This window comes from Callospermophilus lateralis, chromosome 4, assembly GCF_048772815.1.
Source record: "Callospermophilus lateralis isolate mCalLat2 chromosome 4, mCalLat2.hap1, whole genome shotgun sequence".
NCBI classification, from domain to species: Eukaryota; Metazoa; Chordata; class Mammalia; order Rodentia; family Sciuridae; genus Callospermophilus; species Callospermophilus lateralis.
In genome coordinates, this window is record NC_135308.1 from 9,585,598 (window position 1) to 9,873,955 (window position 288,358).

Genomic DNA, 288,358 nt, shown 5'->3' on the forward strand with positions numbered 1-288,358 from the left:
GTCCTCCAAGGTAGAGAGGATGAAAGAGAAGAAAGGAAGAGAAAGGTCGGTCTGTGTTGTCAGGTGTTCTAGAGAGAACAGAGAACAGAGAGGAAGTGCCACCTGCTTCCCTGGGGTGGTAAAGAAGGTTAGCCGCTGGTGGCTCAGCTCAGCTTTACTCAAGCTTCTCAGGCGCTTACCCAGAATCAGACTCCGGGAGGGACTTCCCAACATGAGGAATTGTTTAAAGCCTGAAAGGGAAGCCTGAGGGCACCTGGGGCCTCCCTGGATGCCTCTGAAACCACTGGGGTTAAATGAATATGATCAAGCTCCACAGCAGGTGGGGATGAGTAGATGAGACCCCAGAGTTGTCTTTCCTCCTGTGTCCACTGTGTCCCTCTGGGGTCAAGTAGCTCAGTTCTCTGTCCTGTTACCCAGCACATCCTTGGTCCCGGTAAGGGATGAAGGTCACGGAGAAATCAATCAATAAAAAGCAAACAATCGGATTATGAGAGTAAATGTCTTCTGTAGTCTTGTCCTAAACTCCCTGGCCAGCCTTGGCTTCCCCCACCCACTCTCCCAGGGCCTCTTCTTCCCTGGTACTTTCCCAGGAGGCTCTGTCTACCTAGAACTCACAGGGCAAAAGGTGTCCTGGGAGCCGGGGCTGGGCTGGAGGCTTGGGGAGAGACCCAGCCTTCACCCTGAAGGAGCCAGCTCACAGCAGGGATTTCCACTCTTCTCCAGAAGCCTCCGCAGGCAGACCTTTGCCCCAGTTGTGGGGCCATAGCCCCGGAGCCTCAGCTCAGGCAATCCCAGGTGAGCACAGCCGACTTTGATTTTTATTTACCACTTTAACCACTGGGCGGTTCAGTGGCAGTGAGTCCATCCAGGCTGCTCCGCCATCCATCTCCAGAACCTCGTCATCTTTCCATACTGCAACTCCTAATCTCCCCTCTGCCCAGCCCCAGGCGACCCCCATTCTACCTCCTGTTTCAGTGCATCTGATGACTCCAGGTGCCTCGTGTAAGTGGGATTGTACAGTATCTGTCCTTTTGCGTCTGGCTTATTTCATCCATGTTATAGAAGGTACCAGAATTTTCCTTCCTAAAAGGCCGAGTAGTATTCCACGGTATGCACAGTCCACGTTTTGTGTATCTATTCATCTGAGCTTGGGTGGCTTCCCTTTCCCCACACTTGACCTGGGTTATTGCACTCTGTTTGGATGGAGTTTACGTGATTTTTTGTGAGCCCCCTTTCCCCATGAGATTGGGGGAGAACATATCCAAACATAGCAGGCATCGCTGCCTATAAAAGCAAACAAACAAACAAACGTGCTATTATGTTAAGTAACTGATGCATCTTATGGTTGGAAATTTGGGAAGTGGGGAAAAGTGTCAAAGACAAGTAAAATGGCTTCTAATCCCTGAGGTGAGATAGCAGGTGATCTATATGTCCCTGGAGGAAACGGCTACAAGAGGAAAGAGCAGGACAGCAACAAGAGCTTTCCCTAGGAAGAGCCTGGCTATGCTGATTTCTTTGCAGAGGGGCTTCTTGGAGGAAGGGGGACAGTCCCCTGTGAGGGCTAGAGACCCCGGACCAAGCGGCTCTGCTCACCAGGGTCGGGGAAGCTGCCAATCCCAGGTGGGTGGGTGCTGCACAAACTTTATGTGGCACTCAGGGGACCATTAGTTGGTGAGTACATGAAGCTGCACTCCTGTGGGAGCCTGGGCAGCTGTGCCACTGCACCTGGTGTGTGGACAGAGCAGCTCCTGAGGGGTCTGAGCCTGGGGCTGTTGTGGGAGGCAGCTTCCCAGAACCCCTGTCCCTCCCATGTGGGGACCCCTTCTGGGGGAGCTCTCCAGAGCAGCCCCCTCTGGGAACCATTTGGGGGACAGGCAGGAACCAGTCACCTCTAAGAGAGGTAGAATGAAGCAGGAAACCCCAGGGCAGCAGTGGGTTAGTGTGGCACCAGGTGAGTAAGGGTGGCTGGTGGTAAGGGGCAGCATTCTCTCGAGGGGACAGGGGACAAACGTAAGTCTCACTTTCTAGTGAGTCTCTGGGTTGAAACCTCCTGGGGAAAATGATGTGGGGAGGCCTTTTGCCCCCAAACACACCCTGGAAGAGCCTGTTGCAATAAATAAGTCCCAGAAATTGCAGGACACTGACGCGCTCCTCAAACCCCTCCCACACCCTCTCTTCCTCAGTTGGCATGAATGGTCTCTGTATGATGCCACTGGGCCCTGGTGCTTTGACAAGCCCAGTAGCAGCGTGCCCAGGGCCAGGAGCTTCCAGGAGCACAGCCATCCTACTCATTCCCTGCCCCTGTCCTGGAGGTAGGCAGGGCAGGAGAAGGATAAGCCAAAAGCCCAGCAGAGCCTAGCGACTTGGCCAGGACCTAGAGCCACATTTGCAAGCTCCAGGCCAGTTCTCCTTTCTGCCAAGAGGGCAGAAGGGAGCTGTGTGACAGGTTTGGGAGAAGCAGGAGATCATGGGTGATGTCTGGACTCACTGCTGAGATGTTGGGACAAGGAGGGCTGAGAAGGAGAATATGGCTTCGTGCCTCCAGTAACGGTTATTCTAATTCCCTCATGCATGAGGTGGCTTACATTTTTAAAGCACTCTCTTATCCTTGTTCTTGTTTGTTTATTTGTTTTTAGAAATTGTGTTTAAAATACACTTAACATAAAACTTACCATTACACCCATCACCTCCATTTAGTTCTAGAACATTCTCACCATTCCCAAAGGAGACCCTGCTCCCACAGCTTGTGCAGAAAGCCAATGTTATGTCTGCACCCCATATGCAGAGTGTACCCAAGCAGAGGGCATCTTCTCTCCCAATAAAAACAGCTCTTTTAAAAAAAAACTAATTTGAATGGGCCAACTTTTTTTTTTTTTTTTTTTTTTTTGGTGTACTTGGACACAACATAATGCCTTTATTTTTATGTGGTGCTAAGGATTGAACCCAGGTCCTGCCTATGCTAGGTGAGCACTCTACCGCTGAGCCACAATCCCAGCCCATGAATGGGCCCACTTTTAAAGGTAATATTTAACATGTTACCTTAGTGACACGTTTTAAACCACATAGGACATACAATAATATATGGACTTAAAATACTGCATTCCCCAACTCTCGCTACCATGACAAGTCGAGCAGTTCACCCATTCTTGACGCTGCCTCCATCTCATCGCTGTGTTCTACACACACCACCGTCCTCACGGCCCTGAGAGTGGCTGCTTCTTATTAATCCAGAAGGTGTGTATGTTTTAACGACAGCGTTTTCAAGGCATACTTCTCATAGCATAGAAGTCCCCCTTTAGAAATTCTCCCAGAATTGTGCAGCCATCACCACCGTGTATTTCCAGAACTTTTTGGTTACCCCAAAAGACCCCCCCGCAGTGGTGTTTAAGCAATCCCTCGCCACCTCCCTCCCCAGATCCACTTCCTGGTCGTCCTTCTGTCTCGGTGGAGTTTCCTGTCCTCATCCTACAGGGGCTTCTGTGACTGGCCTCTTGGGGTCTGGGCTGTTTCCCATCTTCCTCTGCGTGGTGGCCAGTGTTAGCCCCTCATTCCTTGTTGTGGCTGAATCACTTTCCATTGCATCGATCCAACGGCTTTTTTCATCTGTTTATAAGCTGGTGGACATTGGGCCATTTCCACCTTTAGGCTACTGTGACTGGTGCCTGCGTCCTTCTGTGGACCAGCTTGTGCGATTCTCCCCATTTTACAGATGAGGTGCTGAAGCAGAGTGATGGGAACGTCGGTGCCCCCTGGTAGGTCAGCCTTGGCTAGGGAGAGCAGCTGGCTGACTCTGGAAAGAGCGAGACGGGGATTCCTCAGTCAAGCTGGGGGTAGTGCAGGAGCCCGGTGCTCCTGGCAGGCCTTGCCCCCCTCTGTGGAGTGTCGAGAGGCATGACTCAGGATCCTTCTCTGGCTTTGGTCAGGTTCAGCAGAAGGAGCCTTGCAGAATCCAGTGGCCCCCTGCCTGCCAGCTCAGTGACGCCCTGCCAGGTTAGACCACAGCAAGCTGGACAGGCCCTCTTTTGGATGTGCAGGGGAAGCCAGACCCTCCTCTGAGACCATGGGCCCCTCCCACTCTGCACTGCCGCCCTGGATGAAGTTTGGCCTGTGGTGGCCCCTTCTGCTCCCAGCAGGTGAGTGGCTGCCTTATCTCTGGGACTTCACCACTGTGTGCTCACGTGCCAGGTGGGGGGCTCTCCTGCAGGTGGGCTCAAGGCCGCAAGGATGTTAGAGGTCACAGGCTGGTGCCTGGTTCCACAGGGGGAAAGTGGAGGGGCTGTCACAGCGCTGGTATTAGTAGCTGTGCCACCTTGAATGTCCCCAGCCTCAGCGTTGCTCATCTGCAAAACACAAATAGTGCTGTGGACCTCCAGGAGCTATTGTGGGGACAGAAGGAAAGCCTGAGCCTAGCACCTGGGCCACAGCAGGCACCCAGGACACACACATGGTGGTTATTGTCCTAGCTGGGCTTTCTGTCCCAGCTAGAGCTGCCGCGGTTCTGGGTTTGGAGCAGTAGCTGTCCACTCGCTCAGTGGCAGAGCCTTGGTGTGCCGAAGCCGTTGGCAGAGTACTGAAAACCCCCCGAGAGACCCATCGACAGTGGTTGGCCTAGTAGACGAGAAGCGGCAAGTGCCAGGGGTTTAGGAACAGCTCAGGGAGGTGCCCTCAGTGGCGAGGGCTGCGGCTGGCACTGCTGGTTCCTCTGACGACTGGGTGGGAACCAACGCTGCTCACCACCAGGCTTGCTGTCATGGGGGGAGTCCCTTCCCTGCAGCTCGCCCCTCTGGGACCAGGTGTCTGGGCTCCTGGGACCTGGGCTGGATCTCCCCCGTCCCTGCCGCAGCTCCCTGGCTTTGTTATCTAATATCACACAGGTACTGACGTCCATTGCTGACGACCAGCACGAGCCAGTGCACCGTGGCCTCGGGGCTGTGCACAGCTCCGATGGACATTATCATAGCGAGTCCTCCACAGGGTTTGAGGTGGGATCTGGATTCACATCCCACCTGACAGATGAGCAAGCTGACGCTCACGCAGATGGTGGCCTCTGCTTTGATGGGAAGCCGCATGTCGGCTGCCTCCTTGGCTTCTGGAGACCCCTCCTCTTCTCTCTCATCCCACAGCGTTGGCGCAGCGAGGCCCCCACACCCAGGCCGAGGACCGCCTCTTCAAACACCTCTTCAGGGGCTATAACCGCTGGGCACGGCCGGTGCCCAACACCTCAGACGTGGTGATCGTGCGCTTTGGACTGTCCATTGCCCAGCTCATTGATGTGGTGGGCCTGTCTCCCCATCCCAGGCCCCTCAGAATCAGCCTCCAGACCCCAGGCTCTGCCCCAGGGTCCCCCCTGCAGCCCCCGTCCCCCAGCCCACCTCCATTACAGCGGGGACCTCAGCCCGTTCCTCCTGGGCTGCCCCAGCCCCTTCCCCTCTCTCACCCGGATTCCCTTCTGTGACATAGGGTTTCTTGTGTGACCCTGAAGAATCTGAGTCCGGGGGAGTGTTGGGAGGGACGCTGGCCTTGGGTGCCGCACAGAGGCTCTTCCTGTGGGTGGGGGTCCCGGCAGCCCCTCTTGCTCACCCTGTGCTCTGGATTCTGTTGCCCTCTCTCTCTTACCGGCCAGGACGAGAAGAACCAAATGATGACCACCAACGTCTGGCTGAGGCAGGTGAGGATTCTCCCAGCAGGGAGGGGACAGTCATCGTCGGGCCCCGCCCCTCCCTGCACCTTTCCCTGACCAGGGCGAGCTGCTGCATTCACGGTGGGTGACACCTGCCACTTGGGTCATCTGGTTGCAGGTGGCCTCCCCAGAGGACTGTGCTTGTGTGGCCAGGCTCTGAGTCCACTCCCTGGACATGTCACCAGAGAGCCAGAAATGCCTTTCTTAGAAACGACATTTCATAGTCCTTGCTGCTTGGGGACAGGCTGCATTGTCACCAAAACCCCACGGAGGTCTCATTCTGCCCATTTTACAGCTGAGGAAAATGAGAAGCAGGGTGCAGCTGGGCCAGTAAAGGGGGCACCCAGGTGTGCCTGGCTCTGCTCCTTCTACCAAAAAACGCTGAGTGTCCCTGTTTGTGCTGCCTGACAAACCACCCAAAGCTTGCCAGCTTAGAGCCACGTGGGCACCTCCTATCTCAGTTTCATGGTCAGGAGTTTGAGTGGTTTCCTCTGCTTTGTATGGGGACTGCTTGGGAGCATCTGGCTGGTGGCTGTCCTGTTCTGAAGGGTTAAGGACAACTTTACTCACAGAAGGGGTGTTTGGAAAGTTCTGAAAGGGTGGGCCTGGCTGGCCTCCTGGCCCTGCCCAGGACCTCTCGGGGTTTTTCCCTGCGGTGTCTCCAGGAGGGAAGTCAGATTCCCACCTGTGGCTCAGGGCTCCCAGAAGGAGGGTCCCAAGACAGAAGTGGAACCTGCTGGTCTCTGGTGGCCTGAATGGGCCCAGCATCCATCTTGCCATATTCTGTAGGTCAGGGCAGGACAGGAGTCCAGCTAGATTCAGGGAGGGGCCATAGACCCCACCTCTCAGTGGAAGGACAGCCAAAGAGCATGTGGCCCTCCTGGATGGGCCACTCCCAGGGCAGACTCATGAGAGCACAGGTCTCATGAGAACCCCAGTGTGTCCCCTCCCTTCTTACTCCTCCTACTCTGTTCTGCTGCTCTGAAGGCTTCTAACATGGAGGTGGCAGTAGAATGTGAGAAAGAGGAGCTGGTGCCCTGCCCCACCAGCACCTGACTGTCCCTGGGCAGAGGTAAACATGCAGAGAGCCACACCCACCAGAATGTTGATTGGCATCTCTGTTTGAGTCCTTCGAATGGGTGCCTGGCCCTCCAGTGCCCTTTCTGTAATTCCTGTCCCCCAGGGGGCTCCGGATGGTGTTGGGGTGTGGTGTTTCAACTACTCAGTTTAAATTAGACCTTGGTCCAGAGCTGCTGGAGGGTCAGGAGGCTCATCTTTATAGATGTGCCAACTGGGGACCAGAGAAAGGAAGGTAGTGTGTGTGTGGTTGGGGCAGGCCTAGAACCTAGGTCACCGCAGTTGTCCCCATGGTCTGGTCACCTGGGCCAGGGGCTGGGCTGGAGGTGAGGACACCGCAGTTGTCCCCATGGGACCTGGGCCATCAATCCGTCACCACCTCTGACTAGCCTGAGATGCTGAGCATGTTATTCTCTGAGCCTCATTTTCCTCATCTGTAAAACGAACGTGATGCAACCTCCTACCACATGCCCGAGGACAGTAACATGCCCCAACTTGATGTGGGTTCCCAAAATGTTGGTTAGAACTGAAAACATGACGAATGGAATGGAGAGAGAATAAGACCTGATCTGGGGAGAGAAACACAGGTTCGCTTGGACGTGATTTGGGGGGAGCAGGAGTGAAGTCCAGTGATCTCTTGCTCCCTCCTGGGCCGGCCCCTGGGTAGGGAAGTCTCTGGAACATAGTCTGGAGGTCACAAACAGCTCCGAGCCTCAGCCGCATGCCTCTGGCAGGTGGCTTTTCCCCTCTTGGTCCTCACTTCCACCTGCTCGGCACGCCCTGGCCGGCTGTCTCTGCAGCCTCTTCCTGGATGGAGAATCTAACCACCTCTGAAACTGTGATGTGCTGAAACGTGACGTCAGCTCAGACCCTGCAGTGCCTCACTGGAGTCAGCCAGGGAGGCAAGAGAGGACCAGGGGCATGGCTGGGGACACCACCTGCCTGGGAGTTAGCTACTGAAGTGGGGGCAAAGCGAGGAGGGTGTTTATTTGGGAGGGTGTGCCTGGTTCCTCGGTCAGAGCCCTTTCCTGGCATCACAGCCTCTCTGTTCTGTGGGGCTGGGCGGGGCTCCGGGGGCTCCTGAATCCCTGGCTCAGCCTAGGTTGACAGAGGCCCCTCCCTGGCATGGCAGTGATGGGACCCCCCTCCCCTGCACAGGAGTGGAGCGACTACAAGCTGCGCTGGAACCCAGCTGATTTTGGCAACATCACCTCCCTCCGGGTCCCTTCAGAGATGATCTGGATCCCTGACATTGTCCTGTACAACAAGTAGGAAGCCATGGAGCCCTGGGCAGACTCCCAGGAGGGGCGGCAAAGGGGACTTGGAGGGCTTCCTCGTTTCCCTCTCAGTGCTTAGCAGAGAACCCCCTCCTCTGCATTCTTTTATTCCTTTCATCCTGTTCTCTCCCTCCTACACACCAGTGTTTACTGGGCACTGAAGATGTATTCATTTGTACACTGTGATAGTGGGACAGATTTGCCAACTCTGAGTATCCTTTGGAAAATATGGTTCAGGCTCTCTAAAAATGCCTAGGAGTTGAAATTTTAAAGGATGGCAATATTGTCTGACCAGGTAAGTGGTATGCTGTAGTAGCACCTTTGAAGAACAAACTCACTGGGTATGTTTTTTCTTTAATCATGTTATCTTATACCTGCCTTGGGTTCAAGACCCGAAAGATCAATCTCACCCTAACAACTAGAAACTAACAGAAGCTGGAGGGCGGGGGGAGTCTACAGAGAATCCCAGTGGGCAAAAATCAATGAATTAAGATACTTTTTGATAGGAGAAATAGAAATCTATATTTTTATTAGTATGTTTGGTATCAGGCAATTCTTCATTGAGAAGTTAAAAAGTTCAAATTTAAAAGAAGGTGTTATGATGGTCTAAAACCATTTTCTAAAGCAGGTTGCTGCTTCCTTGAGATATGAATAGCTATGACAAGGTTCTGTGGTCACGGTTTTGGATCTCACTGTATGTCTGTCACCCCCTGCCAAGGGCTCTGGAAGCCAGCAGAGCACAATAGTGTTTTAAATGCTGTTTTAAGTCCTGCAGCAAAGAAACCAGCTTACCCAGCACTTCCCAGTCCCTCAGACCCTACCTTGGAAATGATATTTTTGAACAATAAAACATAGAGGGAGGGTCCATTTCTGGACCTCCAGAGAAGTCAGCGGTTCCTTACACCAGTTCCTTACACTGTCTGGTCCTGGGCAGGCCCAGCACCTTCTCACCTAAGCTGTCTTTGTAAACACACACTTGCCACTGGGTGACCTGGCAGGTCTGACACCCAGGTACCTGTGTTTGCTGACTCACGCCCCCACCCCCATTGCTCTGTACCCAGGAGCTGGCACCTGGAAACATTCTAGTTTCTGCTTCCTGTGCATTTGGCAGAGATATGAGCAAAGTCCTAGGGTCAGATACAACTTCACATTTCAGGATCGTCAATAAAGCCGTGACCACTAAGACTCGATTTTCACAAGAAAGTCCAGTCAAACTTCCGTAGACACATAAAGAAACATCTGCTCCACCCAGGCACTGCACTCTGGCCAATCAACAAAACTGTTCCTTCCCCCAAATGGGTGCACGTTGCCATCTAGTGGCAACTATGTGAAATGACCAAAATGCCTTTAATTTCTTTTTCTTTCTTTTTCTTTTTCTTTTTTTTTCTTTTTGACTTTTTGCCTGATGTACTTGTTACTCTCTTTCAAAATTCCTGTTTCCAGCCAGTCTGTCTCTCTACCCTGGAACTACTCCATGGGAAATTCCCTTGTATTCTGATTCCCTGGACTTTAGGACAGACCGTAGGAAGTGAAGGGGGAGTTGAAGAAGTCCCATCTGACTGGTCACCATTGTTCCAGTGTCCCCATAGTCCTTGTGGGTCTTTGGATACTCATTCCCACAAAGTCCCCAACCTCATCGACCACAGTCCCTATGATGCCCACCTGGTGGCCCCAGTGAGCACTGTTAAGGTTTTCCTTGGCCCCAGCTGTTTCTTGTTCCTGCAGGGCCCTCTGCTGGGGTGCCCCCTCCCCTCCCTTGGCTGAGTCCTCCCTGAGCACTCCAACCAGCCTCCTGTTGATGCCGAGCTGCCTCCTAGGGGGGCCCTAGTGGTTGAGGTTAGATGCCTGGACTCCAGGAAGTTTCCCCACTAGCCAAAGTCTTAGGTCTCTTGAGCAAAGAACAAAAGATCCAGGTGGAAAAGTCATGATCTTCTACCTAAGAGGCTGCTTGCTCACTGTGTGCTAGGAAAGTACAGTTCAAGATCATCACTCCAAAATATTAAAGGAATAAAAACAGGCAAGGGAACTGCATACACCCCGTGACCTCAAATATGCAAAACCATCAGAATCATTGTCGGTGTGACAGTAGAATAGACATGATATGTATAATATCACAATGTTAACAGTGGGTATTTTAGAAATTCTTGGTACTTTTGCAATTAAAACAATGTTATATGAAAATAAAACTCGGCTATGTCCGTCTTCTGGGGAAATTTTATCCCCTTGCCAAAGACGGGACGCTTGGCCAGCTGAGAGCTGCTTTGTTCGGGTTGCTCTCTGCCGCAGTCTGGGTGGGTCAGGTGGGTGCGCAGAGCCCCCAGCTGGTCTTCTCTCCGCAGTGCAGACGGAGAGTTTGCGGTGACCCACATGACCAAAGCGCACCTCTTCTCCACGGGCACTGTGCACTGGGTGCCCCCCGCCATTTACAAGAGCTCCTGCAGCATCGACGTCACCTTCTTCCCCTTCGACCAGCAGAATTGCAAGATGAAGTTTGGCTCCTGGACCTATGACAAGGCCAAGATCGACCTGGAGCCGATGGAGCAGACGGTGGACCTGAAGGACTACTGGGAGAGTGGCGAGTGGGCCATCGTCAACGCCACGGGCACCTACAACAGCAAGAAGTACGACTGCTGCGCCGAGATCTACCCCGACGTCACCTACGCCTTCGTCATCCGCCGGCTGCCGCTCTTCTACACCATCAACCTCATCATCCCCTGCCTGCTCATCTCCTGCCTCACCGTGCTGGTCTTCTACCTGCCCTCCGACTGCGGCGAGAAGATCACGCTGTGCATCTCGGTGCTGCTCTCGCTGACCGTCTTCCTGCTGCTCATCACCGAGATCATCCCGTCCACCTCGCTGGTCATCCCGCTCATCGGCGAGTACCTGCTCTTCACCATGATCTTCGTCACCCTCTCCATCGTCATCACCGTCTTCGTGCTCAACGTGCACCACCGCTCCCCCAGCACCCACAGCATGCCCCGCTGGGTGCGGGTGGCCCTGCTGGGACGTGTGCCCCGGTGGCTGCTGATGAACCGGCCTCTGCCACCCTTGGAGCCACCCGACTCCCCAGGCCTGAAACTCGGCCGGTCTTGTTACTGGTTGGAGACCAACATGGACGCAGAGGAGAGAGAGAAGGCAGAGGAGGAGGAGGAGAAAGGCAGATGGGTGTGTGCAGGCCGCCCAGCCCCCTCCATGGGTGTCATCTGTGGCCGTGGACGCCTGCACCCACAGGCCTCAGGGCCCAGGGCCAAGGCTCCCTCTGGGGAGCATGAGATCTTGCTGTCGCCTGGCTTACAGAAAGCCCTGGAAGGTGTGCACTATATTGCTGACCACCTGCGGTCAGAGGATGCCGACTCTTCGGTGGGTGAGGTCTGGGTGAGGGCCTCCCCGGGTGACCTTACCAGTTTAGCAGGGAACCCTCCCTCCCACCTCAAGGTGGTAGCTAGACCAACCTGGTCCCCTCCCTGAGGGCTGGCCTCCCTCACTCATGGCTCCAAAGAGTCTGGAATCAATTGTGAGAGAACATTTAGCTGGTGGCTCTTGGGACACTTGTTGGCAGTAGGTCAGGAATGTCCCTGCTCAGCCTCATTGGGAGACAGCGAGCAGAGAGGGCATGCTCAGATGTGGACTCTGCCATGCCACGCTTATGCCACTACCTAGAGGAGCTGGCAGGGGTGGGAGGTGGAGGGGGGCATTAGGGGAGCCTGGTGGGCTAGCCCCCTGTGGCAGTGGCCTTCCTCTTTTGTGCTAGATGGTCTCCTCTCCTCTTTGCTCATGAGGCCCTTTGTGAAGCTCATGAGTCAACCACAAACCCTGCAGATTCTTGGTTGTACCAGGCTGGGCCTCTCCACAGGCCCTGCCTTATCTAGCACTCAGCATCAGAATTCTCTTAACAACTTAGGGAAGGGTGAAAGGCTGGAGAGGATCACTGGGTAGCCTTGTTGAGTGAATGAGAAAATTAATCATTAATTTGGGAGCAGCTAGGCATCCATCCCTGGCCTGGGCTGGGAGTCCAAGCTGCACAAAGCCCACCCACCCCCTGACCTGCCCCGAGTCACACCTCCCCCACCCACTACCTTCTCTGCACTGAAATCACTGCAGCCACTGGGAGTCCATCTCCTTAGATGGTTCCAGCACCTCTCTGTGTCCCTCTAGTTCCTTTGCCCAGAACCTGTGAGCCCCGGCAATGTGGAGGGTGAGACCGGTGGGACACAGGAGAGGATGGTATGGGGCTTGGGCCAGCTCTGTTTCTCCCTCCACCCCATCTCTGCACCTGTGCCAGTCTTCGCTTCCCCTTGGGTCTCAGGGGGCAGCTGCTGCTGCCCTGTGATTGTCCCTACAGGGGCTGAGCATGGGAGGACTGCCTCTGTCACTGTGAGCCCATTTCTCCCGCAGGTGAGAGAAGACTGGAAGTGTGTTGCCATGGTCATCGACAGGATCTTCCTCTGGCTCTTTATCATCGTCTGCTTCCTGGGAACTCTGGGGCTCTTTCTGCCTCCGTTCCTGGCTGGAATGATCTGATGTCATGTCCTTTGTGTTGGCTCCAAGGCCGTCCTGCCAGCCAGCAATGACCACCTTTAACTGCAGCTCCCTCTAGAGTACCCTCTGGGGCCAGCGCCATCTGCCTGCGGTGCTTCTGGGGAGAGAGCACCAGCTCTGAAGGTCTTCCTGGAGCACTCACTGTGAGGCTACTGCACCTAGTACCCAGAATCTGCTGGACAGAAAGCCCGGTTTAGGAAGCAGAGGAGCTGGAAAAGAAGGAGGACTCTGCCCTGCAGAGGGGTGGGACTAGCACAAGGAGAAACAATATGGCCTTGAGGGAGGGGCACATGGGGGAAGGGGAGGCTGCCTCAGGGGTGGAGGGGCTATGAGCAATGGTCTAGATTTAGGAATGAGCCCCAAATTCCCAGGGGAACCCCCAGGCCAGGGTCGGGGAGGCTGGCAGCGCAGGTTGGGGTCTTTAAACCAGGCTGAGGAAGCAGCCTGGAGTTTGCAGGGCTTGGAGGTGTGTGGTGTAGTAGCCGAGGAGCAGGGACTTTACAGAAGGAGCGGGGAGCAGGTGTGGGGGGGCAGTGGAGCGGGGCCTTCTCCTCCACCCAAAGCACCTTCAGCACCCCCTGGGCTTCCCCGAGGCATCGTGCCTCCCTCTTCCTTGCAAAGAGGCAGCCAGAACTGAGAGCCGCCGCTGTGGGCGCCGTGTGCCCACGAACCTGCAGTGAACAAACCGGGAAGGCCATCCCTGGCTGTTCTTCCGCAGTGCCCTGGTCCCTGTAGTCTGCGGTCAGCACACCTCTCTGGAGTTGGGGATCTCTGCTTCAAGCTCCTTCAGTTCTGAACTCCTCCCAGCCAGGGACCCTTCAGTTTTCTCTTCTCCCTAGGACCTAGCCCAGCACAGAGTGAGGGGCACCGGCACTCTATGTTGTGCGTGGTGGAGGGGAAACACTGAACGTGGGCTCCACGCCTGCTGGGTGATGGCAGTGCCCTGGGGTGTCCCTGCAGCCTGCCTTTCCTGTCCTCCCCAGAGCCTCACCACGTCTGACCTGCTCTGGGCCATTCTGTGCAGCTTGTTCTTGCTCTGAGGAATGCGGAGCTCCATGGGTCGAGCCTCTCCTGAGCTCTGTCCAGCCCCTGAGGGCAGGACCTCAGCAGCTACCAGAGGTGTACACCAGGCTGTGCAGACAGTGTGGAGCCCCAGGCAGGAAGCAGAGAAGGGCAAACTGCTGACTTCCTTCTGTCTTGGGGTCCTGTCCTTCTGAACCTCCTCCTCCTCAGCACACAACGCTCCATCACACATCTGGAAAGACCTACCTACCTGTGACCCTGGCCCAGGCCCTGCTCCTCAGTTCTCTCTGAGACCCCGACTCAGTGGCCCTCTGACCTCACTCCCCCCTACTCCTGTGAATGTAGCCCCCCCCCCCCCGTCTCTCTGTCTACCTGAGGCTCCCAGAGGTGATCTCCTGCTGCAGGGACATTCCCTGTGTTGTTCATGTCTCCTGTCCATCCATCTCGCATGTGAGTAAAGTGGTTAAACAAAGCCAAGTCTGCTGCTCCTTCAGCTGTGTGACCCCCAGAGCCCAAGTGGGTGCAGCTGGAAGAGGGATGCCATATGGACGAAACTGCCCTGGGTCCCTCCTGGAAAGCAGCCCCTGAGTCAGGTACCCTACTGTCCAGTTGGGGCAAAAGGGCTGGAGCACACCGGTCCCACTGCCAGGCGCTTTCCTTGGCCATGGCCCAGCATCAATCAGCCCTTGATCTGCACCCAAGAAGAACACCATCCATCTCTTGCTGGGCTGTGGTTCATGGCCAGCCTCCTCCCACAAAGGGCACATCAAACCAACACCACAGTCCAACAAGCCACAAAGCAAATGGTACGAGTTTAATTCAACCACAAATCTGATAGAAAGAAGGTAAAAGAAGGCTCAGCACAAACACTTGAGAAAGGAAGGGATCAGATGAGAAAAGAGGGTAGGGGAGAAGAGGAGGAGTAAGAAAAGGCAGGGAAGATAAAGGAAGAAAGAGAGGAGGTTGCCAGGGAGAGAGCAGATTGTGGTCCAAAGTCCAGTCCTGGCCGATGTCTCTCTGCTCCTTCCCCTGATACTTGGTGTGATAACAACACAGTGTCCTGTGCCAGAATTCCCAATCAGTTTGTTCTTGGACTGTGTCCCAGATTCCCCATCAGGAGGGAACCCAGCTGTCAGTCCAGACCAAACTCACATTAAATAAATTTGAATATACACTGTACAAGAAAGCCAGCCCATCCCCCATCTTACAAGCCTCCTGACCCCCCCCAAATAAGGCCCTTCCCTGGCCCCTCTGTGCATCAGGGGATCCCCGAGGGCTGAAGAGGAAGGAGAAGAAATAGCTTGGCTCCCATATGGGCCTGCCATGTCCATGCATAAGCCGTTTTGGCTGCTAGGGACACCACTGTGACCCCAATGAGGCTCCAGCACCCAGGCTGGGGTGGGAGGAGTAGCTGGCGGTGACAGTGACCTCTGAACCATGTGTGTCACACCCACCCTGCGTCCATATCCAGGGTCCCCTCCATCCAGCTGCAGCCTGAACAGCACAGTCTGGGGTGGGGCGGGGAGGGGGTCGTGCAAAGTGGTGAGGGAAGGACCCCTCACCCCAGGCCTTCCCTGAGAAGACCATGTGACCAAAGGCAAGGCAGGGGAGGTGCATGACGGGTGGGGGTGGAAGACGCAGGCGGGTGGCCCCCACCCTAGGTCACTCTGCAGGCGGGTGGGCCAGATTGGCCAGGACCTTGGCCTGGTCCACAGCATCCAGCAGGTTCTTGGCATCCACGGCCAGGGTGTGGGAGGCCGTGAGCATCTGTCGCTTGCACTCCTCACTCAGGGAGGTCACGGCATTCTGCTGCGCCAGCCGCATCTTGTTGATGAGGTCTGCCAGGTCCTTGTTGAGCAGCTTCTGGGTCCCCTCAATCTGTAGGGAGAGCACACAGAGAGGCAGGGCGCTTGGCTGTGGGGAAGGGTATTGGCTGAGGCAGTCAGAAGTCCCTGGGGACAAGGTGGGTCCAAGCCTGGCTGAATCCAGCCCCCCAGATTGGAGTGGGCATCCCAACCCCTAGCCAATCAGGTGTGAGCATGGCCTGACCCAGCCCCACACTCCATCCGGTCACAGCAACAATCCTTTACCACCAGCATTCAAGTGAACGGTCAGGGTCCACAGACCTGTGCCATTTTGTAACTGTCTACTGTCAAATCAAGAGATCTGGGATTTTTTTTTTAACCAGCGCATGCCCAGAGCCTAACACACTGAGCACATGAAACACAAGAGATTTTGTTGAATGAGCGAGTGAGTACATGGTCATCCCTAGGATAGGGAGCTGTCACATCACACCTGACCTCTCCTCAGGAAATTTGCCCTGAAGCTGGCTAGGTCCCTGGTGGCCATCTCAGCCCTCTGGTGGTACCTGCCTAGCTGGGGCTCCTCTGTGGGCTACTGCTGCCACCCAGAGGCAGGTTGAGAAATGTCCCAAGTGTCCCTGCACTGTCTTGCCTTGAACAGGCAGATGGTTGGGGTGGTGATGGGATGGGCCACATGCCACATGGATCATGTGGCCCATGTGGCAGAGGATCCCAGGGCTCCATGGGAGGTTCACATTTGGTTTCCAGACGGACAATCGACAAATGTTCAGTGGCCCTGGATCAGCTTCTTACAGCTGCAGTAACAAATGACCACAAACCCAACAGCTCCGAGCAGCACGGGTCATTCCCTGACAGTTCTGCAGGTCAGACTTCTGAGCAGGCCCAGTGGGGCTAACACCAAGGTGTGGACTGGACTGTGTTCCTTCTAGAGCTGGGCAGGGTGTTCCCTGCCTTTCCCCATGTTGAAGCTGCACCTTCCAGCAGCAGTGTCCCTCTGACTTTGGTTTCTGTCATCACAGCCCTTCTCTGACCTTCCCCCCACTGCCCATTAATAAGGACACAGGCCCACTTGGGTAATCCACATAATCTCTCCCTCTCAAGAGCCTCACACTGATCACATCCCCCAACCCCCTTTAGCCTTGTAAGATAATGAGTTCACAGGTCCCAGGGATCAGGCTAGGTCCCTGGTGGCCACCACAGGGCTGTGTCAGCAGGACACTGGGATTCCCAAGGCTTCATTGACAGCTCAGGATTTCAATGACACATTCACCTTGACCTCGGTCCAGTGAGTAGATAAAGGATAAAGTGTGGGGAGGAGAGGTAGGCGTGCCCTCTTGCACATCCGCATTCAATGAGAATTCATGGCAATCTGAGACCTGGATAGAAAATTCACCCCAGAAGCTGGCCAGGCTCCTGGGGGCCTCTGGGCCCTCTGGTGGCGGCTGCCCAGACATGCTGTGCATTCTCCTGATGGACAGAAATGGGGCTGTCCAGGTGGCCCGGGGGCCTCTGCTAGAAATGCAACTAGGAACAGATGGAGGTACGGGGAGAAGTGACAGATTCGACACCATCTAGGATAGGACACCTACCTCTGTCCTCGAAGATGAGGGCAAGGAGGGCAAGAGATCATCCACACTCCCAATGAGCTTCCTCAGGGTCAGCCCCACGTTCTGAGGGGAGGAAGGTGCAGGGCAGCTGTTACCTCCTGCTGTTTTCTTTTCCAGAAAGCCCTGTTTGCTTTGGCCAGAGCACTTCTTGGGGGTTCCAGGACCAACTTCCCTTTGACCATGGGTGGAGACACCACCCCCTTCTTCAGGGGTGACAGCCCCACCTCCTCGGGTCCCTTCTGCCTGGGCGCTCACCTTCACCACCACCACGTAGCCCTCAGGGGGCAGCTGGCAGAGCTCATTCTTGAGATCCAGCACTGCCCGCACCAGCTCCATGACATTGAGGTACACCAGGTCATCCGTCCGGTCCAGGTTGGCCGTGGGCTGGATGGACTAAGGACAAGAAGCAGAGGAGGCTTGGGGGACCTGGGAGGACCCTGCTACCACTGCTGTTCTTTCGTGGGTAGGCAACTCAGCCTCCAGCCCACCAGGAGGGACTCTTTTGTGGAGCAATAGTGACCTTTCCTGGGCGTGTATCCCTCCCTTCTGCCTCCAGGACAGCGGCTGTCCAGCCAGGGAACCTAATCATGTTCTGGTGATGGCCTCACACCAGACCCATGGAACCATCACCTAGCCTTGGGGTCCAGGTGGGTCAGTGCCCGTCAGGTGATTCTAATGGGCAGCCGACATCGAGAACCACTGTTCTAGAGCAAAGGATACCAGTGGCCACCCAGGCTACTGCAAGGACAGGGCGGAGGGGGGTGCCAGAAGCTCGAGGGAGGCTCAAGAGAGAAAGGGGCCACTCCTCCTCCCCCAGGGCCGCACCTATGAGCTTTCCTCTGGGCCAGGCAGTGGGGACAGGAGCCTGGCTCTCCCCTGCTTCTACATGAACCAGCTGAGGTAGCCTGAGGCAAGGTGCTTGTCTTTTAAGTCCATAGGCCTCAGTCCTGGGGACCCCACTCCAGTTTACATCCAGCCTTGGGGGAGCCAACACCTACCTGTGCCCCCAGTCGCGGTGGCTTCTGTGGGGGCCCCGTGAACTCCGCTGCAACAGGAAGGACAGTGAGTAAGTGGGCGGAGGGGTCTCAGCCTCTGGCCTTTTCCTTCATTCACGCTGATGATCAAGCAAAGCCCTCTCCTCTGCTACCAGGAGACTCAGGGGGTATTAGGCCCCAATCCCAGGAAGATGGCAGGGGAAGAGCATGCTGGCCTCCGTGGTTTTGTATAGAAAGAAAAAAATCAAAGTCACAGCAGAGATGGGGCGACCTCATGGGAGTTCCAGCTCTGGTTGCTTCCTCCCTGATGGACACAGGCCCGAGGGACAGCCACACCCTGGCCTTGGCCACCCATGAAAAAGAAGCCTCATCCTCTGCAGGCAATGGGGGGTCCGTGGAGCCCCCACCCTGGTGTAGCAGCTGCTCATGGGTAGATTGGTGAGAATGCTATAATGATTTTTCTTAAGCATTTGGGGCTCAAGGAAATGAAATACCAGCAGAGCCTTGCTATTCACGCCCACTCTGATGAACAGACACACACAGGCCCTGCGCAGCAGCTGGGAGGGAAAGCACAGGATGGAAGTCAGAACACCTGGTTCTGCTCACACCTCCGCCACCAAAGAGCCCTGCCCCCAGGACAGCACATCTGTATTCCCCAGGTCTCAATTTTCATCTGCAGAATAAGAGGGTTAGCTCTGAAGTCACCTGGAACCAGAGAGCCTAGGCTCACCCCTGAGCCATGTAATTAGCAGCTGGGTGACACCGGGCACGTTATCAACCAGCCGGCATCTCAGTTGCATCCTTTGTAAAATGGAGACACTGCCCGTCTCTGAGTTGCTACAATACCAATGAGTTACTACTTGTGACTTGGGCTGGTGCCTGGCTTGTGTTAAGTTCTCTGTGTCCATTGCCCTTGTTCTTCTTATCATTATCATCAGCTCCTCCCCCTCCTTTCCCTGACTTCAGCACAAGCTTCTGGAGAGATCTCCTAGGCTTGGTCTCGTTCATCCCTTGGGCTTGGAGAAGACCTAAGACGTGGGGGACGTGGGTGGAGCTACTTAACCTTCCTCCACCAGGGTGAGGAGTGGAAAGGCGAGAATCACCCACTCTGCCAAATAAAGGCAGGCAGGAGATGGACAGGGAAGAGGACCGAGGAGGTGGGAGGAGCAGGGAGCAGCTCTCCACTCTGAACTGACTCCCTTTGCACACGCCACATTAAAACAAGGCAAATGAATGGTTCTCAACATTGCAGGCATACTCTGCTGCCCTCTGCACAGGCAGTGAACAAAGATGGGGTGCCACAGACACCCAGGTGGGGACTCCCCAAGGAAGGGCAGGAACACTCACTGTAGCCGGCCTCCTTCTCTGGGGTCTATAAGGAAAGAAGGGAAGAGAACAGTCACTTCTATAGCTCTGGGGACCACCCACTGTCCCCCCCTCCCTCACCCTGCTCCACAGTGTGATTAGAGACTATGGCCAAGGGGTGGGAGGGTCCCAAGATGGGCAGCCCCAAGGAGGAGACAGGCAGGCCCAGGGACTGGTGATTCCTGGGGCGACAAGGCCTTCCTAGGCCGTGGCTCTAAAAAGAGGCCTCTCTAGGTGACTTACCAATGGGGACTTATCGTTCATGTAAACCATAGGGTCCTGCAGAGGAGACCAAAGGCAACAACTTAGGGTTCTGGGACTGAAGACACCAGAATGCACGGCATGCGTTTGTCCCAGCCAGTGGGAGGCGAAGAGGGCACGGGGAGAGCAGGGAAACCCCTCCCGGGCTCCGCGCAGGCTCACCAAGGACTTCTCCTCCTGCCGCAGCCACTGGGAATCTTCCAGCATCTGCTTCTGCTGCTTGTCCAGGATCTGCCGCATCTTGATCTTCTCAGCCTCCCACAGCTGCTGGGCCTCTTCTCTGCTGCTGGGTCGGATGAAGTCCTCCTCCTGGGAGGACAGCGGAGAGAAAGGAGAGATGCAATGAGCCCATCCCCAGGCTTGGAGGAGGGACGGTGTCCAGAAGAGCCTCTGGGGAGCCACAAGCCTCGGCCTCGCAGCCACTTTTTTCTAGCTTGTTCTTAGCCCGGCAGCCCTATATGCGGACAGTTACTATCAGGGCCTCACACACAGCCCTGGAGGCAGCAGGAATGACGAACCCCAGCACACACTGCTAAACATGCACCGTACTCAAGCTGCGACGTGAACTGTCAATGACATTTTGACATTATATTTTCTCGGTGGGCATTGGTGATGTTGCTGTCATTTAATAGATTTAGAAAAGCAAATCCAGCCTCTGGAAGCCCTTTGTTTTTGTTCTCTACCTAAGTGCCATGGTGGCAGTCCTGGAAGCTTCGTGGGACACAGGTGCGGCCTCCAGCTCCCTGGCACGCAGTCCCACTCAGCTTTGTTAAGGTAGCCGCCAGGGTTATCCAACCAAAGGCCAGAAGTGCAGGAGCTAGAGGCAGGATGAAGAATGAAATTTAAAGAAGCAAAGCTCTGCAGATCTCAAGGCAAGTGCTTCCTCTCCCCAGCTTTATTAGCCTCACCCTGTTTTCACTCACCTGTGGGACTGCGGACCTACAGACCGAGCTGCTGAATGGACAACGCGGGTGTCTTCCTATTTTCCCTCCTTCTTTTTATGGTTCAATTGTGTAGTTATCTGCTTAGTCCCTCCTACTACTCTGCTTTCCCCCTGCTGTACAGTGATCCCCTTGGCATCCGGGACGGAGGGAGAGTGCCATGGGCATCCTTTTGCATACTTCCCAGGGAGCATTTGCCAGTGACAGGACTCAGCTATGACATGGAAGCCCACAGGCACTCCAGCTCCTGCTATAGCTGAACATGGTCCTCACAGTTCATGTGTTGGATGTTTAATCTCCTGCACAACAGTGTTGGGGGGTGGGGACTTTAAGAGACCACTAGGCCATGAGGGCTCTGCCTTCATGAATGGGTCAGTGCCACCAACGCAGGGGTGGGCTAGTTAGCACAGGAGAGACCAACAGAATCTCGAGTTAGGCCTCCTTCCCTCACTTTCCCATACTGTTTTCCGTCACATGGGTGATGCCTCTGCCAAGCTGTGACACAGCAGGAAAACCCTCACCAGCTGTGGCCTTGGTGCTGGACTTCCTAGCCTCCAGAGCTGTAAGAGATGGATCTCTGTTCATCATACATCACCCAGTCCCCAGTGTCCTGTTACAGCAGCACACAATGAACTCAAACAGTTCCTTTCCTTCAAAGTGGCCAGTGCACACACAAATCACGTAAAGAAAATTCTAGAAAAACTCTATATACTTTTAGAAAGCTACAATCCCTGCCAAGCCTCTCAAAATAGTTTCCCAGTACACCCTATAAAACAAACTTGAATATTACAATATAGTCTAAAAACAGCTGTATTGGGACAGTTTACCTAGAGTTCATTTAGCTTCAGTTACCAATACCTTCCCTACAAGTTAGGTTTTTTACTAAAATATTCCTTATTCAATGATCTATTCAGTACGTACTCATTAAGCAATACTATGAAGCAGGCATAGAACTGGGTGCTGGGAGAATAGTAATTTTAAAATAGAAGATGTTTCTTTTCTCATGGGGGTCGTAAACAACAGTTAGGCCAGGGTTGGGGCCAGACAATCAACTCTTTATTTCAAGGAAATTTCCTTGTAGGATGCAAAGCAGCCTCTGGCCTCCACCCTCCAGGTACCTGCAGCCCTCCTCACGGGGACAAACATGTCTCCAGACATTGCCAAGTGTCCCCGCAGAAGCAAAACACCTCAGCTGAGGATCACTGAGCTAGGCTGTTTTAAAAGAAAACAGATTTCAGAATGTCAGGGTATTTTACAACCCTGGGATTGCTGAATATATGATCTACTTTACAGAGACAGAGTGCTATGGTTTGGGCATTGTTTGTTCCCCAGAGGCCCATGTGCTGGATGGAGGCTGGGTTCCATGTGGCAGTGCCAAGGTGTGGGAACCTCCAAAAGAAGTGGGGCCAAGTGGGACATAACTAGGCTGCAGGGGTGCCACTCTTACAAATGGTTTAATGCTCTCTCATGGGAGTGGGCCAGGTGTGGAAGGAGTGCATTAATTCTTGAGAGAGGGGACCGCTATGAAAAATGTATCCCTCTTGGGATCTTGTTTTCTGTATTGCCATGTCATCTCTCCTTCCTATATGTGCTTCCAACGTGATGCCACCCATCAGACTGTGATGTAGCCAGAAGGCTTTCACCAGAGCTAAGCACATGTCAGTGTCTTTGGATCTCTGAAACTATGAGCTAAACAAACCCCTCTTCTCTATAAAGTGTCCAGCCTCAGGCATTTTTTTATAGCCAGACAAAAAGGAATAAGTACTCATTAAGCAATTGAAGCAGGCATAGAACTGATACTCCAAAATGAACAAATTTTGAGGCCACAAATATCCTTGGTTAAGTGTCAATACCTGTAAACACAATGGTATGGCTGCCCCAGGCTATTGACAAATAGTGATAAAAAGGAACTAAGTGCCTGAGGTTCTATATACAGAGATAAGAATTTCTAGGTGTAAGAAAAAAAAATACACAGACTGAGAAAGATTCAATGCAGAAAGGATCAGTTACTGGAGTCCAGAAAATACTGTATAATTTTACAAATGCCACCACTTTCATGCTTGGTGTGTTCCAAGCTTAATCTTAGCAAAAACTTTAACGAACCAATATTAGAAGACTCAACAGAATGAGTCTTTCAATTTCATAGTAAGACCAAAGGAAAAAATGAGAGCATTTACAACCTTGAATCTCTAGGCTGGTTTTTCTGAAATGCACTCTAGGTATTCTTCCCAGGTCACGGACAGTTAACACTCCTTTTGTCTTTTAAAATGATGTTCATGAGCCACGACACCTACTAGCCTCGTTCCCCCACCTCCATATATACCCTTCCTTGCTCAAACACCACCCCACTTGCCCCTGCCTCTTCCATCCCTACATTCCAGTTTCTTCCAGTCCATCCTTCAGGACCCAGCTGAAAGTCAGCAGTAGGCAGGAGTCACTCTCCCCTCTGAACACCTGCTTCGTGGCCCCCACAACTTTCTGGCTCACATTACCCGTGAGCCTGCACTTGACCTGCTCCTTCTGACTGTAAGCTCCTTGAAAGCAAAACCACGTATTCCTCCTTCAGCACCCTGGACAGGGCCTGCGAGCCCACAGGCGCACAGGCGCACAGGTGCACTGTGGCCTGTGGAACTTCAGTACTGACTTGCGAAGACTCCGAGAAGGAGATGCTGCCATCCTGACTCTGAGGCATCCCACAGGCTCCCAGATGAGCCAGGCCATGGGGCCAGTCAGGAGGCAAATTGTTGTTACCATCTCTGAGCATTCCTTTAATGTTTCCAAATGCCTTGCAGGGGACCTCGTCAGCGCTTCGCCTGGGGGAGAATTTTATCAGTGTTTCTGATCTATATTTTTAATCTTTTTTTGTTTGATTAAAGAAGTGTTCATTATGTTCTTGCAGGCAGATTTTTTCTTGGCAATTACTTCTAAACCTCTGACACAAAAGGTCTTTTTTCCTGCGGCACAGTCTGTCTTTATGGAACGGAACAAAATCCTCCCAGTGGAGCAGGGCTTAGACAAAGGCCACGCAGCCTCTCACGTGTACAAAACAGCTTCTTTCTAAAAGCACAGTTTTTAAAGGAAAGCTCCCTAAAATTTAATTAATTATGTATAAAGAATCGAGGGCAGAAGGGTAGAGAAACTGCATACTGCCTAAATTATAGTACATGCTTAGAACCATAGTTTTATTATTGTTAAGCATATAAAAAGACAGAAATTGTTTAAATTAATGTGAGAGAGAAAAACGAGGTAGGTTGGGGAAAATTTATTTCACAACAGATCTCGCTGCCTGGAATTTGAAGCTATCATGGGCATTCAAACTTTTACTAAATAAAGAATAACAGTACAGACATATATCAACATACTTGCCAAAAATTTCCAAATCTGTTATGATAAACACATATTCTCTTGCCCCCAAATTTTTAGAGACATATATCTTGAGCCTGAAATATCAGACATATATACAAGTTAGAGCTAAAATAATGAGTTTAGCCTGTTTGGTAAAATATACCAAGATTTCACGACAATGAATGGCAAGAGGTCATTGCCTTAAAGGAGATGATTAGTGGCAAGTGAGCATCTGCTTTCAAGCAAAGATGGTTTTGCTACATAAGATCTGACAATCAACAGATATTCCACAAAGCACTCAGGGTCTCACAGTCACTGATGACAAAGAGATCACTGGGGAGGTGGCTTAGCCCCCTCTCTAGCAGTTCATGAGCCTGTAACCACAATACCCCCTAAGCTCCTTCCCACCCAGAAACACCTTTACAAAAGCAGCAGCAGGAGAAGCAGCCGCCAGGAAGCCTTTCTTTCCTCTGATGGAGGAGAGATTTAGCAATCAGGCAGAATGGCAGAGTGGGGCAGAACCTCCAGGGTCTTTTGTTCTCCAGCACCACCAGGCCTGGCTGCACTCCACCCACCAGCCTCCACATACTGCACTACACCCTGCCTCTGGGGCTCAGAAAAGGAAGAGACTTTTACATCATTTGCCACAGCACCAGTGTGGACAAGGGCAGTTCCAGCTGGTGTCCAGCTGGTGTCCCCAGGAGCAGAGCCTAACTTCATCCCAACTCTGATGTATTTGCAAAGGGAAGAGTCACAGAACACCTCGATGACTTGACTGGCACACAGAAGCATGGAGGGCACCCCTGAGGCTGAGGATGTGGGGTTCCTAGTATCCCAGGCCACCTCCCTCCAGCAGCCTCCTCAGTCCGGGCTGGGACTCAGCATGCAGTGCCCTCTTACCCGCATGCTGTGGCGCTTGAAGACATTGTGCCGGTGGAGAGGTGGGGTATGCAGCGAGTTAACAGGAGATGGGTACTCCATAGGGCTGGTGAGCGTAGGGGAGCTGGCACACAGACCCTCAGGGACCTATTCAGGAGAAGCAAAGAAGCACAAGGCACAGGACAAGGCAAGGGGGTGGACAATCAACTGCTACAAACAGGAGCACAAAGAAGTGATACAGGAGCATCATGGGGGACACAAACTTGCTCTCTCAGAGTTGCTGAAGAATGTGGTGTGGCATTTCCTTGGCCCTGTTGGAGACACCTGGTGGAGCATTGTGGCCTCTCATCTGCCTAACACTCCCCCAGTGGTGTTCTGCACACACAAGGTCCATGCAGGCTGCTATTGAGACCATGACTCCTCCCTCGGGCCCTTTTCCAAACAGTTATGTTTCATAGTCATGTTACAAATTGACAGATATGATTAGTCCATGGATAAGTAAATTCACACACACATAGTTGTCCTTCCATATTCAAGGGGGATTCATTCCAGGACACCCTGTAGATACCCCAAATCTGCAGATGCTCCAGTTCCTTGAGCAAACTGGCATGGTATTTGCATGTAATGTACATATATCTCCCAGTATGCTTTAAATCATCTCTAGATTGCTTTTGCCATCTAATGCAATGTAAGTGCTACACAAATAGCTGGCATACAGTCATTTTAGGGGAATGGCAAGAAAAAAGTCTGTACATATTCAGTATAGATGAGATTTTTTTCCTATGTTAATATTTTTGATTCCTGGTTGGTTGAATGCATAGATACAGAACCCATGAATATGGAGAGCCAACTGTGTGTGTGTGTGTGTGTGTGTGTGTGTGTGTGTGTAATTATCAATAATTATATATAGTTATATGTAAAATTTAAATAACATCACTATTTTAAATATATTTAGTTTTTAAGGACATTGCTTCCACCTTCTGAATCAGAGCATTTTATTTTCACATAAAGGATTTATCTGTTGGTTCTTGGTTGGGCTTACTCAGGCATGGGGCATTTCCTTGAGAGGAAATACACGAAGCTGGGACACAGCCCCCTGTAAGGAGCATCAGGAAACTGACATTGTTGCTGTTGGTTGAGATATTCCAGTTCTGAACGGCAACTCTGATGGGGGATGAAAGAGAGGGGTGGAGAGGAAGCCGGGCTCCCTCTTACCCAGTCATAAGAGAAGAACTCAGGACAGGGGCATTCTGAGTCAGGGACCTACAGCCTTGGTGAGATCCATGGTTGGTGGTGACAGAGGTGGAGAAGGCTCAGATGGAACCCTGCTCCCTTCACTGGCTACCCAGGTCCTGGCCAGGACCTCTGCAGGGAGCCTCAGGGATCCACTCCATTCTCTGGGGACACCATCCATCCCTAGTTCCTTGGGATTACTTCTCAGAGGCTCTGCTCAGGGTAGGAGGCCAGGGAAGTCTTGGACATGGGGAGGGAGTTACAAGCAGGTACACAAAGCAGCAGACACTGCAGACAGACAGACTAGGCTGCAGGAAAGTCTGCTTAGCTGAGGACAGTCTGGCAGGACCGAGTTGCTATTCTTTTGATGTGAGTCCAAACTCACATCAAATAGCCAAACAAAGAAACAAAGAAGAGTCAACCCAGCTATGTTCATCGTCTGAGCAGATGGCTGCTACTCCTTAATGGCACAGGAATGGAATTTCAAGAAGCACCTGACAAAGGATGGGCCTGGCCATTCCCAGCCCCTGGTTACACATTTACCTGGAACTGTAGCTTGGGAGCGAGCAGGTTGGTTTGTGGAGGGGGTCTATACTTGGGCCGGCTGGGCTGGAAAAGAGGATACAGAGCAGTGTCAGTTGCATCTCTCCCAATAATGAATGGACTTGGCCCACTAAGGGGAGCATCAGCTTGAATATAGCTCAGCCTCATCCACAATGAAGGAGCAATGGTGGACAAGGTTATCATTAAATCATTTTGCATCCACTTCTGAGCACCAATTACATGCTGAGAGATGGGAAGGCACAGGGGCTGGCCTCTGCCAGAGGGGCTATGGCTAATTGGAGGGGTTAATGACCTCTGTGTGTGCAGCCTCCCTGTATGTGGGAGTGCCTGACAAACCAGCCATGGATAGCCACATTCAGAGCAGGAGGTCACTGAGGGCTCAGAGACTCACAGAAACTTCATGGAGAAAAGAGCTGCATGGGGCCCCAGGGAAAGGGCAGCACATGCCTGGCAGGAGGAACAATGAGAAAAGACCTCGGTCCAGATCATACGTTATTATGGACCGAATGTGTTTGTCTCCTTCAGTTCATATGTTGAAGTCCTGTCCCCCAGTGTGATGGTTTAGGAGGCAGAGATTTGGGAGGTGATTAGGGTTCAATGAGTTCATGAGGATGGGGCCCCATAAAGGGATTAGTGCCCTTAGAAGAAGAGGAGGAGAGACCAGAGGTTTCTCTCTCTCTCTCCACCAGGTGAGGACACAGCAGGAAGGTGGCTATCTGAAAGCCAGGAAGGGGCCCTCACCAGATACCGAAGTTGCTAGAGCCTGGCCTTGGACTTCCAACCTCCAGAAGAGAGAGTAGTGCGTGATTTAAGCCACTCATTCTGTAGGATTTTGTTAGAGCAGCTCTAGCTGACAAATACAGGCATGGTCTCTGGACCCCTCCCCCCCACATGATGGTGGAGCAGTGTGGCTCTGGTTCCTGAGCCCAAGGCTGCCATGGAGAGCATGGACAGAGACTGGACTTTGGGGGCCCAGGATGCTCTCCGTCCATGTATCCTCAGGGAGAGCTAACTTAGCCCTAGGAAGCTCTCAGAAGAAAAGTGCCCAGCCTCCCAAGGGAAAGTTCTGAGAAATGACAAGGTATCTGCTGTCTCCGATGACACCTGCCAGGGCCTGGAGATGACAAGGGGTGATAGATAGATAGCTGAGTTGCAGAACTGAGAGAGGATTGTAGGAAAGCATCCTGCTTGCATTGAGCAGGCAGTGGGTCACACAGGCCCTGGCTCTGTCGTGGCTCATGGGACTAATAGCAAGGCCAGGGGATGGCTTACCTTGGGTGGGGGTTCCTGGGAGGCGATGGGCTCCAGTATTTTAGGTGGTCGGTAGCGAGCATTCCTTTCTTGCTCTATGGCAATGTCCTTCTCCATCTGATAAATGTCACTGCCAAGGCAGCAGGTCAGACAGGGTGAGAGACAGGGTCAAAGCCTCCCCGTGACTCCTCTCTACTACACTGAAACTAGGAGAGGCCTGGACAAGGGCCTTGATCCCATTTTCACTTACGTTTCCTCTAAAGAGTGGCCTGGGGGACCCCTCTGAGATAGGCTGGGGTATGGATCCTGAGGGCTTAAATCACGCAACTTTGGGAGGACCACAGGGATGGGTTCAAAAGGTGGGAGGAAGTCCCTGGAGAGCCAGACTTAGCCCAACCGGGCAGCAGAAGCCTGCTGTGTCCCCGGCTCCCCACCCTTCCTGCCCTCCTGTGCCTGCTATTGGTGCCAGTGCCCTGTTTAGATTTCCAGTGTCCCAGTCAACTTCATGACGAAGGCCTGGGTTTGACTTGTCATTAAACAGTCCACCATCTGGCTTCTGAAGTCAGCAAATGGGCTGTGGATTCACCTCCCCCAACCTCCACCTGTTAGCTGTTCTAGTGCCCCTCACCTTTCTGCCCCAATTCAGTGCTTCTCAACCCGGGTATCACAGACCCCAGGGGCCTCTGGAATTACTGCAGAGGCTCCATCAATCCACATGTTCAAATGGGTATGAGTGTTACGTACTTTTGAATACTGCCTGGTGTTGTGTTTTCAAATACATGTATTTTGTCAATCAAAGGATTCTAAAATTACGTTTACATGGAAGAATTCTCCAAAGTTGACCTTTAAAAAAGCCCTTCATACCCCTACAAGATTGGGAAATACGAATCAAAACCTTTCTTTCCCCTAAAGAAGGGACTGTGACCTGAGGGAGGCAGCTGGGGTCCTTTGGGTCTTTGAGTATCCTTCCTATTGCATCAGAGAAGCCTGCTGCAAACTGCATCATGGTGCGGGGGGCTGGCCCAGTGCCTCTGAAGGAGACACCTCTCATCTCAGGCACCCCATCATGCTCCCCTGGTTCTCCAGGTCCCAGAATGAATTAAGACCCCACCCTCCTCACTCAGAACTTCTGCTCTCTCAAAGTACAGCTTCCAATACATTTCTCCTGGGACTCCCTGGCTTCTCCAGTCTCCCTCGTGAGGGACAAACGCAGATGAATTAATCAGGAGAGCCAACGAAGGAGGGAAATAATTTTTATTTTGAGACAGGGTCTTGCGAAGTTGCTTAGAGCCTCACTAAGTTTCTGAGGCAGGCCTTGAACCTGCAGTCCTCCTGCCTCAGTCTCCCGAGTCACGGGGATTACAGGCGTGCAACACCACACCCAGCCAGAGAGGTTTTTTAAGCTAGAGGTTTTGCAGACTATGTTGGGGACCCTGCCCCACAAACAAATGTAGGGTCATCCCTGCTGCCCCCAGGCTGGGCATTCCCAGCCTCCCCCTTGGTGGCCGTCCAACCAGGAAGTTTGTAGGAGTAATTTTCTAACTTCACTAAAATTTGCCAACATGTTTACTATAGTGTTAAAGGTCAGTTAAGCAAGAGATCCCCTAAATCAGAGGTCAGCCAACCATTGTCATAGGCCACATGTGGTCTCCCACCTATTTTTCTATGGCTTCAAATTAAGAATGGTTATCACATTTTTTAATAATTGAAAAAAATAAAAAGAAAACTATATTTTATGATACATGAAAATTATGAGAAATTCAAATTTCAGTGTCCACAGATGAAGTCTTATTGAACACAGCTACTCCCATTCATTCACTACTGTTTATGACTGTTTTTAAGCTGTGGAGGCAGAGATGAGCAGACTCGACAGAAGCCCCAAAGATTCACTATCTGGTCCTTTACAGAGAAGGTTGGCTGACTTCCTTGCTAAAGTATGCCTAATGAAGGGGACCACCCTTGGGAGTACTAATGGCAGGCATGCCCACCAAGCAAACTGGGGACTCCTGGACCTCTGAAATGGACAACACCCTTCACCTGTGACCTTGCAGTACTGGGGGAACAAGTGTCTTGGCACTGAGAAAGATAAGGCCTCAGACTCCTAACCCCACTCAGGAGACAGGTATTTTCCAGCCAAACTCTGCAGACCACAGGTGTCTGGGCCATCCCTTTTATTTATTTGTTTATTTTTGGTACCAGGAATTGAACTCAAGAGGTGCTTAACCAATGAGCAACATCTCCAGCCCTTTTTCTATTTTATTTTGAAATGGAGTCTCACTAAGTTGCTTAGAGCCTTGCTAAGTTGCTGAGTCTGGCTTTGAACTTGTGATCTTCCTGCCTCAGCCTCCTAAGCTGCTGGGATTACAGATGTGTACCGCAATGTCTGGCTGCACCAGTCTTTTGATTCCAGCTGAGAAAATACCTTCTGGGCACAGCATGAGCAAGGCACGGGGCTGGGGTGGAGATGCCCTGATGAGCAAGGCCTCCCCAGGCTCACCTTGTCTCTGGGCTCGTATCTGACAGTGAACCTGGCCTCAGCCTTTCAGCCCCTGACGGAGCTGCTTCTGCCCCGAGTGCCCGAGGCTCACCATGCCTCTGCTGGAAGGACCAGTTCATTCAGTGTGGTCATGTGGCTCAGTGATGATCAGAAGGGAGGTCAGGGTACACATCCTGGCCCTCCTGTCACTGCCTTGGGCAAGTCACTGACTTTGAACCTGCACCCTTCCACTCAGCAGATGGGAATGGGGCCACCTGCTGCAGAGGCCCGAGGAGCCCCTGAGAGCACTGACTTAGCTGTAAACCTCTCAATGCCACCGGCAGCAGCTTGCCTCCGGGGCGACCCAGCCATCGCCCCCGCAGCTCCCCAGCCCATGCTCACCTGAGGCTGCACACGAGCTCCGTGAAGCGGGGACGGTCACTGGGGTCATAGTCCCAGCAGCGGGTCATGAGGGTGTAAAGGACAGGTGGACAGAGGTCAGGCTTGGGCAGCCGGTCCCCTTTCTCCAACACCCCGATGACATCCTTGTTTTCCAGCCAGAAGAAAGGCTGCTTCCCAAAGCTCAGGATCTCCCACATGCACACGGCTGAGGGCAGAGGGGGAAGGTCAGGCACCCTGCTGGGACGTGGGCACCCCGGGGACACTATGGCCATTAGCACTTGGTCCTAGCAGGGAGCGTCTGTGTTATCTTGCAACCCGCTCTATGGCCACTGGGCTCTTACCCACCATGGTGGTCCACTCAAGGGACCAATGACCTGCATCTGTGGTACATGAACCAGGGCTTCCCCTCCCTCGACTCCCTCAATATGGAGCTGTCTGGATTCTGTAGGATCAGGAGGTGGCCACGTTGGAACCCCAGAACCTGCTTGGGAAGATTAGGAGCTGCAGTAGTAGGGCAGGCACCACCCCTTGCTGCCTGTATGATCATGGGCAAGCCCCTTACTGGTCTGAGCCTCAGTTTCCTTATTTAGAAAATGGGAGTAACAATGATGAGGTTTATGGTCAGCTGTGGGAGAACTGGCAGGTAACCTAAAGGGCTGTGTTTGGTGAGGGTGTCCATTCACACCCAGCTGGGCACTCTCCACTCCCTGCTTCTCCTTACACGAAACACCTGAGTTTTGTGTTTGAAGCTCCCCTCCAAGGCGTCCCCACATTTGTCCTTGGAGCTGGTTGGTGGGGTCCATGCTTCTCATCAGAGCCTTTTACAGGAGGATGGACCCAGATTTTCTAGGCCAGTCCTTGGCTCATGTCACCCCTGACTCTACCACCACCTCCCCACCTCTGGGACTTCTCAGTGGCCACAGTGAAATGGGGTGTTGTGGGTTCAGGGATCAGAACCCTGCCCCCTGCATCCTCCTCTTGGTCCACCCACACGGAGGAGAATCTGAGCCCATTCCCACACCCTCCTGAATTGCCTCGTACCAAACATCCAGACGTCACTGGCTGTCGTGAAGCGGCGGAAGTTAATGGATTCGGGGGACATCCATTTGATGGGGAGACGAGTCACAGAGGCTTGGGGTGGGCAAAGAGGTTTACAGGCGTTATTAAGGGAAGAAAGATTCAGAATTTTCCAGAAAAACAGCCTACTGTCCAGAGGCCCGTGGTCTGGGCTGCCCAGTTGTAGGCTCCTTCTGGGATTTTGGTTTCAGGGACAAAGCAGGGGCCGGAAGTTCCCTCACCCTTGTAGTACTCGTCATCCTCAATGTATCGAGAAAGGCCAAAGTCCCCCAGCTTCACACACTCCGGGGAGGCCACCAGGATGTTCCGGACGGCGATGTCCCTAGAGAAGGATGTGGAGACCACGGTGAGGTACTGCCTAGGACCCTGGGGCAGGTGGGAGAGCTGAAGGAAGGTTCCCAGCAGGTGAGTGCAGTAAGAGGTTGCACACAGGTAGTTTCCTGCGAGCTGAGCTCCAGCCTCCCAGAGAAGCTACTAGTACTGATGGCCCTGGCCCTGGCATGGCTTCCCACCCCAAACCAGTGGGCCTGTTGGCTTCTCGCAGGCAGCTCTGCTCCAAAAAGTCTGCTTCCGTGGTTAAAAAGTTGACTTGAAAGCATGCAGGCTTAAGTATCCCGAGGGGCCCGGCCCATCATTCCACCCCCTTAGCCTACAGCTACCGACAGGGTGTACCGGACGCTCATGCTAGGACATGAGCTTCACAAGGACAAGGTTTGTCTGTTTTAGTCACAACTTTGTCCCAGAACCTAGGACAGTGCCTGGCACCCAGTAGGAGCTCCATAATACTCACTGAATGAATGGATACTTCCTGTGTGGCTTTGCACAGGGTCAGGCACAAGGCCACACGGGCCATGTCAGTGGTGGGGAAGCACCTGTTAAGTGCCCAGGTCGTCTCCCGGGGCTATGTTCCCATGGCAGTAGCCTCCTGGGGAAGGGACAGCTCCACAGCCCCAGGGGCTGGGGAATGAGGGTGGTGCTGGGCCTCAACCCCAGGATCTCCCAGTGCTCTGCTGGCCCAGATCCTCTTCCTGGACCCCCTGCTGCCAAGTGGGCAGTCTGGAGGAGGTGGAGCCCTGAGAAGGTGGGAGGAGGTTTTCTGGCGTTGCAGGGGAGGGGCAGAAGCCCTCAGCTTCAGTCAGAGGCTGAGCTATGGAGTTGCTCTGGAGCTACTCCCAGTGACAGTTCTCTGTCGCACAACTGTTTTGGCTTTTTAGTGAGGAACACTTTGTAGAGGTGCTCAAGCGCTCTAAGCTGCTGGGCGCGGGCCCAGGCAGGGACTCCAGCTCCTCCCTGTGGGACCCTGGCCCTGCTCCCCAGTCTCCTCTGGGGTCAGGGAAGGGCTTGGCTTCCCGCTGTCCCCGTGCACCCACCTGTGCACACAGCTGATGCTCTCCAGGTAGGCCATGGCTTTGCATATCTGCAGCGCGTACAGGACGAGGGTGGGCACCTTCAGGGAGTTCTTATTTCGCTCCAGATAGTGGCCCAGCTGTGGGGAGGGAGGTGCCGTCAGGACCCCAGCATGGAGCCAGGGCTGCTGGCAGCCACTGACCCCCCTTCCTCTGGGGGCAAACCCCAAGTCAGCAAGATGTTCTGGCGACTTCCTCTACCAACAGGGCCTCTGCTTCTGCTGAGTACGGAAGGCAGGAAACTGGGAGAAGTGTCCTTTGCTCTAAATGTCCCTTGGTGTCCCAGCTATCCTCCGGGTGCCTGGCCTGCCTCCTCCAGCTCACCTCCCCATAGGAGTACAGTTCCATGATGATCCAGGTGGGCTCCTCTTCGATGATGCCGATCAGCTTCACGATGTGGGGGTGGTCAAGATTCTTCATGATCACTGAAGTGGGAGAGGAAGGTCACACAGGAGAATGGGGGAAAGAGAGGAGAACCCTCCCCTCTCCCCTCCCTTACAGGCGTGCCTACCTGCCTCGCTCATGAACTTCTCCTTATTGTCCAGGGTGCAGTCCTTCTTGCAGGTCTTGACAGCCACATTGATTTTCTCCCCTTTCTGCAACAAGAGGGTTTAGGGAAGCTTGGTCCAGCCGAGTGCTCCAAGGAAACCGTTCCCGCCCTGGCCTCAGCAGGGCCTTCCCACAGACTTTGCTGACGGCCGAGGGGCGAGGTGACCTGGCCTCGGCAGGACACACCACCCCTTCCTTTCTTCCATTTCTCTTCTCCCCTTTACCCTTCCCTTCCTCTTCTTCCCCTTTCCTCTGGACCAGGATGGGTTAGAACCAGAATGGGCTTTGGAGATCAAAGAGCTCAAGCCCCCCCGTGCAGACCAGGATGCTGAGACAAGGGGCCGCGTGATCTGCCCTGGTTAGCAGGTGACCCCAGGCCTTCACAAGATGCGGGCTGGCTGGCCTCGTCGTCTCTACAGTTGGCTTCAAACTGTGCTTCCTTCCCCCTACCCTACCCCGGCGCTGCCCTCCCCAGGCTTACCTAGAGGTGCCCCGGACGAACTCCCACTTGGCTGGGTCCACCCTCCTGCCCTCCGTGTATTCTCCTACCAAAGCCACCATGACCTTTCTCCAGGGCCTGCCTCTATTTTAATCCCCAGTGATTTTCTGTTCTCCTTGGGAATGACGGTCCTCCCGTCACTCCCTGAGTATTTCATAATTCCTCCAAGCCACGTGGATAAGCCGTGGTGCTCTGTCTTCCACCTCCAATAGCCTCAGGATCCAGTGCCTGCCTCACCCCGAGACAGGTGGACAAAGAGTCGGGAAGAGTCTGGGACTCACGTGGTTTGTGTAGACCCCTTCATAGACCTCCCCAAAGAAGCCTTCTCCTAGAATACGGTTGAGAACCACATCCTCGCGGGCAATGCCGTACTGTGGACCTGCACGGATGGAGAACACAGCCCCTGGGCACACAGACTAGTTGGCATCCCCTGGTGCCCCAGAACCTCATAACACCTCAACCAAAAGGCACAGGCTGGGCTGGGAAAGGGGATCTAGAATGTTCCACTGCCTCAGATCCATGGAGGAGCCATCAGCCCGTTTCCTGGGTCCCAGGTCCATGTTCTTAGAACCCCCATATCCCACAGACACACAGAAGCACGTGACCCATTGGGGGAGGACCTCAGCTTTCAGCCCACAGGAGCCCGGGCTGGCTGCTGCTGAGCACACTTGGGGCAGGAGGAAGGGAGGGCAGGAAGCTCCGCGGTGGTGTCCCAGGAGTCCTCATCATGTCACTGCCCAGACCCCTGACTGGTCGCCTTGGCGGGGTCCAGGACCTACCTCCCGGTCGCCTCAAGGTCTCGTCGGGAATCTCTGCATAGATGTCTGACTCTGGAACGACAGGAGGACGCCCAGCCCACGGGCGAGATGCCTCATCAGGCAGGGCCAGGAACCGGGGTGTGGCTCCCACCCGGAGCCCGGTGCAGCCAGAGGTCAGGGTGCTGAAGGGGAAGCCGGGCAAGTCCGTGGCTCCTGTCCCAGGCTTTGGGGCAGCCACTGAGCCTGGGGTGCCTTGACACAAGTCTCTGTTTTGTTATCTAGGGCAAATCCCTCTCCTTCAAACACACCTGTTACCCATTTAACACCATGATGAACTGGGTGCTTGTGTCTCGAAGCCCTAACTCACAATTTGATGGTTTTAGGATATGTGGCTTGGAGGGGCAATTAGATGAGGTCAGGGGATGAAGCCCCCATTACAAGATTAGTGTCCTTATAAGAGGAGGAATGGCCACCAGAGTTCCATCTCTCTGCACCACAGGAGCACACAGTGATAAGGCGGTCATCTGAATCTGCTGGTTCCTTGACCCTGGACTTGCCAGCCTCTGGAACTGTGAGAAATCAATGTCTGTCTGTAGCCATGGGGTCTGTGGATTTTGTTTGGGGCCACCTCTCGTTATGACAAACTCAGTGTGTGCACTAACTACTCAATATATGCTCGCGATTACAACTGGCGATATTTTAAAGCCAGCGCTGAGAAGGGATAGGAAAGGTTGTTTTCTGGAACTTGGAGGGAACGGTCAGAAGAGCAGGCAGAGGGATCAAGCACGGGGAGGTGGGCACAGGCTGCGGGCAGGGTGGGCAGGCTTACCTATGCTGCAGCTTTCTGAGAGGTGGGACCGCCTCGCCTCCAGGTTTCTGCAGGAGGAGAGAGGGCAGGAGGCAGATGAACACAGAACGCAACGCTCCCCCAGAGCTTTCCCCTCACCCACTGCCTGACTGCAGAAGCAGCCCAGCAGGGGCATGTCCTGGGCCTAGAGATGGGGCACAGCAGCAATCCTCCCAGGATGTCACCAGGGGGCAGCGGGGAGGACAACACGCGGTGGGAAAGGCCAGGGTCTAGAGTTATCTCAAAAATGAGGGGGTGGGGGCACCCTGCTTGTCCATCCTCCTCCCAGCACACACTGGCTGAGCTCAGGGCCCTTCCAACTCCCCACTGTACTCACAGGGTGGGGATCTGGGGCAGGCTGTTCCGCTTCTCACCATCTGGAGAGAGAGGAGGGGAGGGAAGATTGCAGCCAGGGACACAGAGTCCTGGATGGGTGGAGGGCCTGTCACTGCTCCACCAGGAGACCCCTCCCCACCTCCTGTCCCCTCTCAGCATCAGGGTGGAAGCTCTGTAGGCCTTGGGCCAGAATCAGAATCCCCCTTGTGGGCTTCCTCCTGCCAGCTCCCCGTGATCCATCTCAGACCTACTTGCTGACCCTGGTCCCAAAACGAGGAAGGTCCACCCATGTCCTAGCAATGGCTCTGATCCCCCTGGGACTACAAATGCAGCTCCTCCAGAAGCTGGCCTCGATGAGGCTCTGACTAGCAGGACCAGCGGTGGCTGTCCAGGACCAGGGCCTGTAGCTGGCGACCCAGGAGGGCCCCGCAGGAAGCACCTGCAGGGCTGCTAGAGCGCCTCCCCACATTCCTGAAGAAGGCATTTGCTCAAGGGCCAATGGCTCCACGCTCCCATGCCTCCACATGGCCCTGCAGGCTTGGCTCAGCGTGCAGCTCTCCACTGTCGGGCACTGCGCCTTTCAGGGAAACCTACCTTTCTTGGGATGGATGATGAGAGAGCCTTTATGTTCCCCCTGAAGCCGGCAATAACCGTCTATGAGGTCAGCCATGTTCTCAGCCTCTGCCAGGGATGAGGTTTTGATGGACAAAGACTGCAGAGAAAAAGCCAGCCAAAGGTGAGACCTCAAGCCTTGGCTACACTGTACCCCCTAGTGCTGCTAGAGAGGCTGCAGGACCCCCACCCCCAACCCACGCTTCCTCTGGGCTCTGCTGGCCTTCCCTGTCGCCACTAGGGGCGTGCTTGTGCTCCCTCCTACGGACCACCCTGAGCTCTGGGAAGGCCAGTGAGAAAGTGCACCACGTGGGGTGCTCTCTATGTAAAGCAGAAACTGAGAAATGGGAAGCAGAGCGGAGCAGGGACAGACAGGGGAGAGACAGATGCAGTTGGAGGTCTCTGATTCTTCCACCATGAAATCCCCCTGTCCCTGGGATCTTGACCTATAAGTCATTTTTCACTTGGTTAATATTGGACCCCACTTCTTTCCTGACATTAAAAAAAAAATACCAACCATCACCCCAACACCTTGTTAGGACATGGGTGCAGTTTTCTTAACCAGATACCCCAAGCCACGGAAGCCCTGGCTTCCTGCTTGCCACAGTCAGTTTGACCCAAGGGCATCCTAACCCATAGTGGTACCCCTGAAGAGCCTCCAGGTGCCCAGGGATGCTCACCTGGGGTGCGCCTTCAATGCCCAGCTGCAGGACAGCCTGGCCCTCCTCCAGCGGGAGGCACCTGATGGACCTGATCTGCTTGAACTCAGCCAGGCAGGTGGGCTGTGGAGAAGAAGGGGCCTTAAGAGCATCCCATTGCTGGGATCAGGCAATACAGATGGGTCAGGAGCGGGAGGGAGGAGTGACTGGGAGTCTCTCTGCAGATGAAGGGAGAAAGTCTGGAAGGGTCATCGAATCCAAGCCCCTTATCTTTCAGAAGAGAAAACGTGTGGAGAAAGGCAGGACTTGCCCAAGGTCATAGGTCAAGGTGGCAGTAGAGTCAGAACTGGACCCAGAACTGCCTCCCTTGCCACTTACAGAGCTACTCTTCTCTCTGTACCAGGAGAACGCCAAGCATGCCCTTTTCTCTCTCTCTGCACCTATGTCTGCAATAGGGAGCCATCCGCCCAAGCTGCCATCCCCAAACACTGTCCACAGAGCTCACACCAAGGGCGTGGCTCTCTGCTCTCAGCAACGGGGAAGAAGAATGATTGGGCAGACAGAGAAGGAGTCGGAAATCTAAGACCCTGAGCCAGGGGCTGGTGCGGCCTCAGTTCTCTCTACCTTCGCATCTTGACTTGTCAGCTGGCGGATGCCTTTGGGGCCAATGACCAGGTCCACGGTAATGTTCCACCCTTGCTGGAATAGAGGAGAGAGGGGACTGTTACCTCTGTTCTGCCACCTGGTGTGTTGACACTCTAAGAGAGGCTCACTAAGCTACACCCCACCAGGCAGCTCACCCCTCTGGATAACGGCCCACCTGCCCACCTCCCACAGCTGGAGGCCAACATTCAGCTCCCTGCTCGGCCCATGGATTAACACGAGTTCCGCCATAGGCAGGTAACAGCAAGGCCCTGCTGCCTGAGCTCTGCTCCTGTCCCCCGAATAGCTCCCTGGCCCCCTAGCCTGCCAGCCTGGAGAGAATGAGGAGGGTGGTCATTACAACAAGTTCACAGCGATAGGTCTCCTGATCGATGTTGGCAAAGCCCGCCAGGGTGTTGAAGAACTTCATGACACACTCCTCCTCCCGGAGCGAGGCGTACTGCTGGAAGGTCTGCTGGATCATCTTCCGGAACTGCTTGGGCTGGGGAGAGGTCGGCAGTGCTGAGCCAGGCCCTGCCCCTCCTGGCACCTGTCCTTCCCCTAGGTCTCACTGGGAGGATGCTCATGCTGGAAGGTGCCCCCAGGGCTCCTGCCATGACAGCAACAATGACCTGTTCCCCAAACACACTCCGTGGTCTCGGGCGGGGCCCATCCTAACCCTGTGCAGGAGGCAGGGAAATTGACCTCCCAGGGCTCAGGCTGCCTCTTGGGAGGCTGGAGGGAGGCACAGCACGTCCTGATTCTCCGCCACAGATGTGGCCCACTGGGGGCATTTGTCTGTCCTATGTCCTGGCTCAAGGCAGCCCAGATGCCCCAGCTTCCTTGAGGAAATCCCCAGCCCAATCCTTGTAGTTCTAGCCCAGGGGATCTGCACAAAGCAGGGTTTTCTGGGCCCCTCACCCTTTGATTTTTCTTACCTTTAAATTCTCCTGCATCTGCTTTGGGAAAAACAGGTCGAGTCCCACTTCCTTTCTGAAAACAGGGAAACAGAAGCAGCATTTGGCTCTCCTTCCCTCCAGCTCAGGACTTCTGGCCAGTCGGGAGGGGGTACCGGGGCTTGGGGGCCAGGAGAAAGGCCCTGACTACCCCGCTCTGGTCCAGGGCTGAGTGGGAAAGGAGGCTCTGGAGGGAAGGAAAGGAGGCGGGTCAGGAGGCCGTCCAGCACTTACTCCAGGAGCTCGAAGTTGGACTTCTTGTCAAGGGCGTTGTGGGGCATGTCCTTGAAGAACCGCCTGGAGAGAAAGGGGTCACAGAGGGGAGAGTCGGTGGCTGGAGAAGGAGGCCACCAGGGCAGGGCACGCATGTCCAGGCGTTGGCCTTGGGGCCCCTTCCCCTGCCAGAGGTGGGATTCATGGGGACAGAGCAAGGTGGCAGGGGGGTAAAATTAGATCTTCAGAAAACAGCGAGGACAAGGAAATCCCCCAGACTTTGTTCCCAGAAAGGCACCAGCCTCGTGTTCTGGGAGACCCAGCTCCTGGGCTGTGGGCTCTGAGGCTGAGGAAGAAATGGCGGCTCTCTCCACAGTGCCCAAGGACAGCCAAGCCCAGGAGGCCAGGGACGCCACCTGCACCTTCAGGTCCTGGTCCTGGGCACTTTCTTTTTTGCCTATTTGCTATCTCTGAAATGTGTGCATATGTTTGTGTGTTCACCTAAACAATTATTAAATGAACATGTTAAAATTTTTGAATGTGTAGAAGAAAATAAAAATAATTCATAATCTTACCACCAGAGGTGGCATCTATTGATATATGACACATCTTCTTCAAGCCCCATTTCTCCTAAAAATATATGCATTCATGAAAACTTGTATGTACTGTCAGATGCCACATAATGACCTTTTGGTCAACAATGGACCACAGATATCATGGCGGTCTCATAAGATTACATCGCCTAGAGTAATAGCTGTCTTAGTTTGTGAAAATGGACTCTATTGTGCTGATGTGACAATGAAATTACCTAATGATGCATTTCTCAGAATGTATCTCCATTAGTAACTGATGCATGACTGTGGTATTTATTTGTAGCAATGGTGGTTTCAGCTGAGACCAAATAGCCAATGTCCCTGCATATGCCAGCCTCCCTTCCCTGTCAGGATTGCTGTGTCTAGACATTTCACTGACTATTGCAGACACTGTCCAATCTTACATTAAAGTAACTGATGCCTGCAATCCCAGTGATTTGGGAGGCTGAGACAGGAGGGCCTCAAGTTAGAGGCCAGCCTCAGCAACTTAGTGAGATCCAAAGTTAAAAATAAAAAAGGCTGAGGATGTAGCTCAGTGATAAAGCACCCTTAGGTTAAATCCCCAGTACCAAAAAGAAAAAAATAATAACTCAGTAGTCCTTTAAGCCAGGTGTCCTATAGACATCTGGGACCAGTTTTGTGCTACTCATACTATAAGCAGAGAGAAGCAAGTAACTTATGACCCCAAAGCAATGAGCTCAGACCGCTCACCCTGTTCAGAAAATAGGAAGGTTGGATCCTCACCTCAAACTATTATCTAGAATATTTATTTTCTAAATATAGATAAATATAAATATAGATTAAATATAGATAAATATAAGCAATAAAACCATTATAAAGCTAGAAAAAGAAATCTAGGAAAATATTTTCATATCACAAGGTCAAGAACATCTAAAGCAAGAAATTATAGAAGAAACCTCCAATAGGAGCATAAAAAATGAAATATTATGTCCTGAACAATTTTTAATAAATGGTGTCTTTGAATATATTGTCAAGCAACATAAGTAGCTTATTTTCTCACAAGAAAATAAGCATGCTGGGAGACCCTGGGATGGAGCTACCCAGTGAATGGAGGCCACTGAACTCCAGGCACAGTAAGACAGGGAGCCTTCCTACCTGGGGAAAACGGAGTCTGTTTAAGATGCCACAGGGGGACAAGTCATTTGGTTCCTCAAACGTATTTCTAGCATATAGGCCATGAGTTTCACATTTTAACTTAGAGCAGGAGATTTAGATTAAATAATATAGTTGGCATTTGTAAAGCATCTCCACTAGATCAATAAAACATCAGTTAGGCTGCACTCCAACTATATGATATTCTGCAAAAGGCAAAACAAGGTGACAATATAAAGCCCAGAAGTTGCGGGGAGTAAGTAGGAGGGAGGGATGAAGAGGGGGGACATGCAGCATTTTGGGGGTGGTAAAACTAGCCCATATGATATCCTAGTGGTGGATGCAAGCATTTGTCCAAACCCCGAGAGTGTGCACCTCCAGGAGCGAACCTTCAGGTGCACTGTGGCATTTGGGTGATAATGATGCATCAATTGGAGCAATCGCTCCACACTCGCAGAGTGGTGATGATGGAGTGCTGTGTGGGTATGGGTCAGGAGGTACAGGAGAACTCTGCCATCTGCTCAGTTTTGCTGCAAATCTAAAAGTTCTCTGAACAAAAGTCTATTAGAGACAAATAAGTAAATAAAATAAGGGTTGAGAGAAAAATGTCAGCCAAGTAAATACACAGTTACAGAACACTTTAGTCCCTGTCATGGTTGTAAGTACTTGAAATATAGTAACTCACTAATTCCTCCTAACAACCCTGTGAGGTTGTTCCATCATTCCCATTTTACAGATGAAGGAACCGAGGCCCAGGGAGATCAGACGACTTGCCCAGAATAACAGAGTCAATGCAAGCCCCAGGATGCATGCCCAGAAAGCCCAGCTTCTGACCTGTGCTATACATCATTACACCCAATTCTCTGGATAGGATCTGATCTGAGTCCACAGAGGATTCATGTCCCTAATCTCATGTCTGCTGCACCTACCATACTTCTTTTTTTAAAACCAAGAAACAATGCATACTATTTTCCTGGTGGTGTCGCGTTATCCATAGGCAAGGTGTATAATCTGTGATGCTAACAGGACAAGGGACTGTTACCCATGATTTTCAAGCCAGAGTCACATCCCTGGAAGAGTCGACTTCACGGTATGATTTTCAGAACCATATCTGACTCTGTTAGTGACAACAGTCAAAATTTCACTTTAAAATAGCCCAACTCCACATACAACTGCATGCTATCTACCCTTTTCATTTAAAAATGATCAGACCTGAAAAATCTTCTATCAGTTTTACAAAGTAGGTGTTTCCCACGCCCTTTCCCCATCAGCACACTCCCTGACCTCAGGGGTCACCGGTAAGAATAGGAACCTCTATCTGATGCTCCTGAGTCTCAGGAGACATGAGGCTGTTTCTTTTCAGGAAAGAGTCCTGGGAGTAGTCCGGGGCTGATCAGAGAGCAGCCTCTCTAGCCTGCCCATTCCTGACCGCACTCTCTCCCAGAGCCTGGTCCTCCAGCCTCTTAGCACAGCCCCTGGCACTGAAGCCACAACCAAAAACAGTTCAGAGATGCCTGGAGGGTGTAAAAATGTGAAGTGGAATGCAAATGGATCCCCTCTGGGCTGCTTTCTCTAAGTGACGACTGACAGGTGATTCACTGGAGTCTCCTAGTGATACCACAGCCCTAAGTGTGAGATCCACCAACAAAAAGGAAAAGATAAGCGCTTTAGAACTGTCTAACTCCAGAGCGGAAGACTATAGGATGCCATGCAGGGTATAGGACTGCAGGGGTCCTGGAGGGCAGGCCAGGGCACATGGTGTCTGTTGTCCCAAAGATGTCATTAGCCTGCCATTGTCATGGCCTCTTACATGCCAGCCATCTTTGCTCTCCAAGTTCACACCACCCCCATTCTCTAGTCCATGCCTTTCTTCCTCCATCCCTGGGTGGGCGAGAATGCATGTCCCACTGGGTGCCATTATCTGCCAACCAAGAGGTATTTTTTCCTTCCAGGGGCAGTTCAAATCCCCTCTCCCTGCTGCCTGCAGGCAAGGTTAATGGCTTCACTTGGAAGTGGTACAAGTTCGTTCTGCCTGGTATTATGATTAATTGTGTACACATCTGTCACCTCCCAAACACTGTGAGCTTGAGGACATCGCCGAATGCTGTGCTAATTCCACACAGAGTGCCTCCTGGAGCTGGGGTGCTATAGTGGGCAGCACAGATGGGGACCCCCACATTCCAACAGCCCCAGGGCCTGGCCTGGTGCTCTGAAGCATTTGCAGAACACTTGCAAAGGACAGAGGGAGAAGCAGGCAGCCCAGAGGCAAGGGCAGGGCAGGGGGTGGGGACTGAGCAGAGGGAGCTGGTCCTTCTCTTCCATTTATTCCAAGGACCAGATGGCGAGCACCTCAGAGGCCCACTCTGCTGGCTTCCTCTCCTCCCCTTCCCAGCTCTCACGTGCCCACTCCCACTTCCACCCTAGATGCTCCAAAGTCCAGGCCAGCCTTGGGCCCAGCTCTCCCAGGAGAGACCTTGAGGCCACTTACCTGAGCTCCAGACAGCCCAGCTGCAGGGCCATACCCTCGCTGACCTTGCTGGCATAGCGCTGCATGTAGTCATTCCGGAGCTGGCAAGAGAAAGATCACAGGTCGGACTCACACCCTCACCGTCCCCCTTCCCTGAGCAGAGACCCAGGAGGTGACACACCCCTGCCCCTGAGCTGTCTCATGCTCACTCAACCATAGACAAGCACTGAGCAGGGATGGGGAGCAGGTTGGGAGCTTCCTCTTGGCTCTGCCTCTGCCCCCTGGGTCCCTGAGCCCCTTCACAGGGGGAACTTTCATACACCTTCTCTCCCTGCTCCAGAGTCTTCACCCCACCCCAATTTGGAGAGAACTCCCTCCCCGCCCCCCGATTTGGGGAGGAGTCATTAATTTTTCCAAAGCCCTGTTGATAGGTAGGAATAGATGCCATCCATGGTCCAAGAAATGTCTGGATTAGTGTCCAGGAAACCAGAGGGGAATGCGGCTGAGACCAGCTGGAAAATAATGGCAGTAGCTCACTCTTCCTTGGCACTTCCTCTGCACAGGTGCTGGGCACTTATTTAATGCTATGGCATGTCAAAGAGGCTTGGCAATTGTTCAAGAGAGCCAGTTATCACATCTTTAGAAGTTTTATGAACTGGTGGATATCCCATTGGTAGCTTGAATCAGGTCTCGGCGGGAGCATTTACACCATGGGAATTGGCAGGTGCTCTAAACCAGGGGTCTCGTCTTCCCAGAGACAGCTTACCTGCACACTGCCAATGATGTCATTTGATCCTCACAATAACCCCATCGAGTAGGTATTAGTATTTTATAAACGAGGAGACAGTTTCATGCAGGTAAATGAAGTCTCTGAGAACACCAGGATAGTAAATGGCAGAGCTGGCTAAAAACCAGGTATGAAAGACCCCAGAGCCTGTATGTTAACCTGCTCCTGCTTCATTAGCCAGTCACCTGGGAAGCCAAGGAAGTCCTAGAGGAGCTGGGAGCTTATGGAACAGGTTGGTCTGCACCAAGGTTGGAGCAGCTGACAATGATCCTCAGGCATAGCACTCAGGGCTTTTGGGTGGGGCTCTCCAAAACCTGGGCTTTGTCTTTCCATCTTCCTATGAGAGGATGGATACACTTGGCCTGGAGGGTGCAATGGGACTCTGGAGGAACTTTTTACCTGTTGGTAAAAATAAAGCAGTGTGGTCCTGTCCTCTTTCAGGCTCTCCATGAAGTCTTCCGGCAAGTAGCGGATTTGAAGGTCATACCTGTGATAGGGCGGTCAGACTCTGAGTGATGCAGGGAAGCTCGAATCTCGAGGAGGAAGTGGGTCTCTCCATCCTCCCTACCCTCTGCTCCCCTTCACCATAGCACTACAGAATCCCAACTGGGGACATTTCTGGATACAGATTTACTGTGAGTCCATATCAGGCTTTGAAAATGCATGCATTAGACATTGTAGGAGGTCTAAGTCTAGGATGCCACTTGGATTTTCTAGAAGATTCTGAGGATGGGGAGTGCTGTGGGGAGGACCTCCAGGGCCTCCCCGCCCCACATTCCTACCTCCACTCGGCCTCCACGTGTAGACATTCATACTTGTCCTGCACCTCACCCACCGTCATCTGGGGGTGCAGCCAGTGGATCTCATCTGACTTCATGTGCTTTAGCCTCAGTCCATAGCACTCAGCCAGCTGGATGTTGGGCCCAATCCGCCCACTTAGCAGGATGGAGGTGATGATCTCCTGCAGAGAAGAGAGGGACACAACTCAGGGGTGTTCCTTGCTGGGCCCCCCAGGTGTGATTCTCTAGGGTGGGATTCTGCCTTAACGATGTACTTGTTTCTGATTCCCTAGCACTTAGTGCAAGAGGTGGTACACAGTGAGCTGTAGCTGGTGAATGAACAAATGCTGTTCATTTAGCCAAAATGAGACAGAGCTGAGGAGACAGCACAGGTGCTGTGCTTCTGCACTGCATTCCAGTAGAACCAGTTAATACTCACTGAGCACCTGCCATGTAAAAAGCACCTTCTCAATGGTTCCCAAGTTCACCATCCTTACTGAGTACCGGACCAGTCACTGCTAGATACTTTACACACATGATTTCACACGGGGAAGCAAGCAGGTGTCACTGTCCTTGTGTGACAAAGAGGAAAGTGATGTAGGTCACACAAGCCATGGCATTAGGCTGGGATTTTGAACCCTGGCCTGCTGGACTCCAGATTTCTACTAGGCCAAGCTGACTCACTGGGATGATGGAGAGGGCGAGACACAAGGACAAGACTCACCTCAAGGGAGCAAGTGGCACAGTCCCTATACAAGAAGGACGGTCATAGGAAATGAAGGTATGACAAGAAAGGTGGCCTCTAGTTAACTGGGCCACTTGCCCACAGCCTGATGTCCTAGCTTCCTGGCCAGAGCCACAGCTGGATTGACAGGAGGGCCACTTGGGCAGCTGGCTGCCTGGATGTGAACCTCTGAGGCCTTGCCTGGTTCTGACATCACTTTTGCAACATTTTCCCTCAAGCCTCTCATGTGGTTCCACATGTAACAGGTGACTGGAGCCCACGAGAGAGAGAGAGTGAGAATTTTTTAATATTTATTTTTTTTAGTTTTTTGGCAGGCACAACATCTTTGTTTGTATGTGGTGCTGAGGATCGAACCCGGGCCGCACGCATGCCAGGGGAGCGCGCTACCGCTTGAGCCACCTCCCCAGCCCCCAGTAATGTGTTTCTTTTTATTAATAAAGAAAACACAATATGTTTATTTAGCCCCCTACTCTTGGAAATAGGGGCTATTTCTAATTTTGACCATTGTGAATTAAATTGCTGTGAAAACTAATTTACAAGTATTTTTGTGTGTAGATGCTGTTATGCCTTTGAATAGACACCAAGGAGTAGAATTATTAGGTCAGTGTATGTGTGGTCTTACGAGAAACTGCCACGCTTGTTCCACTTTTGTGTTTCCATCGTGACACGAGGCTTCTGTGACCCTGCACCTTCTCCAACATTGGGTGCTGTCAATCTTTCTAATATGTGTCATCTCAGTAGGGAAACTGAGGCACGGCATGCATGTGTTAGCAGATCAGTGTGGGAACCACTTGAGGGGCAGGGCTAGTAGTATATTATTGTGCCTTGATCTGCATCTTCTGATGGCTAATGACATTGATCACATGTTTACGTGTGTATTGGCCATTCACACTCTTTCTTTGTAAAGTGTCTGTTCAAGTCTTCTGCCCCTTTTTCTATGTTGTGTTTTCATGATTGAGTTTTAGGAGATCTTTATACATTTTAGCTAAAAGTATTTTGTACGACCTATTTTACTAATATCTTCTCCAGATCTATAATCATTTCCATATTAGTGTCTTGATATCTATAATTTATCAAAAATTTCTTTTACGGTTAGTGCTTTCTGCATCCTAAGAAATCTTCACCTGCCTCCAGGTCATGAAGATATTCTGTGTCTTCTTTTATAAGAGTCATAGTTTTGGAGCAGTGGTAGAGTGCTCACCTAGCACAGGTGAGGCACTGGGTTTGATCCTCAGCACCACATAAAAATAAATAAATAAGAATGAAGGCATTGTGTCCACCTACAACTAAAAAAATATTTTAAAAAGATTCACAGTTTTAACATTTACTTTTAGGTCTGTGATGCATTTTAAATGAATGTTTCTGTGTGGTGTGAGGCAGGGATAAAACACTTGTTCATATAGTTCTACAGTCATTTGCATTGGTTGTTAACTTTCCTTTCCAAATGAATGGTTTTTCTGTCTTTGTGGAAGATCAGTTGGCTATCTAAGTTTAGGTCTATTTCTGAATTCTGACTCCTTTCTATTGATCTTTCTTCACACCACGCTGATACCATAAATGTACACATTACTCTAGTTTTAAGGATCTTAAAGTCAAATGGGATAAATCTTCTGTTTCTCCCCCAAGATTATTGGTTTTTTAGATCTTCACATGTCCATATTGATTTTAGAAACAGCTTTCCCTTTTTTTTTCCCCAGAACTTTGTAGCAATATTATGATTAGGACTGTGTTAAATCTCTTGTTTAATGGGGTGGGGACTTAGGGATGGATCTCTTAACAGCACTGAGTCTTCCAATTCTGAACATGGTATCTCTCTGTTTATTTAGATTTCCTTTAGTTTCTTTAAGTAATGCTTTATAGTTTCCAGTTATAGGCTTTTGTCCTAAGTGGCTGGTGTATTTCGATGCTTTTCTAAATTGGGATTTTTAAAAGTTGATCATTTATTTTGCTCGCCCTTTCTGAGACTCCCTTCTTGCTGCTCTGCTGGCCCCGGGTTCTAACCTCTTACCCCTCGGCTTAGCAAGGCTGCTGCTTTCTGCCTGCGCCCCTCCCAGACTGGAGAGTGTCCTCCAAAGGAAAGCCAGGCACTCCCACTCATTCATCCAGTCCACATCACAAGAGTAGATGTCCCTCTTGGTCTCTGCTTGCTGTAGGCACTCTTCAGTTCTTAGAGATGGCTTTAAAATTTTGTCCTGGTTTTATCATTGTTACCTACAGGAAGAGGAGTCCAACCAAGCTACTTCACTGTTTTTGAAATCTCTGTGCTATTTTATGAACAAATCTGTGTCCTCTGCAAATGGAAGAGGCCCGGGGAGCTGAGAGCTCCTTTCAAGTCACTAACAGCCAGACAGCAGCACAGCCACTGTCAGGAATAGCCAGCCCTGGTGTCACTCTAGCAGTGCCCAGCCACTCGCCAGTACCCAGCTAGATGTCCTGGGACAATACTGATGCTCTCTGGATTCCGTTTTTGTTTGTTTATTTATTTATTTATTTTTGTTTTAAAATCTAGAACATGGGGAAAATGTCAGTATTTGGAATGGTTTTGTGAGAATTAAATTAGTTAGGACTCTTTAGATTATCACTTGACTCAGGGTAACTACTGAAAACACAAACAAATGAAACATTATTTTAACAACAACCTCATGCAAAGTCTGCTGCTTCATAAACTAGATTGGGAAAACAAAATTTTGGAGCCTCCTGTTCTACTCCTCTTTTTCTTTTCTTTTTCCTTCCCTAGGAGGTGGTGGCAGGGCCAAAGGTCAAAGTGCTGAGGCTGAGGGCCCAGTGCAGAGTCAGCTAGTGATTAGGAGATTGGCTCCACACAGGGGGCTGAGCAAAGAAGAAATCTATGAGGATGCTGGAAGGAGTACACACACTATGGAGAGGGGAAGGCTAGAGAGGACCCCGTATAAGGAACTGGAATTAGAAATAGTGTTTGACTCACAGTTGAAGACAAAGAGAGAGAAAGAGACTGAGCTTTGTTTACCGAAAGGGCTTAGGGGCAAGGACATTCCATAGTGATTTGCAAACCAACCATCAAGTCTTGGTTTCCAGATAAATGCCCTGCTTCACTGAAAGTTATCTAAGGTTCCTTGGAGAAATGGGTGATTCCAGGGCTGGGGCAGAAGAAAAGAGAAAAGTACAAGACGAGCCTGAAACATCATTTTTGTGCCAGGAAAAGAGAAAATGTTTAGAGGACGTTGGGAATATATGACAATGAGACAGAATGAGCCTGAAGGGACCCACCATGGCCAAATCTGGGACAACCTAAGTATTAACATATAATGATAGAAATTACATCCCATGGAAAAAAAAATAGACTCTGAATAGATAAATAAATGGGGGAGAAGAGAATGCTTTTCTTCTTAGTAGAAGGCCAACTAGTAAATGTAAAGAAAAGGATGGAAATAGAAATCACCATCTGGCCACAAGCTCAGTGTTGGTTAATCAGCGCAGGGTTCATCAAAGGATGATGAAGTTGGAGAGTGGAGATCTGATGGTGGGCAGCGGGTTGACAGTCTCAGGGCCTTGCTCCTCAGACACTAACCAAATACAAAAGAAAACCCGGCAGACATGAATGGCCCATTATCCAGGTTAGCAGCTCCCAGTTTAGGACAGGCAGCTCTAGCACGCTTCCTGCCTCCATGCACCAAGAAAAGCACAGCTTCACTTCTGAGATGTTCCTGCCAAGAGTTTGAGGCCCAAGTCTGGTGATGAGACCCCAGGGTGAGGGGTCTCCCCAGAATCACTGTGGAACAAAGGTTTGAGGAACTCTTCCACATTGGAGAAAACTGAAGAAATATGACAGCAATGTATGCTCCTGGACTGGGGGACATGGACATGGCTGGCTCAGTTGGATGGAGTCTGTGGGTTGCACAGTGACGTCAGGGATATGGGCTGAACGATGGTGTCAGGGGTGTGGGTTGTGTGGTGGTATCAGAATAACACTGACTTCCCAATTTACATGGCTGTAACGGAACTTGGCAGGAGAGTGCCCTTGTTTGGGGAAAATAAACACTGGAGCATTTTAATAATGGGCAACATTGCTACAACTTGCCCTCAAATAGTTTAAAAAAAAAGATGAAGGGCATGCTTGAATGTGCTTAAGAAGAAAAAGAGCTAGTAAATAAGGCAGAAGGCATTGAAAAACTGTGGAACCAGAGTGAAGGTGACTTGGATTCTTAGCGCTGCTTTTTCCAATTTTTTGTTAAATTTGAAATAATTACAAAATAAAAAGAGAGGAGAGACTCCTATAGGACCTAGCACATGTGAAAGAAAGATACTATATCAAGGGGATAAATTAAACTTCCATCAGGCCAGACAGAGCCTTGCTGCTTTCCGAGGTGTCTGAGAGGGGCTGGCCAGAGTCCAGCTCTTTGTTTCATGGTTGGTGAAACTTTCCAGGACCTGCCCTGGGCAAGAAATTTCCAGGTTTCTTTCTTGGAAGTGAAAGATTCTGTAGAGAAGAGAGTGGGGTAACTCTAGGTCCTTGGAGTGGAAATTCATAACTCCTTGCTTAACAGATGCTCTTAGAAAGATAGATTTCAGCCCCAGGAAAGGAAGAACTTGGGAGTTCTCTAAGCCGAGACACACTTTCTGGGAGGCTGTCCAGTGCTGGGAAGATTCTTATCAGGGACAAACCTGATGCTCCAGGGAAACTACCAACATGGCTACCACTGGTCACTGAGGTTGTATGGTCAAGAATCTGGCTATTCTCTTATTCTCTGACCTTGGTTCTGGGGAAGGAGCCTCTAGACCTTTGGAATTCCCAAGTGATAGGATTGCCTTTGAAATTCATGGTGGGTACCTGGACCACACTTGAATCTATGCTAATGAACGGAGAGGGACCCTAGATGATTTCAGGATGGGTCCTGGTCAACCATGTTTCAGGCTTTCAAGTTGGAAAGACCAACTCTGTGATGAGAGGGTTGGAGCTTTGAGCCACATGATGGCCTGACCTTGAAGGAGGGAAGGAAGCTGGAGATTAAGTTCAGTGTGGCCAATGATTCAATCAACCACCCAAACAGGCCCCCATAATAAACCCTGAGAAAACCCTGGACACTTGTGCTCAGGTGAGCTTCCTGATTGGTGATGCATCCTAAGGACATGGAAACTTCATATTTGGGATCCTCTTGGACTTTGTGTTATGCATTTCTTCCTTTGGTCAAAACTAAAATCATTCATGTGTATGACACTTTCCTGAGTTCCATGAGCTGGTTTGGTGAAACTTAAGCAGATAGTGGGAACTCCCACATCCATAGTCAGTTGATCAAAAGTGTTGTTGGTCTGGGAATGCTGGAGCCTGCATCTTGGGTATGAGGGGAGGAGTGTCTGTGGCCTGTGCCCCCAACATGGACTGCAGAATTTGCATTGCAAAATGGGCTGATCCTTTAGGTACAGCAGGAGAGAAAGAAGATTGATGATCCCAAGTGACACAAAAAGAACAGTAACTTTGGAGTTTCTCAAACCAGGGTGTGAATCCCATTCTGACACACTTTTAGCAAGATAGGACAGTCTCATCCCTGTTGTTCTCTATTGAGCTGCAGAAAGGGTCTTTATTCAAACCATCTGCAACAATCGACCCCATTCACACCATGCTGAGCAAGTTAGGGGCTCCAGCATCAGCATGCAGAGCTCTCGGCTGCGGAGGAACTTATATTTTGTAGGTAGAAGAAAGTGGTTGAGTTTCAGGGAGGAGTTAGAGAAGGGCAAGCTCGGGGCCTTGGGGCCACCTTCCCTGTGTTGGCTCCCGTCGTGGTCCTGTCTTCTGTGCCCCCTGCTGCTCTCTGGTACCTGCACAGCTTCTCAAATGGTGGGAGCAGCAACATGGATGCTCTACCCCCTGCTCCTCACCTGTCACTAATGAGTCAATATTTCTTTCTCTATTGATAAATCACTCCTTTAAAATGATAGTACAAGATGCATACCTACTCACTCACTTGCCATATGGAACACGATTTTCTTAAAAAAAAAAAAAATGGTCTTAGTTTTCTCAGTTGCTTTTTGGATAAGCCCAGGATTTGTTTTCTGCAGGAAGGCCTTGTTTGCCCTGGATGAAGCTTCCAGGCACTCAGCCTGCCCTTGGTGCACAGCCTGGATGTGAGAAGCCTTCTGGTGCTTTCTTGCAAACGTTGGCATTTCCAGGGCTTCTCTTTATATTTGGCTAATGATGATTTATTTGCTTTACCAAATAGCGTGAAGACCTCCCCCCAAATCCTTTTCCCCTCTCCCCATTCTCTGGCTTTTCCTCTTGTAGGTCAGAACCAAAGAAAGAATATGACTGGGTGTCTTGTCCCCAAGTGCAGGAAAACTTACAGTCATGCACTACATAGGATGTTTTGGGTCAATAATGGGCCACATATAGGATAGCAGTCACACAGATTATACCATATAGTGATATCAGATGTGTGTGCAAGTGTGCTTTACAGGGCTCACATGGGGATGAAATCATCTCGAGATGTATTTCTCCTGTCATTGAGTGACACTCGACTATGCTCCCAAAGAGAAAGGTCATCCAAGCACTTATCTTCTCCATTTACTTTCTCTGTCTTTAACCACATCGATCACACTGAGGTACTTCCCCTGTATCTCTGTGGTCTATTTTCTCAGGCTCATCTGTTTTTAGGCAACACCTAATCTTTTTGTGTTTCTTGAACTTATTAGACATTTTGTATGTCAGTGGCTGGATTTTTTTCAAAACAATGTGATAAATGAGGTCCCCATCATCCTCCACTCTTTCACAAAAAAATGGTCCTTGTCTAAGGTCACATCCCTGATGGGGGATGGCTCACACACAGTGACTGGTCAATAGATAGTCATCAAGGCCTGTCCTTTCATCCCGACTGGGACAACGTCACTGAGCTGCCCTAGCTCCAGAGCTCCAGAGTTCCATGTGGAACGGACTGTGTCACAGCCTAGCTTTCCCCCAGCTGATCCTGCATCTCCTGCTTCCAGGTGCATCTCATGAGAGTCCTTGTCCACACTTCTTCCACCCAGGCCTCCAAGCCGGGACTGCCTCCTGGGAGCCCCACTGAGACTCTGGCTTGTAGACCACATTCTGGACTTGATTCAGTTCACCCTCCTTACTCATTGCCCTACCAAGACCAAACGCTCCTCTTTTTAAAGATGACAGAATTCAACCTTTAATGAATAAGCTCTGCTTAAGCCTTGGTTCAAGAGAGTCTTGCTTCAACTTTGTCCAAAAAGGTGTCACTCTGAGACTGAGAACAAAGTTAAAGCAAGTGACTTTAGTTGAAAATTCCCATTGGTTCCCTGTTTTCTATATGATAACAGGATAAGAACCAAACTTTCTTTAGAATTAGGATTAATTAAAAGGCCCTTTGGAATGTCCCTCCTCGTGTTCTTCCCAGGCCTGTCTCCCCCTCTTATCCACAAAGTGCCTAGCCCCAGGGCTGGTCTTTCCACCCTCACCACAGCATGCCATTGCTTTTCTCTGTGCTTGACCACATCTTCTTCCTGCCTGGCTCCCTCTCTCTCCTGACTTCTCCTGGAGATCTGCCCGTCATCCCAGGTATCCTTTAAGGCCCAGTCCACACTCTAGGTCCTCTGGAAATCCCTTCCTGACTGCCCTTGACAGAGTTCTTGTTTTCTCCCTGAGATTCCAAAGGACTTTGCTTATGAATCCAGCAAGATACTGTTATGGATTGTTTTGTTCCCGCAAAAAGTCACATTGGAGTCCTAAACTCTAGTTCTTGGAATGTGACCTTATCTGGAAATAGGGTCTTTGCAGCCTACTCAAGCTCAAATGAAAACTTTAGGGTGGGCTCTAATCCAATATGGTCAGTATCCTCAGAAAGGAGGAAATTTGGAAACGTAGAGAGAAACACACGCAGTGGGAGTGCCAGGTGAAGATGTGGGATTTGAATGACACATCTGCAAACCAAGGAACACCAAAGCATGCTGGAAAGTCATCAGATGCTAAGAGGCAAGAGATGGTTCCCTTAAGGTTTTAGAGGGACCGTGCCCGGCTGAGGTCTTGCTCTTGGCTTTCCTGCTTCCAGAACTGTGAGATGATCCATTTTCATTGTTTTAAACCACCCTGTTGGTGAGACTTTGTTATAGCAGCCCTGGGAAACTAATGAAGACATTTTTCAATATGAATTAAAACCACAGTCTATGTCTGACCTTTGATAAGACAAACACCAACAGTCATTTTAGTTCTAATTGGTAAATGGTTATGAGAATTTTAAGAAATTTTGGTACCTATCTTAACAGTGATCTTCCAGTGATACCTTTTCAAGCGACGACAACAAAGATTTAAATGTATTTCCAATTATTTTTAGATGTCAGACTAACATTTTCTGGAGTGTGACACTGTACTAAGACTGGCCGGCCTTATGTGGATCACAGATACATAAAGAGCTTAGTGCAGTGGTTGGCATACCGGAGGTGCTTAACCTGGCCCAAAGGTCAAGTCAACCTGAAGAGCTGAACTGACTGGCTCAGGAAGTCTATGATTAAGACCTGGGGATGGAGCATCTCTCCGATGAGTGAGTGGGAGCTGGTGCCTAGGCAGAAACCCAGTAGGTAGGGGCCAAAGGAAGGGGCTGCAGTTGTGGCCGCAGTCACTCAATATCTGTCAAGCTCCAAGGAAGGGGTGTGGGGTGAAGAAAACAGTCTTTATAAAGGGACCCAAGGGGGGCTGGGGTTCTGGCTCTAGAGGTAGAGCACTTGCCTAGCATGAGTGAGAAACCGGGTTCAATCCTCAGCACCACATAAAGTAAAATAAAGACGTTGTGTTCACCTATAATTAAAAAATAAATATTAAAAAAAAAAGAGAAAGGGACCCGAGGCTGTTGGTGAGCAGCAGAGGTGGGGGAAGGGTGGTAAATTTGGGACAATCAGGTCATGGTCACAGCTGATGCAGACATGCCAGCTGGATGAAAGGAAGAATGCAAAAAAAAAAAAAAAATCCAAACCACTTCCTTCTGCTCAGAGCAAGCACCATAAAGGGCTTCAGCCCCAGCACCCCACTCAACCCAGCAGCAGCTTCCCTTTTCCCTTCTGCAGTGAGACCAGAAGTAGGCGCAAGGAAGCCGTGAAGACGGAACAAGAGGCAATGGGTGGTTGAAGGGAGTCAGGATCCGGGTGTTTGTGATGGTGGAGCCTGACAGGACTTCCCAACGGACTGAATAGAGTCTGAGAGAATGAACCAAGTCATGGACAACTCTAAGGCCTGAGACATGGTTGGCAAAGAGTGGAGCGCCAGGTAATGGAAAAGACTGAGGAGAAGTCCGGTGTTGATGTTTGACTCTGCACATACGGTCAGTGGAGACGGCAACCTGGCAGGTGGGGAAGAGACTGGGAGTCGTGGGAGACTGGAGTCAGAGGTACACAGGTGGCACCACTTAGGTTAGAATCATAGGCAGGGGACCGGAGGAGATCACCTGAAGAGTGACAAGGCAACACCCTAAGGGGTCACATGCCTGGCAACATCACAGGAAGCCTCACATTAGGGCACACAACTGCAGGTGGCCATCAGCTGAGAATCCTGGGAAGTGGGGAGGAGGGGTAGACTTGTGTCAGCCAAGTTCAACGGTCATTTCCAACACCAGCTGTGCGTCTGGGTGGAGTGTGTGCAGAGAGCTCACACTTAGCTCTGTACATCTGTCTGTCCTGGTCTGTGCTAGCCCACAAAACAGAAACCAGTGAAAACACAGTGATCCTGAGAGACAGCTATCGGGAGTAGAAGAATGAGGTCCCCCAAAGTATGCCTATGTCCTAACCTCCAGAACCTCAAGGTGACCTCATTTGGAAAGGGGGTCTATATAGATGTAACTGAGTTAAGAATTTCTAGATGAGGTCATTCTGGACTGTGGTCATTCTGGCTCGTAACCCGTATGGCAATGCTCTTATGAAAGACACACAGGGAGAAGGAGGGCATGTGAAGTCGGGGGCAGAGACTGGAGCAATGCTGTCATTAGCCAAGGAAGACCTGGACTATCAGAAGCTGAAGAGGCAGAGGATCTGTCCTAGAGCCCTCAGAGAGACCAAGGCCCCACTGACACCTTGATTTGGGACTTCCGGCCTCCAGAACTGCAAAGGAGCCATTCCTGTGTTTTTTGAAGCCCCAGGTTTGTAGTAATTTGTTATGACTGAAATAGGAAACTGATTCAAAGGCCATCTGAGTTCCATGTCCTCAACACATAAGGCATAATTTTTTAAAAAGTGATGGAAGAACAAAATAATAAAAGTTAGCATAACTTATCGCTCTGAAAGCATTCGGTTTGAGGTGATAAAAGCCTCTAACAAGGACATTTAGCAAAGCAACCACCGGGTTAAAAATAGAAGCGAAAGCATAGACACCTGACTGCTAATTTGTCGATGTCATGAATCTAAGCATACAGATAAGCAGAGGGGCCCAGAACTCTGCATGTTTGCCTTGTGCTTGCCTCTGTAGGTGTCTGTGTGGGTGGGTGGCCAGGAGCACTCACAGGAAATGGGGAGGGTGCAGAGAGGAGGAGGCCTGTGAGTGTGCCTCTTTTATATTATTCTGCGTGTCTGTGTGGTACCAGCTTGTGGCTTTCCTGGCTGAGCCTTTCCTCTCCTGTTCCAGTGATGTTCTCATGCAGGGGGGCTGGCCTTCTATAATTCCATCTATTCTCATTAGGGTAGGTTTTCTTTTAGGACAGGTAGCCCTCCCCTCCTTTCCTCTTGTACCCCAACCTTGCATCCCAAACTTGAGGCCTTGCCCTAGCTGCATCTGAATGAGGGCAGCAGGAATGCTCTGGAAACCGAGAACCTGGACCAATGGTCTGAAGGCCAGACTGCTCCTCCAAACCCAGGGAGCTGCTGGCCCTGTGTCTCTGTCCCTTGGGCTGCTGAAACAACATACCACAGACAGGGCAGCCTAAACAACACTTCTTGTAGTTCTGGAGGCTGAGAAGTCCAAGAGCAAGGGGCCAGTTCTTGGTGAGGGCCCACTTCCTGGCTTACAGACAGCTGCCTTCTTGCTGTGTCTCCCCATGGCTAAGACAGAGTGTGCTCTGGCCTCTCTTCATCTTATAAGGGCACTAATCCTATAATGGGGGCCCCACCCTCATGGTCTTATCTAAATCTAATTACCTCCTATCTTAGTCTGTTCCTGTTGCTATAACAAAATACCTGAAGAGGGATAATGATAAACAACAGAGAATTACTGCTCACAGACCCGGAGGCTGGGAAGTCCAAGATCAAGGTACCAGCAGATTCACTGTCCGGTGAGGGTTCCAAGATGGTGCCTTCTTGCTGCATCCTCGCACGGCAGAGGAGAAGGGAAGAGGGTGCTTCCTTCAACCTCTTTGTAAGGGCACTAATCTCATTCATGGGGCCCCACCTTTTGATGCTGTCACACTCAGTATTAGGTCCAATGTAGCCTTTTGACCAAGTAGCTCCCAAAGGCCCCCACCTCCAAAATGCCACCACATCAGGGGCCAGGACTGTACCATGTAAATTGGGGAGGAGCACAAAACATCCAGTCTGTAGCACGCTGCACCACATTAGGTGAGCGGTTTAAGCTTGAAGCTAAGTTGGGTATCTGATGGTGTCACACAAGCATAAGGCACACTTGGGAATTGGACTCTGCCCTCATCCCGAGCCAGGGAAGCCACACCCAGGGACCACCCCTGCAAAGCAGAGACTCTGCTGTGGGTGGGAGGAATGCATCTGGAAGGACAGGAAGGACACAGAATGGCTTGAGTTCCTGTCCCTCCTGGGGATGCAAATATGAGTTCCCAGTGCAGTGATGCTTCAGGAAAAAAAATGAAGATGGATCTCAAATGTGGCTTTTCAGCCTAGTGGAGGCTGGCTGAGGGACAGATTAGGAGTGGGGGTCCTGCCGGCAATTCTGCACTGCACCATATCACGGACGAATGCCCACTTTTTGCTTACTGCCCTCCTGAGAGAGAAACAGATGGTCTGATGATAGGGATGCACACACGCAGAGAGTGGGTCTGCTGGTGACAGCCAGAGGGAGAAGACACCACGAAACAGGCAGTCGGTGTGCCAGGCCCGGGGAGGACAGAACATGGCACTTAGAAGCAGGTGACCAAACAATTCAACCTCACATGCATCGTACCTTGGGGATTGGCAGGGACACTCCTAATGGTTATCCCTGGACATTATGTGTAAGCTGGGACTGAGACAAACCAGGACATGTAGCCAGCCCTCCCACCCAAAAGAGAATGAGAAGAAAAGGAGAGGGAGAAGGGGAGAGAGGAGGGGGGCTGCGTGCGTGTGATCATGATCATGCAGGAGACGCCCCGTGTGGGCACGTCTGGGTGATGCTCTGCCAGTTGTTTTCAGAATGTCATTTTAGCCCCTTTCCCAGACAAGCAAATTAGCACGTTAGAAGAAAATAGAATGATATAAGCCTCCGCTTGCTACAGAGATTCAAAGCTCCCAAACAAACACAATTTCCTCTGAATAGCAAACCAAAGGGAAGTGGAAAAATCAAGAAGAGCCAAGTATGGTTTTCATTTGGCACATTGCTGAGTCTCTTCAGCACCTACCTGATTTCTGGAGGGTCCTAGGCACCAAAGCCAGGGAGTACTTTCGTGGTTTTGAACGGAGCAAGCATCATGAGTCTATTGTATTTGCAGAGAAGTCAGTTGGGAATAAAGATAACTCTACGAAGTCAGCAAGTACGCCTGGAGTAACCGTGTTTTGGAAACATGCTCCGGCAGGGGCTGTGCCAGGGTGAATCTCCATTGCTTCTATTTGATCAGATGCAGCCAAGTGGGGGGGGGTGTTGGAATTTCAGGAGTGTTCTTATGGAAGGACATGTGCTTGGCAAATCTGGAAGTGCTGGCAGCATTTTGAGTACTGGGAGGATGGTGAAAGAAGATATGGAGCTGGATATGAAAAATTGGTTGAAGTCAGAGCCAAGCTAGGGAAAGGAGGCTGTCAGGAAGTGGAGGGAGGGAGGCCCTGCTCCAGGAGAATCTCAGTCAAGGATTCCAGGCCTGGGTTCCCTATTGGACATTCCCTACTGGACACCTCTATTGGGCTTTGAATAGCAAAGCTAGTCCTTGGTGTTCAGACCCAGCTCTTCTGTGTTATTTGTTCTCCTCAGCCCTGTTTCTTCCTGTCAGAGCTTTTGCCTCAGTTTGTAAATGTCCGTGCTTTGGTTTGAGTCAATTTCAGTCTCACCCTTGGCCAGGAAGCCCTGTGAAAGCAGAGAGTGTACCTGTGTTTAGGGGTACTCTTCTGCTCCAGGCCACGGCCAGCACGGTGCCAGGCATGGGCACCCAACTCTGTTCGTGGAATGGAAGATGGAATTATTCAGGACTCTTTCCACAGTGACCTCATCCAAGCCATGGTTTCAACCACCACCTTGAGGCTGACCACACTTGACTGTCTGTGCCCACACTAGTTCTCCCCTCCAGAACATGCACCAACGGTTACTCAATATTTCCATGTGAAAGTGTTAAAGCACCTCAATCACACTGAAAGATCTGAAACTGAGCTGGGGAACACGTCACTCCCCACCCAGTTTCTCCTCCGGTGTTCCTCATCTTAGGGAGGGGGCCGTTGTCCACCTGAACCAGGGCTGCCACTCTTCACACCCCCATATTCCTCGTTCCTACACCTCCCATCCATCGCCAAAGCCTGTCAGTTCCATCTCCTACGTTCTCTAGATATCGATTAAATTACATCAGCCTCTTCCCACAAGGGATGGAGTAAAGATCAAAACTATTAACATGTTTTAAGAAGCCAGTCTTAAGGAACTCTCAGCCTCCAACCTGCCATGCACCTTTCCACTTGAGGACTGCCACATGTGGTATTGCCTGGGCTGGTGACTTCGTTTCTCTTGCCTTCTCCTCTTTCCTTCACTTCATGGTCAAAACCGTAAAATGCTGGTTATTCTCACCATCTCTATTCGACCATCATTGTACAATGATTCCTGCCCTGGTCTCTCCATTGGAACCGCCCAGCAAAGAGTCACCCATGGCCCTGCTGCTGAAGGCAATGACCCTATTTCTGCCCTCCCCTGACTTGACCTGTCTGAGCACCTGACACTGCTAAACACTCCTTCCTTAAAGCCCCTCGGCCTTTGGCCCCCCTGACTGTTCTCTCAGTTCTTTCCTTCATTTGCTTCTCTTTCTTCCTCAGTCCTCTGGAAATCGACTTCCCCGGGTTTCCCAACTAGAACTCTTGCTCTTGCTCAACTCAACCTCCATGGCTGATTTGCCCTCCTGCCTGGCATCCATCGCATGACAATGCCCAAATCCTTACCTCGAAGTCCTTTCTCCCTCCTAAGCTCCGGGCCCACATTTCTCTGTGGAGGTGCTTCTAACACACTTCAAAGACACCACAAGTGGAGCTGGAATCTCAAGGCCCTTCCTTTCTCTGCTCCTATCTCAATGAATGGTGCCAGCTCCCATTCAGCTGCCCAGGCAAGAGCTTGACTCATCCTTGTCTCCTTCCTTTCTTCCCCTCCCTACATCCAGTTAATCATCAAGTTCTGTTGACTCTGCCTCCTGAGACGCACTCAGATGGGTTGACTTATCTGTTCCCAGTGACGCTCCCTTACTTCAGGTCCTCATCAGTTCCCTCCCACACAACAGCTACCACTTCCTAACCCACTTCCCATTTGCCAGCTTCTTTCTCTAACCCTTTGTGTTCTGCTGCCAGGGTTTGGGGAGAAAAGTTCCCTGAATGATGTTTCAGAAGATAGTGGACCAACTATTAAAAGCGCATCTAGAGCATTTCTTTAGGTAGAAAACAATACTTCTGTGCCCCTGTCTCAGAGACTCACTGGGCATATTAGCTTATTAAAGGTTCTGAGAAAGCTTGTTATAAAAGAATCTGTTCAGAATTGTTTAACCAAGTATCTTCTGAGCTTCCTTGAGATAAGACTCTTTCTCCAGGGCAACCTCATTAACATCTTTCAGAACACCATGTGCTATTTTAAAATACTAATGTGATTGTCTTCTCAGTTTGAAAATAAGAAAGATGAATGGATAAATACCCAAAGAAGACAACTTGAACTTCATTCTCTGGGCAATTAGTTAGTGATCCTCGGAGATTTTTGAGCAGGGTAATCATCTAATACCCATCCATGCCACCAATATTTCCAATTATTTGAGACCCTGTTGTGCACTAGGTACATCTCATCTACCATCTCCATGACCAAGGCTGCAGATGGCCATGGTCCCCAGGGGGCAGACTGAAGTGCAGATGGGTTAAGCATTTAGACCCAAGGCCACACACCACTAAGGGGAGGGCAGCTCATGGCTGGAAGTCCAGGTGGCTTTATGGCCACAGATGTTTGTAATAAGCAGTGACATTAGAAGGTGACTTTTAGCCTTCAGGAGACACTTGGAGCAGGAAAAATCAAAATGCTTGGATATAAACTCTTTGAAGGCAATTCCTTCCTCCTGTTGTTGCTACTGCCTCTCTTTTGTCCCCACACTCCTTCAGTTGATGCCCCCAGAACTGGTAGCCATTCCTGAGCTTGGGCCTTACTGCCCCTTCTGTAGGCCTCCTGCTCTTCCTCCCCTTAGACACCCACCAGGCCATCACACAACTCTAAGAAGATCTCTCTCTCCCTTCTTAAAAACTGGGTGCTGTTCCCCAGTGCCTGCCCAACTCCAAATTTCTAACCTGATGTTCTAGGCCTCCATTGTCTGCCCTCAATTTCCACCTTGCCTTGACTTGAGATGCTTTTCTAAATAAATCCCATGCTCCTATCAAGCCAGACTACCCACCATTCAGCAGCCTCCCAGCCTCTATCTGTGTTGCTCCCTTCTTACCCCAGAGTCTCTGCTTTAAATCCCACCCATCTTTCAGGGCCCTTCTCACTGCTAACTCCATAAAACCTGTCCCAAGCTGAAACAACCAGATGTTCTCTGCTTCTCAGCACAAAAGGTCAGTGAGGTGCTCCCCAAACTTGAAGATCAGGTTAACTTCTGAAAATTAAGCTAGTGAGGCTCACAGTGGACGGCATCAGCTATGTACGAAAATGACATACCTGAAGGAAGATCCATGAAGTGGACAGTTAAGAAGATAGGAAAGCGTCCCCCTGGAAGAAGGGGGCCAGGGCTTATACTCAGGCACATTTATGCTCCCGTATCAGAAACCATAAGACAAGTAATGAAGGCCCTAATCAAATCAGTTACAGGAAACAGAAGGAGTCAACCGAGCCAGAATCGACAACGGTAACTGGCCAGCACAGTGAGCTAATCAATTACGCTCTGCTCGGGTGAGTGGAGGCAGGTTGCATGCCGTAACAGACAGCAGGCAGGATGGCGACATGGCCAAGCTGCCACAGCACCAACCAAAGGAGCCACTCACAGAGTTGAGAGGCACAGGTTTTTAGGACTCAGGAAGGGTTGGCAATGCCAAGGCCAAGAGCTCAGGCAGCTGCCCCAGAGCTGGGTGCCTTTCCTCCAAGTTCCCTGCTTCCTTGTTCAAATCACAGATCCTCCAAGCCGCCTTCTGAGAACCCATTTGATTTTACCTTCCATTATCAAGAAGGAATGTTCTGGGCAGAGGAAAGATGCATCCTCACTGAATCCATCTCTTGGGGCCATTAGAGGCTCTAATGAGATCGTGAGTATAGAAAGACACACCTAACCGCTCCCATGTAGCCATTGTTCAATACGTGTAGGTGGTGAAATCAGCCAGTATATTGGAACTCTGCTTTTGATGACAATTTCATATAGACTTAGTTAAGTTGAACGGAATTCCTGGTGTCTAGACGCCTTGATGAGGTGGGTACCTGGATCTGTTAACAGATTTTAGGACCCTAAGTAAGAACAAGCCCATTGAGCTGTTGCTCTGGCAGAAGGACCTGGTGAGGCACATCTAGCCCAGGACATCTGTAGCTCATTACCATCCTCTAAATGACCCACCAGCTCCATCCTCTAAATGTCCAGCAGAAATCTTAGATACCTTTTTTTGAAAATGTAGTCACTTGCATATGCCTCTAATTCCAATTCCATCGGAGAATATTTGAGGGGGCTTTTAAGTCGTTTGCAGAGCCTCAAATGTCATAAATACTTAATGAGTTGAAATGAATTGAACAAAGACCAAACAATCAGGGGTTCAAACCAAGGCTGTGGCATCTGTCCCCCAGGCCCTTAGGGAAGTGGAGCTGCACACCTGGAGAGGAGTTTGGCCACGCCAGCTGAGAACATCTCTCCTGGTGCCAACTTCCCTCTGCCAGGCAGTACAGGAGAGCCTGCTGGGCTGAAGGAGTGCTGCTCAACTGTCCAGGAAGCAGAGGGCGGAACAGACAAACAGAGCGCACAGGTCTCCGGCTTACCTGGATCTCTGTCTGCACAGTGCATTTGACCAGTTTGAAGTTCTTCCCAGGGTTGAAGCTGTTGCTGTAGAAGCAAACCTTGAGGATGCGCACATCTTCCTTCTCCACGTCGACCGGTACCACCACCATGGGCTCTGGGGGGCCCTCAGGCCGGCGTAATGTGCCCACCTTTACTCGGCTCAGGGGCTCGGACACCCCGGACATCCTCTCAGACAGCAGCTAGGACCAGCACATCTCAGTCCTGTGGAGTCAACAGAGAGACAGTCCTGAAATGAGTGCCTAGAAGCCCTCATGCCTTAGCCCCCGGGTGCAACCACCAAACAAATGACCTATTCTCCTCTTCCTGAGGATCTCCCCTAAAGGCATCCAGCGTTCTTGGATGTTCTTGGGAAGCTGCAGCAGGTGGAAGCAGGTTGCATGAACATTCAGGTATAAAATCTGGACTTGGAGCTCCCAAGCATGCCAGCCCTCTCCTCTGGAAGCCCCCTCTACCTCCCATTTCTCCCCCTCAACAATGGCTCCTAAGCAAGGGGCCCACACAGAGCAAATGCAGCTGTGAGAGGAGGCGGCCACAGCCTGGTTCCAAGGCACGGTGGAGCAGAAAAGTAAGAAGTGGGACAGGAGAAAATAGCAGAAAGAAACAGGGACAAGGGGGAGAAAGCGGAGAAGAGACAGAGTTGGAGAATGGACAGCTCTGAGGGACCTGGAACAGAGAAGGCAAGAGAGGGGCTAGATGGTGAACCTGGCTCTTGAATGATGGCCTGACCGTCCACAGCCTCAGCTGCTAGCCAGAGCTTTCATGATAGGAAGCCTGGATCCCCCAGGGACTCACCAAATAGAGCACACCTCAGCCCACGAAGGACAATTCCCACCCTCTCCCCAGTATACATGAAAGGGTATTCTGCAGGGTGGGAGGGCCTGGACTCTAAGATTAATCCAGTTCTCATGATAGCCTAGCTTGATGCAGATCAAGCTATAAGAATCCTATGAATCTGTAGTTCACCCCAAATTTCAGCAAACTGGTTCTGTCCTCTGGATCCAATAAGACTTCCAAGGACCTACTTTTTAGGGGTCTAAACAGGGTGAGTCCAAAAGAAGTGATGGAAATGCTTTGGATTGATGGTGTCAACTGAAGCTCCATGTTGGGGTTACCTGGGAAGTTTTAAAGAACACTGACTCTGGGTCCTGTCTACAGAAGGGCCACTGAGGTCTGAACACTAGTATATTTTAAACTTCTAGGAGTGTCCTAACATTCATCTGGGGTTAGCTCAGCTCTCATGGTGAAATCTACCCTTACAGAAAAAGATCTCAAAAGATACTATGATTTGGAGGGAAAATTTCTGGACCAGAAGTTGGGGGAAACATGATGGAGTTGGCCATATTAAAAAACAAATGTGGGGTCAAACATTTAAAAAGTGGAATTACAGTCTATGATTAAAAAAAAAATTAGACATACTATGCTGGGTACTAGTTAAAAAAAAAAGATTTAGACAGTCAGCAGCTTTAAGAAACCATTTATTTTGAAAAGCAAATGTGTACTAGGAAGGTTCAAAGAGATATTGTAATGATGAGGGGAAGAGCAGGCTTGTTCCTCAGCTGAGGGGCAGATGGACAAGGGGACACACCAGGCTCAGAGTTCTCAGGGCAGCCACATATACATGTACATCTTTATGTACGTATCTATACACTGACCACCCAGCATCATGGAAGTGTCCACTGCATCTTCCCAGAGACATCACTGAACATGTCCAGGTGCCAGTGTCTGCCGTGCAGTGGGATGGATCTCAATTCCCCTTGACCTGCCACAAGGAATCTAGGGGAGGTCATTTGAGAGGTGACCCTAGGAAGTACCACTCGGAGAGTGCGGAATGTGTGAAGGGAAGGCAAGATAGCCACAAAAGAGCTGTCTGGTGAGGGATCCTTGAACAGCTTAATTAATTCTCCTGGGAATCCCAGGAGCCTGGTGGAACACACCCCACCCAGACAGTGAGAGACCTGGGACATTTGGACTCTGCTTCGTACAGCCATTGTCCCCAGCGTTTCCAGCCAGTTCTACACGAGGGAGAATGGAGGAATTCCTTAACAAAGATGCAGAGGTGGCGGCTTGGAGTTGAGAGAGAACACAGAAACAGTGAGGCCGGAGGAGATACCCTAGAAGACGAGGAAGTGCTGCTGGAGGGTGTGAAGAGGAGAGGGTGACTTGTCCCTAAAGAGCATATACTCCAAATGGGGATGAGAACAGGTCACCACATATAACTAGGTAAACACTACACACACAGCTGGCCCTCGCTTCAGGATCTGCTGTGTCTATTGGGCCTGTGGCCCCAGGCAATTCTGTGCATGAATTAATCTTTATGAGGAAGATTTGAGACAGGTGTCAGGAGGAGGAAGTTGAGTGGCACATGGTGTCTATCCCCAGGGACTAGACAGCACCTGCAATACACTGATGTGCTCCTTTACATTCATGTGTGAAACCCTAACCCCCAAGGTGATGGTGTTGGAGAGGTGGAAACTCTGGGAGATGAGACACCATGAGGGTGGACCTTATGGATGGGCTCAGTCAGAGTCTTTTTTACGAGACCCTAGAGAACTCTGTCACCCTCTTTCTGCCACATGTATCAGCGGGAAGAAGGCCCCCATCAGAACCTGAGCGTGCTCACACCTGATCTTTGACTTCCAGCCTCCAGTGCTGTGGGAAATAAAAGCTGTTGTTCTCCTCACCCAGTCTTTGGCACTTTGTATAATGGCCCGAACTAAGACAGAACTCCTAGGACTCTAAAACGAAAGCCGACAGCCTGGCTTCCCAATGGCCACTGGGAAACCTGGTCGCCTGTAAGGCTGCAATGTCATGCTCGTTAGAACACGCTCTCAAAGCTGGAAAGCAGGGCACTGTACCCGCATCTGCTGCTTATACCACATGCTCCCAGATAGCCTCCGTGAAGGGAACTGGTGTTTCTGAAGCTTTGGGAGCCCCCAGAGGTGTCACCTCAACTCATCCAGCATTCTTACCAAAGGGTGATGCTCCAGTGAGCACACGCAAGATGCTTCAGTGACTTCCTAAAATATCGTGGTAAAAATGTGAGAGAGAATATTTAGGAATAAAGTGCCTGTAGAATTCAGAGATCTCACTGGTAGGACCTGGGGAAACTCCATCTTCAGTGTTATATGTATCGACTGGCAGGTGGAGTGTGGAAGCAGAGTGGTGTGGGACAGTTAGAAGTCCATGCCTGGGACAGGGCAAAATCTGAGGGGACAATATTAGACCGGCAGGTGCTTCTGTGCCTAAGCTGCTACAGCTGATGGTACAGAAGCAGAGAAGTGCTTTTAAACTTGAGAGAAAACAGGACACAAGAATGTGGAGCAACAGGAACTCTCCTTTACTGCTGGTGGGAATGCAGCATGATGCTACCATTTTGGAAAACAGACTCACAGTTTCCTACACAACTAGACATGCTCTTATGATAAGATCTAGCAATCACACCACTTGGTATTTACACAAAGGGACTGAAAACACATGTCCAGACAAAAATGTACACAGGGATAATTGTAAAAGCATTAACTCATAACTGCCAAAAGGCAGAAGAAACCAAGATGTCCTTCAGTAGGTAAATGAATAAACAAACTGTGGTACATCCATACAATGAGATATAAGAACTAAAAACAAATGAGTTGTTGAGCCACAAAGTACATGGAAGAACCTTAAATATTTATTTTTAAGTAAAAATGTCAATCCGAAAAAGCTACAAAGTAGAATTCCAACTGTATGACATTGCAGAAAAAGTAAAAGTATAAAGACAGTGAAAAGATCAGTGGTTTCCAGGGTTAGGGGAAAGGGAGAGGTGAATAGGTGGAGAATGAAGAATTTTTAGCAGTGAAACTATTCACTATGGTAGTGTAATGGTGGATACAGGTATTTATGCTTCTGTCCAAAAAATAGGAAGTACAGCATCAGGAGTGAGCCCTAGTGTAAACTATGCACTTTGCTTCTTCAAGGGTACCCCAAACTCTCACTGGTAAATACAGATCTGTAATAAACTCCCCAAACTCTCTGAAGTAGAATACCTGAGAGGAGTCACACAGAAAGATCCAGGCTACCTATCCTTGGGGTCTTGGAGAACTCACCCCTCTACACTCCCCATGCTCACTCTGCCTGTATTTGGGTCCCACCTCACTTTCTGACTACCTCCAAGACCTAACACAAGTAGCTTAACCTCTCTCTGCCTCATTTTCCCCATCTATACAATGGGGACAGGGCTACCTGCTCTATTTTCCTTTTGGAAAGGTTGTGACAATGAAGTGGAAAACATAAATTGATGTTCATTAACAGCATCCAAAAGAGTCTCTCTCATCACGGTTATTGGTTGTCTATTTTCCAAAATCTTGCATGTGTTCCTGTTATGGTTTGGATGTGAGGTGTCCCCCAAAAACTCATGAGTGAGACAATGCAAGAAGGTTCAGAGGAGAAATAATTGGGGTTTGAGAAGCTTAACCCAACCAGTAAATTAATCCCCTGAGAGGGATTAACTAAGAGGTAACTGAAGGTGGGTAGGATGTGGCTGGAGGAGGGGGGCATTGGGGGCGTGCCTTTGAGGTATATATTTTGTATCTGGTGAGTGGAGTCTCTCTCTGCTTCCCTTATCGTCATGTGAGCCTCTTCCCTCTGTCACAGTCTCCTGCGTGTTGTTCTGCCTCACATCTAGCCCCAAAGAATGGAGCTGGCTGTCTATGGGCTCAGACCTCTAGACCCTGTGAGCCCCAAATAAACTTTTCCTCCTCTATAATTTTTCTGGTCAGGTCTTTCAGTCACAACAGTGAAAAAGTTGACTAAAACAATTCCCATATTCCCTCCTGCCAATAACTCTCTACAAAGAAAAAAAAAAAGTTCTGATTACCAGCATTTGCCAATTTCCATGGTGTAAATATTCCCTCCATGGCTGATTTCAAGCTACTAACATTTATCCTTGAATGCTGAGTCAGGTAGAGGTAAGCACAATCCTCTAGAAGGCTCCAGCTCCTCTTCCTGACAAGCGAACTTGCTTGTTCCTTTGACTTTTGCCTGAATATTTGAATTTCTCACCAATAACCCGTCTCTGGCTTTCTATAACTGCAGTCTTCTTGCCCTCAATGTGTGAGACAAAAGCCCTGCCCCTTTCTCCACACCTCTTTCCTGGCTCTCTCAGCCCTGGCTCCTGCTCCTCCCATGTCCTGGTCTGCCCCAGATCCACTGAGTGGTGTCAGAGGCGCCTATATGCTGTGGCATTAGCAAAAACCCTGGCCCTGAGCCAGGCCGGGCTCCGACTTGCCTCCCAGCCCTCAGGTCTGCCAAAGTCACAAAGAATAACAAACACAAGGAAATGGGCCCAGATTAAAACAGGAAAGGTCTTGATTGGCTACAAGAACTTGCTGGTCCTAACCTTCAACAGGTACTCAAGGAGGCTGTTCAATCTCTGAGTCCAAGAAGCTTCAGGAAGAAGATAAGTTATGTTCTTCCTGAATGGCAAGACGTTTACCTGCCTGAAGGAGAGGCGACTGAGGCAGGATGTACATCCCCTGGAGATGTCACAGGTTGTCATGGTACCTGGTGCTCCTGGCCTGGGGAAGATGTTAGGGCTACAGGGGTAAACATCTCAGAAAAAGAGAATTCGTGCCCTTGAAGACATTGTAGGGAAATGCTACGCCTTACTGAACATACACTGTGTGCCAGGGAGTTCACATAAATAATCTCTGATTTTCCAGAGAAATTCTGCAGGTAAGTCATATTCGGGTCATGCCTGAGAGAAGAAACAGGCCTACAGTCTTGTCCAGATCACTCAGGTGGTAAGTGGCCGGCATTTTGCCTGACTTCAAGTCCACAGTAAGTAATGTCCTAGTGATGTGTCATGGAGGCCCCGAGGACATAGGTTTTAAATCCAGGTTTGAATGAATCAGCTGTGTGAGCCTTCTCCGTGACGTCACACCTCCCTTCTCACTAACGCTAATTATCAAATGTTGGGAGCGGGTGTCATGTCCTGTTACCGCGGTTATGGGGTAATGTCACAGCTCTGCCGCTAACTGGCTCTGACACCTGGAAACATAAGGCTCCCCAACAGCGGCTGGTAGGTTGATGGTGGCCTTGATGTTTTCATGTGTCCGTGGCAAAAAGGAAAGTATAAGGACACTGCAGAAAATTCATCATACAGCTCAATGTGAAGGACAGTCCTATTCTAACATCATGCTGTCCACCTTTTCCTGGATTTACGATGCTCATTCATTGATGAAAGGAGAACAACAGGTTTTGGTAATTTGGGGCTGGACCTGTCTGCCACTTACCAGCTGTGCATCGGGACAAGGTGACTGACCCCTCTAGGCCTTGGTTTCCTTTCTGGGGGCATAAGGCTGAATTCTTCAGAAATTTTCTGGAGAATCAGAGGTTACTCCAGTAAAATCCCTGGCTCGTGTGTTTTAAAAATGCTTATAAATTGGCAGAAGAAAGAACTGGAAATGTACTGCAGAGGCCCTTTCTTAAAAGAACACCTGGCCTTGTAAGTGAGGGACCGGGTGGTCACCGCAGCCTCTTCAGCTTCCAGAGCTAGACAGCTGCCTTCACCTCAAGGCCCACCTTCCTCCCTCCACCCGCCACCTAGGAAGGTCACCCCTCCCTCCTGCTCTGCTCACATGCAGGCCACTGCTCTGGCCTGGGCACTCAGAAGCATGTTCTGTGGAAGGAAGCTCACAGGAGACAGACGGAGCACCAGTCCCTCGGGTCCAGCTTGAAGTCAGAGTGTCACGAGAGGCACGCTTGATTTCCACTCTGTCTGAGTCACTTCCCTTGCCATTTCCCCATCAACACGATGGGGAACACAGGCCTTTCCTATTGCAGAGGCCTGCTGGGTGCAGCCACTTAACTCATTGTGAGTGGCCTTGCAGTGTCAGGGAGCCGTTCCTGTGTCTCTGGGCAAGGTTGGGCCCTGCTGGCTCCATGCGGTGCCCCCTCACTGCCCAAGCCCTTTCAGTCCCCAGTTCCTGCAGGGCGGCATTCTGCTGCCAGCCCCTGAGCCCAGCACTGGGCTAATCCCTTCCCTCCTCTCCAGGCATCCCTCCCCATTACCTTGTGAAGGAAGGAGCCAGAAAGGTTGTGATTACTGCCAGCTATAATTCAGAATAATTCTAAAAGCATTTGTTGAGACTTTACCACGTCTTTGGCTTCCCACCCTGGGGCCCATTATCCACCAGGAGTAGTTCTGCTGCCAGTACATGCCCACCCAGGGGCCAGCTGACTCAGGGCTGGCTCTCTGGAGGGCAGGAGGGGAGCAACGAGACATGTTACCTTGTTCTTCCTTGTTGAGGGGACCTCTGCTTCCCTCGCCAGTCCAAGGCCTTTGGTACCCTCAGCTGGCCAGATTCAGCTCTCCTCCTGTTTGATCTCTGGGTTCCACTGCTTTCCAGGCCCTTCAAAAATTCACAATCCCCTTGTTCTTTATCTGGCAGTTCACGAATGGCTCTTCTCCTTCCTCCTGCATTCTTCCCCTCCTTCCCCTGTGTCCTCTCCTACCTTCTCTCCCTGTCTACCCTCTTGTGTCTCAGGAGTCATGCCAGAGCTTGGGAATATGAGGGTAAGCAGAAGAGGGTCTCTGCCTAACAGACAGACCCTTCTCATCCAGATCAGAGGGAGAAGACGACACACTCACACACCTGCCGCAGTGTGACACGGCACGAGAGGACCACGGGACAGGGCTCAGGACCGGCTTGGAGACCTCAGGAAAACATGACCCAGCAAGATGAGGAAACCAAATGACCCGATGTCAGGCTGAGAAAGAGAATAGGGAGGGGTCTCCGGGAAATAAGGCTAGAAGATGGCAACATGTTAAGAAATTTGAGCTTCATTCTGCCAAAAAGCAGATTTTCATTTTAAAAATATAAATCTGGCAACAGATGAACACCAGGGTGAGCTGGGAGACAGTGGAAACCATTAGGATAGGGTGGTGCGTGTTAGCCACCGGCAAACCAGAGGTAGGAGGCCTCAGTTTGTAGCATTCGCCAATTTCTCTGGTGTAAGTTTCTCTGGTTAATTTTAAGCTACAAGAGTAACCTCACTGAAAGCAGAATTGGAGAGAAATGGGCACCAACCACTCATGAGAGGTGGTTACAGCCCACCACTGCTAGGACGGTGAGAGAACCCAGGCAAGGAGTGCAGATTTCTGGGTCACTGGTCTCCAGCCAGCATCTGACCCTTGATGTCCACTTGTTCCTATAGTGATGACATCACCCAGCACTGCAAGACAGTGGAGTACAGGAGACACAGAAGCTCCACAACTCAAGAGGTGGCCCTTCTGCAAGGAACTTGCTACTGTCCAATCTCCTAGAAGCTGTAATTTTCAAAGCCACACTCTTTGTCGTCTCTAACCCCAAACTAGACTCTCCACTTTGAATCCTGCTTTCAGCTTTTGCCACCAAACCCAGAAAAAATCTCATTTCCCTCTTCGAGTGGGATTCAGATGGTGGTCAGGCAGGGAAATTTGGTGCCGTGATGAATCAATGCTTTGGCTGGATCTTTGCCTGAGTTCTTCCCCATTTGCTTGAAAAGTTAAGGAGAAGGCCAGATGATAAGTAGGAAAATTCATAAGTGGTGGAATGGTTTCTTCCCAGACTGCTGATCAAATGTCCATGCTGACCTGAAGGACCGACTGTTCTAAATGCCCCTCGTGTGCACCTTTTAACTTGGTATGAAGGAGTTTATAGTCATCAAATGAGAGGCAACAAGTTAAACACAGGATTGGGAGAAGTTATGACTCATGCCATGGATCAAGAAGGATTCCTGGGGTTAGGGCTGTGGCTTAGTGGTAGAGCGCTTGCCTCGCATGGGAGGTACTGGATTCGATCCTCAGCATCACGTAAAAACAAATCAACAAAATAAGGATGTTTGTCCATCTACAACTAAAAAAATATAAACAAACAAACAAACAAACAAATAAATAAATAAAGGATCCCTGAAGTCCTCACAAGCTGGCAGGACATTCCCACTGTAACAAAATGTAACTTAGAAAGTGGAATAAATGAGGACTTCTTAAAGGCAATCAGTAACAAATAGTTCTCCCCAGTTTCTGATGAGGAAGATGTGGTTTGAGCAGCAGTATGGTTTAAAAAAAAAAAAAAAAAAAACAGGGTTAAAGCTAACTGTAAACTCACTGTTAGTCACTGTGATGTGGCTGCCCAAAACAAAAACATTAATGCAGTGTGGGGTTTCTAGAAAACCCCTAAAAGGAGAATAGTAATTCCCCTGGGCTTTGCACACTTGGACCCAGCTCAGCACTGCCCACTAATGGGCCCAGAGGCTTAAGAGACTGTGTTCTAGGTGTGGAAATTGGATCCTGGGAGCCTAGGGACCTTGGCACAGGATGCAAACCCCTGAGACCAAAGGGAGAAGTGAGTCTGGGGAAGGCAGAATGGATTACAGATTTCCAATGATGGTTGGGCTGCCATGTCAAAAAAAAAGATGAATTTGGTTTCTTCAACCAGGTCAAGGTTTAAAATAAAATGCAACACACAGAGGAAAGAAGGGAGGAGGATCTTTATATATGTATGCTGTAGTCCTTCAATATCTGCAGAGTACTGACTCCAGGACCTTGCAGATAACAAAATCTAAGGATACTCAATCCCTTATATAAAATGACACAGTACTAGCATCTAACCTAAGCACATCCTCTGGATGACTTATACCTAAAATAATGTAAATGCTATGTCAACAGTCGTTTTACCCTTTTATTTGAGGAATAATGACAAGTTTAAAATACTCTGTACATGTTCAGTACAGGTGAAGTTTTTTTTTTTCAAACATTTTCAATACTCGATTGGACCCATGGATGCAGAACCCTCAGATATGGAAGGCCAACTGAATCACGGTTGCCCATTAATGTGTTTGTGTCCTTGCTAATTTGCCGATGTCTCCCAAGGAAGATGTCCCTCCCAGTTTGAGGATAAGAAAAATCCCAACAAAGCCAGCCAGCCTAGGGCCTCCTTTCTTAAGTGGCAGAGCCTGGACCAGAACTCAGATTTCCCATCTTGCCCCACAGTCATACAGGATCTAAGTCTTCAGCTTGCCTGCGCGTCTGTCTCTGTGCCCAAGAGGAGCTTGCCCTTTTTTTTTTTTTTCCCAAGAGGAACCTGCTTTCCAGAATTCTGATAGAACCCAAACTTCTCTCTGTAAGCTCATCAGCATCTAGCCAGTTGGCCCTGGAAGAAATGTGGGCTTTCAACACTATTAATAGGTGTGGCCATGCCGGAGGCATAGAGCTTTCTTAAGGCATCTCACAGGATACATTTAAGAAACAACCCAAAACAATTGGTGGTTAAAAGAAGACTCAGTACTTTTTTTTTTTTTTTTTTTTTTTTTAATCCAAAAGCACAAACACGGGTCTAACAGCACAGGTGTTGTCCTGTGCATCCATCACCACCATAGAAGCAACACAAACATCCCTTGAACAAGCATCTCCACCTGCCAGCCTCCAATCTGCCACTCGTTGCAAATGCAGTCTACACCAAAAACTTGCTTCATGTAAACAAACACCGAAAACATCCGACTTGACAATGCCCCCATCTGTACACTGCAGCAGTCAGCCTTCACTTTAACAAGAGCTGGATAAAACACCAGTTTAGATGCCCCATCAAGCGAACAGGACGCCACCTGTGTGTGAAAGACTTGGGAAGATTAAAAATACATGGGAAACCCCTCAGGGGTTAAAACTGCAAATGAAAAAAATACTTTAAGGAATCACTAGAAACTCCTCAAACAAGCCAAGAGACCTAAAGACATATAATATTTTTTAAAAAACTCTACATTTATGGCTTATGATGAAACTGGTACAGTTGCCAATGAACTCAGCACTGGCTTCCTGAAGAACAACTTAGTTAAATATAAAATAACTTACATGTCGACCTGGTCCTCCACCTGTGGGGAACATACCCCGCAGCGGGTGTGGGTCATTTGCATGAAGATGTTCACACCTGTACCACTGATCACAGTGAAGTCATGAGAACCCAGACAAAGTGCTCAGGGAAATTCTCAGGGGAAAAGCTAAGCAATACCAATCATGATATACTATGAAAAGAATATGGGGAATAGTTGCACATGAAAAGATTTATATAAAAATGTAAAGTGACAGAGAATGGGATTTACATACTTATTATAACTACATAAAACACATCTATATTTAAAGTTACATGCAATTAAAAGATCTTAGTTCTCTTACTGTTATACTGGTTAAATATATTTAAAAATATGTACAGTCTGTCCCCAAGGATAAAGCTGTCCCCCTTTCCTGTGCATCTGCCTCTAGAGCCTTTTCTTGTGGTCTGATTTCCTGTGCTCTCCATGCAGCCCATGGAGAGGGTGGCCAATGTTCTTGCCACAAAACTAGACTAGAGAGCCCAAATGGTACCTACAACGGAAATTTCTGGATCCTATAAAAAAATCAGGTTTGGGGTAAACAACGCAGAGAGACATCTCAGTGAAATTTGACAGGAGAGACTGGGACCACAGGAGTGGTCCCTGATTCTAAACAGTCCATCAGGAGCCCAGAGTGTCTTGCAAGGGCTCAAGGTTCCTTCCTACACTGTGACTGTGGGTCACTCTCCAGCCCTCATACCCTAGCCCCACCTGGGCCTTTCTCTCACCGCTCCCTGCTGTCAAAGGGCTCATTTCTGAGAAATTATACAGAGCGCTTCCCTCGCCCTGTACCAGCCTAGCACTTCACCTGCACCATGAGTCCATTCTGTCCTAATAACAGCTCAAAAGGGAGATACTGGTATCCCCTATCTCATCCATGGGGCAACTGAGGCTGAGCAGGTAACTCCCAAGGTCACACAGCAAGTAAAGAGCAGAAATGGGACTCCAGTGGAGTTGGACAGGGCTCCAGACGAGGGCGCTTTGCCGCCCGGCCCCGCAGTGATGAAGGATCTGGCAGTAAGCCAGAGTCCAGGCCTGTCCACCCAGGAGGCCTCACCCCACAGCAGAGAAGTGCCCTGGGGGCTCTGGATTCTAAACTTTCCAGGTTAGAAACATAACCTAGAGAAGCACTGTGCATCCCTCCCCCAACCACACATTCAGTGTGTCACCAGGAGAGATGAGGCTCGGACCTCCCAGGTCTGAGCTCCATACTGGAGGGCAGACCTGTGTGGATGGGGCTCAGCCTTCTCTAATTGTGATTTTAAAAAACATTTTTCTTTCTTGACAGCCTTGCTATGTTGCCCAGGCTGACCTTAAACTCCTAGATTCAAGCAATTCTTACTGCCTCCCACGTGGTGGGACTATTGCCATGTGCCATCAAGCCTGGTTTTGATTTTTAATAGTTTTTAATTAAATTAAAAAAATTTTTTTGTGGTAGTGGAGATTGAAATCAAGGGTGCTCTACCACTGATCTATATCCCCGGTCCTTTTTATTTTATATTTGGAGATAGGGTCTCACTAAGTTGCTCCTGCCTCAGTTCCCAAGTAGCTGGGATTACAGGTGTGCACCACCATGCCCAGCTTTATTTTTTTTTTAATTTAGTTGAAATTGTATTTCCAATTTTACGTTCATTGTGTGATATTCTGATATACACATACATAGTGAATTGAAAATTGCGATAAAGATTGATAACATATTCATTTCTCCATATAGTTACTGTGTGTGTGTGTGTGTGTGTGTGTGTGTGTGTAGTCAGAACACGTCAGATCCACTCTCAGCAAATATCCAGTACATAATACAGTGTGATTAATCACAGTACATTAGACCTCTAGGGCTTACTAATTCCGTGTCCTAGAAGTTCTGTCTCCTTTGACAACCATCTGCCCATTTTCCAGGGGGTGATGCTAATGCCTGCCCAATGAGAGTGAGGAGCTACTGCTCTGTTCCTTGCCTTACTGGTGAGAACTGAGTTTGAGAGATTAAGTGGTGCAGTCTCTCAGCTGGAACTGAGGTCTCCCAGTTCCCAGATGGCAGACCCCCCACTGTGCATCCCTTCCCCCGAAACCACACGTTCAGTGTGCCAGGGTGGTGTCCGCACCAAGCTTGGTGTTGCAACAGATCTTAATGGGTTACAATTGGTAAATGCCTGTGTGTCTCTGGGCCTCTGATTGCAGAGTACACTGCTGGTTTCTATTTTAGTTTCTTCTGGTTACCCAAGCCCTTTATTGGGAAATGGGCAGAAAGAGAAAAAAACAGTTTCAATTGTTCACAGCTTAGAAAATTTGGGGGAACTTTGGTCTTCCGAAACTCCAGCCGTGAAAGTTCCAAGTGGAGAGTCTGGGTACAGACCCAAGAAACCCCCCAGCACAAAGCTCTTCTCCAGTAACTTCCCCACCACTGCTCAAGCTGAGTAGCTTCCCTGATTAGAGAGTGAAATAAAAGAGAAAACCGCGTTGACACTCTCCTGAACGCAAACAGTAGAAAGACAACTCTTGGGGTTTTAAGAGTTACAGAAGAAAATGATCACATGGACCTAGAGCCAGGCATAAAAGTTTAGACCTGGGAGAGGGCTGGGCAGGAAAGAACCAACCCTTAGACTTACCTGTGGACCACAATTTGAGTAGCAAGACCCTGAGAATGGGAGTTTGTGGACAGATACCTTAGCATTCCAAAAAAAAAAAAAAAAAAAATAGGAGCAACATCATGTTTTTGCCATAGTACCATCCCACCTGGGTACACAGGCTCATTCATAATTAAGTAATTAATAAGCAGACGGTTCAATTAAAGTAATTCATATTCAGTTAAAGGAATATGCAAACTCCAAATGTTATATGCACAGTCACTATACAAACGTACTCCCACTGTGTTATGGTTTAAATATCAAGCGTCCCCCAAAGACTTGTGAGTTGAGGGCCTGGAACCCAGTGCAGTAATGTTCAGAGGTGGGATATTTTTGGAAGTCACTGGAACATGACCTCATTAGTGAATTAATCCATTGATAGCTGGATGGATCCCAGGAGGTGGAGGAGGCTGTGGGAGGTAGGACCTGGTGGAGGGAGTGGGTCCTTGGGGACTACACCCCGTCCCTGGGTCTTACCCCTTCTCTTCTATCTCTGCCTGCTCCCCAGCTGCCCTGAGCTGAGCAGCTTTCCTGTGCTGCAGCCTTCCACCATCAGGTTCCAGTTCACCTCAGGCCCAGAGCAATGGAGCCAGCAACCACGGACTGAAACCTCCGAAACTGCAAGCCAAATCAATTCTTCCTCCTTTAACTTGTTTTTCTCAAGTTCTTGTCACCGCGACAAAAAAGCTGACAACATGCATATTTACAGCTGAGTTTTATAGTAAGAGGAAATAGAGAAATTAAAGCAGTTGTAGTAGAGAGGAAATTAAGTTTTTCCCATCAACGCTGGCTTGGCTTCAATGGTGAAGGATCACTTTAGCTCTCTTTCAGATAAGTTTGACCCAAGTCTGAAAATAATGAGGGTCCTAGGCCCTACTTCCAGCCCCCAAGCAGTTGCATTTGCTCTGCAGCCGAGCTGGGGGCAGAGTAGTCAGAATCGTGGGTTTTATCTGTCAAAGTCATGGATTCAGCTCACATCAGATATCAGCTGGTGTTTGGTGTAACGGTCCCTGGCCTTTCTTCCTTCAGCTCTCGTTCATTGAGGTTTCTGAAGAACACAGGAAGTCAGAAAAAAGAACAGCAGCCCACTTCACAGCTCACCACAGTCTGCAGGCCAGAGGGAGAGAACGGAGCCCAGAGGCTCAGGGGACTGCATGTGGGTCGCCTTCCGGGGCAGACAAGGTTGGCGGAGCAGGCAGATGAGAGTGGGGGGTTGGGCGGAGTATGTCCACATCCAGGTGCTCGAGAACCACCAAAGGGAGTAAGTTCTCTTTCTGCTGACTGGGAGTTTTCTAGTATGTGCCCCCCCGCCCCACACAGTCATGAAAATGATAAGAGTTTACATTCTTTGGAATCACATCCAACTGACTTTCCAGAAAGACACTCAGATAACTTGGGCAAGACATCGCATTTGTCCATCTGCTGGAACTCAGTTTTTCTCATCTCAGGATCGAGGAGATTAGGCAAGAGAAAAAAGACTTGAGGGAGCAGTTAGGAAAGGAAAGAGATACAATACTGGGATATAGACAAGGGGGGAAATAACGAAGATCGCGAGCTCCCCGAGAGTGGGAACTGGAGCTTCAAGGGCTTCCAGGTCATTTGTTTTACTTCCTTTGTTGACAGATGAGACTGAAGCTGAGATGCTAAGTGACTTCCAAAGGCACAAAGCTGAGGCCTTAGGGAACAGAGTAGGGGTCCTCTGCTGCCATAGGACAAAGGACCTCTGAGCTTGTCAGGAGGCCCACCTTCTCATGTCTGCCCCTGGTGGCTGCTGGGGACCATGTGAGCCCTCGGGGCTGACTGTACAGATGACCCCAGGTACAGAGTTAAACAGAAGAGGGCTGTTTTCCAGAAGCTTCTCTACCACATCCAGCATCTCTCTACCCTGCCCTGCCCTCCGTGGATTGCCCCCCTGGGAAAGGCTTCTCCTGGCCTGAGCCAATGTGCTCCCTGCCCAGACCCTGAGTCTTCGTCTAATGGTGGCCTCAATACAAATGCTCTCCTCTCACACAGGGCATGTGGTAGCTTCCCTCCTCCCTCCCACTCTGGAGATGATGCTGGCCCCTTTATAGGGAGGAGACACTGGCTCAGAAAGGGCTAAGACCTACACTCAGCTGGAGCCAGAAACTGAGCAAGAAGAAGCCTCTCAGGACTCTAGATAGGACAAGTTCCACATTCTGGGCATGGAGGGAACTCATCAGTCAGCTCTGAGACAAATCCTGGTGCCTCCCCAAATCTCAGTGTGCTTGTCCACTGAGGTTGGGCATGTGAAACTGCCTGTCCTAGAACTGTTGGGAAGGTTAGCAACACTCATGTATATAAAGCACTTATTTGTAAACTACGCGTCTCCAATGCCAGCTATTGGTCACGATCAGAGATCCTCCAAGTTCCTCAGGTTCCTTCAAGAATCTGCATAAATGCTTTGGACGGAGGGATCCATCTTGTTGAGAACAGCCCATCTATTCCACTGCTGGACCATGTTCAGTGCCAGAGAGGTCTTCACAACAATGTGTTGAAGGAATTTTCCACAACTTCCAGTTCAGGCTGCCTTGGAGTGCCAGGTCTGGGTCTGGCCCTCCCTGCTCTGGCTTTGCACAGCCAGTCTCTGGTTCTAAACACAAAACTATAGAAAACACAAGGGTTTGGGGTTCACAGATCTTTCTGTACCAGGACCATCTGCTATTCATATGCATTTTAGTCCCAACCTCAAGAAACCTGTAGGCATCAGTTTTGATGAGATCTGGTGACCTCAGTGACGGCAGCTAGAAGCTTTGAAAGGCCACTTCAAGGAGGGACCAGGAAGACAGCCATGCCTGATGGCCTTACCCACATTTGCCCAGCCTGAACCTGTCCTGTAGTTTCCTTCTCTCTTGGCCTAGGTCTTGGGGTCTCGGGATTTGGGAGCTCATTGAGCCTTGAAGGTGGCGTGCCCTGACCCTTCTCCATGGCCTTGCAGCCCACATGTGTGGCTCCTGTCCGCTGCTCCGTCCACTCTGAACTCTGGTCCCTGCTCATCCTCCAGCTGAGGTGGCAACCACATCCACTTCGTGCTCACAGTACCAGCTGAGCAGACTAACCTCCCACTCTGTGTTCTATTCTCGGCTGTCAACATCCCCATCGTTTGTCAAGTGTCTAATTGCCTGGCTGTGTGCCAGGTGAGGGGAAGGAGGATCCAGAGCACAGGCTTCCCTGCTCACCGCAGCAGCCCACTGCCCTTCTGGGAAAAAACAGGTCATGTGGTCAAACGCTGCACCAGATGTCCATGTGAATAGGCACACCTTACATACAGTGAGCGATCCCAGTTCATTGCTCCAGGAGAGAGGGGCTGCTGCAGGGCAGAGGAAGAGCAATGGCCCAGAGGCAGGAGTTCTGCTTCTCAGCCCATGGGGCCTAGCAGCTTGTGACCTTCAAGCATAGCTTCCTCTGTCCAGCCCTCTCTGTGGTTCAGCGGTGATGATTTACCCACATAGACCAGCCCAGACCAAAGGGTCTCAGAGAGCATCTGGTCTGCTGGTTTCCAGAGTTCAGATGCTTCTTGGAGAAAATCATTAGAAACACATAACTACCCTAGACCTACCGGTCAGAATGAATGGGTGGGGAAAAGGATCCTCATTTCAGCAGAAGCAGTTGGTTCAGGGCACAGCTGCGACTGGATCGAGGTCTCATCCCAGGCTGCATCAGGGCTCTAAGACCTTGGGTTCTAAGAATTACCTGTGTGTCCAGGCCAGGTTTGGAGTTAGGGCAGCCTCTCTAGTCTGGCAGGGTCTGCCCTACAGCCCCTACCTTCCTATTGCCCCCATCTTCCTAGTGCCTCAGGGAGCTGCAATACTGCTGGCGGGAGGCATTTCTGAGCCTCTGTATCGCAGTGTCCATGCATGCCCACAACTGAGGACCCCATGCCTGCTCTCTCCAGTGCCTTCCAACCTCGTGGAATGCTGGGAAAGCCTTGAGTTCCAGGTACCTGGTTTAATTAACCATGAGACTTTGAACAGAGTGGTTCAGATCTCTCCTAGGCTCAGGTCTCTTTGAAGAGGAAGTAAGGCTGGACTCTCAGGTCACTTCTGGCTCAATATCCACCTACCCTAAGCACTCCAGCTAGGTGCCAGGCACCTGGGGACAACCCCTGTTCCCCAGAGCCCGGATCACCCACTCCAGCCAATCCTAAACCTACTCACCCTGCTGTACCTGTTCCTTCCCATGGAAACCGCAATAAATGCTCCTTCAGCCTCCTGACCCACACAGGGTCCCTGCATGACCCGTGTGGCTCCTATTACTAGGGACCTGTGAGTGACTTCCTCCTTCATGACATTGTGTCTGCATTTGCGAGTCTTGTAGCATCTGATTGAAAGTAATCCTAGATACTCTGGGCTTATACACAGTCTTCTTTGGGGTTCCAAATACCTTCCAGTTTACCGCTTGTGTGCTCTGCAACATTTTCAGAGTTTATGGATGCATGGAAAAAGTTTGGAGCCCCCCCCAGCAGCCTGCAGGATAACACCAAAGCCCTCCCTAGCCCCTGCTGCCCGTCAGCCTGGGCCTTCACTGCCTTCCTTCCCAGCCTTTCTCCCTCCAGCACCAACCTGCCTTCTCTTAGCTGGCGGGTGGACATCTGTCCTCTCCAATCCCTTTCAATGTGACATTTCTTCAGATCTTTAAAAGCTGTAGCCTTGAGCTCTCTGGAGGTTTTTCCTGTCCCATGTCACACTCCCTGTTCCCTCGGGTGCTCAGAAGTGAGGTGGCATGATTTTCACTATTCTATAGCTCTAGAAGATTTCATCCTGAGGCCCATCTCTCCTGCTTCTAATCTAAAGAATTAAAGACACCTGTTTATCAAGCACCTTTTGTGTGTCAGGCATGGTACTGAGCAATGCCTATATGCTTTCTTGTGAGTTCCACATGAAAGCAGAACTTACAAGCCTCCTCAGGACAGAGCTGTGACAGTCCTTCCAGAACATGGTGGACTCCTGGACCAGAACATGGTGCAGAAAAGGTGCTCAGAAACATGATGCACTGAGTTTAAAAATGTGCTATTCTTTAAAACTGATACTGTTAATATCCCCATATTACAGATGGAGAAATGGACTCTCAGAGAAACTAAATAACTAGTGTAAGGTCTCAGGCCACAGGGCTCAGAAATGGTGGAACTGAGACATGCTCCCAAATTCACTTGAATTTAGAACTCTCTTTCTTTCTTTCTTTCTTTCTTTCTTTCTTTCTTTCTTTCTTTCTTTCTTTCTTTCTTTCTTTCTCTTTCCTTCCTTCTTTCTTTCTTTATTTATTTCTTTCTTTTAGTTATACATCACAGTAGAGTCTACTTTGATATAATTCTATAAGTATGGAATATATCTTATTCTAATTAGGACTACAGTCTTGTGGATATACAAAATGATGAAATTCACTGTGGTGTATTTATATATGTACATAGGAAAGTTATGTCAGATTCATTACACTGTCTTTCCTTTTCTGATTCCCTCCTCCCACCCTTCCCTTCATTTCCCTTCATTTCTCTTCATCTAATCCACAGAAGTTCCATCTTCTCCTCCCCACTTTATTATGGATTAGTTTCCAAATATCAGAGAAAACATTCAACCTTTGGTTTTGGGGGATTGGCTTATTTCACTTAGCATGATAGTCTCCAGCTCCATCCATTTAACAGCAAATGTCATAAAGTCATTCTTCTTTATGGCTGAGTAATGCTCCATAGTGTATATATGCCACATTTTCTTTATCCATTCATCTGTTGAAGGGCACCTCGCTTGGCTCCGTAGCTTACCTATTGTGAATTGTGCTCTTATAAACTTTGATGTGGCTGTGTCACTGTAGTATGCTGACTTTAAATCCTTTGGATACCTGCTGAGGAGGGGGATAACTGGGTCAAATGGTGGTTCCATTCCTAGTTTTTTGAGGAATCTCCATGCTGCCTTCCAGAGTGGCAGGAGCCACGTTCTTGTCTCAACATTCTCCTCCCACTGTACATGCAAGAGTCAGTCTTGTTTCCACTGACACTGAAATTCACACCTATGACCCTCCTAGGCGGTGCAAATGCCCAGTGTGGCCCTTTGCAGCTCAGGAAGCCATGGCCACCTCTAGACAGACCGCTCTGCTATGAGCTATCCACTGAGGTTTCTAAAGGCTCATTTAGAAGTCCAACCACAGTTTTCATCTTTAAAAATAAAACAAAACCACGAGAGGAAATCCACTGTATGAGTCCAAGCTGCCCCCTTCACTCAGAGTTGCATTTGGTAGCAGAGGAGCCGGGCCACCTGACGCTCAGGACGAGAAGTGAGACCACAGAGCAAGAGGAGGCTGACCACTCTGGGGGAGGGACAAGGGTCTGAGGCCCCCTGTCCACGGTTCAGGACTACCACCTTCTGTGCTCTCAAGCTGCCTGTGGGGAAAGCCACAGGGCAGGATAGCAGAGAAGGGACAGGGAGTGGGTGGAGTTGGGCACAACTCACCAAAGAAAAAACCACATTGAGCACAGGGGTAAAGGACCCTGGGACCAACGCAGAGGTGAGAGGCTCACATGTCCCCACAGGCTGCCAGACCCAGTTGCTGTAGAAGGCGCTAGAAGATGACAAATGATTTGACTTCAGATGTGTCTACACACAAGTCTATTCCTTTCTTTGTTCATGAGCAGAACCTCTCACTCCAGGTTCAGGAAAGCATCTCTAATTTCCCTGGGAGCCATTTCAGTCCATAAATACCCTGGGTAAGGCAAACCAGCTTTGTCTGAGACAAGCAATTGTCTGGTTTATCTTTCTGTCCCCTGCGGCTCCCTTTTCAAGGACTTTAATACAACACAGCTGTGCTGATAAAGACAGAGGGAGGCCCGAGGAAAGCCTGTGTGGTCAGGTGTTACGGCCCTATCTGAGCTCTCAGGAGCCCTGAGAACCCGAGCGCAGCAGTCCCAGGAGGGGACCTCAGTGGCCTCACTGCAGCGGGAAGAGGCTGGGTCAGCTTTTACATTCTTCCATTTAAGTCCTTAGTACAAGTTGAGCATCTCAGTCTGAAAACCCCAAATCTGAAAGACTCTAAAATCCAAAATCCAAGTGGAAAATTCCACGTCCAATCCCATGTGACAGGTCACAGTCAAAATGCAGATGCGCTCAAACATTGTCTCAGATTACCTTCGAACCATGAGGATAAGGTCTACGTGGAACATAAATAAATTTCACCTGTGGACTTGGGTCCCATCCTCAGGATCACGCCTTATTTATATGTAAACATTCCAAAATCTGGAATACTTCTGGCATCCAAGCATTTCAGATAAGGGATACTCAATCTGTCTATGAATCCTTGTGTCACTTGACATGGAGTCTTTGCAGGTAGGACACAGCCTGGCCACAGCAGGGTTCCCTACATGCCTATGAAGGGCCCCTATGGTTATAAGATGGTAGAAGAAGAGCTATAGGGCAGGGAGTGTGGAGGAAGGGGTATTGGGGCAAGAACTTTAAGAAGAGGGAAGAGGAGGTTGGGAAGCTTTGGGACGAGCAAAAACACAAAGAGGAGATGAGGTTCCTTTCTTCTTTTATCCCCATATCACAGTTCTGTTTATTCTGAGAAGCAACCAGCTGCAGCTCCAAAATAGATATGCTGAGAAACGCCTCTAATGACAGAGAATGCTTCTGTAGGAACCAAGCTCGGAGAAGCCCTTTCCAAGGGATGGGAGCACAGGAGGGCCAGGAGAGGCGAGATGCTCCTGAGAGCTCTTTCTACTCCCGCCCGCCCTCCCCCACTTTCTCCACTCAAGGCAGTCCTGGTTTATCTTTCCAGAGCTTCAGGGAGCAAAGTCACTCCCCGGACCCAGGGAGCCTGGCCAGCTTGTCTCCCACAGGGACGCCTTGGCCACGCGGGACAGGTGATGACTCCATAGACCTCAATCTCCTTTCCAAGCAACTTTTCCGAGAGCAGGAGAGAAGATGGTTGTGAAGCACCTGAGTTAATAGTTTATATGTGCTGAGTGCACAAGAAATCACAACAGATGGAGTTCAACAGGAGAGGCTTTTTCAAGAGTATTACTAAGAAGCCAAGACTTGCTGGGGGGGATTGAACTCCAACCACAGAGGAGCAGCTGGGGACTTATAGCCCAGGGCAGGGAGAGGGAACCAGGATGGACAGTTACTAAGAGGACCTTGGTTAGGCAGCAATGATAGCAGGGTGAACAGGGTTTAGCAGGCCCAGGATGAGGCCTGGTCAAGAAGAGGGCTCCAAGGAGCCTAAGTTTGGCCATGGAGGGCATCCTCATCAGTGGAAGGGAAGTAGAGAGAGCAGTGTGTTTGGGGACACAGCTCTTTCCCTTCCTCACCCCACGTGAGCATCAGCTCTGATGAGTCCCCAACTGTCATACGGTCACCCTGCAGCTGAGGGAGAGAATGGCCCAAGGCTATGTGGCAGGTGGAAACAAGGGCAGCCTAGGCTTGCCAACCCGGGCCCAGAGCAGGCCCAGCCTGGCCTGAGTCCTTAGCATTCCACTCTGTAGGGGCTGCTTTGTCTCCTGGCTCCCGATGAGGAATCCGAGACCCTGCAGGAGCTTCCCCAGTAACACATTCTGCACTTGCAGGGGCCTGACTTAGGGTGCCTAGAGGGAGAGAGTGTCTTCTTGAGGGCCCACAGCCTGTCTCCCTGGTGAAATGGGTACTTGACTGGCCGGACCCAGCTGGGAAGGCCCAGACACTTCCACTCCTAGATTGTTCAGCCCCTCCTGGGCCCCAGCGGGTCATGAGGGTCCAGGAGCTATCCTGACATAGCACCTGGGACTTCTCCTTTAATGGTCTAAAAAACCCGCCTCCCTATGTCCGTTAAAGAATCTCTCAGGCTGAGGCTGCTGGGCAACTCCCCAAACCAGAAAGCCACTTGGTTCTGGCTCATGGAATAGATGAGCATGGACCTTTTTTCTAAATGAAACCGTTCAAGTCAATTTGTGTACATGTGTGTCTGTGTGCGCGTGTGTGTGCATGTGGGCATGAAATTATTAATTGGTAAAAGTCAACATTTAAAATACATCACACGGTCTGCTGCCCTATTTTGGCATTTCTTTTTCTTCTTTTATAACCCAGAGAGTCTCTAAAAATGGAAGTAGTCCAGACCTTTCTGGAACTTTCTGTTCTCAGCACCCTCTACCTCCTCAAATTGAGCTTGCAAATGCCAAGCAAGCAGAGGATGGCCTCCCTCCCTCCTGTTCTCTCCTCTCGGTTCTGTTTCTCAGGCTGCCTGACTGCTTCCCTTTGTACATATCCCACCCCTGTCCCTGCCCATTAGTGCCTGCTCTTGTCACACCCAAACGTGAACACCCATGACATACTGGGAGCAGAAGCCTCAGGCCCGGTCCTCTCCCAACCTCTACTCTGTGTTCTCTGTTTCACATGAGACTTCCTGTATTCTCAGGGGACATATAGGTCAGTCCCAGGCAATTTGCATACTGCAAAGACTGACCTGCACAGGACCCCTGCTCAGGAAATATCTGCCTGGGAGAGGGAGGTTAGCTGGTAGGGGAGAACTCAGTGCACTAGACGCCATTGCCAGGCCCAGATGCCTGCTCTGATCCTGGCCTCTGACCCTGTAGGATTTGGGGCAGAGCAGGATCTGGCTGGTGGAAAGACTTCCCAGATTTGATTGGGTGAAGGCTGGCCTACCACCACAAGAACCACCAGCACTCAAATCTGGAAGCTGGATGTTGCTGGGGAGACTGAGCTGTCCACACAGGAGACAAACTAGGTTAGCATAAAAGGACGTGGAGAAGCTATCCATAGCCCTCCCCCACAGAAGGAGCCGCCGCCCCCAGGATGAAGAGATGGAGGAGGGGGGTGTGAGGGGTGCTGAGGAGGCTGAAGCCAGGGGAGCTGAACTAACTCTCAGGTTGGGCATGGGATGGAGTCACTCCAAGCTCTGTGTCACTCGAAGACCAGAGAGCTATGAGTCACCTCTTGGGTTTTCAGACTTCCTGCCAACCACAGGAAGCAGAGTATCAGGTGGGCCGTGTCCTATTTGACAAAGAAAAGTAGAGTATCAGATAGGTCATGTCCTATTCGACAAAGAAGCTTGATTGGACCAGGGTATATGTGGCAGAGGAGAGAAGTCACAAAAGGCAGGCCGGTCAGGTTCCAATGTCTCAGAGTCAAGGGAAATGCACAGAAACAAGGCATGATGGCCAGGCATGGTGGTGCACGCCTGTAGTCCCAGCAACTCGGGAGGCCAAGGCAGGAAGACTGTAAATTCAAGGCCAGCCTCAACAAGCCTTAGTGAGGTTCTAAGCAACTTAGTGAGACCCTGTTTCAAAATAAAAAATAAAAAGGGCTGGGGATGTGGCTCAGTGGTTAAGTGCCCCTGGTTCAAGGCCCAAGAAAAAAAGAAGAAAAGAAAAAGGAACAAGGCATGATGTGTGTGTCATCTGGTGTCCTTCCCCAGGACTGTAAGCATTAAGTCCCTTATCATCTTGCTCCATATTCCAATCCTGAGGTTCAGGTTGGTGGGAGGAAGGTGGATTACCAACCAAGTGGTCCCCATCATCAGGGTCATCTCAAGCCTTTCTAGTTTTAAGCTGTGGGCCTGTTGTGTCTAGGAGTGGACACAGGCTATTGATAATAATAACCTTAAGATAATGAACATTTATTTTATACTTTTTTAAATGTGCCAATGACAAATATTATTAATACATTTATTTCTCAAAGCAAAGCAAAGAGATAGGTACTATTGTTTTCCAGCCATGATGCACATGGGGAAAGTGAGGCATGGACAGATCAAAGGGACTCTCTCAACATCACAGAGCTGTGAAATGGCAGATCTGGCTCTTGTGTCCTTAACTGGCACACAATACCATCTCTGAAGGAGACATATGGCATATACCTTGGATCATGGAGGAAAGCAAGCAGGTCTTGGGCAGGTCCCTGTTCTTGCTAATTGTTTCTTTTCCAACAACAACAACAACAACAATGACCAAAAAGCTGCCAAGGTTAAGTGATGAGTATGGTCTCCTGTCTCCTCCCTGGACTGGGGCTGAACTGAAGAGATTGAGATGACAATCAATTCAACAAACACTCTTGAGTATCCACCTGGTGGGTGGACAAGAGAGAATACAAAGACCAGGAAAGAATGACCCAGAAACCAACATGGAGGTGGGCAGACTTTTCCACCAGATAATGCCACTCGGCAGTGTGGAAAGTACAAGAGAGATACAGATTACACAGGGGGCTGTGCAAGTGCAAGCAGTTAATCTTACCTCATGGAGAGTGGCACTGCTTGGGCCCAGCCTTTCAGGGCGGACGGTCTCGTAAAGAAGAGGAGCAGGGTGGCAAAGCTGTTAGCAAAACTCGGAGTGAATGGGGACAAAGCGGCAGGAAACTCTGGGCTTGCTAACAATTTTGTCAAAAGTGCCAGGGTTTACAAAGGTTATGGTGACTCTACCCACAGTAAGGAATGGACTTGCAGGAAAAGACCCTTGGGGCAGCATCTTGGTGACCCATGCATTGATTTTAGCAAGAATAGAGTCTCACCAAGAATGGGGACAACACTGAAGAGAAAGAAGGGACAGGTGAAGGGAGATTCCCAAGGTGGAATCTACAGGAATCCATAGCTGACTGGGGGAGAAGCATCAGCCAATGAGAGGGACCAAGGTTAGGCCAGTCGTCAAGTCAGGTGAGAAGTTGGTCTGGAAAGTTCTGTTTGGGGCTGGGGCCACCCATGGAAGGGCAGAGAAAGTGGGGAAGTCAGTAGTGCTCCCTTAGCTCGAGAATTCATGGCAAACCTCTCTTTGGTCCCTCTAGCCCTGAATGCAGCAGCTTGCTCCCCTCACCCCATCTCTCGCCTGTCCAGGGCTCCTTTCTGCAAGTCCACCTAACTGTGCCACCTCCGCCCTGAAGCCTTTCTGCACACCCACAGTAGGATCAGCTCTTGCACCCTTTATGGTACAACTTGCAGATACGTTCACTCTGGGGCCACGGGTTTTTCATAAATTGGAAGAGCATGGGACATACTTCCAAGTCATATTTGGCATGGGACCTGGAATATCCAGAGGAGTCTATCATTCACTGGTGAGTGAGGAGCTGAATGGGCCTTGCCCAAGACCCCGAGCTGTGCTCTGCAGGTGCAGGGGACCCTCCTTGGATGCTCACTTCTAGCTCCTGTTGGCAGCTGGCAGCATAGACAGAGCATCCTGGGGGCAGGCCACAGCTCCACCCCTGGCCAGCCATGTCACAAGCCCTTGGTCAATGGTTCCAGGCTGGGCTTCTTCCCCTGTAACAAGGCAATAACAACGCAGCTGTTTCGGAGTCGTGAGGATTGAAAGCCAGCTGGATGCATGTGGGCCGTATGGAGAGCACAGGCCCCAGGACCCTTGGCAGCTTCAAGCACCTGGCTGCTCTGCATGCAGGAGCACGTTGGGAGCAGCCACCACCGCGCTCTCTAATCTTGGTTCTGCAGCGGCCTGGCTATTTCCTCACTTCCTCCTCTGCAGCGCAAGGGAGAGTCATCGTGACCCACAGGACCGGGGGTGGTGAAACGACCGGTTAGAATTTACACATCCATGTCCCAGAGATGCTAAGTGACCGTACCAGCTCAGCACAGGGCAGACATTCCTGGGGCTTCATCCAAGAGTCATCACGTAACCCACCCCAGATACAGGCCTGGGTGACACCTTGGGCCTCTGCCTCGCTCCGAAGAGGAAGCCTGTGATGGGAAAGGCAGGGATTGGCTACAGAGCTCTGCTAGATCCCAATCAGTCACAGAGGCTCAGAGAGGAGAGGGCTGTCAGAGGTCACCTGGCCACACTTGAGCCCAGCACAGATAGGCATTCCCTCTTGGCCACTTTCTGCTTGAATTCTTTTAGTAACAAAGGGGACTCACTGTCTCAGCATTTCTGCAGCCTCTTCCACAGGCTCCAAGCTCTAGGGTTTAGGAAGCTTTCCTTAGAAAGCCCAACGTAGGGGGCTGGGGTTGTGGCTCAGTGGTAGGGGGCTTGCCTAGCATGCTTGAGGCACTGAGTTCGATCCTCCACACCACATAAATGTAAAAAAAAGATATGGTGTCCACTTAAAAAGCTAAAAAATAAATATGTTAAAAAAAAAAAAAACAACCCAACGTACTTCTCTGTAACTTTCTGGGTCTGCCTTGGGGACCAACGTGGCCACCTAAGCTATGAGAAAACCGCTCATCTGCTTTCCCAGTTTTTTTCATTCTAAGATTTTCAGAATGCCTCGAATCCTTCAAAGAGTTCTCACAAGATGTCCTCTTCAGGTCCTTCACCTTTACGGCCCCAAAGCCTTTCTAGCGGGTTCAAGAGGATCTTCAGAACCGGGCCCAAGCACAGAAGTGCCACGGCCTGACACAAGGAGCTGGCGCTCGTCCTACACCCCACAGACTCAGGGCCTTCAGCCAGCAACAGGCACTGAGCCTTCTCCCACTCCCCACGGTGAGCAGGGCAGGAGTGGACGCTGTTGCAGGAGAAATACAAGAATTCCCAGCCCACTCTGGCCACGTGGGCATCTCAGGTGTCCTTTGCCACCAAGAGTTGGGACAATGCTCCTGATCTGTGACACTACAAAGCTTACTGAACCTCACTTCCAAGGCCTCGTGTGGGACTGGCTCTCTGCCCACATCTGACACTTTCACTCTGGTCTGCTGAGTTCCTTTGAGAGATGGCCAGTAGGGGACTTGGAGAACTGGTCCTTTTTGTCCTTCAGCATGGGGCAGGCCGCTGCAAAGGGCTTTGGGCAAGGGCAAAGGGTTGCAGGGGAGCATTGGTGGGGAAACAGACAGTGCTGGGAGTGAGTGGGGCGGGGTCTTGGTTTGCCAAAGACTCCAGGTGTCAGGGAAGGAGGGGCGGGTGGGAACAGGTGCTGAGGACAGGACAGATCCCTAGGAGGATGCGACTGTCCAGCCCTGCTCAGGCCAGGGAAATAGCGGGAACGGTGGACAGTGCCATCTGTCTGTCATCATCTGTCTCTCTAGCGTAAGGAAATGACACATACCTGCCATGCTTCTAGGGAGCTGCCCGGGAATCACACCCCGGAAGCGGAGTGGGAGAAGGTTGCCTCAGGGAAGGGCTGGAGAGGGGAGGGGAGAGGGAGACACACGTGGGCAGGATCCTGGCCTTGCCAGAGGCTCTGACTTCAACTCAAGGCCCTGCCTCCAGGATGACAAACTGGGTCAGCAAAATGATCAGAGGCTCAGGGCCAGACCTGGATTAGGACAGGCTGCTGGGGATTGGTCAGCAATTTGTATGCATAAAAGGAAGTTCCAAGTGAGATCCAGGCTTCCCCTCCAGTCAATGCAGACCTGGCCAGGTTAGTAAGCCATGGACACGCTCTGCACGCGCCTTCAGAGCACACAGATTGCATTCTCCTGACACCATGGGAGGGTGAGGCAGCAGGGGGCTGTCAGGCTCCAGGCCAATCAATCCAGGGGCCAGGCCCAGGGAGGAGGCAACCCTGGGAGCCCTGGAAATGCAGGGTGCTGAGATAGAGGGTCCTTCCAGAGGAGCTCTGCCCCTCCCAGTCCAGGACTCTCCTCCTCTAAAATCTCAAACCCTGCCTGCCCTTTCCTTCGCCACCTCCCAGACAATTCAAAGATCAACACATTGTGTTTAGAGAATAACTAAGATTCCTTCTTCCTGATATCATCTGGAAGAAGAAATCCCGAAATCTAGACCCAGAGGGCAAGGGAAATGGAGTCTTCACCCCCACACCCCCGTCGGTTTGTCAAGGCTTGGCAGGTGCAGCGCCCGCAGGGTTTGCTCATGCTTCTGTTTCTTAACCCAGCGTGAGCCGTGCGTCATTGCTTCACAGCGTTTGGGCTTCGTGTTGGGCAAGGCCTGCCCCCTCACTGACCCTGCCCCTCGGGACTTAATCACCCTGGCTTTCTTCTACCTGATCTGGGGCAGGTTAGCTCCCAGGTAAAGGTGGGAGGGCTGGGAGGAGGAAGGGCCCTGTAGCTTGGCCCTCCTTAGCCGTCCTGGCCTCTGTGACCTCTCCCTGCCTCTTTCCTGACCTCTGGCCAGACCAGGCCTCCCGGACAGCAGGTACTGCCTTGGAAGCATTTCCAGAGCTGCAGAGTCATATATATTGAGGCTGTTGGAGTCAACTTTGTGTGCCCCCCCGGGATGAGGGATTCTGGGAGGGTGGGGAGGACTCTGTCTCTTGCCTCATCACGGTAGCCCTAGGATATAGTTCCCTCAGTGACATTTGCTGCCTGACTGAATGAAGTGAACTTCCACCCACGGCGTGTGGGCATGTGTGGGTTACAGTGGCTTTGACAGATGGACCTTATGCAGACTGGGCCTCTCTCCTCCAAATGCAGGGATGCTCGGGGCGGGCGGACATAACAAAAAAGCCTCAGTCACAACCAAGTGGCACCGAGGAAATCTCCAGGTATCAGAAATGACACTCAAATTCAGAGCAGTGGGTGGGCGATAAAGCTGGGGAGGTCCCAGGAGTATCAGAGGATCATCCCCAGGAGCTGGGGCTGGGGACTCAGGTTCACACAGAAGGGTGACATCAGACTTCAGATCCCTGTGAGGCAGGGACAGAACACAGGGAACAAACAGCTGCCCTACAAAGTCGGGCTCTAGACACACTGATTGCCAGTTCCCCACATGCGGGGAAGCCTGACCTCTGGCCAGGCCCCGTTAAAAAAAGAAAGAAAAAAAAATTAAGAATCAAAAAGTCTGTGCTATTCTGCTCAGTGCAGCGGGAATTCCAACCCAAGTAATTAAAACAGAAACAAATCCGGAAATGGCGACAAACGATTCAGGCAGAGGAACAAGGAACACTCTGCAGGACATTTCCACAATCAAAAATACGTGAAAAGTTCACTCCCTTCCCCGCTCACAATTACGAACCACACGCATCCTCCGCCAACCTTGAGGAAGGGGCAGGGGACACAAGCCAGAGTCGAAATCAAGAACTGCCGTGAGCAGAGCCCTTGAGGACTAAAAACCAGCAGAGGAGCTGCAGGGCAGCTGGGTGGCAGAACACTTGCTAACCTGGAGTGAGAATGTTAAAAGGAAGGCCACACTCAAACGCTGGTTGACAATAGCTTAGAAGAAGGGGGCAGAAAGGCTAGAGTCAAGGTCTCACCAAGCCATTCCACCTTGAGGAGGAGGAGAATGCAACTAACCCATGTTTAGACTTCCAATTCAAGTCCATGTTCAAAATCATAAAACCACCCAGAGAGTAGAACCAATAAGAGGAGGAAATGATAACAATCAATCCAACAAAAGCAACGGCATGGGAAGGTCTAATATAAAACACAGCTAATTGAAAAATGTGAAATAATACAGTAGGAATGTACTAAATATATGAGAAGTTGTCTTGGTCTATGCTGTGCTGCTATAACAAAACACCTGAGACTGGGAAATTTATAAAATACAGATTTGTTCTCTCGGTTCTGGAGGCTGGGAAGTCCAAAGTCAAGGGCCCACACTTCATGTGGGAGAAGGCAGAGGGCAAGTTGGCAAGCTGCACGGGAGCAGCTACTTGAAGCCTCTTTTGAAAAGGCCTTAACCAGGAAGTAGCCCTCATAACCCAATGCCTCTTAAAGGCACCATCTCTTAATACTGCCACATTGGTGACAAGTGTATTATAAAGGAGAGACATTCGAATGTATCAGAATTTTAAAAATAAATAGATAAAGCTTAAATTTCCCATTAAAATACAAAGATCTTTAGATTTAGTATTTTTTAAAAAATCTGGATTAATTGTGAATTAAATAAGAATCTTACAAGAACTAAATCTAAAATATTAAAACAACATAGTTGAAAGAAAGAGGTAGAAAAATATAAATCAGTCCATTACTAAATGAAAGGAAGTTGACATATAAAATAACCATTTAGCACAGTTATGAGAAATTAAGATGTTAAAAAGGAAAAGTTTACCAAGAAGTTACAATCATAAACTTATATGCACCAAAGCACAGAGAATTAAAAAGTATATGACACAAATATCAACAGAAAGACAAAAAGAATTCCTCCTTTTCTCCTTCACAACTTCATTTGGCCTGAGCTTGGCAGAACTGTGCCATGTTCAAGTCAAAGGAACCTTCCATACTGAGCTATGTCCTTAGCCCTGTGCATAACCTGCTGGAATTGAGACAATTTTGGGCAGTGCATACGGGAGCGGAGTCCAGAGAGGACGGGCAAACCTAGAGAGAACACACAGCAGCTCCTATTTAAGACACGGTGCTAAGTACTAGGTGAAACCTCTGGTGTGGCTGCACAGGAATCCAAGGAGGTTGGTTTAGCTGATCCAATTGCTATGAGTAACCCCTCCCTCAACAAACAAACAAACAAAACACTAAGCTTCAAAGATAATAAGAAATTTTCAGAGGTTACAAGAGAGGTGAGCCAGGAAGTCTGCATCCAGACCACCTGATGTAATCTCCATGAGACCAGCTGCCATTTTTACCTGGCCTGCTCATACAACCCGCAAAGGGATGCCTGGCACTGAGACAGCAGAGAGAAAGACAGCCTGGCTCCTGACCCATGGCGCAGCATCACCGGTGTCTCACAAACACAGCCGACTTTAGGCTGGTGGTTGGGAAATGGTGCCCGGACGTTGGCAAGGGAGCAGGCAGGCGCGAGGTGGCCCGAAGCACTGAGGATCTGGGAGGAAATGGCTTTCCCTTCCCCTCTGTGGCGGGAGGCTGGGTTCACTCCCTCTCCACATGTCACGAGCAGGTGTCTGGCCGTGGTGGGAAAAGATGAGGTAAACCCCAATTCAGACGGCCTTGGAACTATCTGGGTGGTAAGAAAAGCCCAGGGGACAGAAGTGTCAGGATTTTTTATCCTGTAGCTATTTCTTTCGATTTTTCATTTTGAAATAATTATAGACGCACAGGAAATTGCACAAATAGCACACAGAGTCCTGTGTACTCATGATCCATCTTCCCCTAATAGTGACATTTTGGACTATGACATCAAAACCAGGAAATGAATATGGGTATAACACTCTGACCAGACCACAGACCTTATTCCATTTTCACCACTTTTCACATGGAGTTGTGTGTGTGCACGCGTGTGTGTGTGTGCATGTCGTTCTGTGCAATTTCATCTCACGTGCATTGTCATGTAACTACCACCCCAATCAAGACACATAACTGCTCCATCACTATGAAAGGACTCCTTTATAGTCATATTCAGCCCCTCATCTCTGCAATTATCGTGTGTTCTCTGTCTCCACAATATCGTCCTTTTAAGAATGCTAATAAATGGAATCAAACAGCATATAACCTTTCAAGATTGACTTTTATCCACTCCACATAACGCACTTGAGATTTATCTAGGTGTTTGTGTGTTTCTGTGGTTCCATCCTTTTATGTTGCTGAGTAGTATTTCACTGAATGGATATACCAGTCACCCACTGAAGGTCATGTGAGTTACTTCCATTTTTAAAAATTTGCTACTGACTGCAGCTCTTCCACAAGAACATCACCTTTTCTGAGAAGTCTTTATATTAATAACCATCTCCATGGTCAGATTCATGCAGCTTCCCGGGATTTTTTTACCCTGTAGCTATTTCTTTCTACTTTTCATTTTGAGTTAATTATAGACACACAGGAAATTGCACAATAGCACACAGAATCCTGTGAACTCATGATCCATCTTCCTCTAATAGTGACATTTTGGACTATAACATCAAAACCAGGAAATGAATATGGGTATAACACTCTGACCAGACCATATTATTCTTACCCTCAACTCTGGCCCGATGACAGGCATGGTCATTGTGAAATTGCTAGATTGACAGCAAAGTTACCATCACAGTCATTTTGTAATATAGGCCGCCCCTTCCCACCTGTGATCACAACACACTGTTGGAGGCAACATCGTCAGTGGGCGGTAGCCATGAGTGAGCAGGTCACGTCATCCAACTTGAGCCACGCTGTCACTGCAATGGAGATGAGGACAACCACTGGATTCTCAGGTGACTCCAAGGTTTTGCTATTAAAGATGATAATATAATGAATCTCTTAGTGTAAAAGTAGAATGACTTGAGTCAAAAGTCATAAACTCTTTTCTATTTCTTGATCCACAGTGACCAGTTGCTTTCCAGAAAGGCAGATTAATTAGTTTCCTGCAGTTGGTGTAGTGAATTAACCGCAGATTCGGTGGCTCAGAAAACACCAATTTATTTTACAGTTCTTGAGGTCCGAAATCCTAGGAGCAAGGTCATCAGGGTGGCCTTCCTACTGGAAGACTGAAGGGACAGGCCAAGGTGGTTTTTCAGTTTCAGACATAAGCCATAGAATATAAAATTCATCCTTGAGAACCAGGGGTGGTTCCGTGGGACTTCACAGACACTGACTCTGAGTCAGTTCAGCAAAGGCGGAAAAATGAGCAAACGTGTGCCCTGGTCTGTGACATGCCACAAGCAGGCCAACGTGAGCAGGAGGGCGAGCTGGGTCACCTCTTTCCTCGAGTCACTGCTGTCAAACCCTGCGGCGGTACGTCGGCCAGCACAGCAGCCCAGAGCTGATTCACTGAGGGCCACTGCACGACCTTGTTACCCATCTTCCTGCAAAGGTCGACTTGACCTCGGCACTGACAAAATGTGGCCGATTTCCAAGCACTTTCTCCTTTTTTAAATATTTATTTTGTAGTTGTAGCTGGACACGATGCCTTTATTTCATTTATTTATTTTTATATGGTGCTGAGGATGGGACCCAGGGCCTTGCACGTGCCAGGCGAGTGCTCCATCACTGAGCCACCACCCCAGCCCAATTTCCAAACCCTTTTCGATGTCACCACTTGTCTCCATTTTCCAAGTTTGACAGTCCTCCCAGCAGTGGTCCATACCTGCATCTGTGAATCTTTACCTGCTACACAAGCCACCAAAGCCTGCAAATGTATTGCAGGGGACCTCAACTGCTTCCCTTGCCTTCAACGCCTCCTCCCCTTGCTTCAGAGAATTTCACTCACTTCCTTGGTGGGAACTATTCCTCCTCTAGCACCCACCTCATCCCTCTGGTGGAGGCTGTCCATCATGGCAGGTCATCTCTTCCACCTCCTCATTGGGGTCTGGACCCAGGATGGGACACACTACCTGAGCTAAAGAAAACATAGCACCTCTCCCTCCTGGCCGCAAGGATTGCTCCTGAAATGGACTTATGGTCTTAGCCCCCACCGCCAGAGTCCTTCCCTGGCATTTTTAAAATGTGGCTTCAGGAAAGACGCTTCTCTGTGTGAGGGATGGTTGGAGCTCAGACACAGTGAGCAGCCATGGTCCTGCTTATGGCAGATGCTGTTCTGAAAGAATAAAGCCAGTCTGCCGCGAGTCGCAGAGGAACGTGAGACGGAGACTGGGAGGCGGAGGGACAGACTCAGAGGTTCTTGGTCACGTCTAAGTCCCAGGTTCCAGTCCTCTATGGGTTCAGCTGATTCTGGATCTTCACTTAGTTTGCATTCACAAGCCAGCAGATCCCCCCCTTTGGGGTTTCTGACACCGGCAACCAAGAGGGCCGTGACAGTCCACCGGCGGTGATGCCTCGTGTTGGCTTCCTTTCCCACAGTAGGCCCCTTGCTGCCCGGGCCGAATCTCCTGCTCCTACAGTGCTGTGCAGAGCCACGCGCAGCCAGGTCCAAGGGATGGAAGGGGCGAAGTGAGCTGGCGCCCCAGGCTGTTCCCCTTCCCACAGCTGAGCCGTGGGAACTCGCGCCTCTTAAGCGGAATCACTTAGAACAGCTCAGCCATGACAGCGCCCCTTGTGGCTTGGGTCTGCCAGGAGGGGTGGATAGAGAGATGTGTCCTGGCGACCCAACTGCTATGAGAGAGGGAGAACACACCTGAGTGAGTGACTCAGGGTACTCAGACCCATGGGACAACACATGAGGGTACGGTCAGGCCATGCGGGGCCCCTCCTACCCCACAGGAAAGGAGAGGAAGGGAATCGTACAGCAGAGGCCAGGCAACGGGCACTGCGTTTAGGATGTCCTGGCACACAGCAGCACTTTCTTGGACAGGGCATGCCAGTCCCCAGAGCTAAGGGGACTCCCAGGTTCTCCATGGTGGCCCCTAGCTGTCCTACCGTCCTTCTCATGAGTATCTGACAAAACACAGCCTCTACCATCAACAGTCTGCCAAAGCACAGCTCATGGAAAATCTGTATTACAGACTGTCTGGGTTTCCCTCCTAGTGGATGCTAAATAAATATTTGTGGAATCTTTTTGGATTTATTTAGGAAAAAAAAAATGTTTATTTTGCTAAATAAATATTTTCGAAATTGAGTCCTCTTTAACCCAGGCAGGCGGTCTTGTGAACATGCCACTCTCCGCTTGTGTGTCCTTGTGGTGACTACGGTCTCCGCTAGCTTAGGGGAGGGACACCTCGTACCTCTTATGCATTTGCTTTTTATTGTTCTCGTTGTGGAATATGTTACGGCCCTTATTCTAGAAATCACCCCCTTGAGTTTAGAAAACACCCAATACACAAAAGCTCCTATCCTGGCTGATTCTTGGGGCGGCGAAGGCAGGTTCACAAGTGTGAACTGGCCCAGATGACCCTTTCCCCGCCCCTTCCCGCCACCCCCCCACCCCCCCACTCTTGCTCTGACAGGTATTTAGAACAGGACCGACAGCTGGGAGGCCTTTCCTGCCTTTTGTTTTGGTTTTTCACGAGAAGACGTTTTGACCCGCACTTGGCCCTCCATGCATCATGCATACACAAGAGACTAGGAATATTATATGTGAGGAGGTGGGTGGGAAGGAGCTAGCTGGCAGCTTCCCAAGCCTGTGTATAATGGGGCTGGGGAGACACACCGAGGGCCAGCCGTGCCGCGGTGGCAGAGGAAGCGGGTCAGAGGGGAGAGGAGAGCAGCCCCGCCAGTGGGCCCTGAGTCACCCAGACTGGCCCCACAGAGCTGCTGTTGTCAGCTCCCAGCCCGGAGGAAGTGCAGCCCGAACAGCAGCAGACTGAGTCATATTTATTGAAGAGACCCTGGGAACAAAAGCTGTAGACAGGAGCCTGTGCGGGGGACGGCGTTCCAAAGGCTCTCACCACCCCATTAGCGCTGTCTCCCTGCCTCCAGTGGCTGGGCTACGTGGGACGCGGTTGACGAAAATCAGACACAAGTGCCACCTTCACATGGCCCTTCGGCAGGTGGCTTTAACCCCCTAGAACCAGGTGTGTTTGGAGATTGGCTTACCACTGACGATTCATGGTTAACATCCCCCGTAGAACAAGTCTATGTTTTATTCAAAAGATACTGTTCCTGAAATTATCCTGGGAATTGTGAAGCGTTGATTATTTAAAGTTTTAAATGGTGAAGAGCCGTTGGCAGCATGATTACGCTGCTATCGTAAAAGATCCTTTTCCAGACTCAGTTCTCCTCGGATGGAATCCCGCTGGGACAAGCAGAGGGATGGAAGGAGACGGATTTGGGGGCCAGACAAGTGCTTCTTCCACACTGCAGCAGAACCTCAGGCCAGTCGCTTGCCTGTGTCTCACATTTGTATTTTTTTTTTTTTTGAAAAGGAAAAGAAATACTTTCAAAATCCCAAATTAACCCTTGCTGAGGTCTCAGGGGTCACTTTCTCACCTGTACATAAGGGATTGGTGGGTGATTGCCAAGGTCTCTTCTAGCTTAACATTCTTTGATTTTATGTCTTACTCGTCTATCTGCCCAGGCAAATCAACATCAAATCTGTCTTCCCACAGCTCCATACCAAGTACCTCTATCTTCTTCTTCTTCTTTTTTTTTTTTTAATACCTGGTATTGAACCCAGGAGTGCTTAACCACTGAGCCACATCCATAGTCCTTTTTAAAATATTATATTTAGAGATAGAGTCTCACTGAGTTGCTTAGGGCCTCCCTAAGTTGCTGAGGCTGACTTTGAACTTGTGATCCCCCTGCCTCAGCCTCCGAAGCTGCTGGGATTACAGGCATGCACCACCACACCTGGCAGTGTCTATATTTTCTAAAAGCTGGCTATAAGGCAGCTCACAGCTGACCCCTGCATCACATGCACGTTCATTCTCCAACTTTACTAAGAAGAAGGAGTTCCTGGCTTTATAATAGAAGGCTCTGTGCATCTCTCCTGCCCCAGAAGACACGGGTTGGAGAATAGGTGGTAGCCAAGTCCCTGACTGAAGATGCACCCCTCTTCCCAAGGGCTTTGAAACAGATATTTCAGGCAAAATCAGAGACTTGAGAGTGTCTGACATCCCCCATGTTACCTGTTAGTATTCTCTGTCACAAGAAAACCATCCCAAAGTCCCGGGAAAAGAAAGTTCAATGTCTCTGGAATGTTTGTTCATTCCTGGTCGGACTCCTAACCTTCCATATTCAGCAACATCCAAATTCTATTTATTTCTTACTCCTTCATTTGACTTCACATACATCACTTACTTGAATACCTCTGGCTCCAGGGATTGGTCATTTGTGAATTCAGCTTTTGTTCAGGTCATTTCTAAACTCTTAACTACTGTGCAAGTACTCATGCCATAAACTCCAGACACTTTGCTCTCTTGCCTTGGGCATGTTCCGACTCATGTGTTTTTCTTACTGCGAGGACAGAACAATACACAGTCCCAAGTCAGAATGAAGAAGCAGCAGCCTCTAGCCAGTGTCTGGACTGAGGTTTTGAAGAGGTGATAACCAGCCACCTTGGTTGTGGGACCCCAGGGAACAAGAGTGGAAGTGTTGCTGCACTCTATTGGGATGGCCACACGACAAATCCTGCCTGTGAAGAAGGATTTGGTTTACCCGCTGAGGGCTTTAGGGGGCCAGTGACTGCATCTTTCAGTTCGCAAAAGTTGAGATAAGTTTAAGGGAACTTTAGGCATTTTGGAGTCTTTCTCTGTCACACAGGTACAAAAACAGCAACAGGTTTGTTCAAGAAAATGACTCTAAATTTTGTAAACATCTTGAAATGTGTAGAGGGACGCTGGTGCATGCCATCTTCTTTGAGCCTTACAGCCACTCAGTGTCTTTGACTGGTCAGAGGCCCATAGCCCCACTCCACAGCCAATGAAGGGGACCTCTGGGGCATTGAGCATGGGGCCCAAGATCAGAGGTGCTACACGGCAGAGCCAGAGCTAAGCATCGTGGCCATGGCATTGAACTTGCTCTTGGGCATCCAGCCAGAAATCTGGCCTCGCTTGAGGGAGGGCAGGCATGAAGGGAAGAAGGGGGAGGTAGAGATGGAAGGAAGGGAAGGGAATATTCCAGAAATTTTTCAACTGAAAAATAATTCACCAGCAGCATGCCTATATTTTGCTAGGCTCATTCTATTACTTCATTTAATAGTCATCATACCCTTGTGAGGAAAATGTTTTAATTCCCTTAGGATATTAAGACTTAGGTTAACGAAACATGGTCTAAATTACATAGTCAAAGGGGCAGTAAAGAAAAATATCTGGGTATAGAACACACATCTCAGACTCAGACACTCTGCCTTTCTATATTGTGTCACACCATGGACACCCAGGAATCCCCAGCGAAGTCTCCAGTTTTTAATCATGATGCCAATGAGAGCAGGAGGTGGGGGGCCCCACCTCACTTTGAATGGTGTCTGGCCCAAAGACTGGGCACTGGGATGCACATGAATTGAGGGAAAGGGAGGGGGAAGGATATGCCTCAACCAGGAAGTTGGCGTTGTCCAGCATCACAGAGAAGCATCCAAAAGGCAGACACAGGGCACTGGGAGAGCAAGAGAGCCACCAGACAGGGGCCGGGCAGTGCCAGAGCTCAGAAGGACCCCCTGAAAGCAAAAGAGACATTGGGAGCAAGGCGGCTGGGGGTGGTGGGACAAAGGCTTGATGCAGGGCAGGGCTGCGTGGGAGCAGAGAGGGTTCTGCTAGCTGCCCTGCCCGCATCGCAAGCATCCTGAGAACAAGTGCAAGCAGAGAGATCCGGCCCTTCAAGAACCACCTACCCAGCCGCCCCCACAAAGATATTACCCAATGCCAAGTAAAAGCCAAACAGCAACCAATTCAGGCCCCCGGATGATGAGCACTATCTCTGGAGCATAATGCTGGCCACCTCTGACAGTTACCTTCCTCTAGCTGCAGAGAGAAACCAGGGAACTGTTTGTATTGTCTGCAGTGCTCCAAGTACAATGCTGGGAGGTGTGATCACACTTCCCTTACTGGTTGCTAAGCATATTGTTACTAGGCAACAGCACTGAGATGATGCACAAGGCTGAAGTTCTAGGAGGTGTGCATGTCGGAGTGCACAGGCTGGGGAAGAGCTGGAAAGTGAAGTGGTAAGAAAAGTAGGCAGATATTATTACCCTGTGTACGTACATGATTACACGACCAGTGTGATTCTACAACATGTGCAACCAGAAGAATGAGAAGTTATACTCCATTTATGTGTGATGTGTCAAAATGCATTCTACTGTCATGTATAACTAATTAGAACAAAAAAAAATAAAATAAAGATTTATACTTTGAAATAAAAAAAAGTAGGCCCTGTTGATTTTGCTTCAACTGAGAGGTCTTGGCAAGTGCTGTTAAGTCTTGCAGAGGAAACAAGGCAGAGATCACAGGACTGCTGAATGATCAGGGTCGAATGAAGAACCATTTGAGTATTTGCAGCATAGGAATAGGGCCAGATTCTGCTTAAAATTGCTCCCCATGATCTTCAAATTGGTATAACCACTCTGGAAAGCAGTATGGAGATTCCTCAGAAGACTGGGAATGGAACCACCATTTGAGCAGCTATCCCACTCCTTGGTTTATAGCTGAAGGACTTAAAATTAGCATACTACAGTGACACAGCCACATCAATGTTTAGAGCAGCTCAATTCACAGTAGCTAAACTATGGAACCAACCTAGATGCCCTTCAGTGATGAATGGAAAAAGAAAATGTGGTATACATACACAATGTAATATTACCCAGCCCTAAAGAAGAATGAAATTATGGCATTTGCAGGTAAATGAATGAGCTAGAGAATATCATGCTAAACTGAATAAGCCAAACCCAAACAAACCAAAGGCCAAATGTTTTCTCTGATAAGCAGATTCTAATCCATAAGGGGAGGGGGGTAGGTGGGGAATAATGAAGGAACTTCAGATTGTGCAGAGGGGAGTGAGGGGAGGGGTGGGGCTGTGGGGATGGGAAGGATGGTAGAATGAGACAGACATTATTACCCTATATACATGTATGATTACACTACTGGTGTGACTCTGCACCACGTACAGCCAGTGGAATGAGAAGTTGTGCTCCATCTGTGTGCAATGTGTCAAAATGCATTCCACTGTCATGTATAACTAATTAGAAGAAATTAAAAAAAAATAAACTGCTCCCCAAGAGCATTACCTTCCAATAGACAGGTTTCAGGTATCAGGTTTCCACCTTCTAGGATTTTTGAATTTTTTTTTTTTCATATGCTACTCAGGTCTCCTTTTATCTAGAGATCATTTTATCTGAATTGGAAAGAAAAGCACCTTCAGTTTGTGAAACAAGACAGCCTTGCTATGATGTGAGTCTCTAGAAGCAAGCAGAATGGGACACATCAGGAGAAATGGTCTGTCAATCTCCATGGGCATCTAAGCAGACTGGATGATGCTTAGCATCAGAGATTAATGGAAGAGCATCCCTGGAAGACAAGAGGGTAGCAGAGACAAAGGCATGGAGATGGAAATAAAGGGTGTGCTCTGAAAAGAGGAGGTGAGGTCAGCATCACTAGAAAATGAAAGTAGAACAGAGAGCTCTGGACTGAATTATGACCCACAAAATTCATATGTCCCACCCCCAGTCTCTCAGCATATGGCTTCATTTGAAGATGGGCCTTTACAGAGGTGACTAGGATACTATGAGTTCATATGGGTCCAGGTCCTTTGTCCAATCTGACTGGTGACTTTAGAAGAAGAGGGCATTAGGACACAGACACACTCAGAGGGAGACTATGGAAAGATTCAAGGAGAAGACAACCATCCGCAAGCCAAGGCAAGTGGCCTTCCAAGGAAGCAAACCTGCAGACAACTTGACCTTGAACGTCCAACCTCCAGGACTGGGAGAAAGTAAAGGTCTGCTGTTGGAACCACGGGTCTGATGCTTTGTTACGGCAGCCCAAGTTGACTAACACAGGACTGTTGAGGAGCAAGGTTGGGAGAATGGGCCAGAGGAGAACCGCAGAGGAGTTGCAGGGTTGTAAATGTCAGGCTGAGGAATTCAAACATGAAGGGATTTGTAGATGCATTTTACTTATTAAACTTAATTAGCAAAAAAAAAAAAAAGTATTGCAAAACATAAAGTTCACGTATAGAGGAGAAGATAGGAGCTCACCACGGCAGGAGGCTGCAAACCACCAGCTGAGAGGTTCTGCTTTTTGTGGTTATGTCTACCGCTGGCTAGGACTTTTCAAGATGGTAACAAAATCATTTGTCCAGCCCTGGAGGACCACAGAGGCAGGGCATCTGGACCACCACAGCAAACAAGGAAATGGGAGCGACTTTCTATGTTAAGCCGAGATCAGAGAGTGAGTGGGTGGTGGCCCTCTTATCTCTCTGAGGGCTGTCGTAAGGAGCAGCCACCATCCTGGGCTATTGCACGGTGCAGTTCTAGCACTAGGGCCTGTGAGATTTCAGCTCAGTGAGAGGAACAACCTTCTAGCAGTAAGAAGCACCCAACAATGGTACACATGGTTGAGACGAGACTTTCTAGCAGGCACTGAAGGAAAATAAAACCTCTCTCCAAGAAGGAGTTCGCACTAGCTGACTTTGAGCAGTCCACCCTCTTCTCCCAAATGCTTTGTTCCCTGGGGACATTTCCAGTCCTTTGTGATGCTCCCTTTCTCTGGGACGAGAGGAGACTCTCTGTTACTTTCTCCTACGGCAGCATGGAGCCGAAAACAAAGAATTCTAGGAGAACAGACTCAACACGGGAACCCACACAGCCTCTTTCTTGGGCTCTTTCCCATCTGCAAATGGAACACTGGAGCTACAAGTGGAGAAGTGCTTCCGACACCCACCAAGGCCTTGAGCACCGGACATGTAGCTGAATCAGGTCCTCGACGCTGGGATCGCAGTGAACCACCCTTCATGACCTGTTGAATGGAGCCTAAAAGCTACGTGGAGAACTGATTACGTGCCAGATATTGCCCAGGTCACTAGACAGGGCTGAAAATGGATTTAAAGATAGGCAAGGCTGTCTGCAGGCTCACTCACAGACTGAAGGAGGAGGGTGCCTGCTGTGGCCACTAAATCTGACCCAGGCAAGAGGGGGGCCAGGCAGCCTCAGAGATGTGGTATGGTGAAAAGTTGGGGAGGACTTCAAGGTGAACATGAAGAAAGAGGAAGCAAGAGGGGACGAGGAACGCTTGGGTAGAAGAGATAGCTCTTCCGGCAGAGGAAGGAGAGGTGAAAACCATCTGGGGACCAGAGGGGAAAACCATCTGGGGACTGGCCAGGCTCAGTCACTTTGTAACCGGTAGCACGCGTATCTCCTGCTTCCCTAAGTTCCTGGACGCAGCCTGCAGCCCTCACTGCGGCCTCCAGGGCCCGGGCCCCTGGGTTCCAAAGAGCTGTTGGAGCTGCGGCTCCTGCTGCAGTTCTTCTTTGACTCACCCTCCCGTGAACGAGTCAGGCCTGCCGGAGGTCTCATTTGTTTCCCGGCCTACCTCTCCTCCATCTCCTCATTCACCAGAAAGTCAGTGCTCTGATTCTTTATGAATAAGTTACCCAGTCCCATAGTCGGAATGTCAGGTCTGTAGTTTGGGGAAAGCAGCCCTTCCCCTCACAAACAGCAGGAGCTGTCTGCACCCCACTTGGGCTCACTTTGCCAAAATGTCCGGGATGTCAGTTCCAGACGGTGGCTATTCTCCAGGCCACTGAGGCCTCCATCCCGGTGACGGGCCGCTCCTCACCGCCACCTTGCCACTTGCCTCTTCAGTCCACCCAGATGTCAGCACGGGGTTCTCTGCCTCAAGGACACAGAATCCTTATTTAAACACTTATAAGAGATGAGGAGGAGATGGAGACAGAAGTCCCTCTAGGAAGAAAAGTATTTGTGTAGAAATTTGCCCCATTAAAGCTAGAAGGTGAGGCTCCAGGAGCCGGGGTGGGGGGAATTAGTGCCTTGCTCTGTGAGAGGAGGGAAAGGCAGGAGGAGAGAGGGGCCAGAGGCGGGGTGACTGCGACGCACCCTCACATCACCCACTTCCCTCTCTCCTTTTCTCCTCTGTAGCCCACAAAATCATCAGTGTTCTGTCTGGTCTGTGACTTCCTGGGTCACTGGTGAAAGAGCTGAGTTGTGCACCTTGGAGTGACTTGGCTAAACAAGAGGTCAGTACAGAGACGGTGAGCAGGGAGTGCCCTAGAACCAGCAGAGATCACGATGGGGCCCTGGGGCTGACACCGGCTGAGGAGCTGGGGTTTGCCCCAAGTGTGGTCAGCTAGGCAAGGGGCACGCCCCACTGACCTTTCAGGTACACACATTTCTGTCCTCTAGTGCTGTGGTGGCCACCGATACACACAATAGCTAATGGATCAAGTACCTATTCCGTATAATGCATTATGAATGCCAATATCTCCTTTTAATCTCTGTAATATTGCTGTAGGAAAAACACGATTACCATGAGCATTTAGCAGGTAGGAAAGCTGAGCTGAGAGGGGCCGAGAAGGGCTGAAGGTCACATGGTTGGGAAGTAGAAGGGCCATGCCTTGAGCTTGAGTCTGATCCAAGCCTTACGGCCTGCCTCCCTGATAGACTGGAGAACTGCCTCAGTGAAAACCAATGTCCCCCCACCCCAAACCGGGAGACTTATTGATCCATATTTTAAAAAAGCAAAAATTTCAGCTCCAACTTTGTGCTGGGGCAGGGAGGCCCGGAGGGACATAGCAGAGCGGACACACAAATAATTGAGGGGACACACATGCCATTTTCCTGGAAAATGAAAGACAGGATCAGAAACCAAGACTAAGAGTCCTTTCTCCAATCTGAGACATGTACTCAGAGGGATTTTTTTTTTTTTTTTTTTTTTAGGAGAAAGGCCGGAATTCAGGGGATAATGGTAATGGTTAATGAATTAGGTACAAGTTGAAGGGCGGTTTCCAAGAGCACCTCTGTGGAGAAGCTGAACTGAAACCAGCTCAAGAACATCATGTGAACTGAATTCTCTCCAAGATGACGCTGCCATTTTATTAGACAGGTGTTCCAGAGATGCATCTTGCAGGTTTCTGGGACTCAGGTCATGTGGGGTCTGCAGGTCAGGGGATACCATTGGACCTGGAGGACACGGTGGCTTTGCTGGAGAGGAATGAGGGACAAGAAATGAAGACAGGCCTGGTGCAGAGCAACTGTGTTTGGAAGTCATGTGAGTGTTGAAGGGATGCAGGGGAAGGCTTGGCTGTGTTGACGGAGAGATCCGGAAGGAAAGGATCTGGAAGAAGTACAGGAATGAAGGGAAAAAAGTCAACAATTAAAAAAAAAAAAGAGGGATCAATCATAAAATGAAATTCCTGAGGCAGGCTTGGATACCAAAGACAGCACATTTCTTTGCCGGAGGAAAACATTCCTAATACAGCTCTGGGGGTGGCAGTTCCCTGAGTAAGAAGATTAGTAATTGCATTATTTTCGAGGCTGAGGAGCCCACCCTTCTGGCTGTGGGCCACCTCATCTCGTGGTGGGCTCTGCAATGGCCACCCCTTCCCCATCACCTAGACCTCTGTAGGTCAATCTCCAGAAGGTGGCCAGCAAGGGCCAATGCAAACCGCTCTTGGCTGGTTTTGGTTTGCTTTCAGCTCCTCTCTTGGTTCAGCCGACCCTCGTGGAACACGGTCTCCACTATGACCCATGAGGGGCAGGGGCCCTTGACTCTGTCCCCCGGATCCCACATCTAACTGGGAAAGTCATATCTAAAATATAGGGTACAGTAAGGCAGAAGGAAAGTCCCAGCAGACTCAGGGACAAGAATCCATTCAGGGGGAAGGTGGGAATCCAGGGGAGGGGTCCTGTCTGAGACGACACTGTGGACAAAGGCAATCCAGGCCAGCCGCCCTGGTGGTCAGGGCACCCGCCCTGGTGGTCAGGGCACCGTGGGAAGACAGATGGCAGAGTGTTTCAACCAGGATGGGCGTCAGAACCATCTTTGGAACTCTAGGAGCAAACCTGAGTGAAAGAGGGAGAAATGGCCATCTGAGTCCTTCCGTGGACAGGCACAGGAATGTGAGAAGGGCACCCCAGGGTGAGGGGCCTCAAATGCACACCCCCGAGGAAGGAAAGTGGAAAGGTAGCTGAGGTGCTGTCCTACAGGGCCTGTGCCCAGGTAGTTCCCAACCTGTCACCCTCAGGCCACCTGCCACCCTGTCAGATGTACAGTTCTCAGCCCCAGCCTCCACATGCTATCAGAAACCCTGGAGCTGGAGTTGTGGACTTGGGTTTCGAAGCTCCTCCAGGTGACTCTGAGACCTTGAAGAAGCATGACCCCCATTCTACACTGGAGGACCTTATGGCACTGTGTGGTCAGTGAAGTGGCCATCGCTGCCACCTGCTCCCCTGGGTCATCACATATGCTTTCCCTTGGGACATTCTCCACCTGAGTGACCTCATCCCAGGCCCAGGGTTCCCTTTGCCTGCATTCCCCTCACCAGCTGATGAGACTTTGTTTGAATCTGGATCCCTCCGATACCTTTTGTTCCCACAGGGACTGGAAACCATCTCCACATTTGTACTTTTTTTCTTAGGTATTTTCCCTAAAACTGCCTCAGATGTGGATGAACGTGCCCTGAGTGCAAGCTGTGAATCTCCACATTTGCTGGATTCGGAGGCAAAGGGCACAAAGCAAGGCCCCTGCCTTCCCACCACTCCATTTAGCAAGGCGTGTACTTGCGAAAAATAATTTTTATCTCAAGAAAACATGTGCCAGGCACAACTGGATGCAGCAGCCAAGTGCTCTGGGAGGGGGCAGGGGAGGCAGAATGCCAGCCTCTGTCCTTGCCCAAGCCCTCAGCCTCCCCCAGAGCCTTGTCCTGGACATCCTCTGGCTTCAGCATTCCCATGCAATTGCCCTTCCAACTCTCAGGCAAAAACACATGCCTGGCCACCCCCGAGCTTTCCAGGTAGGTGTGCTCTTTGTGGGTTCCCCATCCTGTGGAGTAAGCACGTCCCACCCTCCGTGCCTCCTGCTGGAGGCAGGTCTCATCTTGCTCAGCTGGCCAGGCCCGCTGTTCTCTCCACGCCCCTCTTGCAAACACGAGTACAGGGGAAGAAAGCAGAAAGTGGGCTCTTCCTTGGGACCAGCCCTGATCACCAGCCTGTCTGGCAGCAGGCAGCAGGCACTGTGGACCTGACCATGCCCCTGGAGGGCTTGACTTCCTGTGGCTGTGCACAGGCCCGGCCCTGCCTGCTGCCCTTGGCCACACCCCAGAATGCCTGTTTGCAGATCTCCCACCCAGAGCTTCTCTGTGCTTGGCACAAGCACTCCTCTGGCCCAGGGCCAGCGTCCTCCTTTCCAAAACAAAACACTGACTCTCCTCTGCATGAAAACTCGTACAGCTCCATATCCTATCCTACACATCCCACAGCTCCCTGATGCTGGAGAATAATGTCAATGGCAAGCCACCGTGATAGAAGGCCTGTCTGCATCCCGCCAGGATTATTCCCACCATGGTCCTGCTAGATCCAAGCCCCCTGGGCTGTTCACAGCATCCCCAGTAGACCTGCAGGGTCCTTCTATCCACTGCCCGGGTCACTTCTATCCACTCTTCACCACCTTTCCTCATCTGTGATGCCTTTTGAGCCTTGCCTTGGGGACACTGGTAGCTCTGGCCTGGTGGCTCCATGGCATTTGCACCGCTGTCTGGCAGCACAATTGGTTTTCACGTGACTGCGTGCATGGCTATTTCATCTTGAGGGGAGTTTCCTGCTCCCCTCTGCATCCCCAGTGATCAGCATAGCTCCTGATCTGTAGTAAATACAGTCATCCTTGGTGTCCACAGGACACCGGTCCTGAGACCCCATCCCCCACGGTGGATAACAACCCCATGGATGCACAAGTCCCTTGCCTTATATAAAATGGCACAGTATTTCCATATTTGCATACCTGTATACATCCTCCTGTACATTCAGCTCATCTGCATATTACTTATAATACCTAATACAGTGTTTGTGCTACGTAAATAGTCCTTACACTGCATTGTTAAAATAGTAACAATGCAGTGTAAGGAAAACAAATGTGCACACCTTCTGTACAGATGTGAACATCGTAGGCCCCGTTACATCCACTGTTGGATGAACTGGCAGATGCGAAACTCATCAAAACAGAGGGCTGACTGGAATCGTGGGTCACCAGACTCACTGCTTCAAAGCCACCAGCTCCACACCCCTGAAAAAGGAAGCATGACTTTGGGGAAGAGTAAGGGCTTTTTCCTTGCAGATGTTCAAAATCCAGGGAAACATCCACCTGGAGGACAGGTGGACACTCTGACACAGCTTGGAAGGACTAGCTGTCACTCCACTGGAACACACTCAGTTCTACCGAGAAGTGGACTAAAGTCCTGCAGAAAGGATCTGGATGCTCATCTGATCCATGCACATCTGAAGCCCTAGTTCCAACCCCCTTCCCCGCCCTGGAACAGGAAGGGGTCCCGGCCCTGTCCACACTGCCCTTTGCAGTTGCTCCCCCCACCGCAGCTCCCAGCACCAGCTTCACAGGAACCTGCCCTTCAAGCTGCTTCCCTTCTTCTCCCTCAGGGTCTGAGCCGTTAAAAGTCATCTCTGGAGAGTGGGACTAGGCCTGCCACTCTTTCCTGTCTGGCCACAGCTCCCTTCTTATCTTCTTAACTGATATTCTTCCTCTTTGCTTGGCTCACTCTCACCCCAGACTTCAAGTTCCCTTTGCCAGCTCCCGTAGTCTTCTCGGGGAGGACCAAGGGGAAGAAGGGGAAGGGAGTCTCTCTGTGGAAGCTGGTAGTGAATCATGGTGAGTTTGGTCCCTGAGATGACCAGACTATCCCATGCCGAGGCGGGAGAAGGAAAGGGGCCTGGGGAAAGAGCAGGGACTCAGTGTGGACAGGACCTGAATAAGGCAAACCCAACATCCTTGTGTGAATCACAGACACAAAGGTCCTCTCCAGTGACAAAGAATCTGAAGCTACATCACTTGATCACCGAGTTTTGACCACATCCAGAAACTGGGTAGCCTCAGGTTCCCCCATTTTAAAGGAACATAGTCAAGATATATGAGGCAACAGAAAATGCATCTTCTAAACTGTAACCACAAATCTGTTTTAAAAACTCTTTTATATACAGTTCTATGAAATGTAAGTTAAAGGCTAATGCCAGTTTTCTAAGTGGATATTAGAAAATCTTTTTTTAGCATTTTTTATAACTTTATTTTATTTATTTATTTTTTATGTGGTGCCGAGGATCGAACCTAGTCACCTGTGCTAGGCAAGCACTCTACCCCTGAGCTACAGCCCCAGCCCCCAGAAAATCTTGACTAAAGAGGGAAAGACTGCCGTGGCTTTCCACTCACTGGTTTACTGGCTTGCATCCCTTTTCTTGTTCATTCATTCATTAGTCTGCTTGTCCATCATCCATCTGTCTGTCATCCATCCATCCACCCACCCACTATCCCTCCATCCATCCACATCCACATTCTTCTATCCAACACCCATTTGTGTTTCAATGTCACATATGGTAAAATATAAGGTAAACCTCTCCTTCCCTAACTATCTGTCAAAAATGAGGAATTCTATAGTCAAATCCTTACAGATCTTTCATATTATGGGTTGCTTTCTCAACTGCTTTATTTTAAACAAAAATAGACTGGGGAAAAAATATTGCCTGGAACCACTTCAGTAGTTTTGCTAGTTTGGGGTGCTTACAAAGGTCATTTGATAGAATGGTTTTGTCTTTTTTTAAGGAGGTGGGGTACTACTATGATAGAGATTCAGTGACTTTTATCAAAACTAATGCTAAATGTCATAAACCTATAGAAGGGCATTTTGTAAAAGCAATGAACTAAGTGGTTAGATTGTGGGCATCAAAAATAAATAACCTCTTTTTTGGGGGGGGGCACTTGGGATAAAAATAAAAACTTTCTAAAAAATTGTAATAGACATCTCTCCAAAGAAGACATACAAATACATGAAAAGAGGCTCAATATCATTAGTGACCAGGGAAACACAAGTGAAAATCATGATACACTTCATCCCCACTAAGATTCCTTTTTGACTAAAATCAAAATCACAGACAACAAAAAGTGTCAGCAGAAATGTGGAGAAATTGGACCCATGATGCACTGCTCATGGAGATAGAAGATAATGCAAATGCTGTGGAAAATAGTTAGGTCATTACTCAACATGATAAGCACAGAGCTACTATGTGACCCAGCAACTCCACCCCTATGTATATAACTAAGAGAAATGAAAACAAAAAACCTTGCACATGATTGTTCATAGACGTATTATTTATAATGGTTAAAAAGAGGAAACAACACAAAAGTTCATCAGTGAATGAAAAGGTAAATTAAATGTGGCATATCCATACAATGGAATATTATTCATCAATGAAAAAGAGTGAGGTGCTGATAAATACTATGACATGATACATAAAAGAAGCCATTCACAAAAGGTTATTTACATGGAATGACCAGAAAAGGTTTTTCCATAAAAATAGAAAGTAGATTAGTGTTGCCAGCAGCTGGAGGGACTGACTGCTAATGGGACAGAGTTTCTTTTGGAGTGATGAAACATTTTGCAATTAGTAATGTGATGATTGCACAATCTGAAAAACCAATGAATTGTGCATTTTTACAGGGTAAATTTTATGGAATGTGAATTATTTCTCAAAAAGGCTTTTATTAAAAAATAAATACCTTCTGGATTAATAAGAAACAGCCAGTTCTCCCTAGACTACGGGAATGGAGGTATGTGCAGAACCAAGAGCTGATATAGGAGGGCCCTAGTGTTGAGATGGATGCTGGCATCACAGACGGGCAAACTGCTCAAAGCCATCCATATCAGGGAGCATTGGGGATGCAGTATTTTTAAGATAATGTATTGTTTTATGTTGTATGTGATTTAAAAGGTCCATCACTAAAATAATATATAAAATACTATCCTAACAAGTTTACATATTCAAATTAATGTTTTTCTTTTTTTAAAAGCCGTCCTTATTAGGAGAACACTCAGGTGCATGCTGTATACATTGAATGACGCCCAGGTGTCTGGCACCAGGCTACATCCTGGGGCAGCGATCATGGCCATCAGAACAGTGTGGTTCTGTTGTCCACTGGGCTTTCAGCCTGGAATTAAAGAGGAGCCCAAGTTTATGGCCATGGGTATGATTGGTCTGTAATGCTGAGAACATCTTATAAGAGGCCTTCCTAATCTTTATGGGTCACATGCTCCTTGGAGAGTCAGATGAAAGCTATGAACTTTTGCATTTGCCCAGAGGTTCATGTATACAGTCTCCTAACAATATATACAAACCCCAATAATGGTATACCCCCAATAACATAAACGATCTCTTAACAATGCATACAGCACCCCAAACATTACATACAACCTTCCAATGATGTACACTACTCCTCACAATGTATATAACCCCACTTCAACATTTATAGTCCCCCCATAATTAATGGAACCCCTAACAATGTATACACCCCCCCTCAACATAGACCTCATAAGATGACCCCAGGGGCCACTATGGAGAGGAGCTAAGGCATCTCCCCTCCCCACTTCAGCTCTGGATGGGTCTATTCTCACCTGGTTTATATACGGGGATTCCACCCACGATCTGCTTTGAAGAAAGCTTTCCTCTTGTTAAAAAAGTCCCCAACCCTCTTATCGTGTACACAAATGAGAATCCTAAGGCTCACTCAGGCTTTCTCAGGTGACCCATCCGGGCGAAGGAGAGTCAGGTAAAGATGGAGGCAGAGGGCCCAGTGGTCACACTGGGGACAATGGAAGCCTCCCCTATAGATGAGGAAGTTAATGCGCATGGAGTGTTTTCACCTCCTGGGAACGGAGGAGCTGAGGGCTCAGAGTCCAGGGACCACAGCGGCGAGTCTGTGCACACTGCTAGGTCAAAGTCCAGGTCACTAAAGCCTTGCTTCCCTACCCCCACGAGTCTCTCTCCTGTTTTCCCACTGCAATTTCACCCTCAGTTGGGGTGAATTTCACTCCCACCCGCTTCCTGTCTCCTGTCATTCACCAGGGCCCAGAAGGGCTCAAAACCAGAGGACAAAAGAGAAGAGAGAGCAGGACCTCACAGACGGGGAGACTTGGGGACAGATCCATGACTCCTCTCTGGGCTACCGGAAGTCTCCGCCTTCAGGAGGGGTTAGGAGGGCATCCTGTCCCTGGGGTGAGAACTCAAGAGGCTTGGGATACGGTCCTTGCCTTGCCGTGTGGATGTCGCAACTGGCCTGTTGTGACGCTCAGTGCAGGGAATGCGGAAGAGGCTGAGGGTGTCTGTGCAGGTGAGCAGGCTGAGTGTGCAGCGGGGGCGGGGTCCTACCTCTCGGCCCAGGGAAATGGCATCGTCTAGCCCCGCAATTTGAGGACAGAAGGAAGGAGAACAACAGGAAAAGTGTTTCCCTGTCTTGGGGGAATTTAGCAGCAGGCTGAGTTGATATATGTTGGGAGTTCAGGGAACACAGAGAAGCCTGGAGGCTGCAGTGGAGCTGGGGTTTGAATGGGTGGGCCTGCCACCGAGTCCTGAGGGACGAGTCTGCAGGACTGGGGACTGGGGCACACAGACAGGGGCGGTGCTCCAGGCAGGACCCAGGACTCTGCAGAGGTTTGGTGGTCACCAGGGAGCGCAGCAGGCTGGCTGGGGTAAAGGGCTTCCTTTGGAAAGTACAGGGACATTGGGTTAGAAGGGGATATTAAAGTCAGGGTAAGTTTAAGGGAATCTAGATCTGACTAGAGGCACTGGGGAACTTTCGAGGGATCCGAAGAGAAGCCCTTAGGAACTATTTAGTAACATGAGGTAATAAGGCCTGGGCTTGAGTAAGGAAGGAAGGAATGAGAGGCATGAAGAAAGAATCTGTGGGACTTAGTGATGGGCAAGATATGAGCAGAGAAGAGCAAAGGCAGAGAGGTAAGGGAGAGACAGCCATGGTTTTCGACCCAGCCTGCGGGAGAACAAGCACTGCAGAGGGAAAGGCAGATTGCAGGAGGAGGACATGCTCTGGGGAGAGAGAAAGACAGGTCTCATTTCCAAGCTGCAGCATTTAAGATGAGCTTCTCAAGGGAGGCCGAGCAGGGCCTGGGGGAGGCAGAACCTGGGAGTCATCAGCACCCAGCGCCTCCAAGGTGAGGCCCCCGGAAAGGGACTTAGGTGTGAATCGAGAACATGGAAGAAAGAGAGAATTCAGGAGAACTGGGAGATTACCTATAGAGCCTACACCGCTTGATGTTCCCACGAGCCTATAGTTTTCTAATTCGTCCAAAGAACCAACTTCGGCTCTGAGAAAGTAGAAGCTTCCAGTTGATACACAGAAACCATCCAGACCCCACGATCAACCCAAGCCACACAATGTGTTCACTCTCAGGACCTGAGCCACTGCGAAGTCCCTTATCCAGCAAGCGCAAGCTCCCGACTCTCCAATCCACTCCGCACCACTTCCTGAATCTGACGGAGGCCCCTCCACCCAAGGCAACAGCTCCAACAGCTCTCCACCGCTTTCCCGATAAAATCCCGTGGTGTCCCACACTCCTCCGCCTCCAGATCCAGGCCACCTCACTTCCACCCTCATTTTCTGTTGTCATTTGCCATCTTGGGCTCCGCCCCAAATGAGTCACTGAGACCAGGCCTTTCCACCTCTCTGCTTTTATTTACACTCTTCTTTGACCACATCAGCCTCCCAAGTCCCCACAGCTGAATCCTACCTGTCCTTTCAGAGCTTTCCCAAATGCCACCCCTCATGAGGCTCTGTCCCATTCCTTAACCAGTCTTCCTGTCGTCTAGTCTCCTAGCACCCTGTGCCCCTGTAATGCCACTGCAAATTCACACATTGCCAGTTATTCACCTCCACGCACTGCTTCCCATGCCAGACTGTAAACCTGCGAGGACAGACAGACTCCTTCAAATTTGGATGAAAAGATGGAACTCTGAGAGTACAGGGGAGGGACACTCAATGAAGGCCCAGAATGAGTTTCCAGGAGGAGAGGACAGTTCAGAGCAGTTCCATTACCTGGAAAAATCAGTCAAGACTCAGGCCCGCACATCATTCTGTCCCCAAACTCTTTCAATTCCCTGAGCCAACTCCTATGGGGGTTTTTTTTGGAGCATCCTCACACAAGTAGTGTATTTCTCTCAAGGACCCCATAAAAGAGGTGGGACAAAGTCTTCATTTTCAAACGTGAAAGGGAGGCTTAGAAGAGTAGAGACACTCAAGGTCACACAGCTAGCAGGCAGAAGAAGCCAGTGCCCAGGCTGTGAGCAGGACCTTCCTTCCACTTCCCAAGAGAGCCCCGCCTGTGGCTGCAGTGGAATCTGGGGCTCAGGAATGGGAATTGTGGTGAGTCCCTTGCAAAGGCCTCAACTGACCGCTCTGTACATCAGCACCAACCACCTGTGCCACAGCAAGGGGACAGACCGGATGCTGCCAAGAGTGCAGCAGAATCAGCTCTCTTGGAACCTGTAAGAAGCAGGCCCTTGGGGTGGTGGGTGGTGAGGCCCCATGGAAAGACTCTAGAGCTACACACTCCTGCAGAACAAAGAGGAGCTTTGGGTGCCTGAGGAAGTGGTCAGGAGAACAAAGCACACTAACTAGAAACCAGGACAAGGTGTGCTACCTCCTCGAGGGGCCAGGACTGCAGCCTGGCCTGTCCCACGCAGCTGGGACAGGAACCCCTGAAGATCAAAACCACCCTGGGTGCAATTCCCAAAGGGGCTGAGAGAGCCTCCTGAACCCTGTGGGCACCAGAGGGACTGCCCTGGCTTGGGGAAGTCTCAGAGAGTCAGGTGGAAGACCCGCCGCAAGAGAAAGAGCGTGGAAAATGGAGAGCCCTAAGCCTGGGTGGGAGAGCTGGCCCGCTGTGGAGGGAGACCTGTCCTGTGGTCAGTGAGTGATCTTCTTGTTGCCAGACTCTGGGGGTGGGGGCTCAGAACATTAAAAGGAAGAGACAGCTGGAGAGAGGGGGGAAATGTTAGCGACCCTAGCCAAGATGCAAAAGGGGAACCCTCTTCCTTCCATGGATGTTGGTGGCTGTGGATCTTGGCTCCAATCCCGCCCTAACATGGGGAAAAGGGAAGAGCTGGAGAAGACCCCAAAACCTAGAGCAGTGCCCATCCCTGCAGCCCACCTGGAGAGTCTCTTAAAAATAAAACCATGCCGTTTTCTTCATCTGCCCATTGCGTCTAGGTAAAAAGTGCATCAGAATATGCAGCCTGGAGTCTGCTCTCTTAATCAAACTGTCATCGTGAGTAATAATTATACCTTGGGAAACAGCAGAGTGACTCAAAAAGCCGTCCCCTCCCCCAACCCACCCCCTCACACAGCTCAGAGCTTTGCACACAGTAATGAAGAGGCCCAGAAAGGACAGGCACCATTTTCTCCTGTCAGCTCTCTGAATACTTTCAATGATCACTGGGGCTCCAGTTCCTGATGGGCATCGCTGGACAGTGTCTTTGTTGGCTAAAGAGTCAATTAGGCCTGGCTATTCCCAAGGTGCAGTGGACTGGGAGGGGGACGGGCAGGAGTAAATACTGTTAAGTGCCTGATGTGTGCCCATGAGGCAGCTCCCAGGGAAGATGTCTTTGCCTCCAAGAAGGTGACCCACAGCCTTAGGAACCAAATAACTAACTAACTGAATAAATAAATAAAGTGCTTCCCACAAGCTCAGATCCAGCTACAAGCCAAAACAGAACAGCTAACATTCACTCGGCACCCACCGTGTGCCTGTTACTGGACTGAATGTTTCATGTGCAGCTGAGGGTATTAAACTGTGAATAGGCCCTCTGGGTGCGAAAATGTTGAAATAATAGTCTGTACTCATTGGTACATGTCACAGCCCCCTGAAGACCTGCCTCTTCCACCCCCATAGTCCCCCTGATCTGGCACTATTGGGGTGATCCTGAAACAGCAGAGTGCCTGTCCCATCTGCTTAGGGTCATGCTAGTGTCATCTCTGGTGTGTGCCCCCGGTGTATACTATCTCACCCCAGCCTTACCAAAGCCCCATAAGATAGGGATATCTTACAGATGAGGAAACTACAGCTAAACGACCTGCCCAGCGTCATACAGAGAGTCCCAGGGCTGGGCCTGGAACCCAGGCATGCTGATTCCTAGCCTGGGCTGTTGACCACTGGCCTGCTTAGGAGGGAAGCACACATGAGGCTGGTAGAGACTGTGCCCCTGCTCTCGCTCCTGTGCCCTGCAACTGGTCTGTTCTACGAGGAATGGTCATGAAGCCAGACTGCTCAGTACCCTACCCTCAAACAACTGACTTCTGCTCCTGTGATCTCCCCCGTGTAACCACCATTCACCCAGGAGGCCAGGCCCACATGGCGAAAACTAGATCTGAGAGACCCCACACGCGGGTCCACGGGGGGACCACCATATCCCCTCCCCTAGCCTTAACAGCATCTTTAGGGATGTGGAAATACTGTTAGCAGGGACAGGGATATAAGCTTCAGGGGAAGGGTTAGGACAACACAGGGAGTCTCTCAAGGAAGGATGGTGATGCCAGGAGAGTCGCACACAAGAGCTTGTACCCCAAAGATCTCTGAGGTGGACACAGCTAAGTCCAGGACGAGACAGGCTGGTCCTGGGTAGAGGAGAAACAATACCTTCAGAAGTCCTGTGTGACACCTGCCCTGTGCCCCATCCACACTCACTACATGCCTACTGCCACATCCTTTAGAAATTTTCAAGGTTTCTAGGCTGCCTTCAATGAGTGCTTGCCTAAAACCCGTGACGCGTACTTTACTCAGCAGCACTTACCAATACCTTGGCCATGCCAGTATGAATGCCACACCTCATTTGAATGTTTTGCCAATGGGGCACCTCTAACTATCTCATGGCACAGAGTCTTTCTGAACACTCTTGGCAAATGCTGCCCTAAAAGACTAGTGTCAAAAATACTTATTGCTGGGCAGGGGGATGGGGAGATTTACCACTGGAAAGAGGGACACTTTATAACCCAGCAGTTCCCACAAGGTAGACACACTTTCCATTTCCTCTTTCTCTTAACAGACTCTAAGTCCCTCCAGGATCCATTTCAGGAAGCCCCTAATTTGTCCTTACAAATGGTCTTATTAAAGTCAAAGCCTGGTTTACAAGGCACCCTTCCTCCCTCTGTCCCAGAGCTCCACTTTTCTAATAAGGAGCTCATTATAAAACTACGAATAATCAAAGCCTCATTTTATGAAGAATTTGTCAGCATCAGGCATTGTTAGGCGTCTGATGTGGATTCTCCTTTAATTCATTCACAGTTCCCTTCAGCTAACTGGGCTTTGAGTCATTCCCACTTGGCCTACCTGCCACCCTCCAAGGACAAGCCTAGGTATCTCCTCTTCTTGAAACAGGCCATGTAGATGGGTATTGTAGCCCTGAGAAAATAACACCAGCTCCCTCCCTTGCCCAGGGACTATCCCCCCAATCAGGAACAACCCTACACATATTCCCCCAACACTTCTGAGGGCTTCATGGATCAAAATCAGGGAGCCCAAGCACTCTGTGGGTGCTGTTTTGGTCACCCTCTGTGAATGTGTCATAAGAATTAATATGGACCACTTTTTCCATAGTGCACTATCACCCATCCTCCCCATAAGCAGGAGCTGAGGCTCAGAGAAGTTAACTGGTTTCCACGAATTTGAATCCAGCCCTAGAGGGCCCTGAAGCCCAGTTTCTTTCTGAGGCACCACCCTCCTCCAGCTCTATAGACAAATGAGCTGACCAAGGAATTGATTTTCTTCACTACCATCATCATCTTTATCATCATAGGTCACTCAGTGATGGAACTCCAAAATGGAATCCGGGAGAATTTGGATACAAGATAAATGTATCCTGAGACGGTCTCAGGGCAGCAAGGCAGTTCCCGGTTTTGACTTCCCAGAAGAACTCCAACTTAGAGAAAGGTTGCCAGACAGATACGGGACACCCAGTTAGATCTGAATTGCAAATAAATGGTGAATAAGCATTAGTATGGGTATAAGTATGTCCCAAATTTTTGAATTGACATACTGAAACCAAATATTCAAATATGCTTATTTGAAATTAAATTCTGAGTGTCCCATGTTTTTATTTGCTAAATCTGGCACCTTCATCCCAGAGTTGAAGGCATGCTGGGAAGTCTCATGCTGGGCTCCAGGTCCCAAGCTTTGCTCCAACAAGAGTTGCCATGGCAGCCTGAGCATGCCTTCAGAGGCTCTGGGGAGCTGTCTCAATTTACCTCACAGCTTCCCCTCGCCCCTGCGCTCTCTAGGCTCCCAACTAACCAAGCTACTTTCAGTTCCACCATTTGTCAAGCTGCATCTAACTTGCTGCTTTTGGCCTCTGATATTTACACTTCCCTCCTCTGTGCCGTCTTCTTCCCCCTCTTCCTCTTTCCTGGCTAATTCCTATAGATCCTTCAGTCCTGACTTACAGCCACTTGTGCCAGGAACCCTTCCTGGCCATCCCTGACTGGCTCTGCTCTCCCACCCAAGCACTGGATTGATTGCACTCTGCCCCTTCCCATGGCATGCCCTGCTCTTCCCCACTCTGTCCTGGCAAGCAAGGGACATGTCAGACTCACCCTGCCTTCCTGCACCTAGCCTCAGCACCTGGTTGCAGGTGAGAAGCCAGTAAGAGAATGAATGAATGCAGACTGTCCTGCCAAAGTTGGGTCTTCTGAGTGACTGCTTCCTTTCTCTCTTCTGTCCTGAGTCACTTTTTCATTGCTGCATCCTGCTCTCCCCTGCCCTCCTACCCCCAGCAGTGCTTAGGTAGCAACAGCCCTTCAGGTGAGCAGAGAACAGCTAGGACATGGGGGAAACTCCTGGCACCCCTTACCCTGTTCACGCTCTCATGAGGCCAGCCTAGCTGCAGGTCTGCCTAAACCTCTTCTGCCTCTGTTTTCCAAGTCCTGCTGTCTAAGGCCACCCCTAGGTCCCAACTTGGTTCCTTAAATGATCTCAGTTGGAGCTTGCCCCTTGGGAGTGGGGACATTCTGGTGTCATATGGCCCAGGGTTAGGGCAGGTGGCAGCGTTTGGTGGGTTTCAGAACATCACCCATATGCTCCATATTCACCCACCCAAAGCTTTGCCCACGCACAGCCTGACAGCAGGAGCAAGCAGCCCAGAGCTTAACCCTTGAGGGGTATTTGGAAGACAGCTTCAGAAAGAACCGAGCACACACACCAGGAATTGGGAGTTAGGCTTGAGTCCCCCTTGCAGTGCCCAGCCTGCTTCCAGTCAGAGCTCTGGGTTCAGAAAACTGGGAGGGAGACAAGAAATACCTGGAAGAGTGGAGTGGGATGGGGTGGGTGAAGAATGTGACCCCAGGGGGTGCTGAAGGGCCGGGAGAATGGAGCAGGGCGGGGCAAGGGCCGAGGTCCCAGGCAGGAGCTGAAGTTGGATTCCCAAGCCCCCAACTGGCTCTCGGCTCTGGCTCTGACCTTTAGAGGCTCAAGCTTTCCGTCCCTTGGTGCCGGTGGCCCCAGCTCCCCTGTCTAGGTCAAGAGCACAGAAAGGGAAAACACCTTTGAGACTCAAATTAACTCCAAAAATAGAACCTCTGGCCCCCAGCGGAAGGCCAGAGAGCTCGGGGCGTGCGCCGCACCGCGACCCCCACTCTCTGGGTCAGCCGCGCGTCTTCCTGGAACCCCTAGATTCTGGTGCCAGGTACCCCGACGCCGGAACTGCCGCCCGCTCTCGCCCCTTCCACCCGGTCAGTCCTCCGAGTCTCCACCCGGCGCTGAGCCGCGAATCGCCAGAGGAAGCTCACCCAGAGCGAGGCGCGGACTCCGGAGACCGCTTCCCGGGCGCGGCCAGGTGAGTCGGGGGCTGCGCAGGTTCAGGTGAGTCGGGGTCCGCGACAGGTACGGCGCGGCGGCTCCGGAGGCTGTGGCTGAGTAAGAGGGCTGACAGGTTGGTGTTTTCCCCCTCCTCCTCCCAGTCGTTAACCACACCCCTGCCGCTCTCCTCCCCACTTCCTTAAAGGGTGGGGTGTGCAGTCGGTGCCTGCTCCTGCCTCTTACCATAAACTCTGAAATAGACGCTGCCGCCAATTCCCTGAGCTGCCGGGCTGACCTGGGGCCATCTCTGCCGCCCCCCGGACCCAAATGGGCTCCGCAGGAGCCCCCGGTTCCTACCGCCTCTCCCTCCTCCTCCCACTCCTCCGGGGGCCGTTTGGAGTGGAAGAGGGTCACCTGTCACGCTCTCAGCACCCGTGTCCCAGTCTCTGCATCCACGCTAGGCTCAGCCCCCTTGCAGGAAGGACATCAGGTGAATACCCAGGGCGCTGTCAAAACTGGTTCAGTTCCTACCTAAATGCTAAGGACAAGTGCCTGAGCTGAGACTAGCAGGCTCAGAGGCGGGAAGCGTCAGAGGAGACAGACAGTTTTCTCCCGGGGTCCCTCCCCATGCCAGTTCACTTGGATAACTAAAGAAAGGGTATGGTCACCCGGTTACTCAGGACCGTGGGATTTGAAGCAGGGACTCAAGGGCAACTTGCAACACTTCTTTCACACCTCTGGAAAGATCCCAGACTTTCTCCAGAGTGGGAGGAGGTGAACTGGACTCTGCAGAAGGTCAAAATGCAGGCATGCACTCATTGTCACCCACAGTTTCAGAGTTCTTCTTCAGAGTCCCTTCCCCACGACTCCAGAAGTTGTGTCATGCTGCTCAGCCACCTGTGACAGCCAGGCATATATGGCTACTTCAATGATATTTCCTCCCTGAACTGAGTAGATCAGACAGCCCAGGAGAGCAAACAGAAAACTGGCTTTTGGCAAACATGTCCGGGATGTGACCACTGCGCTAAGGAAGCACTCATGCCACATGATTGCCTTGAATTCTCCCCATTTTCTGAGACTAAAAGGCAGACTTGATTGTTAACAAAACCAGAAAGTCAACACTTTTTTTCAAAGCATATCAGTGGACAACCAGTGGCTTTTCCCTGGATGCTACTCTGCATCAACTGGATATCGGGTGCCTGAACAATGTGCCCCATGGTGGCACTCAAAACCCATTGTATGCAGCTGCTGGATTCCTCTCCTTGGTCATTATGCTCACAGATTTGTCACACTCTGTGCAATCACTTGCAGTCTTAAAGATAAAGCTATGGCTGCCAGTGGTCAAAAACTTGTCAGGTCGGAGACTTTGACTAGGACTTGGAGAGACAAGGCAGGTGTATAGGGCAAGCTGAAAGTAGGAAGGAAGGTGCTGGGACGTTGAGGTGGTAACTGACAACACGGGCCCGGAGACTCCAGAGGGCATCAGGAGGTAGATGGCCCTCCCATCCTAGCATACAAGGATGAAGGCTGAAGGCCAGGTGCTAAGAAAGTTAGATCCCTGAGTGAGGTTCTGAGAGTCTGCGGGAGGGTAGATGGTGCAGTGGGAATAAGACCAAAGCCAATGGGACCACTTCATGAAGAGGTGCGTGTGTGTGTGCTGCCCCTATGTGGCCATGTGGGTTAACTACAACTTCATCTCCACTGGACCTAATTCAGGGAGATTTCAGATGGCTTTCAGCAGTTGTTCAATTCTTCAGAACTTCTTTGTAGCTCCAAATCTAGCTCCAAGAAGCATAGGAGTATAAGGTTTTTTAAAATATAGAGACCTTGAGAAGCTCCCAAGATGACCAGTTCTTCCTTCAGGTCTCCTTAGGTTCTGTCCTGTGTAGCCACAAGGTTTGAAGGTGACAGGTCACACATTTCCACCTGTCCCCTATCCTTTAAACAACCCGTCAGGAACTCTATGATTTTATATTGGTGCTCTAAAATACACCACCACGGCTCCTTGTAGATGTGATAATGACCTACGTCATGGAGAAGCAACATTTCTCCTTCTATCCACTCTGCTGCCAGTGTGGGAGGCCCTGGTAGGGAGAGGACGGTGCCTGCATCACTAGGCAGAGAAAGTGTAGGGAAAAGGATTCCCGGCAGACATTCCTTAGCCACTGGGCTTTCCGTTTAGATGTCCCTCCCTCGCTGCAGGCTCAGGTCTGCAACCTGCATCAGACACGCCCCAATAGCTCCCCCTGCAGTCCTATCCCTGAGTGTCTCCCAAGCACCCACTGTTAGAATCCATGACTCCCTCGGAATCCCAAAGCCATGTAGTCTCCACATCATGGGAATCTTTCCAAGCATCATTGTTTTTTAAAATAATTTTTTTCCTAATTCCGTCATCCCCACCTTGGCTCAGATCCTCTTTGTTGTCTGGACTTCTGTGAAAGGGCTCTCCTAACCTGCTCCCACCCCTGACCTGGGAGTCATCAAGACCAGAGGAGCCTGCACAGGTGACAAACTTTGGGGATGGCATTTGGAAACACCGGAATGGATGATTGTTGAGGGCAAGAGTCCGAAGGAACAGAGAGCTTGAGGCCAGTCAGGCTTTATCCAGGAGCAATTGTGCAGAGGCACAAGTCAAATGGGGCGGGCTGATGAGAATCATAAAGAGGACATGGAGGGAGCACATGCTGGCAACTCTTGTGATGAGCTTGGCTGTCAAGGGGAAATTGAGGGGACGACTGAGAGAGGGCCGCTTTGTGTTTGGTTTAAGGTAACAGCCAGTGGAGCAGGTATAGTGCACATGGGAAGGACCCAGCAAGAGGGAAGAGGCTGCAACCTTGAGCAATTGAATCCAACTCTCTGAGCTTGTGCACATTGTGCCCCTTATCTGCATGTTCCAATGAAAGAAGCGTGAGTAGGATATAATTAGATATTCTGAGAGACCATAACTCTCTCCTTCACAGCTTTTCTTATAGTGTTGTTATAATTATTCTATTTTATTATTGGTTATTGTTAATATCTCACCTAACTAATGTGTATATTAAAGTTTCTCACATATGTATCATGTATGTATGGATAGGAAGAAAGGTTATATAGGGTTTAGCACTATTTGTGATTTCAGGCAACCACTGGGGATCTTGGAACATGTCCTCCTTGGATAAGGGGGGCCTACTGTACTTACTAATCTAGAAGATGAGAAGAATAATATTATCTGCTCTACTGTTATGGTTTGGATAGGAAGTGTCCCCCAAAGGCTCCTGTGTTGAAGGCTTGATCCCTAATGCAGCAATCTCCAGGAGTAGAAGTTTGGGAAAGTGATTGGCTCGTGAGGGCCTGGATCTCATCCATGCACCAATCCATGAAGGAATTCCTAGCTGAAGGGACTGCTGGGAGGTGATGGAAACTATAAAAGTGGAACCTAAATGGAGGGAGTAGGTCCTTGGAGGAGGACCTTTGTCCCCAGTCCCCTCCTTCTCTCTTTCTGTGCTTCCCAGCTGCCATGAGGTGAGCAGCTTTCCTCCAACAGCCTCCTGCCATGATGTTCTGCCTCACTTCAGGTCCAAAGTAATGGAGCCAGCTGACCACGGACTGAAGGCTCTGAAACCATGAGCCCAAATAAATCTTTCCTCCTCTAAGTTGTTTTTCTCAGGCATTCTGTCACAGTGATGGGAAGCTTATTAACACATCTACCTATTTCATAGGTATTGTAAAGCACAAATTAAATGATAGCTGTGAAAATGCTAAAAAATGCTATAGTTATTATTTTTAGAAATGGTAGGAATTAAACAGCATAGAGTTAGTGGGAGAGATTATACACATATCTGAACACAGATAAAACTTACCGAATGTTCACTGTGTGCTAAGAACCTTCATTTATCCTCTGTTGACCTCTACAACCATAGCTGAGGTAGACGGAATTATTTGCAGAAAGGAAAAGGAGGCTTGGAGAAGGGAAGTGTGTCCACGGCCATGAAAGTAGGAAAGAGCAGAGCTGAATCTAAACCATCATTGGAGGGGCTGTTACTATGTAACTGGAGCCTCTCCAGTGAGGGTGAGAGAATTTAATTTACATAATGTAAATTTACTATTAGAATAAACTTTATTCCAAAAGGAAAGTATGGTTATAAATGTTCTGAACAGAAATGCACAAAGCAAATATTCATGGAGACAAGGGCAAAATGATTCAAGTCCCTAATCGAGGGATGCCTATCTCCAATTTAACCAGAAACCACTGAGTTTAGTAAAATGGGCCACAACTGAGTCCAAAATAAAGAACTCAAAACCACATCCTGAACTTGAAAAGAACCCTTTTATCCCACCCATGAAAGTACTGCTTGCTAATCCCCAGTATCCATTTTCTTTCCCTTCCCTTTAATAATTGAATTTTAAATTTTTGTTAGGTCACAGCCTACCCAAAATCTGGACTACATTTCCCAGTCTCCCTCACAGGTGTGATCATGTGATGAAATGCAGGACAGTGGTTGGTGAGTAGAAACTATGCATGAAACCTAAGGATCCTGCCCTTCAAGGGAATGGGCACACTCTCCGATATTCCCTTCCCCACCTCCTGCTGACAAGAAAACCTGGAGCAGCCATCTTGGTCTATGATGTTGAGAATGGCTGAGTGAGGTGAGATGAGATCTGGGTCCCTACCCAGCCACATGCTCACCCTGGGCAAGATCTGGACCTAGGTGAACTTTTAAAGGAAAGAAACATTTAACGTGCTCAGGATACTACATTTGGGACCTTTCTGTTATATAGCCAGAACTGCATCTGTGATACTGTGAAGTAAGAAATACATATTTGGCATCCCAGGGGTTCCTGGCTCATTGCTCCTAAAAACCATTGAAATCTCCAAAATAATAAGTGTCTTTTATATACAAACAGGACAACTAGTGGTAGGAGGCCCCTAAATAAATGCAGGATGGGGGCTATATCCAGAAAGACTGAGGCAGGATAGAGGGATGGACATTGGGTGCCCTCCCCCAGGCTCTGGATAGGAGAGAAAAGTTAAGGTGATCACCTGGGGCCATTGTAATTGGTTGATGGAATTGATCATGCCTATGAAGCTCCCTAAACACTCAAAAAGACAGAGAACCTCCAGGTAGGTGAACACACAGAGGTGCTGGAGGGTGGCATCCCAAAGAGGGCCTAGAATGTCCACACTTCTTTCTCGTGCCCCTTCACATTTCTTTCATCTGGCTGTTCACCTGTATTCTTGGTATTATCTTTTACAATAAATGGGCAAATGGAAGTCAAGTATTTCCCTGGGTCCTGTGAGCTCCTCTAGCAAATTAATGGAACACATGGAGGAGAATCATAGGAGCCCTGGTCTACAGTCAGAATCATGGGCCACAACCTGGGACTTGCAGCTGGGCATCTGAAGTGGGGGCAGTCTTGCATGTCCCAGAGCTCAACCTTCGGGATCTTGTTTTATCTCCAGGTAGTGAGCATCAACATTGGGTTGAACTAGAGGACATCCAGTTGGTGTCCTACATCAGAGAATTAGTTGTTGGTAGGGAGACTTAATACCTGCTGTCCAAAGTGACTGTTGAGTGGTGTGTGAGAGTAGAAAGAAGAAAACAATGTTGTTGCTTTCTCCTTCAGAGTTACCCAACTAATACACTATCATGTAGCCTTTGTTCTAGCCACACATTAAGGCAGAACCTCAATGTCCTTGTCTACTAAAAGGGGATTTACCTTTGAGGGTTGTTAAAAGGACGAGAAGTGGTGCGTGTACATTTCCTTGCTAGTACTATAACTCATACATGACAATCCATGGAGATTATGGCCTGTTGTTAAAATGGGTTCCTGAAAACAAAACAATGTTATTTTAAAATGTTCCACCTCTCTGGCTTCAGGGGGACAAAAGAAAAAGGTGGAGGGGAGAGACGAAAGAAAACAGCAAAGTTGAAAATAAATGATGGGCATTTGGGGTTAATTATCCTGGTCCAAATATTGAATGTATTTCAAAATGTTCACAATGAAAAGTCTAAAATAAATGAACAAAACAAAAATCTTCCCACAGAGCAATGAAGGGGAGGGGGTGCCTCATGGGTGTAATCCAAAATGAAATTCCTTGGGAAAAATGAAAATGTATTTAAGCTGCTGAGCTGTTGATTTGGGCCCCCAAGAGGGAGAGGGATACAGAAAAGGCAGAAGTGCCTTTTATTTCTCCATTAAAGAACAGACAGAGTGTGCTCAGTGCCAAGAGGTCAAGTGCCTCCCATAGTGATGGGCAGTGCCTCCAGCCCTGTGACTCCCCAGGTGGCCAGAGGACTGTAGCTGCAGGGTCCTGCCTGCTCCCAGTCAGCTCTATGACTTCTGTGGCTTTGGTCTTCTTGACTATCAGTCCCTTTTCTCATCTGTGGGTGGGCTCTTCTGTTACCCCACCTCATGGGTAAGCTGTGAAGCAATGCTGAGACCACGGGAAACTTGTTTTGCCACTGTTGACTCTGACAGTTCTAGTAAACCTCGCTGCCTGGTCCCAGCCCACAGTGTGCTGAAAGCATCAGCTACGAAGCGGAGGCAGACTGCTACAGGCAGATGTACTGCTGGTAGCAAGAACCTCTAGGAAGGGAAGAAAAACAAAAATTCCCTAGCAAATGCAAGAGCCTGGAGCACGCGTGTCTGTGGCCATTTACGAGGCGATGATAAACAACTCTACATAGTTCACTAACTCCTGAGGGAGTTTCTTTATCACCCAGCACAGGATGGGGTCATTACTGTCTATTTTGTTAAATCACAAAGAATAGTTTTGTATTCTGCATTCTGTTGTACAGAAAAACACACACAATATGTTGCTGAAGTTTTTCTATTCTGAATGGTTGCAATAAATTAATTGGGTGCTTACAGATCATTTCAGGAGCATGGAAAATCAGATTTCATTTTGTTTTGTTCAGCTGTCAAGGTGCCTGCCTGTTCCAGAGTGTTCCACCACTCTAGCTCCTTCCTAATGGATAGCAGCAGTGTGTACCCACCGCTGTGGATGATCTAAATAAGGGGTAGAAGGCACAAATGCCTGCAGGGGGCAGGCAGGGAATGTGAGGGGAAGCTGGCCAGACAGGGGCTGTAGCAAACTGGAGAACAAATGTCCTCCTACAAGGAGCAGCTGCTGTTCAGCTCAAAACCTGCTGCCACGCAGGAAAGTCAGCTGATGGAGCCAGATTTTCTTCTTCTTTTTAAATAGAAGCAGAAGTGGACAATGAACTATCTGAAAAGGAAATTATGAAAACAATTTCATTTACAATAGCATCAAAAAGAACAAAATACTTAAAAATAAACTTATCCAAGGAAGTGAAAGACTTGTGCTCTGAGTACAATAAAACACTGCTGAAAGAAATTCTAGAAAAATGGGATGACATACTGCGTTTGTAGACTGGAGACTTAATATGGTTAAGAGGTCAGCATTGCTCAAAGCAACTAATAGACTGAATGCAGTCCCTTGTGGGACCCCATACCCTGGTAAAATCTCAGTAGCATTTTAAGCAAAGATCGAAAGATAACCCTAAAATTTATATGGAATATCAAGGGGTCCCAAATAGACAAAACAATCTATAAAACCCAAACACCACTGAAGCCCTCACACTTTCAGATTTCAAAAATTACTATAAAGTTACAGCAATCAAAAGTATATACTCCTGGAATGAGGTCAGATATACAAACCAACGGCAAAGGATAAGGAGCCCAGAAATAAACACTTATTATCCATGTGGTCACATGATTCTAACTAAGATGCTAAGACCACACAATGGGGAAAGGATGATCTCTCTGACAATGTGAATGTTAACCCACAACAAGGAAGAGTAGGGAGGGGAAAAATGGAAGTTCATTGGATTAGACAAAGGGGAATGAAGGTAGGGGAGAGAGAATAGGAAATACAGTAGAATGAATCGGACATAACTCTCCTATGGTCATATATGAATACATGATCAGTATTAACTCCATATCATGTAAAGCCACAAGAATGGGATTCTAATTAGAATAAGTTATACTCCTTGCATGTATAATATGTCAAAATATACTCATATACATCTAAAAAGAACAAATTTTCAAAAAGAAAACTGGATAGCCATATGCAAAGGAATTAATTTGTGTATCTTCCTTATTCCAAATACAAATATATAACTCAAAATGGATCAAAAACCTAAACATAAGATGTCAAACGATAGAACTCTTAGAAGGAAATGGAGGGGGAAAATCTCATGACAATGGATTTGGGCAATGTTTTCTTAGATATGACATCAAAAGCAGAGGCAATAAAATAAAAAAAAAAGATAAGTTGGAGTACATCAAACTTAAAAAAGTTCATCAAAGGACACAGTATCAGACTAAAAAGACAACCAATGGAATGGGAGAAAATATTTGATGTGGAGTTGCTATGGGATCATATATCTGACATGGGGTTGAAATCTAGAATACATAAAGATCTCTTACTCAACAACAGATACCATCTTGGCCCTTGTGGGACCTCATACCCTGGAGCCTTAGGGTGGTGGGAATTGCCATTGGTGGCTTTGAAGGTGCCTTGGTGGACACCATTGCTGAGGGCACTGCTGGAGATGGGGGTCGTGCCCAAGAGATGGATGAGACCATTGCCCAGTTTATCAGGAGGACCATCTTGAAAATCCCCATGTAGGAAAGGATGAGAACCTTAAAAGCCTGGGATTTTTTTTTTTTTTTTTAATCTGTTAACCAACTGCAGACCATAAGTTCCATCAGAGAAAGGAATGTCTCGTTCAGGACTTGGTTCTGCTGTGTGAGAAGGATCTGAGTCTCAAGGATGCAGCCCTTGCAGATGTCATTTATACTCAAGTTCATTGGCACCAAAAAGTTTGGGATGTACTCAAACTCAGATGAGTACAGAACCCGATGAAGACATTGATCTTTTTGATGTGGAACAATTCAAACATTCATTCAAGAAAATTCTTCAGAGAGCACTGAAAAATGTGACGGTCAGCTTCAGAGATGCTGAGGAGAATGCGGTCTGAATCCGAATTGCCTGGGGAACAAGGTGTACAAAGCCAAACCAATACCAACTCACAAACGTGCTGCGTTACCCTCAGACTCTCGACGCCTTTCCCTCCTCCCTGCTAAAGAACATTTTGCCCTCTGGGTCAGGCACTGGCAGTTGCTAGCAAACACCATCAGATGGTGAAAGTGGACCTGAGAAGTCGACACCTGGACTCTCTCAGGCTATTGTTTTTAACAGTATAATGAGACCTTTGAAAATCACAGCTCTACAACACCTCTACAGGAAAGATGACTGGGACTAGATGTAAATATGGATTCAAGGATCATTCAGGAAAACACAATAGAAAAAGACAGAGTCCAAAGAATAACTCAAGAAACTTTTGAAGACTGTCCTCAACCACAACTAGAATTTGCATAATTTAAGCTTGAAACGGAGTTCAAAAGTGACTTGAATGGGGGCATCTTGGCTTAGAGGAAAGAACCTGTCTGGTGCCTAATAAATTTCTCTAGGCCACATTTTTGGAAGCATTGAAATCCTTAGCACCAGCTGGTATTGCAGATGTACCACTTTCTCCACTGCTTACCTGCATCCCCAACAAGGGAATGGATTATTTTAAAATCAGAGACAAATAAGATGTATATGGTTTTGTAAGCCCAGAGGCTCCTTGGCGATGATGCACATGCATTCCAGTTAATGGCTAACTGGACAGCTTCTGGTTATAAGCTTATACTTCAGAAATTAATCCTTGGTATTGAAAATTTAGAAGTGTTCATATGATTGTTGGGACTGATTCTTCCTTGGGCCCCCTCTCTCATTTTCCAGATAAATATAGCAGTTGTGGGCATTTGAGAGGTGACAGTATATATATATGGGCTCTGGATTGACCTTGAGTGCAGAATGCTCTGAAGCCAAGCAGATGGCATCATCCTGTTGGCATCATATCTAGTGTCCTTTTCCCCCACTCTTACCTCTACTCCATCCTAAGGAGGCCTAGTTCCAATTATTGGTTTCTAGGGATTTTCTTTTAAGCTTTGATCACTTGAAATGAACACCAAGGAACTATGCCCAACTCAAAACTTCCAGGAGAATCATAAAATTGGTCCATTTAGAGAGTAGAATTGGGTCCACTAAGTTGTTACTGAAGGAAGTTACATATCCAATGACTCACTTATATAAAACAATTGTTTTATTGTAAATACGATACTTTTCATAATTATTTTATCATAGGTATTACATCCAAACTGACCATTATAATACCAATTTGTGATTAAAGATACTAAAAATCTGGTAAAAAAAAAATCAAATAATCCAATTAAAAAATGGGCAAAACACTCAAATAGACATTTCTCTAAATATGATTTCTAAATGCCAAGAAGTATTTAAAAAGATGTTCAGAATCACTAATCACTAGGAAAATACAACTCAAAACCACAATGAAATATCACCTTATTCTCATTAAAAGATGGCTACTATGGAAAAAAAACTGCAAAGTAATATATGTTGGCAGGATGTGAAGTAATTGGAATGAAAAATAAGGCAGTCACTATGGAAAACAGGATGGTGGTTACTCAAAAAAGTAAAAATAGAATTACTGTATGATTTAGTAATTCCACTTCTGGGCATATACCCAAAAGAATTGAAAACTGGGTCCTAAAGAGACATCTATATACTCAAACACATAGAAGCATTAATCACAATGGGTAGCAACCCAAGTGTCCATCAACAGATGAGTAGATAAACTGCATGTGGAAGTCTGATTTCATATATCATACAACAGAATATTATTCAGTCTATGATAAAACAATAGGGGCTACAGCATGGATGAACTTAGAGGACATTGTGCTAAGTGAAATAAACCAGCCACAAAAAAGACAAATAACATGATTCCACTTATGTGAGTTACAGTAGTCAAATTCTTAGAGACAAAAAGTAGAATGGTTGTTTCTGGGTGCTGTGGGAAAGGGAAATTGGGGAGTTGGTTAATGGGTTTTGGTGAAAAATTTTGCAAGTTGAAAAGTTCTGGAGACCAGTTGCATAGAATAAGAAAATAATACCACCAAACTACATACTTAAAAATGATTAAGATGATAAATTTTTGCTGTTTTATCTCAATTAAAAATCTAAAAATGAAAAAAACAGCAAAGGTGCAAAGGTAGAACTATAAATTTTTATGTGAAATCTTCCAATTTGTAGACATTGGCAACTGTCCTGAGCCTGTAGTTGCCTGCTGTGTTAGTTAGCCTTTTCATCACCGTGACCAAAAACCTGACAAGACCAACTTAGAGGAGGAAATGTTTATTTTGGCTCAGTGTTTCAGAGGTTCAGTCAATGGTTAGCTTACTCCATTGCTGTGGGCCCCAGATGAGGCAGAACATTATGGCAGAAGAGCATGGCCGAGGGAAGCAGCCTAGGATATGACATGACACCGAGGAAGCAAAGAGCTGTGCTCACAAAATATAAACCCCAGAGGCGTACACTCAGTGACCTACTTCCTCCAGCCATACCTACCTGCCTGTAGTGACCACCTAGTTAATCCATGTTAGTGGAGTAATACACTGATTAGGTTATACCTTTCATAATCTAATCATTTCACCTCTGAAGATTCTTGTATTGTCTCACACATGAACTTTTGAGGGATACCTCATATCACAATCATGACATTACACCCCCATACCTCCCAAACTCATGCCCATCTCACAATGCAAAACACATTTAGACCATTTCCAAGAGTCTCCATAGTCTTGAGAGTTCCAGAAATACCCCAAAGTCCAAGTCCAAAATCCCATCCGAGACTCAAGGCAAACTCATGGATGTTTTCCCCTATAAAGAGCAAATTGGATATTATATATATCCAATATAGTGGCACAGAGTAAACATTTCTGTTTTAGTTAGCTTTTTTTGCTGCTGCGACTATAAAACCTGACAAGAATAATTTTAGTGTAGGAAAAGTTGATTTGGGGGCTCACAGATTCAGAGGTCTTGGAATACAGACAGCCAACTCCATTCCTCAGGGCTCGAGGTGAGGCAGGACATCATGGTGGAAGACTGGCAGAGATAAGCAGCTCACATGATGATGAGAGAGGAGAGAGGAGAGAGGAGAGAGGAGAGAGAGAGAGAGAGAGAGAGAGAGAGAGAGAGAGAGAGACTGACTCTGACTCCACTCATCAGATACAAAATATATACCCCAAAGTTACACCCCTAGTGCCCACCTCCTCCAGCCACACCCTTCCTGCCTTCAGTTACCACTCAGCTAATCCATTAGGGGATCAATTCACTGGGTTAAAGCTCTCATAACCCAATTATTTCTCCTCTGAACCTTCTCATATTGTCTCATGAGCTTTTGGGGGGACACCTCACATCCAAACCATAATAATCTCCATTCCACAAGAGAGAAATAGAGGTATAGAAGGAAGGGATGGGACTGAAGCAAGATCGAAATATAAACAAAAGCTGAACAAACAAGTCCTATTGCTCCACATCCAGCTGCGGACATGGGGCTTTACTGTTTCTCTGAAGGGCTTGCTGGTCGTGCCCACGTGGCCTTTCTCTTGGCTTGTTTCTGCTTGATTCCTGCAGTTCCCTTCAGTAGGTGTCCCTGTGTTCCTGGCATCTCTTAATCCCAAGGGTCTTCACTGCAGCTTTGGCTTTCTTCTCACATCTTTTTGCATCACCTCCTCAGGGGCAGCCCACAGAGATATGACCCTGCTATACTTTGCCTGGCTTCCTGGGTCTTCCTTTGAAATCCCAGCAGAAGCTCTTCAACTCCTGCAGAACAAGCACCACATGGATGATGCCAAGGTCCACCATCATCTCAAGTAGGAGCCATGGCTGCAGCATCCTTTGAGGGCCTGGGTGGCTGACTATGGTGAAAACATTTCCTAGGCCCTCGTACAAGCAGGGTGCCTCATCGTCTTTATCAAAACGATTTTATACTTTCATACTCTTGAGCCTGAGATGGCTGTGGTCTTATCAATTCCTGAGATGTCCTCAAGCCATCTTTCCAATTGTTTCTGGATAAAGTACTTGGTATTTCTTTAATGGTTATGTTCTCTTTAACAAACACACTTTCATTAGCCCCAATTTTACTCACATGGCCAAACTGCAAGATTTTCCAATCTTTCTGTTCCTGATTATCATAGTAACTTGGCTAAAAGCCAACAGCAATGTTCATGCTACCCCTGAAGGACTTGCTACTACTGAAATTTAATAAGTACCTCTGAATGAAGTGTTTCTACTGAAAAGAAAAGTTGGTGACAGACTGTTATAGTCACCAAAATTTCTTTTCCCTGATCTTTAGATAAATCTTTGTCACTCCTTCCTGAAATTACGTAAAGAATTAGACAGTTTCAGTGTCTGATCTGGTATACACTTGGAATTTTCTCTGCCAGATTAATTAGTTGATCACCTTTAAATTCAGCTTTACAGAAAGTCTCAAGACATGGGCAAAATGTAGACAAGTTTTTTGCCAGAATGCAACATGAATGGTTTCCAGCCCAATTTCCAATAGAGTTCTCTTCTCTGAAGCATCATGAGCTCAGTATATATAGTCCTATCAACATTCTAAGCTTCTACCAGAATAACCCATTAAGCTCCATTTACAACATTCTAAAGCATCTCTAGCTTGCATCTCAAAATATATCAAAGTTCCCCCACCTGCAAACCAGTTCCAAAGGCTTTTCAAACACATAGTCAGGTTAGTCATAGCATGACCCCACTTCTTGGTACCAATTTCTATTTTAGTTAGCTTTTCATTACTGAGACCAAAAGACCTGACAAGAACATAGAGGAGAAAATTTATTTTGGCTCATGGTTTCAGAAGTTCAGTTCTGAAGAACATGAGGCAGAACATCATGGCATAAGGGCATGGTGGAGGAAAGCTGCTCAGGACACATCAACTAGGGAGCAGAAAGAAAGGACACCAAGGATAAATGTAACCCTCCAGAGGCATTTCCCAGTGGCCTAGTCACCTGCCTACAGTTAATATTTAGTTAATCCATATTAGTTGATTAATTCACTGGTTAGGTCACAATCATAATCTAATCAATTCATCTCTGAAAATTCTTGCATTGTTTTTCACAAGAGCTTTTAAGGGAAACACCTCTTAAGTAAATACTAAAACCTGCATAAAAAGTGATTTTTCTCTCTTTCATAGTAAATAAAGACTTTTCAATGACCATCCCCTTATCGTGTTGTCACCATAAGAGGGTTCAAAGGGGTCTATCCAGGGGTAGAGATGCCTATTCAAACCTTCTAGGTTCTTGACACATCACCTAAAAGTATTGAAGGACACATCAGGTTTTAGTAAAGAGGAAGAGCTTTATTTGAAAGGCAAAGGGAAAGACACACATTCTTAGAGCACAGTGCAGACTCTCTTAAGAGCAAGAAGTGCTTTGGGGATCCCGGTCTCTTCTTTTACAGGAAACTTTGTAGGAGTAGGCATGGGAAGGTATATGGAAATGACTTCAGTCTGGTGAATTCAGTACTTTGATCATGGATTGCAAGATGTTCGTGGTAGTCTTGTCTTCCTTCTCCCGGGATCTTCAGTTTGATATTGTCTCTTATTTAGATAACATGTGGGATGTGCCTTAAAATATACCCACTTTTGCTTTATCTAATCTGAAAATACATTGTGTAGTGACCTTCAGCTTTAATCAGAATGAGGCAGTTTTCACAGATGAGTGAATTTATAGTAACCCTAAGATTTGTAGATTTCTCAGAATTTTTTTTTTCTGGAAAAAAAAAAACAGGGTTGGGGAGTAAATCTGACCATAGAGCTTTCAGATATACAATTATAGTTTTTTTTCCTTATCTTTTATCTCCTTTCTACATATCTTTATTCCTTTTCTTACTGCAGTGTGACTTGGGTCAATCCAGCAACTTGAAGTTCTCATCATACAGGTCTGACTCCCCTTGCCAATGACAAATTTAGAGGCAGGCATGTGACCTAGTTTGGGACAATAAGGTGTGAGAGGAAGTCTTCTAGATGGTTTTAGGAAAGGTTTCTTAGCTCTAGAAATGAGACATAACTGGGAACAAATAGGTCAATTCAATTTCTTGACATTGGTTCATATCAGGATAAGATGCCTGGAGCTGCTGCTATCATTTTATTATTTATCTAATCTGAAGAGTCACAGGCAGACTAGAAAGATGAGAAGAATCCAGGGAACTGACATAACCAACCCTGAGGCCTTTTTGCCTCCAGATTTCCTGTTATGAGATAATCCATCCCCTTATTAAAATATTTCATGTCACATTATAAATGCATATCTTAAAATATGATAAATGATCAAGAAATGAAAAACATATGGATAAAATAAAAGATATCTATAGCCGAATCTGGAGGCAGGCAGATATATGCTGATATTTCCCTTGTCATTCACATTAAACACTCATATTTCTTTTTTTTTTTTTTAGTTTCTTTTTCAGTTGTAGTTGGACATAGTATCTTTAATTTTTTATGTGGTGCTGAGGATAGAACCCAGGGCCTCACATGTGCTAGGTGAGTGCTCTACCACCGAGCCACAATCCCAGCCCCAAACACTCATATTTATTATGGAAGGTATCCCTGCATTTATTCAGATCAACTAGGAGCCCCCATATCTTCCATGTTTCCATGGTGTAGTCCTCAGAGAAGGTCCAAGGTCTAAGTCATCACTATTACTCCCCAAGTTTCAGACTAAAATGCTGTCCACCAAGATGTCCTTGAGAACAGATGAAAGAGCTCCATTAGGTCTGCAGCTCTGGCTGGCTGTCCCTGAAGGTGCTATTGTTAGCCCTGCCACTACCTTCCTTGTTCAGCATCTGGGTTCCTTATCCTTGTAATAATTTTTTGATCTGAAAGCTGCTGTGTCCTATATATACACACAGCCATGCTAGCTTTCTTTTGATTGGCACTAACATGGTATATCTTTTTCCATCCTTGTACTTTTATTTGTATGTTATGTGTAAAGTGCGTTCCCTGTACGCAGCTTATAGTTAGGGCTTGCTTTGTTTATGTAATCAATCTCTTTCTTTTATTTGCAGTAGTTACTTTCTAGTTCACTGCTTTAAAAAAAGAAAAGAGGACATTCTTCTCTGCTCTGTTTGAATGTGTCCTCTAAAATTTCCTGTGTTGGAAACTTAATCCCTAAATTCATATGCTAATGTTATTTGAAGATGCACCTTTGGTAGGTAATTCAGATTAGAAGAGGATTTTATAAGATGAAGAGACCTGAGCTATCAGGCCATGTGATGTCCTCTTCCACTTTTTTTTTTTTTTTGTACCAGGGATTGAACCCATGCTTAACCACTGAGCCACATCCCCAGATTTTTTTTTTTTTTTTTTTTTTTGGTAAGACAAGGTCTCACTAAGCTGCTTAGGGCCTTGCAGAGTTGCTGAGGCTGGCTTTGAACCCACAATCCTGCCTCAGCCTCCTGAGTCACTGGGATTACTGGTATGTGTGCCCTGCTTCCCTCTGCCATGTTAAAATGCAGTAAGAGGCCCCTTATCAGGCTGGCACCATGCTTCCAGAATTTGGACTTCTCAGCCCCCAGAACTGTGAGCTAAAGAATCTATATTCTCAATAAATTTCACAGTCTGTGGTACTCAATTATAGCAACAGAAAACATTAGTCTCTCTTCTCTTTATTCCCTAACAACATTTTAAAAAATGTTGCTCTCTACATAGATTTTCAAGATGATGGCAAGGAGTTTGGAAATATAGCTGTGCCTGGCTTGGGACATGTAGTAGGGGGAGTTAGAGAAAATGAGAACTTTGTAGATTACTGTAGTAGTTTAGTTACTATACTGAGGACATGAAATTTAATAAATACCTGTGAATAAAGTGTTTCTACTGAAAGAAAAGTTGGTGACAGACTGTTATAGTCACCGAAATTTATCTAGAGATCTTTTCTCTGATCTCTAGATAAAATCTTTGTCACTCCTACCTGAAATTATGTAAAGAATTAGACAGTTTCAATGTCTGATCTGGTATACACTTGGAGCAATTAATGCTACCTTTCCTTATACAGTTAAGGAAAAGGAAATCAGAAAAGTAAAATATATGCCCTAGATCATGCCCCTCCTTGGCTAGTGCTAGAGTCTGGAATATAACCCTTCCCTATTTCCAAAAGGACTGGCGAACCTCATTGCTCTAGTGTTAACTTTTGATTTTTAGTTAAAAAGGTACGTGTTAATTTCTACTCTACATCTTTGTTTTGATTTGTGGTCTCACTCAGAATCTGAGAAAAATAGCAACAAAACAAAGAAAATCATATAAGAACAGAATGAAACCCACAGATAACAATATAGATAGTTTCACAGAACAAGTGAGACACATGGTAAAAGGACACAATGAAAGAAAATGATAGCATTTTCCAGGGAGGTAAATGTAGTACAGGATTATCAGCCCCATCTTGTGGCTTTCTTTAGATATTGCTTCTAAGATTCATTTTTTTAAAAAAAATATTTATTTTTTAGTTGAACACAATATTTTTATTTATTTATTTTTATGTGGTGCTAAAGGATCGAGCCCAAGGCCTCACAAGAGCTAGGCGAGCACACTACTGCAGAGCCACAACCCCAGGCCCTAAGATTCATTTTTGAACCACTAACCATCACTGGACACCTGACAACTTGTTGGGTGAGAAGATCTAGAACAATGACTCTCAAACTTTAGTGTGCTTGAGAATTACATGGTGATCACGTGAAAATGCAGATTTCTGGCCAAGACAGGTAAGAAGGATGAAATGGGGTCTGGGAATCTCCATATACAAAGCTCCCCAGGTGAATATAGATCACATATAAGAAATAATGAAGGCAGTGAAAATTAGTGATGTGCATTCCCTATGAGGAAAGGGCTATTTTGAAAAAATTTGGAAGAAAATTATTGAAATTTTATCCTACTTGCAAGCAGTTAGCTTGCTACAGTTTCATGAACGCTGGTAGGAGATATGAGTCCACTGGGTCAGAGACAAAGGACAATTCGTAACAGCAGTAAGTGTAGTCAGCGTTGTTACTGGGCCAATTTCCTGAGCCTCAATTCCCAAAAGTCTTTGTGATGAGGGCCCCAGTAGGTTGCATTATAGAAGAGAAATTCCCAATTTTAGGAAACTGGTATCTATAATGGGGACTACTTCTATCAGAACTTGTCTGGACGAGAAATTATTTCTGCCTTCCAAAGTTGTTCACCATAGAAACATCCTGGGAAAATTCAGACAGTGCCTCTGCTCTCAAGACATACAGGCGCCCAACACCAAGAGTCGTTTCTCAGCAGAAACCAGGAATAGAAGCTCCGCATATGAACAGTATCCTACACGTGAAAGCTGCAAAATAATCACACTGATGCAGGAAAGCGGAATCGCAGGGGCTCGAATTCAGCTTGGATTCTGGTTCAAAGAAGTCCTTTATTCCTTTGCTTTAATGGAGACCTGCCTGATGTCAGGAGCACGCTCCACCCTTACCTCACTTTCAGCCTCACACTTCATAGGGACGAGGTAAGTTACATCATTTTCCTCACAAGCAGACACATCCTGAAACACTAGACCCATTCAACCCCGGGGCAAGAACCAGGTCTTCTCAGAAGTCTTCCCACCACCCGCTTTCCTCGCCTGCTGCCTCCAGGCCAGAAGACTGGCCCAAAAGAAGTGATGGACGAAGGCTTGAGTGACAGGCCTTTACCAAGGCACCGCCACTCTAAGCGCGAGCCCACGGAAGCTGCTTTAAGACCCAGCCACGACTTCGGAACCAAGTCAGGATCCCGGGTGTCTCCCATGTCGCGGGCCAGAGGTTTCCGGGACTCAGTTAAGGAAGGGGTTCCTAGACTTCATTTCCCACTTCAATAAAGACGCAGGCGTCCAGTGACACCAGGGCGCGCAGCGCAGCGCGGCTGGGGGACGCGCCCGTGGGCAGAGGGCGGCTACCACCAGCTCCGCCGCCCGACCCGCTCTTCCCGCCTTCTCGCGCAAACAGGAAGTGGGGCGGAACCAGCCGAGCACGCCGCTCGCGATTGGCCAGCGCCGCCGCCGCTCACCGCCGCGAGAGGAAGGGGTTGGGCACCGCCTATCGCCCAGCAGTCGGCGGCTTGGCGGGTGGGAGGGACGCAAGCCAAAGTTACGGGTGCCGGATCCCGCAGCTCATGGGTCATGGAGCCCGGGCCCGCCGCGTCCCCCGGGCCTTCCCGCTCCTTCAAAGAGGAGCTGCTCTGCGCCGTCTGCTACGACCCCTTCCGCGATGCGGTGACGCTGCACTGTGGCCACAACTTCTGCCGCGGGTGCGTGAGCCGCTGCTGGGAAGTGCAAGTGGCGCCCACCTGCCCCGTGTGCAAGGACCGGGCGTCGCCCGCCGACCTGCGCACCAACCACACCCTGAACAACCTGGTGGAGAAGCTGCTGCGCGAGGAGGCCGAGGGCGCGCGCTGGGCAGGCCCGCGATCCCCGCGCCTCTGCCGCTTGCACCGCGGCCAGTTGAGTCTCTTCTGCCTCGAGGACAAGGAGCTGCTCTGCTGCTCATGCCAGGCCGACCCCCGCCACCGGGGACATCGCATGCAGCCAGTGAAGGACACTGCCCACGACTTTCGGGTAAGAGTGGCGGTGAGCGCCCAGTGATCCAGCGCACTCGTGGTGGCCGGGGCTGGACCGCATCCCGGCACCCGGGCTTCGCCCTCCAGCCTGCTAGCGCTGCGCCTGCTCAGGCCTCCCGGCTCCCTGCTCCAGCTCCGAGGCTTCCTCAAGACCCCCACCGGGAATGTGGTTATCTGTGGGGTCTGCCTTCTTCAAGGCCGGCCCAGGATGGGTCAGAGAGTGCAAGCCGGAAGTGGGAGACAGGGTCAGCGACCTTCTCCAGACAGCCCCGCCCCTTTCTGAGCGGCCTGGCCCAGCCAGCTGCGGTGGCCAGGTCCCTCTGAGCTGCACCAGTGTGGGTAACACCCACGAATCCTCAGTTTAGAAGTGGGAGAGGAGCCCAGGACCTGGCAAGAGATGTAGAGCCTTAAGGTTTCCGCAGGTCGGTCACGGTCCTCAGCTGATCCCAAATTTTGTGTAACTGCGGGGAGAGGCCCTTGGCTCAGGCCCACTGGTTGATTCTCTATCATTCTTTTAGCATCTTAACGCGTAGAGTTCCAATAGCTATAAACCAGGGAACAACTTACAGGGTAAAAGTAATGTGGAGAAGTCTTTGTTATAGAAAGGAAAAAGTGATTAGGAAATAAAGGTTAACTTAGCTAAGAATTTTTCAGAAATATTTAGACTTTAGCCCTTAGAATCACGTTCGTTTTCGGCACGTTTGTCTGTGAATGAATGAGTCGTACCCTACATCACCCATATATATGTATCAATAGTAAAAAAATAAAAGTAAAATTCTGGAAATGCCCATTGTACTCTGGAAGAAGTTACATAATGTGAAAACACTAAAATTTGGAGCTGGGGATGTGGCTCAGTGGTAGAGCTTTTGCTGGCGTGTGTGAGGTCCTGGCTCCCATCCCCAGCACTCAAAAAGAAAAGAAGCAGTAAATTTGTTTTATCACCTACTAATGCATGTATCAGACCAACAGTATGGAGAACACTGGTTAGCTGGCAGGAAGCTGACTGTGCCCAGAAGGAGGTACTCTACACACCCCCTCTCCTTTCTTTGCAGTGCCTTTATTAAGAAATAATTTTAAGTTTGTTATAGTTCCACACACATTTTGGCATAGACAAGTAAAAGAGAACTCAGGAGTGCCATCAGTATGCATGTTTGATTGAGTAACCCTGTGACTCCTATGCACTCCCACTGGCAGAAGTGATGGATACTGATTTGAGACAGCTGAAGAAAGTGCTGGGCTCACTGGGAACTGGGGTCTAGGTAGCGGGACCATGAGTCAAGGTGTGACTAATTCTCATGGGGCTGGCAGAGCTGCAGATCAGGAGATGGGCAGGAGTCAAGGCCAAGAACACTCACAGACCCTCCCCAGGTTGGAGCCAAGCCCCAAGCCAGGATTCAAGAGCAGTGAACCTGGGGCCAGGAAGCATGAGGTTCCATGACAGCTTTCTTAATTAGCAGATGTCTTGCCCTGCTAGGTCCCAGAAGAGCTGCAGGAGATGAGATAGAGAATTCTCACCCTCAAGGAGCTTGCAGGAGAGACCTGAGGGCTGTGGAGGTATTAGCCAGGGGAAGGAGTGAGGGAAGATATGTGGCAGAGACAGTAGTGTCTGGAAGGGTCTGGAAGTGGGGAAACCTGACTTTCCAGGCACCTAGAGAATTTCAGTGGTTACAGCGGGATGGAGATGCAGATGGAGCCTTGTGTCAGGCCATTGGGCCCTCAGGGTGATGCCTGAGAGGCAGGGAATGGTCTAGTGCAGGGCAGCTGAGGACAATGCAAGCAGGGGCATTATGGCAGTATGCTACTCATTCATTTACCAGACAAACATAAGCTGAGGGCCTCCTGTGTGCCAGAACCTGTTCTGGGTGCTCAGGTCCCTGAGATAGCCCCTTATCTTATGAAGTTCATGTTTTAGAGGGGGAAGTCAGGAGTTAGTAGACAAGTCATGGTTCTGCATGGTTGGACATGCATGGTGGTTCTGGGGAGAGCAGTATGGGATCCCCCCTCCCATCCCACTGCCATGTGAGAAGGAGCTAGGTCAAAAGCCCTGTTGGCTGTGGGGAGCCCTGTGGGATTCTCAGACGGAGGGTTGTGATGAGATAGTATGTTTTAGAAAAAAGTTCACTTTGACCACCATCTAAGGATGAAGCAAAACTAAAAATCATGTGGGTGGATACTTGTTGAGTACTTGCTATATGTTAGATTCTCTTAAGCATGTGCATGTTAGCAAATGTAATGCTCACAAATTTTCAACAAGACTGGGTGTGTAGTTTTCTATCATTGACACAGTAAACTGGCACAAACACAGTGGTTTAAAACAGCATAAGTTGATTATAGTTCTAGAGGTCAAGCTGTCTGCATAGCTGCATTCCTTTTGGAGGTTTCAGGGGAGAACATGTTTCCTCGTCTTCTCCATCTTTAGGGAGCATGACTCTGACTTCTGCTTCAGTTATCTTATTGCTTTCCTTGGCTGACTACCACCTCTTTCATAAGGCCCTCGTGATTACAGTGGACCCACTCAGATGATCCAGAGGAATCTCCCCGTATCAAGATCCTTAACTCCATCATCTGCAGAATCCCTTTTGCCATAACATTCACGGTTGTAGTGATTAGAACTTGGGCTTTGTAGGGTTGCGGGGCATTTCAGCTTGCTGTAGGTAGTAGCGTTATCCCTATCTTACAATGTAATGAGGTACAGTAAAAAGACAGTCTCAGTTTAAGTAACTGCCAAAGTCACACAGCTAGTAGCTAGACTTCCCCTGGGCCTAGTTTGGTCCCTGCTCTGGTCATGGGCTTTGAGAGAGCCTTCTCTCAGTGCTGCTGGTACTCTGATCCCAGAGCTGTGGGCAGCCAACTGTGTTTGGATACGCAGGCATCTGGGTGGCTGTTGATCATTGTCAATGTGCGGAGAGCAGATAGGTTGAACACCTGCAATGTGCTGGACACAGTGTGTCCAGCAGAATACAGTCCAGTCCTAGAGACCCTGCCTGGATGAAGTTGACAGGCACAGTTGAATACTCTCACTAATAATTGAAGTTTCGGTGAAGGATGGGACACTCTAAGAGGAAGGCCTGCTTTTCTTGTCTGTTGAGGCATGGGAAGGAGCCTCTGAAGAACTGATTTCACAAGACCTGAAGGCCCAGAGGAGTAAGAGAAGGCCAATAGCAGTAGTGGGGGCATTGGGTGGGGCCTGCAGTGACCGAAGGACATTCTTCATGAGGAATGAAGAAGTTTGGGACAGATCCCACAGGGCATCCAAGGGCATGTTAAAGAGCTTGCCTTGTGTCCTCAGCACAGAGGATATGACCAGAAGAACTTAGGAGATTTTGGAATATAACGGAAATGTTTAAACAGAGCTCTAGAAAGAACACAAGTGCTTGGGGGACCTTAGGAAATCCTGGAGCGCAGTGTTTCTCAAACCTGAATAACATGCCTGCTCTTCTTAAAGGAAAAAGTGTTCCAACAGTGTGGCTTAAATATGTTACCACGTAGGTGCACTCAAACACAAAGCATATAAATTGCTCTTGCCTATATCACAGATATGCAATAAACCAAAGGAAGTTGCCAGATTAAGTTTAAGCAAAATTAGGATCTATACAATTCCAGTTAAAATATTAATTACAAGATTTTATTTTGCTGAAACTAAATCTCTACTCTTGGCAGAGATCCTTTTGATTGATTCTCTTTACTGTGTTCCAAGTGCTGGCTTGATTGAGGAGTCAAAGCTTCCCTGTTTGAAGAACTCAGAAACTCAAACTCAGGTGATACACATGGTTGGCCAGCTTACAGCACCCATACACCCTCTACCTGCTAAGTGTTTTGCTCTTCCCTGGATAGACCAAGACCATGACACTCATACAGACTAGTGCCTGGTAATCATTAACACATTTACATATGCTGGTGCTGATGTTGTAGGAACCAAGAGCATGTGTCACACTGTGTATGAGGTGACTCAGGATGGGCTTATCTTGGTGGGTTTTTTTGGTTCCTTATTCAACGAAAACACTAACTCAGAATACCCTTAGACTACTTGCAATCCACAAAATATTCAGACACAGACCCTTCCGGAGGACTGTGAAGATAGTTACATTTATTAATGAGAAAATGGAAACTGGGGAAAATTCATGCACTTCTTGCAGCTTTGGGGTAAACATGGTAAAATTCTCAGGTCAGAACTCAAGTTTAGTGTTTTTAATACCAGACCCACTCCAAACTCCCTCGGAGGCCCAGGCCTCTAACTGCCTTGTCTGGACCCCTTTCTTATACATGCCTCTGGACTTTGATGTGGGTCCCGAAGCCTTGGTCCCCTGCCTGGGGCTATCTTCTCAGAATTAGCCTGAAAAGTGTCAACCAAGGGATTCCAGTTACTCTTAGCCACATTCAGAGGTCTCCCCACCATGGTTTGCATGTGGTTCATCCTCTCGAAAAACTCAGGTTGACATTTAATCTTCATTTCAAGGTATTAAGAGGGTAGAAACTTAATGTGACTGGTGTTTAGAGGTGGAGCCTTTGAGTAGGATTAGATAGGAGTGTCAGAGCCCCCACCATCCTGGTGGCTTTATGAAAGGGGAAGGAACAGGATTCACATGCACTTCCTGTTTCCCACTGTGTGATGCCCTCACCCATACTGGAACTCAGCTGTCCTGGAAGACTATCACCAGACATGGCCCTAAGTCTCAGCTCAGAACTCTGAGCCAGAATCAGCCTGTTTCCTAATAGCTTATCCTATGCTGTTGTATTACTGCAAACAGAAAATGGACTAAGACATTCCCTTTCTAGTTCTTTCTACTCTTTCCTAACTACTCACTACTTTCTGGGTCCTCAGCTTTCATTTCAAGCCTGGCAGATCCCTAGTTGCAAATAGAGGATGTTCATTGCCTCTTTGTTAAGCCTGCGCCCCCGGCAGAGAGGGGGTCTCAATTGCCCACTGTGGCTCCTGAGTGAAGAGGTCCTTGCAGTAGGCACCATGGTAAACACCTATTGTGTGATGAGTCTGCATATCAAGGGGGAAGAAAGATCTGGAAAACAAATTGGAGTTGGATAAGGATGAGATCTAGATGAGGTTATCTTAGCATTTATGTTGTACATTAAGAAACCTGGAACATCTGATAGGAGAATTAAATTTCTTGGCTCACAAGTGGCACTTATTGGTACTAAGAGCTATACCTTGCAGCACATACTGTGTGCCTTCCCGCTTCTCAGCCCTTGACATGCACTGATTTGTCAACCCATGAGCTCCATAGTGATATCCCTCTTATCGGGTAGGAAACTGGTATTAAGTAATTAGCACTGTCCCTGCTACATGTAGGTGCTCCATAAATGGTGATGGTAATTTACCAGTATTATTATTAGAATCATTATTATTTTATTAGAATAAATCTAATATTAGTAATATTAGATTATTATTATTAGAATATTTACTATTTTTCGAAAAGAAAATATATGAAAAGGTTTCTTACAATGTAGATGAAAAGGTAGGAATCCAACCTAAAATTCACAGTGTTCTTCAGGGAGTCCAGAAAGTTCAGAAGCAATAATTAAAATTTAAAAAACAAAAACTACTGAAGAGATAAATATTTGAATTTGACAATTAAAGTCTGTCATGTGATCTAAGCAATATGAAAATGTCAGGAGAAGGAGGGATCTGGAGGGAAGTGTTTAGAGAAGGCGTTATGGGAAATAACTTCATTTGATGGGAAATGAGGGGGTTAGACCCCCTAAGGTTAGTGACTTCAGACCAATACAGTCTGGAAAATTTCAAAGGGAGCCTGTGGTCCCTCCCCCTGTCTTATCCCCACAGCTCAGGGACTCAGCTCAGCCTGGACCAGTCCCAGGCTGAGCAGGATGCCCTTCTGTGCTGTATTATGGCAGCTTGAGAGACAACAGGCCCCTCTACCTCCTCAGCCCTGTTCCCTGTACCAGGCATAGGACAAGGGAGCTGGGCTACAGGACATCTGAGGGCCCTTAGCATTATAAAGAAATGATTTGAGATCAGGACTAACATTCAGCTGTGCCCCCGGGGCTTGGCATGGACCAGGTTCAGTAAATGCTGTTTTCATACTCTTATCAAAGTGGAATTCCAGTTATAAATGTGGTGTTTGTCCTCCCTGTCTGACCTCCAGTCCTAACTTGCCTCCCTGCCTCCTTCTCATTTCCCACATCAGGCCAAGTGTAGAAACATGGAGTACACGCTGCGGGAGAAAGCCAAGGCCTTCTGGGCCATGCGACGCTCCTACGAGGCCATCGCCAAGCACAATCAGGTGAGTGCTTGGACCTAGCGTGCAGCCAGGAAGAAGCAGGGGAGGGTTGGCCTTGGCTCTGTTGATGCCTCCCATGGGCTAGCTGTGGACTTGGAAGTCTCATACAGCCTTGCTCTCAGTTGCTAACTGGGCTACACTGCCTCACTAAAGACCTGGGCATGGCACGCCAGCAGCACAGGCATGGCCTAAGAAGCCACCTGTGCCATTGTACTGTCATTTAAGAATAACCTCAGTGTGTGCTGCATTTTGCCATTCACTCTGTGCAAGCTCCCGCCGACTGGGCTCCTGTGATTCCTAGTGTCCTTTCAGTGCCCGTGTCCACTCCACCACAGTTTTGTTCCCTGTCTCTGAACCATACATGTCCATCGAACTCCACCTGCATTGCTGCGCCTCCTTCCTGGCCTGCTCCCTGCTTCTGTTCTTGGTTTTCTGTTCTTTGTTCTGTTCTTTCCACTCTCCAAGCACTCCAGTGGTCTTTTGGAAAAGCACATCGCTGTGCCATTCCCCTGATTAAAATCGCCTAGTGTAGTTCTGTGCCCCAGACTGCGGTCCAGACTCCTTCCCATGGCCAAGGCTGTCGTCTGCCCCTTGCCTGCTCCAAGTTCATCTGCTGTTCTGTGGCTTGGTGCTCTGTGCTTCTGCCACTTCTGTGGCCTTCTCTGTCCCTTAAATGAGCTAAAGCTGTTCCCCTGGCCCTATAGTCAAAGATGCCTTTAAAATTTCAGCTTACGCATCCCTTGGGAAGTTTTCCCTGCTGCTACCCAGACTAGCCCTTCCTTTTTACCCTCATTTTCTTCAAGACACTTCATTATTTTGTTGTTTTCTAGTTTGTCCCCTCATCAAAATACAAGGATAGTGAGCACATTCCCAATGTCTGGAAGTTCTGGGCACCTGTAAGGGACCAGTAATGAGCTTGTGGTGGTTCCATGGCTAGATATTAGGAGGCTTCCCTAAGCCCAGTCCTTGGCCACTCAGGCATTGTAGTCCCCAGCAGCCCAAACCAGGTGTGTCAGCTGTGGCTGAGATGAGTGCAGCTGAGTGGTAATTACTAGAAGCAGTCATCTCTCAGAAGGTGAGAGACCAGAGCCAGGGTCAGCGAGACAGTCAGAAACCAGCCTGTCCCAAGCTGGAGGAGCAGAGCAGGAGTCGGGGCTGTGAAATACAGAGGCCAGGGCAGTAAGCTGCAGGCTGACCTTGGAAATCCAACCCTGTGTCTACACGCAGATCCCTTGGCCTCCACCAAACTCATGCACTCACCTGTAGAAAGAAATTCCCTCTTCCTAGGATTTTTGTGAAACTTTGAGATAAGGTAATGCATCTGAGTGCCCACAGAGAGAAGCCATTCGATGTTTGTGATGCTTTGGAGACCAAGAAGCTGAGTTGACAGAGTGGCACCATTTGATCATCTTAGGTCAGAGCCACGAGTACAGACCGTGGCTTCCAGTCCACAAATGAGATTGCAGCCTGCCGTTGCTGGAGGACACCGTTTGTGGTGTTCTTCTAGTGCTGTCATGGAGTCATCAAGCTTCATTTCTGCCCTGTAACCTATGTTGTCATGTGGCCAAAGCTGTTTGGCTGGCTTTGTGTGTAAAGAAAGGGAGACACAGAGACGAGGTGCAGAGGCAGGGAAGGTGTCCAAGTGGCCGCGTTTATTTATACCAGTAGGTTACGTTTGGTCATTAGTACCATAACTACATAATTGTTTAGAGTATCAGTAAGGTTGCTTATTCTGCAGTTAAATTTTACAGTTACAGAATGCAATGTAGGATATTTGTGCGGTTCTCAAGAAAGTCCATTGTCTGAAGTTACTGTTAGGCGGGCAGCTCCAGGAGCAGCAGAGCGTGGTGAAACATTGTAGTTATCTAGCAAATAAGTTCCTTTATTCCTAGGAACTATGTGCCTGCAATCAAGGTCGAGGTTTGATGAGCCTCTAACACAGAGGCTTCTCAAAGCGTTGCCATACCAGCTAGACATTGCATGTATATTAGCTATATTACTAGATCCTAAGAGAGATTGCAGGGCATTCTAAAGGTGGGAAACAAGGTGCCTGTTACCCCCCGGGAGTTGGCTCACAGGGGAATGCTTCCCTGTACACTTCCATGATCAGAATACCTACATTTGTGGGTGTGGGGCTGGAGTGGGGGGAAGGGGGGTGTATCCATCTCTCCATGCCAGGCAGCAGAGAGCTCTTAGGCTTCTTGTGGAGGCCAGGGTTCTTAAGGTGGTCAGGTTGAGGCCTCCAGAGTTCTAGCTGGATGGGTGCTTTTCCCGTTAAATTCTCTGAATCCAAGTCACTGAATATACATTCTGTCGTTTACCCCTTTACCATGAGGCTGTCCCTGCCAGTGTGACAGTGGCTGGAGTTGCCTCGGCTTTTGCCGAGTTTTCCTCTTTGCTCCATCCTTTCTTGTCCTGTGTGAGAAGAATCAGTAGATTCCACTCTTCCTACGTGGTCTGTTCTTATTTGCCCATCTTTTCAAAGTATAGATTTCTTCTGTGAATGATGTGAATGCCAATTCATATCCTTTTTTTGTTCTTGGAATATTTGTCTTTTCTCCCATTGGATTTTTGGAGTGCTTTGTATATTAAGACTAATACTAGTTTGTTGAATATATTGCGAACATTTTTCCCAGTTTGTCATTTCTTTTTCAATGAATTATTTTCAGGGTTTTTTTTTGGGGGGGGGGTCATTTATACAGTAGTCATTTTGGAATTACATGCATGTATTTAACCCTGCTTATAAGGTCTTGCCATTTAAAGCTTATCTTTTATATACATTCAATTATCTGATTGTTTGAGTCTTTTTTGTTTCATATTATGTTAAGCAATTTCTTTCTTATTCTCAGGCAAGAAGTATTTCTTTGCTTTTTCTCTGAGTATTTGTATGGTTTAGGTCTCATTTTCTTAATATTTTTTGTGATTATGATTTAGAATGTCCACATTTTTATGATTGAGTGTTAAATACTTCCCACTGTTTTAGTAAACCCTCTGGATCAGATATATTTAAGGGCAAAAGATTTGAAGGTAAACAAGTTTTAAAAATTGTTGCTATTTGAAATAATTCACTTCTGTCACACAGGGTTTTCCATGCTATTGAGAGAACCCAAATGAGATACAGACTGTTGTGTGTGAGGAGATTACAAGACTAGGGTTATCATCAATAAGCAGTGATTTCTTTTTCTTTTTTTTAAAGAGGGTCTCACTAAGCTGCTTAGGGCCTTGCTTAGTTGCTGAGGCTGATCTTGAACTTGAAACCCTCCTGCCTCAGTGTTCCAAATCACTGGGATTGCAGGCGTGCACCACCATGCTTGACCAGTGATTTCTAAAAAATTATCAAAACAGCTTCTATGCCCTCCCATTTGAAATTTAAACTTATAAATTTGTGCTAGTCAAGTCTTGCATTGATGCTTCATCTCTAGGGTTCTACATAGGATTCTTTCTGAAAGTCTGAAGGTCACCAGCTCGGGGACAGCAGAGGCTCCCCAGGTCTGAGTCACTGACTCCGGCTCTCTGCTGCAGGTGGAGGCTGCGTGGCTGGAAGGCCGCATCCGGCAGGAGTTCGACAAGCTCCGTGAGTTCCTGAGGGTGGAGGAGCAGGCTGTTCTGGAAGCTGTGGCCCAGGAGACCAGGCAGAAGCAGCTCCTGGCGGATGAGAAGATGAAGCAACTCACAGAAGAGACTGAGGTGCTGGCCCACGAGATCGAGCGGCTGCAGATGGAACTGAAGGAAGACGATGTCTCTTTTCTCATGGTGAGGAGCGTGGCCGCCGCGTTCTGTGATGGGACCAGATGTTCAGGGACCAGAGAACCATGGTCACCAGCCCCGCCATGCCAGTCTTCCTGTGGCCTCCTGGCTTTGGTCCTGAGGGACGGCATCCGTGTGCTGCTTGTCAGAGGCCAGGGGCGTGACGGGGTGGCATCTCCAGCCTCTTCTCTCCACTGCCCTCCCTGTCTCTCTCTTTCATTCCCCCTGTTCTCTTTGCTTTTGTGCCATCCTTGGTTTCTTCTCTCTCTACCCCTAGTAAACGGGGTCTTTCAAAATCAGATTTTTTTTATATTTAAATATGGCTTGTTCTCTCTTAAGAATGATTCCATTCTCACTTAAAAAACAAATGCCATTGAGTTTATTTTTTCTCACTTTGGTTGATTGCATCGTTGGGCCCCGCAGAGAAGTTTCTGTAACTTGAAGGCTGGTTTGTAAATCAGGATGATCAGGACGACACGCTATCCTCTTCACCACCGACAGCTCACCTTCTGGAACGGGGGGCAAATACTGTGTTCCAGCAGTGTGTCCCATCCTGGGGAGGACCTTTGTGGGTTGACACCTCATGTCAAGCCATGATATGCCTTGTCTGCAGAGGGCACTGATTACAGAATCACTCAATGGATTTAAATTGGTTCTTTCCTTGACGATTCTGCTAAGGAAATCATCCTGCCAATGATTTTGGTTTGTGATTTTGTTTTTCTAAATGACAACTGTATTGAGATATAATTTCTATATTGCACTGTGTAAATCACCCATTTTTGTTGTTGTTATTTAGTTTTTTAAAAGATAGGATCTCACTCTTGCTTTGGCTGGCTTTAAATTGCTTCCCAAGTAATTGGAACTACAGCCCCCACACCACTACACCCAGCTTGTCACTTATTTAAAACACACAGTTCAGTGATTTCAGCACTGTACAGTTGTGCAACTGTCATGACAATCTGTATTTAAGATCATTTCATCCACCCAAAAAAGAAGCTCCAAACCCTTCAGCTGTCACTCCCCCATCCCTCCTGTCCTGGTGCCTTTCAGCCACCAATCTCTCTTGTCTACCTAATTTGCCTATTCTACACATTTCACATAAATGGAGTCATATAATATGTATCTTTTGTGACTGGTTTCTTTCACTCAGCATATTTTGAAACTTCATCCATGTCTTTGCATCTAATAGTTCTTTCCTTGTTATGGTCGAATGATACTATTCCATTGTATATTACATTTTATCTGTTCATCAATTTGTGATTATTTGAGTTGTTTCTACTTTTTTGCTCTTGTAGGTAATGGGGCTATAAACCTTCATATACCAGGGTTTTGGTTTGTTTTTACTGGGGGTGAAACCCAGAGTGCTTTTACCACTGAGCTACATCCCTAGTGCTTGTTTTTTTTTTTTTTTTTTTCCCAATCTTGAGACAGAGTCTGGCTGACTTGCTTAAGATCTAAGTTGCTGAGGCTGGCCTTGAACTTGTGATCCTGTCTCAGACTCCCAAGTCACTGGGATGACAGGCACACGCCACCACACCCAGCTAATGTACCAGTTAATATGCACATGTTTTCATTTCTCTTGGATGTTGCTAGCTTCTTTGGTAACTCTGACCCTTTGAAGAACTGCCAGATTCTTTTGCAAGGCAAGTGCACTGTTTTATATTCCCATCAGCGGTGAATAATGATTCTGCTTTCTCTACATCCTTGCCAACTCTTTTTATATATATATATATATATATATATATATATATATAGCCATACCATTGAGTTTGAAGTGGTATCTCATTATTTTGATTTGCATTTCATGATGGCTAACAATATTTAGCATCTTTTCATGTGCTTATTGGTCATTTGTAGATCTTCTTTGGAGAAGTATCAATTCTACTTTTTTGTTCATTTTTTAATTAGGTTGTTTCTTTGTCAGTTAAAAATTCTTTGTGTTCTAGGCACAAGTTCTTTCTCAGGTTTAGCTCTATATTTAGGCCTTTGATGTATTTTATGTCATTTTTTAAAATATGGCATAAAGTTAGGGTCCACCTTATTCTTTGACATGTTATTGTGTACTTTAACAATTTTTACAATTTGTTGGAAAGACCATTCCTCTCTTAAATGATTTTGCTGCCCTCATAGATAATTGGCTAACAGTGAATGTGAGGGTTTACTTCTGGACTTTCAGTTCTGTTCCTTCCATTGATCTCCCCGTCTGCCCATATGTTAGTCCTGCTCTGTCTTGACTACTGTTGCTCTATAATAAGCTGTGAAATCGGGAAGTGTGAGTCCTCCAACTTTTCTTTTTAAAGATTATTTGGCTCTTTGGGGCTCCTTGAATTTCCATATGAAATTTAGAGTCAGTTTCTACAAAGAAAGTACCTGGGATTTTGAAAGGAATTCTGCTGAAAACCTAGATCAGCTTGAGGAGAATGGACATCTTAACAATATTAAGTCTTCTGATCCATGAACATGGGGTGCATGGCTCCTCTTGAGGTCAGAAACTTACCATGCTTTCTCTGTGTCTGTGTCTGTGTCTTTCAGAAACACAAGAGCCGAAAGCGCCGGTAAGTTGCCAAGTCTGGTGGAGGGGAGGGGAAGAGCAGGCAGAAACACCAAAGGTGCAAAATCCAGTGGCTCCAGGGCCAGGCAGGTAATGCAGCCAGCTGGTGGGATCCACAAGGAGTGGTGGGGACTGCCAGATGGAGAGACCTTTCTTTGAGGCTCTCCAATTCTGGCTGGCATGGAGGATCTCCAGCCACTGTGAGGGGAGGGAGAGCAGCATGCATCTACTCAGGCTTCTCAGTGGCCACCTAACATTTAGACATCTTTCTTGACCAGCCTCCTCCCTCTGAGAGCTTCAGGACAGGCCCTTAGCCTGCACACTCATGTGCCTTGATGGCTTTGGGTTTCTGGGATGAATAATTAAGAACTATGTCCCTGTCTGAGCTGTCCAAAGATAAAAGAGTGGGCTTTGGGAAATAGGGGAAGTAGTGAGTTCCCTGTCACCAGAGGTGCTCAAGCAAAGGACTGTGACCTCTTGGTTTTGTTGGAGTAGAGCACTGTTAAGGTCCCTTCCAATTTGTTACACATCCCACAAGCAGATGTGTAAGTGTGATTTCTGTCCACAAGGATGGCAGCCGTGTTGGAGAACCTCCTATTTCTAACTCTCCCAGCTGGGGCGGGATGAGCCCTCCTACTGAATCCTGAAGGGTGTGGCAGCTCAGTCGGTTCCTGGACCAATCCAGGTTTGTCTTGGGGAAGGCGGCCAGGAAACCTAGGCCTGAGGCAAGGGAGCAAGGCCTGTTGCCCATTTCCAGTGAACCCAGATCAGCCCAGGTGCTTTGCCCCAACTGCACCCACCATGCCCAGTCCTCCTTCCACAGGCTCTTCTGCACCGTGGAGCCAGAGCCCATCCAGCCCGGCATGCTCATCAACCCCTGCCGGTACCTGGACTCCCTGCAGTACCGCGTGTGGAAGAAGATGATCAGTTCCATCAAATCTGGTAAGGGGGTGCAGGGAGGTGTTTGCGCCCAGGGAAGGTACTTCATGCTAGCACAGAGCTGCCAAGCTCTACTCTGCCAGGCTCTGCTCATTCTCTCCACTGGCCTCCCAACAGGCCCTTGACCCTGGTCATCTCCCTCCTGCCTGATGGATGCAGCCCCTCCTGGCAGACCACCTTCCTATTACAGGCCCTGACCCTCTGTCCTCTTCAGAAAGAGAAATACTTCCTCTAAACAGAACTGTAACGTGTATAATGAAAGGCCTTCTCCGTCCAAGGTCACCAAAGGACCACACACAGGGTGCCTTAAATGACAGAAACCCATTCTCTCATGGTTGTGAAGGCTAGATGCTCATGCTCAGGTGACAGCAGGGCTGTGGTCTTCTGAAACCTGTGGCAGGGACCCTCTGTGTCTCTTCTAGCTTCTGGTGTTGGCTGGCAGGCCTGGCTGCCCTTGGCCTGCAGCTGCAGCACCTCACCCTCTGCCCTCTGCCACATGTCTTTTCCCCTAGTGTTGTCTCCATTCCCCTTTTTATAAGGGCACAGTCAAGGTGGGTTCAAGTTCCACCCTGCTCCAGTCTGACTTCGTCTTAACTGTATTTATAGTAACGTCCATTTCCAAATAAAGGCACATTCTGGGCCACTGGGTGGGGGCTAGGATTTCCACATACCTTTTGGCGGATACATTTGAACCCATGATTTCCATCAACCCAGGACAACTAGAACTGAGGTGGTCATTTTGGGGCTCTGGGGACACCACCTGGTGTGGCAGGTGGGAGAGTATCAGGTTTGCTGACTGTCCCCCTTCTGCCCTCAGTGCCCTTCAGCTTCGATCCCAACACTGCAGCAGGCTGGCTCTCGGTGTCTGATGACCTCACCAGCGTCACCAACCATGGCTACCGCGTGCAGGTGGAAAACCCAGAGCGCTTCTCCTCAGCACCCTGCCTGCTGGGCTCCTGCACCTTCTCTCAGGGCTCCCATGCGTGGGAGGTGGCCCTGGGTGACCTGCAGAGCTGGCGGGTGGGTGTGGTGCGGGTGCAGCCAGATACAGGTGCAGAAGGCCACTCACACAGCTGCTACCATGACACCCGCTCTGGCTTCTGGTACGTGTGCCGCACGCAGGGTGTGGAGGGGGACCACTGTGTGACCTCGGACCCGGCCACCTCGCCCCTGGTCCTGGCCATCCCGCGCCGCCTACGTGTGGAGCTGGAGTGCGAAGAGGGCGAGCTGTCCTTCTATGATGCTGAACATAACTGCCACCTATACACCTTCCATGCACGCTTCGGGGAGGTGCGGCCCTACTTTTACCTTGGGGGTGCGCGAGGTGATGGGCCCCCTGAGCCCTTGAGCATCTGCCCCTTGCGCATCACTATAAAGGAAGAGCTGGACGTCTGAACTGGCCCAGGCCTGCTGGATGCTGTGCCATGGGCCTGCTTGATTCCCGCCTCTTCCTGAAGCCCACCCCCAGCCTCGGCACCTCTGCCCACTACCTTTTGAGGTGCCAGCATCCTCTGCCATTCCGTCTTGCCTTTTTCTGTGACTCTAGTCCCTATGCCTCGTCTTTATTTTTGGTCCCTTCTCTGCTCAGTTAAAAGCCATCCAGGAAGTACCTCACTGGGTCCAGGCTCTACCCAGGGTGTGAATTTTTAAGTCCTCATTTGAGAATTTCTGGAGAAAATGTTTACTTTTAGTACAGGCTTATTTTAAAATGTAGGTTTTATTATTTTCCAGGTATGGTTAAACCAACTAATCAGGAGATGACTGCTGTTGGAAAGAGTCTGTCACTCATTTCCCAGCCATGCCACATGGAGCCACACAGGAAAGCACCAGGGTCAGTCAAGATGCAAAGGGAAAGAGGGGAAGGTGCTGGCAAAGCCGTTGTTGTGGTTTTCCTGGGAAGGAATGGGTGGGGCAGCACAGACCAGGTGGACGCTCGCCAGTCTTGAGTAGTTGCAGTGGGTTCTGGCGTGTGAGGACGGCTCCTCGTTTCTTGCACCTGCCTTAGGATGATTAGGACAGGAGATGTTGACTTGGCAGAGAGCCTGCTACAGGAAGTGGTGAGATTCCATGGTCTAGGTTGGCTGGACTCACGGGACAGGCAGCCTTCAGGCCCGTTGGCTATCTAGGGATTGGCTAGCTTAGGAGCTGCGGTCACTCCAGTGCCGGAACATCAGGAATTCAGAAAATAAGCAAACAGTGCAGGGCTCAGCTTAGCTACTGCTTTATGTTACTAATTTAAAACTTGCACGGATCTTCCTGGGAGTCCTGTAAGGTAGGAGGCAAAGCTGCCCATCCCTATCCATCAACTCCAGTTTATCTGGTTGTACATCAAGAGCTAATCTCCTCTGAACCAAGAGCTCCAGAGCACTTAACAAACTTAAAATCATGCTGTGGACCTGTTCCCTCGCTGGGCCTCACTTTCCTCATCTGTACAATAGACAGTGGGACTAGAAGACCATGTCCTTCTATAATTCTGTGGGGTGAGTTCCTCTAGTGAAAGTATGAGAAGGGAAGGGAAGAGGTGCCCCCTCCAGTTAGGAAGAAAGGAAGGGTGTGATCCGAGGGAGGCCTTCGGAAGACAGGTGCTGTGCAGTGGGAAGGAAGGCAGTGTCCCTCGCCCTCACTGCCGCGTGTCACTGACCTCAGCCGGCTTGCTCCCTGTTGGGTTCCATCCTGTTTCTCCTCTCCACTGTAAACCTCCACCTTTCCTTTCTCATGCCTGCAAATGCTTTCTAATTTCCAGCTCACTGTGTCCTGGGAACTGGCAACATGGAAGGAGATACTGTCCTGTGGGTACCATGTTATAGTTAGGGGCACGTTCCAGCCCCGCCCCACTTCAAAACAGCAGATGTTCTAAACAGCAATTAGGAGTCCTGGTTATAAGTGTGTTGTGCATATTGGTTATGTAACTAATGGGGAGGGACCAGGTGTGACATGCCACTGGGGCCAGCTTGGCAGTTGGCAAATGAGCTCACTTGTGTCAGATTCTCAGGCCCACCCCGCCCCCCCAAAACAAAAACAAAAACAAAAAGCTCTAAGCACTTTGGGACCCAAGCAGTTGTGAGTGTGTGCGCTCTGCTGGGGTTTAACCTGTCAAGTACAGATTCTGTATGATCAGCCTGACTTGTTGGTTCGAATAAATATTTAAAACTATTTTCACCGAAGCTGTTACGAGGGTTTTTTTTTAAAGATATAGGATAATTTGGATAGCCTAGGCCTCCTTTTCAAAGAAATAAAAATGATGTGCTTTTTCTTTTGTCATTATTTCTTTCAGTGTTCTTGTAAGCCAGAGTTTTTCCATGTTGTAGTATGTATTCTTATTGTAATATTTCGTTGTATGAAATGATGTACTGTGTTTTATTGTTCGCCAATTGATGGGTATTTGGCCTATTTCCACGTTTTGATGGTTTTGAGTAGTGCTGCTGGGAACATCTGTGTACAGATTTTTCTGTGGACCTGTCTCTCTTTCTCTTTGGTGTCCACCTAGGCATAGACATGCTGTGTCTTATGGTGACTCTTCTTAACCTTTTGAAGAACCGCCAAGCTGCTTTCTGATGCAGCCTTTGACTCCCAGCAGCAGTGTGTGCGGATTCCGGGTGCACAGCACCCTTGTCAGCACTGTGATCTGTGTTCTGACTTAGCCCTCCTGTGACGGTGAAGTGGTATGGCTTTGGCTTTGATGTGCATTTCCTTGATGCTGATACCGAGTAGCTTTTTCATGTGCTTATTGGCCATTTGTATATCTGTTTGGGGGAACTGTCTTCAGAGCTTTTCCCCATTTTTAGCTGGGTTGTCTTTATTGTTGAGTTGTAAGGGTTCTGTATGTATTCTAGAGACTAGTCCCTTTGTCAGATATAGAACTTATAAACTTTCCTCTTCATTCTAGGTGTGTCCATTCACGTTCTTGGTGACATCCTTTGAAACCCCCAGTTTTTTTAATTTGGATAATGTCCAGTCTGTTTTTTTTTTTTCTTTTTTTCCGGTTGCTTACAGATCTTAGGAATCCTCCTTTTGACACTGCCCTTAAGACCATCTGGCCTCGGTTCTGGATATGCTCAGGGTAAGGTGGCTGTCCTGTTGGCAGCGAGCCCCTCTCCAAGGGTCTTCCTTGAATACTCTCCCACCTGTGCCTCTTACTCCTCATTCCGGCATCCACCCTGGAGGCAGCAGCCCACTGTACACTGCCTGTCTTATTCTCCTTTTGAATCCATCTATGTGCTGCCACCAGATGCACCATCCTTTGGTCTCAGTGGCCATCCAGAGTGGCCCTCACTCCTGACCTGCTCATATGCATTTCTGCAAAGCAGCTTTCGGAGCTCACTGTGGCTGGACTCTGTTCTACTGGGTGTCCTGGCTCCATCTCACATGGCTCCAGTCACACCAGGCTGTCACACACACTGCCTGGTACTCACAGGGCCATTTGTATCACAGTGACCTGCTATTGGTTACTCGGACTATTCTGGTTATATTTGCTGCACCACCTGTGTGCTGATGTCTCAGGGCACACTTCTTACCTGCCTGGGCTTATGTCCTCATCTGCAGATCTTCCTTAACCCCTAATTGTGTGCCCTTTAGATGGGATCCTGGGGAGCAGACTTGTGAGTGCCAAGGCAAATAGCAGGAGAGTTCCCCCCTGGCTCCTTGAACTTGCTCATTGGCACCAGTGATCACTTGGTTATAACTCAGTGTGTAATAGCCATTTTCTTCCTTCTTGCTTCTGAAGGGTGAAGTTTTGGCAGAATGGGATTGTTGTTGGTTAACTATCAAAACAGTGGCAGTCATGGTTAATGATGGTGCCCGGCAGGAGTGTTCCCAACACCTTAGATATTAACAGAACTCTCCCCAGTAGGCTTCTGCCCACTTTGCCTCTGTTGTTATAGATCCTGCCCAGGGTTCCTGGACTGCTATTGCGTGTTGCCCCTCCTGCTGGAAGGCACCTGACTGTCTTCTCTGCTTGAGTGTAGGGACTACATCATTATCACCTTTGCTATCCTAGGTCCAGGGATGTCCCGGGCCACTGTAGGTGGTTCTTGTGTGGATGCTTCATGTCAATGACGGGTCATAAATACAAAGTAGGGGCAAGATAATAATGGGGCTGAAAAATTCTGATTAGCATCTTTCTATGCCTTCTCTGTGTTTAGATATGTACTGTGTCACGGTGGCCGACTGTGCCACTGCAATAGCATACACACAGGTTTGCAGCCTTGGAGCAGGGGGCTGTACCACACAGCCCAGATGTGCAGTAGGCTGTGCCATCGAGGTTTGGTAAGCACACTCAATGTTCACAGTGACAAAGTAGCTGAAGAGTGCACATCTCAGAACATATCTCTGTCACTAATCAACAGGCAGCCTTTTAGAGGTATGACCTGCAGGTCAGGCAAGCTGTCCTCAACTACTCCACAAAACAACTGGCAGCATTTGGTAAGGAACAAGGGTCAGGATCCTGGACCCAGATTCCAACCCTGCGATGGAGAAGCTACCTGAGGCTTTTGGACATCTGCTGCAAGTAGAAAGAGGGTGACAGTACCTGCCTCAGGCTGCTCAGGGATCCAGTGGGGCAGACTTTGGAAAAATGCTGAGTATTCCACCCTAAACCGAGTATAGGCTTATTACTGTTAGCTAATTCTTCAGCAGATGGGATGTTCTGCATGTTGAAATTATGATTCACAATCACGATGAATCCCAAAGAAAAGTGAGAAGCTGAGATGTGGAAGTTATGTTGGGAACGCTTACTTTCCTTCAGATTTTTGACAAGAGTATGTCTATACAACTTAACATTTGTGAAAAAGTTTCAATAACATGGAAAAGTGGTTGCAGTAACCAAGAAAAATAGGTTTCAGAGTTAAACATACAGACCTGGAATGCACTTATGAAAAAAGGCAAGCAGAAATTTGCCTTTAATTTGTGTGTGTGTGTGTGTGTGTGTGTGTGGCACGTGCGCACGTACATGTGTGCTTGTGTATGTTTGATAATCTGTTTACATGGCAATAAACCCAAAGGTACAAAATGTACTAAAACAATCACACCTCTGCACATTCAGCTCTCCTAGTAGGCAGTCCCTCCTATCAGTGTTTTTTATCTTTACAGAGAGATTCTGTGTATGGCACATAGCCTACAAGAGTATTCTGCCCCTCCCTGCCCAGCACACTATAATTAAAATGCAGATTGTCCCATACTGTATCTGTAAGCAACCCAGCATGAGGAGAAAACTCCAAGCATGTTATTAAAATAGTTTTCCCTTCTCAAGGGGGAGGTTTGTCTGGGATGTTTTCATGCACTCAGTTCAATTGGTGGATTTTGGTTTTTGTTTAAATATTGCATTATAATTGGTGTCTAAAACCAAGAGGAGAAAAGCTAAATGGAAACCTTAAACCTAAGACTTCAACATAGGTTTTTTTAAGTCTCTATCCTCCCAAAAGGTGTCCATTGGTTAAAAGGCTGGATATGGTATTGGACGCCCAGAGTTCAAACTGACCACCACTGTGACCCTGGGGGGAGACAACCCCTCTGTCTCTTGGTGTCATTATGTGGAAAAGACTAAGAATTCCTGTCTCTTAAGGTGGTTATAGACTTTAAGGGAGCAAGTGTGTCAAACTCTGGAAGTTGGGCAAATATTAACAGCTGAGTTCACTATCATTACACCTGGCCCTGGTCCTCACATAGCTGCAAAGCTTTTGTAGAGCATTGAACTTCTGTAAACAGGGCAACTTGGACACTTGCATGTTTTTCCCCAGGTCAACCCGTGTCATTGGCAAGAGCTGTGTGTCCCAAAGAAGAGAAGGCAGCTGCCTATAGTCTTCAAGAATCTGGGTGTGGTACCAGAGGCTTTGCCTCATGTTTTGAGCCTGGAGAAAAAGAGTCATAATGTTTTAGGCATAGCAGAAGATTCTAGAGAGGAGCAGATCTGTACAAATCATAAAAATTAGTCATCGTATCATGCACAATGAAATTGTGTTGTCATGTTCCAAAATGGTTCATGTAGCTGTATGCATGAAGATGATGTCAAATACTGACTCATGCCCAGTGAAGGTGATCTTAATGATAGTGATTTGGATTGGACAAAGACAATCGTTTGTGATGGGAGAAGCTGAGCTTATTAATATTCCCTTCAGGATTTCAGAAAGAACAGAATTTTGTGCCCTGGCCTGTCCCACCTGCTCCTTGCAACAGTAACCAGAGGGTAGGAAGACAGGTCAGTAAGGACTGAGTCTGATGGTAAGGGAAGTCTTCCTGCTCTGGGGTGTTGTTTGTCCTTGTTTGTGGGTGTTGCTCCGGTGGGTTTCCTTTGCCAGGGAGCAGACTGGGGAAGATGGGAGATTTGGTTTCTATGGATACTAGCTGGCTGGGATTTGCATAATGTAGTGCAGAGAACAGACAGTCTGGGAACACTGTAGACCAGGGAGGAACACAGAGGCACATGGAAATGAGTTGGAGGGCCAGGGTAGCCAGACTCCATTCAGCCCTGTTCTAGGGAAGGGAGTCTGTCTCTTGCTGCTCCCTGAACAGCAGCAGCATGGAGCCTGAGGAAGGAGGGAGGCATGTGAATAGCGCCCCCCACAGGGCATGGAACACACTGGGCTCAACCAATCCCGGGCTCTTCTGCTTCCTCCCCTGAACTCCACTACTGGCAAAAGCCGCTCTTCCATGACCACCTGCTGTGTGGACCTCCAGTTTACTCAGAAAGCATTTCAAGTATGTTCTATTTTAATCCTTGCTTCCAGCCAAACACTATGTGAGACAGATGCAGGAAGCTTATCAAAGATCCATGAGTGATCCGTCATAGAGCCAGACCAAATCCATCTCCTGGAGTTAATATCCCCAGATCCCAGAGCACCTTCTAGGCTGTACACCAGTAAATGTGGCCTAACTAGGACAATTCAGTTTGAGGGTATGACCCTAGGTAGGGAGTATGGGATAAAGAGGAGAGATGCTTTTGGAAATACTGGAGGAGGGTGGGATTGCCAGGCCGTGTCGTGGACAGAATGCTCTAGGTGAGGAAGGTTGGGAGTCTGGTGGCTGCCAGGCTTCTGGCTTGAGTGACTGGTGGTGGCCACTGAGGTAGGGACCAGAGAGCAGGTGAGTTTGTGCTGTGCTTGTGGGACTTTCCGGTGGAGGCCTGGAGAAGGCCATTTGCCACAAGAGCACTGTAACTCAGGGTCTGGATGTGAGGGAATGGGGTCAGGAGTCATTGGTACATGGTCTTGTTGAGACCACAGGAGTCTGGGCTCTCACATGGGAAGTTAAATAAAGAGATGGACAAAATCCTGGGGAGCAACGACCCTTTAAGAAGTGTGCCCAGGGTTTGGTTAGAGAAATAAATTGAGGGCAGAACGGGAACCCAAAGAAGGTGATGTGACAAGGAAAACAAAATGACAATAATGACAAAAACCATGTTGAAGGTAGAAGGGAGTGAGCTGCCGGAAAGCCACGTGAGACAGAGCTGGGGGATACTTCACTGACTCCACTGTGAGGCGGTGTGTGTGGTGGGCGGCCCTGGTGCGGCTGCTCCCGATTCCAGTGAAGACAGATGAAAACCCCTGTCCCCCACAAAGTGGCACATGTCCAACATATTGGCAGAAATTGGGAGGAATCCCTTAACTATAAAGCCATAGGAGATGGAGTTTTAGCACCCACCTGGAAACAGACCCATGCCCACTTCTGCATCCTGAGGAACGGGTGCTACTGAGGTTCTGACATTGGATTTTGGGGTTCCAGCAAGGTGGTGGTTTTGTGCTGCGGAGTTTATCTATAGGTTAGTCCTAGGAGTCTTCCCTGTGGCTCTCAGAGGGCTTGGTCTCAGCAGTGGGAATGAACAGGAAAGGATATCCACACCAGGTGACAGAGAAGCTTGCTGAGATTAATGTCTGTTGAGTGTAAACAACTGAAGCAACCCCCAGGTTGAAAGTAAATTTGGGAAACAAAAATTAAGGTTGTGGAAGCCGGCAATTCTCCTCACCTGGAAGTGACCTCTCAGTGGTTGAGGTTAAGGTCACAGCATCATTTTAATTGGGGGAGTTTCCATACATGTTCTAACTCTACTGATCCCATGCTATCTTTTTTAAAATCATTTTTTTTTCACTTTATCTGATACACAAAAGTTGTACCTATTTCTGAGGTGCCAGGTGATGTTCAATAGATGCAAGTCGGGTAAGAATCTCTGTCTCCTCAAACATTTATCATTTATCATTTCTTTGTAGGAAAAACAGTCAAACTCCTTTTGTCTAGCTTTTTGAAATGGACATTATACATCATTGTTATCTGTGGCCACCTTACTATGCATGGCGCAACAGAGCTTCTTGCTCTTGTCTAACCATGACTTAGTCCCCCTTGGCCAACCTCTCCCCAGCCTCTGGTAACCACCTTTCTACTCTCTACTTGTATGAGATCAACTTTTTGTCTGAACTGCTTTTTTAAGTAGTCAGGAATACTGTTTCCTTCTGTTTGTCTTGCTGTATCCATTCAGTTACTGCAAGCCCAAGAAAACGGTGGTCAGAGGAGAGGGAACCAACGATCACATCTAGCATCCTGGGAGGTATAATTTCTTCAAAGCAGTAGAACAAAGATAGGAAGAACCCTTACCAGTATGCATGCAGGTCTGTAGCTTATAGCTGGCTATTTATGTTTTGTTTATTTATTTTTTTAGTTTTAGGTGAGTACAACATCTTTATTTTATTTTTATGTGGTGCTGAGGATCGAACCCAGTGCCTCACACGTGCTAGGCGAGCACTCCACCGCTGAGCTACAACCCAGCTCCTTATGTTTTATTCTAATCAGTCTGCTTTTTCATAGTTGTGAGAGCTGTAGACACAGAAGATCACCCTACTTGATGCTGAGTGGAGCTGGGAAGGTACTGGGCATCCAATGCCCTCAGCCTTATGCATGTCTTCATCCGATGGGTCCTACTGATGGCCAGTGGATTTATCTTTTGGTAAACCAAACTCATTTTTATTCTTTTTCAAATAACTAAATTTTTGTTGTGTTGTTTGTGCCTCCTGGTTAGCAGAGTTTACTTTGTAAATTTTTTTTGAAGATAGAAGGGAATGAGCTGCTGAACATTCCAGACCCAAACCATAGAAGGCAAGTAACAAATTCACTTACTTTTATCATTCACTTTACTTTTACAAGTAAAAGGCCTGTGGAGGGAACGTCTAAAGAACTGTAACAAGCCAGAAACTGGAAAAGAAACATGGAGGCAAATTCAGGCAGCATTGCCAGAAGTTGGGAGAGGGGCTTTTCTTTTCTATTTAAGAAAGAAAAAAGATGGAAGGCAGAAAATAAAAATCAATTTCAAAAATCAGAACGGTGTGGAACTAAAATGATGGGTACAATTAGATTCAAATTCATGGTACACATTCCGAATTACAGGATACAAAGTAAATTCTAACATCCAGGATGGCACAAACAAAACAACAAAAATTTAGTTATTTGCAAAAGAATAAAAATGAGTTTGGTTTACCAAAAGACAAATAAATGGGGAAGAAGGCATAGAATCTTGAGCAAAGATTGTGACTCATTGGAATTTTATATCTAGACGAGTTTTGTGAAGACAAAAAGAAAAAAAAAAGATTTCAAATATGTAAAGGTTCAGAAAATAAAACCTCCAATGAACTGTACTTGGAATAATTTAACTTTGTCAAAAAATATTTCTTGGAAGAAATGATGTATACTGTTAAGTATAATTTAATAACAGTGATCTGATTAGATAACTTCAGGTCATATTAACCAGACCCTGAACATTTGGAGGCAAGGAAATTATAGAGTTTCTAAACTACTTCACAAAGAGAAAAAGGGGTGGAAAGGACAAGAATTTTTAAAAAATATTTTATTTTATTCTGTACTCTGATGCTGAAACAAGTATTCACTGAACATTTATTTTAAGGGAGTATTAAAACACTGAGAGACTTTTAAAATAGCACAGTTTACTTCCAAACAGGAAAAAATATACAAGAAAAAAGAGTACATGCATTAAGACTGACATCAAGTAAATAAAGATCCACAAAATAAAGTCATTGCTGCTATGCCAACAAACATTTTTAAAATGGTCTTACTTAAAAACTAAGATTCTTAAATTAGAGTTTTAAGACAAATTATAATCAACTATTTCCAAAAATACTTCAAACTAAATGACCAAATGAACCACAGTAGCAAGAAATTTGGTTCTGAACAATACAGAGCCACACAGAAAGAAAACAGGATTGACAATAATTTCAGATAGGAATTCAAAGTGGAATATAAAAGGATTTTTTTATTTAAAAAAAAACCAAAACATTTATTTTAATATATATTAAATATATATATTTTGTATAAAATATAAATATTTGTATAAAATATATTTATTTTATATATTTATTTTTATGTATTTATATTCATACTTATATATAAATATGTATTTATATGATATATATATAGCTCATTGTCACATATGTACTGCAAACATGCTGGTGTAATTATTGCCAAGAAACTGAAGAGATCCAATTGAAAACATATTAGAACTACTGCAAAACTGGTAAAGTGAAGTCTAAATCATGTTTATTTATAAATTAATACTTTTTTTTCTGAGCCCAATTTTTTTATTTGGTCTCCTCTTACATTTGAAAAACTCTTTGATGACACATTTGACCTCCCAACAAGCCCCATAGGCTGGTGACCAGGCCTTTAGCATACGGGGGACATTCACAATCCAATCCAGAACAAGGCATAACTCTACCTATAATTTTGTTTCTAAAATTAGGCTAAGTGACTTTCAATTTAATTTGGAGTAACAAGAAAAGAAAGCTAACCAAAATATTTTAGGTAAAATGACAATTTCACTAAACTTGTATTTAAGAAAATAATTCATACACTAGCACAAGAAAAATGTACAAAAGAGCCTCCCTTGTTCGTGACAGACCTAAAATAGGAGTGGAAAATAACCCAAATATCCACCAGTAGGGGAAGACTTAAGTGAATTATTACATATGACAGAACACTATGAAGCCACTTTAAGAAAACAAATTTAAGACAAAAAGAAATGTTTTCTCGACCAAAGCCAAACATAAAACTCCAGCCGGTGCAATTCCAACTTTGTACAATCTTTCATATTTTCGAAGGGAGGGAGTAGTCAATATTGTTCTCCATGGAGGTTTGGGGAGGGTTTGCTTATACACGAGTTTTGTTTTCCTCTCCTTCCTCCCGACCGCCCCCCCCCCACAACTTCTTCCTTTGTCTTGTAAACGAGAAAGCCTTACAACTGGCCGCCAGAAAAAGGTAACCTGTACAAAACGTGAGTCACGTTCAGCAACGAGGTGCCTTTTGGTGCTCTGCCAGGGGATTTTGTTTTGACAACTGTGAGGCCAGGAGCGGAAACCTGAACACAAAAGCCAGGGGGACGGAGCCGCTGGGCTGAGTCCCAACAGACGAGGCCAAGCGCCAGGCAACAAAAGACAGCAGTCGCCTTTACTGATTAGGAACCAGGGTTGTGTCAGCAGGACCCAGGGTCACCCGCTGGAAAACAAGCCACAGTGGTGGCCTGAAAGCAACTGGTGAAGCTGCAACTGAAGGGCGAGGAGAGGACGCGAGGCCTGGAGGGGAGCCAGGCGGGGGCTGTGCGCACAACGCGCACGCCCAAGCCCCGAAGGTCCAGGTAAGCCGGACACACGGGCACCGAGCGGAGATGCAGCGTGCACAGGGGGACTCCCTTCTCCAGAGCCCAGCCACACTCGCCACCGCCCCCGTCCCCCCCCCCCCAACACCGAGGCATCTGGGACTTCCTAGGGAGGAACGCCACGATTGGCTGCTGCCACTGGCATGATGTCACCATCAGCCAATCTAAAGTCAGTGCTCCGCCTAAGCTAAGGAGGTAGTTAGGGGTTAATTAACTCTTCCTAAACCCTGGAAGCCAGGAAAAAAAAAAAAAAAAGATGTCCCTCATTTTTGACTTCTCTTTGCCTAGATAGAGAAGTGAGGAGTTAGAGATGGAAATAAAGCAAATAGGAACACATGGTGCCAAGGTGTTGTAGATATAGGTACAGACATGGAGACACACACTCACACTTGGTGGGTAAATGTAATGGGTGTCTATTTAGAAATTTGTAAAAAGGTTGATCCAGAATTCCACTATATAGGGTAGTATTTTAAAACATTTTGATGCAGTTTCTTCCTATATTTTAAAACTTAAAAGCGAAAGATTTTTATGTAAATTAGATCACATTTTATTTCTTGTAGCCTTCTTTATTCGTTTACTGTTAGAATTTTCCTTTGGCATTTAATAGTCTTCAACTGTAGGAGGCTTGCTGCTCATGCCTGCAATCTCAGCGGCTGGGGAGGGTGAGGCAGGACGATGGCAAATTCAAAGGCATTCTTGGGAAGAATGCGAGACCCTGTCTCAAAAATAAAAGAATGAGAAGGGCTAGGGATGTAGATCAGTGGTAGGGCACCTCTGGATTCAATCCTCAGTACCAGAGGGAAGGAAGACTTCAGGTATTTAATGGCTGCAGAATTTTCAACCAAATGGACAGTTCATAAGTGCATCATTATCCAGCATATAAATACATGTCCTCAGTTTTACTGGCAAGAAATTGTACTGGGTATACCATATATATATATATATATATATATATATATATATATATATATATTTTTTTTTTTTTAAATGCCCAGGTCACTATCATAAACAAGGCAGTAATGAATGCAATTGTATTGTGAGAACTCCTGTCCAATCAATTCCTTAGAGAAACTCTCATGTCAAAGATGAAAATACACATCACCTGGGGCTGCCATGCTGCTCACTGGGAAGATGCTTGACTAGTATCAGTAAAGCCCTGGGTTAGATCCCAGGCACTGCAAACAAAACAAAGCAAACACAGCAACAACAACAAAAAAACCCAAACATTGCCCGATTGCCCTTCAGAAATGTGGTAGACTGTCTCTTAGAACATTTAGTTCTTCATACCCTAGGGGACTTATTTTCCATCTTTGATGATCTAGTACAGGATGGTAGCCATGAATCTATTTTTTTCTCATTCCCTTCATTACTGGGATTTTGATTATGTTTTCATGTACCCAATGGCCTCTTTTATTTCTTTCTGGATTATCTGGGTTCTTTACCCATTTAAACAAAATCAGAGCAATTATCTTTTCTAATCCGTTGTAAGACCTATGTTTTCAGCCCAGCAGCATTATCTGGACTCTTTTCTTGGTGCACATACTGTTTTCTTCTACTACACGTCTTATCCTCAGGCTTTTGCTCCAGTGTTCTGTTACTTTTGTTCCTGTTTCCTCTTTGCTGTGGCACAGTTTATGTGGCATGTTCTTGGGACATTTAAAGAACCAGAGCCGTCACTAGTGGTAATTCTTTGATCACTTTTAAAACATTATGCATAATTACTAGTCAATCCAATTCAATTAGTCAATTCTTTATTAAAATGTTTACTTTTAATTATTTTAAGTTAAAATAATTAAAGTTTTAATTAAAAGTTTATTAAAAATTTCTTCATTAAATTTTTAAAAAATTAGTCACTTGGGTTCAAATGCAAAATTCAAAAGGAGGATAGTGAAAAGCTTTTCTCCTCTGTTTCCAACCACCTATTTTCTCTTCCCATGAGCAACCCCCAATGCTAGTTTATTGTAGACCTTTCCAGAGATATCCTAAAAATGAGCACATTCCTTAAAAAAAAATCCACAAAATAATCACAGGTTACAAATACTTTCATTTTGCTTTTTAAAAACATGATACATACTGGAGAGCATGTCTTATTTAGCACATGTAGAGTTAATTCCTTCTTTTGAAGAGCTGTGTGATGTCCCACTATATGGAACTTATTTCTTGGTCACTTGATTTTTCAAAGGAAATTAGGATTACTTCTAATATTTACTATTACAAATAATGTTATGATAACTAAAATTACATGTATCAATCAAATATGTTAGTGGTTTCTTTTTTAAGCAAGTTTAGCCTATTTATATGAAATAGCATGACAGATAAGCTTGGTGACTTTATTCTGTGCCAACTTTATATTATGAGTTCTGTTTACTTCTAAATTTCTTAGATTTTATTGTATGTCTGTTTGCTTTGTTCCTGAGCATGTAGTTGTCTCTTCTGAGGATTCAGAAGTTTTTACTTTTTGGTCTAGTGGTTATCTTTAGTTAACTCTAGTCAAATATTGTTTTTTTTCATTGAAGTCAAAGAATACAGTCTATAATGTCTAGTATTTGTAATTGTTGATGCTTTGTGGTTTTGTATATAACCAATTTTCAAAAAGTGTCCTATACCCCATGTAGTGGTTTTTTTGAGTTTTTGTTTGTTTGTTTGTTTGTTTTGACGGGGGATTCATAAATTCTTTGATGCTCCTCTTTTGAAGGAAGGGTTCCATTGAATGTTATTAAGGAGGTTCAAGATGTGATCAGGAACAGGTTCCTTTTTTTCTGTTCTCCTGGCTCCCAGCCCGGTGAAGTCATTCTTTGTACAAGGACAGGCTGTGATAATCACCTGACTTCTGCAGCCATGAACTCATTACCTAAAGACCTGTAGCTTCCTTGAGTCCCTGGAGTATGTGTCCAGCAGCATCCCTTGGAGTCTGAGACATCGTTAGAGTCCTCAGAGGCTCAGCCAGCCAGGGTGATGTCATGCCCAATGTGGCCTGCATCCTCCTGCCTCATGGACAGCACTCTTTGTGCCTGTGTCTGGTGAAAACTCTCTAGGCAGGGGGGGTGTGCCCTCAGACTGGGAAGGCCAGGTGGTTGGTGGCTTTGGTTCATTTCACTTTCCAGACCAGCTCTGTCGGAGGTGGTGACTTATCTCTATGGTATCAGGCCCTTCTGGTCCAAGAGGGTGAACTGGGCCCAGTTCAGTGAAGACACTATAAAAAATGACAACCAAGTAATAAACTCACTCACTCACTCTCTGTCTCTCTCTGCCTCTCTCTGTCTCTCTCTCTCTCACACACACACACACACACACACACACACACACACACACAGAGCTGGCCTTCATGGATCCGTGGATTCCGCATCCCTGGACTTAACCAACTGTGAATCAAAAATATTTGAAAAAGAAAATCCAGAAAGTTCTAAAAAACAAAGCTTGAATTTTCCCATGGGCTGGATACTACAATGAATCCATACAAATGAAATTATATGTAGGCATTGATTAGGTATTACAAGTAATCTAAAAATTATTTAAAGTATACGGAAAATGGGCGTAGGTCATAGCAAATTATACACCATCTGTGTCAGGAGCTTGAGCATCGCGGATTTTGGTATCTGTATGGGTCCCGGAACCGATCCTCTATGGATGCTGAGGGGTGGCTGGAAGTAGCACCACGATGGGAAAGATGATTGACAATCTCTTTTCCTAGTTCTGGTGCACTCTGAAGTCAGTTTTCACAATATATCCCAGAAGCAGATCCACAGACTTCCTTATACCCTCCCTCAGAGTCTATGGACCTTAAATTATAATGGATTGAGACCAGGAGCTCATCTGGGGAGGGGTTGGGCAAAACTAGAAACCCATCACCATGAGGCAGTAAGTGTGCTTCTGTTGCCTTGGACTGCATTCTTCCCCGGCTCCGTCCTCTGGAGTCCTCATCTTCTCTGATTCCTTCTTCTTGGGATGCTTCCCTCATGCTGGGCTCGGAGCCTGCTGGGCCGATTCCCAATGGCTGCCCTTGGGTTTCTACTGAAATGCACCAGAGTCCAAGGGGAGAAGGGTCAGAGGTGGGCACCCTCTTCCTTCTGCCTTCTGCTTCCTGGGCTCCTTGAGAGCTGCTGTGACACCCTGGGAAGGGGCCTTAGAGATGGCCCAGCCCAACCCCCTCTCAACCCACTTTCTCTATTCTAGAGAACACCTAAGACATCCTGCATATCAAGTTCTATAACCATATTCTTTATTTGAAATAATCTTTTTCATTTGCTATTCTTAGTTATGCATGACAGTGGAATGTATTTTGACATATCATATATACATGGAGTATAACTTCCCATTCTTGTGGTTGTACAGGATGAGGAGCCACACTGATTGTGTGTTCATGTATGAACATAGGAAAGTGATGTCAAATTCATTCTATTTTCTTTCTATTTCCGTCCCCCCTCCCTTTTCTTCATTCCTGTTTTTCTAATCCAAAGTACTTCTAATGTTCCGCCCCTACTGTGTGTTAGCATCCTCATATCAGAGAGAACATTTGGCCTTTGGTGCTTTGGGACTGGCTTATTTTTACCTAGTATGATAGTCTCCAGTTCCATCCATTTACCAACAAATGCCATAATTTCATTCTTCTTTATGGTGGTGTAATATTCCATTGTGTATATATGCCAAATTTTCTTTATCCATTCAACTGTTGAAGGGCCCTTCGGTTTGTTCCGTAGCTAACTGTTGTGAATTGAGCTGCTATAAATATTGATGTAGCCATGTCACTATATGCTGATTTTAAGTCCTTAGGGTATATATATTGAGGAGTAGGATAACTGGGTCAAATGGTGATTTCATTCCAAGTTTTCTGAGGAATTTCCATACTGCTTTCCAGAGTGGTCGCACCAATTTGTAGTCCCACCAGCAATTTATGAGTGTTCATTTTCCCCCACATCCTCACCAACATTTATTGTTGCTTGTATTATTGATAATTGCCATTTTGACTGGAGTGAGATGAAATCTCAGTGTAGTTTTAATTTGCATTTCTCTAATTGCTAGAGATGTTGAACATTTTTTCATGTATTTGTTGACCTATCATATTTCTTCTGTGAAGTTTCTGTTCAGTTCCTTTGCCCATTTGTTGATTGGGTTATGTTTTTTGTGTGTGTATGTGTGAAGTTATTTGAAATTCTTTATATATCCTGGAGATTAATGCTCTGAGTTGTAGGTGGCAAAGATTTCTCCCATCTTCTAGGTTCTCTCTTCACATTCTTGATTGTTTCCTTTGCTGTGAAGAAGCTTTTTTAGTTTGATACCATCCTGTTTATTAATTTTTTGTTTTACTTCTTGTGCTTTGGGAATCTTGTTGAGGAATTGAGTTCCTAAGCCAACATGATGGAGAGTGGGGCCTACATTTTCTTCTAGTAGGTGCGGGGTCTCTGGTCTAATGTGTAGGTCCTTGATCCACTTTGAGTGGAGTTTTGTGCAGGTTGAGAGGTAGGGGTTTAATTCCATTTTGCTACATATGGATTTCCAGTTTTCCTAGCACCATTTGTTGAAAAGGCTATCTTTTCTCCAATATATGTCTATGGTGCCCTTGTCTAGTATGAGATAACTGTATTTATGTAGGTTTATCTTTGTATCTTCTACTATAACCATATTTGTTAGAGTCTGTAAACAAGTCTGGATGGCCCCTGGCAAAATGCCAGAGAGAGTGGTTTGTGACGTAATGCCAACGAGCCATTAAGTGTGGAGATTTCTTATTGGTTGACTGCTGTATCTAGTTTATGTTAATTAAGATAAGCTGTGTGGAATGTATAAATAAGTCTGTTGTCCTACAATAAACGGCTCCCTCTCCTGCTGTATCAATCTACACAAGTTCGTCACCCCCCGGTTAGTTTGCTGCAGCCGGACTGCGGCACATATTGAGACCAGGTTGGGGTATCAATGGCCAGTTTACTCTTTTTTTTTTATTCTGTCCTTAATTCCAGTTTTTGAACCCCTACCAGACACTGGGTTTCATGCAGAGAGGATGTTGTGTTACAAAGCCACGGTCCTTACCCTCAAAGACCTCATACTTAAATGAGAGAGACAAATAAATAAAATACACAGTGAAAGTGCAGTGTCAACCTTGTGTTCAAGCCCTTAGAGGAGGAGTGGGGTGGGGTGCTATAAGGAGGAGGCACAGAAGTGTAGAAGAGAAGGAGAAGGAGATGACATATATCCTCTCTGAGTTGCACGCTCCTTGAAGGCTGGTGCACAACCCCAGTTTCCTTTCACAGTATCGACCTACATAGAATAACACTTCTGGGTCTACTCTCCACTTCTGCCACATAGCAGTGTGACCTTGGCCAAGTTGGTTAATGTTCCTGAGACTCGGTTTCCTCATCTTTAGGATGGTGATAGTCATTCCCACCAGGTTGGTTTGTCATTAAAATTAAATATGGTGATCTATGTCAAGAACTTAGCAGAGGACCTGATTGGTGTAGGAGTCAGTATGTCCGAGCTCTTAGTGGTGCCATTTCAGGCTGAGATTCTAAGAAAAGAAGACCAACCACTTTCCTATTTTAAAGTGAGGAGTGGGACCCTGAAGCACAGGGGTGAAAGGGGTGCCGATGACCTCTCTCCCTCAACCCATAACAAGTGGAGAAACCAAAGGGGAGAGCCGGGGTCAGAGGGAGTGTTTCTTGAAGGAGCCTTGTTGATGTGCTATGGATCCATGTTCCTCCCAAGCCACCAACCTCAACTTCTTCCCACCCTGAGCATGCACAGCCTTGGAGAATGAAGGACGTGTTTCTCTCCAGCTCCATGGCTAATGAACGACGTGGAGCACCTACGGCACGACTTCAGGAGCTGGGAGGTTACAGTGGACTGGTGTGACCAAGGCTTGGGAATCACACCGGAGGGCTGGTGTTTGACTGGCAGTGCCCATGTCAGAGTCTAGGAAGGCCGCCCCAGATGGGTTGTACCTTGCTGGGTTGCACCTGCAAGCTCTGTTAGAGCAACGTGGATCTAGGATCCCCACGGGAATCAGAAGTGGCCTGTGAGTCATGATTCTTAGATTCTGCCCCGGGGGGCTGCCCCAAGAGAAGAGGGACCTCACATAAAGAAGCTGGGGTGTACCCCCCCCCCGCCCCAACTCACAGGGGCTGCTAGAGAGCCTGGCGATTAGCTAGAGGAGATGTACTCACCCCTCTGATTTAGAGGAGGAGGAAGAGTTTACTTGGGCTCAATGTTTCAGAGGTTCTGTCCATGGTCGCTGACTCCATTGCTCTGGGACCAAAGTGGGGCAGAACATCATGGCAAAAGGGTGCTGTCGGGGGAAGCACCTGAGAGGGGAGAGAGGAAGAGGTGGGCAGGGTGAGATCTGCTCTCCAGGGATAAACTGTAAACCCCAAACGCACGTCCCCATTGACCTGCTTCCTGCGCCCCGCCTGCCTACAGTGACCACCCGTTCATCCCTGTCAGGGGATTTATGCACTGGTTAGGTCAAGGCCTTAAGACCCCATTGTTTCACCTCTGAACTGTCTAGCATTGTCTCACACATGAGCTTTGGGGGACACCACACATCTAAACCGTAACACCCTCCTCCACCCGGCAAGGGACCTGCAAGGGAAGAAAGGTCAGGAAATGGGGGAGGACTCTTTGCTCCAAGAAAAATAGTCACCTTTAGACACCTGCGAGGCCCAGAGGGTGACAAAGAGTGACAAATTCATTCCCATGAGGGCATCCTCAGACGACCAATACTTTCCCCCTCACCCCCTACACTGCCCCCATCCTGGTACAGAGGGTAGGAGCAGCAGAGGCCAAGGCAGAGGGCAGAGAGGGAAGTGCCCTCAACCCCAAATGCTCCTGGGTCAGAATGGGTGGGACCGGTAACTTCAGCCAAAGCTGCAAACCTGGCGGGATGTGCGGGTTATTGAGCCCCAGTTGTTTGGTGCCCTATTATTTGAGCACAACCTCCAGGCACAAAGGTGAGCCCCCGTTACAGTCTGCCCTGTCGACCTCCAGGCCGGACCCAGGCTGGTCTCGGGGTTGAATCACCTCCTTTCCCTGCCATGAGAAAGACCCTGCCCCTTAGTCTACCTGCCTTGTCCACATGGTCTGCTTTGGAGAGTCTTTCATTTATTATTTTTTCTTTATTGAGATATAATTGGCAAATAAAATCATATATATTTAAAGCGTAAGATGTGAATTGCTATAGATGTCCATTGTCCGATGAGTTCCAAAATCAAGTCAATTATCATGTCCATCACCTGATGTGAGTACCCCCACCCCCAACACTTGACATCTGCTTTCTCATGCTAAGTGTTTTAAATATTAACTATAATCACTGTGCTGTATTACAGATCCTCAGAGCTCATTCATCTTATAACTGACCAAACCTCCCATCCCCACTTGCAGCTCCAGGCCACCATTGGAGTCTTGTGCCCCGGCTCTGCTGCTGTCCTCAATGGACAGAGGGAAGGCACAGCTCTTCCGTTTCAGGATGGTGGTGCCCGCAGTGCTCCTGGGGCAGCATTCCTTTTCTCATCATAGATCTAGGTCTAGATACAGACACAGACATTGCATTACTGCACAGCATTCTGTTGTTTTCAAATCAGTTTTATTGAGATATATTCCACCACCACCAACAATAAAAATATTCATTTTAAGTTGGAGATCTTTGACAAATATATAAACCCATGTAGTCACTACCACAGTCAAGATGTGGCATATTTCCATTAACCCCCAAATCCCTTCCTGTTCCACCCTCATTAAGCTCAACCCTGACCCCGCCCCAAGCAGCCCCTGATAGCTTTTCCATCCCTTCCAATGGGATTCATCACTTCCAGAAGAACCTCACAGAAGTGGATCATACATGCAAATTCCACGTTAATCAAGAACAATCTGTCCAGATAATAAAACACTGATATTTTTCTAGAAAATCAGCTGAAAACGTGAGTTTTTTTTCCTCCTAATGAGAAAACTGATAACCGTTCTCTCTGGAAAGCACGATACAAAGCACAGACTTTTTAACCATATTCCAGTGACCTCCAAATCTACCAGCCTCCTCCCTCGTCACACTCCCTTTAATTTACATGTTTCTATTTTTCCTCTAATGCCCTACTTATTTGGATGGAATACAAGAATGCCACTTGTGTCCTGCTTATGATCATTTCTAATTTTCTTGGATTTTTGGTTATGAACTGATTTTTCATGGGCAGATAGATTTTCAAGATTACTATGCTTAAGTTCATCTACCATTGACCTAAACTGGCTTTGGATCCATTGAACAGAAAGGGTCAGATCCTAAACTACACCGGAAGGTGAGTGAAAGTCACAGTGGCTTTTTGTTAACTTTGTGTGTTGTGTGTGTGTTTTCTCTCCTGCCCTTTTTGAAGCCTGCTTTCATGATCTTCCAAGTCTCTGAAGTCCTTAAGCCTTTATAAGGGAGGATTCCAAGTCGGCCCTTTCCCCATGTTTTCTGTGTGCATCTGAGTAGGGCAGGAAGGGAACGAGTCAGGATGACCCTAGTGCTGATTCCAGCACCCTGTGCACAGAGAAACGTGTAAACAGGCAGAACTGGCTGGCTGGGGAGGTGGCCACCTCATGCCCCAGAGCCTGGCCCTCTGCTGAAGAGTCACTTGTGGGCTGCCTGCTCTGCATCCTTGGAGTGTTCAGCCCCTGGAATTTTTGTGTGGGGACAGAGGCAACTCCAGAGCTACAGATGAGGGCACAGATACTGCAAACATTCTTCCCAAACCCCAGTTTTCTCAGTCCGACCTAATTCAAGTGTTCTGCAGTGACCTTGTGTTCAAAGACATTTAGATGATGTGCACGACATTCCTGTCTCATCGGTGGTTGCTCATCCCGAGGCAGCGCACCTACTGGCCCTCCACTACCCACTTGGCCTCACCCAGAGCAGGACTCCCATTCCATGCAGATTTGCACTAGGACACCAACCCGCTGGCCCAAATCCCGGGCACCACACACACATCTGTCCTGAGCTGACCCAGAGAGATTCTCTTGTTTGGATATTTTGGAGTTGGGATAAAGAGAAGACTGATCTGTCTTTCCAAGCTAGGAAACACAGAATGGTCAGGGCTGGGGAGTCACAGTCTGTCATGAGGTAGGAGGAAAAAATAGCCTTTTAGACACAGAATGAAAGGGTGCGGGGAGCACAAGTTCTGGAGATAGAGCCCGGGACTTCCAGGTTCTGTTAGCTTTCAATTCCTGGCTCCATCCCAGCTGTTTTTTGTGTGTTGGTTTCCATGTGATATTCCTTTAAACTTGAATAGATTTTCTGATTTTGCTCATGGTAATTTGGAGGAGTTTCCTGTTCATTTATAACCAAATGAACTTGGAATAAGGTGCAACCAGGAAATGAAGCTGCACGTGACCACATAGCTGACCCATTTCAGGGGTGGGGACACTTGGATTCCATGATGCTGGAACAGAAAGCTGGCCATCAGTGACCTGCAGACTGAAACCACTAGTGAAATGAGTGTTGGATGGGTTTTGGAACTTGGAGAATTTTTCTAATGAGACTGAGGCATTAGGGGCTCAGAAGGTCAGGATGAAGGATGTCAGGTTGTGCTGGAGACCCCCTGAGGCTTCAGCTAGGTGCTCAGGGAAGTGTCAAGTTTGAGACTGTCACTGCAAATGGATATCGACAATCAGGTCAGTTATGCAACCCTGCTCCTGAAGGCCGCTCTGCTCATGGTATAGGATCGGAGGCCACAGAGAGTCCATCCTAGAAGGTAGTCATAGGACCGACTGAGCTGCAGCTGTTACACTCTGCAGCAACCTACATCCAGAACTAAATTTGGCACGCCAATTATGAAACAGGGAGGTTCTGGCAATTGGAACAAGGACACCCAGGAAGGGCTGGGGGAACTGGGGAACCCTGATCCTTCCCATGTGCTTCCGAGGCCTTCTGTGGTGCCCTCCTGCAAAACCAGGGTGGGATGCCTCTCGCCATGAACTGTACTTTAGGACCTGGTTTGGGAAGCTCACAGAGCCAACCAGGCAGAGGCAGAATTTCTTTGCTGGTGTCCTCCACACCCGAAGGCAAAATTCATTAGGCAGGGAACTCGGGCACAGCCCTCCAGCTTCTTTCTAAGAACTGAAGCCCACAGGCACAGCTCGGCTCCGGCTGTCCTGCTTAGCAAGCTGTCTGGAGACGGCTTTGAGCAAACGCAGACTCCCTAAATTAAATCGACGGGCTGCCAGTTAAGATTTTACAGGTTTTTTGTTGCCAAGAAAACCGTAGCCTGGACAACAGGGTCTCTTAGATGGACACAACTGCACTGCCAGGCATCTCAGGCCTTCGGGAGAGCACAGGCCCATTCCTGTAGGCTGCCAGCTCCCCACAGAAGGCTTCAGGAAACCACAGCCAAGTAATGCTGCCCCAAAGTTGCCCCAGGGTGGCTGTGAAGGACCCCGGAGAAGGGCAATATCTTTATGGACAGAAGATGGACTGGCACCACTGGCTACCAAGGGACGGGGTCCAGGTGCCAGCAGGGGTCAACATGCAGATGGCCATGGGTGTCCTGCCAGAGCTAATTTGCACCTCAAGCCGGTGACCAACGCGTGGCTGTGGGCCTGGAGTTGCTCTTTTGTTTTTAAGTGGGAAAGCGGTATGGCTGTGTCCAGCCTTCCTCCCAGGGTTCCCATCAGGTGGGGCTCGAGGGTGGATGGTTGTCACTTCCTCTACAGGCTGGATGAGTTTCTCCTGGGGGAGAAAGGGGCCTTGCCTGGGACCCGAGCCTCACCTCTGAGTGCAACAGGAGCTGGAGGAGGAGCAGGTGTCGGCAGGTAGAAATGCACATGGGCTCCCTCTGCTGTGGACCTTGGTATGGAAACCTGGCCCACGCAGGGCTGGAAGATTTCATTTTTCTGGGAATTTTGAATCAGATCTAGGAGACAGCAAATGAATTTCTCTGTGTGGCCTGACTACAAAGATGCCAGTGCCTCTGCTTAGTGGCAGCCCTGGGCACAAACAGCAGAAAGGTGATCTGCAGAGAAGAGGCAGGCGTCTCTGCCAAGCAGGCCGGGGTGGGCTGGGGGGCGAGAGAGATGCAGAGCTGCTTCGTGATTGCTTGCCTGACTCATTACTGGGGTGGAACCATCTTTGGGTTCCATGAAATAGTCTCAACTCCTTTTTTTAATTTTTCTTTTTTGGAACTGTCTATATTGAAATCATCATAGATTCAGAAGAACTTGCAAAGATAGTACAGAGAGGTCCCAGGTTCCCTACTCTCAGTTTCCCCCAGGGTTGCAATTTAGGTAACTATAGTACCATGTCAGGACCAGGAGCCCACATTGGTAGAGTGCGTCCTGGGCCATTTCACGCCCCACATTGATTTGTGTAGACACCGCCACCCTCAAGATGCAAAACTGCTCTGCCCAGGAGGATGCCTTTCTCTGATACCTCTTTAGTCACCCTCCGCCCCCATTCCTAAGCCCCGATAATTACCCATCTGTTTCTCACCTCTGTCATCTGGTCTTTTTGTGACTGTTCTATCCATGGAATCATATAGTTGTAACCCTTTGAGACTGGCCGTCCTCCCCGCACCCCCAGCATAATTCCCAAAGATCATTCAAGTCTCTGCATCAGGAGTCTATTCCTTTTTAACGCCCAACAGTAAGTATCCGTGGTGTGGATATACCGGTTTGTGTAGCCATTCACCTCTTAAGGGCCTTCTTGGTTATTTCCTGTTTGGGGCTATTATGAACAAAACTGCTCCAACATTTGTACACAGATTTTTGTGTGAATATGAGTTTTCATTTCCCCGGGAACAATGCTGAGGAGAGCAATTGCCTGGTCCCCTGGTGTTGCGGTTTGGATCTGGGATGTCCTCCAAAGCTTCCTGTGTGGAAGGCTTGGTCCCCAGCTGGTGGCATTATTGGAAGGTAGTGGAAATATTGGGAGGTGGGGCCTAACTGGAAGAGGCAGGTCACTGGGGGCTGCTTTTGAAGGGTGTATTTTGTCCCTGGATCTTACCGCCCACCCCCACTCTGTCTGCTTCCCAGCTGCTGCGGGGAGGTAAGCAGCTCTGCTCCACCCTGGCCCTGCACCATGATGATCCACTTCACCACATGCCCAGAGACAATGGGGCCAGCCAACCATGGGTGGAATCCTTTGAAACCATGAGCCAAAGTAAACCTTTCATTCTTTTAAGTTATCTCAGGTATTTTGTCACTGCAATGAAAAGCTGACAAACACATCTGGTAAGTGTGTGTTAAATCTTTTAAGAAACTGCCAAACTGTTTTCTGGAGTACCATTTTCCATTCCCTCCAGCAACATCTCACTGATCTAGTTTCTCTGCACGCTCACTAGCATTTGGTGTTGCAACTACTTTTATTTTACTCTTTTAATAAGTATGTTGTGATTGCTCACAGAGACTTACACTTGTATTTCCCCTATGGCTAGTGTTGTTGAATACGTTCTCATGTGTGTATATGCTATCTGTATATTCTCATTGATAAAACCTCTCTTCATATCCACTGTCCACTTTCTAATAGGATTGTGTATTTTTAAATGTTATACTGTTAAATTTTAATATAAACTTTTCTTTAAAAAAACAAGTTTGAAATGGGCTTCTGCTACTTGCACGACTGAGACTTATGGGTAGTCTGTGTTGTACTTAATGACAATCACAATAATGGCTGACATTTATTAAGCTTGTAGTTGTGCCAGGCACTGTTCTCTAGTGACATCCAGGTCTTAGCTTACTTGATAAATGTTTTGTTTTTCTAAACAGAGTATTTTTTTTATAAACATTATCTGCCAATACAATTTAGTTTACAAATCTAATTGTTGGTAAACAAACAGCACGGACAATATACATTGCTTAAATTCTAATTGACTGCATTTATTTGTGTCTCAATTTACTGAGAGAAATGTAAGCCACTGGCGTCGCAAGGGCTTCTGAGACAGTGAAATAAGCATTCATGTTTTAAAAGTGACGTCATGCATACATGTTTTTCCTTAGTGTTAAGTAAATTCTTGAGAATTGTCAGTTCAACTAATTCTACATAAATCCCCCAAACCTTTGTCTCCTCCTAAATTAAAGGCAGAAAATAAACACCCATTTATGTTATATGTTTTTACAAATTGCACTGGTGCAAGTGATACGGACACACGTGTGTTGGTCAGGTCTTCTGAAGGGAGGCAAACACCCCATTTTCTGAGATTTAGAAAGAGGTCAGAGGCTCTGTGAACGTCCCCAGGGAGACTACCCAATTGGTCTTCAGTAGAACTACCTGGGTCACAGGCAGGGGTCCCTTTGGGGACTGAGGTGCTCCTTAGTGCCTCAGAGGCTGCAAGTGTGTGCTTACAGAGTGATCAGGTCATTGGGCAGCGGTTGCCCTTGGATTCTTGGTTAGAGATAAATGAATCGGGTCCCCCCGGTGCAGCCTGGCAGTGTGTGGAGATTCAGGGTCTGAATGCTGTTGCCACAGTGCAGCCTGAGCTGTGAGGAGCTGTGAGAGTCTGTGCAGCGGCAGGAGCGTGGATCTGTGTGTCTGGGGGGCCACGCACCTTGACTGAGGTCCAGAGGCTGCACCTAGGGAACCAGTCACCACCCACCCACCCCACCCAACACTGACTCGGCAGGTGCAGGGACAGTCTCTGGCCACGTCTTCTTCAGCAAGGCTCCTGGGAGCTTTGAGCACCAAGGTGTGACGAGCTCAGCCCCTGCCCAGCCTCTCCTCCGTCCCTGGTCTCAGTGCCACCCTTCCAAGCTTCCTAACTTTGACCTTACTGATTCCTTTGGTCTCTCCTCACCCCTTCTCCTTTGGACTCGATGCCTGTCCCGTTTCCTACTAACTATGCGCTGCTTTTCTATTCATCACTGCTGCAGGTGGCTTTGCCTCACCCCAGGAAGCCCCAGGACTCTCCCACTGGGAAGATTTCCAGGCAGTAGCTCTGCCCACCCCTCACTCCCTCTCTTTCCAATGTTATTTTCCCTTCTCTGCCCCAACATTCAAATTGAGGCCTCACCACTTTACAGATTGTGTGTGTGTGTGTGTGTGTGTGTGTGTGTGTGTGTGTGTTGCCCACCACAACCTGGCACTCAAACAGCAGCTAGATAGAAATGGAGCAGCCCTCCCCACTTCTCCTCTCCCCGCCTTGGTCTCTGCTCTCAGGTAGTGATGTCCTGCTCCCCTTCACCCCCACTGTCCCCACCCCACCCTCCTCCCCAGTCAGGATGGGGGGCTCCACCCGGTGCCTCCCTCCCTGGCAGCAGAGGATCTCTTATTGGCTGCCATCACCATGGCAACCCCCTGTCTCCGCTCCCCCTCCCTCACTTTTCAGAGCCCGCAGATCTGTGGAGCTGCAGCTCCTCAGGGCTGGGAGGGAAGGCAGGTGGGGAGGGAGAGAGGGCTCCTGACAGCCAGGGCAGACCTACGTTTGAGGTTTGCTTAGATTCTAGGTCCCGACTTGGCATGCAGTGCGGCCTCTATTGCCTCCACACCCTGAAGGAAATGCTTCTGCTACCCTCAGGCGCTTCAGTTCCCTCTGACATGGGCCAGCTTGGCCTTAGGGTCCTGGGTGGTGGCCTGTGACACGCATGGAGAGTGTGTTGTTCAAGGACACTCACTGAATGTGGAGCAGAATGACGTCTCTCCTGCTGTCCCTGCAGCCTTTGGGGGAGTGGGGTTTAGGAGAAGACAGCTGCATGCGCTGCAAACCCCAAAGTCAGGCAGGGCTGTTGGTCATTCTGACACCCCCAGGTCCCCTGACAAGCGTCCTTGAGTCCTGATGAGGAGTCGTCTTGGGAGACATATGTCCATGTGGGCCCCCCTGCAGAAGCCCGCAGGGCCTGGGCCCCAGCTGTGGGCAGCAGGTCCTCTACATTCAGCAGGCCACCTTCAGATCCTCGACAGTGCTGTTGTAGTTAGAAAAAGGATTTCACAGCATGGGCTGAGTTCAAGGTAACCTTTAATCATTATGTGCAGTCTCAGTGACCAGAGGCGTGGTGGTCGAGGGTGAGGATGATGACATTTATGGGAGGTGATGTCATACTGAGGTGAGGTGATATCATACTGAGGTGAGGTGATGTCATTCTGAAACCCACTGCACAGGGATGATCTTCAAAGTCATCAAGTCATGTGCAAGAATCCCGACACAAAAGGACAAACACTACATGATGTCACTTGTATGATATACTTAGAATCAGGCAGATTAATAGAGTTGGAAAGTAGATCAGAGGTTAGGGAGAAAGGGGCGGTTTTAATGGTTACAGATGAATGTTGGGGAGATGAAAAACTTTGGAAGATGGTTGGTGACAGTCACACAGCACTGACTGTATATAGTGCCACTGAATGAATGGTATACTTAACAATGTCAGTGGGCTGGGATGTGGCTCAGTGGTACAGGGCTTGCCTAGCATGTGCAAGGCCCTGGGTTTGATTCCTCACACTGGAAAAAGGGCAAAACTTAGGTCTTGAATGTTTTGCCACAATTAAAAGTGAGTCCTTCCCAAAAAAACTGAGTGAGGAAGGTTGGGCAGTGGAAAGCGAGGATAGTCACATGGAGGCGCCCCCAGGAGGAGTCCTGCTCTGCAGGGCACCTCAACCCTTCTGCTGCACCTGCCCTCTCCCGCCCACAGGCTGACAGTGAGCAGCTGAGCCTCCTGCATCAGGGGGTCCCTGGGTTCCCCGAGGGCACAGAAGGCACTGTAGATGACCCTTCCCCCCCACAAGAACCTCCAGGGTAAAGATTAGTCTGGGCTCCTACCTGTGGCTCCCTCTGGTAGACCCAGGCTGATCATGTGGGCTGTGAGGACCCGCTGGTCCTGGGCAAATGCCACAACACAGATGTGGCTGACACCTCCTGAGGGCCGCCAGGGGGAAGCCCTGCTCTCCTGGGACCCCTGCATGAAGCCCTTGCCAGCTCCAGGCCTGGGCTCTCTGCAGCCCCTTCCCACCTTGTGAGTCACTGTCCTAACCCACCAGCCTTCTGACAGAGCTGGAAACAGGCATCAAGCCTTTGGGGAAGCTATTTTTAGGGTTCATCTGTTCTATCTTCTTGCTTCTCTAGATTCCATATTCTCTCACCCCCAGATTTGAAGGAGCTAAAGATTCTCAAAATCATTCATGGTTCCCCCAGTGTGCAGGCTGTGCCTCCCCCCACCTTCCCCCTACCACTCCCTCCCTTCCCTCTCGCCACCCTCACTCTCTGCCTCCCCGGCTCCACGGGCAGTGGGGAAAGCAGCCCTTTGTCTGACATCATCTCCCACTCCCTGGCCTGCTAAGAGTTACTCGCTCAGGCAATCCCCGCTCCACCAGAGGAGACTGTCCAATTGCCAAGCAACCTACTGTTGGCCAATCAGAGAGCTCGGAGGTGATGTCATGGCGAGAGGCGAGCAGTGGTGCTGATGTTGAGAGAAGCCCAGGGTACCACTAATTGAGGGAGTGAGGAGAGAGCAGCTCACTTGCTTCGAACTGGACTGCAGGTAAGAAGACATGAGATGCACAGGGTCGGAGGTTTTCAAACAAAAGAAAGAAGCAAAACAGCAGCCACGGAGAGGAGAGGCGGAGGGTCCCGGCCCTTTGTGTTGCCTTTGGTTTCACTCAGTCATTTAAACTTTGTCAAGCCTTGGGGGAAGCAGGGCGAGGCAGGGGACGGTGCTTGGTGAGGGGCAGGGGCCAGGGTGGGATCCTCACTTTTGTTCCAGAGCTCAGGAGAGAGGCAGTGTTGGAAGGAGGTCCCTGGTGAGTTATTTTTGCACAAAAATGTTTTGTTGCTGAGGGAGAAAGGGTTGGCTTGGAACCTGGTTTCCCCTGGAACTGCTTCTGACCCGAAGACCCCTTTCAAGCCTGAAGCTGCCCTGTGTTTGACAGTTTCGGCTTTCCTGGTCTTTCTTTCCCGTTTTCATCCTTCTCCTTGTCTCTCCGCCACCTTACTTTCTCCTCCTGGTCCTAAGGATGCAATGAGATCATCCCCTCTGCCTGACCCCGCCCCACCCTGAGGTCAACCTGATCCTACCTGGCGGGGCCAGGGGGCTCAAAGTCTGAGGCTGCAGGAGCACAGGCCTGCCACGCCCTGGTCCTCCCTCCTCCCTCAGACCCCCACCCTTCCAGGAGTTTAGGCATTTTCCTTTTCTCATGCCCGGGACCCGGGACGGAGCTTTGATGTCCAGTGGCCGGCTCGGTCCCACGTGGTGGTGATGTCTTTGTTTTATTTCTCCCAGGAAGATGCGATCAGGTGTGGGGGAGCCTCATTGTCCTGAAGCTGGGCAGGTCTCCAGGGAGTCTTAGGGGGTAGGTCAGACATGTTCGGGGTGCCCTTGTCTGCATCCCCAGGCAGGGATGCCCCTGTGTCCCAGGGACAAGAGAACACTACTGGGGGGTGCTGGAAGTGGCCTGCTGGAGCCCTGAGGGGTGGGTGGGTGAGTGGGAAGGTTGGAGGGAATGTGGGGGAATCTGTCTCCATGGAGGCTGAGGCCCCCTCTAGGGGGAGGAGAGCTCCCCCACGGGCGGGTGCCAGGGGGAATGAGATCATACATCAGATGTGGAAATGATCATAGTGCTGGAGTGGAAGGAAGGCAGAAGGGGCAGTTCTGATCTGTGGCTCCACAGAAGTGAACCGGAGCCTCCCAGAGCCCCGTCCCCTCCTGTAGCTCACGGAGCCCCTGCCTTGCTGTTAGGAACAGGGCTTCCAGCCCTCTCCGAGGCTGCCTAGCTCCTGCCAGCTCGTCCCAGACCTCTTGTTATCCCCAGCTCCGCCCAGCCACACCTGCAGCTTTGGAGTGAGCAAGGATCTTTAACTGTTAGATGGTTCACCAGAGAGCGTGCTTCCTTATGGGAAGCCATTCAAGAAGAAGGGGGATGACCACCAGCAGAGAAGCATTAGAGGACTTCTGCGTTGCCCTGGAGATAGGTTTAGTCTTCCTCACTAAGACCTGTTTAGTAGATTATGAAATGAATTTTGTGGATTATAACCAGTATTTCTTTTAATGATATGAGATAAGGTAGAATTGAAAAAAATTAGAACACAGCCAATATAATGCGTAAATTATGTTTTCTGTGCCTTTTTACTTGGTAGTGCATTTTCAGTTATGTGTGTATCTGTGAGTACACGTGTATGTGTCCAATCAGGATGTACACTGTATGTTGTACACTATATGTGCTCATTGGCAGATACAAAATGAGTGCCGGAAAGTTACAGTTCATTCCAAGTGTTATTTTAAATGGGAGACTGTTTCTTTCGTGAGATACTGTGTCCTAAAGGTTTGTCTAGCATGTTCCCCCAGAGTCCAGTGTTTAGCAGACATACAGCAGTGCCCTCTTATCCATGTTTTGTTTTTCTCTGTTTCAGTTACTTGTGGGCAACTAAGTCCAAAAATATTAAGTGGGAAATTCCAGAAATAAGCCATTTGCAAGTTTTAAATTACTTTTATCAGTATATTATGATAATTACTCTATTTTATTACTAGCTATGGTTGTTAATCTCTTGCTGTGACTTATTTATAAACAAAGCCTTATCATAGGTATGTATGTAGGGGAGAAAACAGTATATCCTGGATTTCAGGCACCTGTGGGATATCTTGGAATGTGTCTCCATGGGTGAGCAGGACTCCGGGTTATACTGTTGGTGGAGGGGTAGGGGTGTTCATCACATTTTTGCTTGGATGAGTGGTTCATATCTAGATTCCATCTTGGCTCCATGAAAGAGATCTGAGGGCCAGGTGAGATTGGCCACCTTCCCTCCTTTGACCAGGCAGTTTCAACCACGCGCCTTCTCTAGGAGGAAAGAGGGTTGATTGACAGTATTTAAAACAGAGCAACACAGATTGACAAATGGGGATCTAATAAGATAGTGAAATAGGAAAGAAGGACACAGGGCAAAGAAAGCAGGACAGGTGAGGAGGGGAGGGGTCAGAGTCCACCTTCAATTGACCACGCAGAGGAACAGGAACGTTCAGATCTGTTGTTCTTGATTTTACATATAGGATTTCAAATTATCAAGATCATAACCAAAGAAAAGACTAATTTTTCCAGAACACTTTAAGATCCTGCCTTCTATGTCCCTTTTTACAGTTTTATATTATTTCCTGCTTAACCGAGGACTTTCATTTGGAGAGAGAATTCCTAGAAAGTTTGAAGTCATGGATGGAAAGAAATGACTCTTTTTTTTTTTTTTTTTTTTTTGGAAGAGGCATAGAAATTTGAGTGGAATTATGTAATGGGGAAAAATGCAATTTTTATATTGTTTATTAGAGGACCGAACTCTTTGTTAGCTTGAGAAATGAACATGCATCATGCATTACCTGGTTTGCTTATTAAATTAGCATTTGCTATATGGATTACAATACAGAAATGTAACAATGTGGGAAAGGTTGCTTTTTCTGTTTTTCTTTGAGAATGAGCAAGGATCTCCCCCCTCCAGCCAAAAAATCACCCTTCCCATTTATAGTTCCAATAGGAAGGTAGGAGGATCCACAGATACATGCACCCCACACATATTCCTCTCCCACCTGCTCCCACTCACATGTACATACCTACCTTTCTCCCCCACCAAAGCCCAAAGCTTTTTGCTCCTTTCCGTTACAGCTGTGTGCCCTGCCTGCTTTGGGTCCTGCTGTCAGAGATGAGAGGCAGAAGAACAAGACAGATCAAAAGGGGTGGGAGCCTGCAGTGGCTGGCCTGGTTTATGACAGGCACTGGCAAATCTAGAGTTCATAGAACAAGCTGGAGCATGTGAATCTGGGGGAAGGAGCACTGGAAGTGTGCTGGGAGTTGGTGGGTCCCTGGGCGGGGGTCTGTGCCTGAAATCCAGACCAGAAAAGGGAGCAAAGTGCAAAGTGCAGAGTGCATATGTGAGAACAAGCGGACAGACAGCATCCAAGGCTAACTGCTCCCTGCACACGCACAGGGACTGCTGACCCAGGGTCAGGGCTGCCTGCCACTTACCTTCAGCATCTCAGACACAGCCACTCCCAAGAAGCATGCCACGCCAGGGCTTTCTGGAGAAAATTACTTCAAGAAGTACTGTAGATAGTCAAAAATGATCAGATTAAAAAACCTGAATACAAAAAGGACATATAATGGCCATGAACAACCAGAACAATAGCGTTTAGAGTCGTCTAATTATAGTAAGCGTATTTACAAAGCCGAATCCAAAAAATGTCAAATATCTTGGGCTAGGGATATGTTGAGTAAGGTGATCATGTAGTCTTACTATTTTGCATAGTGCATACAGTAGGTTTTCAAAAAAATATTTGTTGAGTGAATAACATTAAAAAAAAAAGAAATTGATAATGATAATCCAAAACTGAAAAATCCAGATCATTCTGACAGAATCAGGTTTGTAGAGAGAGGAAGTAAAATTTTGTTGAATCTTTTATCTCACACAAAGAAAATCAGTGGACACCATTTTATACTTAACTTGTATACTTATAGTTGTAAGTGATATCCATTTAAAGTTAAAATTAAAGTAACGTTAAAAAATAAGTACTGGAGAAGAATGAAAGAACAAAGAAATAAAAATGATGTTGCAAAAGATAAGGGGCTTCTTTCCGTGTAGTTAAGTTTGGGCTGGAAGTAGGACTAAGCTCCTTGGGCCTCAGATAGGCACTAGATTTCCTAGACCCTTTGTCTCTTCATCTGAGAAGAGATGGGAAACAAAAATCTAGAGATCCCCATGACTCCTTCCATCTGTGGGACTGCAGAATGGGCAAAGAACTGGACCCTCTGGGGAAGTCGACAAGTTCTCTTGCTTTTTCTGTCCAGATATGAAAATGACTCAATTTATTATGCTTGATAGGTTAGGTGTAGGCTTTCAAATGGGGACTGTCTGAGGCCATAGCTGAACCCAAGGACAGCTTAATGGTAAGAATTTTAAGCATGAGGTCACCCAGGATAGGGAGGCAATTTGGAGATAGTCAACTTCAACCATGTGCCATGGGCAGCTGTCCTTGCTCCCATGTAGGGACAGGGCTGGGTTTGAGAACAGCATGGAGCTTTGTCAGGAACAGCATGAAATTTGATGTAAAAAGATTCTGGTTCAAATTATGCCTATCCCTTCCTCCTTGTCCCACTTCAGGGAAACAAAGTTGCTAAACTGACCATCTGGAAAATGGGTCTAATCATATCCACTTCATAGGTTTCAGGGAGAGTGAATGGTCAAATGTATACACATGGATTACAATACTGCAAACATAATAGGCACAGGAAAAAACAAGGAAACGCTGAGAGTGTAAACTCACTAGAGTGCAAATACTTCCTTTCTTTTCTCTGTCACATAGATCTTTCTGACATTCAGGGCTAGTATGTTTGCAATTGGAGCAGTTTGTGTAAGAAGCATGAGCACACATGCACCGGGAAGCTCCTGGTCAACCATGGTGCACTGTCAAACATCCATGTCGTTGTCAGGAGTGAAATTTCAGAGCTTGCTTCAGGTGCTAGTGCCCGAGACTGCTCCTGACTCTGGGACCCCACCCAGAGCCTGACTCACAAACCCAGTTTTCTGCCTGTCCTGAATAAAAATTCACATCCTGAACTTGACTTCTGCCATGCTGAATCTCTTGTATATATTGAATAGGAGATTAAAAATAGCCTGGGAAGTCCCATCACTGTGGATTATTTGGGGCTGTCTAATGGCTTCCTCTCGGCATAACCATTAGAACCTTGAGGGCCTTCTCAGACCTAGGCCTCCAGAGTTCATTCCTAGAAGCACAATTATGCTGCATTCTGAAGCTCTCGACCATCCGCGTCTCCTCTTGAAGCCCTGAAAAGCAAACCTAAGGGGAGCTTGGATACTACCAGTCCCCAAAGCCAGTGAATCACACACTGTTCTGTCTGCCAGCCCCCTCTGTGACTCACTTGTCCCTAAATGGTCTTTGCTCTAATCCCCTCCTTCTTCCTTGATGGTATAGTCCAGTATTGCAGGGGACCCTGCTGAAGACCTGCAGAGCATCTGCAGAACTCCCTAAGATTCCCCTCCTGGGGTTATTCTAGGACTTAACAGAGGACTTGGCATGGAATTCAATATTTAATAAATAGTGTGGAAAGACTGAAAACCACATTCATGAAAAAATAATTTAACTTCTTTTGATTTTAAACTCAAATAAGACACAGGCTGCGCACAGAGCCCCTGGTCAGCGTGAAGTAAGCTAGGTTACTGTTCTGAGATGGTACGATTCCAGTCCAATGTGAAGACATGTGATACTGAGGTCACTTACGCAGCTAATACCAGGTGAATACAGAACTTGACCTGGACTCCTAAGAGGTCGGTCCAGTGCACAACTGGAAGAAGCCCCTCCCACTCTGCCTCTGGCTGGAGGACCTGGCTCAGCCTTCATGGTTCCCCCACCGTGAAGCTGCCGTACCAATTCTGCGCCAGGGTTCCTATATTTGGCCTCCAGGACCCTTGCCAAGGAGAGCTCTATTCAAACCATTTGGGCATCCATTAGCTGCTTATCCCTCAAAAATAGTCCGCGTGGGCCTGGACGCATCCTGAGAGTGCTATTTGGGCATTTCTTAAGAGTGACAAGAACAGTGCGGCTCACTGTGCCACGTGGGCAGTCAGAGCACCTGGGAGGCTGTGTGCACGCTGGGGGGTGCGGCGCCAGGTGGTGCCTGAGCACTCAGCACTCCCCTCTGCCTGCTCCTGTTACTGACCACCTTGTAGAAAGCCGGGAGCATGGTCCTGCTGACGCTCCCTGTGGCGTCCTGTCCGCATGCCCACCTTCTCATTGGATGCTGCTCTGCTGGCCCCGGGGTGGGCCGTACCTCTCATCCAGCCTGGTGTTTGGAGGGGAGAAGGGGCCAGTGTGAAGGAGAAAGGTGCCAACGCTGGAGTCCAGATGCTGGGGCTCCTGGCCTTTCTCTGGCAGCAACTTGCTGTGCGACCTCCGGACCTGTGTCCCCAGGGGAAGTCACTGGCATTTCTGATGGGGTATTTTTCCTGCATGGAATTGTTGTGTGCGATGCAGGACATTTAGCCTACCTGGGCCTGTTGTGTCTCATCCGTGCCTATCAGAAAGTCTGTCCTGTTCCCCAGGACGGAGACAGCTCCTCCGGGAGAGACCCCTAGTTCTGTGATCACGCATCTGTTCGGTGATTCCCTCACCCCTGACATTCTGGTGTTCAAGGGAAACTGGGGGTACTGATATTTTCACTTTAGGAATCTTCTCCTCCCCACCATCCCGCCATGAGATCCCTCTCATCCACATCTTCCCTGATTCTAGGGCTTCCCCAGCAGCCATGCCCTCCCCCATTCAAAACTCACCCCTCTGTGTCTGAGACCTCGTGGCTGACTCTCTGCTTGGTGGGATGATCACTCACCAATTTAAGTACCGGTGAAGCTAATGGCTCATTCCACCCATAAAAAGGCACGCTCACTTGCTTTTCCAGGCACAGGTGCTTAGAAGCTGGAGCTGGGGAAGCGTATGGGTGAGTCTGTAGTGGGAGAGCAGTGCTGGGTGGGACGGAAATGACAACCCAGGCGGGTCCCCAGCCCGCCTGGACAAAACACGGCCAGCCTTCCCCTCCTAATCTTTTCCCCAAGCCGACACTACTGCTGAGTCTCCTTGTGCCTGTACTTGAACCTGCGCACAGAGCAGGCTGCCCGAGGGAACACACACAGACTCAAATCCCAACTCTGCTTCTTGCTGTCTGTGTGACTTGGTATCAATTACCCAACTGTGCAGAGCTGCCATTTCCTCATTATCAAAAATAAATCAGATATACCTTTGCTTTTCCTGGTACAATGTAGATGCGGAAGAAATGGCAGCCGTTGTTAATGCTGTCCCCATAAGTCTTACCACTGCTCTCTCCTCTCATTCAAAGGACACCAAAGCCTTTCTAACTGAATACAAGATACAGACTCCTTCGCTGGTGTGGAGGCTTCTGTGGTTTCCCTGTCCCATTCTAGTGTTCAGTCCCAGTGTACCCTGCATCAACCCAGTGGGTCCCCTCTGTTCTGAATAAACCCAGTCCACCACTCATCCCACTGTCCAGATGCAAAGTCATTTCACCACCCTAGGCATTTCACCTAAATGGCATGATGACCCCTCGTCACCTGGGGTAAGGCCGCACTGGCATCTGTGCCAGCTGAAGCTGAAGTCCTCTCCCACCTGCTGTGCTGATCCATGCCCAGCCCCACAGGGGCCTCTTGACCGACCAGTCGGCGTTCCTCCAAAGTGCTTGGGAGCATGCACTAGGCTGTGTTTTGCTGTGGCATGACATGGCATGACTGTTGAACCGCCTGTGCAAGATGACACTCAGGTCACACCCGCAGGCCGAGCGCTGGGGAGGCTGCTGTCCTGGCTCCACTGACCGCTGATGCCAGAGGCTAACCAGGGTGCCGCCAGGCTCCTCTCAGGCCGGGTGCTCCTTGGCACTGCTGTGCTCTCCAGGAGGTCTTGCCTCCCTCTGCCCCCGGGTCTTCTGGTCCTTCCTCAGAGCATCCCATGCACAGCAGATCTTTCAGACCTTGGCTGCAATAGAAATGGTGTAGCAATTAGCAGGAGGATTTTTAAGGGTCCCATGTACCCTGAGATTCTTGTACACAGATCCTCTTGAGGAACAAATCAGACCAGGTACAAACGCTGGTTGCTGAGCTACGGTGGAAGAATCGTTGTGACTTTGGCTCCTGGTTTGGTTATTTACTGAGGGTACTGGTTTCCTAGGGCTGGAGCACCTTACCATAAAACCAAGGTGAGGATTTCAAACTCAAGGTGCCAACAGGCTACGCTTGCTCCAGGGTTCTAGGGAGGATCCCTCCCCGCCTCTTCCAGCTTATGGTCACCCTGGACATTCCTTGGCTTGAGGCTTCTTCTCTCCAATCTCTGCCTCCATTTTTGTATGGATTCTCAGTATATCACTCATAATGACTTGCCATTGAACTTAAGGCCCACTTGGGTTATCAGAGATGATCTCATTTTGGGATCTTTAATGACATCTGAGGAAATCCTTTTTTTTTTTTTTTTTTTCAAATAAGACCACATTCACAGTCATTAGGATTAAGATGTGGATGTATCTTACTCAACTCACTCTACTGAATGGAAATGTCACTTGGCCTCTCTGACCCTCAGTTTCTTCATTCATAAAATGCAGATAGCATTCCTACTCCACCACACAGTTATGAACACTAAAGTAAAAGAGTGTGTACGTAGCGAATATTCTATGAGTACCTTCTTTATCATGCAGGTTCTGATCCCATGGTCATCTCCAATTCCTTGACCATGCACACTGCCGCTCACCTCTGTGACATCTCCGGTTCCCTCCGTGGTCTTCCTCCCCTGGCTCCCTGACATTCTCTATGTTCCCCAGACTCCCAGCACAGTAGCTTCCAGGTAGAGTTGTGCGTAAATACATAGCACATTTAAAAATTAATCCATAGCCCTAGGCCAGACTGGCTTCCCCTGAGTCCTCAGGACCATGGAGGAAGCAGTAGTGAGAATCTAGTTCCTCCCCTGGCCACTAGAGAGGAACTTAAGTCACCAGATGGGGATGCTCGACTTGGCTCTGCCACCTCAGAGCTGTGTGACCTTAGTCTAGCATCTTAACTTCTTTGAGCCCCAGGTCCCTCATCTGAGAGTGAAGCTGATGATGTCTCTCTTGTGGGCCTGGCTCTGGCTCAGGGAAGCTCAGCTGGGATCCTGTGGGTGCGAAGTGCTCCCTGAGCACAGCCTCATCCTCATTCTGGCTCGGGCCAAGGGCTGCATCCTCTGACTCCAAGGGCTTGCCCCTGCTCAGCTCCCCTTCTTTCTTCAGGTGGGCTTCTCTGCCTCCTCCACTCCTCTCCTGGCAAGAGCTTCCTCACTCAGCCCCTCGCCTTCAGACAGCCCGGCCCTGAGCAGATTGTGCAGGCTGCAGACTCTTGACTGGGGACTTCACATCCAGGCACTAGGCTTGCCTCCCGGCTCGGGTCCCCCTGGCACCATCAGGACCAGCCTGATACCAGAGAAAGAAGGCCCATTGTGTGGCATGGGAGAGGCCTGGCGGGGGCCTCTGGACCCAGCACAATGAGGAGAAAGGAGACCGAGTACTCGTGGGCAGCTAGATCTAGGTCAAGTCTGCGCGCTCTCTAGTCACACAGACCCTCTGAGCCTCGTTCTCCTCACCTGAGAATGGAGATGACAGTCCTTGCAGGGCTGTGGGGAGGACCACCCTGACTCAGAGGGAAGGACCCTGACATCCATGACGCATTCTGTGTGCTGGTGCAGGGCGGAGGCTTTTTCTCATCTAATTGGTACAGCTCTGTGCAGAGCTAAGGTGAGAAAAGCAAGGTTTGGACCTGGGACATGACTAGCCAAGAGCTGACATCTGTGATCCACTCTGCACTGGTCTAGCTCTCACCCCAGAGCTGGCCCCGCCGCTCCCCACGAGCTCGGATCCCGGCCCCTAGTGGAAAGGCACCCTGACTCTTGGAGGAAAGGGGCTCCAGTTTGGCCTCAGTGTCACTTAGCCACGTGAGGATGTGGGCAGGCAGCCTGCTGGCTCGTGCCACCTTCCACTGGCAGAGTGACCGGTACCTGTGGTCCTTTGAGCGGACTGGGTGACAGCACTCTCCAGAGCTGCAGTCCCTGTCTTCAGTGAGCTCCAGGCAGTGCCTTCGCTGCTCCTCCCACCTCCTTTCCTGTCCTGCCTCCTTCTCACCTTCTGCTCCAGCACCGACCAGCTCAAGGGAGCCCCAGAACACTGAGCTTTCTCACCCTGGCCCTGGCCTCTTCGCCAGATTCTGACCTGTCCCTCATGCTCTGACCGGGGTCCCTCCCTGGCTCCCCTGGCCTCATGCTGAGTAGGGAGCCCATCTTTGGCTCCCACAAAGCCCCCACGTGTCCATTTGTGTCTCTGAATCAACCAAGTGTGATGACATTGGGCCTTGATCCTTCTCTTTTCGTGGTCCAGGGATGTTTTTAGTGGGGTCAGGGAGGGCCTGGGCCAGTGGTTCTTGGAGGGCGGGCAAGAGAGAGGCCATCTTTTTTTTTTTTTTTAATTATTGGTTGTTCAAAACATTACAAAGCTCATGATAAATCATCTTTCATACATTTGACTCAATTGGGTTATGAACTCCCATTTTTACCCCAAATACAAATTGCAGAATCACATCGGTTACACACTCACATTTTTACATAATGGCATATTAGTGACTGTTGTATTCTGCTACCTTTCCTATCCCCTACTATCCCCCCTCCCCTCCCCTCCCATCTTCCCTCTCTACCTCATCTGCTGTTGTTCAATTCTCTCTCTTGTTCCCGCCCCCTTTCCCCTCACAACCTCTTATATGTAATTTTGTGTAACAGTGAGGGTCTCTTACCATTTCCATATGCTTTCCCTTCGAGAGAGGCCATCTTGAAAAGGTTTTAACATCTCTGTCCAACTCCCTCTCACCCCATGTCGGAGCTGGCTGGAGACAGGTGGGGTGTGGAGAAAGAAGTTCAGAGGGGTGGTTATTTTTTCAAAATACCTCTAGGCAATTCCAACTGGAGACTGGCCTCTCACCAGCCTCCTTGCCTTGGGAAGGCCACTGAGCTGCCCAGGGAGACAGAGGAACACCCCTTGTTCACAGGGGTTTGGGAAACTCAAGTTCGCCCTCAGGCCTCAAGACAAGGAAGCCAACGGCGACATCGGCATTACTGCCTGAACTTGACCCAGTGATGCGGAAAAGGGTGGGTATTTGGGGAAGTGAGAGCTGGTGGAAAGAGGGCCTAGGGGTGAGAGCAAGTGCAGTACCCCCGAGGTTCCTCTGCAGTGTATAGAGACCCTCCTTAGGCTGATAATCTGTCAGTGGTAAACTACTTCTTTTTTGTTTCAGGGTTTGACTGTGTCCTGAGCTGGTGAGAGACGCCTTCTGTGACTTTCAGTCCGATCAGCCACCAGATCCCAGCAAACATGACCCTCGCTGGTAGGTCCCCACATGGCACAGAAGCATGGGCTATTCCTCTGCACATAATGATTTATGGACGCACAAAGACGTGTCTACTTGTAGGGCCAAGTAGGATCTGACCCCAAAGTCAAGCAGAAACGGAGACACCTATAATATGAAAACAGGCCTTCAAGTTTCTAAAAAGTAATGCAGGCCAACGTCATCATCTAAACTCGGCTGTCAGATAACCCAGGACCACACTAGTGGGAAACTAATCATGTATTGCCCAGCTGTGCCATCTCCCAAATTAGTGATTTAAAAAAATTTTTTTTATTTATTTATATGTGTGTGTGTGTGTCTGGTATTGAAGATTGAACCCAGGGTGCTGTGCCACTGCTACCTATCTAGCCCCTTTTTAATATTCTATTTTGAGGCAAGGTCTCACAAATTTGCCAAGGGTGGCCTTGAACTTGTGATTTTCTGGCCTTAGCCTCTGAAGTTGCTGGGATTACCCAACATGCACCAGTACACCTGGCCCCAAAGTAATGATTTTGCAAATGAATAAAAATAAGTGCAATTAGAATTTTTGGGCCACCCCCTCTCCCCGCACTGACAATTTCTTCTTGTGCACACATTCTGCCTCTGTGCTTTCAGCGGGTCTGACCACAAGCCTGGGAAGAGAGCCCAGGGGTGGAGCATGGAGATGCCTCCCGTGAGGAGGAAGGGCTTTTTTTCTCGTCCCAGCCTTTGTCCCACCGTGGTGGCTCCTGACCATCTCAGTCCCCGGGTGGCGGGTGGGATCATAACTGAAGTTTTTCTTCCTTTTGCTCATTGGTGTACTTTTTTTTTAAAAGTTTTTTAAATGCCCATGTGGTGTTTCTGCCGAAGGCCTGAGAATGCCGGGCACAAAAGCTGTCCACTAGCTCCAGGGAAGTGGGGAGGGACGGACAGGGGTCACCCCCGTGGCCTGGGCGGCTCTGAACTGTGACCTCCAAACACAGAGGGAGTTGGTGGTGGTGGAGATACACTCCTGCCTCATGGACACCAGCCACGCTGGCTTTGGCCACTGTGCTGGGAAGGTCAGGAAGAGCAGCCCCACTCAGCACCCAGCAAAGGTGTGGAGCAGAGGGACAGTGAAGACTCCCTGTCCTGTCTTCTTCTCCACCCTCTGTGTGGCCCTACCCAGTGCTTCTGGTAGAATGGAGCATGGATTTCCTGCATCCCAGTGCCAAAGAAGTGGCCCATCCAGGGTGGGCGTGGGGAGACAGAAAGCTGGGTCCTGGAGTCAAGCTGGGGGCTGGTGGTGGTGCTTGGGGTCTATACCTGAGGGTGCCTGGCATTTGGTGCTAGGAGGGGAGAAATACTGGAGGACAGATGGGGCCACTGGGTGCTCTGGAAGGGGACAGATGAGGGGCTGAATCACACGCCAGAATCCTAAAGAGGTGGCTCCAGACGTGGGAGGCGTGGGTGCAGGTGGCTTGGGTGAACTCCAGGCCAACTCATGTGGTCGTGGGTCTCAGAGGCCAGCCAGGGTCCCCAACTTCACCTGCCGGATGTTTCCGCAGCCTACAAGGAGAAGATGAAGGAGCTCCCACTGGTGTCCCTGTTCTGCTCCTGCTTCCTGGCTGACCCTCTGAATAAGTCATCTTACAAATATGAAGGTCAGTGAGGACTCAGTTGGGGAAGAAAGGAGTAGAGGCTCCCTCCTGTGCATGGGGGTGCAGTCCCCAGCCCCCATTTCGTGAAACTCTCCTTGCCGTGCGCATGCTCCTACCCAGAGTGCCAGGGTCCGAGCTGCAGGGCTCCAGCCTGGGGCACTAGATGGCCGCTGGGCTCTGAATCAGGCCCTCCCTAGAGCACTCCCTCTTAGCTTCGCCTTTGTTCATTTCTTGAACAAACAACATCAAGGGGAACCAGGCAGAGTCCACCCTCGGGAACAAACCAGAAGGGAAGAGGGGACACGGGGTGGCTGAGGGGTCTCCTAGGGAAGGAGGAGATGTCCGAGAGTCTGGAGGTGGGAAGAGGGCTTCCTGCCTGGCTGTGGTGGCTGTACTGCTCGGGGCCAGTGTCAGAGACGGTTCCCAGACACTGGAGGTCCAGGGTCTCCCGCTGGGTGTGGGGGACAGGTCACCTCCTATTTCCTGTTGGGAGGAAGGGGTGGGGTTGGCCTGGCAGTAGGAGATGGTGGGTTTGGATGACCTGGGATTGTCTTTCCTGTCTAGGCTGGTGTGGGAGACAGTGTAGGAGGAAAAGTCAAAGCCAGCGGAAAGACAGTGCTGACTGGACAGAAAGAAGAGAACAGGGTAGGAGGAGTCAGGGTCCACAGCCGAGCGGTCAGTGGGTAGCGGGTCGAGAAGGGGCCTGGGGGGCAGTGGGTAAAATGCCCCACTGTCTGTCACCAGCAAGGACAATGGGTGCAAGAGCTAACCCTCGGAGGAGGCTGGTGGTCGAGGCAGAAGCCAAGGCAGCTGCTGTTGCTGTGGCTGGTGTCAGACATCGCATGTCCCCAGGGCCCTACTCGAGGAGCCTGGGGCCTCACTGTGGCTATGGACCTTGGGCCCTATCAGCCCTCTGACCTTAGGTAGCAGTGCTCAGGACAGAACCAGGCCCCTGGCCACTGGTTGGCCACGGGGACCCAGCTCTCCCGGTCCCTGTGCATGCTTTGGGAGGGCCCAGCTATTCTTCAGCAGGTAAGCAGCCCTCGCTCTCATCCTGCAGCAGACACAGTGGACCTGAACTGGTGCGTCATCTCGGACATGGAAGTCATTGAACTGAACAAATGCACCTCGGGCCAGTCCTTTGAAGTCATCCTGAAGCCACCTTCCTTTGATGGGGTACCCGAGTTCAATGCCTCCCTTCCCCGGCGGCGAGACCCATCACTGGAAGAGATCCAGAAGAAACTAGAAGCGGCCGAGGAACGAAGGAAGGTAAGTGCTCCCCTTTCTTTCTACGCCCCATCTTAGCATGGGCAGGAGGGAGCTGGAGAAGACGGGTGGTGGCCCTGAGCTGGGGTAAGGTCATATCTAGACAGGGCCACCCGGGGACAGGGCAGAGGAAGAAACTCCAATAAGAGAAAGAAAGAAGTCAGTGCTCCCATCCTGCAGGAGCTCACAGCTTGGTTAGGAGGACAACGCACTGTGCCACTTGTCTCCCAGAGGTGGCCTTATATGAGTGACAAGAGTAACACGGTAAAAAATGTTAGGGATGTAAAGTAAGAATTTCTTCACTGGGAGGGAGGGGACAAGGCCATGGTGCATTTCCTCAGTAGGCCTTCTGGGTTCCCTATTGATGCTCGTGGCTCAACTCTGACACCCTTTTGGTATAAGCTCTTCTTCATCCTTTAGCCGAAAACAATCCTTTCCTCTTTGGAACTCCTGTGGCACTTCCTCTCCACTCTTAAAAGCTCTTCTCACATGTTAGTCTGGGTTTTATTTATGTATTTTTAAAATTTTTAATTTGTTCTAATTAGTTGTCCATGACAGTAGTATGTACTTTGATACATCATATATAATGGAGTATAATTTCTCATGTACATGATGTAGACTCACACTGGTCATATAGATATATATGTCCGTAGGGTGATAATGTCTGATTCATTCTACTTTCTTTCTTACCCCCATACCCCCTCCTCTCCCTTCATTCCCCTATACATAATCTAAAATAATTCTATTCTTTCTTAACCCCCTCATTGTGAATTAGCATCTGCATATCAGAGAAAACATTCGGCTTTTGGTTTTGGGGGGATTGGCTTATTTCACTTAGCATGATATTCTCCAGCTCCACCCATTTACCTGCAAATGCCATAATTTTATTTTTCTTTAAGGCTGAGTAATATTCCATTGTATATATACACCACTTTTTTTTTTTATCCATTATTTGTTGAAGGGCACCTAGGTGGTATTTCTTATTTCTACTAGACCTTTTCTTTCTTTCCTAGTTTGCTAGAATAATACCTGGAACTTAGTATGAGATCATTTAGTGTTTGTGAATTAATTAATTAATATGATGGTGGTGATGGTCCTGAGGATATTTAGAACAAAACTGAGAAACATCAAGGGCTGTGGGAAGCTCTGCAGGTGGTGGGAGGGTGCGGGAAGGTCCCTGCTTCCTGCTCACAGGTGGGAAAGCAAGCTGAGTGAGGCAGGCATGTGTCCTGAGTGCTGAACTCTTAATCCAAGGTGGTAAAGTCTGGATTTTACCCTGAAGAGCCTTTCTCTCCCTTTGTGCTTCCTCAGTACCAGGAAGCTGAGCTCCTGAAGCACCTAGCAGAGAAACGAGAGCATGAGCGAGAGGTGATCCAAAAAGCCATTGAGGAAAACAACAACTTCATCAAGATGGCTAAGGAGAAACTGGCCCAGAAGATGGAATCCAATAAGGAGAACCGGGAGGCCCACCTTGCCGCCATGTTGGAACGGCTGCAAGAGAAGGTAAATGGTCCTGGATTCCAAAGGAGGCTCCTGGGGTGCTCTGTCTTCCTTCCATGGCAAGTGTATTTGGACCTACATATGTTTCAGGGGGAAGCAGCCTCAGCAGGAATGGAAATCGTTTGGTTAGGCAGGATCCTTAGAGCTCCAATGGGATGCTTTGGAAAGTTACAGGCAAGAAACACAAACCAAGCTCTGGGTTTCCTCAGGGAATTTTCTGCAATAACACAACTAAAAATTCTCATTGTCTTAGGGACCTTGTATCCTTCATTAAATGGAGAAAGCTTGTTTAAGGCAAGGGAGTAGGGACAGACACATGGCTGTACATTCTGGGCTTCATCCTTGAATGAACTGATTTAATGAAAGTTGCTGACTCTGAAGTCCAAGGTAGGACAAGCTGAGTCGCCCATTGAGCAGGAAACAGTTCTCTCCAGACCTTTTGATAGGGACCAAGTGAGTCTCAGGTTCTTTCCACGAGGATGCTATTTGTCAATAAACCAAATGGTGTCACCTGAATATGAGAAATGTGAGAGACTGGGGTTGGTCCCCCGTGTCAGCAGGATAACAGCCCGTGCTGCGCTGGAGAACACGCTGGCCTCATTTCCTGAGTCTCAAGGCCGCCCCAGTTTCTCCTGCAGCTCCTGGGAAGCTCCAGCTCTGTGTTTTATTTCCAGGAGCCGCCTGCTGCGCGGTGACTCCCGGGACCCGATCGGTGGCCTCGTCCCATGGTGAGCAGCGTGGTCCCCACTCCTTCCCGCCCATCCACCTAGAAACTGTACTGGAAAGATCTGGTTTCTTCTCCAGGGATCTGTACGTTGTGCAGGCCCTGGCTCTGGTCAGCACGTGCCAGCCCCTCACTCTGCTGCTATCCTATGAGGGGCAGCAAGTACCCTGTGGGCGGGAAGCAATCTGGGTCTGATTTCAGGCTTCCCCAATCAATAAGGGACGACTCGAGACAAACTCTTGAAGAAAAACTAAAAATCTGCAGTCAGAATAGGAGGGGGCATGGGCTCAGAGACCAAGTCCAAAACAAATAATTGAGGCTGGTCCCGTGATAGAGAGATTGAAAGACTGTTTGCCAACACTTTTGTCTCATTATACTACTGCCTCTCAAGTCCACGGTGGTAAGCAGAACAGGCATTATCCTTGATGCAGATGAACAAACCAGTCAGAGAGTCAGATGACTTGCGCTGGGTGACACAGCCAACACGGGTAGAGTTGGGACTAGAAACCAGTGCTTCGGCTCTGGGTCCAGGTGGCTCTTTGCTTGCGTGTGTTAGGGAGAACAGCCCACCGTTGTGTCGCTAGGCTTTCATCACTGAGAGGGCCTTTGGAGACAAGGAAAGGGAGGCTGGAAACCCAGGGCCCGGGAGCTCACCTGAGAAGCAATTGGAAAGGTTCACACTGGGGAACATGAGCTGTGGAGGTAAGGTAGACTCCAGGCAGCAAGGTGCCAGCACAGACATCTGAGAGGGCATCTTTCTCTGGGACCTTGATCCCACTCACCTTTATTCACTGGAGGTGGGGTGGGAAAACCTTCTGGGCCAGTCTTTGGGTCACCAGTGGTCTACACTGGAATTATTTGGTGCAAAGTTTAAAACTACACATACTTGGACCCTGCCACAGACCTACTACCATGGCTTTCTAGGGTTGGTCTCTGGGGACCACAGAGGCTCCCAGGTGATGCTGACACATGTCGGAGTTTGGGAACCACTGCTTGATCTACACTGCTCTCGGCCTCCAACCCATGGGACGTTCCAGGGCCTCTCTAGGGACAGAGCTCTAGATTAAGGTCTAGCTTGGGAGCCTGGGCTGCCTCAGTGGGTCTACTTCAGGTCAGTTCTGCCATTTGGACGTGATTATACCAGGGACTGGAAGGGGGTCATTTACCCAGCACCTGCCAAAGGCAGGACGCAGCCCTGCAGGTGGACGCTGCCATCACAGAGCTCAGGAGGTGCCAGAGCCGCCCTCCAGGCCCCGCCCTGATCAGAGACCGTGGCCCACCTGGAGGAGAGGCTGTGGCCACGCAGCTGGTGGGCCGCAAAGGGCGGGGCCTGCCTTTGGGCTGGATTTCAAATGAAGGCTCTCTTACTGTAAGTGTAAGAAAGCGGTGGAGGAGGCCGAGGGGGGTGGGCAATAAGCACTAGGGGGATGGACCAGGAATTCAGGCAGGTGTCCCAGGCTGGCGACTTGTAGGCGGGGCTTGCTCTCCTGGGGGCTCCTCCGCACAGGCTACCCCAGTGGCTCCCTGTAGTAGGTCAAGCCAAGCCGCCAGTCCAGCTGTCACAGTAGCCAGAGGAGGGGGAAAGAGGCTGGGGGCCCTGCGGGAGGCTGGGACCCACCAGACCCTGGGCTCACTCACCTGCCGCCTTCTGCCCCTCCCAGGACGCCTTGGCCGACACTGCTCCGCTGTTCCTGATGGCCATCCTGTGCTGCCCTTCTCTCGCCCCTCTGCCTTCCTTTAGGCCCGGGCAGCCTGGGTGACCTGCCCTGTCCCTCCCTTTCTTCCCAGGACAAGCACGCGGAGGAGGTGCGGAAAAACAAGGAGCTGAAGGAAGAGGCCTCCAGGTAAAGCCCAGAGGCCAACGAGGTTTCCAGGACAGCCGGACAGTCCCGCAGCTCGCGGTCCAGCAGCCTCGCCCGCCGGCTGCTCTCCCAGCGCTGGGGTTTGGGGGGAGGGGGGTGGCCCAGGGGCGTTTCCTCTGCTTTTGGTGTTTGTACATGTAAAGAATTGACCAGTGAAGCCATCCTATTTGTTTCTGGGGAGCAATGATGGGGTGGGAGAGGGGAGAGAAGGAGAGTTTGGGAAAGGAGAAGAAGTCACGGACATTGCTGCGACACTACCCACTGCAGGCTCAGCCGACCAAGGCCTCGATTTTCACAGCTCTGCCTGGAAGAGCAGCCTCCAGGCACCGGGCTGAGGGAAGATGAGAACCGGGGCAGTGGAAGTTCAGGGTGAAGGATGGGCAGAGTCCTGAGGGGTCGTGGCTGCAGGGCCCACAGGATAAGAAGCCCAACGAGAGCAGTGCAAGGCAGACATGTCGCTCTGCCTAGCAGCAGGAGGAATGAGGTGCGTGTGCGTGTGTGTTAACCATCATCTTTTGATCATCATGACCAATGAAACATTTACTACAAGTCTCCAGTTCTTTATTTCCTGAATTTGTTTTTTGGGTGACTGGTAGAAGGTTCTAGAAATTTATCCGCCTCCCATCTGATAGCAGGTGTCTCTTAATTTTGCCATCCATGTATCTGAGGTGCTGGGAGAGGTTGGTTCATTTATGCTGGCCTTTGGCATAATTGAAAGGTTTGCTTTTCCCTTCTTTTAAACCCTCCCTGTGGGTTGTTCCTTACTGGGTTGAGTGTAATGAATTGATAAGAAAAGAAACCCAATCTTCCTTTCCATGGACTGACATTCTAATATGGTGCCCAGGATTCATTGTAAGAAAGAAGTTGCCTTAATCTGTTAGGCTGCTTTAACAAAATACCTTAGTCTGGGTCATTTATAAAGGAAAGAGATTTATTGCTCACACGTCTGAAGTCTGGGAGGTCCAAGATCGTCTGGTCAAAGCTGCTCTCCGCTCAGTCCTCATATGGCAAAACGGTAAAATGAGGGTGAAGCCCTCATGAGCTCATCACCTCCTGAAGGTCCTACCTCTTAACACCATTGCATGGGGGGGTAGGTTTCGAATAGGAATTTGGGGGAAACCTCAACAGTCAGACCCTGGCAGAAGCCCTTCTCACCCTGGGAGCTTTGGAATTCTCAGTGAATCTCAAAATGTGAGCAAGAAAATAAAACGTTTGCTAGTGGAAGGCAGAAGGAGCCATTCAGTACCAGAAGTCATGTTCTGCAGGACCAGCACCAAGGCTGGAAACAGAAGCCCCTCTCATTCCTCCCCTGCAAACAGGACAGGAGAGCAGTCTGCCTGACCCCGGGCCCAGGGCATCGCTACACCCTGCCCTGCACACTGTGGAGTTTTGTACAGCTTTGCAAATAAACTCTTTGATATTGCCTTTTTTTTTTTTTTTCCACCAGTGGTTTTGCAATTTAGCCTTGTTTTAGGAAAGGATAACTGGAAGATCAACATTGGTGGTGGTGATGAAGAAGAAGGAGGAGGAGGCAGCTTATGCTTTGGACACTCTTACTAGATGCCTGGAAATTTTCTGAACTTAATATATTACCTCACCTAATTCTCACTCCAGCTGGAGGAGAAACTTATTCTTATTATCCTATTGTGTAGGAAAAGAAATTGAGGTATAGAAAGCATCACTCTTGCCCGAATTCACAAAGATAGTTAAGTGGGAGAACAGGGACTTGAATTTGGCAGCTTGCTCCCAGGGTCTGTATTTTTAGCCACTTCACTGTGCGGCTTCTTTTTAAAAAACTTTTTATTGGTTCATTATAATAATACAGAAGGTTGGAAATCATTGTCATATTCACACATGCACACAATATAACACTATAATTTGGCCAACATCCTTACCCTTTCCCTTCCTATCTCCCCCCACCCTTCCTCTACTCTACTGGCCTCCTTCTATTTTCTGTGCTGCTTCTTGACACTTCCAAACTAGGCTGTGAGTCCTAGATCAGTGTTTCTGAAACTGTGAGAAATGACTCATTGGATTTTGAGCTCAACTTTATTGACCCTACCCAATCTTCCTTCCTTCAGAATAGAACAGAAAACTAAACATTAAAATGCATTCCAGGTAATAAGTACTTTTTTCCACAGAAATTGTGTTTCAATTTTAGATTTTGTGTATGTATTTCTAGCATGCTGCATAAAACATATATATATGTATATATGTGTAATATACATATATATATATATATATATACACACACACACACATATATATATATGTATGTGTATATATATATATATATATATATATATATATATACTAATTAATTGGGGGTGGCAATCAGATCCTTTTGAATGAGCATGGAGACAGGATGTCCACTAAGCCCCAGCACCTGACCCTGAAATTTCAAATTATGTGCTCTGCATGGGGCACCTTCAAAGCATTAGGAAACAAATCCTGCCTTGAAAGTGTTTACAAATGGGGCAGGAAGCTAAGTGGCAAGGCCATGGTTTTTAAATTTCCAATTTACATCAAAATCTCTCTAAGAGCTTGATAAAGAGTGGATTTCTTTGCCCTGGGAGTTTGTAAATGAAAATAATTGACTATGCTTATTGAAATAGGGTCTTTTGAGGACCCCATCTGCCCTGGAACCTACAATTTAGCAATCAATTTCTGGTTTTTTCCTTTAAAAAAATGGTTTAGTAAGATTAAACCTTATTTTAAATTATTTCTGGTAATTGGCAGGATTTATACTAAGTTGGTATACTCGTTGTTGATAGCTGTTACCTGTCCTGATCTGCCAGTGTCCCTCTGTTTGGCTGCATACCGGGCCCTTCCAGCTGCATAGCCCCTTCCCTGGAATTCTCTGGGCCTCCCCACAGTCCAGGAGCTGAAGAGTTTTGGCACCCCAGGGGGCCTCTGAAGACTGTCACTTAAGCCTGACAGCTGCCATCTATTCTTATTGGTTGTTAAGTACAGTATTTATTTATTTTTAATTAACAGATAAAATTATATGATTCACTATGAACAATGTGATGGTCACAGTTTGAACTGTTCTGAACAACAGAAAACTAAGCCACAGGCAATGCATCCAAGGGCAAGAGGATGACAGGTCTCTGTCAACTGGAGTGGGAGAAGCCTTCCTGGAGAAGAGGGAGCCTGGGAGCACAAGGACACTTCCAATAGGCAGAGCGGAAGAGGCGGGCTGGGGCGCAGTGGGTGCTGTGCTGAGCGCTGGGGCAGGAGCTGCCCCCCTAGAAGGGAACCCATAGTCAGTCAGGAAGAGTGTGTACAGGAAGGGCGCCTGGGGTCCCCCATTATGATGCAGCAGGAGGAGGAACTGGGGCTGAGGAAGGGAGGACTGAAGCAGAGGTGTGTTTGAAATCCTGGTGCCCTAAATCAATGACCTTTGGTGGAGCTAAGGCACTCCTGACAGGGGGCACACTGGAGAGGTGGCAGCAATTTTGGTTAGGACATGAGAAGGTGCAGGTGGAGGCCTGGGATTCCATGTGAGCACCAGACAGTGTCTCAAGTCTCCCTTGACCTCCAAATGTAAATGAGAGAGCTGTTCAGGATGATCCAAGCCCAGGACTTACAGGACCTAGTTCAGTTCTGCAATAAGAACAGTGCCCAACCCCTTTTGAACATACCCTGGCCTTTCTAGCTCTGCCAGTCCCTGGGTTTTTCCCCTGATAGGGTCATGGCCTTGAGTGTAGACTGAGGAGTGGGATAGCTGAGATAAATGGTGGTTCCATTCCAAGTTTTCCAAGGAATCTGAGTACTTTCCAAATTGGTTGCTCCAAGCTGCAGTTCCACAGTAATGTATGAGTGTGCCTTTTTCCCCACATCCTCACCAACACTTACTGTTGTTTGTCTTCATAATAGCTGCCATTCTGACAGGAGTGAGATGAAATCTTGAGTAGTTCTGATTTACATTTCTCTGACTGCTAGAGATGATGAGCATTTTTTCATATATTTGTTGATTGATTATAGATCTCCTTCCGAGAGACGTCTGTTCAATTCCTTGGCCCATTTATTGATTGGGCTTTTTTTTTTTTTTTTTTTGCGGGGGTGGGGGCATTTAGCTTTTTGAGTTCTTTATATACCCTAGAGACTAGTGCTCTATTTGATGTGCGGGTGGTAAAAATATTTTCCCATTCTGTAGGCTCTCTATTCACCTCACAGATTGTTTCATTTGCTGAGAAGAAGCTCTTTAGTTTGAATCAATCCCATTTATTGATTCTTGAGTTTAAAAAAAATCTCGAAGGAAGAAACAAGGATTGTTTTTGTTGGAGATCAGTATCTTTCCTGCTTCCCTTCTCATCCGATGGGTGGGGTTGCTTGTTGTTAGCTGGTATCTCTGCCCTCAGGATGGCGAAGGTAACCAGGGAGGAAGGATTGGTCCTGGGTGGAGGGTACCTGGAAGTGGGGTATGGGACCTCTCAGTCCCCAAAGGGAGACTGCACCTCAAGGATCTCTTTTTGGGCCCGCTCCTGTGATGTGAGTGCCTGGTCTTATCTCTTCATCTCACCTGAAGACCTCCCAGTTCCGGGTCTCTGTGTTAGCCTGTAAATTGTATCACACTCACCCTCTCCCTTACTGCTTCCTAATAAGAGTCCTTTGTCTCTGGGGCTCTTGTGTGCTGTGTACCTGCCCTGCTAAGAGCTGTTTTGTGTTGGGCAGTCACTGTGCCAGGTTAGAGACTGCTGGGGAAGGGGGGACAGTTAGTAACTGGTACCTGACCAGCCTGAGTTCCAACGTGGGAGTTGCCCCCACTAAAGGTGGTGAGGAAGGTGACCCAAGATGGAGGCGATTGCTTTCAGCAACGGGGCGTCAGTTGGGTGGGGAGAGCCAGGCGATGGCATTGGACGATGAGTTCAGAGACTAGCTCTGTGACGTGCAGCGTGTGGCTGTCAGCTGTCTTCAGAGCCTGGGTGAAGTATCCAGGTGCAGGCAGGCTACCACACATAGGGGACTATCTTCTCTGCTGCAGAGTCCCAAGATGGAGGTGACAGGGGAGCTCCCCGTTGGTAGATGGGGGTCCACATGGGAGTGGAGGCCAGAGTTCCTGCATATGGGGAGCAGCCAGGTGTCTTGCATGGGAGCTGAATCTGGGATTTGTGCTTGGGTGGGTGGCTGAAAGTTCCGGCAGGTGCTGATGCCGATGGTCCCACTCAGGCACCCATGAGTCCTGCGTGGGCAAGTAGTTGGGAGACCTACTCAGACGCTGAGGCCTGGAGCCCTCACGGGCAGGGTGGCTAGGATTCCTGCGTGGGGAATAGGAATATTGCTGGCAGAAAAGCAGTATTCTCACTACTTGAGTCCCAGGTCACAGAGTGACATAGATTGCTGCCTCCCTCTGGCCCGCCATCTTGGATTACCCCAATCTTAATTTTTAATATCTTAAACACTTCATATATATGATATACATATAATATATATGATATATACGATATATATATATATATATATGACATTAACCAAAGGCAAAACCTGGGTTTCCCTTTCAGCAGAAGAGGGATGGCTGGATGCCACCTGAGCCCTGAGAATAAGGAGTGCTTCGCCAACTGCAGGGTTACAGGTTGCTGTGCCGAGAGCCCAGGTGGAGAGGGATATGGATGCAGAGATGACGAGTCACTGTAGGTGGTCAAATAGGGATTTAATGACCCAGTTCCATAGAATGGTCAAAGCAGAGGGTCCAGAGGATGGCAATTTCAGCTTCAGAGGGCCGTCTTGGGCAAATGTCCCACTCTGCTGAAGCCTGATGGGACAAGGAAATTGGAGGCTCCTTGTCTTGGTGAATTTCCTGGGAAAGGCTCGGAAGACTGATGAGTGGATGGGGTCAGGGTGCTGTGTCCAGTCTCAGGAGGCTCCTCTTTTTCTGGGTCTCAGGTGAAGGGCTTGTGTCTGGTGAGGTTGATAAGCTCCTGACTGGCATTCCTGGTACGATTTGGGATGTCCACGAAGCCAGGTACTTCTTGGTTTAGTTTGATAAGTTGGCATGTACGAGTTATTTATCAGTTGGTGCCTTGTGGTGGTGCCAGGCAGATGGTGGTTGTGTTATGGGCCAGGCTGTATGGGCAATGACCAAACAGACTCCATTTTGCCCTGAGACTCTATATCATGTAAGCAACGCTTCTCCCATGGGAAAGCCCTGCCTCTGTACCTATCACTATTTGCTCAGCATAGCATACTTGGCAACACAGAATAGCACTCCTTATACCATGTCAAATTGTTCTCTTTAGTCTCCATTTTTCTTCGACAATATACCTTATTAAGGAATAATTGATTAAATGTTAGTATCCATTCTTTAACTTGTATTTGGCTAGGGTCACTTTGATCCATTTCTCTTTTGATCATGATCATGGAAAATCCCATGAGAAAACTGAATGTGAATGAAAATACGATTAAGGACGTTTCATTGTTCTGCTAACGTCTCAATTCAGGTTCTGTGCTTGCAGCTTCGTCAACCTGGATGTGGTTTTTGCAGATTTTGCCTTTAAATAACCTAAAACACTGAGGCTCCAGGCTGTTTCCCACAGAGACAACTTGGTCCTGTGGGGAGCAGTCCCAGCTGGTCAGGATAAAGACTCTTCAATTTGAACAAAACAGGGACTTGGTGTTTTCTGAGCGACCTACTCCACAGCAGTGGTTTACTTACATAAACAAGGCGTGGATTCCTTCTATCTTAGCACCTGAACTCAAAACAGAGTAACTTATAGCAAAGTGCTTCTAACATGGAGTAACTCAGGGTTAGACACAGCCTGAAAATTACTGTTCCATGTATCATGGAATCACTCAGGGTAGGGCACAACCTGCTCCTCACCAGCACAAAACAAAACAAGTCAAAACAAAATAACAAAATCCAGGCCCCAACAATGTGAAATTTAAAATATCTGACATCCAATAAAAATCTATCAGATTTACAAAGAGGCAGGATAGAATTACATGTACTTATTAGGATAAAATATCCATGGAAGCAAACATAGAAACAACCAATGGAATTGGCAGACATACATTAAACTAGTCACCAGAAACACGCGTCCTGTGTTGAAGAAAGTAGAGGAGAGGAAAATGGAAGGAGACAGAAAAATATTTGAAGAAGCGAGGGCTTTTATACTTATGTATAAAATTTCCTAGAGTACAAAAGTATCAGATTTAAAATTTCAACAAGCTCTAAGAAAAATAAATACAGAAAAAAAAAAACATTCTGAAAGAAACTTCTTGGGCAAACTCTTGAAAAACAGTGGCAAAAATATATATATTCAAAGAAGCTATAGTGGTGTAGCTTGGTAGAGTACCTGCCCAGCATGCACAAAGCCCTGAGTTCAATTCTCAGTACAGGAAAACAAAACAAAATAAAACAAACAAACAAAACATCACACACATAGGCTCATAGTGCATTTCTTGTTGCAAAGCAATTCTCATGTCTGAATATGTACCTCCCAAATTCATGTGTTGAAGCTCTAAACACCTGTACTTCAGAATGCATAGAGACTTAGAGGTAATCAAGTTAAAATGAAGCCATCAGGGAGGGTCCTGCTCCACATGACTGTGTCCTCGTAGGAAGAGAAGGGAACCCAGGATCACAGAGGGAAGACCACGAGGAGACAGGGAGACAAGGGCCTTTCACCAGCCAAGGAGAGGTCTCGGAAGAAACTCACTCTAGTAACACCTTGAACTGGAACTTGTCGTCTCCAAAACTGTGAGAGGATGAATTTCTGTGGAGCTTTGTATGGCAGCCTGAAAAATTCTGTGTGATAATAGAGCAAAATCTTTAAAGGGCTGAAAAAAAAAATTCTGACAATATTGAACTCCATCTCCAACAAAAATATCTTTCAAGAACGCAGGTGAAGACATTTCAAGGCTGGAGTTGTGGTGCACACCTGTAATCCTAGCAACTAAGGAGGCTGAGGCAGGAGGATACCAAGTTCAAGGCCAACCTGGGCAACTTAGTTTGACTCTTTCTCAAAAAAAAAAAAAAAAAAAAAATGGAGTGGGGAAGGAGCTCAGTTGTAGAGCAACTGAGCTCTAAAAATTATTTCTTAGACATCAATATCTAAGAGAATTTATTGCCAGCAGACCTGAACTAAAATAAATGATGACAAAAGTTCTTTAAGCAGGAGGAAAAATGCTATTAGATTTGTACAAAAAGCTAAAGAGAATCATGAATCATAAATATGCAAATACATAAAAATTATTTTTTCCATTTTTAAGTGTTAAAAGCAACATTAATAAAAGTTCACTGTGGGATTTACAATGTCAAAGTAAAATGAACCGCAGTAAGGCACAAAGGATGGGGTGGGCAACTGTGACGTAGAACTTGCATCTACTGTACACGTATGCATATAACTTCCTTAGATATACTATTGTAAAGTTGCACACTATAGGTGAAGTGGTATTCTATTTTTAGAAGGTAGACTGAAATAAATTGAATATGTATGTTGCAAAACTTAGAGCATCAGCTAAAACAACAATGAGAAGGATGGCAACAGAAACAAAGAGGTACAGATAACAAGCCATTTTAACTTGAGATAAAATGGAGAACTAAAAATATGCCCAACCCCAAACAAGGCAAGTGAAGAAGAAAAAAGGAATAAAGAACAAGTGTAAAAAGCAGGAAACAGGTAGCAAGCTGACATTTAAAGCTGACCATATTGATAATCACATTAAATTTAAGTAGGCTAAATACTCCAGTTAAAAGACATAGACCATCTCAATGGGTCAGGAAGCAAGACTGAGCTATTTGCTAGATTTGAAGTTACACACTTTACATATAAATAGGATGATTGTTTAAAGTAACAGGATGAACAAAGATGTATCATGTCACCACTAATGAAAAGAAAGCTGAAGTGGCTATGTTCATATTAGACAAAGAAGATTTCAGAGCAAGAATTATTATCAAGGATAATGAAGGATTATACCTAATCATGAAGATGAATTCATCAAGACAACATAATTCTAGTATATGAACAACTAATAATAGAGATTTAAATCACATGAGGCAAAACCTGATAGAATTGAAAGGAGAAATAGTTAACAAAGTAGAATGTTATGTATAATTTTTCAAATAAATATAGAATAGTCATTAGAAAAGACCATAATGTAGACCATAAAACCACTGTCAAAAGTTTAAGAGGATGAAAATCATATAAATTAAGTTCTTTGATCATGATGGAATTAAGCAAGAAATTAGTAGCAGAAAGATAGCTGGAAAATCCCAAATATTGGGGAATTAAACAATACACTCTAAATAACATGTAGATGAAGCATAGATCACATGAATAGTTAGAAATATTTTGAAATGAATTGGAATAAAAATGCAATGTATCTAAATTAATGGGAAGTGGCCAAAAATGCGTAGAGAGGAACAGATATCTTTAAATGCCTTCTTATAAGAGAAAGATCTTAAATCCCAAGATCTTAAAACCCAAAGTTTTCTCCTTAAAAGTTTAGAAAATGAAAAGCAAATTAATATCAAAGCAGAAGAAAGAAAATCATAAAGAACAGAAATCAATGAAATTTAAAACAGAAAGACACCTTTAAAAACAAACAAACAAAAAAATCCTGTTCAATTGAGAAAATAAAGACAATCGAGAGAATTTTGAAGGTTGAACACGTAAAGCAGAAGACACAAATTACCAATATCAGAAGTGAAAGAAGGAATATGGCCACAGACATTATTGAAAGGACAATAAGGGACTATCATGACTAACTTGGTGCCAATAAATTTGAGAGGATTGATAAAATAAACAAGTTCCATTTGTCCAAAGATCCAAACAACAAAGCTTTTCAAAAAGAAAGCTCATAAAGAAATATGGAATATGTTTATTGGACACTTTTGGATTTTCAATAAACTCATTCACAAATAATAACATCATTGCTTCTGGAAAAACAAAAAAAACTGGCTCAGGACGGATCACACACACACACACACACTAAGGACATAGGCAGAAAGCAGATTTATTGTCAGGCACCTGATGAGGCTACACTAGGCAGACAGTGAGAGAGAGCCAAGCTTCACCTGATTTTGAGGAAGGCAAGTTTCTGTTTCTTGGGAACAGAGATGGGCAAGTCTTTATCTCTCAAGGAGAGAACAGAGTCCAGAGACCAGAAAGTTTCTCTCTCTCAAGGACGGGCAAGTTTCTGTTTCTTGAGGATAAGAACAGTATTCATAAAGTGGGGTGGGGAAAGGAGGATGGCTGAAGCCATGCCAACAGCTTCCTTTCAGATTTTTAAATTTCTTAAGATTTAATTTTGTTTCTTGCTTTGTTATACTGGCTACCTCTAATACAAAATAGTTTCTTCTTTTCTTGAAGAAAAGAAGTTAGGTAGATGTGAAATGTTTTAGTTAGTTTTTCATTCCTGGGACCAAATACCTGACAAGAACAACTAGAGGAGGAAAAGTTGATTTGGGGGCTCACGGTTTCTGGGTTCTCAGTCCCTAGATGGCTGACTCCATTGCTCTGGAGCTGAGGTAAGGCAGAACATCATGGGGGAATCCACAGCAGAAGGCGGCTGCTCATCTCATGGCAGAAAGAGAGAAAGTGGAGGGGTGTGTGTGTGTGTGTGTGTGTACGCTCACATGCTAGGGGCTGCAGGGAAGGTGCACCTTCCAGGGCACACCACCAGTGACCCACCTCCTCCAGCCACATCCCACCTGTCTACAGTGACCACCAGTCAATCATTCCAAAATAGGATAGTCTAATTAGGTCACAGTTCTCATAATTTAATCTCACCTCTGAATAGTCCTGTATTAACAGGAACTTTGGGGGGATACTTTATATCCAAATTATAGCCAATGAATAGTTGTTGATTCTGGAAAAGGAAATTCTTTGGAAAGAATGACTCAAAACCAAAATGGGATCAGAATGTCAACTGATTTCCTTTTCACTGGAGGGTATAAAAATTCGGGGTAACTTTGAGGTAGCATGTGTACCAAGGAGGAAGAAATACACCTCAGTTCTCTAGGACAATGCCAGTCCTGGAGAATGATGAAAGAAGTCAGAATCTATGAACCCCCTGAGCACATGCATGCACACACATGATCTTGGATACACACCAAGTGTGCACTGCTCAGCTGCAGGAAATCGTCTCTCATTGAATCAAAGTCTTACTCTTCAGGGGTAATCATATTGTTGAAGTTGGAGCCATGCAGATGCCTGCTCAAGGTGTTTATGGAAACCCCGTTTTTTTGTCTTATTTTCAGTTTGAAGGGGCTGTTAAAATATGAGGGACAATATCTTTTACAGCCACAAGCAAAGAACTAGGGATCAGTAACTTAAGGCTATACCCTGAATTACCCTTCAAACATCCAAGTCCAATGTTAGGGCAACACGCACCCTGCCAAAGTAGGTAGAAACCATTCATCCTCCCAGTTCCTGTATGGATAGAGTATATGCCACGGTTAGCTCTTCTGTTTGGTTTTTGTTAATTACAGGCAAATGCCCACAGACAGTTTAACAATGGAAATTTACATATTTGGAGATTCAATGTGACATGCCATGGATGTTAAATATTCAAAACTTAGGGACAACTACAACATAATTGTAGCCACTAAAACATAAAATATTTAAGAGGTTGATTCCTCCATATGGTTTAGATATAAATTGTCCCCCCAGAACTCATGTGGGGGACAATACAAGAAAGCTTAGAGGTGAACTGATTGGGTTATGAACCTTCACTTATCAGGTGCATGAATTCACTGAATAGGTTAACTGAGTGGTAACAGGTGGAGTATGGCTGGGGGGAGTAGGTCCCTGGGGGTGAATCTTTGGGGTTTATATTTTGTCCCTGGTGAGCAAAGCACTCTCTGCTTTCTTGTTGCCATGTCCTGAGCTGCTTACCCCCACCATGCCCTTCCATCATGGTGTTCCCACTCTGGATGCAGAGCAATGGCGTTGGCCCTCTATGAACTGAGACCTCCGAGTCTGCAAGCCCCAGATGAACTTCGTCCACATTGTTCTTTTCAGGTCTTTTGGTGACAACAACAAAAATGCTGACTAAAACACACAGCTGTCTCTCAAACCCATTAGGCATACGACTGGGGGGTTCTTCTGGATGACCCTCCCCTTCCCTTTTCTCCTGCTCTGTCCATAGGAAATGTAGAGTTCTTACCTTATCTGGGGCTTAGAAGTCCTGCACATCATTTCAATGGACTTTTGGGGATGCAGGTACAGAACTTTACATTCATCTCTAGTAAGTTTCACGTTGAATTCCAGATCCCATCTATCACTCCATCTTGTCAAAGTCACTTTAGATCTTTGTCTGGCAGCCTTCCCAGCGTTGTGTCTTGTGTATGCTCTCAATGTTTTCATCCACGACACTGATGAAAGACATGGACTAGTGACCGGATGCTTCAGTACAAAGACTGAGAGTCAGGCTGGGAGAGGAGACGCGAGAAGAAACCAAAGCCCTTATTATAATTTTTGAAAAGCTTAAAACAGCAGTTACAGAACTTCCCATCCTACCAGTTGACCTTCTGGCTATGGGTCTGGAGGAATGCCATCGTTAGGATCTCCTTTTTAGAAAGCCAGTTTCTGCTGAAAGGCATGAAGTTTCAAGGCTGACATTAAGTTATTGATCATCCCTTAAATGGAAGTGGTGGTGAAGTAGGAGGCAAGAGGCTACTTGTTTCTCTGGAAATCACAGGACCCCTTGGGGAACAATGGGTTTGGCTTCTCCAGAAGTATGATGCAGAGAATCCTCCTCCAACTGGGCATATGATATGCAGGGACAAGCAAAGCTACAAGATAAAAATCACACATCTTTCTACAGGGTAACTTTTATTGGCAAGTTGAAGGGAACATTGTTATGACAAACACAAAAGTAAATGAAATTAAAAAGTAAATAAAACACAAAAAATGTATGTAGTTTTTATCATAGTAAAGATAACATCAAATTCACCATCTGAATCATTTTAAGTGTATGGCTCAGAAATATTAAGTATATTCATACTGTGATCTCTGGAAAATCTTCATTTTGCAAAATTAGAACTCTATGCCCATTGAACCTCTCCCCCTTTCCCCATTCCTGGTAGCCACTATTCTTATATTTCCATGAATTTTGCTACTTTACATACTTCACATAAATGGAATCAGATGTCTTTTTTTGATGGACAATTCCACTCAGCATGTTCTCAAAGTTCATTCATATTGTGACATGTGATGGAATTTCCTCTGTTTAAAGGCTGAATAATATTCCATTCTATGAATTGAGCATGTTTTGCTTATCCATTCATCAATTGATGGGCATGATGCCTTGGCTATTGTGAAGAGTGGGTGTGCTGTGAATGTGGGTGTGCAAATATGGCTTCAAGATACTTCATTTCAGAAAGACCTGGTCCTGATGTGGGAGAAATGATGGCCCAAAGTGGAAGATGCTGAGAGACTTAAGAGGCAGACAGAACCAGGATGGTCCAAAGTGCCACCTACTGGAGACTTGTAGACAAAGGAGTATCTTAGGTGGCAGTAAGACAGGAGGGTCCCCTGGAGCCCAGGTAGATGGGAGGAGTTTTTATGCTAAGCTAGACAAAGGTGGTCTGCAGCCTGCAGGAATGTACCTGTCCTTCCCCCACAATATAAATATGACCAATGTCAAGAAGGAGTCCAGGCATCTGTGGCTGTCATAACACACGCACCTGTGTATCTTATGACTTTGTGTGTCCTACAGGGTTCGAGATGCACACTAGGGTCTCCTGGCGGGCAAAATGGCAGTTCTGATCAACATGGCTAAAGTCACAGCAAACTGTATCCCTTCACCCTTCTTGGAGGTCTTGGGAATAGATACCCGGTAGTGGAATTGCCAGGTCACACAGTAATTTTATTTTTTGAGAATTGCCATATCGTTTCCCATAGCGATTGCAAAAATGTACATAGATATTTGAAGAGAAGACAAAGAATTTTTGGATTTTGGAATTTTCTTGCTTAAATAGGGTTAGTTCTGTCTAAACCCCATAGACTCCAAGACTCTGCTTTCACTGTTTTCTATTGATGTTCACCTTGATGCAAATATTTGGGAAGTCTTGGTGACATGGTTAAAAATATGAGCTTTTCAATCATTGCAACTTGGATTTATGATATCAGATTGATTCCTGATTTCCATTGTGATTAGGATGTGACAGAAACTCTTTGAGTCTTAATTAACTATCTGCAAAATAAAGACTCAGTAACTATAACAGCTCAGATGTATAGCACAGGGCCCGGCACAGCAAATGCTCAATGAATATTTAGTGCTGTTCATGGAAATGATACTGAAGTCTGTTTCCTCTTCCTCATGCTAGTGCAGCAAGTATGTGAAGACATCTAGCATTGTTTCTCATTGCTCCTCTCTGGGTCAACTTTCCATGTGCCATCCAAAATGACTTGTGTGTGATGATTCACAAATTCTTCCAGTCATTTGCATTCTGTTGTGGATGCCTCCTGGCCAGCTTAGACCTCTCTTAAAATGAGATGTCACTCTCATACTCAGCTTGTGTGCATCCAAATGGGTTTGACAAGCCACTTGGCAATATTCATCATGACCTTCAACATCCATGTCCATTGACTTAGTGCTTCTCTTTCTAGAAATTCTGCTTCTAGGAACCTATTCTAAAGAAATGCTTTGAATTACAAAGGTCTATGGACAATGATGTTCATCAAAGTCTGAAGTACAATATAAAAATACAACTAATACAAATGTCTAGCAATAGGGAAACATTTTGAAAGTATGGGGCAGTTACATAATAGAGGTTTACTAAAAATAATCAACACTACAGTGTGCTTGATTTTATACATCAGCCTATATGAAACTTTTAAAAAGTTTATTATGTATTCAAGGAGGACAAAACCATAATATTGAATTATATATCCAATAATTCTCATCTGTACAAAATCATGCAGGCATAAATGCAACCGGATGCTTATTTATTTGCTTACTTGTTCATTCCATTGAGATTCTATTATGTACCAGACATTGTGCAAGAATCTGAGGATGCAAACAAAAACAGTAAATGTTATTGTTCCTAAATGTCTGGCAATCTACAGGAACTCATTAAACTGTCGTGATAAGGTACACCATGAACACAGGTGTTTTACGGGCATGGTGGAAGGAGGTCCTCGTTCCCTAGTGGGTGGGAGGGGGGCAGACAAAGGAGCTTTCTCAGGGAGTGATGTCGTGCACACTGAGCTCACCTGTGAAGGGCATCCAGGAGAGGCTGAGGCAGGAAGAGGATGGGACAGAGAGGAAAAGCAGTGTCCTCCTGGAATTCTGGGAGTGGCTAAGGCTCCCTAAAGTAGCATCTAGGGCACTGAAAGGGAAACACCAGGGCCTGTCGCTGAAAGATCTGCAGAATCCAGAGGGTTCTCTTGCCAGCAGGTGGAGTTAGGAGAAAGGGCCGATTGTGTGAGGGTGAGCAATGTCTAAAGCAGGAGAGCGGCACACTCACTCTTGGTGGTCATTCTGACAGCAGAGAAGGGGGCTGTGATCAGAGGCGGGGAAGGTATGGTGACTGGGCAGCCTGAGCTGAGAACCCTGGTGATGGAGTGAAGGGAAGGATCAGATCAGCAGAGCTTAGGGACTGCTGTAGTCCCGCTCAGCAAATAACCGGGAGGTGACAAGCAACTTGAAGGCTGAAGTGGGAACTGCTTTATTGCAGAGAACCTCAGTGGGAACTGAGCGGGCACTCAAGGTATGGAGAGAGCCGCTTTATTGCGAGACAGCAGAGGTACATAGACCTAACTGATTACAGCTTGATTCAATTAGCATCATCTAGATACAGCAATCAGCCAATTAGGAATCTCCACCATCTTAATGGCTCGGTGGCCTTGGCTCACAAACCACTCCTCCTGGCAAACTGCCAGGCGCCATCTTAACTTGGTTGTGGCCCTCAACAGGGGACCAGGAAGGTGATGGTGCCAGTCTCAGGGTGAGAACGTGGGAGGAGGGAAGGGTCACGGGGAGGACCCAGTGTGGGAGTGGGGAACTGCAGCTGCCACGTCTTTAGGCAACGTAACCAGGCCAATTTCTGATTACGATTACGTCATGGAACTGGACCATAAGTTGTTTTCCGTTAGCATAATCAGGGAGATGGTGGAGCTCTATGTTTAACAGCCACAGCGGTGGAGAGCAAGCCTGCTGAGAACCATCCTGATGTGATCTCAGGAGCAATGTCCTAACACTCGACTCAGTTAAACTTAACTCCTACTCATGAGCACGTACGGGAAGATACGCTTGAAGGCACAGTAACCGATGAATACTAAATTCATGGCGCCTAATTTGCCTCATGCTGAACTTCAACTGATTGTACTCAGGGTCTTGGTGGAGTGTTTCATGACTATGTGTTTAGTTTGCGGGATGCAACTGCAGATAAAGGTTCTACGTCCCCAGCCTGTCCTCTGCTGAGTGTTGTCATTTTGCTGGTCTCTGGAATGGAAGTTGAAATGGTGTGTACAGCTTCCAGGAAGTGTTTTTAATTGACTTTTTCTTCCTTTGCGATCTTCTGCTGGATGGAATGTGGGTCTAGGACAGCCGTCTTGGGCCCCGGGTGAATGTTGGCAAAGCAGTTTGCACAAAGGTGGAACAGGGTGGGAGAACCCTGCCTCTCTGACCCCAAGGCCACCAAACACTCTTTAGACCCTCTACCTTGGCTTTTAAAAAAGAGAAAACATTATTTGGAGAATTTGTTTTCAATTACAATTGGATCTAATCCCATTGGATATACTTTCTGTTCTCAATCACAAAATTCAAATGACATTCTGGCCCTTCCTACATCCTGAGGTTATCACAAGGCATCAAAGGCCCTGGGGTGATGGATATAAATGAAGGCTCTCACTACTTGAAAGCCTGCGTTCTGTTGGGAAGACTCACGCTCCACCAAGACAAGGGGGCAGGCTCTATGACTGTCCTTCACAGGGGGCATGAGGGGGGCGTCACTAGCCCACCTTGGTAAGGGGCTTCTGGATGAGAAGGCTGGCATCAAGTAGAGAAGGGGTGCTCAGAGAGGGCACCTCGAGGAGTACGCACCATGGGCACAGGCAACGGTGTTGTCTGGAAGGCCGGGGTGTTGGAGACTAGTACGTCACCCAGGGGGACAGGACGTCATGGAGGCTGAGACTGCAGACAACCAGCCTGGAAAGACAGGGCCAGTGTGAAGAATCCAGTAAGGAGCTGGACTTCATTTACAGGCAACTAAGAGCTCTTGAAGGATGCACGGAGACAAGGAGCCTGTTCACACCTGTTATTGACTCCATCACAGTTTCATAGAACATCACTGTCCGTTACCAATGAAATAGTGCAGGGCTAATAGTGCAGGGGCTCTCCAGAGGAATACACGATCTTTTCAAGGTTTCGCCAAGGGACTCAGGGAGGCAGGAAAGAGGGAGAGAGAAACAGAGAGGGAGTGTATGTGTGTGTGTGTGTGTGTGTGTGTGTGTGTGTGTGTGTGTTGTGTGTGTGTGTTGTTAATAGAAGCTTAATAGAAACTCCAGGTGGTAAATATTGGAGAAGAATAGCTGAAGACTTAACCAGAACAAATTTTTCAAAGGAATGAAAGAAAAAAAAATCAAGGTGAATTTTTAAACATTTGAGACTGTGGAACATTTCTGCCTCAGGGAAGGAGAAAACTGTCTCTATATCTGTTTGTAATGAGATCTTCACACTTTCTCCTGGATCTGTTTATGTGGCTTTCCCGTCAGTTAATGGAAATTGATATTAAATGTCTTCGATTGGATTTCTACAAGTGTTATATATGGTAAGTTATTTAATTTGAGATTTATACTTTATAAACACCAAGGGAAAATTTTATCATCTTGAAATTGCATTTCATACCAGGGACAGAAGGAAAACAACCCCGAAGAGCCTTCGACGGGCCTTTTAGATAGGACACGTGGCCTGTGCTGCCACCTCATTTCATTTTATCACCACGGTCACTCTGTGGGGTCCATGATTTGTAGGGGCTCAGGATTGCTCATTCCCGTCCTACTGAGATCAGGGCAAGTCAACTGGTTTCCTAAGACTCTCCTCTGGTAGATTCAAGAGATCCAAATAAAAATCACCAACAAGATAAGACGTATGAGCGCCAGCTACCATTCCTTTCCAGGAGAACCACTGCAAGCAGCGACACTTGTGTCTCTTTCAGGGTTCCTAGAAGCACTTCCCTTGGGGACTCAGAGCATAGTGTATCTCCCTGAGGCTGCATGCCCCAAACTAGTTCCTGATGAAAGGCAAAGCCAGAAAGTTCTAGAAGTTTTGGAAAGAAGGAGGAAAAAATACCAAGAACAGTCCCTGGTAATTGCAAGCGCGTGGCCCACAAATGACGGAGGCAGGAGGTGGGAGGCCAGCCTCGGATCAGCAAGCTTCCTTTATTCTGCAGTGACGTCCATCCATCAGGCAAGAGAGGGCTCATTTTCTGGGTATAGGAAATGGCCCCGGGTCATGGAAGGAGTCCGGATTTTATTGTTTTCAATGAGGGCGAATTAGTCATTGGAGACTGTGGACATGCGTCTGGACAGTCAGGGACCTGGTTGTGCAGGTTAAAGTTCTAGCTCAGGAGGCAGTTGTAGAAAGTCTGAAACTCCTTGTCGCTGGGAAAAGCTCACACCTCGGTGCTCCCTGGTTATCTTCCTTCCTCTGGGACCCCCTGTGACCTAGAGCTTCACTATTTGCTTTTCTCCTTCTAGAATTCATCTGTAATGGGAAAGGGTAAAAGTCCAGGGCCCAGGGTTTTGGTATTGGCCTCCTCCCTTCATGACCTATTGCTAATGTTGGGCTAATTTCCCCTTCCTCCCTCCTGAGTCACATGTTTCCTCATTTTTCTTGAGAAGCTATAGGATCTTATTTTCCATAACCCTCAGTAACCCCGTGGTGTGGTCAAACCAAAGATAAGATCTGATGAGAAAACTTCACCCAAACATGCCAAAGAGGTGGCTCAAGGGTAGATTTTGCCTCCGAGGCTCCCCAAGATTTTTTTTTTCAGTTGCCTGACTCTCTGAGTGATGATTATTATCAACCAGTCCCTTAGCCTATGCTCTGTGAGGAGGATTCTAAACACACACACACACACACACACACACACACACACACAGAACCAGAGAGATGTTGAAGGGCTCAGGGAGAACCCAAGAATTCCAGAGCCATGTAGAACTGTCTTTGTTCAAGGATGTATAAAGGGAAAACCAACCTAACTCCATGAAAATGGACAGAACACTCCAAATAAGGCTTCACGGAGATCAGGTTGCATGGGAAGGCCTGGCACTGCTTTGAGAAAGAGTTATCATAGAAAAGAGAAAATCTTTGTAAGTAGCGTCTGCCTTGTCTCCAAAAATTCAAAAAGCTATGGACCAAATCAAAGATTAAAGATGATAAGAAAACAGATGAACACAAAATTGGCTGAGACAGAGGTATGAAAATGCATATGATATCTGAAGTATTTAAGGAAAATAAAAAGTGCATCAAAATCAAGACATGCATTCGAACAAAATATATGCATAAAATTCACCATGAGTGTGTGATTTAAGTCAAATGTAATACAAACTTAAAAAATGCTCTCAAAAAGCACAGGAAAACAGAGTAATAAAAATTCTAAATAAACAGTCAGTAAATAAATAAAATACACAATGCATTAATAAGTATCCTTTTGATACAGGTAATAGAACTTTATCTCTAAAAAATTTAAGCATCAAAGGGAATTTGTGGGATCAGAAAACTAGGATATAGTTAAAGTAAGTCTCAGCAACAAGTCCACAGGGAAACTTATTTTTCAGGTCACCACGTGTGTTTGTTCCCTCTTTTTTTAGTACCAGGGATGGAACCCAAAGGTGCTTAACCACTGAGCAACACTCCCATTGCCCCCTGCCCCTTTTAAAATTTTATTTTGAGACAGCATCTAACTAAGTTGCTTAGGGCCTTGCTAAGTTGCTGAAGCTGGCTTTGAACTCATGATCTTCCTGCCTTAGCCCTTTGAGCCGCTGGGATCAAGTGTGTTTCTTAAAGATAAAATATCTTTTCATGTTCTAGTTGCTACTTTCCTGTCTTGACTTTCTATTAGGTCTTGAGAATTTGCCGCTGGGTTTGGGACTTTTTTCATTGAGATAATAATGGAAGTTTTGTGCTGTGCAGATTCTTCTTAGTCAAGATGGATTAGTTTTGGGGGGATTCCTGCAGCTGGGAGCCCTGGGTGTTGGCCTGCGCCTCCAATTCATCAGGAGCTTGCAGAAGACAGTCATGTCCAGCAGATGGTGCTCTTGCTACTTCTACTCTGGGTGCCTCAGAATAGTTCTGCAGAAGAGATTTGCACAAAAGAGACTACTGCACCAAAGCTGTTGCAATTGGTAATTAGGGATAAGGTTGCTATGGTGATGAGTGGGGGGGGGGGTCTTGGGATGTTTATAGCTTTGCAAGAGCCAATGACAATGAACCATCAGATTGCTTCCCTTGATGCTAATGGCTGGCATAGCAAGGTCATGAAAATACCCTAAGATTCTGCAAACTGCAGTGGTGGCTATATTATGTTGTTCTGTGATTTATGGGCTACAATTGGGGTGTTGAGAGTGGCAGAATATATTTTTTGAACAATTTTATCTTATTTCACATTGGGCTTTTGTCATTTTCTGTATTTTTTAAAAAAATTTCCATTGCTAGCATTTCTCAATGTGGTTTTCATTAAAATGCTTCATAAAGAAAGACTCCATCCCTCTAACAATTCTGGAAAGACTGCCTGCTGTTGCTCTTGGAGATTCACAGTGCACCACAGTCTACTCTAGTCTGTAAATTCTGTTTCACCTCTAAAACTCACACATCATTTGGAACCATTTTAATGGTCTATTCATTAACTCTTAGGGAATCACTCTTCATCTTGTTCCTGAAATGTTAATGACTATGCTATTGATAATGGGCTCAATTACTGCTTAATGTTTATGTAGGTCTCCCCAGCAAAATGGTCAGTTCTTTTCTGTGGCACTGGTGGAACAAAGGCTTAGTTTTGATGGAGACTCCATTAATATTAATTGTTGCTTATTGGCTCCTAAGAAATATTTTGAATTGAATAATCTATCCACAGACACCAATAATTGCAATTATTCTTTGCAAATAACTTTTTCTGACCCCCTCTGGTACTGAAAATTAAACCCAAGAGCACCTTACCACTAAGCTACATCTCCAGTCCTTTTTATTTTGAGACAGGGTCTAAGTTGCCCAGGGTTGACCTCCAACTTGTGATCCTCCTTGCCTTAGCCTTCCAAGTAGCTAAGATTACAGGCATGTGCCACCACACCTGACTCTAATGATCTTTAATCATAACTTCAACAGGCAAATGAATTCAACACCAAGACATAGCCAGCAAACAGCATTAGTAATAAGTCATTTGTAACTTTGCACAGGAATATTACCATGCTCACACAATCGGACAGAATATCGAAGTACTTTTGCTTCTATTCACCATTTATGTTCCATGTTCTCCCATTTTTCCTAATGCTTTAAGATCAATTTGTTGCTAGCAGTTTTTCAGAAAGACACTTCCCCTTGTGAATAATTACTTTGTGATTGATCCTAAAACAACCTATACAAACCCCAGAAAAATGCAGGAACGCTGAGCATCTGCCCTGGCATGCTCTGTCTCCCCGGGATCCTCGTCACCCACACTTTATCTTGCATATGTCACTGTGTCTCTTGCCTTGCTAAGGAAGTGTCCTGTGTGTCTGGCCCTCTTCCTGCTATCCAGAGAAGAATAAGGGCCAGGCCACTGGAGGAGACTGCTCATTACTGGGCCTGAGTTCGGGCACTCAGCAGAAAGCCTCTGGCTCCTTCCTTTTAGTAACTATATGCGGTTTCCATGGAAGAAACAGAAAGACCTTTCTTTGGAGAAGAATTTGCTCCTTTTCCAAATATTCAGCCTTTGCTTGACTCTGAGTTGAAACGACTGAGGCTCAAAAACACCTTACAAAAGCTGCATGAGATGAGGGAGGAAGGGCCCCCGGAGCCCTCATGTGCTCATCTCTGAAATGGGGGCTAAGGAAGCCCACCACCAGCTTCTTGGAGAATGAGACGTGGTCACAGATGCAAGCGGGCAGCAAAGGGCCTGTCATGAAGCTGTTACCTTCGTTTTCTGTTGTTCTCATTGCTCCCAGTGTCACTGGCTACAGAAACCCATGGCATCCCGGGGCATCAGGAGGCAAGAGTCATGGGAAAGACCAACATCTAGGGTGGGATGCAAACGTCTTCACTCTGAGTCTTCCACTCTTCCCAGACTCTGTGCAATACATTTTCAGAGCTGACAAATCCCACAGCCTCCCTCCTCTGCTGTGTGCTCTTTCTTTTAGAAGATGCGAACGTTAGTATTTTAGGCTCCCAAAGTAATCTAAACCTGGCCAAGGCGTGGTGGCTGGCAGTGCTCCTAGGGAAGTTGGGGGAGGCTTATTCCATTGTAAAATAGAAAGTTACATAATATGTCTTCGTGATTCACGCTGACTGGACAGTTTCAGTCAGGTGATCAGTGTTCATGCCTGCCTGCTTTTCTGTATCGGCCCCTTGTCTCCGGTTCTTCTATTCGGTTGCCATCTTGCCTTGCTTCCATAAGCAGGGCTGAGCTTTTGATCAGAAGTTATCAGTGTTTTTTTCTAAAAACCTCTTCAGTTGATTCTAAATTCACAGACTCCCTTTGATGAAGCCCCCAAGTTTACCCGAAGGTTGACAGTCAGCTTCTACTTAGGATATTTTAGTTACCAGAAGGTTATGTGTCCTAGGATTCATTGATAATCAATGCATCACTCCTTGACATACCGAGCAGACGAGCTTAATGGCTTTAATTACCAGTCTAAGTAAAAAATCAATGACCCTCACATTCAGTTATTCCAACTGTTTATTTGACTATAAAGAGTCATATAATGTCAAAAAAAATTTATGAATACAATACACAATCCTTTAGGCACAGATTTCAACTTTTATACAAATAACCCCCAACATAAATCAGGAAGCTATCTGAGATCATATTTGGTTTGCTCTTTCAAGTTCACAAATTGACTACAGTCTGAAGGAATTTGAACATAAAGGTGGTAAATTAGTTTGATGCATGCAGATGCATAGTACTCAGGTGTGGCTTATGGTAACTATTTCTCTGTGAATTTTAGGTTCTTCTCCACTGTACTTTCCTCTTGGGTGGGCTACTCTCAAAGATCATTTTGTAGCATGGTGCCCAGCTCCTACTGTTACCTAAGTAAATATTCATCCCACGAACCCATCCATATGTCCATCTGCTATCTGTTCATGTTGCTTCCTTCCATTTTCCAGTATAAGATTAGGGATCTCCCAGTTCCTTTGGACCCTGGCAAAGGAATGAACTTTTTTTATTTTTTTGTAGGATTAGTTTGTCCATCCCTTGTCCTTGAATACACTTCACCAGCAGTGATGCAGTCCCTAACTCAGAGGTGCTCTGGACCTGCCCGCTGACTCTGAGAGCACCGTGGCTTCTCTCCATTCTTCTCCTAAAGTCGCTCTGAACATTTCCAACATTTTTCATGTTTTCTTACCCAAATTCTATCAATCAACCTCCATTTCCACATGGCCACATGCCTTCTCAGTCACTTGTCCACATTCTTGTCGTTGCCTGGCCTTGGGCAAACATTCCCTTCACACCAACACTGTTATTATTTTCTTTGTCCGCAAACAGTTGCTTCCTCTGTAATGTGAGAATTCCTTAGAAGAACACCTCTTCCTAAGACCATAGTGACCATTAAACACATAAATTATACAAAGCTCCTGGAAATACATTTGGGAAGTACTATTCCAGAAGTGTCCTTTTCCGTTCCACCTTTCCATCCTTCTGTCCTTCCTTCCTTTTTCCATAATTTTATTCTTTCCTCCTCTTTCTGACTCCCCTTTTCCTTCCTCTCCTTTTTTTCTTTCATCTGTTTTTTTCTTCTTTCTGATTATACTCAAATCTTTTGGATATCTCTGAAAACGATGCCGCCTGTTCCTCTCTCTATTCATTCATTCAGGAAGATTCTTCAAGTATCAGGTGAAGCCCACTGAAATGATTGTTCTGGAAGCCTTAGGGGGCTCCAGGCTTTCTCCCGCTTCCCACCCTCCCTCCCACTCTGGGAGCTGGGAGCCTACCTGAGGCACCAGGGGACACAATTTTTAGAACTTGAAGTGAGGAGGTGACCCTCTCAGAGGGGGAATTCAGGGACTCAAAGGTGCCTCCCACTTGTCATGGCCGCCATGTTTTCCTGAATCGCTCTCCTTTCTGGATCATTGCTCACTTTTAACTTGGCTGATGTGGTACAGTGGCGGTTACTTCCCCCATGACTCCTTCCAATTCTCAGAAGAGAAAGCCCAAACCAAGGGCAGAACCAGAGGAGGTCTTGAGCAGTCTTATGCCCCGTCTATGAACTAGGTAAAAAATAATTCTCCCAGTAAAATGAAGTCCAAAATTTCCCAGAAGAGTACAGATATGTAAAAAGTGGGTGTTCCAAAGCCCCAGCGTGGATCATAGTGTTCTTTTACATCAAATGTCCTCAAGGATAAAATATATATATTCCTTAGGGTCCTAGTTGGTAGGTGTAATTATGAAGAATTGTGGGCTCAGAACCGGGTTCTGGGCTCTCTTCTGCACCACACAAGAAGAATCAGTGTTTGAGAAGGAACTTTAGCAAACTGAAGGGTGTTATGAAAACAGGGGACTAATAATTGGGAAGAAGGATCATAAAGGTAATTGAAATTACAAAAATAACTATAAATCATGTGAGCACAGTCCCCAGTGAGCAAGCATGGCTTATGCATTAAGAACGTTCTCAGGCTGCTATCGGATGTCAGTGGGAAAGGGATACATTTCATTTTGGCACTCAGCTGGCCTCTGGTTGTGAGGATGTGTCTGGGGACTCAGGACCTGGGATATGGCCTGGGATTTCTGGTGCCCATGGGGGTTACAGTGTGGCTAATGCTTATGATGATAAAGTACTCAGAGATGGATGAAGAGACACAAAGGAGAAATCAGATGTGTCATGTCAAGCAAATAGGTGTAACAAATTATCTTAATGAAATATATTTTAAACAGAGAAAAGTGAGACAACACAAAAGTCAGAGGTTGAAGTCTAAGAGGATAAACGTGACTTCCATTCTCACAGAGGCTCTGTGCTGAGAGAGCTATCAGTGAGACAGAGAGCCCGTGGGACTGACAGAATGCCTGACCTTAGAACTTAGGAGAAAACAAAGAGATCAAAGCATGCTTAGGAGAATTAGTGTATTTAAGCCATGGCTGGAACTTGGCAGTCACACTTAAGAAGAGCAAGGGGAGATGAATATCATGGTGAGTGCCACATGGGACTTCAAAACCAGGCAGGACATTCCCAGCCAAGACAATTAGAATAGCTACATAAAAACGTTTACATCTAGGCACTGGTCGGCTCACTAAGTAGTAAAGACTTGTGTGTTTGGCCGAGACAGAGTAACAAAGATTAGACCTATTGTTCTGCCCCAAAATATAAAAATTTTAAAAAATGGGCAAAATATATGAAACAGTGGTTTTCAAACATCAGACATCTGGTAGTACAAGATAACGGTTCCCCCAAGAAAGGAGAACAAAAGATAAACTGTATGGTGTTCCTGGCCCATTAGGTACGAAGGACAGATAGGGTCACAGTGCAGGGAGGATTCTTAGACCCAGAGGTCTCTCCAGGTTGAGGAAAGAGCAAGGAGCATGGGGATAACAAGCAAGCTGTAAATGACCTTGTGGGATATGCAGAGGACAGAGGTGACTGGAGAGTTCTGGAGACCTCCAGAAGGATCCTCAGCTGAGTATGGAGGTGAGGGGACTCCCCATGGCAGGGAAAGTTCTACTCAGAAGGAATACAGGGAAGAATCCCTGGCACCCCTAAAGGGCTGGGAATAATCCCCTGAGCTAGAACAAAAACCCTCACGATGGGTATCCTGTAGAACATTTAGGAAGGTGTTACCTTGGTACATGAGCAAGATTAGTCCTAAGCCAAAGACCACACTAACAGAGCTTAAAAACAAGTCTTGAAAGAATCAATCTATTTCCAAAACACTTCCCTGTGTTCCAAAATAAAGGACAAGAATACTTTTAGGAATACAGAACCATCCACTATGCAACAAGCTGCAATTCATAATGGCTAACATCTAATGAAAAAAGTTATCAGGTATGCAAAAGAGTAGAAAAAGAGTAGCCAATCAATAGAAAAAGATACACAAATTACACAGCTAGAACTAAGGATATTAAGTCAGTTATTGAAACCTATAGTCCATGTGTTCAAAGAGGTAGAAAAATTTGTACATGTTAAGTAGAGACATGGAAAAGGCTAAAAAAGTCAGAAATCAAACACCTAGAAGAAAAAGATACACCATCTAAGATGAAAAACTACAGTAATTGTGATAAAACATTATTAGATGGAATTAAGTATTTAAGAAGATTAGAGACTATAATAGGGGAATATAATAGGGGAATATAATAAGCATATATAGTTAGAAAGAGAGTTAGTGAACTGGAGAGCAGATCAGAAAAAAATAACCAGACTGAAACAGAACAAAGGATGGAAAATGGAGATGAGAATGTAGAAGACAGAGAAGATACATACATGCATATTTTGAAATCTCAGGGGGGAAAAGTAGAGAAAGAATGAGGAGGTAGAAACAATATATAAAGAACCAGGACTGAGCAATTTTTCCAAGTGGAAAGAATCAGTAATCCGTTTGTTCTAGAATTAAATTGTAAGCAATGTAGAATCAAAGAAGAGCATATTTAGATATATCATAGAAAACCCAGAAAATGAACCGTGGGGAGTGGGAATGTGTGGTCATCAACTTCCTTGGAAAGTTAACTTTTGCAGGAGTGGATGTCAGATTCACAAGGCAGAATTATAGACAGAACTCATATTTGCTTCATGCTTGGAACATAGGGACCTGAGGATAAATCTAGCAGGGGATATAGAATCTAAAATAGGAGAAGTTGAAGGTGGGGGTGGCACCAAAAGATTTGGAGACTGGAGGTCCCATTTTTTTTTAAAGTCTAAGTTTCCCAGGGGACAATAATGTTGTAAATTCTACATTCTAAGGGAGATTGGTTTGGACAGGTGATGGACTTTTTTCCTTTCCACTCTGCTCTGAAATTGTTATTTTCACAGATAGGCTATTCAGGAAAGAGGTGTTTTAGTTAATTATTAAAATTTAACTTCTGGCGGTTGCCTGATGTCTCTGTCTTTCCTTGCCTTGTAGATGCGTCCCTCCAGTCTCTGCCTCACCTTCTCAGGACCCTCCATGGTCTTACTGTCTGTGTGTCCACGCCTCCCTGTCCTTTCTCCTACAAAGACAGCAGCTGTTGGATTTAGGGCCCCTGTAACTTAGTATGATCTCACCTTAATCATTGACATCTATAAAAATGCTTTCAATCCTGGCTTTTTAGAAAACTGAATATGTTTATTATAAGGAATAATAAACAAAAATAAGCAAAGATAAACAAAAAGAAGAAACTAAAATTAATCTCACCTCTCAGATTAAAACCATCTTTCTTATTTTTGTTTTATGCATGTATACCTATTTTCCATATGTATTCTAAAATATTTCTAAAACAGGGTCATTTATTATATAATTTTTTTGTAATCTACTTTTTCTATCTGAAAAATATATCATTAACATCTTTCTATGCCATTGACTTTTCAATGGCTGTATTGATTTTCAATTTTTAAAATATACCCATGATTAAATTATATTTTGAGTAATGAGTGCTTTGACTATTTCTTTTAAAAACATGTGTAATAATTCATTGATACATGATACAAAAACAATGAGGAGATGTTTATTTAAGAGGCAAGTTTTTTTTCCCCCATACATTTAAGATTAATCGCTTTGGATAAATTACTGGAAGAACTGTTGCCTCAGAGAAAATCTAAAAATTTAAGGTCGTTCAGATACACAGCCAAATTAGCTGGTATGAGTACTGACCCACTTCACCTTCACCTGTGTATTAGGAGCACTCGTTTTCTCTTCCCCATGCCAGCATAGTCTCACCTTTTAAAACACAGATTCCAATGATGGATTTTATTGGTGTAGCAGATATTTCTTTATAGAAAGGTAAGCACATTAAACATAATTTCTTTGGCATTATATTTCTTACTTTGTGAAGTTGTCCATTACTTATTTGTTGTCTCAGAATGTGTATCCAGTTATACTTGCTCTTAATATCATGACCATTTAACTTTTGAACTAGATTTTGAACGATCTCCCCCAATTTGTTACATTTCTTTATTTTTATTTCATTGTTTTGAATAAACAGGTATATTAAGATTTTATTTGGTTAAATCAAGTATTTTTCCCCCTTAACGTCTCTGCCGTTGGGTTACTGTTGAGAAAGTTTTCCTCTACTCCAAAGTTACTAAATATTTTACTATTCTTTTTTCTGATTCTTTTGAATTTTATTTCCTGCTCTACATTTGGAATTCATTTGGATGTATGCATTGAGGTAAGATTTTTATTTTATTTATTTACAACCAGTTGTTTTGATACTAATTTTGAGTAATCCGTGTCTTTAATTGAATGATATTTTTTCTTCATTGACCTCTGTCTGGGATTTCCTTTTCTGTTCCATTAAGCTGTATTTTTATTCCTGTTCCAGTACTATTTTAACAAATGCCACTTTTATGCAAGAAAAAAAGTGGAATAAATCTCCAAAATAATTTTTCTTTTGGCTCAAAGTTATTATGGCTAACTTATGAAGTTTTCTTGCACAGGAAAAAGAATAAATAAACTTTAGAAATGATTTTCCAGCCTTCTAAAAATTATATTATATATTTTGTTGGATTTGGATAAAATTAATAGTTTAAGTTGGAGGAACTGAAATCTTGGCTCATTAAATATTTTCATCTAGAAATAGTTTGACTTTTTCTCCCATTATTTAAGTGTCTTTTATGTTCCTCAGGAAAATTTTATAGTGTTCTTCAAATAGATTTTATAAATATTTTGTTAATGTTGTACTTGAGTGTTTTGTATTTTATGTAACTATTTTTTCTAGCTTGACGTTACTAACTCTTTGGACGAATTTTGTTTCGTAATCTCACTAATCCATCATACCTTTACCTAATTTAGTGAGAGAGAGATGGATGTTTCCAGTTAGACAATCATGTCATCTACAAATATTTTGTTCCCTGCCCCAGGATTTATATGTCGTATTTCTTTTTCTTACATATCACATTTTCTCATAAAACTATTAAACAGGAGCAAAGATAGGAGGTACTCCAGTCTTGATGTGGACTTCAAGAGAAACGCCTCCTTCTTCCAACATGGAGCATAATATTGGAATACATGGAGAAATGTAGGTGCGTTTGTCATATTTAAAGAGATGTTCATATCCCAGGGCAGGAAGCTTTAGCAGAAGCAAGAGGACATTCTATAAGGGTCTGTGGCAGCCCTCGACAGGTGCCTCAGAGGTCCTGCTGGGAGGAGGATGAATCAGGTTTGCAGAGTCGTCCAGGACCTGAGCTGCAGGGTCCTCCTCTGGTGGGCGCCCTCCCTCCCTGGAGGGGCTCTCTCCATCCTTGCTTGGGCTCCCTTAGCTCTGCATTTTGGCTGTCTAAACCCCTCAGACCCGGGGTGCCTTCCTTCCTCTCTGCCCCCCTCCCCGTCTTGGTCTGATGTCTTCCCTTGCCTCCTCCAATACCCTTCCCAATTGTCTCTCTCGGGTGTTTCTCCCCAGTAAATCTGCAGATACGGCAACCCATCTGCAATGTCACTGGGCTGTTGAGAGACTCAGCTGAAACAAGGAAGTCAAATGCCTGCCAACAGAAACCCTCAGCAAGTGTTAACATATAAAAGCAGGGGCCATTGCATTTTATTTTAATTTTTAATTGTGGTTCATGAGTAGGCCACTTTCTTTTTCCTAGATTATATAACTGTGAAGGTGCTGGTTTTTTTTTTTTTTTTTTTTTTTTAAACCTTCTCTCCTAAGTAGACTTGCTGGAAATTTCTCTATATTCTTTTTCAAAGAGCTAGCACTTGGATTTACTTATAAATTTATTTATTCCAACTCTGGTTTAATATTTTTGTTGTTGTTGTTTTTCATCAATTTCATCCTGCTTTGTGGAAGTTTGTTTTGGATTCTACTTTATAACTTCTAGAATTAAGTGTTGAGTTCTTTTATTTTCATTCTTTCCTTGTTAGCATTTCCTATATGTTTTTGGTAGAAACTCATCAGTTTTGATATGTCATGTTCTCAATGCTTTATTTTGTAAATAATTAGTAATTGCAGTTTTGGTGTTCTCTTTGATCCAGTAATTATTTAAGGGAGGATATTTTTTATTTATACATTGATTATTAATTTTCATTTTTATTATAGCAATTTTACAAATACTCTGTACCAACTCTCCTTTAAAAAATACATTGAAACTGGGTGCAGTGGTGCATGCTATAATACCAGCTGATTCAGGAGGCTGAGGCAGGAGTTGGCAAGTTCAAGGCCAAGAAACCCATGGGTAAAGTAAGAAAGCATGTGTGAGAAAACTGGAGGTGAAACACCCCTGAATATATCTTTTATTATGTAATTTTGCTTAAAAAAATCTATAAAAACTATGCATAAAAGAAAAACAAAACAAGATAAAATGAACATTAACAAGTAGTTTTAAATAAACCATAGAGAAAAAAATAATTATCTAATTCAATTAATTTTAAAATTTTGCATTTTTTACTGTACATTTTTAGTGATACATGTATTAAGGAGACATAAAGAAACAAAATACTATTAAATTCTACTCAATGGCTTGTTAGTGGAAGATAATGTAAGTAGATTATTATGCTAAAAGTGTTTAGAAGCAACATTTTCAGTGTAAGATAAAAGAGGCACAAGGATAAAAATTAAAGAGTACAAGAAAAATTCTATCATATCTGAATAGGAAATATTATCGTGAGCCTTTAATATTTTATGTCAAAATTACCTATTTCTAGATTTATACACTGATAGACTAAAATAAGATGAAAGAGCATAATCAACATGCACTTTTCATCAACTGCCACAGCCCGGCTGGCTGGGCAAAATAACCGGGGGGGTGACGAACAACTTGTGTACATTGATACAGCAGGAGTAGGAGCCGTTTATTGTAGGACCCGAGCGGTATTTATACATTCCACACAGCTTATCTTAATTAACATAAACTAGATGCAGCAGTCAACCAATCAGGAATCTCCACACTTAATGGCTCACTGGCGTTACTTCACAAACCACTCCCTCTGGCATTTTGCCAGGCGCCATCCTGACTTGTTTACAGACTCTAACAATCAACTGATATTGTGATCTCAAAATACTATTCCTACAGAAAAGCTGTGAGAATCCTACAGAAGAGTTGTACCCAGTTGTCAGGAGGGAAATGTATCTTATGACCCTGGAAAAGGAAAAAAAAACAAAACTGGAAACCAGAGGAAAAGGTTCTAAGCAACTCAGTGAGACCCTGTCTCTAAATAAAATATAAAATAGGGCTCAGTGGTCGAGTGCCCCTGAGTTCAATCTCTCGTACCCCTTCCCCACCAAAAAAGAAGAAATGCAATGACCAACAAATGGTCCATTGTGTAACAAAGTAAGCTACAAAATGCTAATAGTGCATGTCCTCAGGACCGCCAAGAAGGGACTCCCATTGGCGACGATGGGATTCTTTAAATTTTAAAGTGAATAATGAATACAATCGACTGAAACACGTTGACTGTATGAAAACCCATGGGTGCAAAATGATCCTTTAAAAAAACTCATTGGATACAGCTTGAAGTAGCTAGACCAAAGACAACTTACTACAAAATCTGGAAATTACAGGATACAAAATCAATAATCAATAGCTTTCCTACACACCAACAATGAACAATGAACCTGCTGGGAAAGAAGTCAGGAAAACAATTCCATTCACAATAGCCTCAAAAATAAAACGAGACAAAGAAACCAAAACCCTAGGAATAAATCTAACCAAGGAGGCAAAAGACCTCTACAGTGAAAATTATAAAACACCGAAGAAAGAAGTTGGAGAAGATACTAGAATATGAAATAACTTCCCATGTTTGTAGATAAGCAATATTGTTAAAGTGGTTATAATACCAAAAGTGATCTTCAGATCCAGGGCGATTCCTGTCAAAATACCAATGATATTCTCCATACAAAAAAAAAGTCCTAAAATTCATTTGGAAGAATAAAAACAATTCTAAGCCAAAAAAACAAAAAACAACAACAACAAAAAAAACCCCACAAAAAAACCAAAAAACCAATGCTGGGAGCATTACATTATCTAACTTCAAAATCATATTACAGAGATATGGTAACAGAACTGCATGGGACCAGCATAAAAACAGGTACATAGATGGATGGAACAGAACAGAAGACACAGACACAAAGACCATAGAGTCACGGTCATCAGATTCTTGTCAAAGGTGACAAAAACATGTGTTCTAGAACAGACGGTCTTTTTTTTTTTTTTTTTTTTTAACAAATGGTACTTGGAAAACTGGTTGTGCACATGTAGAAGAATGAGACTAGATCCTCTGTCACCCTGCACAAAAGTCAACTCAAAATGGTTCAGAAACCTAGGAATTAGACCAGAAACTACACAACTCCTAGAAGAAAACACAGGGTCAACATTCCAGCACATAGGTGCAGACAATGATCTCCTCTGTAGAATTCCTAAAGCTCAGGGAATGATACTAAAAATTAATAAATGGGATAGCATAAAATTAAAAACCTCCTGCACAGAGAGAACCTACAGAATGGGAGGAAATCTGTGCTAGCGGCTCTTCTGACAGAGGATTGATATTCAGAATGTAGAAAGAACTAAAACAATTAAAAAACAGTCACTTTCCAAAAGAAGAAATGCAGCCAGGCACCGTGGTGCACGTTTATAATCCCAGTGGCTCGGGAGGCTGAGGCAGGAGGATCATGAGTTCAAATTTAGCCTCAGCAAAAGCAAGATTCTAAGCAACTCAGTGAGACCCTGTCTCAAAATAAAATACAAAGTAGGGCTGGGGGTTGTGGCTCAGTAGTTGAGTGCCCCTGAGTTCAATCCCTGGTACTCCTCTCCCACCAAAAAAGAAGAAATGAAATGACCAATAAATATATGAAAAAATGTTCGACATCTTTAGCAATTAGAAAAATGCAAATAAAAACTAAACTGAGATTTCATCTCACCCCAGTTAGAATGGCAGCCATCAAGAAAACAAGTGATAATAAATGCTGGAGAGGATGTGGGGGGAAAAGGGACACGTTTACACTGTTGGTGGAATTGTAAATTAGTACAACCTCCATGGAAATTAATAAGGAGGTTCCTCAAAAGACTAGAAATGAAAGCCCCATATGACCAGCTGCGCCACTCCTTGGTAATTATCATAAAGAATTAACGTCAGTATACTGCAGTGATACATGCATACCCATGGTTATAGAAGCACGGCTTAGAGTAACAGAACTATGGAATCAGGTGTCCACCGATGGATGGATGGGTAAAGAAAATGGTAAATATACACAATGGAGTTTTGTTCAGCCACAAATAAAAATGAAATTATGTCATTTGCAGGAAAATGGATAGAATCTGAGAACATTATGTTAAGTGAAATAAGCCAAATTCAGAAAGTCAAGGGCTGTATGTTTTCTCTTATATGTGGAAGCTAGAGAAGAAAAAGTGGGAAAAAGGTGTTGTTGGAGGATCTCATGAAAATCAAAGGGAGATTAGTAGAGGAAACAGAGCAGTGGGAGGGAGGAGGGGAGGACTAGGGGAGATAATTGGGAACAATGTTGACCAAATTATACTGTTATGTCATGCGTATGTATGAATATGTAAAAACAAATCCCACTATTATGTATGATTATAATGTACCAATAAAAATAAGGAAAAACAAAACAAAACTGGAAACCAGAGGAAAAGAATTAGGCATCGATTCTGTCTTTCCCAATGTGCTATATCAGGGTTATCAGAATCCTCTAGATAATGAGAGGGAGAGTCCTTTATTATAGGAAGTCTCCCACTAGAAGTGTGAAGGAGGGATGGAATTATGAAATTACCATTTTACAACAGTTGATGATCACCAATAGATGAAGCACTAAGCTGAAAGGCTGATGAGCTTGATAGCTGTGTTGCCACTTCCGGAACCCATAGATTCATCACTTATCACCATAGTGCAATATTTAGGCATCCATACCTCTTGGCGTGACAGAGTGTGAAGCTCACAGCATCACATGATATATTCTTCAAGTACAGAAAAAAACAGAACCCCGAATCTAATTAAATTTACAGGGTTGACTCACATTTTCAGGAAACACAGACAGAAACCAGTTAACATCACAAGGAGGCAATTTCAGAATGTGGGGACACTTTATAGGGAGCTGATTTGGTTTCTGCATCTTGTCCATGACTAGCATAGAAAAAGGCCAGAGAAGATAATGCTCGATTAAAACTGACATCAGACAGAACAGCCAAAGGTAGCTCGTGGATTCTGATTTGATTCAACCAAATGTAAATTTCATTTTTGAGACAACTGGGAAATTTTTAATGGACTAGAAATTATATGAAACAAAGGAATGGCTGTTAATTTTGTTACACAGTTACATGGAGGCCCTATTTTTAGAGATACCTTTGGAATTATGTACAGTAAAATAACACGATGTCTGAAATTTGCTTTAAAATATGTTACACAGAAAAAAAGGAATGGGATAAATGAAGCAAATAGGGTAAAATCTTAGTGATTATTGATCTAGGCGAAGGATACAGAGAGAGCCTACATATTATTTTTCTTCCCTTCTGTTAAATGATAAATTTCTGAAACATTGACATTTTAATTTTATCTGGGGATCTGGGGACTCATGAGCCAGGCAACAGGAAACCTCAGGGGGCCAGAGCTCCCGGGAGGGAGTGTGTAAGGAGGGCTGTCAGACTGCTCCCAGAAGCAAGGCAGAGAAAGAATTGCACTGGTTACACCGGAAAGTTCGTAATGAGCTGCAGGTTGGTAGATTGTTTCTGGTTGGTAAAGTCTCTAGTTAGAGGTTAGTTTGCAGTTTTTTTGTTGGTTAAACCTAAGTTTTTATTTTATTGCCTACATTGAGTGGGGTTTTGGTTTGCTTACATGAAAACCCAAGATACTGGAGCCATCTCGATCCAATGCTCCCTTTGCCCAATTATTTTAAAGCTTCTAAGTGTGTTTGAAATATACAGGATACACTTTTAAAATAAAAATAAAAAGTTGCTCTGAAAAAGAAAATGTTTAAAATGACTTCTGGGGAAATGTGGAAAGGACACTTGAAAACCATCCTGAGAGGCTTTAGGGTAAAGGGAAATCTTGGGGGTAGCGTCCTTTGGGGTTAGGATTTTTCTGGAACTTTGCAAATTACTCACTGAATGGGAACAATAACACCCTTGATTGACCTTGGACCACATTTTGTACAAGACAAGGACAGGCGCAGGATGTGATCCAGATGTCATGACCCTTAGGACGGGGGCGGCGCTCAGGATTTCTGTGTCCGTTACCATTCCCGGAAAGGATCTGGTCGTCTCAGTCACGGGAACACTTGCTCAGGGGTGACTTTCCATGACAGGAGTCTAGTGAAATGTTCTTTCTTCCATGGGGCTTGCTTTCTGGGTCCTAGGGTCCCATTGATCATTTGGTTTTCTATTTCTTTTCTTAGTCTTTGTTTTACGTGGATGGGTAACTGGAGGAAGTGGCATTTCCTCCATCTCAGGAACTCTGGAACCAAGGTAGGGCTGAGAGGGAGATGGAGCCACCCTTAGACCATCCTTTGACACAGGCCAGGGGTTTTCAAAGAAAGGAGGGAGTTCCCAAAGCCTTTCCTGGGATTCTGTGATCGTATGGTGTCAACACTGCTTTTATTATAAGCCTGGGGCATTCTGTGTCTTTTCCTACCTGCTGATCTTGGCAGGATGAGGCAGAAGCCCTGGAGGATAAAATTCTGAGGCTTTGGCATGAATCATGAGAGTGGCATGAGACTGTACTTATGGTCCTCTGTTCTTTTTAAATATCCTCTCAGGGAAAAGAAAGGCCAGTTTCAATCAGAAAAGTTCTGGACAAAGCAATTAAATAAGACCATTAATTGTATTAAATGTTGAACTTTGACACACACCTTTTCGATATTCTGGATGACCAAATAGGAAAACCACATGGGACACTTCCTCTGAGTACCAAGACACCGTCATGTGAGGATTTGGATCTGAACTGGCTGCTTTCCTCATGGGACACCATTTTCACTTGAAGGAATGGCCGACAAACTGCAGTTACTCAGACCTGGGTATTTGTAGATATTTTCTTGAAAATGAAAAAGGTGACCCAGGTCATTCCAAGGAAAACAACTTGACTGGATTCGTTGTGAGTGGTAAAATTCAAAAAACTTCAAGAGAATGTCAGACAAAGAAAAATAGAATTTTGAAAAGCCTTCATCCATCACTGTTGGCTTGACAGTTTCCCAGCTTTCAAGGCATTTCTGATTAAATCAGCAGTGACATTAACAAATGTGATTCTTTTGATGCTGTAATATTGAAATGTGTCAACATTTAGAAAATGTTCATAACTTAGTGAACCAATATTTTACACACAACCACTGCGTGATGTTGTAAAATGGAGCATGAATAAAAGACCCACTCAAAATGCAAAACAGACCTCTGGGTGTTAAACTAATCTCTGAGCAGAAGTTCATCAGTACAATTTCATATCTTTAAGAAACCGTGATCTGTTGAACTTTTTGTACTCTTACAATTATCTAAGAGGATAGTCCTTTCCCAGCCTAATATGTGTTGAGCTGAGTTTTTTCATATAGTTTAACTAAAATAAAATATTGCAACAGATCAAATGCAGAAACAAGTGTGAGACTCCTGCTGTCTTCCAGGAAGAGGTGTGCAAAAATGTAAAATAATGTCACTGTTCTAATTGTTTTATTTTAGAAACTATTGGTCATAGTTTAAAAACGTGTTGCATATGCTTACACGTGATGGGTTGTTGTTATTTTTAAATGAATTACCAAATATGTAAATATTTTACCTGTCTTAATTTTTCTTATGGTAAATATTGATGAATATTATAGCACACATAAGCCAAAGCTTTTTGAAGCTATGAATTAATTTAAAGAATGTACTGAGTGACCTGAACCCCAAAGTTCTAGATGGGCTCCATATAACAAGGCTGTGAGATGATCCTAGGGTATGGGTCAAAGCTCTAACTAGTGAGGCAGGTCTTCACTTGTGAAGTTTCCTGGGTAGGTAAGCTTGTGGCTATAAATGCCAACTTGGAAGCACCAAATGAGTTCACATTCCTCAGCTCGAGAGACATGGTTCCTAAAGTCAGAAGCATCTGTTTGGGAGTCCCAGGTGAGTCAGACTTGCCAGTGGCATGTGAGAGGTGGCTGGCACTTTGTCACCGGCTCTTCTTACAAGCAGAGCTTTGGTTCCTGGTCTTGTGAGCTACATAACCAAAGGACCTGAAAGGAAATGGATTCATGGCTGAAGAGGGTTCCATCGGGTAAAGAGCTGGAATTCATGCTGACCTAATAAGTAAAATTGGATTGAAACACATGATTCCGGCCTCTAATTGTTTTAGCAGAAGGGAAACCTTTGTTGCTGTGCAAATGCCTTTAAAAAGTCCGATTGCAACTTCCAAATTTAGACTTGACCCCCCCTATCTTGGCTTGACCATCTGTCAAGGGTCCGTGAAATCCATTCGCTCTTAACCCCGAGGGCACCTAAGAAACTTCCAAAGCATGTTGTGAAGTGTCCTCAGGCGCTTACTGACAGGCACTTCTATGATTTCCCTCTCCAGGGTGAAGTCCCCGAAGAAAGACTTTCAGTTTGCCCTGTCACTTGATAGCCCCCAAGAGGAGCATAATATACCTTCAGCGGGCTGGAAAAAAATAGTCATCCTCCCCTGTGTCGAACAAATAAGGGGGGCTCCTGGCCATGGAGCGCTGGGATGGGGTGGGAGCGCCATGAAGTCTCAGCTGGCCCCAGATGGAACCTCCCCTTTTGTGGGTGGCTTCTCTTTCTCCCTGGCCTCTGTTCTCACACTGGAGCTGCTGAGCTTCCCTGAGGAAGCCTTCCTGAGGCGTGATGGGAGTCACTGGGCTTGCCCTGAGCGCAGTCAGCACCTGTGTCCCCAAGCTCACACCTTGTGCAGGAGAGGGCTTGGCGTCCTCCTGAGCCCTTCAGGCCACCTTGGGGCCTCTGCTGGAGATCTTGACTGATGTAGGGAGGTCTAGAAGGAGCCCGAGGTATTGAATGACGACCACACATTCGGAAACTCATATTGCTCAGGTCTTTTGTTATTTAGGATGGAGAATTAGCCATTGTCCTACCTAAAGGGAGACCTCTGACTCCACCCTGGTCCCCACCCCAATTACAGCATTCAATTCTGCATGGAATGGGGCTTTATATCTGGAACCCTTGACGATATAAAGGGTCATCTCCCTTTCCTCTTCCTTCTCCTCATGCTCCTCCTCCTGAAAAATGAAACTCCAAAGCCTGACAATGGAACTCACTGTTTTCCAAAAACAAAAACAAAAACAATATGAATGTGATAATGGTACCACACTCAGGCAGCTTCTGGCTCTGTCTCATGAAATAATTCACCTGTTTGATTTTTCTTATTCAACGCGTGACTATTTTTTATTGCTTAAGCGTTCATGAGGTTGACCTGAGCTCTTTCCTCACGCTCTCTTTGGCCTATGTTTGTGAACACGTCTTAGATGGCTTTCCACTGAAGATCTGTGGAAGCACTTTGTCCTTGAGACGCTTATAGCCTGTGAACAAATTCCTCTCTAGATTCTGAATTTGTGAACACATCCATTCAGAGATTAAAACTGTTGGCTATTTTGTAAAAGTAGCCTCAGCAAAATCAATGTGAGGTCCTGTTCAATGTCACCATGTTCATGCATTTTTAAAGAATCACGGAGGATTGTTTTAAAGGGGAGTTTCTTCTATTTTTGCAGGGGTTTGATTTGCGTTCCCTGTTGTTTGGAGAAAGAACAGCAAAGAAGCCTTGTGTTATTGCATGAGCTCCTTTTGGCAGGAGCATTGGAAATCCCCAGTGTGTGTGTTTATATGCCCATTGTTCAGCATTATTCTTTTCAGTGTTTCTCGGTAGGGATCAGTATGCTCCCCTTTTAGGAGGAATTTAGACTTTTTTTTTTTTCAGTTGGTCACAATGGCAGAGAGGTACTACTGGCATTTGGGATGAGCAGTTGCAGGGTCAGTTTTATAATGTCTCAGGAAGTCTTTTTTTAAAAAAACTTTACTGAAATATAATCCAAATACCATACAATTCAACCATTTAAAGAACATAATTCAGTGTCCTTCAGTATATTCATAGACTCGTGCAATCATCATTACAATCAATTTTAGAATGTTTTCATTATCACAAAGAGTATTTCCATCAAACTCTCTGTTTCTCCCTCATCTCTAGCTCTAGGTAAACCACAAATCTGCATTTTTGCTCTTCAGATTTGTCTTATACACATTCTATATAAATATAAATACCATGTATATACATATATAGACATACATATATACATACATATATAGATGCATACACATACTGTGTATATATATATATAGTTCTTTTGTCTTTTTTCACTTAGTATAATGTTTTCACAGTTCATTCCTGTTTCTGCATACATCAGAATTTCATTTCTTTTTTTAATTGCAGAATAAGTTTCCATTGTATGGATATATCACATTAAAAAAAGTCATTCTTCATTTGATGGAGTTCGAGTAGTTTCTACTTTTTGTCTATCATGAATATTATGTCTGCCATGAACTTCCAAGTTTTTGTGTGGGCACATGGTTTTATTCCTCTTTGGTGTTAACCCAGGAGTAGAATTGCTGGTTCACATTGTAACTCCATGTTTAGCATTTTGAAATACTGCCTGACTATCTTCAAAAGCAGCTCCACCATGCCCAACATGCCTACTGGCAATTGGACAGGACCCTGAATTCTCATGTTCTCACCACGCTTGTATCTTTGAGATTCCGGCTGGCCCAGTGGGCATCTTTCTCTTTGGTGGTTTTTATTATCATTTCCTTGACGACTAATGATGTCCAACATTTTTTCTATGAAAATCGGCTATTTGTGCATATTCTTCTTTGGAAAATTGTCTATTCAGGTCCTTTGTCATTTTTAAATTGGGTTATTAGTCTTTTTATTGTTGAGTTGAAAGACACCTTTACTTATTCCAGGTGCAAGTTCCTTTTCAGATACCCAATTTACAAAATATTTTCTCAGTTTCCATGGGTCATTTTTCCCCCCATTTTCTTAATGGTATCCTTTGAAACACAGAAGTTTTTAGTTTTGATGATGTGAAGTCAGTCTTTTCACAACAAATTCTCCTCCCCCCAGAATGCCAAGCATGAACACTGCCAAAGGTCAGGCTAAGATGCAGATGGTTTATGTTGGTCTCAGACCAATGGTCCGGATATTTGCTGAAATTTTTAAATCAACAAAAGCCTATTTTGCCTTCTCCTCTTCCAAAAAATCTCACAAAATATCTGGTATGAGACTTTCATACTTACAGATTTTATTTATATTCCTCAGCAGTAAATAGTTGAGATTTCGGTGGCCTCTTTTCCCGCCTTGCCATATTTTATTTCTCACTAAATCTCAGATTTGGAATTGGTGGAATTGGTGTTTAGTTGGTAAACTAAGGTTTCACATCATAATTATGTCTTAGCATTCCTGGAACATCTGGTGTGCTTGGCTACGGATAAGCAAAGGTCCAAAGACAGGACAAACACGATATTTTGAGGGAATAACAAGGAATTCCACATTGCTGAGCAGGGCCCTGGGGCAGGGGGTACAAGAGGTGTGAGTGGGGGAGGGGATGAAACAAGCAGGAGGAAAAGATGGAAAAGAAGAGGCGAGGAAGGTGGGGAAGAAGAAAAGGAAGAGGATGCAGGAGGAAGAGGGAGCCGCAGAAAAGGAGGAAACAAGCAGAAAAGCCAGAAAGCCGTGGTGGTGTGGTGGGAGGCATCCCGGGCGTCCCTTCAGTCTTGGCCCGTTACCTGGCATCGCACCGCGCTGGTTAAGGATCCTGGCACCCTGCAGGTCTCCCCACTCACCATCCAGCTCCACGTGGCAAGGAGGTCTGTCTCTCCAATCAGTGTGCGTCAGAAGGCAAGTGGCTTTTATGTCTGTCCTTGTCCTAATCCAGCTCATGGGCACAGTAGACCTGAGGCTTCATAGGCAGAAGAGCTACTGCAGCTGTCTGTGACAGGTGGCATGACTCGTAACTGCAGGAGGCAGGAACCTGAGTCCTGTGTGGGGGAAAGTTGGCTTGTGAACTGAACTGACCTGAGGACCCAATTACATCAGTGCTTTCCATGGGAAATGCTAGAGTGGACTTTAACACTGACGTTGACTGAAAGCAAAGTATCTATCAAATGTGCTTAAAGGGATGGGAGGAGTCATGGAGGCAGGTGCAACAGAAGACCATACAGAGCTTTCTTTTGGAAAATTCATCTGCATGATTGAATGCAGTCACACTGCATGTTACCCAGCTTTGGTCAACACCTGTTATTTTTTAATGAACAAATGAAAAAAATAAAGAGGCAAAAATAAAAGGACTTTATTGTTCCTTGTCATCTTTACCTGTATCACAAGTGTTCATCAATGTAGCAATCATTTGATGAAGTAGAGTGAGTGCCACTCATAGGCCACCTGACACTCCTGTTGGCTTGTAACTATCCCATGAGGCTTCCAAAGTCTTTCTTAAGATCCGTCTTATTGGAAATGATGATGTCAAAATAGACCCCGAAGCCATAATCCCCCAAGAACAGATGTCCACGGGGAAGATGTGGACATCTCCATTTGAAAGACTGAGGGGACTCCCTTCATAGAAATGTCCCACACGAGATATCACTGGGTATGTGTTTTCTATGTTGCTATCTTACTAGTATCCCCGCCCCCACCACCACCGAGAAGCAACTGCTACTTTCAGATGCCATTTTGTATAATGGAGCCTAATTTAGATGAGGCCGGGAAGGCGTGGTGCACCCAGGCAGGCAGAGGAGACGCGTGAAGAGCCGCCCTGAGTGGCTGCAGTGAAGCTTGGTCACGGCCACGTGCGCATGTGCCTGTTCACCTGGAGATGTGAACTTGCCAGTGATTCTACGTCTAAATCAAACTCCACTTAGGCAGCGAAGAGCTGTGGCTCTCCCTTGCATGATGGTTTCTCAGTGGCGTCTCTGATTCGTTGCTCTACTGATCATAAATATGGGTCAGTGTTTGGATTCACAGCTCCACTCACTAGGCCAAGAGCATTTTCCCACTTGGTTACCCTTGTCCTTGCCTGGTGTGTGATTTTTTATTTTTTTGTCACAAGGTGATGCCTGTGTCATGAGATAGATAGATCGATAGGTAGATAGATAATACATACGTAGATCGTAGCAGTCACGGTCCTGAAGAACACATTCTTCTCTCTCTCTCAGTTTCACATAGGAATTGGCTCATGTGGCCACTGTGGCCAGGAAGTCCCAGGAGCTGCTCTCTGTGAGCAGGAGAAGCAGGTGGTGTGATTCTGTCTGCATCCAAGGGCTCAGGGCCAGGGAAGCCTGTGATCAAAGGCCTGATGCCTGGGGAAGGGGGTGGTGGTAGGAGAAGGGGGTTGGTGATGCTGTAAGTCCCCAAGGGCCTGGGAACCTGGTGTGGGGATGTGGGGGAGGGGGAGGAGCTCAGGAGGGAGAGCCAGGCTGCGCCTCCCCTGCCCTTGTGTTCAGGCTGCCTGAAGCCCACCACCTTGGAGAGGGTGACGTACTTTACTCAGTCGACTCATTCAGATACTAATCTCTTCCAGAAACATCCCTGCAGATACCCAGAAATAACAGACGTTTAGTAAAACCAGCTCTTTGGCCGTCCCTTAACCCAGTCAAGTTGACACATTAGAGTTAATTCTCATATATATGATGACTGCTTGCATGTGTATGACATCATGGTCTGAATCTTAATGATCCCCAAAGCACTATTGGTAGATGGCGAGATCTTTAGGAGGTAAAGCCTAGTCATAGGAGTAAGGTTATTGAGGGCGTGTCCTTGAAGAGGTATTGGGACTTGGCCCCTCTTTCTCTCTGGTTCACCATGAGGTGAGCAGCTTTGCCCTGTCATTGCCTCCCACCATGATGGGCTGCTTCTCCACAGGCCCAGAAACAACAGAACCAAGTGGCCATGGACCGAAATTTTTGAAAGCAAAATGAATCTTTCCTCCTTACATTGAATTCTCTCAGGTGTGTTGTCATAGCAAAAGATCCTTGACTAACACACACAGGTGTGCACACACATACACAAAGTGTGCATGTGTGTGTAGTCAGTCAGCAACACCTTCATTATTGTTTATTGCTTTGCATGTGTAAGTTCAAACAGAGAACAAAACACAATAGAGAGCTTATAACAGTGAAGATCCCCAAATTCAGCACATTTATAGCCTTCCAGAACGTGGTAGTTTTGAATTAGGCCATCTTGGGTGAAGAGAGTAGATCCACATCAATGAGCTGGTCTCCCTCTTAGATCCTCTGCTTCTTTAGTAAAAGCTTGCTAATTGCTGAGACAATTTAAATATGACACTTCATACTAATAGATGCACAAAAGATACCACTTCTTTTTCATCTTTTCATAGGATTATTATGTTAAACCCTAAGATTTACGCTGCTCCTTGAACAAACAGTGGTATGGGTAGGAATTTCAGGGCTCTGGCTAACTGAATCTGTAGTCTATAATTTCTAACCCATAACTTGAAGTCTTTTCCACTACTTATATGTGTATGACATTATGGTTTGAATCTTCTCTCATAATTTGTTACGGCGGAGATCACATAATATGCACATTTAACTCATAAGAACTTAATTGTACACAAGTGGGGAAAAGCTCCAGCATTGTTAATTTCCATAGTCATGCTGCTCAATGAGCTGAAGCCCACCCCCCCACCAAAGTGTCGCCGACTGGGGAATGTAATGCTCCTCCCTAACAATCTCAGTTCCTGTCGAGCACTGTTAGCATCAACGTGACTTTATTGTTTAAGTATTCATTTTTAAATATAATATGACCTCCAAATAGAAACTAAATATTTTGTTGGTCAGCTGAAGAAATAGTAGTTTTGCTTTTTGTTTTGTGGCTCACTCATGCTAGACAAAGGCATTAACACTGAGCTATCCCAGCCCAGAAAGTTTTAAGTTGGGGGGAAAACTGAGATTTGTTTTTTACCTGAATGGAGTTGAAAGTTCAGTCTTCTACATGGTTAACCTAACTCTCTTGGCTACTCGAGGGCTTTTCAAGCATGCATTTTACACACTCCCAGGGTCCATATCCTATTTACTGTAGACTTTAGGACCTGACCCTTTGAAATACATGAGTCTGCAGCATGTACAACTGTGCCAAGCTCCTATCACTTTCCACATTCAAGTATAGTTGTTCCCTCTTGTCTGCAGGGTTCCCAAAACCCCACTGGATGCTTGAAACCCTGAGTAATGCCTGGTCCTGTATATACTATGTTTTTTCCTGTACATCCAATACTTGTGATAAAGTTTAACTTATGCCTTAAGTGCAAGAAGAGATTAAAAATAATAAATAATAATAACAATTGCTTTAATAAAGGTAATGAGTGTGGTCTTTCTCAAAAAACCTGATTGTGCTGTCCTCTCCCTTCTTCTTGTGGTGACGAGAGCTGGCACAGTGCCTGTGTGACGAGATGAGGTGAGGTGAATGACACAGGCACGGTGATGTAGTGTTGGGCTCCGACTTACCTCCTGATGGCACATTGCTTCAAGGGATCCTGGATCCCTGAGTCATGTCAATGTCAGGAGCAGCTGATGTTGATGGCCGAGGAGCCTCAATTGTTGGAGGTTTTTGACAAAACCTTTTGGGAAAACATTCTATTTGGAGGTTGTTGCCATTTCCATATCTTTTGCCCTGGTGGATCTTTTATGGATGTCAGTTTGACTGGGCGCCTTCTTGCAAAGGAGAGAGATTTCATCATACCTGGGGACTTGCTTTGAATTAGGCCATCTTGGGTGAAGAGAGTTGATCCACATCAAATACTTCAAGTCTGCTGGAAATGAGGCAGCAGCTTCTTCATTGGCAGATATAACCTCTCCCGTGCTTTTTATATTTTTTCAGTCCAAACCTATTCCTGAGTCTGTATAAGTATCCCTTAGCACAGTCACTGGCTTGATGCTATATGTTTCAGGGGAATCACTTGCTGAAGTCTCTCCATAGGCTAATGCTTTTTATCACGACACATTGCCATCAATAGAACATGTTTTCTGTTTATTTCTTTCACCCACAAATATAACACCTTTTCCAACTTAATTAAGCACTAATCATTGTGGCCATAAGTTCCAGCTGTTTGGCACAACCATAAAACTAGCACTTTTTTCTTTTCCCTTGTTCACAATTTCATGGATTGAAAATTCATTCTTATCATAGATCTTAGCAACTTCAACATATATTTTTTTCTTATACAATTGAGAACTTTTACCTTTTCACTCAAAGGAAGAACTTCATGATTTTTTTTTTGGCATATCTAAATTGGAAGTATCACTACTCTTATGATTTGAGGCCAGTACTAAGAATATTTGCTACTTGAACATAGTACTGAAATATTGTGACAGTTGACCTAATAACTAAGATAGCTCCTATGTTACTAATGGAAGGATAGCATATACAGCCTGTCTACCCTGGACAAAGGAATGATTGACATCCTAGGCAGAACAGGAGGGATGGTGTGATATTTCTTCATGCTACTCAAAACAGCATGCAATTAAAAAACTTAGTAATTGCTTATTTGTGGAATTTTCCACTTAATATTTTTGGACTATGATTAGTCAAAGGTAGCTGAAACCATTAAATGTGAAATCCTGGATCAGGGAGATTACCATATATATATGACTTTAACAGATAATGAGTGATTATTGAATTCTTTTAAATCCTTTGAAAAGTATGAAAGTTCACTAATGCTCTGTCCAAACTTGTCACAACAAAACTTTTCCTTTGGGGTGTACCACTAGAGTCATGGAGTCATAAAATGCTTGAGCTAAAGTAAACCTAACCCTTCTTTCAACTCCCATAGTACATTATTATTATTAGTCATATCTTCCCAGGGTCCCACAGCAAAGTAGATGCAGATAAAAACTCTGTTACAGTGGAGATATATTAAAAGCTAACCACACTGAAATGGTAACTAAACCAACTTACCTACCTAAGGGAGAGCATCTCTGAGAGAAAGACTCTGACAAGTGTAGAAAAGTCCAGAGCCACAAGATGCTCAGAGAGGGCCGGCCCAAGTAAAAGCCACGTGGAGGGGTCTGGGCATCTGCAGAGGTAGCAGGGAGCTGAGGTGGGGGTGTCCTCCAGAAAGCAAAAACCCTGAACATGCAGGAACTGCATAGGCTGAGGCCGTGCCCCATGAATAGAAGGCAAACTAGGAGAAGAGTCCTCACAAAGACTAGAAAACGGCCCTGAATCATCTCAGTTCCCAAATGGATGTAGGTGATCCTCCCTTCCCTACTTGCCTGATAGAAGAAAGGTGAGTCATCCTTGAAGTTAGACAATCGCAGCAAGAGCTGCTACAATTTTGCCTACATAATACCCAGCAGTCAATAAAAAATTTACTAGGCATGCCAAGACAGAGGAGCTAAATCAATACACACAAATCTATAGATAACACAAATGCTAGAATGATCAGATATGGATTTTATTATCATCATGATTAATATATTCAAGGAAAAGGTGACAGAATGGAAGATTTCACTAGAGAATTGGGACCTAGAAAAGAATCTAGAGGTTAAAAATGCTGTAACTGAATAGGAAAAGACCTACAAATAGCTGGGGAGTGGATCTGTGGTCCTCAACCTTGGTGACATGTTCAAATCACTTGGGGAATGATTTGTTTCTTTTTAATTAAACTTCTTAGTTTGAGAAACTTATAGAGTCATATAAAATTGTAAGAAATAATGCAAAGACACACCCTTTCCCCAGAGCCCCCTGCGATGACATCTTGCAAGATGAATTAAACATCGCAGCCAGGGCATCAACATTGCTGCAGTCAAATTACAGATATATCCACTGCCTCGTGGCTCTCCATGTTGCCTATTTGTGGCCGTGCTGACTTCCTTCCTGTCCCCAATCCCTCTAATCCCCTGTCTTCTGTTCCTCATTTCTGTAGTTTTACCATTTCACTATTACAGTGTAAACAGAGTCCCTTGTGTGCGTCCCTGTGGCTGGCCTTTGCATTCAGCATGACTCCCTGGAGACTCGGGTTTACTTCCTGGACACACTGTCCTGTCCTTCCTGTTGCTTAGTGGTCGTCCATAGGGTGAACCACAGTTTGGTTTAACTATTCATCCACTGAGGGCCATCCGGGTTGATTCCAGTTTGGGTCTCTTATGAATAAATTTTGTTATAGACATTTGTATATAGGTTTTCATCCAAACAAAGTCTTCATTTTGCTGGGGAAAATAACCAAGAGTGCAACTGCTTGGTCATAGGGTAGTTGCATGTTTAGTATTTAAAGAAATTGGCAAGCTGTTTCCCAGAGTTGCTGGATTCCCCGTACAATATTGATTAACTTATTCTGTGGCCAAATGGACTGGTTTGGTTGACTAATTTTGTGCTTCCGGAAGTGGGAAAATTCAGTTCCATCTAGCCACATGGCCTGAGGCTTTCCAAAGAATACTGGGGACTTTATGAAAATAACTTCCCCAAAGCCATTATCTGCTTGTCTACTAAGTGTCCCCCAGACTGTTCTTAGGTCTATAAGAATTAGCTCATTTCATTCTCTCAGCAACATGGGCACTTTTGCCTACAGATTAAAAGAAGGAACTACCCGACCCCAGAGCAGAAGGCAAGCTCTCTGGTGTCTCTGAATAAATGTAGCTTCTCAGATTTCACTGAAGATGGACTTTCTCTTCCAGTGAGATGGCAGCTGTCTCCCAAGGTGACTGCTTTCTCGCTGCCAGCGTGAGCTGGCTTGGGCCAGGGTGGAATGGCATCATCTTCTGCTTGACTTTCAGGTGACCCTGTGCAGCACAGTGTCCACACGTCTGGATGGCCGGTGCAGACTTTCTTGGTTCACCCCGTTGACTTTGCCTCGCTTGGTGCCAGCACACTTCAGCTCTGAAAGCGGCCCTGAGCACTCCACAAGCAGGGCCTGGGATCGGCAGCGGGAACCTTGGAGCTTCCCAGGAGCAGTGAGGATACTCCCTTCATTTTAACAAAAGCTCCTCCCAGGAGCTGCGGAGACCCCTTTCCCAGGGGGACAAACGAAAGGATCCAGAGTGACCTACTGCCTTCTTAGAGCTCCCTGGCTAAGAGACTGGGGGAGGGAGGAATAAGTTGGTAGACAAATAAGGGCAGAAAAAAGAAGGGTAGAGGGAAGGATCCAAGCGGGGCCTGGCTGCTGCCGAGGTGCACAGAAGCCCGCCAACTCCGACTTTCCTGTCCTCTCCAGTCACCACTGAGCTCCGCACTGCCGCGTCTCCTGAGCCGACCGTGTGGACGTGAGGTGCATTCCATGCTCTGACCGTGGCATGGAATGAGAGTTTGGGTTCTTTGGCATAAGGGCCATATTGTTGACGCGCTCCTGTCCCCAGACCCCGGGCACATCCGTCCTTTCTTCACTGACCTTTCCTGAGGGATGAAGTGAGTCCTAAAGTGCTTCTCACTGCAGGCGTGGATCTGGCATCTACTAAGACGTGCCTGCCGGAGCGTTGTTCATTTGCTTTTTTATAGAGAGACGCTTTTCACACCTCAATATATAGACTGCAGTAGCATTTCACCATTGATTGCTTCACACACCCATCAAGTTATTCTCCATGATAATTCCAAAGTGTCATTCTAGTGGCTAAAATGCATACACCCTCCTTACACACACACACACACACACACACACCACACCACATCCAAAATATATATTATATATTCAAGTATTTGTTTAACTTTACAAAAAGCACAATAAAGGCACATTAATTTTGTAAACCTCCTGCAATGAAAGTAAATTTATTCCTTTTTGAATATAAACCTCTTTTAAAGATGTCTACCACATCTAGGCTGAGAACTAGAAAAGCGTGATACAAGTATGCTCTATTCTTATTTAAAAAACCCCACTTATTCATTATTTATTTATTTATTGGTACTGGGGATTGAACCCATGGATGCTTTACCACGGAGCCACATCCCCAGTCTCTTTTTATACTTTATTTAGGGACAAGGTCTTGCTGAGTTACTACATGCCTCCCTAATCTGCTGAGACTGGCTTTGAACTCACCATTCTCCTGCCTCAGCCTTCTGAGTTGCTGGGATCACAGGTATTTGCCACCAGGCCCAACCACCTCTTCATTTTCTTTTTTTTTAATCGAAGTAATGCATATGTGTATTTCAAAAACACAAATGATAGTGTGGTGGTAACAATGACAAAGAACAGTCCCTTAACTCTTCCATCCCTGTCCTGAAGATGGACTTTCTCTTCCAGTGAGATGGCAGCTGTTTCCTACCATTATGAACTCTTTTCCTCGGACTCTTTACTTGATTGTCCTAAGTCTATACTGAGGCTGCTGTTTCTCTACTTTTCCGTTCCCCACCTCATCGGCATTATCTGGTGACCTCACAGGTTGGTGGCTGAGATAGTTCTTCACTGTCTCTCACACACATCCTCGTGGTAGGAATCGAACACACTTTTTGCCTAGATCTGGATTCAGCATCTGCAGCACTGTGACTGTGTAAATATTTTCCCCTGATGAGCCACATAGGATGTTATGTTTACATTTCTGCGTCAACTTTTTATCTTCCCAAGTAAATTTTCTCGGGTTTCTTCTTGGCTTCCTTAGAATCTTCTTCCTTCGAATTTCTACTGTCGATACAAAACACCCCTCGCCCTGCTTTTCACGTGGTCAGGCTCTTGTCTGCCCCACTCTACCTTCTCCTTTTTCTTCCTTTCTACTGACACCTTTCTGAAGATCTCGGTCCATTTCTAACCAGGACGAGTTTTGCTGCCTTCATCACTGCCCAGCTATAATCCTGGGACTTCTTTTGCAGTTTCTCTAGAAATTTTTCCTGGGATCCCCTATTTTCTGTACCCTGTACTTTTTTTTTTTTATTTAAGGGAATACTGACTCCTATAGCAAACATACTTCAAGATGTATTTGATTCATACAATAAAACTTATTCCATCTATTAGGGTTTAAATAGGAGGTGTCCCTCGAAAATTCTTGTGTGAGCCAATGCAAAAAATGCATAGAGGTAAATGATTAGATTATGAGTGGTGGAACCCAACCAGTGAATTAATCCATTTGAAGGGTGTTTTCGTGAGCTTTCTCATCACTGTGACCAAAAGACCTGACAAGAACAATGTAGAGGAGGAGAAGTTTATCTTGGTTCAAACTTTGGGCCCAAGGTGAGGCAGAATATCATGGTGGAAGCCCATGGCAAAGGAAAGCAGCTCAGGACATGGCAACAAGAAGCAGAGAGAGAAAGAGAGAGCCCTGTTTACCAGAGATAAAAGATAAATCCCAAAGGCACACCCCCAGGGAATTACCTCCTTCAGCCACATCCTATCTGCTTTCAGTTCCCCCCCAGTTAATCCTTTCAGTAGATTCATCCATTGGTTGGTTTATTACTCTCAGAATCTAATCATTTCACCTCTTAACATTCTTTCCTTGTCTCCCACATGAGCTTTTGGGGGGCACCAGATATCCAAACCATAACCGATGGATTAACTGGGTGGTAACTATAGGCAAGTTGGATGTGGCTGGGGGAAGGAGGTTGCTGGGGGGTCTCCTTGGGGTTTACATTTTGTTCCTGGGAACTTGTGCTCTTTCTCTCTGCTTCCTGGCATCTATGTCCTGAGCACTTTCCTTCTCCCTTCTTCCATGCTGTCCTGCCTCACCTTGGACCTAGAGCTATGGACTTGGATGACCACAGACTGAACCTCTGAAACTCGGAGTCAAAATAAAACTCTTCCTGCTTTGAGCTGTTCTTCTCAGCTCTTTTGGTCACAGTGATGAAAAGCTGACTAACATACCACCCCCAATGTGAGAGTTTAGTGCATCTTCTACGGGGTGACTAAGGTACAGAGGCTTCGTCTCATGGTGCTGCTGTCCTTCTGGATCTCGATGTATTCGGCTTCCAGCCTGTGCGAAGAGGAGAGAGGGTTATATGTGGGAGGATTCTATTAGCTTGCCTAAACCCAGTGACATGCAGTTCCTGGCAGCAGCGAGGCCTAGGAATGTCTTCTGGGTCCAATTCGAGAAGCGGTGATGAACATTCAATATTCGAGGAGGTGGTAGCTAAGAATTTTCCAGAATTGGAGAAAGACACATATCTTCATGTTTAAAATGTTCTGAATCCTGAATCCTATGCGACACAAGTGGAAAGAAATGGACACATAGCGAGAAGGGGGGTTGTTGCTGCAGTGGTTTATTACGCAAGCTCCCTTCTCCTTTCCCTCCATTCTCAGAATGTTTTTGATTGACGACCCGGTAGGTGTAATACATCCTTAAGAAATTCTTTTTTTTTTCCTTTCAGAATGGTGTACCTGACTTTGCTTAAAATCTGAAAATGTCAGTGGGCTTTACATCTGAATGATAAGTTGGTGGGCAATATCATTTTTGCTCTCAAATCGGTAAACCACAGACTCTCTTAAGGAAGAAGAGTCACCCTTTGCCCCCGTCTCTGGAGGGACATTGGATCAGGTGTGCAGACTCTTTTATCGTTTCCAACTGTGCATGTGCACGAGGGTGGAGGCTGGGAAGCAGCTGAACAACCTGCTGTGTACAGGACAGTATCCCAGTGTGCCAGTGTCCCCAGGCATCACCTGGTGAGGTTGAGAAACCCCGCTCTAGACAAAGCCTCCTTGCTTTCATTATCTTATGACAAGGCTCAGCACGAGATGTCTGACGTTAATCTGATTTTTAAAAAAACGTGTTGCAGGGTGGATGGCGAAAGGAGTTTTTGAGATATTCTTAAAAGATATGTTTGAGCTGCAAAAGAATTTCAGAGAGCTAAGTCAACCCCAAATTTTTAAAGTTTAGATGGAATGGATTTTTTTTTCAAAATCCAAAAGTTCTGTAGAATGGACTCAGAGATGGGACTCAGAGATGGATAGAAAAAAACATGCGTAATCAACAACCATTTAAAAATTCAGTCAGTGCTTAGAGGATACATTTTTACTTGTGAGTCATTTTTCTTTGGCATGGCAGAGTTTTTAGGGCTTCTGTCCCACCACTGATGAAGTGACCACCTGGACGGGATCCTGTGAACAGTCCCTAGTCATTTGTCTATGACACGCTCATCAACATCGCTTTCTCACACCTAATTGACATTCACTCCTGCTTGCTTCCAGAATTAGAATTTGAATTTGGATAACAACTATGTAACCAATACCCATGTTGCTCCTGGTACTGATCTAGACCCTGGCAATGCAGGAATGAACAAGAGAGAAGGCAAACAAAAAGCCCTTGCTTCCATGGACCTTATCTTTAACTTTTGGAAAATGTGCCTGGATTATGGGACTCGCCTTTTCTGAGTCAACCTCTAAAGTTGGGTTGTATCCCACAGCTCTTACTTCATTGGATTCAGAAGTTTTTCACCTCTTTTCCAGCCCCTAGGTGCTGAGGTCTCAGCACGCCTTACCAAAGTAAATACAGTCAACCCTGCATCCAGGGCTCCCCATGCCTGCATCCAGATAACCATGGATAGAGGATATTTGCAAAAAATTCTTGCATGGCCACTGTGTTGTGCCAACTTTTCTCTGTTGTAATTACTGTTTACACAACAATGCAGCATAATAACTAATCACACAGCAGCTTCATCGTACTAGGTATTGTAGGTGATCTAGAGATGATATAAATACACCGGAAGGTGTCAGTAGGGTGTATGTCAGTACTCTGCCATTTTTAATAAGGGACTTGGGCATCCTTGAATTTTTTGGTCTCTATAGGGGATCCTGTACAATAGTCCTATTTTGGTCTTGTTCAATGGCCTACAAGCTCGTGAAGAGCTCTGAAAAGTATTGTGGCCTCACAGGTTGGGAGCCAGCAGCGTGGTTCCTGTTTATTCTGCCCAAGACACCGCAGCGAGAAGCATGGAGGTTTGGGGGCAGCACCCTGTTCCACGAGGCCATCAATTGCAGGAACTGGGCACTCTGTCATTTTTATCTACAGGGTCCCATAGCCACCCACAAGGTTTTAGGGAACAGGCAACAGCAGCTCTAGGTGGCCTAAGAGGATATCTCAAGGTGGAGTTAGCTAAAAAGGATGTCTCTGTAGCTTGGTCCACGTATTTATATTTGGATTACTGACTTTTCCAGCTTCCCCGTCTGAGCTTATCATCTGTGTGATTTCCTCTCTACCCGACACCAACTTTCTGAAGTTGCCCGTGGTCACCTCCATCTCAGCTTCTCTCTACTCCTCCACTGCCTCTAAGGGAAGAGGGTGAACGTCATCGGATACATACCCTCTTATAGATGTCACAAGGCAAATCAAACCTTTCAGATGATGCTTGGTGAAGGCCTTGAGAGTTTTAGAGCCTCCCAGACCTGGCCCTGCCTCTGTGAAGGACTAGGACAATCCTTTGAGTTCAGAATGAAGGACGGAAACCTCCTGCTTTGAGCAGAAGCACAGTGAGGCCATTTTTCCATATGGCTCTGGAAGGATCACGTGGGATCCTCTGTGATAAGAATAGACTTCAGAAGGAGGAAAATGAGTTAAAGAAGCAAGGAAATGTGGAGACAAATGAAAGACCCAGGACCTTACGACACCTGCCTTATTCCCAGCACCCATCCTGGGACCAGACTGTACCGATCCCCCACACCCACGGGCAGGAGCCCGTCCACAGGAGACTCTGTGGGAGGACAAAACACAAGAAGGGATACGAACACCAAATATTTTTATTAAGTAAGGGCCTTTCATCCATGATGATGGGGGAGATTTGTGTGTAATTTTTCTTTCCATAATTGTGCAGTTTGACATAAAACTAGTCTTAAAAATTGCTCTGAAAATTAGTTGGGTACATGATCATCTTCTTCTTGTCTCTGAAACAGTTTAATAAGAGGTGGATTATTTATCTGCTCCTTGAAGATTTGAAAAAAAACATAATATACAAAACCATCTGGGCTTGATGTCTGTGGGTGGATGGGTGCGGGGGACTTTGAGCACTGATTGAATTTTTAAAATGGTTGTGATTACTCATGTTTTCCTATCCATCATGGAGTCAATTTTAGAAACTTATGTATTTAAAAAAATGCACTCCACCTAATCTTTAAAATTTCTTGGTATAAATTTATTCTCAGTATCTGTCACTATGGTCTCTTTCTCGTTGCTGATATATATAAACACACACATACATATTTTTTTCCAATAGCCCTATTTATTTTGTTAGTTTTTTTTTGTACTTAAGTACTGATTTTAGTTTTGGTTTTGGTGACTGTCCTGCAAGATGGATCTTTTCTGAATTTCTAACTGTGGATCCCAAGCTGTCATCTCCAGGTGTATGGGAAGAATGTCACCTCACTCTGTGAAGACGTGATTCAAGAATAGCCCTCATTGGGAAGATGGACAGAGGTCAAGGTTAAATACAAGGGGAAGCCAGCCCATCTCTCCATGACCCACAGAGAGGCCTGCAGAGGGCGTTCCTGCTGGGCCACAGGGAGCGTCTTCCTCTCATGTCTTCTTTCCCCTGGGTCAGGGTGGGAAGGAGGCTTCCAGGGGTGAAGTAAGCAGGAGGCTGGACCCAGTCATCTGGGTGTGGGGCTCAGCTCTGCAGAAGCTGTCGGCAATGTGAGCTACTTGGCACCTGGGGACCTCGTTTGTGACCTGCCTCATGGGGGAGCATACGTCATTATTTCCTTGGGAACTCAAGTTCATGTGAGTCCCTCCTGCTAGAAAAACAGGGGGAAAGACCTCTTCTGGTTTCAACTAGCTCATTTCCATACAATTTTGGGTAGGGGAGTCAGGTCACTTCACCTGCCGGATGGCTCTGTTTCTGCTGGACGTGCCTCACAGCCTGCCCCCTGCTTCTGGGCTGTGTGCCATGTTCCTGGCACGTGCATTAAGTTTGCTGTGCATGTTTCAAGGTCATGTTTGTGATCATGACAGTCAAGACTACTCTCTCTCTTTTGATGGTTTGTCTTGATAGTATCCCTCTTTATCACTGTTAACACAAGAAGACTTTAAAAAGATAAACTTTTTATTTTTCAACAATTTTGAATTCATATAAAAATTGTGAGGGGCTGGGGATGTGGCTCAAGCGGTAGCGCGCTCGCCTGGCATGCGTGCGGCCCGGGGTTCGATCCTCAGCACCACATACAGACAAAGATGTTGTGTCCGCCGAAAACTGAAAAATAAATTTTAAAAAATTGTGAATACCAAGAGTTCCTAAGAAATATATATCCTACATCCAGCTTCCTCTACTAATAGCTGCTTATGTGTTGCTGATTTACTATTAACCGCAGACCAGATTCCATAATTTATTCAGATTTCCTTACTTTTTGCCTTTTCAGTTCCAGGATACTACGTGACATTCAATTGTCACGTGTTCTTAGGCTCTGCCTACTTTGACAGTTTCTAAGATTTTCTTTGTTTTCAATGACCTTGACAGTTTTGAGGAGTGTGGGTCAGAGATTTTGTGGAAAGTTGTTTAATAAGAATTGACCTGTTTTTTTTTTTTTTTCATGACTAGATTATAGTTACTCTCAGCAGATCCTGTCAACAGTGCACACTCTCAACTTCAGTAGGGATGAAGTTCTCCATCTCTAGAAAGCTGATCCCTGTTGACATTGACCTTGATCACCTGGCTGAGGTAGCGTTTGCAAGTTTCTCTACTATGAAGTTGTTCTTTTTACTTCTCATATCCACACCACACTCTTAGGAAGAATGTCACCATGTGCCATCCACACTAAAGGAGCAGGGAGCCATGTCTCATCCCCTCAATGGTGTGGAATTTATGTAAATTATTCGCATTACTGCACAGGAGATTCCTGTGATCTTTCATTTATCTATTCAGTTGTTCAACATATTTGTATCAGTATGGAGCTGTGGGTATTTATATTGCACTGTGGATTAGAGTCTGATACTAATTTATTTACTTTGTAGTTGGTATTTATTCCAGCTTTGGCATTTGGGGAACTTTTTGTTGGCTCCTGTGTTCCTCTGATAACCCCCCAGGAATGTGACCTGTCATTTTGTTTTTCTTGAATACTTCCTTACTTCCAGGCACTAAAAGTACTCCAGGCTCACCTCATATATTTCTTGCCTTGGTCCTAGAAGCAACCATTCCTCCCGCAGCCTGGTTCCTCTTATTGAAGAATGGTATTAGAACCCCCAATATGGACTTCAATACTTCTGGACCCTCTCAGCTGACAGAACGAGGAAACATATGCACATGTGCCCAGCAGCTGTACTTACGCAGATGTAGAGGATTTCTGTTTGTATCCATCTCTGTGAAGCTAGACATGGGTTCCCACTGATGCCACTGACCTCAACCCATGGTTGCATAGACCATTCTACCTCTTTCCCTTGCTTATGTGTAACCTTCCACTCCATCAGGGAGACAACCTGGATCCTGCTGTCTGCCACCCATTTATTTAATGCTCAATTCCAGTTTACATGTACATATGGCAGCATTAGAACTGAAAACCCAAATCCCTGTGGGAAACAACCTTATCAAGCGGAGCACATGCTAGGGGAAGTTTCTTTGACGTTAGTCTTAAGACTAGTTTAGATCAGTAGCTTTTCCCTTTCAGTGGAATTATTTCATATATTTGTAGTATAATTTGATAGTTTTGTCCTGTTCTACAGTCCTTCCATTCTATTGAGGTTTTAAAATCACTTTTATGGAGCCATAATTATGTATAATGAGCTGCATTAATTGAAAATATAATTTGATGAACTCTGACACAAATTCATAAAATGATTGGCATATCCAGGAACCACTGCCGTGGTCAAGTCCTCAATAATCCCCATCATCCTCAGATGCACCCTCAGATCCTTTCCCACTCACTACCTTGTCTCCACCCCTGGCTACAGCTGATATGCTTTCAGTTACATAAACAGGATTAATTTATTCAATAATTTTTGAGAATTATCCATACTGTTGTGTGCATCAATAATTTGTTCCTAAAGAATAAAAGTCACATCCCATGGTGTGGCTTCCTATAACTTCTTTCACTTGTGCAGAGTATTTGGGTTGTTCCAGTGTTTTAGCCATGAGGAATAGATAAAGCTCTATGAACGCTTATGTGCAAGCTCCTGTGTGGGCAAGGCATTTCATTTCTCCTGGGTAAATAACTTGGAGTTGAATGTTGGGGTCATATGGGAGGTGTACATTTTACTTTAGGAAAATGCCAAACACTTTTCCAAATTGATTGTATCATTTAATTCCCAGCAGCAGTACATAAGAGCCATCACATCTCCTCCTTTACCTTTGCCCTTCTGCCCACCTATTGAACCTTGTGATTTCATTAGGTCACCTGGAGAACCTCACTACCTCAAAATCCTTAACTTAAAACCAACAGCAGAACAGCCTTATTGATCTACACCTGATGAAGTGCACGTATTTGATGTTTACAATCTGATGATTTCAGACATACCCATATACCCCTGAAGCCGTCACCTCCATCAAGGTGGTAGTATCCATCGTCTCTGAAAGTTCCCTGGTGAAGCTTTGTCTTTGAGACCCTTAACTTACCACATCTTCAAAGTCCCCCTTTGCCACATCAAGCAACATTCACAGACTCCAGAGATTAGAACGTGGATATATCTGGGGAGTCATTATCCAGCTCACTACAGACCCTGACTCTACAATCAGACAGTCTCACACAACAGGTGCCATATTTCACTTTCTACACCAGTTACTTCAGGCCGCGTTGTGGCTGGAGTACAGGGAGCACAGAGGAATACAGAGGACAGCAGAGGTCAGAAGAGAACCAAGAGGGTAACTGGACAACCCGATCAGGTGGCTCCTTCTCAGGTAACCAGAGACCCTTGCTTTCCCATGGAATCAGATGGGAGGGAGTGGAGGCTTTTCCAGCAGAGCCACAGCAAGATCCGACACATGGCTCACAATCCTAGCCCGAGTGTCATGCCCAGAGGAGGGCAGGAGTGGAAATAGAAGAATTAGGGAGTTCTCATAGTCATCAGAGAAGTAGGGAGGAGCAGTCGCGTCAACACAGACAAGGTGGTGGTGGCCATAGAGGGGTCAGTTTCTTCATACAGTTTAAGGACGGGGCCAGAGGTTGGCTAGGGGTTGAATATCAGAAATGCAAGAAAGAGAGGGTGCGAGCATGATTCCAAATGTCTGTTCTTTTGCTTCAGACCTTAGAACCCTGCAGTTAAAATCCATGACATGGAGAGAGCTGCTGGAATAGGAGTCTGGAGAGAGAAGATCAGACCTTCAATTTTGTTGTGTCCAGGGGAGATGTCTGTAAGATAAGCTTCAGAGACACTGTGGAAACAACTGGGTATGAGATGGAATGGTAGGGGAGGCAGGGCTGAGGACGTGAATCTTGGCGTTATGTATGCTGATCCAGGTGCTGCTTCAGTCATGCAGCTGGACAAAATCACTAGGACAGTAGAACATACAGGCCGAGAGGACCAGTCCATGGCAGGAGCCCAAGATTTCCAAGGTTAAGTGGCCAGGGGGATAAGAAGTCTCCAGAAAGACAGACCGAGAAGGCACGGCTTTCAAGATTGGAGGGAAAACCAAAAGATGTGTTGTCTTGGAAAACAAGCAAAGAAAGTGTTTCGAGAGTTCAGGAGAGATTCACCACCATGTAAGGTCCAGGTTGAAAATCAGTCACTGACTGAGCCAGGTGAAGGTCCCTGGTAACCTTGATAAGAGCAATTTTGATAAAGTTGGGGAAGAGTCCACAAAAATCGGATCAAAATAGTTTCAAGAGTTAATGGAAAGACAGGAATTGGAAATAGAAAGCCTTTTCCATGTGATAGTCTCGAAAGAAAGGAAATTAATAGGGTGATATGCAAAGAGTGTAGGGAGGTCAAAATAGGTCATTTTAAACCTAGAAAACCAAACAGAATGTTCCGAGAAGATTCAACAGACAGGGCTCCAGGAGACAGGGAAGGACAGAAGAGGAAAACCTGGTGGAGCAGGGAGAGAACTACTACTGGAGAGAGACCTGGAGGTGGGTCCAGCTGGGAGCTGACTTTAGGTCAACAGTATCGTTCTATCTAGGAGCAGAGAGAGAATCTGCATTTTGATCTCATCTGCCTCAAAAAAATCATACATGAAGGCAGGATCACAGGGAATTTGGCACTTCAATTTAGAAAGCTGGAACCTAGGAAAATTGACTTATTTATGACTATTAGGTGTTGATTAAAAAAATAAAAAAGGAAGAGAAAACCCACTTGTACAAGATGGTGTTATCTCCAGTTATTCATTTCTGCCTTTATGCATGAGGAGGCTGTGGCACCGATAATCATGTCATTTGCTAAGGTCACATAGTGGTGTGACCAGGGCTTAGAATAAGGATTGTCTGCCTCTAAAGTTCATGCGTTCTCTAGTGAGTGATGAATAAGTAATTATAGTATTTGGAAACTGAAGAAATTTAGAAAAAAGGGTAAGTAGTTTAGCTCATGTTTATGACCTCTATGAATTGTTCTCCAGTTTTCAAAGGCAGAATAAATTGTTTTGCCTCTCACGATTTCTAAAACACATGGTAATAGCTTTTATTTTTGAGTAGGTTTTTTTTAGAGTAATTTTGAGTTCACAGAAAGATTGAGCTGAAAGTATAGAGAGTTCCCATATATCCCCTGCGTCTCCACACCCCAAAGACTCCCCGATATCAGAAGCCTGAACCGGAATGGTGCATTTGCTGCAACCAGTGAACCCACACATTGCCATTATCCCAAGTCCCTGGTTTACTGGGGCTTATTCTTGGTGGTGTGCATTTTGCAGGTGCATTTGGACAGTGCATGATGGCATGAGCTCACCGTTCAGTACGGTACAGAATGGTTTCACTGCCCTAGAGGACCCTCTGCATGCTGCCTGTTCACCTCTCCCTGTCCTTCACACCATAATCACTGATCTTTTTACTGCTTCCGTAGTTTAGGATTTTCTAGAATGCCATATAGTTGGAATTGCATTATGTAGTCATTTGACTAGCGACTTTCACTTAGTAATTAATTAGCAATTAGTGCACTTCATTTTCCTCCAAGTCTTTCCATGGCTTCATTACACAGCTCCTTTTGAGTCCTGTAATGCTGTTTTATTATCCTTGCTAACACTCTCTCCCCTATTGGAGCTTCTTGAGTGTAGTAACGTCTCATTTTTATGATTCCATATTTTCATTCTGTTCTTGGCACATAGTAGATAAGCTGTTAAAGTTAAATGGATGACAATAAATGAATGGATAAGTAGATGGATGGATGAAATCACAGCTTGTTTGTGGGATTAAAAGTCAGATTTCTTACAGATGAACCCAGATTTCTTAATGTAGACAAGCCTGACAAGATTGGTTTTGCAAAAAGACAAAACCCAGGAAGATTGCAAAAACATGAGAAAGACCATTTTGCAGGCTAACCAGTAAATGTGTCTTTAGCATGGCGAGTATTAGTTTTTCTTGAAGCAATTCTAATGTAAATTTTTGTGTGACTTACATTATTGAGTGCTTTAGTGTGTGTGTGTGTGTGTGTGTGTGTGTGTGTGTATACAGTAAATTACTGCTTTCCTCTTCCACTGGGAAATTAGAACTTTAATTACAAAAGCTAAGTACATACTATGGTTTGAATGTATCCCCTCCGAAATTCAGATATTGAAACTTAATGGCCAATGTGGTAATTTCAAGAGGTAGGGATTTTAGGAGGTGATTAGTCCATGAAGACTCTTCCCTCTTGAATCAGATTAAGACTTATAAAAGAGACTTCCCGTGGAGTTCAGCTCTCTTACCCTCCTGCCTTCCACTAGATGGGGTCACAGCCTTCCTTCCCTCCAGAGGGCTAGCACAAGCTGCCATCTTTGAAGCAGAGAGCAAGGCTCACCAGACCACTGAACCTGTTGGCAATTTGATCGTGGACTTCCAGCCTCTAGAACTGTGAGAAGATAAATTTCTGTTCTTTATAAGTTACCTAGTCTCAGTTTTGTAAAGAAGCACAAATGGACAAAGATACCATATTTTCTATTGTTGAAAATATTTTCAATGGATCCACCACTCTCAAATGTTGTCTGACATAAATAAGGTGTAAAGGATAAAGGGACATTCACACAAGCCCACGGAAATGCAGCGAAGCTCTGTATTTTAAACATGTTTCCTCATAAGAATAGGAGCAGACCCTGTGGAAATGAAGCTGGTCTAACCTGAGGTCAATGCAGTTATGTCACCCAATGTAATAATACCAGGCACATAGTAGTCAGGAAATAAATATTTGTGAGTTAATAAAAAGTAATCTGGGAACATGGAGACCTTATCTTTGTAAGAGGCACGAGGTATAGTAGAGACAGCCCTGCCCTGGGGAGCACCCAGTACTGGGTGTCTTTACTACTCCTTCCCCCACTTCAGCCCTTCTGCACCTCTCCCTGCTTGCTTGCTCTTGGCTTCCAGATGGGTGCAGCCAGTGGGGAGCAGTGGAGAAAGGGCCATACAGGGCAGGGGGGCAGAGGAGACCAGGTCACCTTCCCCTACCCAGTCAGCATTCCAGTCCTAGAGCTGGTGAAGTTGGTACCCTCTCCAGGGTACTGCTCTTTTCCTTGTATCTTCCCAACAACCTGCTCATAACTTTGCAAATAATCCATTGATGCCGCAGTCCGGCTGCAGCAAAATACCGGGGGGGGGGGGGGGGGGGGGGGGGGGGGGGGGGGTGACGAGCAACTTGTATACATTGATACAGCAGGAGTGGGAGCCCTTTATTGTAGGACAGGAGGGGTATATATACATTCCACACAGCTTATCTTAATTAACATAAACTAGATACAGCAGTCAACCAATCAGGAATCTCCACACTTAATGGCTCACTGGCGTTACTTCACAAACCACTCCCTCTGGCAAAATGCCAGGCGCCATCTTGACTTGTTTACAGACCCTAACACATTGATGAAAAACTTTCTCAGTTGCCTAAATTGGATATTTGCACCTTTTCTGATGTGGTCCTGATATATACTAGTTATTAGGAAACACGGGACTTTGTGTAATAGAGACCTGCTTGAGTGCATCAGAGATACATGAATGTAAGCTAATGGGTACTTTCCAGAGCCTGGGGGTTCATTGAGCAGAACCTCACCCATGGGACTGGAACTGGAACCATGACCCTGTAGATCTAATGGGTCTTTCATAGCTGCTTCCCGCTTGTCCATGACTGGCTTTCCTGGTTTCCCTGTTGGAAGATGATCCCCCCTTCCCTTCATTCACAGGTTTATATGTTCTTAACACAACAACCCATGAAGGTTCACAGTGGCTCTTAGGTCTAAAAGAATGCTTGGGTTTTCCCAGACAGGGCCAGCACTCCACAATTGTCCAGTTAGCCATGGCCAGGGGTCAGTGCCATGCTGTTTCAGACTTTGTGAATGAGGAAACTGTGGCACAAATAACCATATCATTTGTTAAAGTCTCTTGGTAGTAGGACTAGAACTTAATATAAGAATGTTCTTTCCAGTAGATGATGAACAAATAATTATAGTTTTTGGACGCTGAAGATATTGAGAAATGGAAACACCAAGTAGTTTGGCTAAGTTGTCCCAAAGGTAGGACAGGTTGCTCTTGGTATAGGGTATGAAGTCTCTGAGGAAGCCATAGTCACAGGTGTCTTACTGTAGGAGACAGTAGGAAGATCCAGTCTTTGACCTCATGTGCAATCCTGTGTCACATTCACTCATAACTATGTAAACAAGACCAAGGTTTGTGCAGGTGCAGACTTCATGGTGCTGGTGTCAGATTAAAGCATGGCGCCTTCTATTTACTCATCACAGAAGTGATCTTCTAAGGTTGTTTAACTCAGCATTTTTTTTTTTTTTTTTTTTTTTGCTGCTGTGTCTAAAAGACCCTACCAGAACAATTGCAGAGGAGGAAAATTTTATTTGAGGTCATTTGAGGGCTCATGGTTTCAGAGGTCTCAGTCCAGGATAGCCAGCTCCATTGCTCAGGACTCAAGGTGAGGCTGAACATCATGGCAGAAGAGTGTGGCAGAGGGAAGCAGCTCACATGATGATCAGAAAGCAGAGAGACTCCTCTTGCCAGATACAAATATATACTCCAAAGCCACACCCCCAATGCCCACCTCCTCCAGCCACACACCACCAGCCTTCGTCACCACTCAGTTAATCCCATCAGGTGATTGATTCACTGATTGGTTTAAGATTCTCACAACCCAATCATTTCTTCTCTGAACCTTCTTGCATTGTCTCACACGTGTGCTTTGGAGGACACCTCACATCTAAACCAAAACAAAGGTGATGAAACGATGTTCAAATTATGCTTGCTGAAATCTTTGTTTTAGAGGTATTAATTCTTTGGGTGTTACAGAAAATGATAAGGAATGCATCCCTTCATTTTCTTTATGTACATGGCCAGTACTCACCAAAATAAGGACCCAATTGGGTCTGTGCTAAGACAGCTTCCCATCGAATGAGGACACCATAACTAAGTTAACTAAAAATGCTTTCCCAAATACCCTGGGTGTTTCCCTATAAGGAAACTCAGATTTCCCATGTTAACTTTACCTCCTGCCTTAAAGTGAAGAAACACTGGTTTAGAAATGCTAATTTCAGTCTTAGGAATTGCAGTGGGAGACACACCTGGCTCAGGTAAGTGCTGAAATGCTGGAGGAGGTGGTAGTGGGAGCCATGGGCTGGGGAGAGCGCATAACTGGACCAAGGGGTCTTTTTTGATCACACCTAGGCCTGCAGTGGTGAGGGGCATGGGCAGGTAGAGGTGGCCCCTTGATGGTTCCCTGGAGGCCAGGGATAAATTTCACTGTATATTTCTATACTTAGCACAGTGACCAACAACCCTGAGCATCTTCCCATGTGCTCACTAACTATTTGGATCTCTTTTTCAGAGAAACATCTACTCAAATCCTTTGCCTGTGCTAAAAATTAGGTTATTTGTCTTTTTGTCATTGAGCAGTATGAGTTTTTTTTAAATGCATTCGAAATCATAGGCCCTTATCAGACATATGATTGGCACACGCTTTCTGCCATTTCGTTGTCTGTCTTCTCACCTCCTTGTGTCAAAAATAAAATGAGATCAAAATTTTAAAATGCAGAAGTTGATTGTGCATACCAGAGAACAGTTAAAAAACCAGGAGACCTCGGGCTGAAATGGGCAGCAGCCCCAGCAGCTGGGGCAACTTAGGAAGTAGCGATGAGAAGGTGCTCTGACCGTTTCCTTGATTGGCTGTTACACATTAATGTTCTTTCTAGGTAAAATAGAGCTGTGTGAACTGATTGGCCTGTAGCCGACTGGCTGTATTTCATTGATCATGCTGACAAGGGACTGTGTGTCTCATTTCAGATTAGAGGTAGGGTTTAGGGAATAGATTAAGAATGGGTTGGTCTAGCTTGATCTATTACGAAAAAAGCTTCTAGGACAATTTTTATGTGTCTTTTTTGTAGTGTGTCTGAGTTCCCAACATATAGCCATATTTGGGATTTAGGAATAAGTAATCAGAATTCTTGAAATCCTAAGTTATTCTGTATTTTTTAATATTTTATTCATATGTTTTAAAACCATAACGAATGACCACAATGAACATTCGCTTTCCCGTGGTAAAAAATTATACTCAGTTGCAGATTATTTTTGCTTTTAAAAATTATATGATTATAAAGGCACTGTTCATTATCAGTAGGAATTAATATCATGACAAGATTATTTCAGTGTTGTGTAAATGTAGTTGTACTTTACAAATAATTTGATATCAGAGAATATTAAAAGAAGAAAACATTAATCCAAAGAAAATGTCGAATATGCATTTTAAAGACTGAAAGATAATATCACAAAGAATTAAAAATTATTTTTAAACTAAAACTTCTAAGCATTCAAACCTCAAATTCCTTATACGGTCATCCTGATCTTTGATTCATGACAAATATTCAAAATGTAAGTTTCCTTCAATTTTTTTTTTTCTGTGATACTGGTTGAATCATTGATTGCTACGAAAAGCATTTTCAATCTGGGTGTTGGGTTCCCTGTTGCTTCAGCTCGATTGTTTTTTTAAAACAAGGACAACCTAGTCTGCTTGCTATGATTTTAGTCTTGTCATTGAAAATGCTACTGCTTTTGCTAGTCAGATTTGGATTCATTTCTGATAGCCTCTTGTAGAATTTCATGACATTTCACGTACGCTTCTTTTTGTGTTCATCTTGGTAAAGTGTTTTTAAAGAATTGTAACCTATAGGCGGTATTTGAAGTACTGAAAAGTGCCAGCAAACGTTATTTAGTAGTCATCAAATAACTTAGCATTTGGACCTTCCAACAAGGCTAACAGCAGTATCATGAAGAAACCCATCAATATTGCCAATGTCTGGACTTCTTTTCTTCCAAAATGTATTGTTTCTTGGAACACTCACAGGATCTGTGAAAAATTCTATACATACAACTATGCTAATGTCTATTTTACTTGCAAGGATGCAGATGGGGATGTGTACACAACTTGAATGAGGCCGTGACTATAACCATGTCAGTGAATTGGATCAGGGGATGTGAACCTTAGCCTCGGACTCCCGATCTTGCCTTCAGCGTGGTTCAGTGGATTTCTTCCAAATCTCTAACATCTGGGACTTGCTGGGCTATGGGCTGAGCTTTGGAATCTCAACACTTTCCAATGTTGGAATTCTGATCCAGTTCCCCAGGAGGGAGGTAAGGGAATTTCATTGCTTCATCCTCAAAACAAAACAAAAAAAACAGTATTGTCTTTTTAATTTTGCTTTTTCTGGTGAGTATGTTGTTGTGGTATTTACTGTAAACTTATGTCAGCAAACACTCTTTGGTAGTGATCAAATAATATTGGAATCTTAGAGGTACTGTAAATGACTAAGGTAATATAAGATATATAAAAAGTTTCTTCTTTTTTTAGACTAACCCATAGCAGTTATTTAAAATCTGGAAAGGTAAGTTCAAGTCTCTGTTCCTTCTATAGCTTATTGAGATCAGGCGATTTCCCTAGTGATTTTCTGAGTTTCCAGGTAACCCATCATCTGTGGTTGCCTTTGGCTCTGACTCCTGCTTCTTCTAAATGCCGATTCTGTGTTCCGTGTTTTGCTGCAATTTGTCATTAGTCCTGTCATTGGCCCAAATGGAACACAGCCATTTTTCTTGCCATGAGCACGTAACCACTCACACAAGCCCTTTTGTGTCAACTTTGCAGGAGATCCCAAGAGCTGCATCTTAAACCAAAAGTGACCTAAAATTAAAAATTAAACATTCCAGTTAAGAGTCTTTTGGCTGTTCTACCATGTAATTCAGCTCCCTTCCCCCTTTCATTCCTCTCTTGTTTTCCCCTCCCTTTTCTTTTCTGCTCCCTTCTTTCTCAGGCACAAAGAAATAAAAACTTAAATTTTCTTATGCATAAGAGCTCAGCTTTTACCAGTTCTTCCCCTTAAACCCATTTTCAAACTCCCCTTCACAAATCCAAACAATTGGCTAAAGCTTAGGAATTCCTTCTTGTAGGGACCTGATTAGGCTTCGGGACAAAAGCACCATTCTATTTCCCAGTCTGGAAGCAGATAGTGGCTCCATTCTTCTAGTGCAATAGGCAATGAAAGAGGAAACCAGCAGAATATTAACAAAAGGCCCATATTATCTCTGAATATAGTTACTCTGGAATTATTTTTGTTTTGTGAGACTTAACTTTCCATATTTTCTAAAATGTTTCTAAGTAAACAAATCACGCTGTCTTCTGTTAGAGATCAGTCCATGGAAGGAAAAATTTTTTCTTCTTTGGGACCAAGGGTATCAGTCCAAGTGTAGCGTAGATGCTGAGACCTTGGGACTCAGATAGACCTGGGCTCAAATTGTGCTTCCATTTCTTATGAATTGGGTAATGTCTTCCTTTCTTATATAAATGGAGGATGTGGCCAGCATTTTGTTAAATGCTTAACACAGTGGCTGCTGTATGCCAAGATGAACCCTGGGACCTGAAAAGATCAAGTTCAGTGGTTTTGAAGGCACAACTCACCAGCAGATTGAACTAAATAGTGCCAGGTACAAAAAATAGAGTATTACCAATTATAATAAATGCATGAAAGCTTGAAAATTAAATACTTATGTTTTGTTCGATTAATTTATTTAAAGTATATATAAATGGCTCTAAGGTAACTATGGTTCCATTGCTTTTTTTCATATTCAATTTCAGAATAACTTCTTGATGGAAGAAAAAAGGGGTGAAGTTATTCTAAAAGTTCCAGACAAGCGTATTTTCTGTGTCATCTTTCATTTAGCCCTTTCTCATTGGTCGAATAGATTATGAATGATTTAACTGCTTGTGACCCTGTGATTGGGTAATCATTTCATTGTTAAAACTGATTTTTTACTGCCAGGAGTAAATTATGGTAAGAAAGAAAGCAAGAATTAAGAAGTCTAAAGTTCAGTTCCCGTATTGTATCAGGGGGGAAGGATGCAATAAACATCTTTGTTGAAGAATACAACAATCAGGATGCCAAAGAAATCCAAAATGATAATCAGATGACTTTGCAGGAAATACTTCTATATTTCTAATTTATAAACTCTCCCTGATTTCACTACCTTCATAAAAGACATTATGTGCCGTTATGTATTTTATTTCTGGCCAAGTCTTTAATTTCTTTTATACATGTTTTGGCGGGGCTGGGGGGGGGGGAGGTGAAAATGCTCCTTTGCCTTAGATTTTCCAGCCTATCCTGAGATCTGGAATTGTGTAACCACGAGGCTTTCTTCCTCCTTTTAGTAAGATCTTCATCTGAGTTCTCTTTCTTTTATTTTTTTCTGCCTAAATTTGTTTCTTTCTATTTCTTTTCCTTGACCTTCTTCTTTCATTATGGAACCCAGAAATGGATATTCAGATATTAAGAAAATCAGTTGTAAAAACAAAACACAAACTAACCACAAAACACAAAATCCATTTCGCAGAGAAGAAATAAAAGATGGAAAGGAGCTATTCCTGTAGGACATCTCTGTAGGAGCTCTGTCGCGGGCGAGCATTACTGAAAACAACGTTCTCTGTGGATCTGCCAGACGATTATTAATTGATGCAAAAAGCGTTTGATTTTGGTTGCTTTGTGTGGAGGGGATGGCAAAAACCACAGCGGATGTATAGAAAGAACTTAGAAAACCAAATGTGCTCTTCAGTAAATCTCATATCCTCATAGAAAATACGATTTAATACGTTGAGATAGCTATCGCTTATGAGCAGAAACTTAGAACTGTTCTGGATCTTCTAGCAAATCAGCATCCCCTGGGTTCCCTGTGGGGAGACCAACCATTCTCACATGAATTAGGAATCAGAGATGGAGGCAGGGACCCAATCAAAACCAAGTGAGACCCAGAGGGGATTCCACAGCATCAGCCACTGGGTCTCTATGGCGGCTCATCTGAATTGGGAGCTACTGGTGTAACATTGGTTACAACTTAATTTATATATCATATATTTATATATATTTATATATCATATATATATATATATATATATATGTATATATATATATATATATATATATATATATATATATATATATGGGGTGTGTGTGTTTCTATACTTTCATGTATTTTTTTATACTTTCATGTATATTTTTTCTATACTTTCATGCATATTTTTTCTATGCTTTCATATATATATATGAAATATATATATATTAGGGATTCAGGAACTTCAAGTTAGCATGGGTGAGATAGTTTTCATTGTAATTTACTATGGCTCATTGGTTCAAAGGATGGATAAACAGCATCACATTATTGTGTATCGTGCTTTTGGCTTTGAGTGTGTTGGCAGGTGCTTAGCCAATCAGGAGACCATCCCACATCCACTGTGCTGGATGCTTACAGAAAATGATTTATCCATCCAAGAAATAAATATCTTAGAAATCTTCTTGATGAGCCATATCCTCATCTGATCATAGGCCAAATAGTTTAAGGGATCAGCTCCTTGGTTAAATCTCTGGGCCGAGATGGGAAAACTTGCATTCAAAAACAGTTCATTGCAGTAGAAGGTCAGGGGAAAGGATGTTCTCGGGACACGCTTGAATCTCCGGATTCAACTTTACTGAGAGTCGTTCTCCTCCTCCTCTCGCCCCACACATCCCTCCAACCCAAAGCATAGTTCCTGTTTATCCAGTGGCCTCTGGGAACAAGCAACATTTGGCTGCTGATTTGAAAATATTCACAAGGGATGCCATGTCAGTGAGAAGCACCTCAGGGCACCAAAAAAAGAAGGCCTCTCGATGCTTCTCCATGAACATTCATCTGAATTGAAGTTGGACATCTTGCATGGGCTGGGACTGGTGGCACACAATAACTCAGCTGTTGTCCCCCCACCCGTGAAGAGCTTCCAGGGAAAGGGACAAGTTACAGGGATGACGGTCAGGAAATGGGCGTGGGTGAAACAATGTAGGGCCCCAGAGGGTGTCTCCTGGAGGTAATTACTGCTCAGCTTCTGACAGAGAGGGCTTGCCTAGGAGGGATGTTGTGCCAGGTGTTATGTTGGAATTTCCTAGGAAGGACATTTAAGCCAGGCCTGGGAGCAGGGTAGAATTAGGCAAAACGTTCGCCAAGAGCATCTGAGCAAGAGGAGAGGCAAGAGAGAAGGACCCAATAAGGCTCTGCAAAATATCCTGGCTAGGGCCAGTTTTCCTGCTTGGGACAACCAGGTCTGTTTCCCTAAACACCTGGACTTTCATCTTCGAAATGTGGCTCTGCTGAAATAAAGAATCAATAGCATCCCCTGCATTTTCTCAGTAAAGTGCCATTTAATTGTGTCTATAAAGAAAATTAATCCTGGAGGCTTTATTTTTAGCACAGAACAATTTCAATAGCTTTAAGTTTCCATGACTGTTGGAAATGCTTGTCACATTTTCATTTTATTATAATGAATTGCTAACACAGCACTGTGTGAGAATCACTATGAACTTTGGGAGGTATAGCTGACAGTAACAGAAAACAATATTTAGGGATAGAAATTAGTATTTATCAATCAGGTATTTGCCCAGCAGCATGCCAAAAGATTTACGTACACATTATCATTAATCTCACAAAATCTTATGCAGTAAGTACTAGTTTTATAATTTTAGGTAAGACAAGTTAATGCTAAGACAGGATAAGTAAAATTACCCAAGACCACACCATTATCCTGAGGCAAAGCCAGAACCAGCCCTCATTAGTACTCTTAAGCATGCCAAGTGTACACACGCATTAGCTTGACACTTAGCTAACATCAACTGAGAGATGAGAGAGAAAAACAGGAGACCGTCTTCAGAATGCTCACTCTGCAGTGTTTTATCACCTCTCCTTCAATAAAGCCTCAATTAACTGGTGAGTGCACTCAGCAAATGGACAAATCTAAGTTTCTAGTTAACTGAGGATTATGAAGAAAGCTTTTTCTTTGAGCTTCACAGTGAGCAAGACTGAATCAAGTCTGATCCTTGAGATGCTAGAGGCATCTCACTGCACTGTGTCAGGTCTTCCAAGCATCACAGTTGACCTCTTCTACCAAAGTAATGAGGACCAGTGCCAGCTGCTTTCCAGCTAAAGAGTGGATAATTTGGAATAAAGGAAAATCATCTCAATCTTAAATAGAATGAAGGCAAAGGAGTCCTAGAGAAAAAGGTATTGGCCAACATTGAAGGACCTCACTGGCTTGGCTTAAGAAAGTGGAGAATGTCATTTTCTTCAAGACCTGAAATCAGAGGGGGCAATGGGCACAACTCCAACCGCACACCCAGTGCATTGCTGGGTTTGGGGCTGTTTGGCTAATATCATTTTCTTATATATCCTATAACCTAAAATGTCAACAATCATTTATTTAAATATCACTTGTTAATCGAATGAATTAAATTTTGGAGAATATTTAACTCTTAAATGTTCCAGTGTTGTTCATAGACTTAGTAAAATGTTCTTGTATCTTTCTGCTAAATTAATTTCCTTCAAGTCGCAGGTGGTGGGATGATCTCCCAAAGATGCCCCACATCCCCTTCCAGGAACCTGTGAGCACACACATGATGCTACAGTAGATGAGGCTTCACAGATGAGGCTCTGGACCTGAAGGTGGGATATCAGCCTGGCTTATCTGGGTGAGAGCAATTTACTCCCTCGATGAGCCCTTAAAACTGAAGTTTCTTCAGCTGGGAAACAGAACTGCAGTGGAGAAGGAGAGAGATATTAGGCAAAAGTGGAGGTTGGTTGGAGAGATTAGAAGCCTGAGAAGGGGCGTCTCCTTGCATCGCTGGCCTGCAGGAAGGCAGAGGAACCACAAGCCCAGGAACATGGATGGCCTCTTGACAACCAGCCAAGGTTGGTTCCACCTACAGTTGCAAGGAACTGAATTCCCCCAACAACCTGAGTCTGGTGCAGATTCTTCTCAGGACCTCTAGCCAGGGACATGGGCCTGCAACACCTGGGTCACAGCTCATTGTGAGCAGCTTTAGAATTCTGGCCTACTTACCTGTGAGACAATAAATTTGTATTTTAGGGGTGCTAAGTTTGTTATATTTTGTTAAGGCAACAATAGAAAGTGAATACACTAAAAATGCATTTGCAATTAAATTCAGAATTTAATAATATGTCATCTTCTCACCCATAGTAGGTTATAAATTAGTCCAAAGTCAAATATAAAATATTAATTTTATGTATTGATTTCATTTATTTATTCAGTGGTACTGAGGATTGAACCCAGGGGTTCTCCACCACTAAGCTACAGCCTCAGCCCTTTTTATTTTTTATTTTGAAACAGGGTCTCACTAAGTTGCCCAGACTGGCCTTGAACTTGCAATTCTCCTGCTTTAACCTCCTGAATGGGTGAAATTACAGGAGTATGCCACTGTGACCAGATGTATGGGATATATTTAGTCACCTCTCTAGTTGATTCTGAATCCTCTTGTGTCAAGGGACATGCATGTTAAAGGCACACTTGGTCCATGCTAAGCTACATGGGACCATTTTCCTATGTAAATTCGAATGTCCTTGGTTGAAGTTGCATATTGACTAGAGATTTTGATGCATTCATGGGATACAAAGTTATAAACATTTAGAATTTTTTGCTATGACCTAGACATCCTGACTGAATTCTTTGGATCAGCTCTGGACATCTAGGGACTCCAAGTTCTACTCTGTAAATAGGATCTACTTCTGGAGTCCTCAGAGCTCAAGATAAGCTCTGCTAATTAACCATTATCTCCAGATCAGCATTGCTGCAGTTCTGAAAGGCCAGGCCAATTACTTCACTACTAGATTGAATCCAATCAACCAATACTGCTTCATTCTCAGTTCTTTACAGATTCCCCCTCTTTCAGGGCCTCAGTGCCTATATTTAAGTGACATCTGATTATGCTCTATGTAACTGTCAAGGCCGATGCACTCTGGAATTGCAAGACTAAGGTAGTGTGGTTTGTAACTTTTAAAAATTATCACGGAACCCTGATGTCTCAGAAGAAAAGTCCGTGTTCCACAAGACAATTTTAACAGCAGGGGAGTGAAATGTGTCTTCTTTTCTTAACATAGCAAACGCTTCGTATTTAAAAAAATAGAAGTATGAGTACAAGTTCATCTAGAACATTCATATTTTCATTTCAAAAGAACCTGGGGAAGGAGGGGGGACGTTCTTTCTATTAGCATAGCAAAAGTCCATGAGGTCCTTGTAGAAATAGTGCTGCTCAGTGCTTTAACAGATGCAATAGAAGCAAAATAAAAAAGTTACAGCACAAACATAATTTAAGATGTAGAAAATACATGAGAGAAACCGGCCCAGAACAATTTGAGAATCTGTGGAAACAGGAGGAGCCATTGTAGAAACCATATCTAGGAGTGTGAAAGGAAGGCAAGAGAAGCAAGATTTCAGTTAAGCGAACATGGGACGTTTGGGAGACTTGCAAATGGTTTAAAAGATATCAAATGCCATAGACAAAGGAAAAGGACGTGCTGGACTTTTCCAGAAATAGATACACTTGGCAATGATACTTTGTATTTCAGAATCCACTTTTATTTTATCAAACAGGTATTTTGGAAAAATACATACCATTGTTCAGCATAGTTCTGCTCCATCCAGCTCCCATCTTCTTCTTCTTGTCAAAATGCCAACACTTCATAAGTAGAATAAACCAGGAGTGTGTGCTGATTTGGTTAGTAAACCACCAAGTGTACAGGTGCACACGGTAGAAAACACAACAACATCTTCAAAAATGAGGTGTGAAGAGTAAAGGGAACAAATTCCATAAATGTTGTGTGAAATTCTTCAGTTTTGCTAGGAATTTACTTTCAGGTCCTAAAGTTTGGAAGAAAGAAACATTAGGCAAAATATCCTCAAAACTCCGTGATTTAGGAAAGAACACCCAGGGGAACCATAAGCAATCCCATCCTCCAAAAAACTGGCAATCATCAGAAGTCCAGAGTCGATTCACATGTGCTCTTAAGAATGGGTTGAAGCCACCAAGTTTGAATACAAAAGTTTAGGCACATCAGCCTTTTGTCAAATTGATCATTAGGTAAATCAATTTCAAGGAAATTCTTCTTGTTTTTCATGGATCTGGTACCACTCCTGACAGGGAGATGGGTGTCTGTGAGCCTAGAAGAAGGTCACACTCTCTGTGGACAGAAAGAAAATGAGCCTCACTAGGGAGGAAGGCAGGGTGAGTGTTGGAATCCCCCCAAGAAGGACTTTCCAAAGGATGACACTGGCAACAGGTCTCTCTCAACTCAAAGTCTCAGTCGTGTTTGTGGGAAGCTGCGGTGAGGACCTCAGGGGCACAATGTGGAACACTGTGAGGCTGGAGGTCCTCTCCGCTGTGTTGACCCGAGGCCAAGTGTGCAGGCGCCCAGGGAGCACAGAGTATGGCACTGCGCTCACAGGAGCAGGCTCATCACTTTCCAGAGGGAGTCCCGTGACCCTCGTCTCGCTCACTGCTGGGGCTCAGAGGCTTCTGGCCTCCCACCAATGAGGCAAGTTCAAAATCAAATAAACACCTTTTTTTGTGTAGCTACTGAAAACCTATGTTTAAAAAAAATGTATAAGCAGAACATGGGAAGTCATAAAAATGAGGAACTTTTGAGAAGCACGCAGCAGGAAATACAAATCATCAGTATTCACACCTCCCAAGATGAAGGCTGTTTAATTTTCATTCTTCCAACTTTTCCTGGGTGCACGTTCAAGTAGTAGACAGAGGGAGGGCCTCTCATCTCAGGGGCTGCATTAGTTTCGCTGAGTTCTTTCAAATGCTTTCATGTCCCTTAATGCCATCTTAGGGCGACTCCAGATTGTCCTGGTGAAAACTGATGATTCAGAGTCTCGTCTGAGATGTAACGGGAGACTCGACTCTGAGAACACTTCTGTCACCCAGTGTGGGGCAGGCTTATGGCTGGAGGACAGAGACCCCTTCCCCGTCTCTTCTCTTCTGCAGTATGGTTGCAGCGGGGCTCGGTGCGGGCTGAGCTTTGCCTACCTAGAGCCAGCACCCTGGGCTGCGTCTGTGCTACTTGTAGCGCTGAAGACCCAGCATCCCTCTGTCTTCAGCTTTGTTCTCAGGAGAACTTCTGGGCGACCAAAGTCTTACTCCATGTTCCAGGACATGCATGTACTTGTTTTTTCTTTACAAAATCTATACATTTATACACATTACTGTATTATTTGCTATATATATATATATATATATATATATATATATATATATATATATATATTTTTTTTTTTTTTTTTTTACTTAAAAGAATATTAGGTGGCCAAAGTAGTGTAGACACATTTCTCTGTGGTCCCTGCTGGAAACTCTGAACATTATACATAAAACAAACATAGGTTCTGAACGGTGCAGAGAGGGCAGACCAGCAAGGAACCTGGAGACCCTGAGATCAACCCGGCTGTGAACTTGCTGGGCTTTCTTCTTACCTCACACATTCTGTATTATAACAGGCATCTGGAAATAGCAACAAGATGCAGGGGGAAGGGCGGGGGGGGGGTCCCCAAGTAAAGCTTGCTTTGTATAGACAAAGGTTCAGAAAAAGAGGCACTTATTTATATATTTTTTTCATAATTTACTCTTTAGTTTTTTGGAATTTATTATGATGAGTTGATGTAAAATAAAAATACATATTTCAAAAAGTAGTTAACCAGAGGTCAAGGTATATTTACTTAGTCACTTGCTATCCCACTGTTGAGCCAGTACCTTTACCCCATACTGTGTTCTTCCATATGACTGGATCTGTTTCAAGGGATTCTCTTCTGCTTCTTTAATTTATTTGTCTATTATAGTGCCAAAACCCTACTGCTTTAATCATTCTAGATTTGAAACATGTTTACATATCTGCTAGTGCAACTTCTCTTTCATTATGGTTTTTCCCCTGTATGTTTTCTTGGCTATTCTTGACCATTTATATTTCCAAATGAACTTTAGAATTCCTTTGAAAATTCAATTAAAACTGCATTGGATTTACAAAATAATTTAGAAAGAGTGCTTATGTTTTCAATACTGGATCCTCTCTGTCTCTCTGTCTCACACACACACACACACACACACACACACATTTTCTTTCTACCGGTACACAAAATTTCTTGCTCAATTTACCCTCAGTGAGTTTGCATTTATTACAGCCCTTGTTAAGGACATTTTTCTCTCCTTGTATTTTAAAGCTGATAGATGTTCTATTGGGAGAAATCTTCCGTTTGTTTTTTTGGTAGAACCCCCCTCTCCCTGTTGAGGTGATCTTTTGCTTCTTGGACTTGTCTTCGTAGCTCATGTTGAATTGCTCCCTCACTGCCTGTGTCTGTTCTCTTCTTTGAGATCCTAAAACATTCTACCACGTGTACCCTGAAGTCTCTCTCTGTCCTTTTTTCTGCTGCGGGGCTGCCAATGCTTCTAATGGTGTGGTGTCTTGATTTGTTTGGGGCACTTTCTTCCCTTGTCTTTTCATATTGCTGTGTCTTCCTTTCCTCTCTGTGGGTCTGGGGTGTCATCGTTTGTCCCCTGTAGGTTTCTAGGGTTCCCAGACCTCTCCTGCTCCATCCCATCTGACAGCCACGCCCACCACAAAATGGCGAGGAAGGTTTCCGAGGAGGAGTGGGTCTGCCTCCAGTACCGGGAAGTCTGGTGATGTGGGCGATGGCCTTGTGCCGTGGACAGGTAGCAGCCTAGTGACCTGCGTGGGAGCGGCGCCTCCGGAGCTCTGCAGAGGGCCTGGTGCTGGGAGGTGTTTCCGCTGCGCCGCTTGTGAGCCCAGCATGAGCTACAACTGCAGGCTGTGGGTCCGGAGTCCCGAGACTTTCTCGAGCCCAGAGGCTCTGATTTCTGTGCGGGTGGTCACAGCGCTGGTGATTTCTGTGAAAATCCACTGGCTCCTGGAGATCTGATCTGGGAACTGCCCCACCTAATATGGCGAGAATGTTGAGCCAAGATGGCGAAGGTCTGCTCTCAGCGCCGAGGTGGCTGGTGAGGGGGCAGCCGGGCTGGCGTTGTGCTGTGGGTAGGTAGCAGCTGAGTGTTGAGAGAAAGCCTTATGTGTTTACTTTGTTGCCAACTATGAAATTCTAGTCTTGGTTTTTCTGGCTTCTGAGTAGATTCTTTGGGATATTCTGGGCTAACAATATTGCCATTTACAGCTGATGATAATTGCTTTCTCCTATCAGACTTTTTCCTCTTATTTATTTTTCTCTTCGTTGTAATGAGCAGAATTTCCATAACAATGGTAAGTAACAGATTGTGATGCTTTTCTTGGTTAATAGTTTGTGTAATTGGGGTGTTTGAGGGGGCAGAATTCTAGTCAGGGCCTTGAGTTGCCTTCTCCCACTCTTCTGTCATCTCCCCAAACTCCCTCATTTCCCACCTCTCCATTGGCTCCCACCTCTCCATCTTCTCCAACCACTCCATCATCTCCCCCTCCTACGTCATCCCCAACCCCTCCGTCGTCTTCCCCTCCATCGTCCTGTATTCTTCCCTCCATCATCTTCTACCCCTCCATCATCTTCTACCCCTCCATCGTCTTCCCCTCCATCGTCCTGTACTCTTCCATCATCTCCCACAACTACATCATCTCCCGCCACTCCAGCTTCTCCCCTCCATTATTTCTCATGCTTTCATTGTCTCCTGTTCATCACCTCCCACCTCTCCTCATGTCACGCAGTTACTTCCCCAGACTCTACTTCTTCCTAACCTTGGTGGCTTGTTCCTCTCTCTAAGTTTTGTGGAGGCCTCATCTTCTGTCCCTGAGAGGACCTGCTTCACTGCAGAGAGTCAAGGACAGCCCAAGCACGGTGCATCCCCACTGGGAGGCGGCAGCAGGACGACCGGCCCTGGGGTGCTCTGGCTCAGCAGCTCCCATTTCATCCTGTGCCTGGAGGAGAGATGAAAGCAGCCAGCACAGATGCCCAGCAGGTCTCAGCCCGCAGGATGATGGCTTCACTTTGCCCTCTTGCAATCTGCTTTTAAAAACAAGGTTTAAGGGGGTATAATTCTGTTAGAGTCTGTAAACAAGTCTGGATGGCACCTGGCAAAATGCCAGAGGGAGTGGTTTGTGAAGTAACGCCAGCGAGCCATTAAGTGTGGAGATTCCTGATTGGTTGACTGCTGTATCTATTTTATGCTAATTAGATAAGCTGTGTGAAATGTATAAATACCTCTGTTGTCCTACAATAAACGGCTCCCGTTCCTGCTGTATCAATCTACGCAAGTTGCTCGTCACCCCCGTTTTTTTGCTGCAGCCGGACTCCGGCAGATGATGGCCTGTTACGGGGAGCCCCGGGACACTCCGGGGTAAGTGACGAAAAAAAAAAAAAGCTGCCCGTCCATAGATAGGACGGGAGCAAATCTGCTTGTCCCTAGGCAGATAGGTCAAGAAAAAGAATGACCATTTTAAGAAGATGGAGAAGATTGATACAGTATGTTTGTGTCTTGTTTTGTCTCAGTGTATTGTATTGTCTTTGTGATGAAAATATTGGAAGGGGTGAGAAGTAAATTACTAAGGGAAAGAGGCACCCTAGTGGAACCAAGAATAGTTAGGGCATGCGTTGATAAGAGCCCAGGAACTCTAGTCAGAAAGAAAAAGAAAGTTCAAAAGAATAAGGATATCAGGAAAAAAGTTGCAGCAAAAGGCTATTACTAAATACTTTTTGTTACTGGAGGGTGCGTGAATCGCTGCGGCGGCGGCTGCCACGTGCACAAGCCAGTCATGGCACAGCAAGGACTTTCCAAGCGGTGGCAGCCGGCTCTTGCACTGCCGCGAAGCCAAATCCAGACCTGACCTGGAGGAACAGTCTCACAGGTTCTTGCTCCTTGTGCCCAGTGGCAGTTTGAGTCCGGGACTCTCCCCAGGGCCATCTGGGGCTGCCTGGGATGCTACAGCTGGCAGAAGATGCTACCGGCATCCCTGATGTTTGGTCATTTTCAATGCCAATAACTAAGCTACAATGGTTCTCCCACACCTGGAGGCTGATGAGCAATAAGCACCATTAAGGCCTATTTCAAATACAAAAAAACCTTGAGATAATGTACTAAATTGTTCAGAAGGTTGTTTTCTTAGTGCCTGCTGGAATACTACAGGATTTTCTTTAGCCATCCGGAGTTCCTGCCTTCGTCCCAGTGCCAGTGAGGATGAGGGTGAAAGAATTTCCAGCGTTGCTGAGAACCGGATGAGACTTCAGATCAAGCTAGCTGCCTGCAGAATTTACCTGGACTGTGATTTAAGCTAGCTGCCTGCAGAACTTACCTGGACTGTGATTTACCTGGACTGTGAGTTAATCTATTGAGACACTGCTTTACCTGGACTGAGACAACAAACTGTAATCTACAACAAATTTTAACTCGGTGTCTTTGCTAATGGTGTCATTGCTGGTATAATTTTTCCAAGGGCTTCTTACATGGAGCCATCAAGTGGCTTGGTATTGTGACATTTTTTATCCTCCCCTTCTGCTTGTAGCAGATTATTTATGGTGTTTTTGTAAAAACCACTATGGTCGTTATTTAAATTAAACAAAAGGGGGAAATGTTAGAGTCTGTAAACAAGTCTGGATGGCGCCTGGCAAAATGCCAGAGGGAGTGGTTTGTGAAGTAATGCCAGCGAGCCATTAAGTGTGGAGATTCCTGATTGGTTGACTGCTGTATCTAGTTTATGTTAATTAAGATAAGTTGTATGGAATGTATATATACCCCTCCTGTCCTACAATAAACGGCTCCCATTCCTGCTGTATCAACATACACAAATTGTTCGTCACCCCCCGCCCCCGCCCCCGGTTATTTTGCTGCAGCCGACTGTGGCATAATTCACCTATATGTTAGTGTAGGGTTCCATGTACCAATTCATATAGTCATGTAATCACACGATGTTAAACACTAATATGCATTTTAAAATAAGCAATTGGTGCTCTTTTCTGGTTTATGTAATAATAACCATCTCAGTGCTTCCTTTTGTCTTCACATCTTTGGGTGTAAGATTTAAACACATACATTTCTTTCCTACTCAAATTCACAGGTATACAGGATCCATGACAAAACAGTGGAAACCAGACACAGTTGTCTGTCTTTCCATTTGGGGAATCTATATGCAAGTCTATGTGCAAAAATGGGCCAGCCACTACCTGAAAACTTAAGGAATTTTTTGAATTGGAGATAGAAGCAAAATAGAAACATGTACATCAGGCCTGTGGTCATATTGCCTACAGTTACCTTTCTGGCCTGGAGGTAAACTCTCTCCAGCAATGATGAAACATGTTAGGCTTTCTTCCCAACCATGTCTCTGCTAAGTGGCCTTAGACTACCCAATGACCTCCCCTGCAGGCCACAAAAATGATGCAATTTTTTTTTTGCATCAATGCTTTTTCTATCCTCAAGTAAACACCTTTACTATCCCCTAGGCAGGGGGAGAACTTTTCTTGTTCAAACACAACCCCTTTGCTTGGTGCCCCCTCTTTAAGTTCCATTTGTAACCTAGGGCATAGCTTCTCCAAAGCCACAGGCAGCAGAATCCTGATGAACAGTCACTGGAGCTAAGGGACCATCTTCCTTTTCCAATCCCCGTCTTTAGTGCTCACCATTGCAGCCATTCTGCTCAAAGAGTAAACCCACTTTCTGTTTGGAACAGCAGTAACTGCATTGGGCCCCAGTGTTACATACCTGGCACACTGGGAAGAATGACAGGGTCATTCTCCCCGCTCCCTCTCCAGGCTGCAGCAGCCCAGTGGTTAATATTAGAGCCTGCTGCTTCACTTCTCTTTGATCTCAGTGTCCACATCTGTTATATGCAGTGACAAAAATAGTACCTACCATCATCAGCTTGCTGAATGGACAAAGGAGATAATATGTGAGAAAGTGAAAAACGGTGCTGGCGGCCAGGTTGCGATGTTCCCAACAGAAGGTAAACATGCTCACCGAGCAGGATAAGCCACACTCAGAAAGTCAGGCCCACACTTGACCAGCCAGGGATCAGGCCACTCCACAGCCACAAAATGACTCAGCATCTCCCTCTTCCACCCTTTTTCCTCACTGCTACTTGCTTATTTGTTCATTAAGTAAAAAAATCTTCATTGTCTTTGGAACTGAAAATAGGATTAAAGTGCTTATTCTTGCCTTTGACTTGTGGTTCCATAAAGCACTATGGAATATGTGGACTTACGTCAGTGACACTGGCTCTGATGAAACCTGTCTCCAAGATAACAATTATGAAGGTGCTGCATCACCAGACTATCTTCACTTCTAGAAAAGATTCCAACCAATCCAGGTCTTTAGTGCTCACCATTGCAGCCATTCTGCTCAAAGAGTAAACCCACTTTCTGTTTGGCTCCCTACTGCCTTAACTCCTCCTTGGGATCCCGAAGAACAGACAGATCCCACCTGCTCCCTCTTGCTGACCCTGTGGCTCCCGTGGATGCGTGTTTCCTTGCTGCAACAAGCTAACCAAGCCTCCCTCTTGCCCAGGGAGCAAAGGGTCATGTTGTGCAGCACTTTTCTGGCTACTCAGGATCTGTTTTCTTTCTTACAACACATTTAATTTGGCAGACTCGTCTTGTCAGCCATCCAGCGCCTCTATCTCATTAGGCTTTCTTAATCTCCAAGTAGAGCTATCTGGGGAATTTCCATAGTAAGCCAATGAGACTTCTGATTCTAAATGGTGCCTAGCCAGCAGCCTCCAGGCCGCTGATCTCAGTTCCTTGCCGAGATGCCCACAAAGCCAAGGCAGAGCCGGTTACAAACTAGGACTGACAACTCAATGCCAGAATCTTGAAAGAAGTCACACTAATTATAAAGCAAATGAGCAGAGCTGAGAATAACCTACCATGTTTTAACTCATGGCACACCCAGGATTGGCTCACAAATTAGACAACATCTGTAAAAACAGAGCAGGAGATGGTTTGTACTTCCCTAACAAATGTTGCTCAGAGCAACCACAGAATAGCAAACAGGTGACTTGTGACCTTGCTCTTCTCTGCACAACCCCAACCCATCCCTGCTCCATATTCAGGCAGAGATGGAAAAAACCAGAAGGCATTGAGGGGATGGAGGAGGAGGCCAGGAGACTGTGAAGGAGGTAAGAGAGACTGGGGTGATGCACCCACAGGTCCAGTGAGGAGTCAGAAAGAGGCTCACAGCAGTGCATTCTGGGAGTTGGTGCTCTCTTGGATTACATCAGCAGGATACAAGGAAATCCACTGAGACCCAGGCAGAAAATATTAGGACTTCTATTTCTATTCACTTTTTGTTTAAAAAACTTAAAAGACATTAAGTTAGTTAATAATAGTTCCATAATGTTTGTTTTAATTGTCACAAATATACATGTGTTATATACTAGACTAATAATGGGGAAACAGAGGATATAGGAACTGTGTACCAACATCTAAGTTTTTCAGTAAATCCAGAACTGTTCTGAGGTAAAATCTGGTAAAATACTCAATACTTGAAAACAAAGAGGTAAAGATTGATTAATACATAATGTGCAATGACACTTGGGTCCTAGTGTGCATTATATGTCAGATGATCATTGTTACCTCCTGTAAGTGAGGGGCAAGTAGAGGTCCTGCAGCACAGAGGACTGACAGGGGTCTTCAGTAGGTCCCTTACTTCCAGCCTCTGGGGACATTTATGCATGCTTCATTAAGTGGCTAGGTGGCTATGTGCATTGCAGCATATGATTTTATGTGAGCCAATATTCCTCAAATGACAAATGGGCTGGAAGGTTCTTGTAAAGAGAAACAAGGAAATGGAAGAGCATGGCAGAGTTATTCCTGTGTGTGTGAGTGTGTGTGTGTGTGTGTGTGTGTGTGACATAAATACAAAGACTCAAGAAGACTGTTCAAAGTATCACACTAATGATGTATCTACTCTAATATTTTAAATGATGACCTTTATCCATCTGCTTAGTATGCCTTTAATATTAGCTAATTAAATATGAAGCTGTCATCATTAACATCTAAAAAACTTTATGTTAACCCAGCCAGTAGACAAACTTGTATGGTTTTCCTAGGATGCTTAAGAGTGTGCCATTCAAATCTGGGACATCACAAAATTTTAATGAGCAGCTTATAAATATTTAGCTTCCTGTTTGGAAGTCTCCAACTTAACAAAGACAAAAAGTCACAGGCCATTGGGAAGAGAATATGTTGTTGTTTTCCTGCTGTAGAAGATATAGCTGAAATGTTTCTTGAAATAAAGGTGACAAACTAAAATGTGTTTATATGATAGGAGATTTGGGTATAAAATGCCTGAAGAAATATTGCCAAATAGTAGAATAAATTGCACATTTTAAGAGGTTTGTTATATTTGCCCCAAATTATGGAATTCTCCAGATTCTCTTTTAATATCAATATACGGGGAGAAGTGTTCTTTGTGTGTCACTAAAGAAGGATATTCTGAAGATACTGTGTTTTCAGGATTCGATTTCTTAATAACGCTAAAGTTTTTATGATGGAAAGACTCCAGGGATGTGAGAAGGAGGTAACTCTGGAGAGACAGTGCAGAGATGGTGTCTTTCAGGTGACTTCACTGTATCGAGCGCTTGCAGCTGAGTTGATGCTAGAGGTGCCCAGGGCTGTAGCAGTACTTCTGCACCCATTCCATTTGCGTAAATGTTTATAAAAATATGTCTTCCAAGATAGAATGCTTTCAAAGAGATGAGGAATGATGGTGAAAATCTTTTGCATCAGATGGTGGTTGCTGATCACTAATGGTAAAATACATGAAAGAAAAGACTCATCGACACAAAGATGAGCCACTCTCTTGCTTTTCCAAAGTGCTTGTGCTGATCTGTTTCTTCCTAGTGTATCTATTTTGAAGGAATAAACAATCTGTCCCTGTGAAGTAGATTTGATATTTGTAAAACAGAGCAGATAGCCATTCTTTAAAAGAATAGCGAAGTGGAGGGTACATTTTAAAAACATTTTAATCGTAGCAGAAAACACAATATAAAATGTCGCCTCTTCACTTCACAAGAGGTAAGCTGTGGAACCAACCTAGGTCCCCTTCAAGAGATGAACAGATAGAGAAAATATGGTAAACATACACAATAGAATATTACTCAGCCATAAAGAAGAATCACTTTATGACACTTGCCAGTAAATGGATGGATCTGGAAACTACCATGCTAACTGAAAGCCACAGGTTAAATGTTTTCACTGATATTGGAAGCTAAACCACAATAAGGGGGGAAAGAGGAAGAATAGAAGTTCTGTAGATTAGAAAAACAGAATGAAATGAAGGAAGGGAGATAGGAATAGGAAAGACAGTAGAATTAATCTGATGTACATATATGAATTCACCATAGTGAATCCCACCATCATGTATAATCATAAGATTGAGTATTAGAGTAAGATATATTCTGTCCTTAGACAATTATATCAAAATGAATTCTACTGTCATGTTTAACTAAAAAGAATCAATACAAAAATAAAATGTAGCATCTTAACCATTTTGAAGTGTACAGTTCAGTAGTGTTAGGTATATTCACATTTTCCCTGTACAACAGATGTTTGAATACAGGTGTTTAATGCCTATCTCAGGGTGGTAGGATTTGCTTTTCTTCTCTTTTTGGCATCTTTCAGGGTGTTGTATTTTTATGTTTTTAATGATTTTGTGTGTCATCTTATAGTACCACAAAATCAAATTATTTCTTCAAAAAGTGCTTGGCACAAACTAGCAATCCATACAAGATCTTTCATATGCTGAAGAAAAATGAAACAGGCCAACCAAAGTTCTCCTCTAATTGCTTGAATCAAATAAAACTGAAGCAAGAAATACTCAAGACACAACTGAGTGTTTTTCCTTGAGTTCATTGTAAGTGAACAGGAATCCTTAAGTGGTTGCTTCTTCTGGGGTGGTACTGGCCTGCCTGTTTGGGAGGGAACAAAGTTAGAATAATTTCTCAGTCATGGGATCTTTGTTCTTCCTACAAGCTTTGGTTAAGAGCAACCTGAGAAGGAACTAGAACCATCTGGAGCAAGTTTCCTCATGAAATACACAACACTCTTAGGGTCAGCCCAAAGTTCCTGCCCCGATAGAGCAGTGATTTTGCTGGCCCTAAAATGTTGGACCTTCTGGAAAAGTTTGGCTAACACAATGTACTGGCAGCTTCTCCTGTCTGGGGGAAACTCAGTGGGGAAACGGAGGAGGTACAGTTCCCTGGACAAACTCACCTGAGCAAGGACCACAGGAGGCAGTGAACAGGTATCTGGGTGCTTTAGAGTGGAGATGGGGACAAGCCCCATGGAGTCAAGAATGCTCTCAGCTCAGGAGGGGACCTTCCCTACTCCCAGAGTGGCAATCGGTTAAATTGGAGTAGGAAATGTTGCATTTCCTGATTCATCAAATTTTAGCAACAATTTCTTTCTCACTTTTCTACCTGAAAGAGTTGACTGCTGCAAGACGGAACCCCACCTCCATCTTACTTAGCCTCACCTCCTCATGTATAAAATACCAAATAATAAATAATCTTCTAAAACTGATGTGAGGAGAAAGGAGGAGAATAAAGCACAGAGCACAGCCCCTGTCCAGCAGCAGGTACTAACCGTGGGTTAAGCGTTACTGTTCTGGTTGGCACTCATTACCATGACCTGCCCAGTCTTCTGGTTATCAAAGCCTCGCTGAGCTCTGTCCTTAGATCCATGTCTCCCTCTTGGCATGGGCCCTTCTGTCCTGGGAAGACAGATGGGATCTGAATTCCAGCTCTGGTCTCAGGTACTGGAGGTTTTTTGGTGTTAATCTCAGTGGTAGTTAAAGCTGTTTTGATGTCTAATTTTCTGTGTCCACTTAACTGGGCCATGGGGTTCCCAGATATCTCCTGTGTCTAAGAGTGTTTCCAGAAGATACTGGCATCTGACCTGGTGGGTTGAGGGGAGCAGAGGGCCCTCCTCCCTGAGTGAGCATCATCCAGTCTGTTGAGGGCCCGATGGATCAAAAAGGCCAGTAAGGTGGAACTCTCTCTCTGCCTGACTGTTTGACCTGAACGTCCCCCTTCTC

General features: G+C 46.6%; 4 protein-coding genes and 1 pseudogene across 7 annotated transcripts; 4 read left to right on the forward strand and 1 right to left on the reverse strand.

Annotated features, from left to right (window-relative positions):
* The first annotated feature begins 4,060 nt into the window (after positions 1-4,060).
* On the forward strand, positions 4,061-12,555 carry Chrna2 (cholinergic receptor nicotinic alpha 2 subunit). The gene is made up of 6 exons (XM_076853539.1): positions 4,061-4,133; positions 5,124-5,275; positions 5,624-5,668; positions 7,916-8,025; positions 10,374-11,394; positions 12,430-12,555. Exons 1-6 carry the CDS (start codon positions 4,061-4,063, stop codon positions 12,553-12,555), a joined length of 1,527 nt encoding a protein of 508 aa, XP_076709654.1.
* Positions 12,556-14,459: 1,904 nt separating this feature from the next.
* Ptk2b (protein tyrosine kinase 2 beta) lies at positions 14,460-121,536 on the reverse strand. 2 transcript variants are annotated; one of them, XM_076853536.1, is made up of 31 exons: positions 121,407-121,536; positions 63,046-63,286; positions 45,035-45,213; positions 44,652-44,739; positions 43,487-43,566; positions 39,314-39,376; positions 39,062-39,116; positions 38,485-38,625; positions 38,106-38,180; positions 37,503-37,604; positions 36,805-36,922; positions 36,212-36,251; positions 35,857-35,903; positions 35,049-35,099; positions 34,551-34,648; positions 33,733-33,817; positions 33,546-33,646; positions 33,186-33,301; positions 32,037-32,137; positions 31,780-31,869; positions 30,739-30,943; positions 27,882-27,990; positions 26,589-26,654; positions 24,834-24,959; positions 19,810-19,956; positions 19,630-19,665; positions 19,369-19,393; positions 18,025-18,071; positions 17,282-17,419; positions 17,009-17,089; positions 14,460-15,474 (listed from the first exon to the last, which is right to left on the reverse strand). In XM_076853536.1, exons 2-31 carry the CDS (start codon positions 63,247-63,249, stop codon positions 15,259-15,261), a joined length of 3,030 nt encoding a protein of 1,009 aa, XP_076709651.1. In that variant the 5' UTR covers positions 63,250-63,286; positions 121,407-121,536; the 3' UTR covers positions 14,460-15,258. The 2 variants fall into 2 exon arrangements, with proteins under 2 accessions (XP_076709651.1, XP_076709653.1); XM_076853538.1 differs by lacking the exon at positions 24,834-24,959.
* An 8,458-nt stretch (positions 121,537-129,994) lies between these two features.
* On the forward strand, positions 129,995-131,019 carry LOC143396418 (centromere protein N-like; annotated as a pseudogene).
* A 9,429-nt stretch (positions 131,020-140,448) lies between these two features.
* Positions 140,449-157,545, forward strand: Trim35 (tripartite motif containing 35). 3 transcript variants are annotated; one of them, XM_076852278.1, is made up of 7 exons: positions 140,449-140,943; positions 147,107-147,202; positions 150,722-150,952; positions 153,479-153,501; positions 154,321-154,439; positions 155,254-155,726; positions 156,168-157,545. In XM_076852278.1, exons 1-7 carry the CDS (start codon positions 140,509-140,511, stop codon positions 156,195-156,197), a joined length of 1,407 nt encoding a protein of 468 aa, XP_076708393.1. In that variant the 5' UTR covers positions 140,449-140,508; the 3' UTR covers positions 156,198-157,545. The 3 variants fall into 3 exon arrangements, with proteins under 3 accessions (XP_076708393.1, XP_076708394.1, XP_076708392.1); XM_076852279.1 differs by having other exon boundaries at positions 155,254-155,345; positions 155,559-157,545; XM_076852277.1 differs by having other exon boundaries at positions 155,254-157,545.
* Positions 157,546-166,783: 9,238 nt separating this feature from the next.
* On the forward strand, positions 166,784-202,927 carry Stmn4 (stathmin 4). Its single transcript, XM_076852280.1, has 6 exons — positions 166,784-167,058; positions 195,801-195,890; positions 197,417-197,512; positions 198,570-198,778; positions 200,087-200,278; positions 202,788-202,927. The coding sequence occupies exons 2-6, from the start codon at positions 195,878-195,880 to the stop codon at positions 202,845-202,847; spliced, it is 570 nt and encodes a 189-aa protein (XP_076708395.1). The 5' UTR covers positions 166,784-167,058; positions 195,801-195,877; the 3' UTR covers positions 202,848-202,927.
* Positions 202,928-288,358: the final 85,431 nt, after the last annotated feature.

What these genes read in the sequence shown, in the direction of transcription:
- Chrna2 (XM_076853539.1), top strand. Translation starts at nt 4,061, where the DNA reads ATGGGCCCCTCCCACTCTGCACTGCCGCCCTGGATGAAGTTTGGCCTG. An exon ending in GCCCCTTCTGCTCCCAGCAG is followed by an intron (nt 4,134 to 5,123) that starts GTGAGTGGCTGC and finishes CTCATCCCACAG; the next exon opens with CGTTGGCGCAGCGAGGCCCC. An exon ending in CAGAGGATGCCGACTCTTCG is followed by an intron (nt 11,395 to 12,429) that starts GTGGGTGAGGTC and finishes TTTCTCCCGCAG; the next exon opens with GTGAGAGAAGACTGGAAGTG.
- Trim35 (XM_076852277.1), top strand. Translation starts at nt 140,509, where the DNA reads ATGGAGCCCGGGCCCGCCGCGTCCCCCGGGCCTTCCCGCTCCTTCAAA. An exon ending in CCATCGCCAAGCACAATCAG is followed by an intron (nt 147,203 to 150,721) that starts GTGAGTGCTTGG and finishes TCTCTGCTGCAG; the next exon opens with GTGGAGGCTGCGTGGCTGGA. An exon ending in GATCAGTTCCATCAAATCTG is followed by an intron (nt 154,440 to 155,253) that starts GTAAGGGGGTGC and finishes TTCTGCCCTCAG; the next exon opens with TGCCCTTCAGCTTCGATCCC.
- Ptk2b (XM_076853536.1), bottom strand. Translation starts at nt 63,249, where the DNA reads ATGTCCGGGGTGTCCGAGCCCCTGAGCCGAGTAAAGGTGGGCACATTA. An exon ending in CTGCCCCAGATCCCCACCCT is followed by an intron (nt 35,904 to 36,211) that starts GTGAGTACAGTG and finishes CTCCTCCTGCAG; the next exon opens with AAACCTGGAGGCGAGGCGGT. An exon ending in AACTGTACTCCTATGGGGAG is followed by an intron (nt 33,302 to 33,545) that starts GTGAGCTGGAGG and finishes CCCTCCCCACAG; the next exon opens with CTGGGCCACTATCTGGAGCG.
- Stmn4 (XM_076852280.1), top strand. An exon ending in GTCATCTTACAAATATGAAG is followed by an intron (nt 197,513 to 198,569) that starts GTCAGTGAGGAC and finishes CTCATCCTGCAG; the next exon opens with CAGACACAGTGGACCTGAAC. An exon ending in TGGAACGGCTGCAAGAGAAG is followed by an intron (nt 200,279 to 202,787) that starts GTAAATGGTCCT and finishes CTTTCTTCCCAG; the next exon opens with GACAAGCACGCGGAGGAGGT.